Consider the following 243,793-nt stretch of genomic DNA (forward strand, 5'->3'; position numbering starts at 1 on the left):
GTCAATAAAATAATACTGAGAATCTCAAAAGGACTCAAACGCATCCAGACCGAATGCTCTTAAGCCTTTATGTTGAGTGCAATTAGAAACTGCCTTTTAGTCTAAAAGCACATCCTAACAATCTAGTCAATCAAAGTTTGGATGTTGGTGCAGAGTATTTGTGAGATTGCAGCCATTGTCACCATCATTTATGCTGCGTCCCAATTTTCATATACGATTCATCCTAAATAGTATTTGAATATAGTATGTCCCAAATCATAGCATGTTGAAAAGAGTATGCCAAAGGTTCCCGGATGGTCTACTATTTCCGGTAAACATTTGAAGTGTAGAATCGTACATACTCTAACCCAGGGGTCTCAAACTACCGGCCATTTTCATTTGTGGTTTTGACCCCCACCTACTGGACACTTAAATTACTGTACTATATGTTCGGGTTACTTTCAGTTTCTCTCAGTGTGCGGTCGAGAGTAACGCACATGCAGATTATTTATTGGGATGTAAGCATCTGTCAAAATATGCATCTCAGCTTTCAGAACTAAATGGAGTAAATAAAAACCAAGACTGTGTATTTATGCACCATTAAATGTGGCTATAATGGAAGTCAATGGGGCAAAAACAGCCACCAACAGTAAATTAGGGAGAAAAATGAAAATCTAATAATGCATCAGAGCCAATGTTGTTACTAATCATTCACATGTCCAAGATTGGGATAAAAGTACAAATTAATCCAGTTCACAAACACTTTTTATACTGAAAAATACATAATTCTGTGTGTTTTCACCAAATCAGTGACATCATCTGTGAACTTGGCAATTAAAGAGTTAAAATCCTTTCTTTTTTTCAAAAGATTTAGTAGTTTTGATCAGGACTGAGGTTGATTAATAGATTTATGCAAACAAAAAGTGGAAAAACAATATATGAATCTGATGCATTTTGTACAGAAGTATAATTCAGAGGATGTTTTCATCCCTAACATAACAAAAGGGTGGTAAATTTGAACAGTGTACAGGGGTTAAACTGTAAATTCAACACATCCCAAAACGGTTCTCTGAGGAACTAAAGATGGTTCATCTATGGCATTTGAGTTTGCATCTCCAACATGAGCAAACACTTCACACACATCTGGAGCAGCGCATTGAGAAAACTGTAAGTCCATTTCCCGGATGGTCTACTATTTCCAGTAAACATTTGAAGTGTAGAATCGTACATACTCTAACCCAGGGGTCTCAAACTACCGGCCATTTTCATTTGTGGTTTTGACCCCCATCTACTGGACACTTAAAGTACTGTACTATATGTTCGGGTTACTTTCGGTTTCTCTCAGTGTGCGGTCGAGAGTAGCGCACATGCATTTTATTTATTAGGATGTAAGCATCTGTGAGTGTGTGACCTTTATGCGCTTACCTTGATGTGTTTGAGAAAGTCAAAATATGCATCTCAGCTTTCAGAACTACATGGAGTAAATAAAAACCAAGGCTGTGTATTTATGCACCATTAAATGTGGCTATAATTGAAGTCAATGGGGCAAAAACAGCCACCAACAGTAAATTAGGGAAAAAAATGAAAATCTAATAATGCATCAAAGCCAATGTTGTTACTAATCATTCACATGACCAAGATTGGGATAAAAGTACAAATTAATCCAGTTCACAAACACTTTTTATACTGAAAATACATAATTCTGTGTGTTTTCACCAAATCAGTGACATCATCTGTGAACTTGGCAATTAAAGAGTTAAAATCCTGTCATTTTAAAAAGATATAGTAGTTCTGATTAGGACTGAGGTTGATTAACAACCTGATCTGATGCATTTGTACAGAAGTATAATTCAGAGGATGTTTTCAACCCTAACATAACAAAAGGGTGGTAAATTTGAACAGTGCACAGGGGTTAAACTGTAAACATCCCACATCCCAAAACGGTTCTCTGAGGAACTAAAGAGTTCATCTATGGCATTTTAGTTTGCATCTCCAACATGAGCAAACACTTCACCAGTACACACATCTGGAGCAGCACATTGAGAAAACTGTAAGTCCATTTAACACAAACCCATTAAACTGCATTCCTCGAAGACCCATTACAACTTTAAGCCTTCTTCAAATCATCCATATCTTTCTAATGGAGATCTGAAGAGGAAGCTGAACCTTCTAAAGGCCTTAATAGATGAATTAAAAGACAAAGTAGTGTCCAGCTGCTCTTCCACACACACGAAAAAAAGTGTCATAATGAATGGCCATTATTACGACATGTACTAGTTGCTAATGAAAGCGATCATGACGGCACAGTTGTTAGATTGGACACCTGGTAAGTACTGAACAGCAGTCACATTTAAAATGCATTTAGAAGCCTGATTACAACCCTATAAAAATAAGGTATAATGATCCTCGTCAGAATTCACAGCATCTCAAACAGAGTCGAAGATGAAGAAAAAAAAAACGAGTGAATATCGTAAAAGCGATAATAACTATTGCACCCGTCTGGGGGGTAATAAATAAATAAATGTGTGCTTTGCAACTGTGCATCAGCCAGCAACGAGAGAGACTCGGCTGTGTGCGGATTTAATTAGAAAGCAAAGCTTTTTTGACAGTAAATTGATTTTTAATTGTCTTCTTCTGCATTCGCTCCAGGTGGCTCAAGTCTTCTCTATTTGATGTTTTGTGTGCATTATGTGAAGGTTTTTTCTTCCTGCCAAAACACAGTTTATTATGGCACACGGCAGATTAGCAAGCGGTTTTCCCAAATTAAGCCTATTCTACATCTGAGGGATTTTAACAGGACTGTCGAAATTCTCTGCGGCATCGTCCAGCAAATGCACTCAGAAACAACAGCAATAGGCTTTTTTCCCCCTTCTTTTAAAAAAAAAACATGGTCTGGTCCACATCGCTAATGGGCCCAACAGGAAGGAAATGTAATTTGAAAGGAGCTGATCTATGTACGCCATTGTTGTGGGGTAATGCTGATGTAATTATTATCTGCCGTTGATGGAGGTTGGTGGAGGAAGGATTTGGGACTGTGCCACAAATCAGTGTGGGATGCCAGAATGTCGTTCATTCACACACAGTCACACAAAACACTACACACAGATACATCAGCTACTGCTAGGTAAACAGCTATTTATTTTTTTAGCAAAGTGCTGTTTGTATAAAATCATGCAGACCAAGTTTATTTCAGTAGTACTGAAATACTATTATGGTTTTTATCAGCATTTTTAATTTATTAGTATTTATTTAGTATTTATTTTTTTATTTTTTTTGTTGTAATTTGAATATAGTTTTCTTGCCTACATGTTTATTTATTTATTTATTTTAGTGCATCAAGTTAAATGGAAATTAGTTGTCATGGCAACTATCTGAAATAAAATGCTGAATTTGTCATTTATATTTTAGCACATTTTTTTATTATATAATGCAATCAATGCAACATGAATAACATTATAAAACAAACAACGCTGCTTTTTATGATATAAAAGAAAAGTATTACTGTAGTTTGATTCTAGACTGACATTATAAGTGGAAACAATTATATAAAATTCTACTATTTTCACAAAGAAATGTAATTGATATATTATTTATATTCTTCATATATATTGTCACCTTAGAATTATAAGGTTCTATCTGAAATTTTTGTCAAAATTTAGTTATTAACATTCTCTAATAAATGACAACTTATTCACATTATGGGATTTTTTTTTATAAGTTATTTACATTTTGGGACTTTTTATTAAAACAAAAACAAATGTTACACACATAATGTTTGCTATATGAAATGCAAAAAACTTTGAAGCTCAATTTCTCAATATCATTCCGAATGCAGATAGAACCTTATAATTCCAAGGTGACGATATGTATAACATACACACAGTTGAAGTCAGAATTATTAGCCCCCACTGTTTATTTTTCCCCTCAATTTCTGTTTAAAAGAGAGAAGATTTTTTTTTTCAACACATTTCTAAATCTAATAGTTTTAATAAATCATTTCTAAAAAATTTCTAAAAAAAGATTTATTTTATCTTGTCCATGATGACAGTAAATAATATTAAACTAGATATTTTTCAAGACGCTTCTATACAGCTTAAAGTGACATTTAAAGGCTTAACTAGGTTAATTAGGTTAACTATGCAGGTTAAGGTAATTAGGTAAGTTATTGTGTGACGATGGATTGCTCTGTAGACTATCAAAAAAATTGCTTCAAGGGGCTAATAATTTAGTCCTTTGAATGGTTTTTTAAAAATTTAAAACTGCTTTTATTCTAGCTGAAATACAACAAAAAAAGACTTTCTCCAGAAGAAAAAATATTATCAGACATACTGTGAAAATTTCCTCGCTCTGTTAAACATTATTTGGGAAATATTTAAAAAAGGAAATTGGGGCTAATAATGGGCGGTAGGGGGTAGGGCTAATAATTCCGACTTCAACTGTGTGTGTATATATATTACACACACATCTGTGTATTTGTGTCTATACGAGTACTTGTGTACATGTACAAGCATTTTTCCCTGTAATTTTCTCTTTTTTTTCTCTACATATTTTAAGTACATATCTATACATATCTATACATATCTATAAGTATAATAGATACAAAGCAAAAAAAACAACAACAATTCTTTAAGTTATTATTTTTAGAATTTTAATTTGCATCATTTGTTTAAAAAAAAAACATTTATATTTTGTGTTCTTTTTTTGCTTGTTTATTTTATTGCATCTATCTAAATTACATTATAAATCTTGTCAAGATCAAGCTAAAATAAAATGTATTTGAAAATATTTTATATAAAGTTAATGTCTCTTTATAATGCGATTTGCGCAACATTTCATAGAAACTGTTTTATTCTGCTCCATTCTATTATCATTTTCAATAAACTTATTAATTCAGGCAGTTTTCAGATATCCTGTCTCCAGTAGAACATACTATTTTCAGTTATTTTGTTGCATGTATTTATTTCTGTATTAGTTAATTTAGTATATAAATTCAAACAAAATCAAAATAGAGATGTTTCCACAGCTAGCTGAAATATATCATTTTTAGGATTTTTTTTTCAGTCCCGTAAATAATATTTAAAAAAACAACAATATTTTTGTCATGATTTCAGTTAATATATTGTATTATCCACTAATCTCCAAGCAGTACCAGTGAATCTGGGTGTGGTCTGCACAGAATCTGATCTAATGAGCATATATCAAACATCTGAATCACATTACGTAACACATCCCCAATCCCCTGCCTTACAAATGACTTTCCAGCAGGCTATTTATCATTTACATTAAAACTAGTTTTAATTAATAGCTGGCATTGAATATGCTCACTGCAGTGCCTAAATAAAGATTGTTTCACAGCAGCTCATACATCACACAGCCTGAAACGGTGACACAGTTATGAAAGGCTTTGATCGTCACACATCAAAATGAGAAAAAAAAGGCTCCCAGCTTGAGCTTTAAATCAGTTACGAAAGCAAATGATATAAAACGACAGAACGCTAATGTGATCGGGGTGGAGCTGACCTTTTCTGTGCTTAGCATTACAGCTGCCTGCTTCATGCTGCCCTTTATAATGCAATACAAGCACCATTTCTTATATATAACAGTGTCTGTTTTTGAAAAAGCTGCATTATTTTATCTTGATGGAGGAAGTGATCTTGATTTATCTTCGTACTAAGGTAATCTAATAAATAAAGATATGTAAAATATTATAAAAAGGCAATATCTAGGAACGTTTTCACTAATAAACTCAATTTGCCAACGTAAAGCATTATAATTTGTGATGATATTATGGATGAAGTCCAAATGTGATCAAGTCCTGCATTCATTATATCCAAGGGGACAGTTTTTATTTGATTAAATAAATGAAATAACTGCCAACTAATGAGGAATTCGGTGACAGAATATTTTATATTAATGACGAGAGCGGTCGCATGATAAGTAGTTAAATTCAATATAGGCTGACTGGCATGTCCCTAATTAGATATTTCCTAATAAGTCTCTTATTAGATATGCCCGATTTTGTCCTATAATACAGTCTCACACTGCCAGAAAAAAAAAAAAAAAACATGCCAGAGTGTTTGCATAGCTATATAGGTTTGTAATTGCCACTGTCAGATGAAGTCTTAATTATGAAGGCTTTTTAATTGAGCAACAGTGGCATCTGCTGGTGGTAAAAGGAATAAGGAGGAAGTCAGTGCCAGTTCTACAAGTGCCAGAATTCACATTTTAATGTTAAAATGTTTCATATTTAAAAGGAAACTATTTTTTTAAAGTGTTAAAAATACAATTGTTTTCTATTATAGTATCTATTATGGTTAAATAAGGTATATTTTTCTCTAAACATATACACTCTCAGAAATAAAGGTACGCGAGTTGTCACTACCTTTATTTCTGGGAGTGTCGTTTATTTTTATATTGTGTTTAATCTTGAATAGGCTACTGTTCATCCAATATAATTCTTCAAAAACTGAATAACTGTTCATAACTGAATCAACATAATAAGTAGGCTATACATGAAATTACAATTCAATTATGAACAAAAAAAAATTAATAAACCAAGAACAAAGAAAGATACATGAACACATCTAAAATTCAACTAAACGTTTTCTCATATTTTAGTAACATTGGGTTGTTAAGTGACCTTCTAAAACCATGATAATGTAGTAGCACTTTCATACAGGGTTTCTGCAGATTTCATCAAGTCAAATTTAAGACATTTTAAGACCATTAAGAATTCAATTTTAGACTTATACAGGGTTAAACACTAAGGATTTCTTTCTAATGGCTCTGTATTGTCATCAGTAACAATGTAATTGTTTTTAGTTTTCCTTTCCTGATTAGGGAATTTAATGGAGAATTTGTTGTAAAAATGTCTAACAACTGTTGTGAATTGTAACTCTTTGCATTTTTGAGTTATTGAGATGTATTGTTGGTCATTGGATGGATGTTGGCCCAACTGAGTAGCCTTACTTGGACAAAGTAAAAATTAAGACCTGTTTAAAATTATTTGAAGACCTACAACACAATATTTTAGCAAAATTAATATAGATTTTTTTTTTTTTATATATTTCCCAAATGATGTTTAACAGAGCAAGAAAATTTTCCCAGTATGTCTGATAATATTTTTTTCTTCTGGAAAAAGTCTTAATTGTTTTATTTCGGCTAGAATAAAAGCAGTTTTAAAAATTTTTTTATAAATTTTTACTGTTTAAAATTATTTAAGGCTACAACACAATTTTGTGAATTTAAGACTTTTGTTTTTGAAATTTAAGACAATTTAAAACTTAAGATCCAGCGGACACCCTGTTCATAGTAATTTTAATTAAATCATTATTTCACACATAAAAACCACAAACAAATACTATTTACTGTAAAAATAGAGATAAATCTACATGACCACAGCTAAAATCATTAAATGTCTGTTTGCACAAAGATTATGAACACAAACTCAACTCCTAAAACTGTTGATAGTATAGTTTAGCACTTTAAGTTATGTAAACAAACTTAATAAACCTTCATTAATAAATAATTTCCCTATTTACATCGATATTATTTCACGGTTCAAACTGAATAGCATTTAAAACCATGAGCTGTTGTCAGCCATCATAACATTTAAACTGTACCATCTGTACCAACCATACAGGGGTGGATTTAACCATTAAGCAAGGTAAGCGGCTGCTTGGGGCCCCAGGAAATCTGAGGGCCCCCAAATAAATGCCTAGAAGTATAAATTATATCTATAAATTACATTTAACATAATTTTATATCATATTTTGTATGACGAGGGTCTAAAAAAATAAAAGTTACATTTGTATTGCTTCTGCACAAAAGTGTCACCCACCCTCAATAATGGTGCATTCCAGTAGTCAAATTAGGTAAAGATTTAAGTTTAAAAACATAATATAAAAAAATATAAAACATTTAATTAAAATGTAATTAAAACTATTAAAAATAGCTGATATAATATTTTAGTTGTGAATAAATAAAAAATAATTTAAATGCTTTACACGTCATTATTTTGCATTAAAACAAAATACAGAAAAGGAGAGTGACATAAGAAAAAAAAGGGCAAAATAAATCAATTAAGAATAAATTAAAGTACAAACTTTTAATTGGGCCCCATGGTTGGAATTGGGGCCCCCAAATCACTGAATCCGCCCCTGCAACCATCATAACACTGTAATACAATAGCTTTCCTACACAAAGTTCATTTTAAATTATGTAAACTGACAAACTTCTAAACTTATAAACATTTTCCTATTTACATCGCTGTTAGTTCACGTTTCAAATTCGTATAACAGTCAAAGACACGAGCTGTTGGCCAAAAACCAACCATCATAACATTAATACAGTAATAATAAAGTCCTACCTAAAGTGCACTTCCAATTAAGTAAACAGATAAACATTTAAACGTATAAACATTTTTCCTATTTACATCGCTATTATTTCACGGTTCAAATTCGTATAACATGAGGCAGGAGCTTTTGGACAAAAAACAACCATCAAAACATTTAGGCAAATACCGTAAACACACTCCTTCACGTGGGCGTCCACACACACGCCTCAACTCTCGGCCCTTTCGCTGTTCCGCGGTTTCCGATTCTGCGCAGTGGAGCCCGCTCCGCCTCAGCTGAGCTTTTTGAGAGTTGTGCGGAAAAAAAACTGATGAAGTCCAGAAAACTTGTAGCAAAGTAGCGATTTGAGCAGCGATGAGTGGACCAGCCGTCGAGAACTCCGTGTCATCGGGCAATGCTTCGGTCACGATCCCTGCTGACATCAGCGGGCAAATGTTAGATCTAGATGAAGACGATGACTTGGAAGTTTTCAGTAAGGTAATCAAACATCAACTGGTTAAAACAGAGATTGATTGCAGACACACGACTTGAGTTCATATCTTTTGATTCTACTTCATACGTGACTGTAATCAAACCACTCTGACGTTTTCTCTCTGAATCAGTGTGTTTTGCTGAGATATGAAGTTTCAAAGGTCAGCGATCAGGCGCTGTCATGCCATGTTTTTTCCCCCTGAAATCGGATTTTTTTTTTATTGTAATGGTTTCTGGTCGACCTCACTGCTTTAAACGCCATTTGATGCCATTTTAAATAGATAAACCTCATCGAGTTAAGTACAGATACAGCTGTGTTTGTTTCACTGTCACTGATCTTATCTGTCTAGTAACGTAGTGAGTCATTCACTGTCTAGTAGTCCAGTCCAGTGGTTCTCAAAGTGTGAGGGTCGTGGGACAATGAAAGGGGCTTACTTGTTGATTTCCAAAAGTCAACAAAACTATTATAATGACCATATTTTAACCATAACCCACAGGAGATAAAAAAATAGTAGTTTTTAATAGTAAATGTAAAGCCATCAGCAGCTTTATTATTTTTTTACTTCATAGTATTGGTGTGTTTACATTAGATTAACAACACAGCAATGGTGTCAGCTGCAGCAGATAAATTTTATTGCACCAGGTTAAACTTTCTGACACCTTTATGGCAATCAAATACATTAAAAATAAATACAGGCCACATCTGAACATTGAGGATGATCTCTGAGTGTCCGTCTTAAAAATTAAACTCAGAATAGACTTGTGCTGAAAACATTGTGTGAACCAGTCTCTATACAGGGTTTGTACGGGTGCTGGAAATCCTGGAAAATGCTTGATTTTTAATATAGCACTTTTAAGGTTAGAAAAGTGCTTGGATTTTGGACAAAGTGCTTGATCCTGGTTTAATTTGAAATTGCAGGGCTCGAAATTGCGACTGTTTTGGTCGCACATGCGCCGGAATTGTATCTATGCAAGCTCAAAATATATTTTAATATGTAATATTTATTTCATATGTTAGGTTTTTAGTTTCAATGCTCCTAAAATCATTCCGCATAAATCCACAGATTTTTTTTACAAATTTCTCCACAGAAATAGCAAAAAATGTCTGCAGATTCTGTCTGGCACTATGTCAATATCTATTTACCTACCATGTTTGGCCTATTCCCGGATAAGCTAGTTATTATTTTTGCGCTATATTTTGTTCAGTACAGCTTCATTTTTGCACTATTTTCATTGCAGATTTTTCCTACAGTCCTCAACAGTCTACAGGGCACTTCCTTGCCAATTTAACTTATTAATCGTGTAATTCATGCCATACCATGTGAGGGCTGCTGAAGATAAGCCGGCAGCTAGCTCTCTGCAACTCTCGCATGGTCGCCCACTGAAGCCTGGTCAGTACCTGGGGATGGGAGATCACATGGGAAAGCTAGGTTGCTGCTGTAAATGGTGTTAGTGAGACCAATAGGGGGTGCTCAACTTGCGGTCTGTGTGGGTCCTAATGCCCCAGTATAGTGAAGGGGACTTTATACTGCGCTATACTTTCGGATGACACGTTAAACCGAGGTCCTGAGTCACTTGAAAAAAAGAGTAGTCTGTCCATCATGGTCTCCTAACCATCCCCATATCATAATTAGCTTCATCACTCTGTCTCCTCTCCACCAATCAGCTGGTGTGTGGTGTGCAATCTGGCGCAATATGGCTGCTGTCGCATCATCCAGGTGGATGCTGCACGCTGGTGGTGGATGAGGAGATTCCCCCCAATATGTAAAGCAATTTGAGCATCCAGAAAAGCGCTATATAAATTTAAGGAATTATTATTATTATTATTATTATTATTATTATTATAAGCAGAAGGCAGAAAAGAATCTTCCAATTTTACACAAAGTGTTTATTGAAATAGTCTTTAACTGTCTTGTGATTATTTGTCATGTGTATATATACAGTAGGTTATATAGAGTGCCAAGACTACTTACAGAGAGGTGATACATTTTGAACCATTAAATATGTTTTCCTAACTGTCACCATTTGACAGGTGGGACAATTGCATATTTACAACAGGACCTTAGTTCTAACCTAAAGTAATATTAACAATAATAAAAAGTAATATTGATGAAAGCTTACAAACTTTGGTTTCCATATTTGGTGACTGATTTTGAAAACAGTTGACATAGGAAAAGTTCATTAATTTGCAGCAAGAATATTCTCGGACTCGTAAAGATTTAATTTGTTATATGAATTTTTAATAGCAATGCACATGAAATATCATGAACAACTGGTGTTGAAAGTTTGGTACTACGCCAAAACAAAATCTGACTGTAAGCTCATTTTTTGAGATTTCAACTTTAGGTAGAAAGAGACCAAACTTAAAAGATACTTCATCCAATAACTGAAGGTTTTTTTTTTTTTTTTTTTTTATTAAACCATTTTTGGATTAACTATTTCAATAAATGTATGCTCCAAAGTATTCAACACTAAGTTGAAATGTCATATTGTGTTTTTCAAAACTGCACAATGGATTTAAATGCGAAAAAGTATATACAGTTGAAGTCAGAATTATTAGCCCCCCATTGATTTTTTTTTTTCTTTTTTTAAATATTTCCCAAATTAGGTTTAACAGAGCAAGGAAATTTTGACAGTACATCTAATAATAGTTTTTCTTCTGGAGAAAGTTTTATTGGTTTTATTTCGGCTAGAATAAAAGAAGTTTTACATTTTCTAAAAACCATTATAAGGTCAAAATTATTAGCCCCTTTAAGCTATATTTGTTTTCGACAGTCTACAGAACAAACCATCGTTATACAATAACTTGCCTAATTACCCTGTAGAGATGGTATACAGTTTAACCCAAAGAATGACCAGTCTGTCAGATGAAGAAGAGCCAGAGTCAGAGATTCAAATAAATAAATGAAGTTTACTGAAGATAGTTTGCAGTTTCATCAACAGAAGTCAGCTTCAACACTCGCAATGACTTCCTAGGCTGCTCTGCTTACAATCACAAATCAATAACAATTGTACTCTCACATAATGTCATTAACTGCGTCACACATATAGGTGTTTTAACCTGATTGGTTAAAACACAAATAGACTAGGAAAATTTCCACGTGGGTACGTATGTACAATTCTGAACAATATTTTAAGCACATAGGTCAGACATTCACTAGACTGTTTAGAGCTGACCCCAGACACGTGAAACGGATCCACAATCAAATAGAAGATAGTGTTTTAGATCGTATTAACTCATAGAAATAATAATAGAAACAGTTGCTTCCAGTCCACTCAAGGTCTCCATGACATCTGACCTAGTTTGGTGGCTCCTGAAAACAGTTATTAAGAGACAGGCAAATGCACTGAACATTCTTATATTAAGCAATGTGTTAACTTATTAGTTAAAATCAATTCAAAGTTAAATACTCATTTAAATAACCATATTTAATAAAAATAATGAGAAACAGGATCATGAGGAAAGGATAAACGTTGATTCATGCTGAGATAAATTGGAAGGTATAAATCCGAATATTTCAACCCTAACCTGCCCAGTTAACCTAATTAACCTATAGTTAAACCTTTAAATGCCACTTTAAGCTGTATAGAAGTGTCTTGAAAAATATCTAGTCAAATATTATTTACTGTCATCATGGCGAAGATAAAATAAATCAGTTATTAGAAATGAGTTATTAAAACTATTATGTTTAGAAATGTGTTGAAAAAAATCTACTCTCCATAAAACAAAAATTGAGGAAAGAAATAAAAAGGGGGCTAATAATTCTTCAACTGTATAAACGTAATTTACTGTGGTTGTTAGGTGCTGGAAAAGCGTAAAAATGCACCTTGAAAATGCTTGAAAAGTGCTGGAATTTAAAGTTGGAAAAGGTGTAAGAACCCTGTCTGTAGTTGAGGTTAATATTAAATTAATAAATGACTATAAAAATGATATGGTTGTTAGACTGTTGCACTTTTTTGTGTTGTCAATATGCTTGTGTTTGTATAGGCCTATTGTTGTGCACGCAACATTTATATATTTTTAACCCCCTTCGAGGAATTTGGGGGTCGCGAGTCACTGGAATTGTTATTTTAGGGGTTGTGGGCTGAAAAGTTTAAAATTGAAAACCATAGCAACCAATGACAGTCAAAGTACAAGATTGTTCACTGTCAATTAAATTGTGCTGATGTAGTCTTGAAGCCATACTTAAATGAGATTTCAGACCCAATATTCAAAGGAGCATGGTAAACAACATAGGGGCTGTTAAAATGAAAAATATGTGATTTCATTTAAAACCAAATTTACCTCAATTCTGCATACTTGGAAGGACACCCTATTAACAAATTTGCTGAAGACTTTAAAAACACCTACTTTGACAGTCACCCAGAGATGCTAGCAACCATGCAGGACACACAGCAAGTGGTTAGAATGCCATATCAATGCTTAGCAACACTTAAAACACCCTGGTAACACCCAGCAGGTAGTTAGATCACAAACTGTTTGGCAGTAGTTAGTTTACCCCCCAAAAAAAACCTTAAAAGAAAAAAAAAAGTTAAATACAAAAGATGCTTTTGAAAATTCTGGAAACCTACCACAGATATCATTTGCTAAAAGTTTCAAACATTCTTCAAAATATCCTAAATTGTGCTCAACAGAATAAAGAAACTCAAACATGTTTGGAACCACTTGAGGCTAGGTAAATGGTGACAGAGTGTTAATTTTTCAGCGAACTAATAGCTAGCAATACCCAGAAAGCAGCCAAAGCACCCTATCAACACCTAACAACAGCTTTAACACCTTAGAAAATAGACGGAACACCCTAGCAACACTCAGGAACACCCTATTAATGCCAATTAATAGCAATAATATAAACACCTTAACACCTAGAAAGAGCACCCTAGCTAGCTATGCTTGATAAGTAAATCAAGTTGTTAGGGTGACTTAACATTGCCTAGCAATAACATAAAGACCTAAAAGAGCACCCTAGCAAAGCTGGAATGAGCAAAGCCTAGCAAGAGCAACTGATTAATGCTTAGTAACCATTAAAGCAACCTAACAGCTATGCAGAATACTGTAATAACATCCAGCAAGCTTCAAAAATGCTATGCTAATGCCTACAGTTAAAACACCCTCAAACTTCCAGGCATGTTAGACTTGATGAACATTCAAGTTCTATTAAGCTACAACAAATACATTTATTTATTTATAAAGCACATTTAAGCACAATACAATGTATCCAAAGTGCTGTGCAAAGCTAGTGTAGTAGTTAGCATTAGCAGTGGTTGTTATGAATGAAAGTGGGATGTTAGTAGGGTAAAGCAGCAGTGGCGTTTCTGCTGACTATGGACCGGTTTGTTATGACAGGAAACAGACGCACAGGCTTCTTTCCCAGCAGCTGTGGCTGAACGAGGGATTTGCATGCGTTAGTGTTTGGACCAGGAAAAGATAGCCAAACACTATGAAAATCAGATGTGTTTTTTTTTTACTGTGATCAAAACACGACAGCTCGCAAAGCAAGTTTGTAGGAATAATAGGTACGGTTTAATGATATACTCTTAAAATTACATCATGTAGGTGTTTGGTGGTTTAGCAACAATGAGAGAACCATTTATTATCCTGAATTTAAGATAATTACAAAGTGTGAGGAAAGTTGGACACCATAATAATGACTGTGCATTATTTATTAATATTTTTATTTTATTATGAATGTACAAGCCTTGATAGAATATATTTTTCTAGTGAAAATTAAAGATCTAGAAGCAGTTATATTTCAGCTCAACATTCATTCATTTCTTTTTGGCTTCGTCCCTTTATTAATCTGGGGTCGCTACAGCAGAATGAACCGCCAACTTATCCAGCATATGCTTTACCCAGTGGATGCCCTTCAAGCTGCAACCCATCACTGGGAAACATCCATACTACGGCCAATTTAGCTTTCTCAATTCACCTATAGCACAAGTCTTTGGACAACCGGAGCACCTGGAGAAAACCCACACCAACACGGGGAGAACATGCAAACTCCACACAGATAAAGCCAACTGACCCAGCCGTGGCTCGAGCCAGCGACCTTCTAGCTGTGAGGCGATTGTGCTACCCACTTCGCCATCGTGCTGCCAGGTCAAAACATGTTTCTAGGATTTATTAATATGATTTAATTAACTAGTATGATGGCATTTTAGAAAAATACTGTCGTAAATGTGCTACTATTAGGCTGTTAAATCATAGTACTGAATGAGTATATGATACATAATAGGGCTGCGCAATATATAATTTCAGCATCGATATCGAGATGTGTGAATCTGCAATAGTCACACCGCATGATCAGCAATGTCAAGTTTGGATTATAGTTGATCAGCACCACAGAAGGGGGGGGTGGTCATTGCAAAGTTTAACCCTAAAATAGTTTAAAAGATGAATTGGTATATGACCTCTAACTGTAAGGTTAGATTTCACCAGCATGGACCACGCCACACTTTGAGCTAGACTTTATATATGGATGAAAGGGATGGTAAGGAAACAGTGGGATGAAAGGGAAGGGAAGTAATAGGATAAGTGAACAGGTAGGTAGGTTGAATGGGCATCCTATGATGATGCCCAGAGACTCAGAGTGGGGTTATGTTTTCTGTTATATTTTGGTGGAGTAATTGGAGGAATCGGGGGGATACAACCTAAGATGGAAGAGAGTAGGATTGTTAATGGGAAGCGAGGAAATAGAAGGAGGCAGGGTGAGTTTGAGAGAACAAGAAGAACAGTGCTAGAGGGCTGGTCTGCCTTAAATACGTTTTAGGGAGTAGTTGATTGGTTAAGGAGACAAAGTGAGGCAGGGTTCCGCTGCCGAACTATTGTTAACTCCATGTTATAATAGTATATATATACCAAAATTCATTCCTTTATTAATCCAGGGTCACCACAGCAGAATGAACTGCAAACTTATCCAGCACATGTTTTACGCAGCAAAAGCCCTTCCAGCTGCAACCCATCTCTGGGAAACATCCATACACACTCATTCACACTCATACTTTTGTTTCATTTTATGCAGATACTCCTCATCAGAATAATCCTAATCAGTGTAAAATGATGAAATCATTCCAAATAGATTTATAATCTTGTCAAATTACATTCATATCGCAATATATATCGCAGAACAACTAAATACAGCAATGCCAGTTTTTGTCCAGTATTGTGCAGCTCTAAAACATAACCATCATCAAATTTTGTTGTCAGCAAGATGTTTTATTCTATAAATCAATTGGTTTTATTTAGCAAGGACATGTTGTTTTCATGCTTAAATAGTCTTTTTTTGTGTGGTATAATACTCAGACACAAGCCTATATGGTGATTTGATTAAGTGTAGACCACATATTGTGAACTATTCACCCAAACTTTGCCAAATACAAGAATAGTCTATAATATATCATGATTTAATTTCATTATTCTTTGTCTGAGTTTTCTGAATCATATAAAATCGTAGGTCTCTATTACTGACTGTAAACATAAACATATTTCCCTGTACGCCATTTCATGTCCATTTGGCTGCAAAAAAACCTGTTGTGTGTTTAATGTCAAAACACTTGCCCTGTTTAGTGTTCATGATCCTTCACGTGTGCTTACGTACTGTACATGCCTTATGCTTTTGGGTAGGATACAACTATCACAGACGGGAGCTATTTCAACACCTCCATGCAGACCTCACCAGCTTCAATGATCAACCAGTACAAGTTTGAGGAAGAAGAGGAAGATGTTAACGCCAAAGATATTTTCGTCACAGTTGATAACCCTGAGAGTCACGTGACTGCTATTGAGACATACATCACCTACCGGGTCATGACCAAGGTACAGCAGATCTGAGCACAGATTCACCAAGATCAACTTCTGTGAATAATTCTCTCCTTTTTCCATCGTTCTCCTTCATGACAGACCACACGGAGCGAGTTTGACTCTAGTGAGTTTGAGGTGCGAAGACGATACCAGGACTTCCTGTGGTTAAAGGGACGCCTGGAAGAAGCTCATCCTACACTCATTGTTCATGTGAGTTAAATATAAGTTAGAATTTAAGTCTGTGGGATGGGAGTGTTTAAAAATTCAGTTTGTGGTGACCAGGTTAAATTTTGGCATGGGATGATAAATTTTACCACGCTTTTGGAAAAGTCATGGTTTTAAAACCGCGAAAACATTCTGTTATATAGCTTTAAGTTATATCTAGGGTTTTTTCACATGTTGTGTAGATCAGAAGTTTTCAAACTTTTAGGACACTTGCCCCCCCAAGTTTGTCCAATTTCACTCACGCCCCCCAGGCACCCCTCCCTCAAGACAAAATTATAATGTATGCACAAACATCATTCACATATTACTTGCTGCGTTTAAAGTGCGCAAAATTAATTACATTGAAACATAAATAAACAGCTTACCTAATTCAGTGGTTCAGATTCAGATTCAGTCAATCTGTGGTCGGATTCCTGACACGACTAACAGTAAATCATCTTCCACTGTCAATAAGCATGAGCCATAGCATACTTGCTTTTAATGTACGTACATACAGAAAATGCTGCTTCGCAAAGCCAAGTTCGCAGAGCCCTGACGGTGTGGTTGAGTCGAACATTGAGTACGTTTACATGGGCAGCAATACTTTAATATGATTAAGACAATACTCTTATTAAGAGTCTACCATGTAAACAGCGATTTTTGCTGACCTTAATCTGACTAAAGTCATAACTGAACTAAACACAAATGGAATTAAGACATGTAGAGTATGCAGATTTTAGTGGCATTATTGAAGTAAACACCGCAATCAAACTATTACCGTCATGTAGAACTTTTTGCCGTACTTTGTGACAAGATCCACACACACGGCTGTCAGTAGAGGACCGCACATACACACACACCATGAAATGTGGAGATTTTTTTTCTCTTTTCATTCGGCTTTCCATTAAAACAACACTCTTCCACTAGTCCTTAATTTATATTTGCGTCTAATGTCCCAGTTTGTCACTGGGGCGTGAATGAAATGTTCATGAGTGAAAGTGAAACTTGAAATGAACTGCAGGAAAGTCGAAAAATTAAAGATGAAACACCCCTAATTACATGAGCCTCTACAGGAAACGTGGATTGCCTGGTGACGCAACATTAAAAAAGCACTTCATGTAACACTTTAATTATATTATTGTCTTATTAAGGCAAATAACTGATGTCCATGTAAACGTAGTCAGTAGTGTCTTCAAAGTAAGTGAAAGATCCAGAAGGGCATCTTGTTGATTTGATTCAGAAGGGCACTTTTTTGTCAGGCGGCTCACCGGTTTGACTTTCATTTATTCACCGTCATTCGTTTTAAAAAGCACACGGTCCATTTTATTTGTATATATTTTACTGGAACACATTTAACTCTACAGGTGCCTGACAGTTAGTTGTGGAGCTAACGATAATCATATTATTCCCTCTAGAGAACGCATAAAAATTGTCATCATAGTTTACTCAAGTGCATGCCTCATTGTCTCGTGGCGCGCCCCACATTTTTAAAACCCCTGGTGTAGATTATCAACTTCTTGATCAGACCCTTTGATCTTTGTTTAACACGTAGTGAGCTGTCCATTAGTAATGAATCAAAGACTTTGATTTCTGTCATGTTTACAATTTAGTGTTGTCAAAAGTTGCCAATCGGTACTGAAATTTTAGAAACGTCCATTTTCCGCTAACATTAGAGCAGTGGTTCTCGACCACTTTCCTGGAGGACGATGAGTAGTGCTTTACTTGTGAGTTTAAAATCCTAACCTGTGATTGTGTCCCATCAGCCTCTGCCAGAGAAGTTTGTGATGAAGGGAATGGTGGAGAGGTTTAATGAAGATTTCATAGAGACCAGAAGAAGGGCTCTGCACAGGTTTCTAAACAGAATAGCAGAACATCCCATTTTCTCCAGCACTGAAGACTTTAAGATCTTTCTCACAGCTGCATCTGAAGTAAGGCTTTTGTTCTATCTATCTATCTATCTATCTATCTATCTATCTATCTATCTATCTATCTATCTATCTATCTATCTATCTATCTATCTATCTATCTATCTATCTATCTATCTATCTATCTATCTATCTAACTTATCCAGCATATTTTTTACGCAGCAGATGCCCTTTTAGCCGCAACCCAACACTGGGAAACACTCATCCACACTTGCATTTACACACATACACAACGGCCAATTTAGCTTATTCAGTTCACCAATAGCGCATGTCTTTGGACTCTGGGGGAAACCAGAGCACCCGGAGGAAACCTACGCCAACACGGGGAGAACATGCAAACTCCACACAGAAATGCCAACTGGCCCAGCCGGGACTCGAACCAGTGACCTTGTTGTGAGGCGATCGTTCTACCCACTGCACTGTGATGCTTATTTAGATGTTTATTTCCTTTAATTTTTTTTATTCATTTTTATTCACATTTATAATTTTTATCTATTCGTTTATTCATTCATTAATTCATTCAGTTTTTTTGTTTTGCTTTTGTTTTCCTTCTAATAAGTGTATTTATCTCGCCTGTACTCAAAACACACACACGCACACACACACGCACACACACACGCACACACACACGCACGCACACACACACACACACTCTAGCAGTGTTTCTATGATAGTCTCTGACCTTCTGTGTGTCACTATGTGTGATCTCAGTTAGCTTTATAAGAGGATTATATTCAAATGCATGCAGATAATGTTTCAGTGTTTAGACCCGTGTGAGTGACCTCTAAGATAAGTGCTTTATAAATACTCATAATAAAAGCAGTTTTTTGCTGTTATGGTTATTTGGCGCTTCACAGGCCAATATGACATACTGTACTATTTTATCAGCTATTTACACTGGTGTTGTTATTACTGGCTATAATTATTCATTAATAATTCATCAGCATGCTTTTTCAACCATTAGAGGCTTTTACTGAGGAAAACCTCATTATTTGAAATGCCATAACCCCCCCACCCCGTCTGTTGGTTTGTACAGGAGCTGATCTCTCATAAGAAGCAGGGTCCGGGCTTTCTGAGCAGGATGGGCGAGACGGTGAAGGCCGTTGCTGCTTCAGTTCGAGGTGTCAGGAACCGGCCGGAGGAGTTTAATGATATGCAGGAGTATGTGGAGGCCTTCAGCCAGAAGATCAGCTCACTTGATAAAGTCACTCAGAGGATCATCAGAGAGCAGAGAGGTGCTTTTATTTATTTATTTTTTTGAAGAATTCTCTTCTGGTCTTGCATCATCTCATATCTCAAATATATTAAATATATTAAATGTCCATCTCCTGTTTCCACCAAAACTGTTCGTCGGGACTTCCACAGGGTCATGGCCGGGCTGCTATAGCCAAACTTTTGGTCACTTGTGCCGATGTCAAACATCAGTTTCAATAGTGACAGCAGAGAAAATCTTAGGCTGTGCACAAAAGGGCTTTGCGATCAATCAAAAAAAATCGAATTGCAATCACGATTTGAAACGTTGCAATTAGCTAATTGCAAGAGGCTGCGATATGAAATATGTATGTAATTTCCCCCGCTCAGAGCAAATGTGTGCATGGTGCATGGTGTGACAGTCTTACTAGCCAATTGAGCGAGCACACATTCATTCTGCCCAATCAGAATTGCGCAACTGAACTATACACAAAAAAAATACACCAACAGGAAAGCACGATCGAGTGAGATGATGGCATCTGCCGCTTCAGTAGCATTTATAGGTTTATTAATAAAAAAGAAAAATAGGACATCGGTAATATGTGAATTTTTTTGGTTTCAAATTCATAAAAAATTTAAGTTTAGTGTTTTGATAACGTGTATTTCGCGTAATGTACAAATATAATCTGTCACTTCATTTTTATAGGACAGTTATATTTAGATGCATTAGTTGCAGAATTTTAAAGCAGTTTAACGATTTAAATGCTTTTTATTGGATATTACGTCATTCAGTGTGACTATACGCATGACTTTACGGAGAGCTTACGACCTATTAATTAGTCTGTTTTAATATTCTTGCATTTATTCATTTATGCATGCACTTATTTCATTTATAAGATCTATCATTAATTCACTTATTATATTTTTATTTAATTTATCTGCAATTCTTTTTTCATAATTTACATGTGTGTTTTTTTTTTCATTCATGCATTTATTAATAAAAAAAAAATTAATGCATAAATACCTTTCCTCCTTTAATTGACTGACACATTAAGATAGAAGTATTTGTATGTAGCTCTGCAGCTTTTATAACAATAGTCTCACTGAATTGTTGTTGTTGTATTGTGATGTCAGAGTACCTGGAGGAGCTGAAGGAGTGCGGGCCCACATACAATCTGTGGTCAAACTCCGAGCAGGATCTGGCTGAACCTCTGAAGAACATGGCAGACTGTCTGGACAGATGCTATAAGGAGTCAGACGAGCAGGTCAAACAGCTGAATGATCAGCTCACTCCAGCTCTTCATGAGTACGTGCTCTGCACAGAGACGCTCAAGGTAAACTAGCTCACAACACACCTCTGCTTTCTCTCTCAAACTCATTATTCAACCTAAAATTAAATAGTAATTTTAAATTGGCAGTAAAGTGGCAACAACGGTGGCAGTAAAGACAATTGTTAATGTCTTTTTGAATATAAGTGAGAAAGTGCTCTAGGTTCAAACACCCCCAGTTTCCACAACAATATTAAGCAGTACTGTTTACAACATTTGTAATAAATATAAAATATTCATTTGAGCTCCAGTTTAGCATATTCTAATAATTTCTGAAGGATTGTGTGACACTGAAGTCTGTCACTGGAATGATACAGAAAGTTCAGAATCGCAGGCAGACATAATAATAGTAATGCATTTAAATGTTTATATATATATATATATATATATATATATATATATATATATATATATATATATATATATATATATATATATATATATATATATATATATATTATATTATATTATATATATTTTTTTATTATTATTATTTTTTTTTTTTAATGGAATATATATTAAAATGGAAAATATTTTAAATTATAATATTATTGCACACAATGGGGTATGTGCACACAGACTTTTTAAACTCAGTCAGCCAGCTCCGGGGGTTCCAGTTAATTGTCATCCCATACAAAATCGCCATGTTTAAGATCTGATTTCTTAAAAAAAAAAAACAGCGATGTTCACTGCCTGGCTGAGATATGATATAAAGCGGGTATCAGACTAAACAAGAAGCACTGCATTTAATTATTACATTTCTGCGCCATGTCTTCAAAATACGGAAATTAGTTTTACCCTAGTATTCTCAATGGAATTTCTGCGCTCGTCTGTGGCTAATGACGGCGCCTGTGTTTAAACAGTCTTTCTTCTCTTTTTACGCTTTATCAACCAAATAGATGTTTACGTCTATTTAACTAAGTGTATTGTAATTACATTACAACATCGATGCTGTAAAAGAAATCTAATGAAAGTGAAAATAATATTCACAAAAAGCTTTCACCAGAAGTTTATCATTGGCTGAAAAACACTAATTAATTGAGTTATTGGAGTTATATATAATAATAATAATAATAATAATAATAATATTCTAATAATTTCTGAAGGATCATGTTACAGTAGACTGTAATGATACAGAAAGTTCAGAATTACGGATACATGTAGTAAAGATAATAATAATAATAATAATAATAATAATAATAATAATAGTATTAATGCATGTAAATGTATTTTTTAAATATTAAAATAGAAAATATTTTAAATTAATATTATTGCACACAATTTGAGTTATTATTCTAATTAATTGAGTTATTTGTGTTTTATATATATAATCAAATCATTTCATGTCATGTTACTGTAGACTGGAACCATACAGAAAGTTCAGAATTACAGAAAAACATAAAAATAATAATAATAATAGTAATGAACTTAAATAGATTTTTAAATATATTAAAATAGAAATTTTTAAAATTGCAATATTACATTTCAGTTATTCTAATTAATTGAGGTATTTGAGTTATATATAATAATAATATTCTAATAATTTCTGAAGGATCATGTTACAGTAGACTGGAATGATACAGAAAGTTCAGAATCACAGGAAAACATATAATAATAATAATAATGCATTTTTAAATGTATTAAAATGGAACATTTTATATTATACATGTTGTAATATTACTACACAAAATTGGAGTTATTATTACATTTACATTTAGCAGACGCTTTTATCCAAAGCGACTTACAAATGAGGACAAGGAAACAATTTACACAACTATAAGAGCACCAGTGAATAAGTGCTATAGACAAGTTTCAGGTGTGTAAAGTCTAAGAAGCAAAAGCAATAGTAATGTTTTTTTTTTTTTTTTGAGAGAGAGTACAGTTAGTGGTATAGCCAGAGAGGCAGTTACAGATTAGGAAGGAAAGTGGAGACTAAACAGTTGAGTGAAATAAAATAATATAAGTTAATATATAATAATATTTTAATAATTTCTGAAGGATCGTCTGACGCTGAAGACTGGAATGATACAGAAAGTTCAGGGATACATCTAATAATAATAATAATAATAATAATAATAATAATTTTCAATTCATGTTTATTTATATAGCACTTTTCACAATGTAGATTGTGTCAAAGCAGCTTAACATAGTTCTAGTAAAGTCCAGATTTCAGAGTTGAAGTTTAGTTAAGTTTAGTTCAGTGTGGTTTAAGTTTCATTGCTGAAAGTTTAAGCACTGAAGAGCAAATACACTGAAGCGCAGCTCCACAATAATAATAATAATAATAATAATAATAATAATTATGCATTTAAATGTTTTTTTTTATATTACAAGATGGAAAATATTTATTTAAATTGTAATATTATTACACAAAATTTTTACTTCAAATAAATGCCGTTTGGTGAAAAAAAAAAAGACACGTTCAAAAAAAAATAATAATAAAAAAAATAAAAAAATTCCAGACCAAAACTTTTGAACAATTGTGGATATACATCATTAAAGACATACAGGAATAAATTTCATTTTAAAAGAAATTAAAATAGAAAACATTAATTTTTAAATTGCAATATTACACCATTTAAACTGGATTATCAGTCAAATAAATGCAGATTTGGTGATGCTTTAAAAATTCTTACCGGACGCAAGCTTCTGAACAGTAATTGCAGGTATTGTTAATTCTAGGTATATGAAAACAGCTTTAGCAAAGTATGACAGAGAGAATTAAAAAATTAACCAACGATTTATCTAAATATCTGTCATTAAACATGAAATTTGGAAAAGTGGGGGGATTTTAATATAGCAATAAAACATTCCCCTCAAGTTTAGAAATATTGTGTTCTGTTCGAATTAGTCTAAGGCCAATGACCTGCTTGTTTACCTACAATAAAAACCATGTTTAAATTAATACGACGTTGAATAGATATGATTCTGTACTTCACCTGACATAAACCTTGACGCAAAGCTGAGATCAATACAGCCGTCATTATGCTTTTCTCGGGCTTATTACATATTTCATCCAGCCTGAAATTTCATTAAAATATATCGATTGTGATTTTCATACCTCATGAGTATCGATTATGGCTTTTCAGGCAGTACTAAGGAGGCGAGACAACATCCAGGCGGATTTCGAAGCCAAAACCGAAGCTCTCGCCACCAAGAAGGCCGACAGAGAAGCGGTAGGTCTATTATTGACTCTTTCCATTCGCCACATAAATCCATCCTGAAAATTCATGGAGATTATTTTTAATAAAAGCCAGCTCTAGCAGTCGTCCAGGATTTCATTAGACAGCCCTCCTTTTTAAGCTGTAAAAGGAATTTGGAGAGATTATATGAATATCAGCGGATCGCTGTCGATGTCCCTAAAGCCTGGGTTCTCTTGAAGTGGGAAGCTTTTAAATATAACTCCTATTGGCTGAGTTAATATTGCCATCTTTGGATTCTTAGGTTTGTTTATGTCAGTTCCACCAAATATCGGTGACAGGACGTTTGGAGGCTCTGAAAGGGCATCGCCGGACAAAGTACCGCTGGTGTTCGGAGAAGCTTAACAGCGTCTTGACTCTTGTCAATTTAATTACGCTCTTTGATTGAGCGCAGTCCCTGATGACTTCTGCTGCTTACTACAAAAGGCCATATCCGAAATGAAAAGGTGTCCCAGATGGTTTTTAAACCAAAGAACTTTCTTCTCTGCATTCATTTACTCAAAGCGTGTAGAAGAAACGATTGATAAGATATAATAGATTTGAATATGCTCCTCAAAGAAAATGGACAATTAGCAAAATAGTCATTTTAAAATGTTCAAACTGTAAAGGAAAAAATATATCATGCTGTTAAAACAGTACATTTTAAAGATTATTCATTTCAATTATTTTAAGTACTTTATAAATGAAGCACTATATATGCTATATATATATATATATATATATATATATATATTGAACACGTCACCGTTTTTCTCAGAAAACATATTTCTAAAGGTGTTGTTGACTTGAAATTTTCACCAGATGTTGGTAACAACCAAAGGAATGCATATTTAAATGGAAAACAAATCTAATTAGTTTACAAATCAAGTAATATGTAATAAAATGAAATGACACAGGAAGTAAGTATTGAACGCATGAAGAAAGGGAGGTGTAAAAAGGCAGTCAAAGCTCCAACAGCAGCTGAAATTTCTTAGTTATTTAGCAACCCTCTGCCCTTCATCAGTGTAAATTAATATTAGCTGCTTCAGTCATAATCAGGATATAGATGAAACCAGGGTGGACATTTCAGCAAGACAATGATCGAAAACATAGCCAAGGAAACTTTCAAATGCTTTCAGAGGAATCTCTGGCAATCTCTGGCATCATGGCAAAGATAAAATAAATCAGTTATTAGAAATGAGTCATTAAAACTATTATGTTTAGAAATGTGTTGAAAAAAAAAATCTCTCCGTTAAACAGAATTGGGGGAAAAATAAACAGGGGGGCTAATAATTAAGGGGGGCCAATAATTCTGACTATAACTGTATATACACAGTGCTTCCCACATATAGACTTTACTTGTACAGGCTGCCTAGGTATATTAACGGCCGCGAGGATATTTAGTGACATTTTTTTTTTTGTCCGGCCCGAGTTTCGAAATCTCCTTATGTCTGAGATTCAACTTTTGCTTTCCCTTTCAAAATCTGGTATGCATAGTCGCGAGAGCAAGAGAAACAGTAAATAATATATATTTTAAAAATCTAAACGACTCAGATAAACTTTAGAAATGACTGGTCTAAATTGGCTGAAAAATATATGTACACCATTAGTAATGGTTAATCAGCGCATTTGCCTTAACAATCTACATGTTTTAATCTTGTAATTATTATAATTAAGATAAATTGTCTGTTTTTATTCTTTTTCTGTCGTTTATTTCTCATTTGATGTATTTTTTATTAATTTGATGACGTTAATATATTACATAGGCTATTTTATATGCATATCTAAAAGTTTGCTTTGAACTTGTTCGAGAGAGAAGCAGATTTGACCTGTCAGTGGGTGCACATGGCTTCTGAATAGCATAAAAGTAAGAGAAATAGTGGAAATTTAAACAAATCTGTTTTAATCAACTTGCATTTTTCAGTAAAGAACACAGTACTTGAGATTAAATTATGGATCGCTCTGCTATTAAACCAGCACACAATATAAATATTTTTAAGCAGACCATAAACGAAATAAAGTGATTTCACAAAATGGCATCTGCAATAGGTGAGGGCGTTTAAAAATTGCTTCTGTCTTCATGTGAAGTGTACACAGTACAAATGTAAAGTGACAAAAAAAAAAAACTGCGCAACTGCTATGATGTTGGTCCACACTTGCTTTTGTTGATGTCTCGATTGCTCATGTGTCCGTTAAAGGATTCTAAGGTGCTGAGTTTAGCATGGGACAGCTTGGTGGGACGATCCCCTGAGGAGGTCAAACAGCAGAGACAGCAGAAACTTAAGGCAGAGATTAAGGAGGTAATATTTCCCATTAGCGCTTGGGCTTGGCCTGACTAGCTTCTTCTGTCTTTATCTGCTCAAGCGTTCGTTTGACATATTAGATGAACTTTCTCAGTAAACACACCCTGAATGTGTTGTCACCTTGTTTTTAACACATTTGTTACTTAGTTTGGATGTGTGTTGTCACAATACTGGAGTTTTATTAAATACTAAATTTGATACGATACCTTCAGAAGTATTGAAACTTGATACCACTGTGAAATATGAACACATCATTGTTTAAAATGAAAATATTTATGCATTTCTTCGTTTACCATTGTTAAAAATCGAAATCACAAGTCGGTGTTAAGGGAACACCACTTTTTTTTTTTTTTTAAATAAGCTCAACTGCTAATTCAGTCGATCTCCGGGTCTTACGGGAAAACTTTTAGCTTAGCATAAATCATTGAATCGGATTAGACCATTAGCATCTCACTCAAAAATTAACATAGATTATTTGAATGTTTAATGCTTAAAAAAAGGAAAATTACACTGTTGGGCCAGTTGGCATTTCTGTGTGGAGTTTGCATGTTCTCCCAGTGTTCGCGTGGGTTTCCTCCGGGGGCTCCGGTTTCCCCCACAGTCCAAAGACATGTGCTATAGATGGATTGAATAAACTAAATTGGCCAGTGTGTGTGTGTGGGTGTTTCCCATTACTGGCTTGCGACTTTAAGAGCATCCGCTGTGTATAACATATGATGCAATAGTTGGCAGTTCATTCCGCTGTGGTAACTAAGCCAAAGGACAATGAATGATTGAAAAGCAAAATTATCAAAAGAATTTTTTGACATTTAGCAAGATGCTAATGGTCTAATCCGATTCAATGATTTATGCTAAGCTAAGCTAAAAGTGCTCCCTTCACACCCAGAGAATGTTTAAATATAGGTGACTTGTAAAATGAGCCTATTTGAGAAAAAAAGTTTTTCTTTTTCTATTTTTTACTTCTGGTTCAGATAAAAAAAAAAAAAATTATATATATATATATATATATATATATATATATATATATATATATATATATATATATATATATATATATATATATATAAATAAAATTATGCTATTGTGGTTTTAAACTATATAACAATTTATTCATTTATGCCATGTAACCTTGGCATGCTTACTAAATGACACAATTTAGTATTTCCAATTTTTGTATTACAGAATAAAAAACTATTAGCCTATTTTATATGAATGAAAAACATTACTGGAGAGAAGTGAACAATCAGTAATAAACTACTAAGCAAAATTACTACCAATCACTCAAGTAAGTGCAACAAAACAAAAATACAGATACTATCTTTAGGTCATTCTAATGTTGATTTACTTTTACTATACGATATTTTAACATTATCTAACATATTTTGCCAATCCCTCAGACCACAAAAACATTTTTAAAATTCATTATTTGTGTGCGTAAAATCAATACATTTGACAACGCTTAAGCAGTAGTGGCTCTATATGTTTAAATGCTGTTGTGTGCTATGTTAACATCTTTAAAATGCTGTCTAACATGCTGCTGCTTTTGAAGTGGTTAACAGGCTAATATCTCACTCTGCTGAGCATTTTAGTAAAGTAGGTTTTCCTTTTAGAAATCAAGGTGTGGTGCATGTGACCTTTTTCCAGACTGGCTCTTCTACTTTGTGCTGCAGACATGAATGAAACCTTAAATCATGCGGTCTGTTGAGGGAGAGGTGTGTTATTATTGTTGTAGTAATAGTATTATTATAGTTCAGAACTGGTTGCCACAGACTCATCAGGTGGAGTAGACATTTAGTTATTTAAGTTTTTTATATTTATTTATTTATATAGAGAGAATTGTTTTTGGGTTGGATTTTCTATTAATTAAATTTTTACTTTTTTAGCATTTTAAGTCTTACAAAGGTAATGCATACACTTTAATTATAGTTTTTTTTTGCACTTCATTTACACCCTTATAGTTTGGCATTTCATCATTACAGCTGTGAGTGTTTGTTCACAAACTACAGGAAATGTAGCAGTTATCTCAAATTTTTCAGACACACTGACTTGGGACTCTCAAATTTGCAGTAATGTGTTCAAATCTAGCATGTGAGACAGATCTAGATCCTGCCATGTTTTCCCCCACATTATTTTCCTGTCATCTTTTTACTTTTACTCTAAATCAATGGGCAATTATTCTAAGATGCCGTAATGTGCTTTACATCCAATAGAGGGCAGTAAAGGTCATTATAAAAAAAACATCCATTTATGGGAATCTCTCTACAATACGACTAAATAAACACAGCCCTTACTTCTAATGGTCCAAAACACTCAAAAAATGACATTTGCTGTTTATACAAACTACTTTTTTAAATTGAGCGGAATTTGAGTTTGATGGGACAACTTTATTGTTTTTTATCCAATCTACTTAAGTTTGTAAACTAATTGCTTCATGTTGTCCCAACACAAATCAGTGGTGTGGAACCCAGCATTTTTTTTTTTACCTTTTACCATTTTTACCAACAACAACAAAAAAAAAACTCATTAGATGAATTCAATTTATATAAACGGGGACTTTAATATGTGAACTAGACAGAAAGGTAGATGTTCTGAATATTGGCATCAGCCTGTTTGGCTTTGTGCAAATATACAGTTGAAGTCAAAATTATTAGCTGGCCTGTGATTTTTTTTTATTCATTTATTTTTTTATTATTTATTTATATATTTATTATAGGGTGTCCACGGGGTCTTAAAAAGTATGAAAGGTTGATAAATCAATTATGAGAAAATTAAGGACCTTAAAAGTTATTTAAAAATCTTAATTCCATTTTGTTCAAACGTTGTCCAAAGTGTCTGACATAAAAAAAAACATAAATACATTTATTTTCCTCCTAAAATTAAAAAGGTATTGAAATTACCTTTAGGATTCCTTTAAAACCCTGTATTATTATATATATTTTTTTACATTTATTTATTTAATTCTTTTTCAAATATTTCTCAAATTATGTTTAACTGTGCAATGAATCGTTCACAGTATTTCCTAAAATATTATTTCTTCTGGAGAAAGTCTTATTTGTAATATTTCAGCTAGAATCAAAGTAGTTTTTATGGTAAAAAAAAAAAAAATTAACGTCAATATTATTAGCGCCCTTAAGCACTATATCTTTCGATTGTCTACAGAACAAACCATCGTTATACAATGGCTGTATCTCAATATGCATTCTTCAGCGATCTTGCATCCTCATGTTCCCGTGTAACATCATCATCAACCACCAAAGTTCAGTTCCAACACTCAAGACCTCAAGAACGGAGGACGCGTAAAAGTTCTGGAATGTGTTCTTGATATCGAGGATGCAACAATGCAGACTTAAAGTCACAAAGAGCCTGTTAGCATTTTGCTTAGACAGGCTTTTCTTAGGGAGAAACTTTTAATACTTCATTACCTGCGACTCGTTTGTGTTCTGACCACATGTGCTTGGTTGTACACTATATCAATAAAGTGTTTAGACTTTTAGAAACACTATTGCAAAACATTAAGCTACTAAACATTGTTCTTATGACGTTTTTCTACAGGAGGAAAACACAAATTACTTCCAAACACTTTAAATATAGTGTATGTTAGTACATGCAAGGCTATTTATGAAATCCAGGCATAAAACTGTATGACAACGTTTCAGATGACTGTTCTAGAGCCAACAGCTGATCAATCTGTCAGATTATAGAGTGTGTTCAAGTTCTAAAGGAAAATATAAATGATAAAGGATCTTAAATAAAACAAACACATTTATAGAGATGGTATATAAGTATATAATTTCACTCACCTTGGAAAGGGAGGCCACGCAAATGGTTTGTGAGCACAAAGTGCACACAGCATGCCATATCATCTGATAATTGTAAGAAATAATTCCAAAAGGCAATTGACTGTGTAAAGCCACATAAAACAACACAAAAATACAATGTATATGCCGAGTTCAGCAGCTAATCAGCCGGAATCAGCTGAGGTGAATGACGGCCATCAGCGAGACCTAGTTGTCACTCAATTGGCCCCGCCCTTAATCTTAATCTTCACAGTTGTCATAAAGGGTAATATTAGCTACATGAACCAAAATTGTTCTTTGTACCACGCTGTAAACACCTTTTTGTCTGCTGTAAATAGAAATCTGCTCTATTATGGAGCCAGGACTAGCGGAATGAATATCAATGAATTGCATTTTAAGTTACTTCTGTATTTGCTTCACGAGGGGAAAGCGGGAGGTTGCTGCTTGGTCTCCACGAGAACGCAAGTCCATTCTCTGCGTTCTTGGAATTGAGAAATAGCCCATGACTTGCCTAAATACCCTAACTTGCCTAATTAACCCAGTTAAGCCTTTAAAATGTAACTTTAGGCTGAATACTAGTCTCTTGAAAAATATCTAGTAAAATATGGAATAATTTTTGTGCCTATAAGAATGAACGTAACTATATAAAACTGAACGTAACTTTCCAAGAAACGATCAAAAATATGCCACTGCAAAAGAAGAAAAACACAATGAAAACAAAAAAATGAACTCAGTCGCACGAATTTAACATGCTCTTCAAATATGCTTCATTCTTTGTTAATGATTTTCAAAGAATCGTTTTCGCGAATCATGGATTTTGAATGCGTTGCCACAGTTTTCGCTTACGCTTCGTAAATTTTCGTTTGCTGTTTTGGCACAAACTTCTCGTGGGGGCGGGCTTAACAGCGATCTACACTGATTGGCTAATGAGATTTTGATGGACAGTTGCTCTCTGACCTGGAAGCACAGGCGGTGACGTCAGTGGCGCGCATATCGGAAAGTTGTTGCAGAGTGCAATACGTCGTGCTTTATGTTAAGTATTAATGTTAGTATTTTACCTACGGTCGTCTCTTAGTTTCTAAAGATGACCTCCTGGGAGAGACACGGAGCGGTGCCATCATCTTCCACCTCAGCTTGTCCCTCAGGGCAGCTTGAAGTAAGTTCGTGTTGCTAAAGTAACGTTTATCAATAACAACAATAAAAGTTTTATTCATGTACAGTGTGCAACAGTTCTGGCTTTTTTTAACACTTTTATTGTTTAAATGTTGTGTTTAGAAACGTTATACATTTTTGTTTATTGTGTAAAAATGTTTAATGTATATCAAGATACAGTGTATAACAGTTAGATGTCAATATAAATAGATATTGCCTAATTGCCTTCTTTTCTTTTAATGCTACTTTAATGCCTTGCTGTAAAATACAAAGACCAGTTTGATACCTGCACTACAATGACATGTCCTTATATATTATAAGTATAACTGTATAAAACAGCAATCTAACTAAAATTAAAACAATTAAACTACATGACATAACATCAGTGCACTGCAAACTTGTGAATAACAACAATAAAAGTGTTAAAAAAAGCCAGAACTGTTGCACACTGTACATGAATAAAACTTTTATTGTTGTTATTGATAAACGTTACTTTAGCAACACGAATTTACTTCAAACTGCCCTGAGGGACAAGCTGAGGTGGAAGATGATGGCACCACTCCGTGTCTCTCCCGGGAGGTCATCTTTAGAAACTAAGAGATGACCGTAGGTAAAATACTAACATTAATACTTATCGGAAAGTTGTTGCGGTGTGCAATACGTCGTGCTTTATGTTATGCGCGCCACTGACGTCACCGTCTGTGCTTCCAGGTCAGAGAGCAACTGTCCATCAAAAGCTCATTAGCCAATCAGTGTAGATCGCTGTTAAGCCCGCCCCCACGAGAAGTTTGTGCCAAAACAGCAAACGAAAATTTACGAAGCGTAAGCGAAAACTGTGGCAACGCATTCAAAATCCATGATTCGCGAAAACGATTCTTTGAAAATCATTAACAAAGAATGAAGCATATTTGAAGAGCATGTTAAATTCGTGCGACTGAGTTCATTTTTTTGTTTTCATTGTGTTTTTCTTCTTTTGCAGTGGCATATTTTTGATAGTTTCTTGGAAAGTTACATTCAGTTTTATATAGTTACGTTCATTCTTATTGGCACAAAAATTATTCCATAGTAAAATATTATTTACTGTCATCATGGCAAAGATAAAATAAATCAGTTATTAAAAATGAGTTATTAAAACTATTATGATTAGAAATGTGTTGAAAAAATATTTCTGTTAAACAGAAACTGGGATAAAAAAATATATACAGGGAAGGCTAATAATTCTGACTTCAACTGTATATTTGTGTTTTAGTGACAACAGCATCAGCTCAGCAGCACTAATGATCTTGCCTGCTTGTCAAAAAAATAGACGTCTTGTCCCTCGAGCCCTGCGTTCATTCACCAATCTGCTGTTTCTCAAGACAGCCTCACGTCTCATTTTCACACTCTGCAGTGGAAATGAGACGGAGCGCTAACAGACAGCACCTTTGACCTTCATTAGCTTACCTGTCAACAAACGTCTCTCTCTTTCTAGCTCTCTTAAACGTTCCTCTCAGTCTTGGCCCGCTGATCTGACATGGCGGCATTCCCACAGGCCTGTCATTGTGGACATCACTGGGCATGTTTACTGTTCATCTCTCGCTCGGATGTGCTCATGTTTAGACACCGATACTGTTGAGTGTCATCCAGAGGTGCTTTTGCCCCCATAGAGGAATCCAAATAATGGAGTGTGATAGAGTTGTTAACACACAACCTTGTGAGCCAATCAGAAACTGTGCAGTGACAGATAGACTTTTAAAAATATACACAATGTGGACGAAAGTTTGTCAACACTACTCTTTAAAAATAGAGTGAAATGTTTTATGTATTCCAAATTAAAAGGATATTTTATTAAACATTTATTTTATATGAAATTTATTTTTATGTTTCCAAGTGACTATGTTGTCGCGATACTGGAATTTGGCACCAATCGATAATGAAGTTTTAAAAACGTCCATTTCCCGCTAACATTTGAACGCTGTTGAACATGTTCTTTAACACTGCTGATTTGCCATTGTGTTCACGTGCTCAAGAGAAATGACTGTGATTGGCTGTGAAGGTCATCAGTTCACTGAACTCACCACACTTTACTGAGTGTAACCACAGATACAGGGACACTGGAGCAGTTTAAAGCCGCGATTCATCAGCGCATCGCTTGTATGTCAGCTTATAGACAAACCGACTGATCAACGTGATGCGATTTTAATATCGATTAGTACCGAATTCCAATATCGTGACAACCCTTGGTGGCGATACACCAAAACTTAGAGTTCCTTCAGAGCATCATGCCAAAGACACAATGCATTTGGAAAATATAGCATTTTATGACAAAATACTAAATGTAGAGTGCATCCGGAAAGTATTTATAGCGCTTCACTTTTTCCACTTTTTTTATGTTACAGCCTTATTCCAAAATGGATTAAATTCATTTATTTCCTCAGTCCTACACACAATAGTCTAAAAAAAATCACATGTACATAAGTATTCACAGCCTTTGCTCAATACTTTGTTGATGCACCTTTAGCAGCAATTACAGCCTCAAGTCTTTTTGAATATGATACCACAAGCTTGGCACAGCTGTCTTTGGGAATTTTTGCCCATTCCTCTTTGCATTACCTCTCAAGCTCTATCGGGTTGGATAGGAAGGGAAGGTGTACAACCATTTTCAGATCTCTCCAGAGATGTTCAATAGGATTTAGGTCTGGGCTCTAGCTGGGCTACTCCAGGACATTCACCACGTTGTTGTGAAACCACTCTATTGATATTTTGGCGGTGTGCTTTGGGTCATTGTACTGCTGGAAGATGAACAGTTGCCTGAGGTCAAGAGCACTCTGAAGCAGGTTTTCATTCAGGATGTCTCTGTACATTGCTGCATTCATCTTTCCCTTTATCCTGACTAGTCTTCCAGTTCCTGCTGCTGCAAAACATCCCCACAGCATGATGCTGCCACCACCATGCTTTACTGTAGGAATGGTATTAGCCTGGTGATGAGCGGTGCCTGGTTTTCTCCAAACGTAAAGCCTGGCATTTACTCCAAAGAGTTAAATTTTAGCCTCATCAGACCAGAGAATTTTGTTTCTTATATTCTGAGAGTCCTTCAGATGCCTTTTGGCAAATTTCAGGCAGGGAGTTGCTTCTGTCTGGCCACTCTGCCACACAGGCCTGATTGGTGGATTGCTGTACAGATAGTTGTCCTTCTGTAAGGTTCTCCTCTCTCCACAGAAGAACGCTGGAGCTCAGACAGAGTGACCATCGGGTAATTGATCACCTCCCTGACCAAGGCCCTTCTCCCCTGATCACTCAGCTTAGATCACTCAGCTTAGATGGCTGGCCAACTCTAGGAAGAGTCCTGGTGGTTCCAAAAATCTTTCACTTATGTGATAGAGGCCACTGTGCTCATTGGAATTTTAAGAGCAGCAGAAATATTTGTGTAACCTTCCGCAGCCTTGTGCCTCGTGACAATTATGTCTTGGAAGTCTACAGACAATTATTTTGTCTTCATGCTTGGTTTGTGCTTTGACATGCACTGTCAACCCTGGGACCTGATATAGACAGGTGTATGCCTTTTCAAATCATGTCCAATCAACTGAATTTACCACAGGTGAACTCCAATTAAGCTGCTGAAACATCTCAAGAATGATCAGTGGAAACAGAATGTACCTGAGCTCAATTTAGAGCTTCATGGCAAAGGCTGTGAACACTTCTGTACATGTGATTTCTCTGTTTTTTGTTTTTTATATATATATATATATATATATATATATATATATATATATATATATATATATATATATATATATATATATATATATATATATAAAAATTGGCAACAATTAAAAAAAAAAAAAACTTTCACATTGTCATTATGGGGTATTGGGTGTAGAGTTGAGGAAATAAATGAATTTGATTCATTTTAGAATAAGGCTGTAGCAAAAAAAAATGTGGAACCTAATAATATGGATGTAGTAATGCTTTGTAAATTGCTATTAATTTAGCAAGAACAATCTTGTTAAAAAGGAAAACAAAAATTACAAAAAAGAAAAATACTAAGAAAATATTTATTAAAATTAACTTTTATAGGCCCACACAGAATCTGCACACACAGCAGTTGTTTTTTTATCCCATCATTGAGTCTATTTATTTACTTGCGTAAATGTGTGTAAATATAAATATATTTATATTAATTATTTATATTTTTTTATTTTAATTATTAGTAATATTATTGAATAATGGGTGGCACGGTGGCTCAGTGATTAGCACTGTCGCCTCACAGCAAGAAGGTCACTGGTTCGAGTCCCGGCTGGGCCAGTTGGCATTTTGCATGTTCTTCCCATGTTCGTTTGGGTTTCCTTCGGGTGCTGTGGTTTCCCCCACAGTCCAAAGACATGTGCTATAGGTGAATTTGGTAAACAACATTGGCTGCGTGTGTGAATGAAAGAATGTATGTGTGTTTCCCAGTACTGGGTTTGCAGCTAGAAAGGCATTCTCTGCGTAAAACATATGCTGAATAGTTGGCGGTTCATTCCGCTCTGGTGACCCCTGATAAATAAAGGACTAAGCTGAAGGAAAATGAATGAGTGAATTATTAAATAATATGTTTATATGATTTAATTACAATATAATTTGTAAAGTAATATTTTATCTATTTTAGTTGTATCTATTTTAAGTGGATCGAATTGGATTTCCATTGCAAACCTTAAAAGTTTAAACGTTTTTCTTTTTCATGTGGTAAGTTTTTAGTTATTACACTCTCAAAATCATTCTGCATAATTCTATGCAGAATTAGCAAAACTGACTCATAACTTTGGAAATCATACAATACTGAAATATATGTAATTTTTAATAAAGTAAATTAAAAAGTTTTCTGCAAAACAAAATGTAAGTCTCCTGACCACTAGGTGGCACTGTACTGAAACTATGAGGTAACCTCTGGGCATGATTATCATAGCATGCACTAAATTTGCTCAAATGACAAAGCATTGCACCGATACAATTGATCATTAACAGACAAATGTGTTTGAAGAGCTAGCTAAAGTATTGTGAGGCCTTAAAATTCAAATTGAAGTACTGTGAGATCTAAAAAAAAAAAAAAAAAAAAAAACGGTTTAATAATATACTTTTGAATAAGGTTATCTGTTGATTCATGTTATGATTTTACTTTGTCTGGAACCAGATGTCAAATATGCATTTTCAGCTGGCCGTACTCTTTTTATTTTTATAAAAAAAACTGTGATACAAAGTAAAAGTAAATCAGGCTTAGTAACTGATTTATCAGGGATCGCCACAGCAGAATAAACTGCCAAATGCGTCACGACATACAATGGAAATTATTAAAATGTACTGGTTTTAATGCTCATAATTAGATGGTTTGTTAATGTTTTCAGTGGTATTTGTAGTGGAAAGCATAGCAAAAGAAACCTGCTACCAATATGCTAAACCATTTTGGCAATGTGCTTCAACAAAGGTAGAAACTAGTAGCAAGGTGCTAATGCAAGCTAAAACACAATTTAGAAATGCTAGCAGTATGCTAAAACATGTGAGCAGTGTGGTAAATCAACTACAGAAATGTTAGCTAAACCGTTTACAATGTAGAAACAAGTATCAAAGTGCTTATGCAACCCTGCTGAAAAATCCAGCTTGAACCAGCCTAGGCTGGTTGCCTGGTTTTAGAGGGGTTTTGGCCATTTCCAGGCTGGTTTCCAGCCATTTCCAGCCTAGTCTTAGCTGGTCAGGCTGGAAAATGACCAGCTAAAACCAGCTTGACCAGCCTGATTTAAGCTGGACATAGCTGGTTTTGGCTGGGCTCCCAGCCTGGCTAGGCTGGGTTTTAGCTGGTCATCTCCCAGCCTGACCAGTTAGGACCAGAATGGAAATGGCTGGAAACCAGCCTAGAAATGGCCAAAACCCCTCTAAAACCAGGCTGGTCGACCAGCTAAAACCAGCCAACCAGCCTAGGCTGGTTTAAGCAGTTTTTTCAGTAGGAAAGCTAAAACAATTCAGAAATGTTCAAAGTATGCTAAAACATGTGAGCAGTGTGGTAAAAACAACTACGGTTATGTTAGCTTGACCATTTTAGCAATGGGGTACAACAATGAAGAAATGAGTATCAAAGTGCAAAGGCAAGTTAAAACACAATTTAAAAATCTTAGCAGTATGCTAAAACATGAGCAGTGTGGTAAAAACAACTACGGAAATGTTAGCTAAACCATTTTAGCAATGTGCTACAACAATGTAGAAACATGTAGCAAAGTGCTAGAAAGCTGCATTTTTGGCTGGGACTAATGTTGATATATTTATAAAAACTCTAATAAAAAAAGTTCATAGATAAATGTTTATAATGTCCCTGCTGAAGAAAGGATTCATTTCTTTCAAAAATAAATGAGTAGTATAGGCAGTACGAGGTTTGGTAGCAATGCAAATGTAAAATGAATAACTGTGTGATAGTCTGGTTTGAAAAACTCATATCTGTCAGATATGCTTAGCATCATTGTTCAAACAACTCGATTAGACTTTTGAGACAACTTGCAGTGAGCCAAGAAATGAATTTACTTAATTACAGTGACCAGTCTAGTTTATACCAGCACAGTGAATGTATTCCTGCATACTCAGCAGCTTTTTACTGGAGTTCACGGTAATGAAAGTTTTACAACACTCTAAAATGTCTGTATGTCAGCAGTCTGACAGAGGAAGAGCTACTCTGATAATATTGCCATCTTGCATCTTGTCTATTCAGAGCTACATGACTTGTCATCTCTAGAGTCACAGTTCAGGATTAGGGATGCGCAAAACTACACATTTTCAAAATTGTTCATGTGAGGGATTAATCAGCTAGTCTGTCTTCAGGAAATCCTATACAGTTTAAGAGTGTTTAGGTTTGTTTACCACTAGACACAATTACACCAGTTTCTTACCAGTAGATGCCAAATGAAAAGCAACATATTTATTTCAAATATATATATTACATATCTGTGGTTTGTTGTTTGAATTGTTTAAAATCAGTCCTAATACTTTGCTACTTTTGAATTGGCTTCAATAGAGAAAGATGCTATACTAGTAACTGGATCATGCTAAGCAACCAGTGCTTGTGTGTTCAGATGAGAGATGACCTGGAAAAGTTAGAGGACCGGCTGGAGTGGGCAAATAATGCGCTGAAGATTGACTGGACCCGCTGGAACAAGGTCATGAGAACTGACCTGCGATCAGCTTTTGTTGACACAGCGGAGAGGAATGTCAGCTACTATGAAAAGGTAAGCTGTTTGCTTGTTTTTTATTGTTGTGTAAAAGAAGTTTAACCTGTTCATTTGCTAAATGGTTAGAAACATAAATCCTAAACAGCTAACTACATGAGAAAACCTGCTACCAATATGCTAAACTATTTTAGCAGTGTGCTACAACAATGTAAAAATTAGTAGCAAGGTGCTAAAGGCAAGCTAATACACAATATAGAAAAGCAGTATGCTAAAACATGCGAGCAGTGTGGTAAAATCAACTACAGAAATGTTAGCTAAACCATTTTAGCAATGTGCTACAACAATGTAAAAACAAGTAGCAAGGTGCTAAGACAAGCTAATACACAATATAGAAAAGCAGTATGCTAAAACATGCGAGCAGTGTGGTAAAATCAACTACAGAAATGTTAGCTAAACCATTTTAGCAATGTGCTACAACAATGTAAAAACAAGTAGCAAGGTGCTAAGACAAGCTAATACACAATATAGAAAAGCAGTATGCTAAAACATGCGAGCAGTGTGGTAAAATCAACTACAGAAATGTTTGCTAAACCATTTTAGCAATGTGCTACAACAATGTAAAATCAAGTAGCAAGGTGCTAAGACAAGCTATAACACAATATAGAAATTTAGCAGTATGCTAAAACATGTGAGCCGTGTGGTAAAATCAACTACAGAAATGTTAGCAACATGTTAAGTCAAGTTAACATAATAAAACATCCAAGCAACCAGCTAGAAATATGTTAACAACATGTTAAGTTAAAACAAATTTGCAAGCTACATTCTAAACCATGCTAGCAATGTGTTCAAACATGCTAACAATGTTTATAAATTCACCTTAAAGTATGTTAGCAACATGCTAAGACAAGCTAACACATTAAAATGTGCAAATGCAACTTTAGAACCCGCCCACAACACTCTAAAAACAATAGAAAACACCAAAGGAACCATCCAGAATATTTTATCTGAGCGAATGGATCACCTTAAAACTTACATTTAAAATTACTTGTTGGTGTTTTTTTATAAACCTCACTTCTGAAAAAAAAACAAAAAAAAAACAAAAGAATAGAAACCATCATAGGATTAACAATGGTTATAGTGGAAATTATGTTGGTTTTAAATATAAACTGTAATAGTCCTCTGGGTCTCTAATGGTTGTTTTTAGCCTTGTATTACTGGCATGTTAAAAAAAATCTGAATGGATGTTTCAGAATGAAATCTTCCCTGAATCTCCAATGGAATGTGTCCCAAATTACACAATATTCTTCAGCTTAGTCCCTGATTTATCAGGGCTCACTACAGCGGAATGAACCACCAATTGTGTCCCAAAATAAACTAGAAACGATTAAAAATGTACTGTTTTAATGGTCATAATTTGATGGTTTGTTAATGTTTTCAATGCTATTTGTAGTGGAATACTTTAAAACTGCTATGAGGTTTCTATTCAGCAGGATTAATATAGCTAGTTGATCTGTTGTTGCTATTTTAAACTTAATCACGTTTTAAAATAGTGTCGTAAATGAGCAGATTTCAGAACCCAGAGATGCACATTCAAAGCTAAGAGGTGGTAAAAATGGATCCCGTTGAAGACTTGGCCGGATTGGAGAGGGAAGCACGTGGCCATCTGCCCACATTCATACGCTCAGTCGTCTGGATGTGTGCCAGCAGAGGGTGGTAGTATCTCATTTTTATCCTCGCTGACAAGTAATTGCACTCCAAGTCTATAAATGTTGACATTGCTCGCTAGATTGAACGCGTTTAAGCTGGTGCACTGCTTAATTTATCTTCTTTTTTTTAAGCTCTTCCTTTGCTTTTGAGTCCTGAACAATAAATCGCAATCTCAAAATTGAAAGTGTTGTACAAAATGTGCCATAAAATGGAGGGAAAAAGTTGCATTGTCAAAGCTTTGGAGATATTGTGATCTCTTGATACATGTTGTGCCCTCAGAGACTAACCTTCTGTCGGACAGAAACAGATGAATGAGTTTATTGCCAAATGAATATGACAGGCGCTCTGTTCTCGTCTCTAGAGAGGTCGAGATGTCCATAGGGTGTGTTCAGGTGGAAATAGAAGCAAAAAAAAGCTGTGCTGCATCAGAACTGACATTGTTGAAGAAGCTGCTTTAAAACTGTGTTAGTCAAACTGCTTATTTAAAGTCATTTTGACTAGACGAAAATGATAAATAATGTTAGATTAATTTAGAAATGTTAAATTAAAGTTAAAATAGTACTTTAATCAAAGTCAGAGTTAGCAATTGAAAAAATAGACGACAAATTAACAATATGCACTACAATATGATAAAAAACTAATAGGAATGCATGATATGATTTCTTTTATTTTATTAAAAAAGTGTGTGTGATTTTAGTATTTTTCCAAGCATATCCGATGATTTATTTTTATTTTATTTTAATGATTCAAGTAAATTTCTAAGCATGTCCTAGGAGTTATTTTTTTTATTATTATTTTTATTTTTTATTTTATTGATTCAAGTAATTTTCCAAGCGTGTCCTATTGGTTATTTTTATTTATATTGTTTTCAATTATTTTATTTTATTGATTCAATTAATTTTTTTAAGCATGTCCTATGAGTTATTTTTATATTTTATATTATTTTATTTTATTAATTCAAGTAATTATCTAAGCATGTCCTGTAAATTATTTTATTTAAATTTAAGTAATTTTCTAAGCATTTCCTAGGAATTATTTTATTTTATTTGGATGATTCAAGGAATTTTCCAAGCGTGTCCTATGGGTTATTTTTATTTATTTTATCTTATTTTAATAATTAAAATCATTTTCTAAGCATGTCCTATGGGTTATTTTTTTAATTTATTTTATTTTAATGATTTAAGTAATTTTCTAAGCATGTCCTAGGAGTTATTTTATTTAATTATTTATTTTTGTGGTCTTGTTCAAGTAATTTCCAAGCGTGTCCTATGGGTTATTAATTTTTATTTATTTTTATTTTATTTTAATGATTTAAGTAATTTTCTAAGCATGCCCTATAATTTATTTTATTTATTCATATATTTTTGTTGTCTTGTTCAAGTAATATTCCAAGCATGCCCTATGGGTTATTTTTGTTTTATTTTAATGATTCAAGTAAAGTTTCAAGATTCTAAGTTTGTCTAGGAGTTCTTTTCTTTTCTTTTTTTTTTATTTCTTTTATTTTATTGATTCAAGTAATTTTCCTAGCATGTCCTATTGGTTATTTTTATTTATATTGTTTTCAATTATTTTATTTTATTGATTCAAGTAATTTTCCTAGCATGTCCTATTGGTTATTTTTATTTATATTGTTTTCAATTATTTTATTTTATTGATTCAAGTAATTTTCTAAGCATTTCCTATTGGTTATTTTTATTTATATTGTTTTCAATTATTTTATTTTATTGATTCAAGTAATTTTCTAAGCATGTCCTATGAGTTATTTTTATATTTTATATTATTAATTCAAGTAATTTTCTAAGCATTTTCTAGGAGTTATTTGATTTAATTATTTATTTTTGTGGTCTTGTTCAAGCAATTTTCCAAGCGTGTCCTATGGGTTATTAATTTTTATTTATTTTTATTTTATTTTAATGATTTAAGTAATTTTCTAAAGCATGCCCTAGAATTTATTTTATTTATTCATATATTTTTGTAGTCTTGTTCAAGTAATATTCCAAGCATGCCCTATGGGTTATTTTTGTTTTATTTTATTTTATTTTATTTTAATCAAGTAATATTCCAAGCATGTCCTTTGGGTTATTTTTGTTTTATTTTGTTTTGTTTTGTTTTGTTTTGTTTTGTTTTATTTTATTTTATTTTAATTAATCAAGTAATTTTCCAAGCATGTCCTTTGGGTTATTTTTAGTTTAGTTTAGTGTAGTTTAGCTTAGTTTAGGAAAATCTTCCTAGATTTTTTGTTGGTGTTGTTGTTGTACTATTTCCATGCTGCTAAAACATAAGAAGTCCTAGATATTTAGTGAGGGTAATGAATTTTCACTGCTAAATGCAGCATGTAGCTTATTTCATTCTCCATGTATACAGCAGAATGATATGGCAAACAAAGCTTTAACCTTAAACTTTTATAATATATTTTATGAAGATCTGATATTTTATGAACGCATAAGTATTGACCTGGTGAAGCCATTTAAGCACCATTACAACTTATAAAACTAAAATGAAAGTGAAAACTAAAGCACAAGAAATGAATATAAATACTGCATGATTGCTGCGCTTTGTCCTGTTTCTCACATGCATTAATTTGTGTAACCTCCAGGCAAAAAAGCCCTTTTCATTTCTTGTGGAAGCTTAGTGCAGCACACCGACCTCAGAGTAGTGAGGTGTGAGAAAAGGTTAAAAATATAAATGAGAAATGCCAGACGACTGAGAAAATGTGTTTTGTTTTGTGACAGATTCTCAATAGCTTTCACCTATAGAGAATCTGTGGAGAAGTCAATGTCTGGTGTTTAGTAACCCAAGCTGTGTATTGGTCAGCCTATTTATTAGGTCCGCATTATGATTACAGTATATCAGAGGTTTTAATTTGTTGTTTGCATTATTTAAATGAGTTGTAAACAGTTTTAAGTCAATGTATATGCGCATGACGTGAATAGTATTTTTCACAAATCTAAAATAGGATAAAAAAAAAGTTTATGATTTTTGTATGCGAAAAGTTCCTGACTAATATTATATATATATATATATATATATATATATATATATATATATATATATATATATATATATATATATATATATATATATATATATATATATATATATATATATATATATATATATATATATATATATATATATATATATATGTATGTATATAATATATATATATGTATGTGTGCGTGTGTGTGTGTGCGTGTGTATATATGTATATATGTTATTGATTGGGCAAGAAATCACTCACTGAATCAGGGTTTTTCTTTCAGGTTTAAATACTGTAGCAAAGGTTACTACAGTCAAAATCCCTTTAAGGCAAGTTATTTCACCTCGCGGCCATCTTTGAAACACCTCTTGGGCAGTAACATCAAATTCTCCAGAACTACTTGCCAAGCTTATGATTAAATTCCATATTACGAATAACCAATAAAATTAAACAACAACTGTCTATTTAGTTTCATTTCTAAATGTTCGTATCACACAAAATCTGCAGAAACTTACGTCTGCTCCGAGCCCCTCCCCCAGAGAATTGTCATTCTATAGCGATCGCTGATTGGGTCCTGTACTAGAGAGCGGGGCTTCATTCGCCATATTGACAGTTACACTTTTCCCCATTCAAAATGAGACGAGTGACAGGTCTTGTGTATTCTATAGTCTTTGCTATGGTCTAACAACATCTGTAATACTGTCATAATAGTATAATATTTGCAAACTTTGTTGTCTATCCTTCATTTACTTGCATTTCTACATTTAAGTGAAACAAGTGTGATTCGTTTAGCGACTTTTTTCATTATCTGAGATATACTAGGCTATTGAAGGAAATTTTATTTAGTGTGTGTGTGTGTGTGTGTGTGTGTGTGCGTGCGTGTGCGTGTGTGTGTGTGTGTGTGTGTGTGTGTGTGTGTGTGTGTGTATGTATATATATATATATATATATATATATATATATGTGTATATATATATATATATATATATATATATATATATATATATATATATATATATATATATATATATATATATATATATATATATATATATATATATATATAAAAAGCTGCATACATATATAAATTATTATTAAATTATGAATCTCAGTGAAGGGAATTTTATTTTTGTTTTAAATAAAATATGTTTGGTCACTTGTTACATAACTTATAGATGACACTGTTAGGCCTCAAACATTGCAGCGAGTGTTTTTCTTACTGTTTAGTAATGTTTGTTATTGCATTTTTTCCTGAGCACTCAGAGTTGGCTTTTCTCCCCAGAAGCCACTCAGTATAGAAAAAGCTTCCCGATGTCATGCGCTCCAGCACAAAGACCATTGATACAGTGGTTCCCTAGCAACACAAAATGTACAGCACACTTATCTTTTCTAAAGACAACAAAATGACAGTGCAGTACGCCTTTTTAATTTTTTTTCTTTTGAAATGAAAAATGCTTTAGGTGTAATCAGTCCCTTATTCAGTTACTTTTGTGGAATTTTTTAGTTTAAGTAATAGTATCAATTCAGTATTATAGTAATATGATATTTGACTGGTATCACAGCAATGTCGTAATTTTACTATTGTGCCAAAACTAACTTTAATTGAAGTTTTTAGGCTCTCTTATGTGGCAGATTAACATATCGATATCACTATTTGTATTTAGACACAAATGGCACATTCCTTAATCTTACTACTAGTTATAGCATGAAACAAACATAATCAATCAATATTTCAACTGCAGAACTTAAAATTTCATATAGCAATATTTTTATGTGAGACAAGTCATTCGGTATCCATAGTTTGTTAGTTTGCAATAGTAATGAACTCGAATGTAGAGTATTTCTCAAAATATTTGCTCTCTAACTCATTATTTTGTTTAACTTTTCATTGATCTGTTAAATATTTTAAGCATATGTCATAAAATCAATCTATAATAACCAAGTTCAGCTCTCAATTCTAAACACTACCATATAACAAATTATAAATCCAGTTTCACGTCCCCCATTACACTTTAACCATGTAAACTCTCAAATACAATGCATCTTTGCACATAGCAGTGGGTGGGTGCTCAACATTAGCATCCCATTCAATAATAAATAAATAAAAAAACAGCATCCATGCACTGCAACATGGCATCTTCAGAGAATCACCATGGAGACTCCATAGCAACAAGGCTGTAGCTGAAATAATAGCAAAGACAGGGAAGCCGTCATTAAATGTACATATAATTCACCCAGTGCATGGTTTTTAGAAGCAGACGCATTGAAACCTGTTAGCAGAGTCCGAGCTAAACTGATGTTTATGATGCACTTCTCCTCTTGTTTTGGCATCTGATATGTGAGGTTATTTCTTAGGTGTGTCTTTGTTGGACAGTAGGATATTATTAATGCATGGCTGTATGATCAACTGTAGTCAAAGATAATGACCATCACCGTATCCCAGCGGTCATTAGAAAGGCTGACCAAACCTGAAATAAGCATCAACATGTTCTGTTTCTTTCTTTCGTGGTCATGGAGGGTTTTGTTGTGCCCTTAATAATTTTTATTATAGTTTTTATAGATATTATAGTTTGTTTGTTATGTACGGTGGAAAAAGCTGAAGCAATTTCCTCACAACAATTGGGAAAATTGGCCACAATTCATCGTCTGCATTCAGAAAACGGCATTTTTCCACTTCTGAATGTGATCATTTGATTTTCAAATTACTGCTTATTTGGCCGAGTTGTACTTCGGGTAAACAAAATAACTACTAGTGTATATATTATTTAATTGTGAATATAATCTGTTAAAAAAAATCTATAAATTGATTCATTAGTGTATGAATTATAATTAATAATGGACAAACAATAAATACTATACGTAATATTAATTAGTGCTGTCAATCGATTTAAAAACAACTAATTAAACACACTTTTTTGCGATTAATCGCAATTAAACGACTGAAACTTTTTTGGCTGTTCAAATGTAAAATTAATGCTAATTCAAGACAAAGAAACTATTTAAATTCAAAATAAGATTTAAACATAAACAACATACATGAAGAAATAAACCATCAAGATCCTCAAACGGTTGGCTTGCAAGCCATATTTATTACAGAAATGAAACCACAGGCATGTAAGTGCCATTTGAATTTCAAAACAATCAATGCCAATAAAAAACAAAAATGATTTCCATGTTGGATTCTAAGTGTACTGCTAAAAAAATCTAAAATACAGGCATCGCAAAGTGTTGAAGTGTTGAATACAAACAACTGTGCTCATTGTATTGCTGAGAGTTGAGAACTAATTATAAGGTAGAAACAAGTTTGCTTAGTCGTCCTTAACATTCAGCCAGATGCTAAGACAGTCCAGTCTGTTGACAGTATCGGGACTGTGGCCCTTTCTTTTGAATGATGTGACCTGAGAGCGAGAACAGTCTCTCACAAGCAGTATCACCGAATCAGCATATGAATTTCAGTGCCACTGGTGTTGCGACAAGAGTCTACCATGTAAAAAGCGTTTTTTGATTACCTTAAAGGAGTTGATTACCCAAGTCACGAAAGGCGGACATTTTTTCTTTCCATTTAACGTGGTATCAAATTCAAAAGGTTCGAATCAAATTATACGGTTCTATCTGACATTTTTGTCAAAATTGAGTTATTGACATTCTTATTAAATGACAGCTTATTTACATTATGGGATGATTTTTTTATAAGTTGTTTACATTTTAAGACTTTATTTAAAAAACAAATGTTCCACACATACTGTTTGCTATATGGAATGCAAAAACTTTGAAGCTCAATATCTCAAAATCATTCAGAACGCAGATAGAACCTTATAATTCCAAGGTGACGATATATATATATATATATATATATATATATATATATATATATATATATATATATATATATATATATATATATATATATATATATATATATATATATATATATATATATAAATATATATATATATATATTGAACATTGGTGCCTATTAAATTTATTATTATTAGTAGTAGTAGTAGTAGTAGTAATATTTGTAATAGTAGTATTTTTAGTAATAGTAGTATTTGTTGTTGTTGTTGTAGTAGTATTTTAGTAGTAGTAGTTGTTGTAGTAGTAGTAGTATTTTAGTAGTAGTTGTTGTAGTAGTAGTAGTAGTAGTAGTAGTAGTGTTTGTAGTAGCAGCAGTAGTAGTATTTGTAGTAGTGGTAGTAGTAGTAATTATAGTAGTATTTTAGTAGTAGTTGTTGTAGTAGTAGTATTTGTAGTAGCAGTTGTTGTAGTAGTAATAGTATTTTTAGTAGTAGTATTTGTAGTAGCAGGAGTAGTAGTATTTGTAGTAGTTGTTGTAATAGTAATTGTTGTTGTAGTAGTAGTATCTGTTGTAGTAGTATTTGTAGTAGTAATAGTAGCTGTTATAGTAGTATTAGAGGTAGTAGTATTTGTAGTAGTAGTGGTTGTTGTCGTAGTAATTGTTGTTGTTGTTGTAGTAGTAGTAGTAGCTGTTGTAGTAGTATTTGTAGTAGTAATAGTAGCTGTTATAGTAGTATTAGAGGTAGTAGTATTTGTAGTAGTAGTGGTATTTGTAGTAGTAGTAGTAGTAGTAGTAGTAGTAGTAGTAGCTGTTGTAGTAGTAATAGTAGCTGTTATAGTAGTATTAGATGTAGTAGTATTTGTAGTAGTAGCAGTTGTTGTAGTAGTAATAGTATTTGTAGTAGTAGTAATAGTAGTAGTAATAGTAGTAGTAGCTGTTATAGTAGTATTTGTAGTAGTAATAGTAGTAGTATTTGTAGTAGTAGTAGTAGTAATTATATACAAGTAGCAAGATTAGTGGTAGTAGCAAATATTCACAATTCATAAATTCAAATTTCTGCAAACTATAGAGCAGTGTTTCCCAACCCTGTTCCTGAAGGCACACCAACAGTACACATTTTCAATGTCTTCCTAATCAAACACACCTGAATCACCTAATTAGAACATAAGAAGAGACTCCAAAACCTGAAGTTAATTAGTCAGATAAGGGAGACATCCAAAATATGAACTGTTGGTGTGCCTCCAGGAAAATGGTTGGGAAACACTGCTATAGAGTGTGAAATTGAATGTGTCTTTATGTCGGCTACATTTATAGACTATAGCATAAACTTTTGAGCAGCAGGTGAATGAAGGTGAACTTGCACTGAAGTCCTGAGTGGCCTTTTAACCAGCTGCAGTTGAATCAATATCTCAATATCAGGAGTGACACAGACATCAGCTGCTTTCTTAAGCTCTGCTCTTTGCTGCTGAGATGAATCTAGCCATCCCTCGGCCTCAGACACAGCCCGTCACAAGAGCTTAACAGATCACATCACTCCTCAATCCTCCATTGATTAAGGCAAGACACTGTGATCAGCATACTTTCACAACTGACTGATTACATTAGTATTGCAAAAACTTTTTTTTTTTACACGTTATGTTAAATATAGGCTTATTTGATTATGTATTTAGCACAAAAACATTGGATTAAGTCAGAAAATTATTTTATTTTCATGTTTGTTTTTCCATGCTAGAAGTCAACGTTTTTATCCGCTTGTTAAGTGGTGACATGTTGGTGACGTATGTAATACTGTTTCCGGGTCCAAGCCGCTACTCATTTGAATTGAGGAAATATTCGTTTATGATCACTTTTTGTTAATATCACTCATTAAAGTGAATTTTATGGAAAATCAGTGTACGCAACAGTCTCTGGGCTTGCCGCATTACAAATACTAAAATTTTACCAATTTATAAAAAATTAATCACTTTTTGGTCATTGGATATTAGGCATGGGTATAAACATTGCGATCGTAATTTTCGAAGGTATTACGTCGCTTTGTAAACGTTCATTATTACCATTTAATGAGTCTCCCCATACAGTTTGATATAGCGCTTGGACCTGGAAGCCGCTTTGACACGTATATACATAGTTGAATTCAGAATTATTAGCCCCCCATTTGAATTTTTTTTTCTTTTTTAAATATTTCCCAAATGATGTTCAACAAAGCAAGGAAATTTTCACAGTATGTCTGATAATACTTTTTCTTCTGGAGAAAGTCTTGGGCTAAAATAAGAGCAGTTTAAAAAAATTTAAAAGCCATTTTAAGGTCAAAATTATTAGCCCCTTTTTCGATCGTCTACAGCAGTGTTTCCCAACCCTGTTCCTGGAGGCACACCAGCAGTACATATTTTGGATGTCTCCCTTTTCTGACCCATTAACTTCAGGTTTTGGAGTCTCTTCTAATGTTCTGATGAGTTGATTCAGGTGTGTTTGATTAGGGAGAGGTTGAAAATGTGAACTGTTGGTGTGCCTTCAGGAACAGGGTTGGGAAACACTGGTCTACAGAACAAATCAACATCATACAATAACTTGCCTAATTACCCTAACTTGCCTAGTTAACCTAATTAACCTAGTTAAGCCTTTAAATGTCACTTTAAGCTGTATAGAAGTGTCTTGAACAATATCTAGTAAAATATTATTTACTTTCATCATGGCAAAGATAAAAGAAATCAGCTATTAGAAATGAGTTATTGAAGCTATTATGTTTAGAAATGTGTTGAGAAAATTCTTCTCTCCGTTAAACAGAAATTGGGGGGAAAAATAAACAGAGGGGCTAATAATTCAGACTTCAACTGTAAAAAAAAAAAAAAAAAAAAAATTGATATATATATATATATATATATATATATATATATATATATATATATATATATATATATATATATATATATATATATATATATATATATATATATATATATATATATATATATATATATATATATATATATATATATATATATATATATATGAGAGAGAGAGGTGGGGGGGGGGGTGATTTGGAGAATATCTAAGGAATGCCTCTTTTTTTTTTTTTTTTTTTTTAGAAAAATTCCCCTAGAGTCCCCTAGAGTTAAATAGAGGAATTCCTCATGTCTGGCTGAACCACTTTTAGCTTAGCTTAGCATAAATCATTGAATCAGATTAGACCATTAGCGTCTCGCACAAGAAAAAAAAAAAATCCAAATAGTTTTTTTTTTTTAAACCTTTACATTTCTGAAGTTATAAGGTGTATAAAGACTGACAGTTTTTTATTTTTGTTTCTAAAAGTTCAAAACTAGATTAATAATAATAATAATAATAAATGCACACGTTATGGCTTTAAACATTTCTGTAGTTATATTGAGTACACAGACTGACAAAAAATCTAAAAGTTGCAATTCCTAAACTGATAGGAACTGGCTAGGAACTATATTCTCATTCAGGCGTAATAATCAAAGCTTGCTGCCATACCATGGCTGTAGCAGGCACAATATTACACAGCACTGTTACCTACAGTAGGTGGGGACTATTTTCAGGCACTGCATAATATCAATATAGGTTTTTTTTATACAGATGATGTGGAGAATATACAAGGAATACCACTTTTTTGTTGTTTAAAAATATTTTATAAATATTTTACTTAAGTCCCCAAGAGTTAAACAGATGAGTTTTAGCATTTTTTAAATCCACTGGGCCGATCTTCAGGTCTGGCGGAAGCACTTTTAGCTTAGCTTTTAGCAAATCATTGAATCAGATTAGCCCATTAGCATCTTGCACAAAAAAAAGGAAATCCAAATAGAGTTTTATTTTAAAAACTTGACATTTCTGTAGTTATATCATGTACAAAGACTGACTTTTTGTTTCTAAGAGTTAAACTAGATTAATCAACTACTACTACTACTACTACTACTACTACTACTACTACTACTAATAATAATAATAATAATTGCACATGTTATGGCTTTAAACATCCCTGTAGTTATATTGTGTACAAAGTCTGACAGAAAAAAAGTTGCTGTTTTCTAAAGCGATAGGAACTGGATAGGAACTATATTCTCCTTCTGGCATAATAAATCAATAATGTTTGCTGCCGTGCCTTGGCTATAGCAGGCACAGTGATATTAGGCAGCACTGTTACCTAAGTGGGGACTATTTTCAGGTGCTGCATAATATTGCGCCTGCTACAGCCATGGAATGGCAGAGTAAAGTATCTATACGTATGTTGGGAATTAACCAACTCCCAAATATACTCAACAATATTAACGTAGAGGTGCAGGTGGCTGATTCTTGAACAGGAGATCTAACATGTCTTAACTGACAGAAATTGGTTAAATATTATGCGGTCGAAAGCATTACTAATTTGAATTTTTCTAAACCTATGGAATAAGCAGGGTAAAGTAAGGGATTTTAAATGCCCTTTTTTGGAGGCAACCTCCCTAATTACTACCACCCTTTTACTAATTTGGGAAAGTTAATTATGGGTTCAAATGGGTGTGCGCAAATATACCACTTGCATATGCTTCATAAAAAAATACACAAAGGATTATTATTTTAAACATGCATAATTATTTATATACTACTTTAATTTGATAAATTATTTATAAATGATTATATTTAAAGACAACTACTATTATTTTTATTTTTTTATTTATATATCGTCAAATCACAAACTGTAGTGATCATACAATGTGACAATTTATTTAGAATTTTGTAAATTATGTCTAAACAAATTCAATATTCTGTTATATATATATTTTTTTTCATGTATTTATCAGGGTTTCTGTGGGTTCTTACAAAGTCTCATATTTAAAAATCGAAAATTTAGGTCTTAAAGTCTTAAATTTGCTGTTCTAGGTCTTAAATATTTTTGCACAGGTCTTATTTTTCCGATGTCCATGTAGCGCTACATCTAATGATCATTTAAATTATTTTTTGTTGTTGTTGCTTGGTTTTTGTGGTGTTGTAGTTCTTTATTTCACTAGTCCAAATGTAATTTGCGGTATTACAACTACAAATAAGACCAACATGCAATAGCCAATTAGCTTTCAGTTATTGAGCTCAGTTCGTGTGGCGAATGTGACGTCATCGCTGTGTTTGTGGAGGCTCGCTTTGGGTGCGCGCGACATGATTTTGGCTGGAGCTCACAAAGTTTGAGACTCGGGTGAACAGTTTGTGCGGCACCGCGTTTGATTTGAGTTGAATATGAAACACTTTGAAGAGATTTTGTCTGAAACGGGTACGACTGTACAGACATCTTTATGATCCGTCCATGCGTGATCATAGGGAGAACCAGATGACCAATAATTCTTGGCTAGAAATTGCAACAGCCGTGGAAAAGGGAGGAAAGTTTTTGTAAAAGTTTGGAAAAAACTAAAGGGATAAGTTTGTTAAAACAACAACAACAACAAAAAAAGAGGCCATGCAAAAGTAGAGTCCCAGGTGGTTTTAATATTACAGAATATGTTTTTCCACCAGTCATAGGTTTAACACTGATGTATATATTACAATTTTGAATTTAAAACAATTTACAAGTTACAAGCTAAAATTAAGTAACAAATTATGTCTTTGATAACTGGAAAGGAATATTTTAACCTATACAACTTTACAATATACTGATGCCCAGTTTCTAGGCTTTAATGGTGATAATGGTCAGGAATGTTGGACCATTATTGCCTTTTTAGCATATCAGTAGAGGACTGAAACTAGCCAGACAGTAATGTGTCAATTGTTGAGTGGGCAAAATAAATAAATAAAAAACCTCAGTATTTTTAGTGTGTGTACTTTTGCTTTTATTCTTGCTGTAATAAAAAAAATATAATTCTAGAGCAACCCATGTTCTGTTGCCATTAATATTTAACTTTAATAGGTTGAACTGTCCAATATATGAACAAAAGCAAGTGATGCATCAAAGTTTGATTTAAAATAAATCTTAAAAAAACTTTATAATTATTCAAATAAATTAGAATAATAATAAAAAACAATTAGTTTAAAAATATTGAATAATATTAATGATATGACCTAGTTCCAGAAACTTACTACTACTACTTTGCCTTGAAAAACCGCCCAAATTTTCAGTACCTGCCTATGTCCTTTTTTACCCGCAAAAATAAATTGAAGTTTCGGGAAACCGCCCAATATGGCAACACTGATCTCAATGGCGAACTCATGAAGTATAAAAAACTTGTCCGTTTCGTGAGGTGCACAATGTGGCACCAGGCGAAAGTATAAATCAGTCTTAAGATGTTTGTTTGTTTTGTATTTCTGTAGTTCAATGGTGCAGTCTTCAGTAACCTGTCTTTAGTACTGTTCAATTTGAATACATTTATTTTATCATTAATTTAGTGATTTTGCATTTTCTCTTTGTGTATGTGTGTTTTTGATATTGTGATATAGGTCTTAAATTTAATGCAAAATGGTCTTAAAAAGTCTTACATTTGAAATTATGATATATGCGGCAACCCTGATTTATGCAGTTATTATTTCTAAAAGCAGTAAAGATTTTGTCTAAATTTGCAAAGTTATTCTTTGTGGCTTATTGCTTTAACCCTTTAATTTCCACTTTAAAGTCCCCATGAAATCAAAAGTCAGTTTTGTGGTGAGCAATTCATCTGCGCATGTCTTTGAGAAATAAAAATTGCCCTGGTAATCAAATTTAAATCTGAAAGTGCACTTCCTGCTTTTTTATTCAATTTAATTCTCCGATTATTTGATTTTGAGGTATTAAGAGTGGATAACATATTTAACTATCAGTTTTGACCACTAACAGAAATAGTAAGCGGGGGAATTTTTTATGTTGTAATAACTAAAACCCTTTTCCCGATCTTTATGAATGAAATGCCTACTTTACTACATCCTATCAACTCGCAGTAGATAAATAACAAGCCACGCCCACTGTTTATTCATTTAAATTCTGTTTCTCAAGGAACTGCATCAGTTAACAAAAAAGGGTCACAGCTTCTTGTTTATGGGGATTTTAAGGAAAAAAATTGACCAATTTCTGTGGTTAAATTGTATTTCTGACACCCCTCTAACAATCTATTGTAATACAACTTTATTTGTTTGTCTGTTTAAATGAAATTTGTATCATTCCAAATAGCTTTGCCATGAAGATCAATCTGACATGGCATTTGATAAAAGATGTAATACAATTCAGCACCACTCTCAGCACATTTACTTGGACTTTTTGGTTTTAATGATAATCTATGAACAAACGGTCAACCAGTCGATTATGATGTCAGTTAAAGGGTTAATATTCTTGTGTTTTCTTGCAGTGTTTGGCTATATGGGAGTCCTTCCTGCATTCTCAAAGGACAGATGCTGAAGCAAATGGAAAGGACGACTTTTCCTGATCTCCCATGGTGCTTTTAGGTGATTGGGACCACACCAAACAGCTTTTATTCCAAACCATACTAATAAAATCCTATTCAGAGACTGAAACACCAAAGAGAGAGAGAGTCATCCTAAAACAAGCGTTTAGCAACTGACCCACAGAAATCTGTAATAGAAGAATCATTTCCTCTGTCAAATTATACTGCCAAATCTTTTATACTGAGACTAGTTTCTATGAGTTCAAAACTAGAATAATAATAATAATCATAATAACAACAATAATAATAATAATAATAATGCGATTCTCGGAAAGTGAGGATGCATACATTATTGCATCATGTGACCTTTCTGTTGATGATTTCATCCACATGACGTTTGAGATTCATATGTCCTGGCCTTTTGCAGATCAATGCAAATGCTGTTTACCTCTTTTCAAAGCTGCCTCGCTGCCCAAACCATTGGATTAGTGGATAAACAACAAATAAATGCACTCTGAATGGATGTCTTTTTTTGGATTGGACTGAATTGATCTCCATGCTATTCCATTCAGGTTACCAAAGCCACGTCTTTATGCAAACGTTGAAGAAAATGCTGACATTCCACAACTGTTTACATTGATGTTAAAATGCAGAAATCAAAAGAGTTTAACTGAAGCCTTTGAATATGAAATGAGTGCATTTTACAGTACGATTTCTGAATGCGGTGCACTATTAACAGAATGTGGAGTAAATTTCGAAGTGATTTAAAACTATACCTTTTACAGACGATTAGAAACATAATTGTCTTAGAATTATCTATGTATTCTTGGAATATAAATATAAACAATGCTGTTATTGAAATTTAAAAAATGTTTTGTGGTGTGTTTCAATTCTGTCTTGCTTGGCAAACTGAACAATGAATGTTAAACGAGGTTACAAATCACAAAATGATCACATGAAGCATTAAAATAGAGGTCTGCATTCCCTCAACCAGATGTCTTGCAGCACAGAAAAAAAATTTCCGATAAAACACGGTAGTGGTGAGTGAAATCTGAACGGGAGCGGATAGGCTAAAAATATAGCGTTTCCGAGTCCCAACGTCATTTCGGAACAGCATATCAAATAATACCTCAAAGTTTTAGCCTTTAGCAGTCAAGACTGGAACCTCAAGTGTTAGACGGCACTCATGTCTCATCACAAGGGGTAAACAAAACTGACATTAAGCCTACAATCCTTGCACAACCTACAGTTTTATGTTATCTTTGATAGGGCTGAACAAAGGCTGAATTTGTAGCAGGAGTGGTCGCGTGCAGAATAAAACCTTGCGGGAGTGGGACTAAAAAATTAGTCCCGCGCAGACCTCTACTCTAAAATGCTGCTTTAAAAACTCTTTGCTTTTTTGGATCAGGGTGGGGCCAAGCTGGAGCACTCTCTCGGATCCCCTGGGCTCTGTATTGGTAGGGGACATTTCAAATCGAACCAAAAAAACTAACGATTAAGATTGGCAATAAATTCGGAAAATGCAACCAGCAGAATCTGGGAATTAAAAAAAAAATAGACTTAAAAATACCCCCCATAGACTTCCATTCAAACGACAAGTTGCGCAGTTCGCTGCGTTGTGAAGTTCAAGCTTTGTGAACTCTGACCTGCGAAATCGCAGTCACATGACTTCATGAGACCAATCGAAAATCAAAACATGACCTTTCTAGATAGAAATGTAAAAATATAGAGCAATCGCATGTTTTTTGGAATGTCTAATCATCTTGTTTAATCCCACCCCTTTTTGCAGCACCATTTTGCATGCTCAAACTCTAGTGTGTGTATATAATATATTATATATATATATATATATATATATATATATATATATATATATATATATATATATATATATATATATATATATATAACCACTGTTTTGTTTTTAGTTTTTTTTTGTGTAAGAAGAGTAATGGAATAAAATACATTTATATATACTTGTATACCACAAATATTGTCAAAAGTATGAAAAAATATATGGTTTATTTTCCTCAAAATACAGGGGGCGCCATTGTATGGTGACCAATGGAAAGTGGATGGTCAAATGGTGGTCATGGTTGGTACTGCAGCCAAACAATCTTACTGTACGCTTATTTTTGAGGTATCAATTTCAAATTTGGAATTTTGTTTTTGAGTGAAACAAGTTTTTTTTTTTGAAGAGAAACAAAAATATTGCAATATAATAATTAATATATTTCTTTTAACTGTTCGCAAATGAATCTCATGAACATGCTTTTAATTAATCAAAATCATAGAGAGCAACCAAATAGCTTAAAGCAGTTCACTTACCAGAAGCTGCACGTCATTCAGAAAATCTCAAAGAAGCTGAAGATGGAGGTAAAATGATTTCATAATACCAGATGCCACTTGAGCACATACTGTAAATTAAAGCTAGTGAATTTGATCAGCGCAGCCCTGCTTTTGCTTGGCTTTATTTAAAAGTCATTTAATAGCTATAATAAATCAACAATCTCACTTTATTCCTGTTCATTATTTGCTGTGAAGCCAATCAGATCCCTGAGGTCTGTCCATGTGGTCATAAATATTCCAGAGATCTGGAATGAGAAGACGAAAACCAAGCCCAATCCACTACGGTCTCTGACAGAGGCACATGTTAGTTTCTCCACAGCAATATTAGTTTTCCATTTGGTCTGAAAGTAGGAATGTAACAGCAGAGAAGTTTTGTTTTTTTGATTTCTTTCTGCCATCAGCAGCAGCTGTTCTCTGACTCTGGCAGAAAACGGCTCTGCTCTAGGCTTTCCTTATGGACACTTGGAGAAGGGAAGAACGTGAACGCCTGAGTAACCAGATGGATGAAACAGCCTCAGGGATTCCTGCTTTTCTCTCAGTTTCTGTCAGTATCTTCCAGCACAAGACTTCAGCGTGACTAAAGAGACAGCGCTAGAGAATGAGCTGCCATTTCGAAGCAGAAACTTCTCATTCACCTCAGATGATTCTTCTCAAATGTTCTAAATTAAATTAAATGTATATATATTCACTTTATGACTACCGGTGTTGCATTTTGAATTGATACGTCTGATTTAAGAGCAAATTACTCTTATAAAACTGTTATTTTTAAAACAACTATAGTGCAAACAATTACAAATTGCCTATTACAAATGACTCTTTTGAACGGGTTCCTTTTAAATGAATCAAATCGTATATAGCCGGATTCTTGTGCGAATTACCCGTGAACAATTTGTTCTAAGTAAATAAAAAAATAATAATCACCGCAACCCTTCTAACCTTATTCATGGACAAATGACTCCATTACATTTTTTCAGTAAATCAAATACATACAGATTTAGCCTGAATCGCGCAAAAATGAATCTAATGAACATTCTTAGTGAATCCTAGCCCAACCAGCTTTTTTTTTAATTAATGTAAAGAGGTAGATCAAATACTATTGCATACATAGAGACAAATAATACAAATAAATAAATAAAAAGTACACAGAAATATACACAAAGACAAACAAACGGCAAGGAAATAAAAATAATTAAATAATAAAGAGACACAAAGGAAGAATATAAAGAGACAGTTTTTGTTGCTTTTGGATTAAAAGAGTTTCTGGATAGTTTCCAAATATTAGTTTGTCAATTTTAAAAAGAACTACAAAAAAAAAAAAGGTTTAGAGCCACTAAACTTTGTGAATATGAAACTTGGCTAATAGAATAATTAATTTGATAAACTTTTGCCAAGTTTTCTTTAGAATCGTCAAACAACCCAAAGAATATAACTTTAAAAGAAAATGAAGTCACTCATAATATAAGATTGAATAAACATCAACAGATCTGACCAGAATCTCTCTAGGAGCACTGCCAGAACAAATGAATAGAGTCTTCCTCAGAAGAGTGACAGTATGAGCAGTTCAAGAGTCTATTGACTCTTGTAAACAGTTTTTTGTGAATCAAGTTATACAGCGCCAGCCTGAGTAACAAACAAATAATTATTGTAAACAAGCATTTTATCAATAAATCGGAAGCATACAGCGCGATATTTACCCTGATTCACGAACATACAAATCTTCAGTCAGCAAGTACTTTAAAAGTGAATCAAAAGCACACAGAACAACGCAGGTAGCGTGATCTACGAACAAATGACTCCCGTGAACAGGTTCGTTTCTAAACCCCAGTTCATGAAGTGTGTCGTTTACCTGGTTACGGTTGTGTTGTGTTTTGTGTATATTAAATTATGGCTCTGGGTGTGAAAATGACCCCGTCAAAGCCTTCAGAAGCCGAGACAAACGTGCTCCAACATGCAGCTCAAGGATAATAAACAAAAGAGCAAAAGGTAAGTTATTAACGTAATTTGACTATTAAACTTCCTTAATGTTATTATTCATTCATTTCCTTCGTCTTTGTCAGTTTCAGAGGTCGCCACAGCGGAATGAACCATCTTAATGTTATTATTTTCCATGTTAATGATATTCCTTAACTATTTAATAACGTAAATCAATCAATTATGCTAAAAATCTATTTCGAAAATGACTAAAAATAATTTTAATTGCCCTCACATAATTTAAAATCTTAATAATAATAATAATAATATTAAGAATACCATTTATGTTGGCTCACAAATGGGGAAATGTTTTTATTTTAGTTCTGTGTTTATTTGTATTAATTTAAGGCAATACATAAAATCATTTATAGGTGCACAGATATTTTTTTCTTGAATTACTATGAAATGTCAGTGTTTATTGGGTAATCTGGATTCATAAAATAAAAATATATTTATTTATTTTTAACAGTAGTTTTTGTTTATCTCTGTTATAGAAGCTCATAGCTACTCAATGCTAAATCTCAATGCTAAATATCATGATAAATAACTGGCAATCTCAAGCTTACCTTTCTTTGTCATGTGCATCGACTCCTTTAAAGTGTCTGCACCCAATCTAAACACCTCATCAAAAACAACTCTTCTACTATATGCCACACTGAGCACACAAAATGACTGCATTACGCTTCCACTATCGGAGTGGTTTAGAGATGTTGGAGGTGATTGGAGCACGGCTGAAATGAGGGCTTGGTAATGGAATAATGGCTGGACTTTGCGACTCATTGGTCCTGTAGAGTCTTTCTCCATCAGAGCAGAGATTTGATGAGCTGCAGGAACATTCACTGGGAATCTTTTTGTTAGCTCCATTCATTAGGCTTCTAGCCAGAGAGGAAGTGATGTTGTTTTGACCGTCTATTCTGCTGCCATCACATCAGATGCAGTTCAGTTTAAATTTCATGTTGTATACAACACGCTAGCTGCTACAAAAAAGTTGAGTATTTGTGGAAATCATAATTGTATATAGAACTAAAACTTGTTTTTCTCTTTTGTTTGAGATATACAGTACTCTATATAGATTACGACCAAATATTGAACTAGATACACTTACAATTAATTATATTATACAACTAGATATTAAAGTTTGAGGACAAACTTTATGGTGGCTTGAAAAGCCGAGTCTGAATTAGCATGTTACTAGCATGAATTAGCAAGTAACTAGCATGATTCTAACATAAATTAGCATGTAACTAGCATGATTCTAGCATGAATTAGCATGTTACTAGCATGTTTCTAGCATGAATTAGCATGATTCTAGCATGAATTAGCATGTTACTAGCATGTTTCTAGCATGAGTTAGCATGTTACTAGCATGTTTCTAGCATGAATTAGCATGTTACTAGCATGTTTCTAGCATAATTTAGCATGTTATTAGCATGATTCTAGCATGAATTAGCATGTTTCTAGCATGAATTAGCATGTTATTAGCATGATTCTAGCATGAATTAGCATGTTATTAGCATGATTCTAGCATGAATTAGCATGTTACTAGCATGATTCTAGCATGAATTAGCATGTTACTAGCATGATTGTAGCATGGATTAGCATGTAACTAGCACGATTCTAGCATGAATTAGCATGTTACTAGCATGATTCTAGCATGAATTAGCATGTTACTAGCATGTTTCTAGCATGAATTAGCATGTTATTAGCATGATTCTAGCATGAATTAGCATGTTACTAGCATGATTCTAGCATGAATTAGCATGTTACTAGCATGATTCTAGCATGGATTAGCATGTAACTAGCATGATTCTAGCATGAATTAGCATGTTACTAGCATGATTCTAGCATGAATTAGCATGTTACTAGCATGTTTCTAGCATGAATTAGCATGTTACTAGCATGATTCTAGCATGAATTAGCATGTTACTAGCATGATTCTAGCATGAATTAGCATGTTATTAGCATGATTCTAGCATGTTACTAGCATTATTCTAGCATGAATTAGCATGTTACTAGCATGATTCTAGCATGAATAAGCATGTTACTAGCATGTTTCTAGCATGAATTAGCATGTTACTAGCATGTTTCTAGCATGAATTAGCATGTTACTAGCATGATTCTAGCATGAATTAGCATGTTACTAGCATGTGTCTAGCATTAATTAGCATGTTACTAGCATGTTTCTAGCATGATTTAGCATGTTATTAGCATGATTCTAGCATGAATTAGCATGTTTCTAGCATGAATTAGCATGTTATTAGCATGATTCTAGCATGAATTAGCATGTTACTAGCATGATTCTAGCATGAATTAGCATGTTACTAGCATGTTTCTAGCATGAATTAGCATGTTACTAGCATGATTCTAGCATGAATTAGCATGTTACTAGCATGAATTAGCATGTAACTAGCATGATATGAGCATGAATTAGCATGTAACTAGCATGATATTAGTATGTTACTAGCATGATTCTAGCATGAATCAGCTTGTTTCTAGCATGAATTAGCATGTTGTTAGCATGAATTAGCATGTTACTAGCATGACTAGCATGTCACTATCGTGTTGCTAGCACCTTTCTAGCAAGATTAGCATGTCAGTAGGAAGTTTAAACTGTTAGCATGTGTTAGAAAAGCTAGTCACAGTCTCTGGGACAGTTGCTAGGGTGCTGAAATTGGTTGTTAGGGAGTGGCTAGTAAGTTTAAAGGTAATCAGTGATTGGCTGCTGGCTAGACTGAGTTGAATGAGGCCAGAATCTAGTCTGTAGGACAGTCTGATGCAGAGTTATGAGCTCACAAAGGTTGATCCAATGTTAAGTCAATGGGAGTCTTTTACAATGGAAGTCTATGGGACAGTTGCTAGGGTGCTGTAAGTGGTTGCTAGGGAGTGGCTAGTAAGTTAAAAAGTCATCAGTTATTGGCTGCTGGCTAGACTGAGTTAAATGAGTCCAGTTAGAAGTCTGTAGGACAGTCTAATGCAGAGTTATGAGCTCACAAAGTTTGACCCAATGTTAAGTCAATGGGACTTTTGGGATTTTTCTGGGTCGTTTTTCGGAAAACCCAAGGTCGGATCAGTTAGAAAAGATATAGCAACCCGAGTCAGACCAGTTTGAAGGTTTGACGAACGTTTGAAGTATGTAGCTTGAAAGGCCTAGGAGGAGATACACTTAGAAATTAGTCTCAGAAGAAGAAGAAGAAGAACTAGATATTAAAGTTTGAGGACAAACTTTATGGTGGCTTGAAAAGCCGAGTCTGAATTAGCATGTTACTAGCATGAATTAGCAAGTAACTAGCATGATTCTAGCATGAATTAGCATGTTACTAGCATGTTTCTAGCATGAATTAGCATGATTCTAGCATGAATTAGCATGTTACTAGCATGTTTCTAGCATGAATTAGCATGTTACTAACATGATTCTAGCATGAATTAGCATGTTACTAGCATGTTTCTAGCATGAATTAGCATGTTACTAGAATGTTTCTAGCATGATTTAGCATGTTATTAGCATGATTCTAGCATGAATTAGCATGTTTCTAGCATGAATTAGCATGTTATTAGCATCATTCTAGCATGAATTAGCATGTTACTAGCATGATTCTAGCATGAATTAGCATATTACTAGCATGTTTCTAGCATGAATTAGCATGTTACTAGCATGATTCTAGCATGAATTAGCATGTTACTAGCATGATTCTAGCATGAATTAGCATGTTACTAGCATGATTCTAGCATGAATTAGCATGTTATTAGCATGATTCTAGCATGAATTAGCATGTTACTAGCTTGATTCTAGCATGAATTAGCATGTTATTAGCATGATTCTAGCATGAATTAGCATGTTACTAGCATGATTCTAGCATGGATTAGCATGTTATTAGCATGCTTCTCGCATGAATTAGCATGTTACTAGCATGATTCTAGCATGAATTAGCATGTTATTAGCATCATTCTAGCATGAATTAGCATGTTACTAGCATGATTCTAGCATGAATTAGCATGTTACTAGCATGTTTCTAGCATGAATTAGCATGTTATTAGCATGATTCTAGCATGAATTAGCATGTTACTAGCATGATTCTAGCATGAATTAGCATGTTACTAGCATGTTTTTAGCATGAATTAGCATGTTACTAGCATGATTCTAGCATGAATTAGCATGTTTCTAGCATTAATTAGCTTGTTACTAGCATGTTTCTAGCATGAATTAGCATGTTATTAGCATGATTCTAGCATGAATTAGCATGTTTCTAGCATGAATTAGCATGTTATTAGCATGAATTAGCATGTTATTAGCATGATTCTAGCATGAATTAGCATGTTACTAGCATGTTTCTAGCATGAATTAGCATGTAACTAGCATGATTCTAGCATTAATTAGCATGTAACTAGCATGTTACTAGCATGATTCTAGCATGAATCAGCTTGTTTCTAGCATGAATTAGCATGTTGTTAGCATGATTCTAGCATGAATTAGCATGTTACTAGCATGACTAGCATGTCACTATCGTGTTGCTAGCACCTTTCTAGCAAGATTAGCATGTCAGTAGGAAGTTTAAACTGTTAGCATGTGTTAGAAAAGCTAGTCACAGTCTCTGGGACAGTTGCTAGGTTGCTGAAATTGGTTGCTAGGGAGTGGCTAGTAAGTTTAAAGGTAATCAGTGATTGGCTGCTGGCTAGACTGAGTTGAATGAGGCCAGACTCTAGTCTGTAGGACAGTCTGATGCAGAGTTCTGAGCTCACAAAGGTTGATCCAATGTTAAGTAAATGGGAGTCTTTTACAATGGAAGTCTATGGGACAGTTGCTAGGGTGCTGTAAGTGGTTGCTAGGGAGTGGCTAGTAAGTTAAAAAGTCATCAGTTATTGGCTGCTGGCTAGACTGAGTTAAATGAGTCCAGTTAGAAGTCTGTAGGACAGTCTGATGCAGAGTTATGAGCTCACAAAGTTTGACCCAATGTTAAGTCAATGGGACTTTTGGGATTTTTCTGGGTCGTTTTTCGGAAAACCCAAGGTCGGATCAGTTAGAAAAGATATAGCAACCCGAGTCAGACCAGTTTGAAGGTTTGACGAAAGTTTGAAGTATGTAGCTTAAAAGGCCTAGGAGGAGATACACTTAGAAATTAGTCTCAGAAGAATAAGAAGAAGAAGAAGAAGAAGAACTAGATATTAAAGTTTGAGGACAAACTTTATGGTGGCTTGAAAAGCCGAGTCTGAATTAGCATGTTTCTAGCATGAATTAGCAAGTAACTAGCATGATTCTAACATAAATTAGCATGTAACTAGCATGATTCTAGCATGAATTAGCATGATTCTAGCATGAATTAGCATGTTACTAGCATGTTTCTAGCATGAGTTAGCATGTTACTAGCATGTTTCTAGCATGAATTAGCATGTTACTAGCATGATTCTAGCATGAATTGGCATGTTTCTAGCATGAATTAGCATGTTACTAGCATGTTTCTAGCATGATTTAGCATGTTATTAGCATGATTCTAGCATGAATTAGCATGTTTCTAGCATGAATTAGCATGTTATTAGCATGATTCTAGCATGAATTAGCATGTTACTAGCATGATTCTAGCATGAATTAGCATGTTACTAGCATGTTTCTAGCATGAATTAGCATGTTACTAGCATGATTCTAGCATGAATTAGCATGTTACTGGCATGATTCTAGCATGAATTAGCATGTTACTAGCATGATTCTAGCATGATTTAGCATGTTTCTAGTATGAATTAGCATGTTATTAGCATGATTCTAGCATGAATTAGCATGTTACTAGCATGATTCTAGCATGAATTAGCATGTTACTAGCATGTTACTAGCATGAATTAGCATGTTACTAGCATGATTCTAGCATGAATTAGCATGTTACTAGCATGATTCTAGCATGAATTAGCATGTTACTAGCATGATTCTAGCATGAATTAGTATGTTACTAGCATGTTTCTAGCATGAATTAGCATGTTACTAGCATGATTCTAGCATGAATTAGCATGTTACAAGCATGATTCTAGCATGAATTAGCATGTTACTAGCATGATTCTAGCATGAATTAGCATGTTTCTAGCATGAATTAGCATGTTACTAGCATGATTCTAGCATGAATTAGCATCTTACTAGCATGATTCTAGCATGAATTAGCATGTTACTAGCATGTTTCTAGCATGAATTAGCATGTTACTAGCATGTTTCTAGCATGATTTAGCATGTTATTAGCATGATTCTAGCATGAATTTGCATGTTTCTAGCATGAATTAGCATGTTACTAACATGATTCTAGCATGAATTAGCAGGTTACTAGCATGTTTCTAGCATGAATTAGCATGTAACTAGCATGATTCTAGCATGAATTAACATGTTACTAGCATGATTCTAGCATGAATTAGCATGTTACTAGCATGTTTCTAGCATTAATTAGCATGTTACTAGCATGTTTCTAGCATGAATTAGCATGTTATTAGCATGATTCTAGCATGAATTAGCATGTTACTAGCATGATTCTAGCATGAATTAGCATGTTACTAGCATGTTTCTAGCATGAATTAGCATGTTACTAGCATGATTCTAGCATGAATTAGCATGTTACTAGCATGGTTCTAGCATGTTATTAGCATGATTCTAGCATGAATTAGCATGTTTCTAGCATGAATTAGCATGTTACTAGCATGATTCTAGCATGGATTAGCATGTTACTAGCATGATTCTAGCATGAATTAGCATGTTACTAGCATGTTTCTAGCATGAATTAGCATGTTTCTAGCATGAATTAGCATGTTACTAGCATGATTCTAGCATGTTACTAGCATGTTTCTAGCATGAATTAGCATGTTACTAGCATGTTTCTATCATGAATTAGCATGTTGTTAGCATGTTTCTAGCATGAATTAGCATGTAACTAGCATGATTCTAGCATGAATTAGCATGATTCTAGCATGAATTAGCATGTTACTAGCATGTTTCTAGCATGAATTAGCATGTTACTAGCATGAATTAGCATGTTACTAGCATGTTTCTAGCATGAATTAGCATGTTACTAGCATGTTTCTCGCATAAATTAGCATGTTGTTAGCATGATTCTAGCATGAATTAGCATGTTTCTAGCATGAATTAGCATGTAACTAGCATGATTCTAGCATTAATTAGCATGTAACTAGCATGTTACTAGCATGATTCTAGCATGAATCAGCTTGTTTCTAGCATGAATTAGCATGTTGTTAGCATGATTCTAGCATGAATTAGCATGTTACTAGCATGACTAGCATGTCACTATCGTGTTGCTAGCACCTTTCTAGCAAGATTAGCATGTCAGTAGGATGTTAAAACTGTTAGCGTGTGTTAGAATAGCTAGTCACAGTCTCTGGGACAGTTGCTAGGGTGCTGAAATTGGTTGCTAGGGAGTGGCTAGTAAGTTTAAAGGTAATCAGTGATTGGCTGCTGGCTAGACTGAGTTGAATGAGGCCAGACTCTAGTCTGTAGGACAGTCTGATGCAGAGTTATGAGCTCACAAAGGTTGATCCAATGTTAAGTCAATGGGAGTCTTTTACAATGGAAGTCTATGGGACAGTTGCTAGGGTGCTGTAAGTGGTTGCTAGGGAGTGGCTAGTAAGTTAAAAAGTCATCAGTTATTGGCTGCTGGCTAGACTGAGTTAAATGAGTCCAGTTAGAAGTCTGTAGGACAGTCTGATGCAGAGTTATGAGCTCACAAAGTTTGACCCAATGTTAAGTCAATGGGACTTTTGGGATTTTTCTGGGTCGTTTTTCGGAAAACCCAAGGTCGGATCAGTTAGAAAAGATATAGCAACTCGAGTCAGACCAGTTTGAAGGTTTGACGAAAGTTTGAAGTATGTAGCTTGAAAGGCCTAGGAGGAGATACACTTAGAAATTTGTCTCAGAAGAAGAAGAAGAAGAAGAAGAAGAAGAAGAAGAAGAATAACTAGATATTAAAGTTTGAGGACAAACTTTATGGTGGCTTGAAAAGCCAAGTCTGAATTAGCATGTTACTAGCATGAATTAGCAAGTAACTAGCATGATTCTAGCATGAATTAGCATGTTACTAGCATGTTTCTAGCATGAATTAGCATGATTCTAGCATGAATTAGCATGTTACTAGCATGTTTCTAGCATGAGTTAGCATGTTACTAGCATGTTTCTAGCATGAATTAGCATGTTACTAGCATGATTCTAGCATGAATTAGCATGTTACTAGCATGTTTCTAGCATGAATTAGCATGTTACTAGCATGTTTCTAGCATGATTTAGCATGTTATTAGCATGATTCTAGCATGAATTAGCATGTTTCTAGCATGAATTAGCATATTACTAGCATGTTTCTAGCATGAATTAGCATGTTACTAGCATGATTCTAGCATGAATTAGCATGTTACTAGCATGATTCTAGCATGAATTAGCATGTTACTAGCATGATTCTAGCATGAATTAGCATGTTATTAGCATGATTCTAGCATGAATTAGCATGTTACTAGCATGATTCTAGCATGAATTAGCATGTTACTAGCATGATTCTAGCATGAATTAGCATGTTACTAGCATGATTCTAGCATGGATTAGCATGTTATTAGCATGCTTCTAGCATGAATTAGCATGTTACTAGCATGATTCTAGCATGAATTAGCATGTTATTAGCATGATTCTAGCATGAATTAGCATGTTACTAGCATGTTTCTAGCATGAATTAGCATGTTATTAGCATGATTCTAGCATGAATTAGCATGTTACTAGCATGATTCTAGCATGAATTAGCATGTTACTAGCATGTTTTTAGCATGAATTAGCATGTTACTAGCATGATTCTAGCATGAATTAGCATGTTACTAGCATGTTTCTAGCATTAATTAGCATGTTACTAGCATGTTTCTAGCATGAATTAGCATGTTATTAGCATGATTCTAGCATGAATTAGCATGTTTCTAGCATGAATTAGCATGTTATTAGCATGAATTAGCATGTTATTAGCATGATTCTAGCATGAATTAGCATGTTACTAGCATGAATTAGCACGTTACTAGCATGATTCTAGCATGAATTAGCATGTTACTAGCATGATTCTAGCATGAATTAGCATGTTACTAACATGATTCTAGCATGAATTAGCATGTTACTAGCATGTTTCTAGCATGAATTAGCATGTTACTAGCATGATTCTAGCATGAATTAGCATGTTACTAGCATGATTCTAGCATGAATTAGCATGTTACTAGCATGAATTAGCATGTAACTAGCATGATTCTAGCATTAATTAGCATGTAACTAGCATGTTACTAGCATGATTCTAGCATGAATCAGCTTGTTTCTAGCATGAATTAGCATGTTATTAGCATGATTCTAGCATGAATTAGCATGTTACTAGCATGACTAGCATGTCACTATCGTGTTGCTAGCACCTTTCTAGCAAGGTTAGCATGTCAGTAGGAAGTTTAAACTGTTAGCATGTGTTAGAAAAGCTAGTCACAGTCTCTGGGACAGTTGCTAGGGTGCTGAAATTGGTTGCTAGGGAGTGGCTAGTAAGTTTAAAGGTAATCAGTGATTGGCTGCTGGCTAGACTGAGTTGAATGAGGCCAGACTCTAGTCTGTAGGACAGTCTGATGCAGAGTTATGAGCTCACAAAGGTTGATCCAATGTTAAGTCAATGGGAGTCTTTTACAATGGAAGTCTATGGGACAGTTGCTAGGGTGCTGTAAGTGGTTGCTAGGGAGTGGCTAGTAAGTTAAAAAGTCATCAGTTATTGGCTGCTGGCTAGACTGAGTTAAATGAGTCCAGTTAGAAGTCTGTAGGACAGTCTGATGCAGAGTTATGAGCTCACAAAATTTGACCCAATGTTAAGTCAATGGGACTTTTGGGATTTTTCTGGGTCGTTTTTCGGAAAACCCAAGGTCGGATCAGTTAGAAAAGATATAGCAACCCGAGTCAGACCAGTTCGAAGGTTTGACGAAAGTTTGAAGTATGTAGCTTGAAAGGCCTAGGAGGAGATACACTTAGAAATTAGTCTCAGAAGAAGAAGAAGAAGAAGAAGAATAACTAGATTATTAAAGTTTGAGGACAAACTTTGAGGCTGGCTTGTGAAAGTCTGTCGGTAATAGTTTATTTAGTTTAAAACCGTTTTAAAAAGTGTGAATAGATAGATAGATAGATAGATAGATAGATAGATAGATAGATAGATAGATAGATAGATAGATAGATAGATAGATAGATAGATAGATAGATAGATAGATAGATAGATAGATAGATAGATAGATTAGCATGTCATTAGCATGATTCTAGCATGAATTAGCATGTTACTAGCATGATTCTAGCATGAACTAGCATGTAATTACCATGATTCTAGCATGAATTAGCGTGTTACTAGCATGATTCTAGATGATTCTAGCATGAATTAGCATGTTATTAGCATGATTCTAGCATGAATTAGCATGATTCTAGCATAATTCTAGCATGAATTAGCATGTTACTAGCATGATTCTAGCATAAACTAGCATGTTATTAATGTGATTCTAGCATGAATTAGCATGTTACTAACGTGATTCTAGCATGAATTAGCATGTTACTAGCATGATTCTAGCATGAATTAGCATGTTACTAGCAAGATTCTAGCATGAAATAACATGTTACTAACATGATTCTAGCATGAATTAGCATGTTACTAGCATGAATTAGCATGTTATTAGCATGATTCTAGCATGAATTAGCATATTACTAGCATGATTCTAGCATGAACTAGCATGAATTAGCATGTCATTAGCATGATTCTAGCATGAATTAGCATGTTATTACCATTATTGTAGCATGAATTAGCATGTTACTAGCATGATTCTAACATGAATTAGCATGCTACTAGCATGATTCTAGCATGAATTAACATATTATTAGCATGATTCTAGCATGAATTAGCATGTTATCAGCATGATTCTAGCGCGAATTAGCATGTTATTAGCATCATTCTAGCACAAATTAGCATGTTATTAGCATGATTCTAGCGCGAATTAGCATGTTATTAGCATCATTCTAGCACAAATTAGCATGTTATTAGCATGATTCTAGCATGAATTAGCATGTTACTAGCATGTTACTAGCATGAATTAGCATGTTAATAGCATGATTCTAGCATGAATTAACATATTATTAGCATGATTCTAGCATGAATTAGCATGTTATCAGCATGATTCTAGCGCGAATTAGCATGTTATTAGCATGATTCTAGCATGAATTAGCATGTTACTAGCATGAATTAGCATGTTAATAGCATGATTCTAGCATGAATTAGCATGTTACTAGCAAGATTCTAGCATGAATTAGCATGTTACTAGCAAGATTCTAGCATGAATTAGCATGTTACTAGCATGATTCTAGCATGAATTAGCATGTTACTAGCATGATTCTAGCATGAATTAGCATGTTACTAGCATGATTCTAACATGAATTAGCATGTTACTAGCATGATTCTAGCATGAATTAGCATGTTACTAGCATGATTCTAGCATGAATTAGCATGTTACTAGCATGATTCTAGCATGAATTAGCATGTTACTAGCATGATTCTAGCATGAATTAGCATGTTACTAGCATGAATCTAGCATGAATTAGCATGTTACTAGCATGATTCTAGCATGAATTAGCATGTTACTAGCATGAATCTAGAATGAATTAGCATGTTACTAGCATGATTCTAGCATGAATTAGCATGTTACTAGCATGATTCTAGCATGAATTACCATGTTACTAGCATGATTCCAGCATGAATTAGCATGTTGCTAGTCATTGCTAGCATGTGAACCATAAAGGAACCCCCGCTTCTCTACGATGTTCTGATACTGAGATATAGCTGCTGTTACATCGTTGCTAGGTTAGTCTGTTTTGTTGCTATGGAGTTGATTGACAGCTTAGACTGATGATGTATCAAAGCTTCTTGCCAGTATGAACAGTTAAAAACAACCCCCATGTCTCTATAACACTGCAGCATGATGATATCAATCTGGGCCTCTATAATGGCAGTCTATGGAACAGTTGCTAGGGTGCAGTATCTGGTTGTTAGGGTGTGGCTAGAAAGTTAAAAGGCCATCAGTGATTGGCTGCTGGCTAGACTGAGTTAAATGAGCTCAGCCATAAGTCTGTATGACAGTCTGATGCAGAGTTCTGAGCTCACAAAGTTTGATCCAATGTTAAGTCAATGAGCATCATTTGCAATGGAAGTCTATGGGACAGTTTCTAGGGTCCAAAAGTGGTTGCTAGGGCGTGGCTAGAAAGTTTAAAGCTCATCAGTCATTGGCAGTTTGATAGTCTGAGTTAAATGAGCCCAGTTAGAAGTCTGTGTGACATTCTGATGCAGAGTTATGAGGTCACAAAGTTTGATCCCATGTTAAGTCTATGGGATTTTTCCGGTGGTCCCGGGACGTTTTTCGGAAAACCGAAAGTCGGATCAGTCTGAGGAGATATAGCAATCCGAGTCCGAATAGTTCGGAGGTCTGGTGCGAGTTTGGTGGTCATAGCTTGAAAGCTCTAGGAGGAGATAGAGTTAGAAATTTAGTCTCAGAAGAAGAATAATAAAAAAAAAAATAATAATAAGTTTAAATAGGATAACAGTAGTCTGGCTTGCTGCACAAGCCAGCCTAATAATAAGTTTAAGATAGATAACAATATGCTGGCTTTTCAAGCCACCATAATAAGTTTAAGATAGATAACAATATGCTGGCTTTTCAAGCCACCATAATAAGTTTAAGATAGATAACAGTATGCTGGCTTTTCAAGCCACCATAATAATAATAAGTTTAAGATAGATAACAATATGCTGGCTTTTCAAGCCACCATAATAAACTCACCATACAGACAGAGCAACACAATATTGGGGAAAAAACCCGACAGTGATATTTTATTTTTCTGCTGTACATATTGCGCTGAGTATAATTTTACCAGATGAGTTATATAGCAGAGTTATATAGTATTGTAGTGGAGCACATCTGCATAAAATGTAATAAACTAAATCACATGCATTGATAAATACAGTGAAACAAAGTTAGAAATAAATGCTTTACAGTTTTCTTTGAGTTTAGCAGTATTGAGGTACACAACTTGAATAATTAAAATGCAAAATGACATTTTAGAAGATGCCCAAACTAGGGCCTGCGGGCCAAAGTTGGCCAATGGTAACCTTTGATTTGGCCTGCCATCCCATATGAGAAGAGAGGGAGAATGATGGGTATGGTTTAGAGCAGGGGGTCACCAAACTTGTTCCTGGAGGGCCAGTGTCCTGCAGATTTTAGCTCCAACCCTAATCAAACACACCTGAACAAGCTAATCAAGGTCTTACTAGTTAAACTTGAAACATCCAGGCAAGTGTGTTGAGGCAAGTTGGAGCTAAACCCTGCAGGGACACCGGCCCGCCAGGTCTGAGATTGGTGACCCCTGGTTTAGAGATTATCATTCCAAATTTAATGCAACTTTTTATTTGTTTTGTTGTTAAGCTACAAGAAAGCTATCTGAAATTAAATGTTCTAACTAAAATGGTGTCAACTGATCAGATTTAGTTTTGCTTGACTAGTGTACTCATTGAACTCCACTGTGTTATAAATAAGTTATGATTAAAAAAGGTTATGCTGCATTAGTTAACACGATCAAAAGTAATGTTTTTTCATTATTTATATATTAATATTATGAAAAAAAATTAGGAAATTACCAAATGGAAACTTTATTTTTTTGTTTTGTAAACTTTATTTATTGAAGAAGTGAATAGTATTTGTTGTATACAAAATGTCCAATTTCTGCTTATTTTTCTTTTAAACACTTTTGTAAACATTTAACCCCAATGTTTAGAAATGTGTTGAAAAAAAAATCTTCTCTCTGTTAAACAGAAATTGGGGAAAAAAAAATAAACAAGGAGGCTAATAATTCTGACTTAACTGTACATAATTAAATAAAGTGATAATAATACAACACGGGACAAAGTAAATTAAATAAGTAAATAGATAAATAAAGTAGTTACATTAACAATAATGTGCTATACTTCTTGGTTAGGGCGTACTCACACAATGTACAGTGGCCTTGAACCGGGCCAAAGCATGCTTGTCCCCCCTCTTGTCTCCCCAGACGGCCCGCACTGATATTAATACATTCGGGCCTGGGCACGCTTACGTCATCGATGATGCGCTGTTCAGTAAGCGCTCTCGCTTAGCACAGTGGAGATTTCTTTAGTTATATTGTTTTAGTCATTTGTGATGCAGTGACATGCAGTCAAATATTTCGCCGAACAGATCGGCGACTTTTGATGCTCATAAACAATCATAAAGTCCTCGTGCTGCAGGAATTAGGTTTGCTGAAGGTGCAGCTGTAGTGCAGTGAGGGGTTTGCGTCTTTAATAATCCACGACAATTTGTGTTCATTGAACAGTAAGAATGATTAATAAATCCATAAGAAACAGTCCAATAAAAGTCACGTCTCGTCTTCAGTTACGGGCTCAGGCGCGCTTTGCACTCACACTATAAGCGTACCGCGCCAAAGCCCAAGTGAACCGCATTCTGGCACACAAGGGCCTGTCAAGTGAACCGTGCCTGAGCCCGATTCAGAGTACTCACATTTCTCAAACGATCCGGGAAACGGATAGCATAGTGTGAGTAGGCCCTTATTGTGGTTTTAGTAGTGCTGAGGTTGGACCAATGAGTCTAGTTTAGGACATGACAATACCGGAATAAAAATGCTAAATTAAAAGCTAATTCTGACCATAAAACGATTTCTTAATCACTTCAAGAGGTGTTAAATCATCAAAATAATTTAGTACTGGCCTCCAATGAGTATAAAACTTATGAGATGAGCCTCAGAGAGAATTGAATCTTCTCCAATTTCAGAAGATTTAACATGTCGTGCAACCAGACTTTGATTGAAGGTGGTTGGAGTGATTTCCACATTAAGAGAATTCTTTTACGAGCAACAAGGAAGGAAAAGGCGATGACATGATTTTGAATGTTTGTGACATGAAACTCATCTGGGGGTTTCCCAAAAATAGCGCTATAAGGGTTTGGGTTTAGATTAATGTCCAATATGTCTGAGATTGCCTTGAAAAATAACCGCTAGAATACCCATGGAAACTTTAATATAAAAGTTTATTTCAGTATCTTTGGCCCATGGCTCAAAATATTTAGTTTTTGGCACTTCATACGAAAAAGTTTGGGCATCCCTACTTTAGAATATATTTATATAAAAAATTTACAATGTAAATTTTTAGTGCATCAATGCTTTAAACTGGCTTGAAATGCTTACACATTCACTGGCCTTAAAACACACACAAACATACTTTATTATTATTATTATTATTATTTTTTTGTGTGGTAACTTTATGGTTAAACTTTGCAATTACTCCACAATAATGTGTGTTTTTAACTGTGGCTCCTAGTCAACTATATCCCGATTTGACATTGCAGATCTAGAGATGTGACTATTGCAGATACACACATTGCGATATCATAAATCGTGCAGCCCTACAGACATCCCTCTGTCTCCTAAAGAAGTAGCCATCAGATTGCTTTTTTTGTGACTTAGAGGTCTCAGAAATATATATTTAATCATTAGATTTTTCTATAAGCAATGGTCGAATGTCACTGTAAGTTTTATAATACGTTATTGAAAGAAGTGTTTGCAAAGTAACATGGTTTTCTGTGTTTAATTGCTACTGTTTCCACAGGAGAGTTGTGAAAGAGGATGTGTGCTGTGCTTGGGAATGTTCCGACTCAGATACGGGAATCAACGGTAAGCAAATCAAAGCCATTCATATTCTGTCAGGGGATCCTCTCGATAAGAAATGACTAACATCGTAATGAATCTGGCTGGAAGGAGTAAAATGCTGCCAAAGAAAAATCGATAGTCTCTCTGAAATACCTCTAATGCAGCATCAGATATCAGACCACAGTCGTGAGTGAAAGGAAGTCACCAAATTGGTGGGTGAGACAAAAATAGATTGCTAATTTATCACAATTGTTACCAAATTGGCTTTTGTCATTATGACGTTTGGGTACAGGATTATTTTCATTGAAAACCATTTTAAAAACACCCCCGAATTCCTAAACGCCCACATTTTCCTTTGCAGAGACCTCATTCTCCTGCAAAACACCATGGGTTTAACTATAACCAAAAATAGCTCTAAAAATCATTCTGAATGTAAAACAATAGCAGTTCAGATCACAGCTATAATGACAACAATACAGAGAAAGTCATTGGAATCACTTTCAGAACAACCGTTTTTTCCAGCTGATAAACGCTCAAACACTGACAGCCAATCAGAATCTGTTAAAGGGCTATGTTGGTGTTTTTGGTTTATGACTGGTGTCTAATTATACAGTCCTTTCACCTGCTGCTATGAGAAACTCCTTGTGGAGATTTGGAAGTGTCTATTATGTGCAGTGCAAAACATTCATCTGCTAGAGTCTGCTTCACTACCCAGCATGCCTGAAAATCAGCTCACAGTGTGTATCGACTATCGAGACTGAAATATATGACTTCCTGCCAGTCACTCAGCATGTAGAAGTTTATTTACACGAGGCTGCATGCTTCATTTGCAAAATGTTTTTTTAACCTCTCTCTCTCTCTTTGACTTGACTGGTTATTGCTGTTTGTTTGAGATTATGACTACTATAGGTTTCACTCGGTGCTAAAGGTGGTTGAATAATGCAGATTTAGCTTTATTGCAGATTAAGCTTTTCGTGATGTTACAGCCAACTGTCATTTAAAGAAAAAAACTCTAAAACGATAATATATTTACTTTAATTGGGAAGAAAACAAGTCAGGTGTAATCAATGAAGCATCTACTGTTGAAGATATACATGTTTAAATTACTTTAATTTTAATCTACAAAATTGATCATTTGTAAACGCATTTCACATGTAAATCTACGTTTTTAATTATGATTTGCTGACACGCAAGTATTCATTTCCCAGAAGAATGTAGCAAATATCACAGTGAAAAATGACACACAATTTTTCATATCGTCTATTTCACACTATTTTCTTCTAGCATTAACTCCACCACCATTTGTCCTTATTACAGTATTTTAAATGAACGTAGCATACCATTTTTTGGGCAACATCCAAGCAGCATAAATGTCAAAACTCAACAAGTTCACATGCGAGTCAGAAGTGCCATTAAACAGCAGATGCATGAATGACACTCCACTCACAGTACAACATCACTCCGGCATTGACTCATCCACCATACACAATTATGATATTAGACACAATTACCAACCCAACCCACTGCAGTGACTGTAGTGAAAAAAAGTACTTGTGTAGATTTTCTGTTTCAAAGATTAAAGATTTCTCCCAGGAAACTCAGGTAATTTGTATGGCTCCATATGGTTACCTCCATGTATAATTATTGTCCATGTTTGTTAAGTTGCCAGATCTTGTATGAAGCTCATCACCTCCCACAATTGACGAAATATTCAAATCTCAAAGCATTTTTACCTCAATCTGGCAACATACGTTATATTTTAGAATATCAAACATGTGAGGTGGCTGGTGGCATTGTCTTTAATTCAATAGGAAACATTTTAATAAATGAAGCAGCACTAACAAAACTTTCATAGGTACAATCCAGCACAAATGAAACACACACAAGCGAGACTATTTTGGTAAATGTGGAGCAACTGGGGCCAAGAGACCCCTGAATGACCTAATATTATTTTATTAGGCCTACTAATAATAAAATAGCAGAAATAAAATCTATATTTTTTTTGCAGCAACAAAAAATATATTCGTGCACAAATATAAATATCGGATGTTCAATTCAATGGCACAAACCAGCACAATTCGGCCCCAAATGAATGTCAGCACTTTCTGTGCGATTTAGAGGAACTAGGATGAACTGACATTACGGCTCCTGAAATATTTTGGTTATATTTATTTATTTTTTTGGTTTATTGTAATGGCACACATTGAGCACAAACGAATTACACCAGTTTTGTGCGACTTGGAGGAAATGGGGTGGAGAGTGATGTTGCGGCTCCCGAAATATTTTCATTAAGCAATAGCTAAACAATGAAATTAGATACAGTGTTTATTTTAACTGTACAAACCAGCACAAATAGTGCGCAAATAAACTGTGCTGATTGGAGTGATTTGAGCAACATGGGGTGGAAAGTGACGTCACATGGTCAGCAAAATTACACTTAATATCTCAGACCCCAAACCAGCACAAATGTTTGTTTTTTGTGGCACAAATCAGCACAAACGAATGGCATAGTTTTGGGAATGATTTATTTTTATGAGGTACCAACATCACAGAGGTTACAGACACTGTCCATGTGCCTGAAAGCGGCGCTTTGATGAATATGTAAATATATTCTGCACTCTTTCCTATCAATAGCACAATAAATATAGTTAAAATAATGACATAATAAGTAGAGAGTCAGTCCAATTGAGCCATATAACATTGCTAACAAATTACTTGGCTTACAAACATGGATAGATTGTTAATGAAAGTGATGAAATTGATAATTTGCATAAGGCACACCCAGAACATTTCCTTATATGGGGTTTCCACACACAGTTGAAGGCAAAATAAAAGGTCACTTTATATTTTTTCAAAGTGCTGTTTAATGGAGAGAAGATTTGTTTACTCAACACATTGGTAAACAGAAATTAAATTTGTTTAATTTATAATTAATTTATTTTGCCTTTGCCATGATGACGGTACATGCTATTTTACTAGTTATTTAGCAAGACAACTTTTTTTAGCAACTCTTTTTTTAGCAAGCAACTTTTATTTAGCTTAAAGTGTAATGCAAAGGTTAACTAGGTTAATTAGGCAAGTTATTGGACAACTGTGGTTTGTTCTGTAGCCCGTTGAAAAAAATATTAGGGGTCTAATAATATTGACCTTAAAAATAAAAAGAAAGAAAAATAAAAAAAAATTAAAACAAAAATAAAATTAAATAAAAATAACAGTAACAAAAATAAAATAATACAATAAAAATAAAAACAATAAAAAAAACTGAATGAAAATAAAAATATTTTTAAAAATTAAATAAATTAAATAAAAGTAAAAACAAATAAAAAAACACAACAAAATAATAAAATAAAAATAAATAAAAAAGTATATAAAAGAATAAAATTTTATAAAAATATATAAATAAATAATAATAATAATAATAATAATAATAAAATAAAAATAAATAAATCAATAAAAACTACTTTTATTCCAGCCCAAAAAATATGATAGGAAACTCTGTGAAAAAGTCCTTGCTCTGTTAAATATATCACTTGGGTAATATTTGAAAAAGTTCAACAGTTTATAATGCATATTAATAAATAATGATTTCTAAATGATAAGAAAAAATAAATCTTAATATCATGACTTTTTCCAAAATCCTAGTATTTTGGCACCTTCTCAATCCACAGTGAAAAACAGTCCTAATACATGCAAAGACTTTCCACTAGAAGTAAATATCAGCCAGATGTTGTTTACTCCAGTCCCGTTAGACTAACAGACAGGTCCTAAAGTCTGACTACAGTGCTATTTTTATTTATTTGTTTGTCTGTTTAAACAGCTACTACCTAAATAAAGAAGAAATGTGTCAGAACCTGCATTATTTCCAGATGTTAGAGATGTTCATGCTGTAAGATGCTCTTTAGATCATTTTCAAATTCTCCAATATTAAATGCATAATAAATTGGACAAATTGGGCAAACAAAAAAGTATTTTGTCTTGTGGCCTCAAATGTCAAACCTCCAGAAGTTAGATGTTGAACAGGTTTGCGTTTAAGCCTCCAGCACTCACCTTCTCTGGAGAAACGGTGAGTCACACAGAGAGTCCCACAGCGTCAGAGCGGCTTTCTGAAAGATGACCACCGAGCAGGACATCGATCAGAGCCGGGCCACGCTGGGCTCAGACCTGACATTTAGAAAGCAGACCTGTGATTAATCACCATCCTAACAGGACTCAGACTTCACAACATTTCTAATGCGGTCTCGTGGACAGCCAAAGACCCAAGAGCAAGGCTCAACACTTCTCTGACAGAAATCAGCTTGTTAACAGCAATGCTTATGAGCAATTCCAGTGTTATGCATGTCAGGTGAAATCTCAACACATAATTCACACAGAAAGCATATGCTAACATTATATTGAAGCATCTGTTTATATTTTAAAAATGACTTACCACAGAGTTATAGGATCAGAAAAAAAAAATCTGTAAACATGTTTTATATTATAAAATGAGGAAAATAAACATGTGTTATGGATGTAACCAAAAAAAGTTAGCGAGATTACGATGTGCAAAATATTTCGTAGAAATTCTGTGAATTAAACCACACAACTCAAAAGAAACAATGCTCATCAAAAGGATAAGAGTTGGCTCTATAAAACAGAAATGATTGATTTTATTTTACATTTTTGCATTGTTATGTATGTGACGTCGCTCTGTTATGAATGTGACAGATGTGAAATTGACACTTGTGTGAGTTTGATAAATAAAATATAACTGACATTTTTTACAATACTGTTAAATACAAGCTTACTCAAACAACTTAGAAAGGGTTTCGCTATTTTGCTGAAAACGTTCTATTTTTCACAATAAGGTTGACATTTACATGGGATTGCTCTTATATATTTACCATGGTGTTCTGCAAGGATGTCTTCTTGTTCCCAATGTTAAGTGTTTTCAAGGCTGGATCATAAATGAACAAGGTGCAGTTTAGCTCCAGTCCTAAACTAGACAATCAAGTTGAGGAATCACTTGATAATTAGCAGCAGGTGTGTTGTTGTAGGTTAATGGATCATCTAAAAACAGACTTTGCTGGAAAGTTAGTTAATAGTGCAAAAAGACAGAACACGTTCTACAAAATAATGGGTTGTTTCACAGAAAATATAGAAAAACCCAAACATTGAGTTAAAAAAAAAAAAATCATTTCAAATATTGAGGATTTTAATCCAGTGTTTGTTGGAAATGGCTGCGTGTCTATATCCACCTTTTGGTACCCTTGGTACTGTTTGCAAAGGGTGACCAAAAAGTGGTATGGTACGGTTCAGTTTGGTTTGGTATGCCTTTTCATAGTGGAAACAGCCATAAAAGCATACCGAACCATACCGTACCGTACCACTCAGTGGAAACAGGCCATAATTCTCCTTTTTTCAGTTTGGCAAAATATTACAGCACAAATGTCTTCAACAACTGAAAAATGTTTGTGGCACATCCAAATAAACACATTAGAGTGATTTCTGAAGAATTATGTGAGACTGAATTCTGTAATAAATCTTTTTTTTTCAGACAATGCATTTCACCGACAAAAGAAGTTTCAGCACAAAAAATGCAGTTTCTTAGACGAGAGGAACATCATTTTATCCCCTCATTTAGTAGCTCAGTCCAGTTTGTGTGTGTCTGCAGCAAATGATGCATTGGATGCTGTAAAATCCAGAAGAAAAGCTTCTCAAATCACCCGTGTCCATGATAAAACTCCCAACCCAGACATAAACATTAGCAGTGCACCGCACTCAACCTGCGCACCCATCAATCCCATTGATTCAATGACCCAAACACTCAATGAGAACTCAATGCAAGTACACACTGTTGAAGTGAATGGGAATCTACCAATGGTCAATGAAGTACTGGAATCTTCTCAGGATGAAACCACAGTTTGGCGATGTGCACAGTTTGTCTCGGGAAATCATGAAAGACAAAGTCCTGAAGTGCTTTGGAAAAAGACAACTGGAAAGAAGCTTCAATGGTGTCGTGAGCGATTGGGCAAAGCGGGTCACATTGGCTTATCAGCACCTTCCAGTGGTTTACCAACCACAGACAGACCGAGAGTAGTGATCCGGAGAACAGCGAGAGGTTATAGAAGGGTTCTGTTGAGGGCCAGCCGTGGGGAACGTAAGCAAGAAACGTGGGCGAATCACAAAGATGTGCACAGGAGCTTTTACAGCCTGTCAGGATTACAAAATCAGTATGAATGCATCTCTAGTTCTTTTCAACTGTGGATGAGACACAGTCCAGGAGGAGACCTGCGGGACGCCACTGACATACAACAGCAAGGGCAGAAGACTGAGTTTGGAGATGCATACGGGGTGAGACTGATATCACAGAATTAAACATACATACAGCACAATCTCATGAGGACATTAACTCTGTAATAAATGCTGGCTTCCACACAATCAGTTTGTGTTGGGACAACATGAAGGAATTGGGTAAACTTATTAGTTTTTACAAATTTAAGTAGATTAAACATAAAACAATTAAGTCTCAAAAAACCTTAAGTATTGTGTCATTTCAGCTCAATTTACAGTTGAAGTCAGAATTATTAGCCCCCCTGTTTATTTTCCCCCCTAATTTGCTGTTTAACAGAGAGCAGAATTTTCTCAACACATTTCTAAACATAATAGTTTTAACTCATTTCTAATATGACTAGATATATTTCAAGACACTTCTATACAGCTTAAAGTGACATTTAAAGGCTTAACTAGGTTAATTAGGTTAACTAGGCAGGTAGGGGTATTTAGGCAAGGTATTATATAACGATGGTTTGTTCTGTAGACTATCGAAAAAAATTATAGCTTAAAGGGGCTAATTATTTTAACCCTAAAATGATTTTTAAACCATTAAAAACTGCTTTTATTCTAGCCGAAATAAAACAAATAAGACTTTCTTCAGAAGAAAAAATATTATCAGACATACTGTGAAAATTTCCTGAAACTGTTAAACATCATTTGGGAAATATTTAAAAAAGAAAAAAAATTCAAAGCGGGGCTAATAATTCTGACTTCAACTGTAAATACAAAGCTTGAACACAGATCAAATGTCATTCATTTATTTATTTATTTATTTATTTATTTATTTATTTATTTATTTATTTATTTATTTATTTTGAGTGAATTTACTGCAAAAATTATTTTCTTACTTCGATTTCTTGTCTTGTTTCTAGTCCAAATATCTAAAAATTCTTAAATAAAGAAGAATTTTCTAGACTAGACAAGCAAAACATATTGTCTTGTTTTATGAAATAATATGCCAAAATTAAGTTAGTTTTTTCTTAAAACAAGCAAAATAATTTGCCAATGGGGTAAGCAATATAATCTTATGTCAAAAGGAAAAAAAAACATTATTTTGCTTACCCCATAGCATGTTTAGCAGTGAAGGTATTGTCAGAAATGTGGCTAATTCATACACAGTCATACAGTTTAATTCTTATGAAAACTTTAAATAACTCTTCAAATAAAGACAGAGCACCCAAACCCAACCCAGGCTCATTCTGAAAATGTACCACTATAGACCATTTTGAGGGATGTAAACAAAAACAATTGTCCCAGTGTATTTACTGTTTTACATTTTTAATTTCTACAGTTTCAGAGAATCCGAATAGAGACACATATTTATAAATAATGTTATGAAAGCTGTTTTAACATTAAGCTATGATTGAGTTGCCTCCTGTTACAGTTATGAAAGAGTTTGATAACAAGCAGGAAATGTTCATGTGCTAATGACATCACCACATCCAAATGGTCTATATACATTTCTGGAGAGCACCAAATACGTCCCAGGAACAGTTTTTTTTGCAGTTTTTGTTTTTGCAAATCCACCAGAGACCGCTGTGTACACTTTTTGAAATCTCAAATTTCTGCTCTTCTGGTGTAAAGAGGCCGCTGTCGACTGACTGACTGATTAACTGACCCACCGTCCTCCTTCTCTAAACCCAACCAATAGCGTTTTCAAAAGCAATCAAAAGCAAATTATTTACTTGTTGATTTATTTTTTTGGCTTTTGTCTTACCTGCTTTCTGGACCCATTCTTTGCCAGACTTGAAACCCGCCGTCGCTGTCAACTCGGCGCTATGTAACAAGTCTGCCAACATACATGGCGAGCCACTGGACAAACTGGTAACAGGGGGAAAGCTGTCCTTATGGAGGTAAGCGGTCAGCTGGTAAGCACGAAAAGAAAGGATGTCATACCCCCAAGCGTTCGTTTTAAAAATGAAATGCAGTCATACGTACTTCTGGCTACATAATTAGCAACATCCAGAAATGTATATAGGGCTTCGTTTTCAGAATAAGCCTATGTTGCAACCACCCCACCCCTAAACTCAACTGTCATTAGGGGATGAGCAAATCATACTAAAATGTAGAAAAGAGAAAGTTCAAATTAATACCAATTAGCCACTAAATCACAGTTACCAACAGAAATGAGATTGTGTTGGATTTGAAATGAAAAAAATACGATTTGTTTAATATATATATATATATATATATGTACATTTGGAATTTGAAGAATTTTTTTAAAGAATTTGGATGTTAAATTTGAGTAAAAAAAGTTAAAAATGTAAGTAAAATGAGATGGAAAAAGAAAGTCGTAATTGTGAGAAAATAAATCTAAATTGTAAGGAGGGGGATGTAAACTGAGAATCGTGAAAATTAAAAACTGCAGCATGTAAACTCAGAGATCCTTTGAACCGCGCTGAAGCACGCTTGTCCATCCTCCCCTCTTCTCCTTGGTCTACAATCACATTGCATTTTTTACCTATCGACAGGCCTGGATTAAGAACTCAGAGGCCCCTGGGCACAATGTCTTGTAGCCCCCCTACCTGGACGCACCCCTATAGTTGAATTAAAAACAAGATTAATATCATATTTTTTAATAAAATTGATCTATAATGTATTGCCCGCATTTTTAAAATAAACAATAGGCAGCACATATATTTCTAATCTACAAAGATTTAACTTTTTTTAAGCATTTAAAGCACACTTTGAAAAAAAAATACTAATACAACTAGAGGAAATTCATGGATTTTAATATACTTGTTCAGGTTTACTGAAGCAGTACAAAAATGTATATTTAAGGGTATTTTGAAAGTATAACTTCTACAAACTTATAATGCATATGATTTGGATATACAGTAACACCTGTCCAATCCAGTTCAGTTCTATGAATCTGAGTCTTCCATAATACCCACACTTATTAATGATTCCTACTTGTCTTCCTCGTGATGAAGAGTAGGCAAAATTTGATATGTAGTGGGGGAAAAGATAAGAATGAGTTCATCAGATGCTGGATTCGAACCAGGTTCATGATCGATCGTGTCAAAACATGTTGCCATGCGCTTTACAAGCTACGCCACTCGTGCTGCTGTTTGCTGCTCTCTTTAGTGATGTTGTCTCTGTCAATCAAACGGTGATGGGCAGGAATCACTCAACTATCTCATTCCAACGAGGTGTGCTATTTGCACTTAGCCTAAATAGTCTCTGATAAACTATGACAGTTTGCGTTCATTGAACAATAAGAATGATTAATAAATCCATATGAAACAGTCCCTTAAAAGTGGCAATGTGTCTTCAGTTTTGGGCTCAGGCGCACTTTGCACTCACACTACAAGCGTACTGCACCATGGCGCAACCGAACCGCGCTCTGGCACACCTCTTCCAACCCGGCCTGTGCCGGCCAACTGAACCACGCCTCGGCCTGATTCGGAGCACTCACACTTGTCAAACGAACTGAGAAATGCGTCGGGCACAGTTCGGATAGGCTAGTGTGAGTGGGACCTTAATTAGAAGAGCCAGAATTGTGAGAATGTAATCACTGAATTATCTATAAAAAAAAGTCTGAATTGCAGAATCAACAAAAAAAATCTGAGAAAAGAAGTCAGAAATTGCAAGAAGTAAATAATTATGAGACAAAACATGAAAAGGGATGGGATGCAAACTCTTTATACGGAGAAAAATGTCTGAACTGTCAAATATAGAAACAGAATTCTGAAGGTAGGGGTAGTCAGACTTGAGATACACAGTAAAATGTGATGGGCGACATGGGGGCTCAGTGGTTTGCACTGCCGCCTCACAGCAAGAAGGTCGCTTGTTCAAGTCCCTGCTGGGCCAGTTGGCATTTCTGTGTGGAGTTTGCATGTTCTCCCAGTGTTGGCGTGGGTTTCCTCTAGGTGCTCCAGTTTCCCCCACAGTCTAACGACATGTGCTATAGGTGAAATGAAGAAACTAAATTGGCCGCTGTATATGTGTGTGCATGGATGTTTCCCAGTACTGGGTTGCAGCTGGAGGGGAATCTGCTGTGTAAAACATATGCTGGATAAGCTGGCGGTTCATTCCGCTGTGGTGACCCCAGATAAATAAAGGGACTAAGCTGAAGGAAAATGATTAAATAAGTAAAATCTGATTTTCTCAACCAGTGTTTCTCAACCATGTTCCTGGAGGGCCACCAGCACTGTATGTTTTGGATGTCTCCTTTGTCTGTCATACCCATTTCAGATCTTTCAGTCTCTGCTAATGAGCTGATGATCTGAATCAGGTGAGTTTGGTTAAGGAGACATAGAGAATGTGCGGGGCTGGTGGTCCTCCAGGAACATGGTTGAGAAACACTGATCTAAACATTCATTCATAAATTTTCCTTAGGCTTAGTCCCTTTATTCATCAGGGGTCGCCACAGCAAATTGAACCGCCAACTAATCCAGTATATGTTTTACACGGCGGATGCCCTTCCAGCTGCAACCCAGTACTGGGAAACACCCCCACACACACACTAAAGCCAATTTAGTTTATTCATTTCATCTATAGCACATGTCTTTGGACTGTGGGGGAAAACTCACGCAAACATGAGGAGAACATGCAAACTCCACACAGAAACGCCAACTGACCCAGCCGGGACTCAAACCAGTGACCGTTCTGCTGTAAGGCGACAGTGCTAACTACTGAGCCACCATGTCGCCCCTGATCTAAACAACTGTTTAAAAAAAATGTGATTAAAAGTCACAATGACATTTCTGATTTCAAGTTTCCACAGATTGATACTCTAAAAATAAGTCGCCCAAAAGTCAAGCAACCGGTTTGCTGTCCACTTCTCTCTCGCATCAGCCGAAGCGCTCGTCTTTAAACACAAAGGCCAGATTTTACAAGTGTTTGAATTGAATGAAATACCCAACAATAAGAGACACAATCAGGCTGCTTGTTCTGGCTGGGAAACCTGCGGGCTGCATTGATTGTTTTATAAGGACGTATCGACCTGTTTTGTGGTAAACAAAAAATGAATGATTTTGTTACACAATCAGTCTCTATTTGATTCCAGATGAGTGCTGGGACATGGACTGCTAGCTGTTGTTAGCGGCAAAGTCTTACAGGAGCAATTTAGTCTGAAATGAAGTGCTTGTGTTACGTGTCCTACATTTGTCTTGGTGTTTTTTTATATACAGTAATACTTCTATAAAAAATAACTAATATACAAAGTACTAAGCATCAGCGCGTTGAAATGCATCTGTATTATAACTGAATTATGCATATTTGTTGTAAATATCCACCAAATAATATATACACAATATATGCATAACAGCAAGATATGAACTCAGAAGTAAAAGATTTAAACCATTTGAAAAGGCGGCACGGTGGCTCAGTGGTTAGCACTGTCGCCTCACAGCAAGAAGGTCGCTGATTTGAGCCTCGGCTGGGTCAGTTGGCATTTCTGTATGGAGTTTGCATGTTCTCCTCATGTTTGCGTGGGTTTCCTCCGGGTGCTCTGGTTTCCCCCACAGTCCAAAGACATGCGCTATAGGTGAATTGGATAAGCTAAATTTGCCCTAGAGTGTGCGTGTGTGTGTGTGTGTGTGTATGTGAGTGTGTATGGGTGTTTCCCAGTGCTGGGTTATGGCTAGAAACGCATCCGCTGTGTAAAACATATGCTGGATAAGTTCCAAGAAAGTTTTTACTGTATTTAACATTTCACTTACACATAATATTTACATTAAAAATTTGTCATTTACCAGAATGTTGACCGTTTTAAAAAGTCATATGCAAAGAATTGAACACTGATAATATTCAAGTGCGATTTCTGAAATATTGATCAAATGGCCTTGAATCCATACGTCAGAAATTCCAGCCTGATCTCACGAGAAAATGTAAGTATTTTACGCTTTGTCAGTTTAGTGGCTAATTCGTATGAATTTGTACGAGTTCAGTCATATGCAATTGTACGATTTAAAAAAAGAGGCGTGGCACCTAAACCCAACCGTCATTAGGAGATGAGCAAATCGTAGTAAATTGTACGAATTAGATCATACGAATTCATTTGAATTAGCCACTAAATCAAAAAGTTACGAATTGGCATGAGATTGTGTTGGAAATGCAAGTACTTTTAAGAAGCCTGGGTAAGTCTGTATTTTACCAATGTACTAGTCTGAATCCTGAAAAAAGTGGTATACAACTGAAAATACTGATAAGTTTTCATATATAAAAGCGCTGTGTGCCAGTTCTTGGTATAAGCAGATTTTAATTCAGCAGCGGATCATTCGACACACTGAACATTCGACTCAAAACTCTGTGGTCACTCCCTCATTTGTCTGCAATGTGAACTAGGGTTGGGTGATGTCGACCAATTTGGCATCATATGATCTCTAATGTAAAACGTCGGGATGGCAATAGGTGGCGGTGAATTAATTATTTATGAATAAATAATTAATTCAAAATGAATTAATTAATTGTAGCTTATTGTTTCAACTACCTGACCCATATTGTCTTTGTTTTACCCATAACCAAATCATAAATAAATCACGAGAAGTTACACACAAATTACCACCTGTCAATCATGTTTTCCGCGAGACTCTGGCTTGAATAGGCAGAGTGATCTGTGTCGTTATAATGCCGTCGACAAACTTTTGAAGTGCAGCAAGTCTCTTTCAACCATTAGCCCTGCCGGTAATCTGGAGATTTTAAACATAGGCGGACACAGCAGCATGGATATAGGCGATGTGTCTGAATGGTAACAAACTCAACTGATAAAAGACAAACTCCGCCATTCTCCAATTCTGAAACAGCTCTCCCGGCAAAAATGCTTGCTGCAAACCAACAGCTTTGCTGTATCGGCCCTGACAGAATTGAGGGGAAAAACATGCAACAAACCCTGTGGATCATGGAAACAAAGTTACACACAAATTACCACCTGTCAATCACTTTTTCCGTGAGACTCTGGCATGAATGAGCAGAGTGATCTGTGTCGTTATAATGGCATCGACAAACTTGGTTGCTAAAAAAGGTGCACGATCAACTGGAACCAACCAATAGTATCTGAGGTTTTTACTAAAATGACTGAGCACAAGCGTGAAAGCGAAAGATTGAAGCTGTGTACTGACGCTCTGACATGTTACCTGATAGATTCAAAAGGCCGAAGAGTTGTTAGATAGGGACAAGATGAATTAAATATCACATTTAACAACTATAGTGAGACGCGATCCAGCAGTACATCCTTGATAAACTGTTCGACTTGCACTGCTCTCTGGGGTGGCTGATGGAGGCCGAGTGTGCATAGCCTATACTGCAGCGCATGACATAGTGTGTGTGTGTGTGTGTGTGTGTGTGTGTGTGTGTGTGTGTGTGTGTGTGTGTGTGTGTGTGGTCATGTGATGTGCATTTTCAGCAGTATAGTGTGGAAGGAGAGCCTTTCAGAAATGCTAGATTAAATGCCAGTGTGGACGTGGATCGTTTTCATTCTAAAATGCCATTTTAAAACTAAGACGTATTAGTGTAAACAGGGCCATGTGTATTTTTTGTGAGTGGGTTGCTGCTGTGACAGGGTGGGGCGGAGGATCGTGATGCTGGCTCAGCATCGTGATGTCTGTCGGTCATCGTCAATGGAGGATGGCATCGTCTATCGACCCAACCCTAATGTGAACCTAGCCAGAATGCCGCGTATTAGAATTGAAAATATCAAATTATATTTGGATTGTGCTTTGCAAACTGTCACAAGAAAAACAGATGAGTCACATTTGCGTAGTGTGAATGTAGCAACAGGCTGCGCCCGAAATCACCTACTACTCAATAGGTACTACATTTGAATTTAAATTTACTACTTGATTGCTAGAAAAGTACGTTCTATACAGTATGAATGTGAGTAGTATGAACTGTTTTAGCGTACTATATAGTATGAAAGTATGCAATTTCAGATGCAGCCTCAGTCTACTTGATTGGTGCGCACCAATGTCTGGACTTGAACTAAATGAACTAACAGGAAAAACTGCAGCAGAGTTCACTTTCATCAAACCAAATGTGAACAAACCCTTCAAGGAATTGTCTCGGTTATTGTCGTAACACTCAAATAACTTGACCTTACAAAACACGCACAAATAGATCAGGAACGCACATTAGGGAAGCAAATTGGATCAATTTTAATTTCTTGTTGAGTTTAAACAAACCGATTAACTTTAAACAAGCATCATCAAACCATGAAGCAAGTAAATTCTTATCTTAATGTGGCCCAGTCATGCCAAATTAACCTTTATTAGTGGGATATTTATGCCACGCTTTCTGAGTAATGCTAAAAAATCGTTTTTTTTTCTCTCTCAAAGACTTTCCTTAGTAAAGCCAGGTGGCCTGTTTCACTGCGGCTTGCCATTGGACTGCAGCTCTAAAAAAAAGCTAATTTGCCTTTGGATGTGCGAAAAACCTAGACCTTCTTATTTGACCCCTGTTGAGCGACAGCTATAAATGGAGAATTGTCTGAATCGCTCCATCTTTCCTGATTGCGTATTTGTCTGTTTGTTTCTCCTCAGGATATTCGCTGTCAATCTGAATGGCCAAAGATCATCAAATCTCCACGCCACGTCACTTTCTCTCATATTTTACAGGTTCTCCAGAGCAAAGCAGACAATTTCCCTGAGGTCAAGAGTCAGAAAAGCCGCAGGACGGTTTAAACATGTTCAATATTAGATGTTGTTTTTCGCTTTTGTGAAGTTCTCGTCAAAGAACACACTACAGGCTTTAGGATTTATTTCTTTTTTATTCAAACTTTAGATCTCATCATCTCTACAGTGTAAAAGGTCATGAATTCCAAGCCCCAAAGGACTCAAAGAGATGGATTTAGTAGGAAATCCATTGTGGAGTTTTGAAATAAATCATTTGGGAATGATTTCTGAGGTGGGATGGGGGAAGAGGATATAGGAATCAGAAGTTTTAAAAGCTTCTGTGGTCGAAAGAAGGACTTTTTACAACAGAAAACGATAAGACGGAACGTAAATATAAACACTATTTAAAAAAACTAAAATATCAATTTGGTAAACGGTAAACCAGTGTGATACTATGGCTAGGATTCAAAGAATATCAATGATAAATACAGTACAATATGTACTTACAGTATGCCAACAAACCCAGCACAAACATAAGAAAATAAACATCGATAATCTCTGACAAAAAAAGTATAGTCATGTGCATTTACACTGTACACACCGATCACTTTCAGTTATTATATTTAGGCTTGTTTTTTTTTTTCAGTGCAGCTATCCCAGATTTCTCAAGTGGTTTAGCAATCATATACCATTTATCACACCTATATATATATGTATATGAATATATATTGATTTAAAAATAAATAAACATACCATTTGTGGGGCAGTCAAATGGAATTTTCCTCAAGGGATGTAATGAATCACATTATTGCTCTTTTAAGGACTGGTCACATCTGCAGGACATTGTACTTTACGAAGGGGAACCATTTACTGATTTAATCACCAATGGCTAAAACCCTTAAAAGAATATTCTGGGTCATGAACTGACTCTGTGGTTTACACATACATTAAAAGTTGAGTGAAGAGGTCTTTAAAGGGCCACGAAACCCCCCTCTTTCGGTTCAAGTCTACCTCAGAATTTTTTTAAAAAATGCATCATGATAGGCGTGGAGCTCTGTGAGCAGACGGAGGAGTGCGCGTGGCCAAGCAGAGCAGGGGGAAAAAGAAGGGAGCAAACAACTGTTGTCAGATGGCTCACAAAATGAGACACAAACCGTGAGGAGATGCATGATATTATAGTTTACAAAGTTAAAATGCAAAAGAAATAAACTGTAAGTAATGTAATGCTCTGCTACATTTGTTATTTGTAATTTTATATACACATAACCACAATTTGTTATATCATTCTAAAGATAAGCATGTTTATATAAACACTATAAATGAGGAGGACTTCTCTTCCTACTCAATCCCCGAGTCTGAATGCAGACACAGTGGATAGCAGTGCAGCAAGTCTCTTTCAACCATTAGCCCTGCCGGTAATCTGGAGATTTTAAACATAGGCGGACACAGCAGCATGGATATAGGCGATGTGTCTGAATGGTAACGAACTCAACTGATAAAAAACAAACTCCGCCATTCTCCAATTCTCAAACAGCTCTCCCGGCAAAAATGCATGCTGCAAACCAACAGCTTTGCTTTATCAGCCCTGACAGAATTGCGGGGAAAAACATGCAACAAACCCTGTGGATCATGGAAACAAACGACCCGTGACGTGCAGACGTGGTTTCACCCAGTTATTGGGTCACAGCTTGGCAGGTCTGCCTTGCTTTCGGAAAGCACGGGCTCTCATGAATAATTAAGAAGCAGGGTCTTTTCATAGGATAAGAAAACTCCACTATGAATAATAATGAGAAGCCAACGCGTCATCTCTCCACTAGCAGATTCGAGCTACGTCACTGATTTTGATCCTGCGCCAATATTTATTTTAAACCCGGAAGATGAAATTAGCTTACAAAAGCTCAAAATGATCCAGTTTTCCCACAATTAAAGTTGACAGGTGCTAACATTGTCTTAACTGATGCTCAACACACACAAATCTGTTTAAAAAAAGTACTCCAGGGTGTCCTGAACCTTCAATACTGATGCATACAATTTATACAATATTTGCCATCTGAAGCTGACTTTGTTTACCATCATAAGGGGAGTTTTTGCTGTATCCGTGTTAATTCTGTCTCTCAGATCAAATGCTACAGTTCAGTCAGAATACTATTGTTACCAAAAACAACCAACTGTTTAAAATAGTATGTAAATTATTATTTTTTAAAAAGATCATTTAAATTTGTAGGGCATTTCTGAGGACCTGACAAAGCTAACCAATCACTAAGCTAAACATTCCACTTACCTGCCTTGTGTATAGTAACATACACACATTTTTAATAATAAAGGACAACCTAATACGGGGATTAACAATAAACCGATGCTAATGTAACGGAGGCCAGCTAGTAAGTGCTGTGCAGGTAAACCTCACTCCTCTGACCTCTAAAGGTGCTCTAGCGACAGACGCTAGAGGCCAAGGTTTTTAGCCTCCTTGGTAGAGCAACCGACTCCCATGCGGAAAGTCGCCGGTTCGATCCCAGTTCGGAGCGGGTTGGGTGGTGTAGGACTTACACTAAGCTAAATAAAACCCCAGAATATTCCTTTAAATGGCACCACAACATGACTGAAACACAGGGCCGGAGATTTGAAATAGAAATTAGCACTAAAATAATATACAGTAGGCTGCTAATTTCTATCCACAACTTCACACATGAGGTATCACGTTTTGTTTTGTTTTTATTAGTTATCAATCCTTGACGCAAGATCTACCAGCCATTAAAAAATGAAAACAAATGCATGTTTCATTATTTTGAGCACTGGTTATATAGACAGATTCATTATTCTAGTGTGATGGTGATGATTGTCTTAGCAGATGATCTGTCTTTCACAGAAGGGTGAATGCATTAATTCGCAATTAATATTGGCTCATGAATATTTAAACCAATATATCTTATACTGCTTTTGTAGATTTTTCGAGCATATCTGAGCTTTGGTATTTTGTTTTCTTTTTAATTTTAGCTTTCCTCAGGTGTTTTTAGCTTATATTCTGCTTCTTTGTGTGTGGACACAGTGTATTTACTCATGTATGGAAACCCAGTTTTGCCTCAGATTGAAAAATAAAGGAGGTAACTGTCAGGAATAAATCTGTAGTTTCAGAAATAAAGTCACACTGTGAGATATAAAATCATAATAATAACATAACTGAATCATTAAGAACATCTTCAGAATAAAACCTCCTATTGTGGGATATAGATTACATACTGTAGTCACAACTTAAACGTTGAGATTGTGAGATTTAGTCACAATTTAAAGTAAGATTTTGGTCAAATATAATATTAAATACAGTGTAAAAATTACAATTCAGAAAAATTGTCACAATTAAGACACATAAATCACAATTTAAATATTTGTTGATATATAATATTGCAGTTATGAGAAATAATGGATGAAATAAAGCTGCATTTACAAGAAATAAATCATATTTTGATATAAATTCTGAGATATTTGAAAAATAAAGTTGCATTGCAAGTACAATTGCAGAGAAACCGACTCAATTATGAGTTATTAAATCACAATTATGAGAAATAAATGTGCTGTTGTACGATATAAAGTCACAAGCAAAGTGACAAATAAAGTCAATACTGTCAGATATTCATTTGCAATCAAGAAAGTCAAACTGTGAGTTATAAAATCACAATTATATAGTCACTTTTTGCATAAAATATACACTACCTGACAAAAGTCTTGTGCCTATCCAAGTTTTAGGAACAACAAATAATAACGTGATTAATAGTTGAACATTTGGTATCAGAAGTGGCTTATATGAAAGGCAAAAGCCTCTAGATTACGCTTATTTTACCATAATAAAATATGATCATGCCTTGACTTGTGTATGACTCCCATTAGCCTGGAGGACTGCATCCACACATTTCTGCAATGACTCAAATAACTTATAAATAAGGTCATCTGGAATGGCAAAGAAAGCGTTCTTGCAGGACTCCCAGAGTTCATCACGATTCTTTGGATTCATCTTCAATGCACCTCCTTCATCTTACGCCAGACATGCTCAATAATGTTCATGTCTGGTCACGGGGCTGGCCAATCCTGGAGCACCTTGACCTTCTTTGCTTTCAGGAACTTTGATGTGGAGACTGAGATGTGAGAAGGAGCGCTATCCTGCTGAAGAATTTGCCCTCTCATGTGGTTTGTAATGTAATGAGCATGATCTCTCGCATGCCCCCATACTGAATGAAACCCCAAACCATGATTTTTCCTTCACCAAAGTTGACCTTCATGCGGGTTCCAGTAGGTCTTCTGCAGTATTTGTGATGATTCAGTTCAACAGATGATTCATCAGAAAAATCTACCTTCTGCCACTTTTCCAAATGATCAACTAAAAGTCAACTTATTATTTGTTGCTCTTACAACTGGAATCGATGACAAGACTTTTATCAGGTAGTGTATATATTTTGAGATACTGAAATAATACTGCCCATTATGCTCAAATGAAATAAATAAAACTGCAATCGGGATATAAACATAAGACTTAATTTATAAAACACAGTATTACAGTTCTGAATAAATGGAATCAAAACTACCTTATTTTTAATCCTCTGAGGCAGAATCAGGCTTCAGCATGTTTGCACTCATCCAACGCAAGCACTAGAACACAAACAAATTCAGCCATAAACATATTCTGGAATATCGCTGACAACGAAAAACACACATATCCACGACAACACATGTCCATTTTGAATTCCATAGGTAGGTATTTGCATTAATGTCATCATAAAGCTTTCATACACACACGCACACACACACACACACACACTCCATAAACGTAAGCAGCCGAGATTTTCTGAGCTCAGAATTTGAGCTCCATCTGCAAGAAAGCCAACAGAAGCGGTCAGGAAAACGTGAAGTGTAATTTTCAGTCTTTATCTGTGTGATGAGAACAGTTAATAGTTGACAGTGTTTCCACGCACACACACACACAGCGAGGGCAGAGCCATTGGAAAGGACACCATGGAGGATATGCATTTAGCATTTAGTTGTGGTTATCGGGTCTGGACTGTGAACAGCGTGGATGTCCAGTGTGTTTGCCATACGGCTGATTCGAGGTCACGTGATCTCAGCGAAGGCGATGTGATTCTGTTGACAGAGGAAGACAGAAGGAGAGATGTCAGCAAACAAACACTTCAGGACTTTCAGACACATCAGATCTGGGGTCTGTTCTTCATACCTCGTTTAAAGGAACATCTTTTTTTTGTTTGAAAAAAGACTCATTTTAAAATGTTAACACATTTTTAAATGCATTCAGCCGAACTCCAGGTCTGGAAGGAACACTTTTAGCGTAGCTTAGCATAAATAATTGAATCAGATTAGACCATTAGCAACATCTCGCTGAAAAATAACTAAAGAGTTTTGAAAATGTTCCTATTTAAACCTCAAGGCTTCTGTAGTTACAAACTGCTCCTGGGTAGATTTGAGCTTACAGACCTCCTTTGACAACAACTCTTGGATGAGTTTTGAAGAAGGAAACTGTCCTGGATCATGTCGCATTAATGAATCTTGCTAGCTCAGTATTTTAAGAATGAACCCCAAATCACTGCACCCATGATTAAATCACAGCAAACACACACACACACAATATATATATATATATATATATATATATATATATATATATATATATATATATATAAACCCCAAATCAGAAAAAGTTGGGACAAAATGGAAATCGCAAATAAAAAAAAAGTAATGATTTCTAAATTTACTTAGACTTGTATTTTATTGCACACACTACAACAAATGTTGTGTTCCTCATGAGTTTTATTGTTTGTTTGTTTTGTTTTGGGTGTTTTTAAATAAACACGCATTTCAATTTTGGTTCTTGTAACACATTTTAAAAAGTTGGAACAGTTAAGGATTTACCACTTTGTAATGTTGCCATTCTGTTTCACAACACTTAGAAGACTCTTAGAGACTGAAAACATCCAGTGATGAAGTGTTTCAGGTGTAATTTTGTCACATTCTTTCTGCAAACAAGTCTTAAGGTGGGCAACAGTATGGGGTCTTTGTTGTCGCATTTTGCGCTTCAAAATGTGGCATAGATTCTATATTGGAGATAGGTCGGGACTGCAGGCAGGCCAGTCAAGTACCTGTATCCTCTTCCTCCGCAGCCAGGACTTTGTAATTAGATGTCAGTTTGTGATGATGTCAATCTTAATGTGTCAATGTTAAGGATGTTTACATTGTTTTATTGAAAAATAAGAAAAAAAAAATTTAATATAAGAAAGAGTGTTATTATTGGTGGACAAAAACTACTTGTGTGTATATATATATATATATATATATATATATATATATATATATATATATATATATATATATATATATATATATATATATATATATATATATATATATATATATATATATATATATATACACATATATATATATGTACATACACATACACACACATATATATGTACATACACAAACACACACACAACCCCAAACCAGAAAAAGTTGGGCCAGTATGAAAAAACGCAAATAAAAAAGTAGTAATGTCTAAATTTTTTTTACTTGTATTTCATTGCAGACACTACAACAAACATTATTTAATGTGTTCCTCATGAGTTTTATTGTTTGTTTGTTGGTTTGTTTTCAAAATAAACACATTTTCCAAGTTGGATTCTTGCTATACATTTCAAAAAAAGTTAGAACAGTAAAGCATTTAACACTTTGTAATGTTGCCATTCTGTTTCACAAAACTTAAAAGACGTTAAGAGACTGAAGACATCAAGTGATGAAGTGTTTCAGGTGTCATTTTTTCCCATTCTTCCTGCAAACAAGTCTTAAAGTGGGCAACAGCACTTGCTAGTCGCATTTTGTGCTTCAAAATACACCATAGATACTCTATTGGTGAAAGGTCGGGACTACAGGCAGGCCAGTCAAGTATCTATATCCTCAATTTGTAATGTCAGTTTTAATGTTTAGTCAGTTTAAGGATGTTTACATGTTTTACTGTAAAACAAGAAAAAAATATTGAAATATAAATCTTTCATGTTTTGCATTTATGTTATATTTTATAAAAAAAATACAGTCAAAATACAGTAATTCACTAATATTGTCAAATTTTACAGTTTTAAATAATGATCCTCTGCTTTTTTGCATGTGAAATCATACTCCCATATAAAAGTGTGGGTCAGCAAAGCCTGGCTTATACTTCTGCCTCGAGTGATTGGCGTTGTCATGCATTTATACTTCATACAGTACTTCTGCTTTATACTTCTATACTTTATACTTCTGCGACCTCTTTGTATTGCTCTGCAATAACACTTCCAAAATGCTAGCTGGGAGTGTGGTTTTATTATTCCTCTGTGTCGAGTTTCTTGGCTTGTGTTTTGTTTTTTCTGAATGCTACCTTAATGTAGAAGTAGCTCAAACTCACTCATTTTGAGGCGGGACCCGGCATACATGCAACAACTGTAAACATAAGGTCAACCCAAAACAAAATGTTCCATCTGAAGCTCCTACACCAGACTCGACACTTTTAAACACTCACTTCAAACTCACTTCACACTCTCTGTCCCGCCCACACTTGTTACAGCTACCAAGCTGACCAATCGCAGAGCTTGCGCTATGCGTCGTTGCGACGTGTAGTTACATTTTTTGAGAGGTGCGCGTCAGCAGCGATGACGGCCACAGCAAGGGCTATGCATCCACGCGCAGGCTGCGCCAGAGTAATACAGGAGCATATGGCAGCTGAAGGTTAAATAAAAGCATTAGTGTTTGCCGTTGTCTGCTACCCATGGTCAGATTCATGCAGGAACTTGAAATGGATGAAAGGATACCAGGAGATTTAAACATAAGCAAAGATGCCTATAGCTTGTTACACACACCAGTGCTCACTGTTTCTTTTATACATTAGTGTTTTAATGCATTTCTAAAGTGATCCGGTGGAGTCTGAAAGTCTGAGACTCACTGAGAAGTTCTTCTTTTTGAAATTGAATATTATTTTTATTGATAACAATATTCATTCATTCATTCATTCATTCATTTTCTTTTTGGCTTAGTCCCTTTACTACAGTTTTTCTCAGTGGCTTTGGTGCATTTCTCACAACACTATTTACATTTGCACAACAGATAATGCATTTCTCAAAACAATTAGTCATTTGTTCACATCAGAGTAGCAGTTTCTCATTCCTTTCAACAAATTGCAAATGACTTTGGACATGCATCAATCGCTTTCATACAACTCTCTGCTGTTTTATAACATTATCATTTGCTTATGTCATGCCAGTCAAATTTAATTCCATCTAAAACTACTAGTCCTCATTTCATTACTTGAGTCGTTACATACAAAAATGTTAAACTAGTTGTCAAAATCTGTCAATCAAATTTTATAAAACTTTTTAAATATTTTTTTCCTGAAAATGTCTTCTAAATTGAACAATTTCATGAATGATTTACAGACCTATGTGTGTTGTGTAGGTTCAGTTCCAATATGTACATCAGTATTGTTTGCACAGTACAGTTGTGCACAGCTCTACCCAAAGGAAGTTTATGTTTGTTGTAAATAAGGGTGTATTTATTCTTTTGCACAATGCTGTGTATAATTAGATTTGTAGAGAGCATCTGCAGTAAACATGTGAAACATACATATTCAGTGTCTTGTACTCAGATACCTCACAAAATACAGTGATGTTTAATTTTACTGTAGTTTTCAAATGGCTGTGCAAATAGTAGCATTTTCAGGAAGTGTCACCAAAATCTGACTTTATTGCATTGGAGAAAATGTAAAGACTAAACTGTCATCATGAAAACATGACAAAGCCATTTGACTATCTTGTTCATAAACAATGGTGTCAGGACTTTTCATCTTGATGACACTGACACTTTCATTGACATCAACACTTGCTTTTGAGGAATGAGCTATCCATTTTGAGCAAGTGACACGCTTTTGCAGGTTATCAACTAGGTTTTGCAGTTTGTACTTGTTTCTAATTGTTTTGAGAAATGCATTAACTGTTGTGCAAATGTAAATAGTGTTGTGAGAAATGCACCAAAGCTACTGAGAAAAACTGTAATATGGGGTCGCCACAGCGGAATGAACCGCCAACTTATCCAGCATATGTTTTACTCAGCGGATGCCCTTCCAGCTGCAACCCATCACTGGGAAACACCCATACATTCTCATTCTCACACCCTGTACCGCATGTCTTTGGACTCGTGGGGGAAACCAGAGCACCCGGAGGAGACCCACTCGAACGCGAGGAGAACATGCACACTCCACACAGAAATGCCAACTGACCCAGCCGAGGCTCAAACCAGCAACCTTCTTTCTGTGAGGCGAGAGCGCTACCCACTGCGCCATTGCGTCACCAATAATAATAATTTATTATTTGTTTTTAAATAGATGTGCTGTGATAAAAAAAATAATAAATCAGGGTCTACACTTGTCTGAAATTAAACATTGCTAATGTTGTGGTTGTTTTTTTGACTAATTAAAATGTTGTGCTCTTAAGCATTTTTACTTTTCTATTTAGAAAAAAGTAGTACATATTAAGTTTTACTCAAGCACATAACCAAAAATGATAAATCCAGAGAAATTGAGATTTCCTAAGAGCTTTCCATTTTCTATCGCGGTAAATAAATGCTTTCTGAAAGGTATTCAAGTGAGAGCTTTAGCTGAATTTCAAGTAATTTCACGAAAAGCTGAACTGAAACTACCAGCTCCATTAGACAATTCATAAATAATACAGGAGCCACTTCATTAGGGACTTGACAAACATGAAGAACGATCACACACACACACACACACAAAAACATGCCGCAAGTCATATAGCAAAGTGTGACCTCAGATTTTGCCGAGCATATTATTTTTTGCTATCAGTCGTGATCCCGCAGTCTCAGAGACTTGAAGAGACAAAACCGAGATGTGGATTTTCCTCGCCTTGTCCTCCCACTTTCAACTGCATTATAGTTTCTGACAGCAATCTGTCTGGAGGAGATTTTCAGCAGAAAGCAAAGTGGAATCGTCTGCCTTTCTATCCCAGAAACCTCACGGGATGCTATACTGCATCCAACAAAAGACGGCCGGATGGATATCTCAAATAAATATCGGCATCTCCAACTAAAGCAGAAACAAAAGATTAGCATTTTTATTGGCAAAAAAAAGATCCCTGCGCTTTCATTTGCTGCACCGACGTTGTTCCCAAATGTGTTGTCATTGCTGAATAAGCAAACAAGAATAACATTTAATCCCTCATACGCTGCGGAGAGCATTCGACAGCACAATCTGGGATTATATTATTCTCTGGTTTGCTTTTACGTGAAACGAATGCGTAAATAAAAGCATTTAAAGAGTGGTACTTGCGGTCTAATTACAGCACGATAAGGCTCAGCGGTGGCCTGTGCTTTAATTAAAAGCTGTGATTCTCTGCTGTGGAAGGAAAAGCAGTGGATAGAGAGCTAAATGCAGACACCGGAACCTCAGGACTGGAGGATTTTCAAACGTCTTTCAAGTCTCTGTGGGCTTAGTAGAGCGTTTTCACTTCTGTTGGAGGTGTGCAATCGCTGTGAGTTTTTAGGTCAGCCGACTCAAACAGCAGCATCAGGTTTCAGTTCAGCTTTTTAAATGGATTCTGAAGCACCTGCTATGAGACAAGCGGACTAGAAGCAAGTGTTCGTGCGAGGAATCCTTATTAGGAGGCAAAACAACAACAAACTGGAGGCGCCTATCATGGTGTGATAACAAAGGACCTCAATAAAAGCCTTTATCCCACGTCTAAATCAGATGACTGTATCTTTTTGACTGACTGAACAATATCAATTCATATTTCATTCATGAATCAAGCATGTTTCATTTGATGCCTTGCAGACTAAAACAATATATCTATATTGCATCATTTAACTGCGATCTAGAAAAGTTACATTATGACTGGAGATCTTTAAATAAACTGCAAATTATAGGAAGATGAGGGTCTTTATATTAATATTCATTCATTCATTCATTTTCCTTTGGCTTTATCCCTTTATCCATCCGGGGTCGCAACAGCGGAATGAACCAAAAACTTATCCAGCATATGCCTTACATAGCGGCTGCAACCCAATACTGGGAAACATTCATACACACTCATTCACACACATACACTTCGGCACACACATACACTACTCAAACCAGCGACCTTCTTGCTGTGAGGCAACAGTGCTAACAACTGAGCCATCATGTCGCCCGATATTGATATTAATGTTTTTAATAAAATTTATTAATAATTATTTATAATATTATTATTAAAACCATTTTCCATATATTACAATATACAAATAATTATATCATTTCAATAATAATAATAATAATAATAATAATAATAATAATAATAATAATAATAATAATAATAATAATAATAATAATAATAACAATAACAATAATAATAATAATAATAATAATTATTATTATTATTATTATTATTATTATTATTATTATTATGTATTACAATCATGTATGGTAAAGGGTATGGTGCAGTAATTATGTTATTATAAAATAATATATTTATATAAGTATACTTATATATTTATATTTATTATAAGTATTTATAACAAAAGCTATTAATAATCAATAATAATTGTCATGATTACCAGCGATCTCTAACCACCAGAGGTCGCTGGTAAGCACTCACTTTCACATGGACTACATTTTATGGACTACATATTCAGTCATGCCACACACACACACCTGCTCCAAGTCTCCACTGATTATACTCTCACAGCTGATGCAGCTTCTGGACTGATTACACACACTACTTTAACAGCACACACACTCACTTCCTTGCCGAGTCTTGTTTACCTGTAAAGTGACAATTCAACACGTTTTCCTTAGTCTTGTTTCTCCGTGTTTTGACCTTTGCCAAGTTTGTCTGTTTGTCCCTGTTCACTGCCTGCCTTCCGACCTCTCGCCTGTTATAGTCACTACGATTCTGGATTTGCCTTTATTCATCTGTTTGCACCTGTGTTGACCCTTGCTTGCCTGACTACCGAATAAACCTGCACTTGGATCCTAACCTTGTCTCGGTTACTCCACGTGTTACAATAATGATATATTACAATAGCATAATTATTGCACCATACCTTTTACTACTACAATTTTAATTGTATATTTTAAAATGATAATCATAATAACAAAAAAAAGATGTATTACACTAATAATTGTAGTACACAATATAATGCATAACTCATGTTACACTCATATGTTACATAACATTTTAATTATGCAATTTTGCCCATCCTTGCTCCCTGAAAAGCTAATTTGCATATCGGCTTTATGTTCAGATCTGTTTCTCTCTGATGTACACACATATAGAAAGAAAAAAAAGAAAGAAAGAACGAAAGAAAGAAAAAAAGAAAGAAAGAAAGAAAGAAAGAATGAAAGAAAAAAAGAAAGAAAGAAAGAAAGAGAGCTAGACAGACAGACAGACAGACAGACAGACACAGACAGACAGACAGACAGAGAGAGAGATAGATAGATAGATAGATAGATAGATAGACAGACAGAGAGAGAGATAGATAGATAGATAGATAGATAGATAGATAGATAGATAGATAGATAGATAGATAGATAGATAGATAGATAGATAGATAGATAGATAGATAGTCAACTAACAGTTTTTGTTTAGAATGTATGTTGCATAATAATAATAAGTATATTAAATTATACAAAGGCACACATACATATTTATATATAAATATGTCTTTCTATAAATGCTCATTTGCATATTGGCTTTAACTTCAGAAGAAGAAGCAAGATCAGAAGCAACCATCAAGACTGAACTGCAAAGGACTTGAAAGCATGCAGTCGGAGATGCCAACACTCTGGGTACGCTGTAATTAGACACAGACAATTGTTGTGCTCGGTTGAAATGAGCATTATGGTGTTATAAAGATGCGTCGCTGTACTCCAGAGGTTTGGCAGCCTGAGCTTTTCACACAGGTGCGCATACGTTTATTGCCTTGTGTTCTGCAGGTGTCTGAAGCGGCTGCTGTTGCCTGTGATCCAGCTAAAGAAACCCAGGAGACGCTCTTTCAGACCGCGGGATGGCAAATCCTCATCGTCCATTCTCAGTTCTGTCACCTGAGGGACAGGATCGCACGGATACACATCTTGTTGATATGAGCGCTCAGACTGACACAATTAGGACCCTTGAGAGCCGATTGGATGGTCTGCACAGTGGACGTGTACTGTGTCAGTTGCTTTGACAGCATCGGCTGTGCTTTTGTCTGTTTGTGTGCTGTACCTGCGAGGCGATGTATTTCTCCAGCGGACTCTCCATTCTCGGCGAGCTGACCATCGGATTGCTGCTTAGGTTGTCCTGTGAATGATCATCATCCAGAAGCTGTTTGCCTTTGAAGTTATGGACCACACACACCACCTGAAAACATCCAAATATAATATTAGGGGGAAAAGTATTCAGATTACTTTGAGCCTTGATATATATATATATATATGGTTTCCGCTACCGTCATTCTTCCATGGCGGGGCGCCACGCCAAAATTCATCCCGCCACGGCTACATTACAGCTTCTCATTCAAAACATTCAATTTTTTTAATAACGGGTTATAATCACACCGATACGAATTTTAGGGTAAGTGAATTATAACAGCGCGGACTTTTCTGTAACCGTAGTAGTGCTGTGCGTCATTTATTTAACCCATTAAGGTTACTTGCTGGCTGACTGACAGACAGGTGCGTGATGCGTGAGACCCAGCAAACACGACGTATAGCCGTTTCACTTTACTTCAGGATGCATTAATACCGCTCTGTAGGTCTATTGGACACATTCATAAATATTCCTAGCAACTCTAATAAATGCTGGAGACATACTCATTACATAAATGCACTAAATCGCACTTCAGCAGTGTTTATTTGAGAGCGCAAAAGAAGATCTGCGCGCTTATGAAGCGGCTTATATTTGAGGGGGCATGCAAGAAGTTTTGTGCACGAGCAGAGGAAATCGGCGCGCAAGCAAAGAGATTCGCATGCTGTAGGCTATTACATAAATACAATCTCGACTTCTAATACTGCGCTCACGACATTTATCATTGAAAGAAAGCCACAGGCAGTTGGTAGAGCTGTGTAAAAAAAAAAAGGCCTGCCGCCACAGCTGAAAAAACTCCTAGAGGCAACACTGATATATATATATATATATATATATATATATATATATATATATATATATATATATATACACACACACACACACTACCTGTCACTTATGCAAGTTTTAGGAACAGCAAATTTCTAGTTATTTAATTAGGACAGTATGATCTGCCCGACTCCCTGAGTTCATCAACATTCTTTGGATTCATCTTCAATGCCTTCTCTTTCATTTTTCCCCAGACATGCTCAATAATGTTCATGTCTGGTGACTGGTCTGGCCAATCCTGGAGCACCTTGACCTTTTTTGCTTTTAGGAACTTTAATGTTGAGGCCGAAGTTTGAGAAGGAGCGCTATCCTGCTGAAAATTTTGCCCTCTCCTGTGGTTTATAATGTAATGGGCAGCACAAATGTCTTGATACCGCAGGCTGTTGATGTTACCATCCAATCTGCAGATCTCTTGCATGCCCCATACTGAATGTAACCCCAAACCATGATTTTTCCTTCATCAAACTTGACTGATTTCTATGAGAATCTTGGGTGCATGCGGGTCCTAATAGGTCTTTTGCAGTATTTGTGATGATTGGGATGCAGTTCAACAAATGATTTATCGGAAAAATCTACCCTCTGCCACTTTTCCAAAAGACAAAGAAATTCTGGTAACACTTTACTTAAAGGGGGTGTTCATAAGACTTTATAATCGTGACATGACATATGTCATGAATATGCATGAGACTTTTTTTGCATGCTTATGACAACTGTTATTCCCTTAGTGATGACAATTATGACATTTGAAGTGCAAAGACGCCATTGTTTATGACAACATGACAAACAAATACATCACAACTTGTCTTTATCTTTGTCAGGCAACCTGGCATCACCAAGACAACAAAACTTGTCATAGATCTGTCATAAACATGATTGTCTTGAAGCCAGTGTTGAAAAAGATTTTATTTTATTGGGAAAAAGCAAACAAATAAAGAAACTGTTTGTGAAAGTGAGTGTGAAATGTAGGGGTTCATTCGGTCCGAAATAACGCATGAACAGCTGCACTGTCAAAGGAGCGGACAATATAAAGTGCACAAACTTAATACAAACCACTGTGTAGAGCACAGTCAGGGACAATTTTGTGTCACAGTGGGAAGAGCCAAGAGTGAAATTACAGTAATTTTGTTAGCAGCCGTGTGAGAATCCTCAACCCATAAGAGGAACACATCTACTTTTGTTAGCACTCGGATAAAGAGAGGATAGATAGAATGATAGAACGATAGATGAATGGATGAATGGATGGATGGATGGATGGATGGATGGATGGATGGATGGATGGATGGATGGATGGATGGATGGACGGACGGGTGGGTGGGTGGGTGGATGGATGGACGGACGGGTGGGTGGGTGGGTGGATGGATGGATGGACGGGTGGGTGGGTGGACGGACGGACGGACGGACGGACGGACGGACAGACAGACAGACAGAGACAGACAGACAGAGACAGACCGACAGACAGACAGACAGACAGACAGACAGACAGACAGACAGACAGACAGACAGACAGACAGACAGACAGACAGACAGACAGATAGATAGATAGATAGATAGATAGATAGATAGATAGATAGATAGATAGATAGATAGATAGATAGATAGATAGATAGATAGATAGATAGATAGAACGACTGGTAGAATGATAGATAGATAGATAGATAGATAGATAGATAGATAGATAGATAGATAGATAGATAGATAGATAGATAGATAGATAGATAGATAGATAGATAGATAGATAGATAGATAGATAGATAGATAGATAGATAGATAGATAGATAGATAGATAGATAGATAGATAGATAGATAGATAGATAGAACGACTGGTAGAATGATAGATAGATAGATAGATAGATAGATAGATAGATAGATAGATAGATAGATAGATAGATAGATAGATAGATAGATAGATAGATAGATAGATAGATAGATAGATAGATAGATAGATAGATAGATAGATAGATAGATAGAACGACTGGTAGAATGATAGATAGATAGATAGATAGATAGATAGATAGATAGATAGATAGATAGATAGATAGATAGATAGATAGATAGATAGATAGATAGATAGATAGATAGATAGATAGATAGATAGATAGATAGATAGATAGATAGATAGATAGATAGATAGATAGATAGATAGATAGATAGATAGATAGATAGATAGATAGATAGATAGATCTAAAGGAAAACAAGGAAGCTTCATAATCCAGCCTTGCATAAATGCATGTATAAACAGAGTTGTGTGTTCTGCTTGCACAGCTGCTGAATATAATTCTTCAGTCCAAATGTGCATCTGTATGTTGCTGAGCATCTGTTTTTTTGACTTCTGTGCAAAAGCTGTTGATGATATTAATAAAAAAGCTCCAACACAGCAGCCAAAGGGCCAAAGTAGGTCACATATTCTGTTGGTAGTTTATATTCAGTCGTCATATATGCAGCTTCTGGACTTCCAGCTAAACAGAGCATGCTTGAATTACTAGCCCATCTCAGTAGAAATGAGGCCGGTATCTTGTAGAATGGGCTCCTTATGAGAATGGAAAGCTTATAGCACATGCAATTTCAATAATTGGAGCGTGTCAGCTAATCACGTGATTCTTTGTGCCTTTCCTCCAACAAAACGGCAGCTAAATGCTTTCATAAATCACAATCATAGTCGCCGGAGAGGATTCATAATGGTTTTGCAGCAGGGATAAACACTTCTGTCTGACCCTCAAGACCAGAGGCTGGAATGCCAGCAAGACCCAGAATGGAACAAATACATGACATGTTTTTTATATTTGCTGAAGAAAATCTGAGAGGTGCTTCAGGATGTCTTTCTTGTTTTAACAAACGAAAAAAAAGAAGTCACAGAGATAGGTGAATGTACCAGGATGAACATGGTAATATAATTAAACTAATATTTAGTGGTGGGCTGTTATCGGCGTTACAAAAAACATCGCCATTAATCTATTCTCAAAGTTGGGTTGGGAGCTGGGTTTATTCTATGCAAGCTATGATGACTTTCACCTTGGTATTTTAGCACTGATGTATACCTGGTCGAATTGCACTGTAGGTGGCGAGAACGAGTCTTCGAACCTGTGTGTATTCCTACTGTGAAATTACCACATCAAATGTGAAGTGCTAACATAGATGGAGTTTACTAGAGTGAATCTAACTAATGTTAGCTCCACATCTAACTATTAGGCACCTGTAGAGTTTATGCATTAGAGTAAAACATATGCAAATATATTGGACCTGGGTGCTTTAAAATGAATCAAGGTGAATTAAAGTCAAACCGGTGAGCCATCTGACAAAAAAGTGCCCATCTGAATCAAATCAGCCCTTCTGGATCTTTCACCTACTTCAAAGAAACTACTGACTACGTTTTCCGAATGGAAAGAAAAAAATCTTCTGCATTTTGCGATGTGTGTGTGTAGTCCCTTACTGACTGCCGAGTGTGTAGATCTTGTGGGAAAATATGGCGAAATGTCCTACATGACGGTAATAGTTTGATTGCGGTGTTTACTTCAATAATGCCACTAATATATGCATACTCCACATGTCTTAATTCCATTTTCTGTTTAGTTCAGTTAAGATTAGTCGGATTAAGGTGATCAAAAATCGCTGTTTCGAGCTTATGTAGGCCAACAGTTCAAAATTCATGTTTAACTGAATAAACAGCTAGTAAACACAAGTACATCTTATTGAACATAATTTATTTTCATCACCAATTTTCATAGTAGAACAGTTTCTCAAGCAGTTTGTGATGCATTTTGGAGACAGGAGATGAGCCCCTGGTCTAATGCGCCATCTGGCTTGGGAAACCCGTTCTCAAAAACGTACTTTTAGTCATTATTTGGGTAGCACACATATTCTGAATGCCAGAATTCAAATGAGCCATTTTAATCTAGATTACTCTAGATTAATTCCAAGATTACAGTGAGATTAAGCTAGATTTAAAAAATGTATCTATGCCCACCTATACTAATAATACAGCCCCCAATTCCCTCCAAAAAAGACAATTGCATGAAAAAAGACTTTTGCCTGTACTGTTTTAACTTTAAAGTTACCCATTATGCTATTGTACAGGTTCCTATTTTTGTTTTGGAGATCTCCTAGTTTTACGGGAAATTTTCTTATTGTATCCATTGTAGCGTGTGAAAAAAAAACAGCCACAAAAAAGACAATTTTAGAGAACTCATATTCTTTTTGAAAAGTTCTGGTGTTATTTTATGTGAGGAAAACCACTTTGTTGAGAGATCCTTACCTTGTGATATCATTAATGATCAGAGAGTGAATTAAATGGTCTAAAAACATTTCATAACTACTGTTTTATGTGATGCTAACTTAAAAAAAAAGCAAATATTTGTATCAAGTCACTCATTGCATCATGCAAATTTCCATTTGGGTGCAAGACTTCATGTTTAGTGCCATAGGACTCTATTTTAACAATCTAGGTGCAAAGTCTAAAGCGCAGGGCGGAAAAGCATTAAAGCATTAAAGCATTGTCTGAATCCACTTCTGCTATTTTAAGAATGGAAAAATACGGTCTGCGCCATGGCGCATGGTCTAACAGGGTTGTGCTTATTCTCTTAATGAGTTATGGGTGGGTTTTGTCCATAACATGCATTAAACCAATCAAAACCTCATCCCCCATTCCCTTTAAGAGTCAGTTGCATCACGCCGTGTAAATAGCAATATAGCTACTTTGTAAGTGGAAAAACTGAATGCTTCACATTTGGAGATCGTGGAAAAGGAATGAGCCTCCTCCATTCGGCCTCTTTACTTTCTCTTTACTTTCGTTGAGTAAGGAAATGGTGTTGTACACACTCCACTGAAGACATCCATTAGCCTACATATTCAATTTAGTTTGTTAAGCGCAAAGATTTGTTTCAAAACTATTTCTACATTCAATTATAATTTCCAGAAAATGAAAACATGAAAAATAACAACGAAGTGTGGTCAAAAAACTGTTATATCCAAACACACGTCCTATTCTTATGCTGTGTTCACACCAGACACGCGTCAAGCACGAGTGATTTACATGTTAGGGTTAGTGAAGTACATGTTATGGTGCGATAACCAATCAGGAGCTTGCTCTTGTGGGGGCGTGATTATGACGTAGCGCCTGTTGTTGGTGTCCCGGGGGAAAATCCTCCTGCCTCTACTGACAACAGTTCATCAAACTGAGCTCATCTCAGTCAGAAGCACAGCTAAATGCTTCTATTATCCAGGTTAAGTTTCTGGAGGAGTTTATCAGCTCAGAGCTGGCTGCACCTCTGAATGGATCTAGTGGACTCAGACACTGCTCCAAACAAATCGACGCTGTTTTTCAGCCTACGTAAAGCACATAAACACAGTTATTTTCTAAATAAAAAATCTATGTTAGCCTTTTAGCAACGAAGCTACAGTCACGGAGCAGACAGAAGCTCTGCCCATGATGAGAATCCGCAACTGTTCTGAAGTAAATTTGACGAGCGAATGAAGCGAATTTTCACGCGCGAATGAAGCGGAATTTCACTCGCAAATGAAGCGAGTAAACTTAAAATGTTCACGCATCTATTTACGCATGAATATCGCAATTTATACACGCGTTCCGCGTCTGGTGTGAACAGAGCATTATGCCCAATATGGTGATGCATACGTCTCCCGACAGGTGGACAATCAAGACTCGTTTTATTCAAACAAATATAAATTTGCATATAATGAATAATAATGCTAATAATAATAATAACATTATACAAATGCAAATTGTCATGAATAAACAGAAAAAAGACCCCCACATGAAGAAGGCATAGAGGTAATGTTTTTTATTTTTATGTAGAAAATAATCTTGTAACATTTTAATCCTTTACTTTTTAATTGCAGCCCGTTTCACAATAATACACAATAAACTAACAGAATATACATTTAAACAGACCTTATGTCTCCTCAAATGGATGTTGAATAAATTCTGAACTAATCTTTCTCTAATTTAGCATTCTGACGATGAGCTGTGATAGGATGAGATGTGGTCTAATACAGTCTTATTTTCAAAATAAGAGTAAGCATAAATGCATTTAAGTGGCATCTTAATGATTAATGACAATCAATAATGATAGATGAGTTAGTTAATGACATGATAAATGAAATAATTTAATAAAAGTTGAAAGTTGGCATCAAAGAGCAATATTGTATCGTTCTAAGCTCTCACGTTTCCGACACGCCAATGACCAAAATCCTCAAACACAAGAAATGCGGTTTGTTCAGCACTGACACTACCTTCCCTCAGACAAAATAATAGCTCAAATCAATCAAATAATCATTAAAGAGCTCAGTTTGACAGTTCATTACTAGGGAAATCTCTGAGAGACCATTTAGAAATTCCGCTCTTTATCTCGACAGTGACTGGAATGAAGACAGTAGTTATGAAATGTTTTTGGACTATTTAATTCACTCTTGGATCATTAATGAAATCACAAGGGAACGATCTCTCAACAAAGTGGTTTCTTGTGACATTCTTCAGCTAAAATGACACTCAAACTTTCCAGAAAGAATATAAGAGTTCTCAAAAATCTTCCTTTTTGTGGCTGTTTTTTTTCTCTTTGGACACTTAACAGTCTTTGTGGCTCCATTGCTTCTAGGCATCTTAGCCCCTGTGTGGCCTACATCACAGCAATGTTTTCATCTATTCTTTCGGGACTTTTATCTTTCATCCCAAATCAGGCTTCATCTTCGCAACCGGCTAGAGGCAGTTGTGAAGGAACACATTTGAATGCTTAAACATGGACTCTCTCATTAGAGGTGCTTGCTAAGACAAACATCCCTATTATTATTGCTCATATACTCTGGGTTATGATGAGTTTACTGAAATCCATGGCTTTAATTAATCTGAGACTAGGAAACTTATTAAAAGCAGCTCTTTGTAAGTGTTAAATTTTGTGAACTAAAATAAGTTTTAAGTTTTGGGGGACACTTTTTTTGGTGACATGATTAAAAAAAAAATTAGACAACTAATTAATTACTAATTAAAATGCCATTAATAATGAAATAATAAACCAAACATTAAAATAATAAACAATTATTCTATTCTAAACTAAATATAGAGTGGAGGAACTATGACGTAACCTTGTAGGCCAATCAGCTGCTAGCATAAAACTGACTCCCTCTATAAAATCCCCATAGGATTTTCAAAGATTGCAAATAATAAGATCTGTGTTCAAACACAGTTCATTACGGTTACATGTTTAGTCCAACCGGATAATCCTCACATGAATATACAACTTTTAGCACTTTTGGATCTTAAATGCAAACACAAGAACTGAAAAGCTAACATTAGGCTATAAACGGACTACAGTGCCTTCGGGATACTTGCCTGTTACGTCAGCACCACCCTGCTACAGACAACTTTTCAAGCTTATTTTTAGAAATATGGTCCATGACAAAGATTTACTCTCTCGGTTTATTATAATATAATCCACGCTATATATTATAAACAAATACAAATACGCAAAAACACATATGCATAGACCTACAGGCTTTTTTTATGTGGGAAATACATTTGTTTTGCTTCACGGTTGTTTTAAAACACGTACTGTATGTTTTTAAATATGTGTCTACATAGTATTATCATTAGACATATTTAAATAAGTGTATCACGCACATGCACACAGCCCTCTTATCTTAGTAATAGACGACAGAAGAGGCGTGAGTGCCTGCTAATTCCATCATGGACACATAACAGCATTCAATATTCTTTTTTGTCATGAAGTACAGCGAAAAAGCAGCTCATACAGTCACATATGCTTTAAATTGTAAAGAGGAGTGCAAATATTGCAGTTGACACAGAGTTAAATGTGTTCAGATGATGAAAAAATGATGAAAAATCAATTGATCACATTAAAATGACACATTTTAACAAGTTTTTTCACACCTTTGCTTGACTGAGAACAGGAAGGAGACTACGCATAAAAGTAATAAAAATGTCAACATTCTTTAATTTTTTTTCTGTCCATTTCAAATTGACGTCAGGTCAGTATAAAACAGTATAAAATCTTAAAATTAAATTATCTAATTGCTGATTTTATAACAATACTAACTTGAAAATTATAACATTTAACTTTAATTTTGATGTTTACTGCTTTACTGCCGTTTGGAAGGATGACAAATGTCAACTATCATGGATAGAAGACTTTAAATTACACTCAGATACGAGCTGAAACAACACAATTATTAAGAAATGATAAAGAAGCAAAAAATAATTAATAAATAAATAATGACCTGACATGTGATGTTCATTGAGATGAACTCAGGGTCCAAAAAGGTCAGAAAAAATATGCTTTAATTTTGTATTTTTTTCTATGTGCAATATCAAACTATTTTCTATAAAACAAGTAGTTTGGTATTGATCATATAAAAATAAAAACAGATTTTAAAAAGAGAATTAAGACTAATAGTAAAAACTAATAAAAAATATAGACCTCAACGTAGTCTGCATTATAATTTTATTTATTTTTGTACCATTATAAACGTCTTTGCTGTCACTTCAACTTTATGCATCCATCCGGAATAAAACCACAAATTACTTCAAATATAACATATTTTATAACATTATACTATTTGACACCAATTAAAAATTCCTAAAAATAAATAAATAAAAAATAAATAAATAAAATAAATAAAAAAATAAATAAATTAAATAAATGAATAAATAAATAAATAAAATAAGTAAAAATAAATAAATAACTAAAAAAAATTATTAAATGAATAAATATATGAATAAATAAATAAATAAAATAAGTAAAAAAAATTAAATTAAATAAATGAATAAATAAATAAAATAAGTAAAAATAAATAAATAATAGAACAAAAAATTTAATGAATAAATAAATAAATGATTAAAATAATAAATAAATAAATAGAAGATACATAAATAAACAAAATAATAAATAAATAAATGAAAAAAAAATGAATAAATAAATAAATCAAATAAATAAATTAAATAATAAATAAATAAATGAATAAATAAATAAAAGATACATAAATAAATAAAAGATTATAAATAAATAAATAAATAAATAAATAAATAAATAAATAAATAAATAAATAAATAAATAAATAAATAAATAAATAAATAAATAAAATGTGAAAACCTTCCAACTGGGAATGCTTTAGTTTATCGCACACAAGCAAACAAAATCAACAAAACAGTCTCAAAGATATTTTCTTATATACTGTACTCTGTAAATTCAGTCATTCCACAATGGCAAGCCGACCTAATTAGCAGCTAGCATGAAGTAAAATCCCATTCTGGAGTTTATTCTACTGCATGTGCCAAATTTTGGTCTTTGTAGACATTTCTGCATCCTCAGAATGGAGGAGAGAGCTTGGGATTTGATACGTTACATGCCAAATTTACCACAAGTGAGCCTGAATTTCATGGATTTCATGACTTTGTTTTATCCTAAAACGCTGTGTTCTTTCTGAAATTTGCTGTATTGATTCCACCAGCTTAAACCCAGTTGGGACAGAAACAGTGTTTTACTCCTGCAAGACTCGCTGCATATCTTTAAGAGGTCAGACCCAGAGGACACAGATATAAACGCATTAGCATCTGCTCACAGTGCTTGTGTCCAGAGAGAAAGCTTGTAAGGGTGTCCATGTGTGGGCAGACTGAGGGTGAAATCCATCTTCCTGAATTTGACAAAGCAGAAGGTCTGCAACAGGGCTGGATGTTGGCTTGGGTTTTAGCTGGCTGGCCTCTATAGTGTCAGTATGTAAGCAGTTCTTCTACTTAGCTTAACAACAGCCAACATTATCCTTGCTCTATCCTATTATCCTTGCTGGATGAGCTTTGTGTAATTTGGTCTAGACTTCTGTCACTCAACTCCATGTCTGTCCTTATTGCTAGTGTGGCAAAAAAATTACTATTAATTTATTCATCCTCATAGTTTGTTACAAATCTGGATGTGATAGCTTCAGGTATATAATAAAAAAATGGGTTATTGGTTTAATGTTAGAAGTTTGAAGCTTGTGCAGCACAAAATCCATCCAAACTGAATCACTGATCATAACATGATTAATATTATTTTAATATTGGATTATTGGGTTTTATTGTCTTTAGTTAGGTCACCAGTGCAGACGTAATTTGAAGTGTAGATTGAATAATTAAAGATTAAATAGCAAAACAACTAGATCTTTATTTATTTATAGGCCTAATCATGATATAACCTAATCAGATGATAATCCTATACTCAAAGGGCCATGAAACCCCCATCTCCAGGGGGGTCCAGCTTTGTTTAGGTGGGAGTGTCGAGTGGCGAAAGAGGGAAGGGTTTGCATGAAAAGGGGAGTTTCAGTACATGCACACACTGATTTTCACAGAGGCAACACAGAGAGGAGAGACAGGGGAGAGACAGTGACTCAGTTACATGGATATTAGTCATCTAATTATTTGCCTTAATATGATTAAGGTGAGGCCTCAGGGTGGCGCAGTGGGTAGCACAATCGCCTCACAGTAAGAAGGTCGCTGGTTCGAGCCTCGGCTGGGTCAGTTGGCATTTCTGTGTGGAGTTTGCATGTTCTCCCCGTGTTGGTGTGGGTGTCCTCCGGGTGCTCTGGTTTTCCCCAAAAGTCCAAACGTGGTACAGGTGAATTTGCTAAGCAAAATTTTCTGAAGTGTATGAATGAGTGTGTATGGATATTTCCCAGTGATGGGTTGCGGCTGGAAAGGCATCCGCTGCACAAAACATATGCTATATAACTTGACGGTTCATTACGCTGTGGCGACCCCAGATTAAAAAAAAAGGACAAAGCTTAAAAGAAAATGAATGAATGGATGATTAAGGTGTTTACATGAGTTGCTTTATGAATGCTCCTTTCATGATCTCGTTTTATATGTTATAGCACAAAATTCAACAAACATTATTGCATCATTGCATTATCTAACCAATCTTCTGTCTCGCTACAATCCAACTCGCTCTTTAAGGTCTCAAAACTTAGGGCTTCTGGTAGTACCTAGAATAGCAAAGTCGAGTTAAGGAGGTCAAGCCTTCTCATATATGGCTCAAAAACTCTGGAATAGCCTTCCTGATAACGTCCGAGGCTCAGACACACTCTCCCAATTCAAAACTAGATTAAAGACCTATCTGTTCAGTAAAGCATACACTTAGTGCACCACTTAGGGGGCTCCCACACAGGTTATGCATCTTGTTGATATACACTGTGAACATCAGCTACGCTAATTATTTTCTTTATTCTCCATTTCCACCTGGGGATACTCTTCCCGAGGCCCTCAGACTATGCAGAGTCACTGATTCGATCCAAGACCAATGATGAGATGATCCCAAGGTTTCCATATCCTGGACCAGGCCGAATCCCGAGCAGCTACTGTGATGGTCATGGAAGAGTGGAGAACATGAGACTGATTCCTGTGACGCTCCAGAGACAGACGAGTCTTCGCTGAGGCCAGCTTCCAGCCTCCGCCACTGAGACTGCAGCTCTGCACAAGACGTTTGGCCAGCGGAGAAATTAAAATGATCGTGTCCAACTGAGTCTGGTTTCTCTCAAGGTTTTTTTTCTTCACTTCCGCCATTAGTGAAGTTTTTTTCCCTCTCCGCTGTCGCCACTGGCTTGCATGGTTTGGGATCTGTAGAGCTGCGCATCGTTGGATTTGCCCTTCAATATTTGGACTCTCAGTAGTGATTATTAAACCACACTGAACTGAGCTAAACTGAACTGAACTTAAACACTACAAACTGAACTACACTGTTCCAATTTACTGTTACCTTTTATGTGAAGCTGCTTTGACACAATCTACATTGTATAAGCGCTATACAAATAAAGGTGAATTGAATTGAATTGAATTGCCACGCTATCCACATTTCCTCTGGAGTTTCATGTAATGCTAGTGTTTTATGCTAGTTACCAAGTTTAACATGTTGCTAGCAATAATTAGCATGTAGCTTATATTAATTAGTAAGATGTCAAACATATTTGTAAAGCTGAAATTGTTGCTAGGATGTTTTAACACTCATTTATAGTTTTTTATGAAGTCTCTCAGTCCTTGTTCTACTTCTCATTTGTGTATAAAGTATTGCATTAAAGTATGTCTGTAATAGCCCAACAAAAACATATAACAGCAAAATGATGGAGCACTTACTAGAAAGGTGGCGATGGCCACACCGATGATAAACCCGGCGATGACATCAGACCAGTGGTTTCGATACTCCGCCACCCTGTTTATACCTGTTAGGAAGGCCAGACACATCAGGCCCAAAGACATGACTGGTTTAGCCAGACGAGTTCCTTTGGCTTTCACTGTAAATGTGATGTACATCTGAAATCACAAAGAAAAAATGTATAAATAATAATTTTATTATAATATTTATATATATTATAATATGTTTATTATAATAAATAACATTTATTAATTTTAATACATTATTTTGGTGGTTCATTCTGCTGTGGCAACCCCAGATTAATAAAGGGACTAAGCCAAAAAGTGAATGATTGAATGAATAATACATTATTTTGACACTTCTATATGTATTCAAATTACTGTACACTTCACTATTACAAACTGCATACTGTACATACACTTGACAGTTTCCAAATCATTCAAATGCCAAATGTAAATATCATCCAAGACTCCATAGCAATCTCAACACATAATAGACATGACCTAAACAAGAAGGAGTTTGTAAAAATAATAAGAAACTAGTCCTACACACAAGACCTTTTTAGGACAAAATTCTGACAATTGTCTTGCAGTACAATATCTGAACAATGTCTTTAGGTATGGTAACCATAGTACAGTACAAGCAGAATTATTACTGAAATGTATATTAAACACACAAAGGATGAAACTGATTAGTTGGTTTAGACTTTAGACTTAATTTTGAAAATGTAAAATAATAAAACAACTATAATTGTAAATTCATTTTGTTTGAATATTAGTTTGTTTGGTTGCTGAAGGTTGCAGGTCAAGACATCTCCATCCGCTATTGATTTGCATCAACTTGAGTGTGTGGTTATAGCGATGCATGCACACATATGCACAATTCTTGAATTCTCTGCTGATTTAGGACTTCTTACACCTGTATTTTGATTTCAAGCTATTTACGACATCCCTGTTCTACCAATCATTCTTCCTGCTACACTTTTAGTTCACTTTGTAGTGAATTTTGGCTCCATTTCTCGTGAGATGGCAGGGGTGATTGGAAGAAACCAAATCATGGGGGGAATATTTTCTACAATAATTATATTCATAAATAAAGCTAAATAATAAAATACAAAACATTTTAATTACTTTATAAGCAAAATAATTGACCAAGGTTTAACGGCTATCTATTATTTTTCTAATATTTCAACGACCCATCATCAATTTTTCCTTGATTATCCATGACAGACTCTAAGCAGTCAAGGTACATTGTGAAAAAAAAATATCTGTAAATTGGCAGTTTTACGTATTTTGTGATTCCTGTTTTTATTTTTCCCTGTTTATTCATGCTTTTGAATTGCATTATGAGACCTTGATATTTCTTCTGACAACTTTTAAGCCTAAAATTTTGAAAAAATTTGACTTTTATTAACATTTTAATAGTTTAAAGTGATATATTGTCTAGGTTGGTGTTGTATATTACTCTACAAAAACCTTGTAATAAACTGCCAGTACATGTTCTGTTATCTTACTGTCAGGCCCCCGTGTTTATATCATGTGACCTTCCCCATGTGCTCCTTTGTTCTGTTTTTTCCGCCCCTGTAGGTGATTAGAGTCATCATGTCCTGTGTATTTATAGTCCTGTGTGTTGTTCAGTCCTTCGTCCGGTATTCGTAGTGATGTCTGTCTACACCCATGTCGTTCCTGAGTCTCCTGTGTTTCCTATGTTCTTCCATGTGAGTGTTTATCAATAGGTCGACGTATTTGATAACTACTGCGATCCTTTGGCTTCCTGGGAGAGCCCAGGGGTCCGTTCTTCGTACGTGGATTACTCAGTTAGCTGGATTTGGATATTGACAATTTAACATGATCCAGGATCGTTTCGTTCTTCAAAACTGATTCGAGAGTTGTTGTCATAGCAATAGTTTTAGTAGCTCAAACCTGCTAGGGAGCAGGCTCATTCCATATAAATAGGATTAGATTGGGTCAGTTCAAGCAAAGATAATACTGAAAGTATGTACCAAATGTTGATATTTTCTTACAGTAAAATTAGCATGTATTTGACCATTAAAGTGCTCACATTAAGATGACTTTAGATGTGTGTACTCTGCTCGAGGCTGAGCACATACACACACAACAGAATGCGATCTCTTTCGCGCTTTTAAAACATGAATGATTCGAATGTACATAAATGAATGATGCGCAACCCGTGCTGCAAAAGTTACAGTACATGCTTTTAGTCATTTTCACGTAAAACTGAGCTTTGCAGAGCAACAAATGTGTACAACTGGAAAGGGGGCAGTATAAGATTTTTTTTATAATCGTTAGAAGCCAAAATTGAAACCGAAACTGAATTTTCGATTAATTGCCCTATAATAAAAGTAACTTTGTTAAACTGTAGAGTAGAATTTTCAACATCAATAGTCGACAGAGTAGAGAGCAACATCCCATAATGCAATTTACAACTGTAAATGAATGGAAAACACAAAATACGGAGACTGTTAAAGTACGTAGTGATCTGAAATAAGAATTGAACATCAATGCATTAGGTTCAGGCCACATCAACAAACCTTCCTCCTCAAAAAATAGAAACCATGTCAACACCAAGTACAGAGACCCGTGAAGTCTGCAGACATGGATGAGACACATGTCGTATCCTTTAAACTTAAACACCAATTGCCATATAGAGGAACGAGAGCATTAACACTGTGACAGAACGCATTTTCACAGCCTGCTGTTGTTATGGTTACCTCTGCGGGCGAATGTGACTTCTGCTCGCGAGCATCTATTTGTGACTAGATGAAAATATGTGCTGTGACTTATAATCTAACTTCTGTTACTGAAACCTTTTGGGAAATGTTGTGGAGACATTTGATGCATAGCACCAGCTCAATTTGGTGTCCTTTAGATGTCAACCTAAAGCTTCCACTACTCTCTATGCTATTTTATAGATAAGTAATAGAAAAATCAGGGGGAAAATGGCTGAATGGGTTCAGACTACAAAGTATTTTTGTCTGTTACGGTTTTGTCTACGAGCTAATCCAAGAACAAGGAGAAGGCTTGCAATACATACAGTACCGTGATGCAATAAATCCCACTCTTTTTCATATACACTACTTGACAAAAGTCTTATTATCAGCAACACATAATAACTTGACTTCTAGTTGATCATTTGGAAAAGTGGCAGAAGGTAGATTTTTCTGATGAATCATCTGCTGAACTGCATCCCAATCATCACAAATACTGCAGAAGACCTATTGTAACCCGCATGGACCCAAGATTCTCATAGAAATTAGTTAAGTTTGGTGAAGGAAGCATCATGGTTTGGGGTTACATTTAGTATGGGGGCGTGCGAAAGATCTGCAGAGTGGATGGCAACATCAACAGCCTGAGGTATCAAGACATTTATGCTGCTCATTTCATTACAAACCACAGCAGAGGGCAAAATGTTCAGCAGGATGGCGCTCCTTCTCATACTTCAGCCTCCACATTAAAGTTCCTGAAAGCAAAAAAGGTCAAGGTGCTTCAGGATTGGCCAGCCCAGTCACCAGATAAAAACATTATTGAGCATGTGGGGTAAGATGAAGGAGGAGGAATTGAAGATAAATCCCAAGAATCTTGATGAACTCTCAGAGTCCTGCAAGGACTTTCCAGATGACTTTATTAATAAGTTATTTGAGTCATTGCAGAGATGTATGGATGCAGTCCTCCAAGCTCATGGGAGTCAAACACAATATTAACTCTTTTTCCACTGCACCATGACTTTATATTCTATACTGTACATTATTTCTGTTAAGTGACAAGACTTGTTGTCTAAGAAAAGTCAGACCTTACTGTCCTAATTAATTAAAAATCAAGGCATAATAATTTTTATTTTGGTAAAATAAGTGTAATCTAGAGGCCTTTGAAGAATCTAATCCTGCAATGTTTCTTGCAGATACACACATCGCAATATTGATACTCAAACAATATATTGTGGAGCCCTACTTTAAAAACTGTGTCAAGCCACTTCTTTGCTGTCTTACTGCTTTCTTAACTTGGTTTGAGGGAATCGAAATTCTGCCCACTAGTCTATTGGTGAAACATAGTTACAAATTTTTGATAAAAAAACAGCATGTCCTCTTTGAATGGTTACAGAGATGTGTGTTTTTATGTAAATATGAGTCCTCTCGAAATTAGTTTTTAATATTAAACTTTACTTCAAATGCCTAACAAATTCCAGAATATCTAATTATTTTCAGTGCTATGAAAAGGAAATTTAGCATTTTTAAAAGATCTATATACAGCAAATGTGATGGTGTGTGTATTTTCTGAGGGAGGCTCATGGGAGGAAAAACAGCCATCCACTTAGACCAGTCAAGCAAGAAAAAAAAAAACAAAAAAACTAGACCAAAACTAGCCAGTCCATCCAGACAGAGATTTGTGTTCTGACTTTGAAACACACCACAACAAAGTGAGCGAGGAAATGTGGATGAATGTGCTTTATGAATGAGTGTGTCGGACTGAAGGTCGCAGATAATCAGCCATCACTCCTGAGGAAACGACACACAAAGACAGTAATTGTTAGCCTGCACGAGGCTGAGACGCTACAGCACCGTCTCCCTCTTTCACCGTCTCTCTTTGGGATTGAAAGGTCACTGTCACACCGTGGCCTGGTTTTATTCTGTCTCCTGGAGGAGTCGAGGTGAGCAGGTATTTTTAATGATCGTAGTGTGTATGACTGTGTGTTTCTGGAAGATATGAACTAGATATTCAGATCAGAATAATGCAGACTCATATCATGTAAAAAAATGCAGTACATAACTAGGACGGACTTTCTCAACAATATATATTCAATCATTTATTCATTTTCCTTCGGCTTAGTCCCTTATGTATCAGGGGTCACCACAGCGGAATGAACCACCGACTATTTCAGCATATGTTTTACACAACGGATGCCCTTCCAGCTGCAACCCAGCATTGGGAAACACCCTTACACACTCATTCACACACAGACTCATACTGTACACTACGGCCAATGTAGTTCATCCAATTCACCTATAGCGTATGTCTTTGTATTGTGGGATATATTATATTATAAATTAAATATATTATTTATTGTATATTATTGTTGGTAACACTTTAGTACCAATTCTCACTATTAACTAGTGGCTTATTACCTGCCCATTATAAAAATATTGGCTGCTTATTATATTAACAACCTTAATAATTAATAATAAGCACCACATTGAGAGGTTATTAAAGCAAAAATTAATGGTGATAATTAAACCTTAAAATAAAGTGTGACCTAATATTTTAGTTGTATTTTTTAATGTTAAATTTATTTCAATTAACAAAGAAAAATATTTAAATATTGTGAATAATGACAAATGAAAGTAATATATTAGATCATTTTAATATGCTGATTTGATCCTCGTAAAAAATCTGTACTGAATTGTTACTTGATAAAAATATTACTTAATAAAATTATTATTCATTCATTCATTTTCCTTCTGTATAGTCCCGAATTCATCAGGGGTCACCACAGCGGAATGAACTGCCAACTTATCCAGCATATGTTTTACACAGCGGATGTCCTTCCAGCTCTAACCCAGTACATTCATACACATTCATTCACACTCATACACTACGGCCAATTAAGTTTATTAAATTCACCTATAGCGCACGTCTTTGGACTGTTGAGGAAACCGAAGCACCTGGAGGAAACCCACTCAGACCATGAGATGAGAGAACATGCTATATTATTTATTAAATATATTATTTTATAATATCTATACAAATATTGGCTGTTTATTATTAACTAACTTAATAACCATTAATAAGCACCACATTGAGAGTTTTATCAAAATTGCCAAAATTTATTAGGCAAAAAACCTGAATAGTTTATTAATCAGACCCCCTAGTTTTTCACGATTTTTTTGTGATAAAAATTACAGATTTTGTGGTGGTAATTTCCAAAAATGTTCTGACTTTTTGGCGTAAAAATAAATAAATAAACAAATAAATAAATAAATATATACATACCTATATATATATCGGCTTAGTCCCTTTATTAATCCGGGGTCGCCACAGCGGAATGAATCGCCCATATAAATATATATATATATATATATATATATATATATATATATATATATATAAATTATATATATCTTATTTACCATATTAGGCAGCCTGCTATGTAAGGTGTGCAATCTGACACAAATCATAAAAATAATAAAAATACAGCTTTTTTATTTTGCTCTCTGTTAAGACAAGATCTAAAACAGACCTAAAAGGGTAGGGATTAAGCCACAGGAAAGTTGTATTACTCTTATTTTCATCCACAATCTTACTTTCTCTCAGATTTCACTCCTCGGAGCATCTGACATCATGTACCTCACACATAGGACTTGCTTCCCCTGTCGTAATACACCTAAAACACAGATTGCCATAAAACTCGTCAATGGCAGAGAAGTGTTTTCTCTCGTTAACTGCAGGGAACGGAAATCATTTATCGATTTGAGAAAGTCCTTCAATTCAGTCACGTCTAGCAGCCGTCATCCTTGAACCATCTCCATCATAGTAAGCTGCTTGCTTTTCTGTCTGTGCCAATGCTCCATTTGTTAGATATTTGCTCACACTTTCTTTTGCAGTCTAAAGTGCGTCAAACCTACAATTCGCACCACAGAATGTCTAATTGCATGTTTGCATTGACTTAACAAGTAAATCACTCACACTTCATCAGTGTCTGCTTACTGCACAGGCTACAAAACAATTTAGCCCCCCTTTTATGTAATGTAATGTAATGTAATGTAATGATTGTGAGGGCACAGGTGAGACGTCATTTTTCGAAAGATACTCAAATACATCACATGCGCTGCTTATGCAACCTCTATAAGTCATCTAAAACAATGTATTCCAAAATGAAATAAATATAATTAGATTATATGGTTTGGAATTGGACGTTTTGTGAAATTCTATAATTTTTTTTTTCGATTATTTTGCGTTTAAGAATTTCCAGGATCACAAACAATTGCGTTTTTTTTTTTTTGGTTGATTTTCGTTGGATTCAGGATCGCGGAATCACGAAAAACTAGAGGGTATAATTAATGGCAATAATTGTACCTTAAAATAAGATGTGACCTAATGCTTTAGAAGTATTGGTTAATGTTACTTTTATTTCAATTAACAAAGAAACATATTTAAATATTGTGAGTAATGACAAATAAAAGTGTGATTTATTTTAGACCTTTTTATTTATGCTCATTTGACTCTCTAAAAACATCTTGTGTTATCATCAGTACTGAATTTCTATTAGTTTTGCTCATTAATTATTGAATAAAAATATTATTTTCCTCAAATAAATTCCTCAAGAAAAAAAAACATATCTTCACAACAGACCAGATCAGACATCATTCAACTCTTATAAATTTGACATACTCTTTATTCTTTATTACAGATTCTTTATTCTCTCATTATTTACTTATTTATTCACATATTATTATATGTATCCATGCTAGGTTTGAGTAATTATATGAATGTAAATATATATACTTATATTACTTATATACTTATATAAACTTATATTTGAATAATATGAATATGTATACATGAATAGTACAAATAATATCAATATATTACATTAATATTACATTACATAACATTACTATTACTTTATTAATTACATTATCATACATTATTATTATTATTAATACAAAGTACAATATTATTATTTAATAAGAAAAAAAGACAAATTAATACATATTTTATCATCAGTGTATCTTAAAAAATAAATAAAACATTTATACTACATAATTCAAACAGCTTGTGAATCCTGTTGCATGATGATTTTCATACGTCCTACATTTTTGCATGTGCGATTCAGAACCCACTCATTCATCGGCCTTCAGGGATTCTGTCAAAATCGATGTAGTCTTTTTGTCGACAAAACGTCATCTCTCAGGTCAAGGGCAAAGCCTTTAGCCAGAAGAGTAAGTGTCAAAATATCAATTTTACACACTGTTGCGCAGCCGAGAACTTCTTCCCTGAGAGATACTATGTTTCTTTTCCTGTCAGGTCGACTGGTCATCTGCTGCTATATCATTTAATTTACATCATCTGACGACATTTTTATAGCATTGGTGACATCATGTTCAGGATCAGGGAACGTCACATTAAAAACAAATTTGCTAAATGACTTTGTCAAACTCTAGTTTTTGGTGAAAGTCAATCTCATCCCACGGGAGTCCTGCCAGCTAATCTGACTTTGCTTGCCATCTCATTCAAAAGTGGAAAAAAAAGGTGTTAATGTGTGTTTGCAGCTCCGTTCCAAAAGTTTAAACAGCAGACTCATGTGTGAAATGAGTTAACGAACAATTCTTAGTCTTAAATACTTAAATTAAATAAATTAGCAATAATCTGAAACATTAAATGGGCTTAAAAGGGTCCTATTATGTGCTTTTTATACTTTTAACTTTCTGTAGTTATTAAATCCTGCTGTTTGAGCTTGAAAAATATCCCTAAGAATGACAAAGGGGGTTATTCTCTCTATCATTCAGCACTGTGTCTGAGCTTTATCAAATGTCTCCTTTGTAAGTTAAAAAATTCTCTTTATATGCTTATAACTTTTTATATGCTCCTTTATAACCACTGGAAATACCCCAAGAATAAAAAGTTTGGTTTTGCCTATATTTGGAACGGTCATTAATCTTAATGAGCTTTACTCTGATGCTCTGCAGCTCATGCTTTGTAAGAAATATTTTAAACTGAGCAGAAACCTTGCTAATCTTTTCAACTGAAGTGGTAGAGAGGTTTATTTTATCTAGGAGTGTGTGAGCTATCTTTATGCCACAACAGTATCCCTAGTTTGCTCCTCAATTTTGTTGTGGATAAAATATAAATTATAATTATACTCAACAACAGGGACAGACAGAGATGCATGAAAACACAAAAGGGAATTAATATCAATCTCGATGATACTCAAATACCCTGTCAGAAAATTCTAGTGGCTGCGAATGAGCTTTTTACAGTGTCTGGTTTAATGTTAATGTTGTTTTCTTATGTTTACATAGATGAATATGGCCACGGTGTAAATGCACAGCACAGTTATAGGCTTATAGCTACATTATACCATTATGATAACATGATATCATTGCCTTCAGTGATTTCCTAAAGATAAATTCCAAACAATAACGCAACTAAAATAACTACAGCAGTCACTGTCATCGATCTCATTTGAAGTAAGAGCTCGTGATGACGTGTGCAGGTGTTGTAGTGCTGTTCCATTTCATAAGGGTAAAATTTTAAGCCCTTCCCCTTCACACTCCGTTTCAAGGGCCAAGGGGAACGGTATGGGAAGAGGTATGGGTAAAAAGAATTAACTGGAATTGGGCTTTACACTCAGCAGTGTACATGTGTTTGTTGCCTTATTACAAACATACATAGTGAATTTCACAATATACATATTAAACTAACAAAAGATACACTTCTTTAGGGTGATGCTGACTAAATTTATAATCTGTATATCCTGCATTTTGCATTGAGACAAGCTGTGAAAACTCTGTGGTCATGCATTGCTGCCTCCTTTTCAAAATAAGAGTCCCACTTATAAAATAGGTAAAATACAAGCTTAAATAAGCTTAAAAATAAGGGGGAAAATATAATTGTTGTAATCTCATAAGGAAACATTGTGTCCAATCAAATGCTACCTGAGGCATGTATATTAATGATTCCATGTCCATGTGGATCATCAGAGTCAGTGCTTTATTTTCCACCAGGATTTTACACAGATTTACATTTATATAGATTATATATGAGCAATATCACACAAGTAGCAGTGCGATGTGGCTGTATATCGGCACTGGTGGGAGGCATGTGTTGGCTCGAGGTAGCAGGTCGAGTATCTTAGTGTCCCACCAATGATGATATACAGCCATATGGCACTGCTACAAGTCTGATATTGCATTTATACAACAGTCTGATGGCATAATCGTGTGTATAAAAAAGAAAATCAAACACTGAGAGTCTCAAAAACCTTTTTGTATGAGGAACTACTTTTCATTCACATCTGCAGCTGACGTCAGAAGAGCAGAATCCATTGCTACTGCACAAACTTTAGAGCTAGTATTTGAATGATTCCTAATATCTAAAGCAATGACAAAACAGGTGATTTTGCTCACATTTTAAGATTATAAGGCTGAACGGCATGAAACGCCATCAGTCTACAGAGATTTCCCAGTATTTCTCTGTTGCAATCGGGAGATCACAGTAATTAAACCCAGAATAAGCCAAAGCAAAAGCAAACACTACCAGATTACTACGGTATAAATACAGTACAGAAACATAAAAAAGAGAAAAGACGACTTAGAAAGTCACTTACCAGTTTTATTACGCTGTTTTACTTCTCTAAGGGCTTATTTTGTGGTCCCTATCACCATCCTGTGGCGGAGCGTCTTTGCTCTGCTAAGAATGACAGGCTGATTTCGTTGCCTTGTACTTGTACATGTGTGATGACAATAAATTGAATCTAATCTAATCTAATCTGATGAATGTCAAATTGCTGTATACGAAACCACATAGTTGCAATCTAAACAGCTACATTCTTGCCTTAAAAGCCTCAAAAGTACATTATGTTGTCAAACAACTGCAATATTTGTCAAACTGTAGTGAGTTTATTGATCTGCTGTCACTCTATGTGGGCGGAGTAATACACAAGGGGGAGGAGGCTGTATAAGTGCTGTTATTGCAGAATATTGCACGACAATCAGCCAATCAGATTCGAGAACCAGACAGAGTGGTTCTCGAATATACGGTGGTATAAATATACACACATTGTTTTATATATATATATATATATATATATATATATATATATATATATATATATATATATATATATATATATATATATATATATATATATATGCGTTATCGGGCACTAATAAGAGACTCTGTTCGGGCGATTAAAAAAAATATCGCCATTAATCTATTCTCAAAGTTGGGTTGGGAGCTGGGTCTATTCTACACAAGCTATGATGACTTTCACCTTGGTATTTTAGTGCAGATGTATACCTGGCCAGTGAGCCTTCTGACAAAAAAGTGCCCTTCTGAATCAAATCAGCAGCAGGATGGCCTTCTGGATCTTTCACTTACTTCACTACTGACTACATTTACATGGACATCTGTAATCTAGTTATTTGCTATAAAAGGTGTTTACGTGAAGTGCTTTCATGTAAGAGTTTCCTGTAATTTTGGGAAACTTAAACTGCAATTCGGCAGTTTCACTATCATTCAAGAACATTTCATTCATGCCCCTGTGACAAACTGTTCTATTAGATGCAAATAAGGAGTAAGGACTAATGAGAGTGTTATGGAATTTAATAACGCACACTGAATGGAAAGAAAAAACCTCCGCATTTCACGATGTGCATGTGTGTGTGCAGTCCTTTACTGACAGCCGTGTGTGTGGATCTTGTTGGAAAATACGGCGGAAAGTCCTACATGACGGTAATAGTTTGATTGCGGTGTTTACTTCAATAATACCACTAATATATGCATAGTTAATGTCTTAATTGCATTTCTGTTTAGTTCAGTTATGACTAGTCAGATTAAGATAATCAAAAATAAATAAATAAATAAATAACTAAATCGCTGTTTTGGGCTTATGTAGGCCTACAGTTCAAAATTCATGTTTAACTGAATAAACAGTTCGTAAACACAAGTACATAGTTCATAGTAGAGCAGATTCTCAAGCAGTTTGGGATGCATTTTGGAAACAGGAGATGAGCCCTTAGTCTAATTTGCCACCTGGCTTAGGAAACCTGTTCTCAAAGACTTACTTTTAGTCATTATTTGGGTAGCACACATATTCTGAATCCCTTCGGCAGAATTCAAATGAGCCATTTTAATCTAGCTTAATTTCAAGATTAATCTAGATGTGTGTATCTATGCTTATCTATAATATATACACACACATTTTAAATTCAAATAGTATCATTTAAATGTTTAATATTAAACTATAATTAATGTTATTACATAATATTTACTATTTCTTATTATTCAAGGATATTTATACATGTTCCAAAATTGCATGTAAGCAGGGACTGTAGATTTAAAATGTAATAATTATACCTATTTAAATGACACAAAACACATCAAGTAATCCTCTTTTACACAAAATCAAACAGAAAAAGCAACAGCTGTCACATTCATTGCGTAGCAATTAAATCCAGATTATCACACTGTTAAATTCTCTAATTAACCACAATGTTGAAGAGGAAGAAATTAGCTTCCTTTTCTTTATCCCGCAGAAGATACAAGCTAAACCACCAGCTCGACTCTCGCTGCCCTACATACAAAGTGTGACTGATCTACTCATCTGAATGTTGAAGCACGTCTGTTCAAAGACACCTTGCAGGAAGTCAAAAAATCAAAGTAAAGTGAATCCCGCAGACAATAATCAGACTCCTCTTGTGTCTACATTAATAATCGAAGCTCCCAGAACACCGTGATTTTCTCAGAGTTTTAGTGATCATCAGAGTTGGACCCGAATAACAGCCGGTGTGAGATATTCTTTCCCTACAGATAAAGATTTCCTTGCGGACGCAACGTAGCACATCTGGAGCCGCATCACTGATGAGAAAGAACGCTAAATGGAGCCAGATGCTCATTACTAGATTTTTGGATTCTGTCCTTCGTAGTCCTATACGGGACGTCTCGCCTCCAAACCGGGTCATTGTGGCTAATTAGACCATGAAGTGAAAAATTAAGGGAGGCCATAAAAGCGGTGATTATAATTGGAATTAATAAGCAGGAAAGAAAACAGAAAAAGCTCAGATACTGTCTCATATTTTAGGGATGATTTGTTGTCTCGCAGCCCATTTCTAAAATGATTTTGAAATGCTTTATTCTTTATCATTCTGTAAATATTAATAGAGTTTTGATGGGTTTCATTCGTCATTGAGTTTTGATGCTTTAGCACAGAAAACATATTTTGTTTTGTTATAAATATACAAATGTACATGTATGGTATGAAAATTGATTCGCATCTATCCATTTTCTTGTTCGGTCTAAATACTAAAACTAGCCAAAATAAAAAAAAAATAAATAAAACAAACAATACTAATACTTTTTCTTATCATATATGACTTCTATTGCTTTATATGCTATATCACTCACCGGCCACTTTTTAGGGTACACCTTACTAGTCCCTGGTGGGACCCCCTTTTGCCTTCAGAACTGCCTTAATCCTTCATGGCATAGATTCAACAAGACAATGGAAATATTCCTCTGAGATTTTGCACCATATTGACATGATAGCATTATGCAATTGCTGCAGATTTGTCGGCTGAACATCCATGATGCGAATCTCCCGTTCCACCACATCCTATAGGTGCTCTAATGGATTGAGTTCTGGTGACTGTGGAGGCCATTTGAGTACAGTGAGTACAGTATTGGTGGTTATTTGAGTTACTATTGCCTTTCTATCAGCTTGAACCAGTCTGGCCATTCTCCTCTGACCTCTGGCATCAACAAGGCATTTGCGCCCACAGAACTGCCGCTCACTGGGTATTTTCTCTTTTTCGGACCATTCTCTGTAAACCCTAGAGATGGTTGAGCAGAAAAAAATATCAGTAGATCAGCAGTTTCTGAAATACTCAGAACAGCCCGTCTGGCACCAACAACCATGACACGTTCAAAGTCACTTAAATCACCTTTTTTCCCCATTCTGATGCTCGATATGAACTGCAGCAGATCTTCTTGACAGTCTACACGCCTAAATGAATTGAGTTGCTGCCATGTAATTGGCTGATTAGAAATTTGTGTTAACAAGCAGTGGGACAGGTGTACCTAAAAAGGTGGCCGTTGAGTGTACATGCAGTACACATGATTTATAACTGTCCAGATCAAACTACAAATCAGCAACTTTAACGAACTACAGATCTCATGATGCACTTCACTCACACACCTGGACCAGATTCCCCTTAATTGCAAACGCAAACAGTTGAAGCTGTTCAGGACTAATCAGATAAACTATAAACACAGCACACACACATCATGGCTGAGTCTTGTGATAAGTGAGCATTTCTAAGCGTTTTCCCCATCTTGCCTTGCCGTGTTTTTGACCTTTGCTTTGTTTTACCGTTTACATTACATTACATTTTACAGCCTGTCCCAACCCTTCGCCTGTATTCTGACTTCGCTTTTGAATTATCTGCATGCTCCTGTCTGCCCCTGTTTTACCTTATGCCTGCCTTATGATTCTCTTAATAAATTGTTCTTGAATCCTCATCTCTGTTGTACCCGACGAATAACGAATACGAATGAATGAAAGAATGAATAAAGAATGAAATAATGAATAAGCAATTAAACAGAGAAACATACACAACCCAACACAAATCGATTGTTAACTTAATCGTTTTTACGAATTTAAGTGGATTGAACATAAAACAATAAAGTTGTCCCCAAAAACCTTTAGAATTGTGTTGTTTCAACTCATTTTAAAAGCCATTGGCAAAAGCTATTTTTGAGTGTATCTAAACTATTTAGATCAGTCTAAACACCTAAAGAGATATTTCTAATTATTAAAAAAAATATATATATTTAATTATGTTATTACAAATTAGTTAATTACAAATATTATATATTTGTAATTAATAAAATACATGTATACATATACATATATACATATATACATACATATATATATATACATACATATATATATACATACATATATATATATATATATATATATATATATATATATATATATATATATATATATATATATATATATATATATATATATATATATATATATATATATATGATGGCTTTTTGAACAGTAAAAAAAACAAAACAGTAAAAATACAGTAAAACAGTTTGTACAATAAAAATAAATAGACAGATAGATCAACTAACAGATTACGTTCAATCTGAAAATAAAACCTCTGTGTTTCATTAAAAACCTGTCGAGTCACCAACAGAAAACTTTCATGTCCCTATGAAAAGGTCCACATGCAACCTTTGAATTGACATTAAATCTTTTCACACCAATCAATCTCTCATTTCCTTTGCCATCAGCAACACTGTCAGACTGCTGACAGACAAGGTAACAACAGCGTTTCTTTCTGGAAAAAAAGAGTTTCCACTTTCTTCTCTTGCTATTACCCAGAAAAAAGTCCTTGCCACAAACGACTGTGTTCACGCTATGCTGCTTTGTGCCATATATCTGCGCTGGATCGGGCTAGGAACAGAATCCAAATGAAGCTCCAGCAAATTTGCATCTGCATTTCAAACGCAGGTCTGCGTGGTTCCACCTCTCCTGGATGCACTCAAGATGAACGTGATAGATATACATATCAATGAATCCCACTGGCCATTAAAAATTCAAACCTGCTGAATACAAGTGGTCCTCACAATAAGAGGAGCCAAAATCACCTTCACGGGACAGCAGCATTTAAAGAAAACTCCAAACTTTTCATCAAAAATATATATAATCTGTAATTAATCACTCACTCCCATGTAGGTCCAAACCAATGAGACCTTTGTTCACTACCAGAACACAAATTCAAATATTTAGATGACATCTGAGAACTCTTTGGCCCTCCATAAAATGCAATCTCAACAGGCACAGAACGTCAACATGACGTCAGATAGACGTTGTACCCCAACGTCATTGGGACGTTGCGTTTTGCAAATGTAAGGCTGGCGTCAATGTACAACATCGGAGAGAACTAAATATCAAAGTCTAATGATGTTATAGATTGACATTGTGTGGACATTACCACTATTTTTGGTTTGGATTTTGGTTGCCATATCTGACGAATAAATGTTAATAATTGACGTCAATATGATGTTGCTTTAAAATGCTGGCCTGATGATGGATTTTGCTCACTTTCCAACACAAGCTAAATTCAACAAAATATCAATATCAATTCACGTCGTTATTGGACGTCAAAATAACATTGCCTTTAGGTGCTGGCGACTTAAATCTAACCTAAGTCTAATGACAATGTGTGTCTGCTGGGATGATTCAAAGAAAAGGAACAAAAACAGTGTCAAAATTTTCCATGTGACTTCAGTGGTTCAACCATAATCATACGAGTCTCCACTTTTGTGCACCAAAAAACTATGTAAATATGACTTTGTTCACCCAAAGTCTTCTCTATTCCTTGACAGGTCAGGGTGCACATTTACTGCAGGCAGTACAATGTAATGCTATTACAGTAAGCAGCAGAACATAGTCATAGCTCCCGAAGTAAACATGCAACATGATCCAACGTGAGAGAGAATATATAGGTGAACAAAGTAGTTTTTATAGTTTTTTTGGTGCACAAAATTGTTCACAAAGCCTTGTATGATCACAGTTGAACCACTAAAATCACCGTAGAAATGTAAAGTATGGCTGCACAATATAGCAGAAAAGTTTTGTTATCGTGATGATATTATAGTCGATATTTGTATCGCATATAGGTGCAATAAATTGGATTTATTTGTTGTGCTAACTATGTGTTGCGTGCATAGGTTGTTTATCCAAATTTCACCAATAACATATAACTTCATTTTCTTCACATCTGCCTCCCAGTTCACAGTTATAGGGGCTATAATGCTATTGGCTAGACCAAACTCAACTGAGAACATAAAGTGCCTCAGAGCGGAGAGATGAAAATAAACATTAATGCTGGGAGCAAAGACAAGTGAAGTAAATATCAACAGGGAATACTATTCCCAACATATGCCGAGGTTTTCATAAAGTCAAAATTTTTTCCACCTCGACATTTTTAAGCCTCAATTAGATTTAAATAGATCATAAATATATATTAACTGTAGTATGACTGTATGTAGTATTACACAGCTAAAAATGGTAAATCATAAGAAATATCGCAATACTCAACAACATTACTGCACATTTTCCCAGTATCATGCAGCCGTAGTGTGGGAGCTGCAGAGAATGTGCTTTGAACATCCTTCTTGAAACTTAAAAATAGTGACTTTGCATGTTACATATTAATATAAAGTTGCTATAATACTTCAAGCCAAATCAAAGGTGTTTTGCAATTTTTAACCAAATAGAGCAAAAACTAAATTCATCGTTCAAGTTCTAATTAGTATCAAACCTTTAACTTAATAAACAGTTGTTACTAAACAGTTGTAGTTAAACTAATCAATGGAGCACAACCATGCAACAGAACTCAGATAAGCTCGCAAGAAACAAAGCTTGAAAGAGTAAATTACATGGTTGTTTTCAGCGACAGGCTTCAGCCACTTTTTAAACTCGTCTTTCTCCAACCAGGAGTTCGCAAACTTACATTTTCCCATTTTGCCGCCTGTTTCGCGACATGTGGAGAGTGTCACATCCAAAGCAATCTCACGACAATTTGTAACTTTTTGATTTAGTGGCTAATTCATATGAATTCGTACGATCTAATTCGTACAATTTAGTACGATTTGCTCATCACCCAATTACGGTTGGGGTTAGGGGCCACGCTTCCTTTTTAAACTCGCACATTTTCAATCGACTGAACTTGTACGAATTAGCCACTAAACGGACAAAACGCAAAATACTCACGTTTTCTCGTGAGATTAGGCTGTCACATCACCTCTCTGCATTTGTCGCAAATTACGTGACATTACCCGGATGGAGGAGCTTGGCCGGACGCATCCCGGGCCGAACTAATTGCGTGGATTGAGCACGCCGCTGTTGATATTAGGACAAAAATAAATATATTTATGCTTTTTTGGAGTCAGACACTTTGGACAACGCTTGAACAAAATTTAAGACCTTGTAAAAACACAATTAAGACTTTTTAATACCTTTTAAGGGCCTTAATTTTCTCATAATTGATTTATCAACTTCTAATACTTTTTAAGACCCCGCGGACACCCCGCGGAGTTCGCAACAGCTTACCAATGTACTAAAAAAGTTCACTTGTGCTGGTAAAGACATGCTCATTTTCTCTCCATATGCACCAGACACTGTCTTATCAGCACTCTATGTTTCTGGAAAACACTGTGCAATTCTGAATGTACACCACGCAGGTGAGTGGGATTGACAAACCACGTGTAGGAAACGCACTCTTTTCCTCTCTACATGCACAGGTCACTTTCTTATTTGATTGACAATTTGTGCAATTTAGACTTGTGTCATATGTACTGCATGCTGCTGTACTCTGTGATTTGAAGTGCTTCTTTTATCCTCATTTGTATGTTGCTTTGGATAAAAGCATCTACTAAATGAATAACTGTATATGTATTCAATATAAACACGTTTAAACTACCATTGGTCCATGATGTAATTGCTATACGCCTTCTTTGACTTTGAAATCTTCTCCATTCATTTTCTCTGTTTAGTCTATCAAAGTCTGATGCACATGAGTAAAAATATAAACTAAATAGTTGCTTTATAGCATAAATTAAGTTTCTAAATGTAAGGCTTAATGTAAGAAACTCACAATACAACTCAAAGCACAATTCAATGTTAAAGACATCCATCTGCACATGTACTGTATGGTAGAGTTTTAAATAGAGGTTCATTTAAAGACAACCTTTCCAAGACAGTTTTACCATGGAAACAGACTAACAGCTAAAGCACAGCTCATTAATTAAGCCATCACTGCTAAAAGTGTCAAAAAAGATAAACAAAGAAAAAAAGTGCCTAAAAAAATAAAAACTTTTCCAATACTGTAAGTTTTTAACCATAGAAATGACCTACTAGTTAAAACAGTCATTTATATGCATAATTTCTTATCATTTACATGAAATGCATCATGATTACATTTATGTAGTGATAAATGATAGAAAATGTGCCTTGATTAGTTATGAAGTTGTTTTGGTGTTGACTTTAAGATTTAATGAGAATGATTCTTCCAATCAAATATGCACTGAACAACAAAACAATAATACTGTAAATTATCATTATATTTACACTTTGGCAATCTCCATTTAATATTCATAGACAGAATATACTGACTTGAAATAGGTCTGTTTTCCATGCCTCGCCCTCGATAAGGATAAACCATTAAAGATTTATGCAATACAAGTTACTTACATTTTTGCCAAAATAGCAAAAAAATAAATAAATAAATAACACACATACAGTTTACTGCTAGTTTTGGCAGTACAAAACAGACAACTTACTAGCTGTCAAACAAATTATGATTGCAGGGCTGGATTATTGATTCAAAAAGACTTACTCGGGCACTACACTATGCCATTCTGCAACCTCAAAACAATCTTCAACCATACTGTATGATTTGTAAAGAAATACATTTTGACATTTGCATCACATAGCCAGCTCTAACCAGTATAGTACCAACTATTTTCAAAAACAATAACTGACATAATTGTGTCTAAAATACATCTCACTCAATATTAAATCTTTGTTTGTTGAACTGTTGCATAAAATCAATAAGCAATCATGCATACATTATATTTTATGCTCATTCCAACTTCATTACAACAGCCATCATCACACAGTAAAAGCGTTTAGACTCTCAATATGTGTTTTTTAGCTTGTAATTTTGCTAAATGCGTGACATACTCCAAAAAATCAGTGTGCAAGTCATTAAAACAACAATTAGCTTCCTTCTGTACACTGTTAGACATTTTATTGTAATTTTGTGAGAACTTACTGGCAGCAAGTTACAGCAAATGCCTAGTTACAGTAACTTACCTGTAAATGTGTTTTACAGTAGCAGGGTCCTACCGCAGTTTCACTTTACAGCCTTAAAATAGCCTTTCCGCAACTTTTTTTAATGATAAAATGCCCTTTACCAATTTATTAATATTACAGTATGACTACTTTTACAGTACTTTTACTGTAATTTATTTACATTTTACACTAGCAGTGCAAAACTTTTATTTATATTAGTCCAAATAAGTGACACATTTTTTCATGAACTGTCACAGTTTTGTAGTCTTCAACTACAGTAGCAGTACTAAATGACTTTGATTACAGTATGATACCGCAAATTCCTAATATGCAGTAAATTACTGTAAAGTTTTAAAATGACCCAAAATGCATGAGTAGGGTCTGTCTGCGGTCGGCAAGACAGGGGCATAACTTGAAGGCCTAATATAAGGCATAACTTGAAGTTATGGAGACCCACATGTCAAAACTATGTTGTTGGCACTGTACATCAGTTATTAACGTTTACACCTCGCCCGACCCTAAACCCAATTATCATAGTTATTAACGTACAGCCGCAAGGCTTTCATACCTGACGCGCTCGCCATTGTACTGTGAAACCAAAGGGGCCGACGCAGAGTAGGCTGTCATTTTGAAGAAGTCAGCGAGTGGAGTTACTAAATGCAAGAATATAGTAATATATCAAATTAATTGTTTGTAGATAAATTTGGAGAAAATTGCTTTTGGATGAAAACATTTGGTCAGAATGTTCTCTGGTAAGTATTTCCGCCATCTCGTTGTGATATCTCGCATGGTTCAATGGAATCTCGATAACTGCAAGATACGTCTCTCTAACTTACTACAAGTTACACCCCTGCATGTTACGCCCCTGTCTTGCAGTCTGCAGACAGATACACTTGTAATGCAGTGTATATTACAGTAGTGAACGGTAAATAATGTATGTAGTAGTTTACTGGGTGTAAATAACTAAAATTGTGGCAAAGTCGATAAATATTACACATCTTTCCACAAGCACATTCTTCCAGCAAATTGGTTTGGTTTACTGATATACTCACAGCCATATAGACGGCAGCGTAAACACTGAGCGCGGCCTCTTTAGAAGGGAAGGTCTTGCGGGCACGCAGGATGTCGTCCTCATTGCCAGTGCAGGCTTCCTGATGGCTGATATAGCGGAGAGCTTGCTGACAACCCAGAGCTGTGAAGTTGGGTTTGCACACAGTCAGAAAATGAGGAGCCAAATTCCCCGTTACCACCTGACCGGCGTTCACAAAGATGTCTGTGGTGAACAGGCCAAACAAGTATACACCTAAAGAGAAACACACATAGATTGACATTACTACAATGCAATTATAGCCAATGAGTAGCCAGTCTGTTTACGTGGACACTGATAGTCTAACTTTCTCCCTTATTCCAAATAGGACAACATAAGGTGTTTACATGAGTTTCTTTTTTTTTAAATATTGCTGTCATGTTATGGTTTTACATGTTATAATTCATAGATCGATTAAAAATCCATGTCAATACATCTCAACATGACATTCCCCCAGAATTACACATATAAACATACAGTTCGTCTTTGTTAAGATAATATATAGAGTTCTGAGTAGGGTCACAATGAATTTTTTTAATTATTGATTAAAAATAGCATTTGTTTTTCAGGGTATTTGCAGGTTTGTAAGAGTTATATTTAAGACTTTTTATAGTACCGAATTTGCAAAAAAAAAATAAAATTTGCAAAAAAAAAATAAAAATCACGCAACAAATAATTACCATCCTTAACACTTATTATTGTATACAGAAAGTGTAAAAAACCTCAAAACACTCTCTTTGAACGGACTATTAATTACTAGTAATAGCAATGGCGCTCCAGCAACACTCTGTAGTGGAATCACTGCGAATGTTGCTTATGCAAGCAAAATCCCCACTAGCATGTGTTTTATTAGGTTCCACCTACTTCGTTCTAGGTGACAATCTTCATTATGGAGTCAGTTCGATTGTATTTTTGAGTATACAATCGAACTGCTTTACATGCATGTTTACATAGAAATGCGGATTTAACACATTTTAAGATTAATTTAATTCTTATTTTTGTACTACAGAATTTAAGACTTTTTAAGGATCTGCAGACACCCTGTTTTTAGGCCGAAAGAGAAAATTAGCCAAACAAAAAATGGGTCAAAAAAGGCTATACTGTTCTACAATGTTCAGCAATGTTTAGTCAAAATCAAAGTCAGCTTTATTGTCAATTTAACCACATGTACAGGACATACAGAGAATCAAAATTGCGTTACTTTCAGATCCTAGGTGTCTAACATATACTATTAATACAAAAAGTAGAATTTTAAAAATAAATTACATTAAATACAATTACACATATAATATAATCTTAAAATATAAGTAAAAATAAAAAAAAATTGTAAACAACACATTTACACTTAAGGGCACATGGCAAGGAGTGAAAACCAGAGTTTTGCAGATGCAAAACAGTATATAGTGCAAAATGTACAGTATAATGCAAAGTATATAGTGTAAATATATGTGTAGTATATAGTGCAAGAAGCTTGTAAATATGATGAATACAATAAAGTGACAGTGTCTTAATAATATACAGGCATGTTATAAAATTAATATTAGCATTTTTAATATAATAATAATAATAATAATAATAATAATAATAATAATAATAATAATAATAATAATAATATTAGCATGTATAATAATAATAATAATAATAATAATAATAATAATAATAATAATAATAATAATAATAATAATATTAGCATGACTGTTTAAATCTCCCTCCAGCCATTGTCACTGCATAGTGTGAAGTGGCTTTCACACTGGACGCAGAAAGCGTTGCACTATGAAATCAATTAATTTCAATAGCTTGTGTCGTGCAAGGGCAATTTGTTGCAACAACGTTCCGTACTTGTTTATGCACTCCATGGTTAATGTTCAAAATAGCTCACTGTTGCTGTCCTGTCAAGGCAATGCTGGTACGCTTCCTGACTGTCGATAAAATAAGTTTGAAAAAAGTTACATTTCAAATGTCTTACAAAATTACTATTCTATATATCATTTTTTAAAATACTTGATACAGTTATGACTTGTACAATTATACATTATTTATATATTTTTATTATGCATTACTCTATTAACTACAAAACAATAAATAATTTTTACAAAACACTTAAGTTTTCGTTTTTTGGCCAAATGCATCTAGAATTTTCCATAATTTTCATATCGATGCATCCCTAGTTCTTTTTGTGTGTGTGTGTGTGTATTTTATGATCATTTCAAGTGCAGTTAAATATTTGTTATTGTGTTTATTTGCTGTCAAACTGTTGATCGCTGGCCTGTGCAAAACATGGTTATAAGTTTGACATGATGGTAATAAATGTGTACATGTCTATACTGCACTTCAATAATGTGACTAAAATAATAATGCTGGACAATTCTTAATTAATTTTGTTTACTGTGCTTAAAGTTTGACATTATCCTGATTAAGATTAATCAAAAATCTCTGTTTACATAGTAAATTGTTAATCAGTGTGTTGTCTAAATGGTGTTAATATCATAGCATTGTTGTCCATGTAATCATACAGAGTGTCTATACTACACACTCCCTACAGTTGATATTAAAATTCCTAGCCTTCATTTGACATTAAAAGCATGTAATCCCTTAAAGAGAATCCATCAAGGTAGGACTTAAAATATGTATCTGACAAACATGACCTGGAAAATTGGTTCAATTATTCAGTGGTCTCTCTTGGCTTATTTCTGTGGCTTCAGTTAGCACAGAGTGTACCAGCGAAATTTCCCACTTAAGCATATTAAGGGGATGGATATGACTATGAGTAGGTGATCTCCATGGTGCACACATCTCTCCGCTGAGCTGTAAGGATGCATTAGATGAGCTAATGTTCTGAGCTGATGAGATAATAACCAAACATCATAATTGAGCGGAGTCTTTATCGTCTGTGCTCTGTTAATCAAACCATAATACCTGAAAGAAAAGCTCAAACACTCAGATGTCTATGGGATTTACTTCTCATGTATATAATTATACTGCCATATCAAATGTACTTGTATTAAATATTTTTTTCCAATTAAACATATTTACTTCCCAATTTTATGTATAGGCTATTTGTATGTTTATATACATAGTATTTATATTCACCACTTTATTTTGTAATAGTGACTATTAAACAGTGATGTTACCTGTAGTTACCCATAGGGACTTTTTTGGGTGCTTTGTAATATCTATTCAACATTTAAAGTGGACCAAAAATGTTTTTCTAAATTGTCCTAAGACAAGAATAGGTGTTGTTCAATAGTTTTAGGAAAGCTTTGATGAAAGTTCCTAACTTTAGTTCCTAGCCATATCGACCTAGAAAAAAGCAACTTCTTATTTTTCGTCTGTATTAGTACAGGGTGTAACTACAGAAGGGTCCAGCTTTGACTCTTTCACACGTGAGTTTAAGATACTCTAGCTGACCCTTCTGCGTGAGTTTTTGTGTGATTGTTACTTAAGGCTCGTACACACCGGGATGCTTTTCGTTTGCGTTTATCGCCAGCGTTTTTCGAGACGTTTTTCCGGATTCAAACCCAAGCGATTTTCACTGGCGTCGAGCAGAAGAGTATGCAAAATCACTCCTTGACGTTAGATGGCGCTACACAACTTTAAGCTTCTGACACCTGCTTGTAACAGAAGTAGAAGACAGAAAGTTGACACACTTGTTAAAGTTACTGGCGATTCGAACAAGCATTCGAATAGCAGCTCCAGCTCTAGCAATGAAGAAATGATTATTGTTCACCAGTGCAATAAGCAGCTCCACATTCATATCGCCTCTGGGCATCTTTTTCAATGTGCGCTTGCATTGACAGTTTTGTGCTTGAGCGCCTCCAAGTGCTGTTTACTGTAACTTCAGCAGCTGCACGTGAACAAAAGTGCCAATCTGATTGGTGGAGAAGGTTTTGACGTGGTGCGTCAAAACAAAGAAAAAAAACGAGCAAGGGGCATTTTTTTTTAATTACGCTTTTACGCCTACCATTTTGCGTGTTGGTGTGCAAGATCACATTGGCGCCCTTTATTTAGTCACAAGGCATTAAACATAGATAGAAAACAGGAGCAAAAAGCATCCCGGTGTGCACGGGGCTTTAGAATCCATTGTGTTTTGAAGTTTAGCCCCAATCATCTATGTTATATATTGTATTTTGTTTCTTTTTGCCTTTTTCTGTAAATATTGACAAATGTTCTAATTATATTGTGAAATTTCTGATACTCCGATTCTCAAATATGTGATAGAACATATGTTTTGTCTTTTAAACAGCTTAATAATTATCCTATTATTTGCTATATGATGGGTAATGGGCGTGGCCATTGTTGCTAGAAGGGATACAGCTGCGATCGGAAATTAACAAGAAGTACACATTAATTGTATTTTATTAGCATCTACCCATACCTCAACCCTAAACCCAACCCTCACGGTAATGTTATTTGTTGTACAGTGTCACAAAAATAATGCTAATTTGACATGAGTATCCTTAGCTGTATCCCATATAGACTTCACCCTCTCCTGCAGTGCAGAGAAATCAAGATGGGATACGGCTGAGGATACTCATGTCAATATAGCATAATTTTTGTGACACTGTATGACAAATACTATTTTTACATTACCGTGAGAGTTGGGTTTAGAGATGAGGTAGGGGTAGACATTAATAAAATACAATTAGTGAGTAATTTAATAAATAATATAAATACTTCCCTTAACTTCTGTTTGCAGCTGTATTCCTTCTAGCAACAACCGCAGGAGAAATCCGAGCTGCTGGATTTACATCATGTTTATTCATATATTTCTTTCAAAGTACATGAAGGTAAGCAATTATTTATCTTGGAGAGGAATAGAGCAAATATTCTAGTAACATAAACAGTTTGTATCTTACGTGAACAAAGCAATTATCAGGTTATATGAAATAAATTACTGTTATGTTCATCTTTATATACATCTGTGTGTATTTTAAAAGCCTTAAATGGTAAGTTTTGTTTGTAGTTATGAGTATTTGAATGTCTGAAACCTAAAATAAATGTAATTTGTTTGAAAGCATGAATAAATTTTGATTTATGACAAGCGCTGCCCACCTCTTTCTGTGCCTCAGCATGTGCCGTCAGATTTGAATATTAGCAGTTGATGATGCGCTGTGAACATTCTAATCACACCGGTGTGATTGTATATTTCAGGGACCAGCCAAGGCTGATCACACCGGTGTGATCATATGCGTGAAAGGCTTAAATAGGAAAATTATCTAAATTTTTGTTTGAAATTTCTTTTGCTAATGGTCTAGTCAGATTCAATGATTGATGCTAAGCTAAGCTCAAAGTGCTTCTGCCACATTAAATAGAATAGAATAGACTTAATTCTGATAAAACTCAACTGTTTTAACTTCCAAAAAACTGGATTGTTCCTCTAACTATGGAAAATCATTATGTTGGTTCATCACTCCTGAAGCAAAATGAGAACCGCTGAGCTTGAGGAACCCCAAAACATGATGGACAGATCACAAATTGGTCTTCTTTTTCATAATAGCCCTAATTTTTAAGGAGTTTTACAATATTAGCCCAAGAAAAGGAAGTCACCATTGTTTCTGAAAGAGCTCCGTTTTTCTCCTTCACTCCTAAATGTCATGTTCTTTTTGTTTGCAACATCTTTTCAGCTCGATAGAATGACAAGCTCGACAAGGCAATTATTGTCGTCGCTGAAAGACTGGTATCAACAATAAGTCATTTTCATAACTGTTGGCAGATGCATTTAGACAACATTAATATAACAAAGCACCGTTTAGCAAGTTTCCCGGAGTAAATACAGTCACTCGGATGACTGCCTTGTGTTGCTGTGTGTCACGTAAAAAATCCACAAGTTTGACAGACAATTTGGAAAAGTATGGTCTTTTTACTAAGAGAGTTTAAGAATGTCAGTTGAGGCTTGAATCAAAAGGCTATATTATTAGGTCATTGGCTGGCATCACATTTATGCTATGACTGGCAGTTTCTGAACTGCTATTTGTCTATGAACAAACTGGTGTAAAATACTGCGTATCCACACATTTACTCGCACAATGATGACAAACATTCTGAGGGGGAACATATTGTCCTTTTAATCTTCGTGCAATTGAATATGCAATTTCGCATATATATATAAAGAATATACAAGATTAATTAAAATAATCTACAAAAAAAGTCATTGCTTTGAGATAGGGATGTGACGAGTTGCTACATCAAGTGCAGTGACCCACAGCACATGCCTTGCATGCCATGCATTTATACTTCTACACACTGTTTGTGCACCTTCTTCAAATGTTATCACTCGATTTAATGGCCGTTATCAGTGGTTATCAGTTGATAGATATGGGCCCATAGGGGCCTTCTCCACCTACTAGTAGGCTCAGAAGGCTGTTATTATCCATCCACAAAGTTAATCAGCTATACTAATAGAGAAGTCTCTAGATCCAGATCTGTTTTTACATTACTGTGACGGTTGGGTTTAGGGTTGGGGTACAAGTTAATAAAACCCAATTGATGGGAAATTGAATAAATAACATAAATAATTCTTGTTAACTTCCGGCCACAGCCATAAGAGATCTATAGCTGATTAACCATGTGGATGAATGTTAATAGCCTTCTGAGCCTACTAGTAGGCGCAGAAGACCCCTACTGGCTCATATTAATCAGCTGATAACCACTGATAACACCCATTCAATTGAGTGATAACATTCGAATCGGCTGGTTTGTGTTGCTCTGCAATAACCCTTCTGAAATGCTAGCTGGCAGTAGGTTGTTATCTTCCTCTGTATCGAGTTTCTTTGCGGGTGTTTTGTCTTTTATGAACACTACCTTAATGTACAAGTAGATAAAACTCGCTCATTCAGAGGCCGGAACCTGCGGACGCGCAACAACTTTAATCATAAGGTAAACACAAACAAAAGTTTCCATCTGGAGCTCCTTCATGGGATTCAACACTTTTAAACACTCACTCCCTCGGGCTTGCGGCTCTCAGAACCACCCTCACTCGTCACCGTTACCAAGCCAACCAATCACAGAGCTTGTGATACACGTCGTTGCAACAAGAAGTTACAATTTTTGAGAGGTGTGCGTCAGCATCGACTGTGCTGAACAATATGCGTACGCTTGATGCAGAAGAATTAATCAGCCTTTACTCAAGGAAATGAGATGAGACAAGAGATTGGGTTCATAAGAGTGAGACAAGATTTTGGTACTATTTTTAAGAAATTTTCAATAATGAAATACATGAATGGAAAAAAGTATTTTATTCAACTGAAAAAAATCATTAAAATCACAAACTGCAATTTTAATAATGCTTTTTTAACCAACTTATAATGAATGTTATTGTACTTCTATTTTAATGAATTGTGCCCCAAAGGACATGCAAACACTGCTAAATATTTAGCTATAAACTCTACTGACTGGCTTCTCCCTTGTACAACTTCACATGAGAAATCAAACTCCTTTCCACAAATTGAACTTTTTCATTTCTCATCAGTTTCACTTTTATTCTGCAACATTTCATACTCCTGTGACAAACTCTGAGCTATGGAATATGAGTATGAAGTAAGCACTGATAGAAGTAAAATGTAATTTTAATGTAATTTGACGCCGCACATCACATGAAAAGAAAACTTCCGTTCACAACATAACATCCCACTTCACGAGACAACTTGCATAAATGTATATTAAATAAGTTGGCAGGAAACATTTTTTTTTGTTTAGTTTCTTTGTTTAATCATAATTTAATGGGTTGAAATGAAAAGTAATATGTTGTGGTTTTATATTAGAAGAAAAAACTCTTTAAAATTGTTTCAGTCTCATGGTTTTAGTATTTTATTCATAAATACTTTATTAAAAAAAAAGATACATCGTTAAAAAAAAAGGCACATGCTGCTTTGAAACCCTTTCTGTATTCATTCATGATCAATTTTGTATCAAAAGTTGACATGAACCAAAAGTTCTCCTCATGCAAACAGATAGAAAAATATTAGTGAAAAATCGCATCTGGGCTAAGCAAGAGCGCACCATGACCCACAGCCATTTTCTAAATTTAATTTCTCCCAAAGAACATCGCAGCGTGAGTCATTATGCAAATAACACAAGTCACTGACTCCAGGTCATGAAGCAACTGGTCTCATTTGATGCTTTTCTGTGAGGATGCACCACCATCACTAACACTACGGGCAAAAAACATTCGTTTTCACAGTGTTTTCATGTCAAGCATCCACAGCTGGCTGCAAACACACTTCTAGGTACTTTATCTTTCGGGACTGATTGAGAGTTACCAAAAAAAGTACTTTAAACCAAATGCTTATAACTAATATCTAACTAACAAGACTGAATAAGATTCATTCAATTATAATTTTAAAAAATTAATAATAATTTTGACCCTAAAATGGGTTAAAAAAATTAAAAATGCGATTTTTTTTGTGATTTGATGTCTCTATTATAAACATGAGTAAAATCTGACAGCTGCAGTAGATTTTCTGTCAACCCTGACTTAAATTTCAATCAGTTTCTACACATATGTTTTGTTTTTTATTAGTTCTACATACAGTTGAAATCTGTTAGCCTCCCTTTGAATTTTCTTTTTAAAATATTTCCCAATTGATGTTTAACAGAGCAGGGACATTTTCACAGTATGTCTGATAATATTTTTTCTTCTGGAGAAAGTCTTATTTGTTTTATTTCGGCTAGAATAAAAGCAGCTTATAGATTAAATAAGCAGTTTATGAAAAAATAAACGGGGCTAATAATTCAGGGGGGCTAATAATTTTCACTTCAACTGTAAAAAGCTAAACACTGAGACAGAATCAGTGTTCAGACAAACATCATTTTGGTCACACTTTACAATAAGGTTTCATTCAGTAAGTAATGGATAAAGTACATCCAGGAGGTTTTTATCACGGAATAATGCCCGACAGGGCCTGGCGCAAAGTTGAGCACTATTAGACTGAAGCTTTATTCTGCAAAAACAACCTCCTGGATGTACTTTATCCTGCTTATCAGATAGCTTCTAGCCATAAAACTTACACATTCGACACAAAACATCGTTCTGAGCCAAAACAGTTTATTAATCCTTTAATTAAACGGCAAATCGCTGGCCCTGCTACTAGCAGTTCAAATTTGTCCTCTCTAGATGATATTTGTGAATCTCAATATCTCCTATGTCCTGCATGCTACAAAATTAACTCATTTAATTCTCTGAAGTGGACATTTGGGGAAAATATACCAAATTTATAAGGGTGGGATTTTGGGAACTTCCCTTTTCTCCTCAACGAAAAGGACATTTTTGTGAAAACAAGAAAAATAAGTGGCTAATAATTTCATTAAATAAAATTGTCTTGAATAGTTGTCGTTACATTTAATTTAAATATCTGAGGAACATTTTAATACATTTTTAACATAATGCAACATGTTTTAAAGGTGCTGTACGTAAGTTTTGGACTCTTCTAAAGCATAAAAACACCATAATATGTTTGCAGATATTTAAGAAACATGCCAAGTGAATATTCTTGTTTATCTGAAATAGGCATGGGACGATAACCGTGTTCAAGGTATACCGCGGTTTAGAAAAGTCAAGGTTTTAAAACCGTAAAAATTTTCTGCTATACCGTTCCGAAGGTATAGGTATAGCTTTTTAGGACAGCAGTGTCTCCAGCAGAAAAGAAATTCATTTGAACTATTTAGCCTGACATGTTTACTGCTCCAAAATAATTTAAATGTATTTAAATTAAATACAAAGGGGAAAACACTTTTGTTTTTTACCCAGACATTTAAAAAGAATATATTGTAGAGCAATAATCTCAATACCGTGATACCGTGAAAACCGTGATACTTATATCCAAGGTTATCATACCATCAGAATCTTATGATTAAAGCATATTAAAAAAATGTCCTCCCTAGTGGACATCTGTGGTTATCACCACCATTTTTGGTTTCAATTTAAAACAAATCAGCAGAAAAAGAATCCCTGCCAGGGCAGCACGGTGGTGCAGTGGGTAGCGCTCTCACCTCACAGCAAGAAGGTCACTGGTTCGAGCCTCAGCTGGGTCAGTTGGCATTTCTGTGTGGAGTTTGCATGTTCTTCCCATGTTCGTATGGGTTTCCTCCGGGTGCTGCGGTTTCCCCCACAAATCCAAAAACACGTGTTATAGGTGAATTGGGTAAGCTAAAATTGTCTTGTGTATGAGTGTGAATGGGTGTTTGGGTTGCAGCTGGAAGGGCATCTGCTGCGTAAAACATATGCTGGATAAGTTGGCGGTTCATTCTGCTGTGGCAACCCCATATTAATAAAGGGAATAAGCCGAAAATGAATGAATGAATGAATGAATGAATGAATGAATGAATGAATGAGAATCCCTGTCAAAGGCAAAGAGAATTTTAAAGAGTGCATGTATTTTTCCTTTTTTAAATAACAATCATCAATGCAAGGCTTCAGAAAACACAGATTTCCAGCTTCTAGGAAAGAAATCAATTAAGTTCCTTGAATTCAAATAGCTGTAGTGACTGTAGTGTCAACCATAATTCCAAAGTTGACTTTATGCACTGCACTACACAGTAGAGGACACATCATATCTTTAAAATAATTTTTTTTTTCTCCAAAAAATGTTTCCAGTGTGATCATTAAAGAATAAAAGCAATTGGAAAATATGGAATTTCCTGATAGTCAGGGAGAGATATGAACAAACGAAAATTAAAACAGATCTTGAGCTTGAAATTTCTCATCAAATACACAAATGTCACTGATGTAGTTTAAACCATCATGACAATACTTTTTGTGGAGTCAAATGAGGAGTCAAACGTTACAAAAGATGCTTTGCTCTGAGATAGATCCGATTTCCTCTAGGCCATATTGACTGTGGAACAGTGACAGATGCTGTCAGTAAAGTAAAGGTGATCTTCTCAGCACCCAGCAGGAGGCTTAGGAACAATTCTGCTTATCTGATTTGCTGTTAAGACCTCTAATGCCGTCAGATGTCCAGCAATCCCACAGCTCGGATGACTAAGGCATGTGAAACTATGACTTTAAGTACTGTATATTCTGCTGGAAAATGAGAATGTCTGTTTTGAATAGGAGCCATTTACGGCAGAAATTAATAGGAGATGGGATTGGATTTTCTCTGAGGATCAGCTTAATAATCCATGTCATTGCCATTTCTTTATCTCACGAAACACTAAAGCATTAGAGGAGGAAATTGAGTGAAAAGGGGGGAAAAAGTAACTGGGAGAACGAAAGTGTGAGCAAGAGAGAGACAGAGCAGATTAAGTACGGTCCTAATTTGCTAAACTGCATTAAGTACGTGTGACGTGATTGAAAAGGCTTTGCTATCGTGATGTTGTAAGGCATGCGAGGTTACACTGGCAGCGAAAAACATATACTGTAAAAATGGCTGCGAATTTAACAGTCAGACAAACTGTAAAACTGCTACAGTAATATCCTGTAACCAGGTGTGCAGTAGGCTAAGTTTCTTTAATATGAATAACCGTAAAATGACTTACCCATAATGTCCTGAATGACACATCAATTTTTTTGTACAGTAGTTGTTACATAATGTTGATCAATATTTATAGAATTACTTTAGTGTCATGTGTGTTACCATGTTTAGTAGTTGTGTGAATGACATCTTACATTTACACTCACCAGCCACTTTATTGAGTACACCTATCCAACTGCTTATTAACGAAAATTTCTACTCAGCCAACCACATGGCAGCAACTCAATGCATTTAGGCATGTCAACATGGTCAAGACGATCAGCAGCAGTTCAAACTGAGCATCAGAATGGGGAAGAAAGGTGATTTAGGCGACTTTGAACATGGCATGGTTGTTGGTGCCAGACAGGCTGATCTGAGTATTTCAGAGACTGCTGATCTACTGAGATTTTCACAACCATCTCTAGGGTTTACAGAGAATGGTCAGAAAAAAAGAAAATATCCAGAGAGTGACAGTTCTGTGGGCACAAATGCCTTACTGATGCCAGAGGTCAGAGGATAATGGCCAGACTGGTTCCAGCTGATAGAAAGGCAACAGTAACTCAAATAACCACTTGTTACAACTGAGGTATGAAGAAGAGCATCTCTGAATGCACAACACATTCAACCTTGAGACGGATGGGCTACAGCAGCAAAGACCACATCGTGTAATGGTTTGGTGTAATGGTGTGGAGGATATTTTCTTGGCACACTTTGGGCCCATTAGTACCAATTGAGCATCGTGTCACCACCACAGCCTACCTGAGTATGTCCATCCCTTTATGTCCACAGCGTACCCATCATTTTCTGGCTACTTCCAGCAGGATAACGCGCCATGTCACAAAGCGTAAATCATCTCACACTGGGTTCTTGAACATGACAATGAGTTCTCTGTACCCAAATGGCCTCCACGGTCACCAGTTCTCAATCCAATAGAGCACCTTTGGGATGTGGTGGAATGGGAGATTTGCATCATGGATGTGCAGCCGACAAAACGAGTGATGCTATCATGTCAATATGAACCAAAATCTCTGAGGAATATTTCCAGTGCCTTGTTGAATCTATGCCACAAAGGTTTAAGGCAGCTCTGAAGGCAAAAGGGGGTACAACCCCTAATCCATGTCCTGAGACACACCCCCTCTCCCGCTTTCACTTCAAATTCTAATGGAGGGAGCGATTCGTTTGCAAATGAATCTCCATTATGAACGATTCTTGTGAATCATGCATATCAATGTGCATATCCACCTTCCTGATGTAAATGGTACATAACATTAGTATGATTCAATAATTTAGGGTGGAAGGTGTGCACATTGGGATGCAGGCACTGTTATGTTATCAAGCACCCTTATAAGTTACTTAAAAAAAACCCTTCACTTAGAAGACAATGACACAAGTTTCTGGCACCACAGCGTTTTTATTCACCTAAACTAGCATAAGCCTAATTTAGTGCAAGTTGGTGCTCCTTTGCTTTATGGTCAATGCAGTAGTGACTATATTATCATCAATAATGTTACTTGTTTAGCACAAAAATTCGTAACACACAAAAAACGTAAAAAAAGAAATCTTACCAATGAAATGTTCTGCCTTAGTGTTTTGTTTTCTTTGCTTGCTCATTACTACACCTGTACGCTACACTACAGTCCAGTCTCTTCAGATGGGCTTTGATCTTGACTAAATGATTAAATGACTTTTGTACTGGGAGCACTGTATAAATATGGCGTTGGTATTGACGCATGCTCAGGGCCCGTATGCGATATCTAGAGTATATCTATAAACACTAGATATCTATTGATAGATATCAATATATATCTATGGACAACTTCAACATATTAGCATATTTCTCTGCTAGCGGATAAGCGTTGGCTCTTCATATGACTTTCTTATCACCACCTGCTTTTGGTTGTGTTTTTGTCTGTGTAACAAAGGTACAATGTCAAATGTTACTACTTTAAAACATTGGTGTATTAACATTGACATAAATTAATGAAATACGGTAGTTTACTGTATATCTTTAACATTTCTTGACATTTTAATATTTTTTTTACATTATACATGGAGCAGTGCTAAAGTGAATTTATTTAATACATTTTACTATTTTTATTATTATTATTATTATTATTATTATTATTTTTACTATTATTATTTTTGTAACTATTAATATTATTATTATTATTATTATTATTATTATTATTATTATTATTATTACTATTATCATTATTATTATTATTATTATTATTATTATTATTAATATTATTATTATTATTATTATTATTATTATTATTATTATTATTATTATTATTATTATTATTGTTATTATTATTATTATTAAGAATAACATCATAATATATTATCAAGTAAAAAGTCATATATGAGGTTAAGTTGGCACCACAACATTTATTCACATCAAATCCTTTTATAAAGAATAAAAGTGTTTCAAAATTCTTCCTTCACATACTTTTTAACCTAAAAATACCAGGGTTTTCGACACTAATGCACTTACCACTGGTTGATCCAACCTCTCTCTTTTGAGGAGGACAAACCACTTCCGAGTAATTCCCATGGTTCAACTGCAAATTACATGGCAGTACTAAAAGCACCACATTCAATATAAAAAGATCATTAAAAAGGAGTAAAAAATGAAGTAGACGAGCCGCTGAGACTTACCAAGGAAACGAAAAGTTCTCCGCACTAATGGATTGAGGTAACAGCAGTCCCCAGTCACCATGGTCTTCTCTCGACTGTCAAGATCTTTGGACGTGTACTGTATCAAGAACAACACCGTTTCTGTCACGGTGATCTGAAACACACATCAGACAATGTCAAATTAGTTGCTGTGGATTTACATATTCTCAAAGAAATCTAAACACTTATTACTGTGAAGCTTGGCTTGGTTGCTAGGGTGTTTAGAATGGTTGCTAGGGCATTGCTAGAAACAAAACATTGAGAGAAAAAAAAGATTACAACAAATTGTACAAGCCAAAAACAGAAACAATATACTGATTAATCTCTGTGTGCATTGTTAAAGCCTGCAGGTCCTGCCAAAAGACTCATAATAATAGTAATAAATGTGTTGTGTTTTATTGTGCTGATGCTCATTATGAGAATGGACACTATTTCAATCCCATAAATCCAAATTAGAATTTGCTCTGCCCTTATTTGCATGCATTAGCAGATGAAGTGTTGCAATATTGATGCAAACAGAAGTCTTGCCTTGACTGGAGGCCTTTTCACGCTATATACTGAATCATTTGGTCAGTAAGATTAATATTATTGATTACGTTATTCATCATCACCTATGTGACCTTTGTTAAGCCATTCTTCAAGAGTTCCCACTTAGATATGCTTGGCATTAATAGCAGGTTTGGCATGGTGTCCCGGGAGAAAACCCTGAGCTCGGAGATAATTGAGCCCAAGGCTCCCTCTCAGTCAATAAGCATATAAGGAGATCCGAGATCAAGTAGGTCTCAAGAGCTCCCCTTAGAAAAGGGAGGAAAAGGAGGAGATGGGGTGGAAGAGGGGATTCTTTCAAAAAGAAGATAGAGCAAAAAAATCGGAAAAATCTGTCCATTTATTGTGAGCTTGGATTAATCTGATTAGATTATTACTGATTTCAGATGAGCAGCCAGTCGTGCTCAATCATATCACGTGCTCCTCTAGAAACTAGTTTACGAAATTTCACAAAGAGAAAAGTAATGACATTTTTAATGAAATACTATAAAAAAGCACACAAAAACAATGAAATTTGTTAAAAGCATCATGAACAAAGAAACTGAATTTCGCTTTCTTAATGAACTGCATGCTTTTGCTCATACATTTAATGACTTATCAGTGTGCTATTCAAAAAAATTAAAAATGAATCAAAATTTTAAAAATTGCTTCGTATCTGAAATGACCTCCTGTCGTTCAATAATGTCACCATGCACTCTCATTTTAGCCGCTCCCCTTGAACAATTACGCATCATTTACATCTAGCTTTAAGATGCAGTTATATTGTCAATACAATCACAAGTAGATGATGCTAAATGGAGCTGCAATCGGGGCCTATTTTTTAACCACTTCCAGATGTCAAAACCTCATGTAAATAAATATAAATGCACAAGTGACATTTAAATTGAATATACTGAGTTCTATTTTTCTCAAAAATAGACAAAATTCTAATATTTCAATGAGAGCAATAAACACTTTGCCTGTCTGCACCATACGTGACACGGCAGAAACATTTAAATAATAGAGCCGTTCAGAAGCACAGAATAGTTCAATAGGTTTTTAATCTAATAAATACATGTTAAACCTTTGTAACATTATTAAAAGTACATGCTGAGTATTGGATTGAGTCAAAGTTCCAACATTCATTTTCAAAATATGTCATATTTTCGATGGCTGGTTGTCACCACCTATCGGTGAAATTGCTGCCTTCAACTTTCATTTTTAAGCGTCAAGTTAAATGCATATAATGGTGATTTTAATCTTTGCCATAAACATCAGTTCTTTAATTTAACTACATTAACTATATTAACTTTCATTAACTGTTACCCTGTACTTCTGTGTTATTTGACTGTTTGTGATTTCATAACTAACTCAAGAGACTAAAGACTGAATCTCTATCTTGATTTTTATGTTTTTCAAACACAGATTTGAATGCAGCGATTCAAAGGAATAATAAACACATGCAAATCAAAATCATTTATAATTTATATTGCTTGGTTGAGATCCCGACCATTAAATGATTAATCATGCAACTTACACTAAATGCATTAATGCAGGCTAAACAAGTAGTGACAGAAAACACCTTTAATAACCTAAGAAACCCACCACATCCCGAATAACCTACCACAACTTGTTCCGTAATCATTATATTTTACAGGAAGGCCTAAATGTTTTCATACATGCTATTTAAATGATGCGAGAGGCAATCTCTCTGCGAGCGTTACAAATTTTGGATTAATCTACAAGTAAAAAAAAATTATTAATCCACGGGTCACGTGAGCTCCGAACCATGGATTGTGATTCGTATGAATCACGGATCAACCGTGATCCGTTACACCCATAGTATTCATGCAAAACTCACGCACGTAGCATTTAACACGGAATAATGCACATAATCAGTACCTGAGGTTTTTCATTGTTAATGTTGCGCTGTTTTTCAGCCGTAACATTGAAGAAACAAACCTTTTCTGAAACAGAAACTTCACACACCTCTGTCAAGGTCGAGTAGGATAAAAACTCCTTTTAACTTGGAAAAGAAAAATAAAGGGAAGTTAAAAGTACACTATAAGAAGGGCCAGACAGAATATGTGGACATTTTTTGATATTTTTGCAAAGAGTTTGTACAAAATCTGCAAATTTATGTGGAATGAATTTGAAACTATTGTAACAAAAACTAAACACTTGAAATAAAAAAATATGAATAACTTTTTTATATTTATTTAAGGTTTACAATACAAATCCATTTAGAACCAATGGTTTGGTAAATTATGTCTCATATATACAGTAATATATCAACTAAAAGACTTTACTTTACAAACTGTATTGTACATAAATCATGTAAACATTTGCATACTATTTAATAAGATTACTGAAATTATTATAAAAACTGAACAAAATGTACATTTAGACACATTTACAGAGGTAAATAAATAGATCAAATTATATCTGCAGATTTCTATGCATGCAGATTTTTGTGTGGGCCTGACTTTAAGCAATAAAACGCAACTAATGAGCCATGTCTTCCTCTTCTTCAGTCCACGAATGCAGGGCTTTTGTGATGGACAGAGGTAAAGAAACCAGGATGAAGAAGCTTGAGGCTCTTCCTGATCTGTCAGAGTGATTTAAGAGCTTGTCCAGCTCTTTGAGGGTTTGCTTTTGGGGCTTAAACATGCAAGCGGGATCTTCAAGTTAAAAGCCGAGAGACTTAATCTCACAGTCTCAAACCGCATAAACCATCACATGAAAATGGGGTAGAGAAGCATACGGGTTTGGTGGCCTCTTTGCCCCCCCCCATCCTTACTTCAAAACAGTAGCACAAGCGCTCAAGGCTTTACACACAAACAGCTGAATCTAGGTTATGAGCAACTAGCAGAAAAGAGAATGATCAGAAAAGACAGAAACAAAATACCTCAGAAACACACATTTGCATTTATATATTTCATTGAGATGTCTATCGTTCAGAAAAAACGATTTAAACCAGCACCGTCAATCAAATTAATTACATTAGAGCGACATTTAATTGGATTTCTAACACATATCCTGATTGTGTATAAAAGCTCATTTAAGATCATTAAAACTGTATGGAAATAAATATAGAAATATCGTATCAGTAACTTTAAGTCAAAAAAAAAGATATTCAAGGGAGAAAAAATGCTTGATTTTATCCATTAGGAATTCATGGGTTGTGAAAAATGGTCTCTGTTTGACAGGTAGTTAGAGGGCTGAAAAATAATGTCGGCTGAAAAAGAAATTCGATTTTAATGATAGATTACGAAGACAAATTTGTCTTTGGAATGATGTGCACTGAATAATGATATTTTGTCGTCTTCACGATGATATTGGAGATGAAGTATGCTTTTTTTAAATCACCAGTGTCCCTATTGGTCAAACAAAATCATAGCCCCACCTTAATCTCACACCATTGGAACAAAGTGATTTGAAGGATAGTGATGAAGTACAGTATAAAGATTTAAACATTTCTGATGATTGGATTTTATCTTTGATCTGACTTATGATATTTATTGAAAAGGGTTGTTGTTGTTTTTTTAATTCTTTTTATCACAATTTTTTTGTGAACATAAACACACACATTTAACATGGACCACATGCACTATTATTTTACTTACTCATAAGGCCATTTATATCTAAGTTGATATTTAGGTAGCATGGTATGTTGCTACGTAAACTGGTATGTTGCTATGGTGATTTGTAACTAGGGTTGGGCCGATAAACAATGTCATCGTCCGTCGCCGATAGACACCACGATGCTGAGCCGGCATCGTGATCCTGCTAAGCCCTTGTCGCAAATCCGCTCGAGAAAAATACACACTTAGGCCCCGTTTACACTGATACATCTTAAATGGCATCTTAAGTGTTTAAATGGCATTTTAGAACGAAAACGATCCACATATACTCTGGCGTTTCACTAGTGTTTCTGAACAGCCCTCCGTCTACACTACCGCTGAAAACGCACATCACGTGTCCACACACACAGACACACACACACTGTCATGCGCTGGAGACAGCGGGTCCAGGCAGTCAGCAGCTCAGTACACAGCTTCAATCTTTCGCTTTCACGCTTGTACTTAGTCATTTTAGCAAAAACCTCAGATACTGTTGGTTGGTTCCTGTTGGTTGTGCACCTTTTTTACCAACCAAGTTTGTCGACGCCATAATAACGACACAGATCACTCTGCCTATTCATGCCAGAGTCTTGCGGCAAAAGTGATTGACAAGTGGTAATTTGTGTGTAACTTCTTTTTATTTCTTAATGATTTGGTTATGGATAATGTGGGTCAAGGCTACAAACAGTTAATTTGTTATAAATTAATTAATTATTCATAAATAATTAATTCACCTCCGCCTACAACGATGATGCCATTGTCCTTCGTGGTGTTCACATTAGACATTGTACGATGCCAAATGGGTCAACATCGCCCAACCCTATTTGTAACTATTTGTAAACAGATGGGTCGTTAGCCCAACGCTCAACCACCAACCTGGAGGACCAGGACAATCTAGCTTACCCAATTCACCTATAGCGCATGTCTTTGGACTGTGGGGGAAATCGGAGCACCCACGCCAACATGGGGAGAACATGCAAACACGGAAAAGTCAACTGGCCCAGCTGGGGCTCAAACCAGTGACCTTCTTGCTGTGAGGCGACAGTGCTAACCACTGAGCCACCGTGTTGCCCAAACTTTTATTTTACACTATTGTAATAAAAAGAATGTCAAAATGTGAAGTTTTAGTTCTGTGTTTTCAGTTTGTGCTTTTAAAATCGCCTGTGGGTTCTTAAAATGGTAAACAAATTTTGACAACAACAAAAAATATATAAAAATAAATAATAAACAATTAAGAATGACAATTAATACATGTTTTAAAGCTGTGAGTATTTAGCAAGTCATCAAATGCTTCTTAATTCCTGTCAAAAGATTCTAATTAAGCCTGGTAAGATTTTGCAGTACTGCTACATTGAATGACATTTCAGTGTGTGTATTCTGTAAATAATACAAAAAACACACACAATTAAATGTATTGTGTAACACTTTAATTGTTTTGACCATGGCAACCCCTTTTCCTCTTTGACCTATAAACACAAAGAACTAATCTGCATTAGAATAATGGGGTTAAATCTTTACAGGCTATAGTCCTAAGCATTAGGCTTCAATCCTACAGTACATCACATGGTAATTCTTTACTTTTGTTTGTTTGATTGTTTGTTTGTTTGCTTGCTTAGACTTTATTGATCCCAAGTGGAAATTCACGTCACAGCAGAGCTCTCCATACTATAAAATAAATTACATATATAAAGAGTCAATAAAAATAATGAAATTACATTCATACAGGACTTCTGGTAGTACCTAGAATAGCAAAGTCGAGTAAAGGAGGTCGAGCCTTCTCATTTATAGCTCCTAAACTCTGGAATAGCCTTCCTGATAACGTCCGAGGCTCAGACACACTCTCCCAATTCAAAACTAGATTAAAGACCTATCTGTTCAGTAAAGCATACACTTAGTGCACCACTTAGGGGGGCTTCCACACAGGTTATGCATCTTGCTGATATACACTGTGAACATCAGCTACGCTAATTATTTTCTTTATTCTCCATTTCCACCTGGGGATACTCTTCCCGAGGCCCTCAGACTATGCAGAGTCACTGATTCGATCCAAGACCAACGACGAGATGATCCCAAGGTTTCCATATCCTGGACCTGGCCGAATCCTGAACAACTACTGCGATGGTCATGGAAGAATGGAGAACATGAGACTGTTTCCTATGACGCTCCAGAGACAGACGAGTCTTCGCTGAGGCCAGCTTCCAGCCTCCGCCACTGAGACTGCAGCTCTGCACAAGACGTTTGGCCAGCGGAGAAATTAAAATGGTCGTGCCCAACTGAGCCTGGTTTCTCTCAAGGTTTTTTTTCTTCACTTCCGCCTTTAGTGAAGTTTTTTTTCCCTCTCCGCTGTCGCCACTGGCTTGCATGGTTCAGGATCTGTAGAGCTGCGCATCGTTGGATTTGCTCTTCAATATTTGGACTCTCAGTAGTGATTATTAAACCACACTGAACTGAGCTAAACTGAACTGAACTTAAACACTACAAACTGAACTACACTGTTCCTATTTACTGTGACCTTTTATGTGAAGCTGCTTTGACACAATCTACATTGTATAAGCGCTATACAAATAAAGGTGAATTGAATTGAATTGAATACAGCACACCTTAGCTTCTAACAACGGGTAGACACTAGTTCATATCTACAGTATCAATGCTATTACAAGTCAGCATCATTTATCTAGTATGACTTTTACATAACATAATGATAACGTTTTTCAAAAAAGCTTGCCAACCTCAACCTTTGCTGCTTGCTCAAACTACTTAAAATGAGTTGAAACAACACAATTCTTAATGTTTTTTTTTGGAACAACGTAATTGTTTTACGTTCAATCCACTTACATTTGTAAAAATTATGAAGTTAACTAAATCGATTTGTATTATGACGAGTGTTGGGCACGTTCCTATTAAAAAAGTAATTCGTTATAGTTACTAGTTACTTCTCACAAATAGTAACTGAGTTAGTAACTGAGTTTCAGTACATAATTATAAAAGTAACTTATTACCAAGGAAAGTAACTATTGCGTTACTTTAAAAAAATCTAATATGTATAATAAAAAAAAAAATAAAATAAAACACTGTATACTAAACTACGTTAAAGTTGTTTGTGGGACAATGTGAGAGACAACCATCACATTTAACATATCATTTCTAAATATTATCACCACTTTAATTGCACAATAAAACTCAATAGATGGTTTAGAACTTTAAGGGAAAAGTAGTGCTTATATTTCCATTTTGCAAAAACTACTCTTGAACTTGTAAGATTTGCCATCGTTCTGACTCCTGGTTGCTGGTACGTGCGACTGACTGTGTGTGTGTGCTTGTGTGTGAACACTTGCACTACTCTGCCTCTGATTGGCAACGATGGAAATGAACTCTAAGCTAATCATCACAATCTCAGTCACCCGCTTCGAATATTATCACTCGATTGAATGTCCGTTCTCAGTGGTTATCAGCTGATAGATATGGGCCAGTAGAGGCGTTCTGTGCCTACTGGCAGGCGCAGAAGGCTGTTATCATCCGTCCACATGGTTAGCTATACTAATGGAGAAGACTCTAGATCCAGATCTGTTTTCACATTTCACATAACCACTGATAATGCCCATTCAATCGAGTGGTAACATTCGAATCGGCTATCTCAGTTACACCACGTTAACAAACACACCTATCATCATTGCTGGTTGGTTATGTGTCCCGCCTCCAGCCCCGAACACACTCACAGACACACCCCAGAGAAAGAGAGGTCCTATGGCTGACAGAGATGCTGCTCACTTGAAAAACGCTTCAGTTTTCTCAGTTATAGTAACACGCATTTTATTGTCAGTAATGGTAATGACGTTGTAACAGGAGAAACAGTAACTCATTTGATCACTTGTTTCTAAATAAAAGTATTGCTTTTACTAATGCTGTTTATTTATAGCGCCATTATTCCATTATTATTGTCATATTGGTTATGACAACATAAAGAAATTGTGTGGAACCAATTTGTTTTGGGACAGCATGAAGAAATTAAGTTAACTTATTAGTTTTTACAAATTGAAGTGGACTGGACATAAACCAATAAAGCCCCCCCCTGAAAAACCCTCAAGAACTGTGTTGTTTCAGCTCATTTTAAATAAGTTTGAACATACAGCAAACTTATTTTTTCTACTGCCTGTAGATCTCAAAAATTAAGCAGAAACACTTAAAGGATATAGTTTTATCTATTAATTCATTTTCCTTTGGCTTTATTCATCAGGGGTCACCAAAGCAGAATCAACCGGCAACTTATTCAGCATATGTTTTACATAGAGGATGCCCTTCCAGCCGCAACCCATCACTGGGAAACATCCATACACACTCGTTTACACTCATACACTCCGGCCAATTTAGTTTATTTAATTCACCTGTATCGCATGACTTTGGACTATGGGTGAAAACGGAGCACCCAGAGGAAACCCACACCAACACGGGGAGAACATGCAAACTCCACACAGAAATGCCAACTGACCCAACCGGTATTCGAATCAGCAACCTTCTTGCTGTGAGGCAATATCGTTAACCACTGAGCCACCATGTCGCCCTTGGGAGTTTTAACAACTCTATATTTTCACACAAACTTTGATTAAAACTATAACAGTTATCACAAACATTTCTGCACAACGACACTCTAATAAACAGCACAATCATGACAAGTTGCCCAACGTTAATTCTCAACAGTAGATCAGCAATCGAAACCATTTCCAACCTAATGGGCTAAAACTCTCTAAACACACCATTTCAAGCATGAAGTCCCGATCACTCAGCCAGACATGAACATCTGTTGGTTCCTCGCTGGTTTGTAGGGCTCAGATGATCACTGTTGACAAAGGGGGATATCTGTTTGGACTGTGTTAATGAACAGCTATTTCATATTCCTCAAGGCCCATTTTCTGTTGACGGAGCGTTTCTTCAATCTGTTCCACATGCATTGAGAGAAATATTGAGGTCTATAATGTGAGTATTTTGAATTATGAGAATATAAAAAAGCTACTAAAAAATATTCATTGGATTTACCAACTTTTTTTTAAGGTAAGTGGTTGCAAACAATTTATATGGATTTAATTTAAGCAAACAAATTAAGGTGAACATTACTAAATTTTATTTGTTTGTTTAAATTCATTCATACATTCATTCATTTTTCTTCGGCTTGGTCACTTATTTATCAGGGGTCGCCAGAGCTGAGTGAACCGCCAACTATTCTGGCACATGTTTTATGCCAGAAACACCCATACATTCTCACATTCACACACACACACACACACACACACACACACACACATACACTACAGCCAATTTAGCTTATCCAATTCACTAACAGTGCATTCACACCGAAGGTGGCGAGAGCGCCAAAGTTCACTCTGGCCGCCCTGGCGACAAAGATGTCTTCACAGCTCCGGCAGTGAGAGCGCCAAAATTAGCTACATTGATATCATATTTAAAAGAGCCACTGCAGCTTATTATTACACACATATACGTGCTTAATAGCGTGAAAATGTTGCACGCCTTTTATCAGATTCATTTAACTATAGAAGACCAAGTTGTTGTGGTGTGGCTTTGCTCCACTTATCCAATGTGTCCATAAGTCTGAAATATTCTGAAGCAGCAATACTGTTTTGTCGTTATAGTTAGCACGAGTTTCCCACTTTAAAAAAAACATATATAACATTAATTCACTCACCAGTATCAGTAACTCGGCAGTAACTTTTTTACGTCCCTGTAAGAAAACATTGTAAATAACTAGAAACCTGGTGCTGAATAATAAAACCCTTGGGAATAACTGTGGACGGAACCAAAGTTCACAGTGACTGTGTTTTCTGGAATCCTCTCAAGCAGTGGATTTCTACATTCCGATTGGTTGCTGCCGAACCGCATCATAGCTTATTACCATAAAGCTGACTTGATTTCAACTCTCCTCGACACCCACACTGTGCCGCTTATCGCCGCTGGCTCCCATTGAAAATGAATTACTTCACTTTTGGGCTGTGGGGGAAACCGGAGTTTAAATTTAGCCCAAATAAATTGTTTGCAACTGCTTACCTTAAAAAAATGGTAAATCATATGAATATTTTTGTCAGTGTAGAAAACAGAACTCAACTTGTTTGATTTGTCATTACATTTTTTTTTAAGTGCTGGACAAAAAAAGTAAATGTAATGACAAATCTACAAGTTCTTTCTCTGTTGAGTTCTGTTTTCTAGCTTTATAATATTCAATATACTGTTTCTGTGTTAGATTAGACTAGAAGTCTTAGAGATGCGACAAAAAATATTCAGATTTTCAAAATACATTGCTATTCTCTCTTGAATTAAATCTGAGCTTTGTTTTTTAACAGCAGATGGTGTTGTATGCTTTACAAACAGCCATACTCTGCTTGCATCTAATTCCTTGCTAATATCACTTGAGAAACGAGTTAAGAAAGGTTTAAGTGAGCTGTGTTTACATTAATTTCATGACATAAAAACCAACTTACAGAAGAACAGATGCAGAAGAGCTCTTTCTCATAAGCATTTGAGTGTACAGTTGAAGTTAAAATTATTATTTTTTTCTTTTACAAATATTTCCCAATTGATGTTTAACAGAGCAAGGAATTTTTCACAGTATTTCCGCAATATTTTCACAATATTTTTTTCTTTTGGAGAAAGTCTTATTTGTTTTATTTCAGCTAGATTTAAAGCAGTATTTAATTTTTAAAAAAACATTTTAAAGTCAATATTATTAGCCCCCTTAAGTAATTTTTTTTCGATTGTCTACAGAACAAAAGGGACTAAGCCGAAAAAAAAATTAATGAATGAATTTCTACAGAACAAACCACTGTCATATAATGATTTGCCCCAATTACCCTAACTTGCCTACATAATTAATCTTGTTAAAACTTTATAGTCAGACTTTGAAATTGTTCTTGCATAACAGCATGATAAATACTTCTTACAAAGAGACAGACTTAGTTTAAAAAAAAAAATAATAATAATATGTATCTATATATATATATATATATATATATATATATATATATATATATATATATATATATATATATATATATATATATATATATATATATATATTTATTTATTTATTTATATACTCACTCATGTTAATTAACAAGTTACTCATGTTATTCGACGGTTAGACTTTAATGGTATAAATTCATGATTCAACACATGACTAGGGACCAAAATTATGTTCCCTGCCAGCCTTGTGAGGTTCTTTTAATATGAATGGTCATTTAATTTCTCATGAGGCTTTCCTACCATCTTTGAACAGATTTTAATCTGGTTCTGTAACAATACAGTTCTGACAACGGAGGTGAGGATCCAATGACAGTGTCTATATTGCAAAGAATGGTCAGGCAGGCAAGTGTCAATCAAAAGAGCAAACAGAATCATCAAGGGCAATCCAAAAGAGTTGTCAAAAACAGACAAGAGATCGGTTCAAGCAGCTAACATCAAAAACCAGTAAACAGCATAGATCAAACACGGCACAGGAAAACAAGGCAAGGAAAAACACTCCGTAATGGTTAAAGGAACAACAAGACTTGGCAATGTCTGTGTGTGTGCTGTATTTAAAGTCCATGTAATCAGTCTGTGAGTAGCTTCCAGCTGTGTGTGTGTAATCAACAGAAAACCGGAACAGGTGTGTGTGTGGTGCATGGCAGAATTTGTAGTTCATATGTTGATGGGATTGTAGGTCGAGTGAAAGTGAAGGTTCTTCAGAGATCTGCAGTAGCTAGTTCGCTGGTGACTGTTACAGGTTCCTCAATTTTGTTTTTAGACTCACAGACAGACTCATACACCATACAGAATTATAATACTGCAGAACACTTATAAGTACAGACATAAAAAAAAATTCAAGAATCTTTTTCGATGCTCCAAAAGATCAAAGACGATGCAAAAAAATTGATTCTTTATTTTATCTTTATACTAAATGTCACTTTAAGCTGAATACTAGTATCTCAAAATTATTATTATGTTTAGAAATTTGTTGATAAAATCTTCTCTCCATTAAACAAAATGTGGAAAAAAATATACAGGGGGGGCAAAGAATTCAGGAGGGCTAATAATTCTGACGTCAACTGTACATTTGATTTACATTTAAATTATGTAGGCTGTGAAATAACAATGCGGTCAAGATCTGCATGGAACTACTTTAGCAGTGCAGCTCGCTGAAAATAATTGCACTCCTTAGAATGTTCATCAGCCAATCAGAATCAAGCATTTAACAGCACCATACAGTAGTACCATATAATTATTAACAACCACTTTAAAGGAAACTCTGTGCCACACAAAAGCTATTCAATATAATAACAGCTCTAACCATGAAGTTTTAGGAAGAACATAGAGTGGTGGCACGATTTGTACAGTTATAAAACAATTAGATTTTTTAAAACATCATTCAAACATCCATTTAGGCTTATACAGTATAAACAGGCCACAACAGCTAAGTGGATGTAGTTACATATGTGTCTGAAAGCATAACAGAGGATTTGCTCTAAAATTGTGTTGTCAATACTGAAGATTACTTGTTGAATTGCCTCTGATGTCTGTCACCACTCAAGCGTGAACTCCACTCAGATATACAAGTATGGACTAAGACATAAAAGAAGTTGTTCTTTGCAGAAACATAAATGGAAAGCCTCAACAAGTCGACATGAAAGAGGATGATGATCCATCAAGTCTGACTGTTTGTCAGTAGCAGACGGCTGTCATGCGGCTCAAAAACTAGGGTTTGCATGTAGAAAAAGAAACACCAGTTCAAGAGCTTCAAACTGAGACATCAAAACAACATCCACTAAACTTGTAGATGTTCTATTTAAAACATTTATTATTATTTCATTAATAACTCTATCCTTCATTTATTCAGTGTACGCATTACTTGTATTTATATTAAATGTATATAACAAACTTTTTTAATATTACATACCAATATGTATATTATATATATACACACTACCTGACAAAAGTCTTGTTACCCATCCAAGTTTTAGGAACAACAAATAATAACTTGATCTCTAGTTGATCATTTGGTATCAGAAGTGACTTATATGAAAGACAAAGGCCTCTAGATTATGCTTATTTTAGCGAAATAAAATATGACCATGCCTTGATTTTTAATTATTTAATTAGGACTGACTTTGCTTAGACAAAAGTCTTGTCACTTAACAGAAATAATGTACAGTATAGAATATAAAGTCATGGTGCAGTGGAAAAAGAATTCATATTGTGTATGACTCCCATGAGCTTGAAGGACTGCATCCGTACATCACTGCAATGACTCAAATAACTTATTAATAAAGTCATCTGGAATGGCAAAGAAAGTGTTCTTGCAGGACTCCCAAGAGTTCATCAAGATTCTTTGGATTCATCTTCAATGCCTCCACCATCATCTTACCACAGACATGCTCAATAATGTTCATGTCTGGTGACTGGGCTGCAATCACCAGACCTGCAATGTCACACCACAATCAAAAGAAATGGAAGAGAAAATATCATGCATATAATATATTTTCTGACTTTATGGTCATTAATATTTACTTTTTTTACAGTTCAAGAAGTGATTTTTACATATAATGTAAAAAAATATAAATATTGTATGTTCATCTACATCATATGTTCATCTACAGGTGTCGAACCCAGTTCCTGGAGGGCCACAGCTCTGCACAGTTTAGTTCCAACCCTACTTCAACACACTTACCTGTAGGTTTCAAACAAGCCTAGGACTCAACTAGTTTGATCAGAAGTATTTAATTAGGGTTAAAGCTAAACTGTGCAGAGCTGCGGCACTCCGGGAACTGAATTTGACACCTGTGATCTACATGAATGTATTTATTAATTTATTTTACATACCTGTAATTGTAATTTTCATTTCTTATTTTTATTTATTATTATTATTAGTTTTTAATATCTTTGTATGTGGCATCCGCGGCATCCTGATTTTAGCTCCAACTTGCCTTAACACACCTGCATGGATGTTTCTTTAAAGCCTACAACCCACTCTTAGATGTTCATTCAAACTATTTGTCAATAGTTAAAACCATGACTCAAGAATTCAAGCTGCTATAAAAGTCAGACATGATGCAACAAAGTACTAGTGGTGTTTTTATTTAGTGATTCCATATCATTTTCCTCACATTTGTGTGATTACATATCATTTTCCTCTGTTTGATCTGTAAAAATAGTTGTAATTGACTACAGTGTTTTTAAATGTTTCATACAGCCAGAAGGTTGGATTGTTGAATGAAAATAGTTTTGTGGCATGTACAGTCAAAGACAGAATTATTCGCCCCCCTTTGAATTTTTTTTCTTTTTTAAATATTTCCCAAATTATGTTTAACAGAGCAAGTAAATTTTTATAGTTTGCCTGATAATATTTTTTTATTCTGGAGAAAATCTTGTTTGTTTATTTCGGCTAGAATAAAAGCAGTTTTTAATTTTTTATGAACCATTTTAAGGTCATAATTATTAGCCCCTTTAAGCTAATATATATTTCTTGATAGTCTACAGAACAAACCATCGATATACAATAACTTGCCTAATTACCCTAACCTGCCTAGTTAACCTAATTAACCTACTTAAGCCTTTAAATGTCACTTTAAGCTGTATAGAAGTGTCTTGAAAAATATCTAGTAAAATATTATTTACTGTCATCATGGCAAAGATAAAATAAATCAGTTATTAGAGATGAGTTATTAAAACTATTATGTTTAGAAATGTGTTGAAATAAATCTTCTCTGCATTAAAGAGAAATTGGAGAAAAATTAAACAGGGGGTTACTAATTCAGGGGGGCTAATAATTCTGACTTCAACTGTATGTGCTTGGTTTTTTATTCTACACAATTAAGCATTTGAATGAACGTCTTCGAAAAGTGGTGATTCCATACTTTTTGGGGGTTGTAGTAAGAGCTTCATTAGCTAGACCAGGTGTGTCTGATTGTGGTTGAAACTAAACTTTGCAGGACGCTAACCCTCCAGGATCGAGTTTGGGCACTCCTGGACTAAGCCGAAGGAAATAAAGAACATTTTGTATGTTTTGCTTTCTTTAGTACATGGTAAAATTTCTATACATTAATAAAGATATTCATCAAAAAATAATAATAATAAAATTGACAAGAATTTTTCTGATTACAAAATCAAAATCCAAACAAGAACCTGCTAAAATGAGATAATACTTATAGGATGACAATTGGTTCATTTATTGGGCCGATAACATTGACATTTAAATTAAGCATTGTCAGTCCAATCTTTACCAATATGACCACCATTATATTGTTCATCATTAATCATAATTAGAGCTTTTTATCCACATCACAGCCAGCAGAATGGGCTTAATATAATAACAATGCAATGCAATGAAAAAAGGTCTAACGATAATTGCCTACCTTTTCTCCATTCAAAACAGTATTTCTCTTGAATCAGCCATCGCTACTGGAACCTCCGTTTTAAAAAAGTGAGTCAGATAAATGTGTGCATGCTTTTATTAGCTTGTTAGTTACAGTTATTAGTCATGTGGTAATTGCTTTCTTGTCCCAAGTGACTTATAACACATCTTCATTACTTTAGTCTTTACTCAAGTGTACATGATGGTAGTGGGCATCATAAATAAGTATGCTTCAGGTGCGCAACATATAAAGGGTATGTTTACAAGTGGACTTGCCAATCCTAAGCTAACGTGAATATTGCATAACATTTTAAAAGTGTAAACTGTAAAAAAAATAATAATAATTAGCTAAAAATTCATCCTTTTCCCAGTGCTGGGTTGCAGCTGGAAGGGCATCCGCTGCGTAAAAACACATGCTGGATTAGTTGGCGGTTCATTCCCCCGTGGCGACCCCTGATTAATAAGGGACTAAGCTGAAAAGAAAATGAATGAATATATGTACTCATCTTCAAGCTGACCGATAGGAGTTTGCTTATTCACTAGAACATATTTGGAGAAATTGAGCACCAATTGCTCATTAATCCTCTGCAGTGAACATGTATTGTCTTGATGAGAGTCTAAACAGCTGATGAAACCATCACAATTATAAATAATCCACTCTTTTGATGCAAAGAGAAAAAGAAAACAATATGACAGTTTTTCAAAATAAGTCTTCTACATTGCTTAATTTTGCTTTATTCATCAACCCGGAGTAGAATCTGCTCAGACAAACAGTGAAAACAGTCCAGATATATGCAATATGTTGAAAGGAAACGTCAATTCTGATTCATTGACTAGGTCAGATATTTTGGCAACCAGCTCACATCATTTTTTTAAAGTGGCCCATATTTGACATCTGCATTTACATTGTACACTGCCAAGCCAACACAGCTGTGCACACCCTGAACGCATATTTTTTGCCCTATTTTTTATCTTTACACACTCACTCACGTATTTAATGATTCATTCATTTTCTTTTCGGCTTAGTCTCTTTATTTATTTGGGGTCACCACAGCGGAATAAACTGCTAACTTTTTTTTCTTTTTGCCTCCGCAACTCATGAATGTTTGAATTTTCATGCGTGAGGTCACCATAGAAATGTAAGTTACCATAGAAATGTACCATAGAAATGTAAGAAATATAACTTGCCCTTTATTGTTGTCGCGGTTCAAGTTAAACCACAGGTGGTTGGTTGAAACGTCCTTTTATTGTAAACCGAGTTCTTACTCATTTTGCTGTAGAAAATACAATATAAAGGGAATTGTAATTGTATTTTCAATAAGAAACTGATTTCTAGTAACAGTTATATTTTTTAAAAATGTGAAATATTATTGAAAAGAGACTGCTACACAGAGCCACATATAGAGAGCCACATTATTTTTGGTCAAAGAGCCACATGTGGCTCCCGAGCCATAGGTTCCCTACCCCTGTTTTAAGGTATTATGTTTACTCAACTAATTAAGGGTTATCCTGATTTTATTTCACAGCAGAGGATTCATGGGAGAGCAAGTAATGCTAAATTCATCTAGATCCAATAAACTCATTGAAATCTGAGCAAATTAGATTTTTAAGGCAAACTGTTTATTTTATCTTGACGTGATTATTGGACCAACCTTTCACAATCCAGCCAATCTGCACCAAGAAAAAGCCATTAAATATTTGGCTAAAGCAATTATCCTCAAAATTCGTTTTAATCTCGAATAGGCTTTATGGTTAAACACATTTGGCAGTTATCACAAAATTCCATTCATTATCAGCAGATTTATCAGCATTAATTAAGATTTCACCTTGTAATCCATTTAAAATGAAGATGTGATGGGTTTTATCCAGACATCTGAGTGATACCGCACAATCAAATTCCAAACCAGCAGCGAGCGCATTATGTTGAGGGATTTTAAAATAAAAAACCATTTCCTTTTGTAAGACTTTTCCCCCATAACCCGCACCTTAACACATCAATGTCACCATCGCCAATATCAGCTCAGAATGAGCAATATCTCGGTCTGAAACTCATATCTTTACCGCACGACTTTCAGACTACAAATCACAGCGTTTCAGGCTCCAGTTGGAGTCGGTGGTGGAGTTTATGAGCGGTACTTTGTGAAGATCGAGTTCATCTCTCTTTTTACGACAGCTTTGGCTGAGGTCACGCTGTTGCAACGTGGCAGCCAGATTGTTATTTCTTTTTCTGTCTGAAAAAACATGAGCCAATCTCTCTGCTTAGAAAGGTGTTGGGGGGGAAATATAACAACCTAACTGCCATGTAGCAACCTGTCAGCACTGTAAATAAAAGAGATGTATTATGAGCATCCAAGTAGGGATTCACTAAAAATATATACTCTTTATTCTTAATTTTCTTTTTTCCCTTCAAGCTATACCTATGCAGCATTGAGTTTAATTTATATTACAGCAGCCAAAAACACCCACTCACATAGGAGGCAGGAAGAACTGTCTGACCTTTAGGGTTGTATTAGTCTGAAACTCGATTTAGACTACCAGGAAAGCAAAGCAAAACATACAGGTATACTTACTGAAGGTAAGACTTAAAATTTACAAGTGCAAAATTTAAAAGTTTAAAAATAAGTGGCTTTTTGGGAAAGTAAATATCAAAATTAACATATACAGTTGAAGACAAAATGATTCGGCTCCTGTGATTTTTTTCTTTTTTAAATATTTCCCAAATTATGTTTAACAGAGCAAGTAAATTTTCACAGTATTTCTTATAATCTGGGTTTATAATCTTATAATCTTAAATTAAATTTAAGACATTTTAAGACCCTTATGAATGAACCTTTAGACTCATAAAGGGCTAATAGCTAAAGATGTTTTAAATGGCTCAGATGGAAAAGATTTTTATTTGTCCTATCAAAAAAAAGATGATAATTTAATACATTTAATAATACAATAATAATAATTTTGTAATAACAAAAATGCAATATTTTAGATATTGTGTCAAAACAAGCAAGGTTTAGTTGTATACATAAATTTTTTCAGCATAAACTTTCTTTAAAAAAATAAACAAATGTTTTAGAAGTTTTACAAAAGTTTTACCCCACAGACACCCTATATAACATGTTTTTTTAATTTTTTTTTATTTTTGTAAAACCATTTTTAATATTATTAGTCCCTTTAAGCTATATTTTTTCAATTGTCAACAGAACAAACCATCGTTATACAATGACTTGCTTAATTAGCCTCACTTGCTTAATTAACCTAGTTAAGCCTTTAAAATGTCTCTTTAAGCTGAATACTAGAATAATGAAAAAAATCTAGTCAAATATTATTTACTGTCGTCATGGCAAAGATAAAATAAATCAGTTATTAGAAATGAGTTATTAAAACTATTATGTTTAGAAATGTGTTGAAAAATCTTCTCTACGTTAAACAGAAATTGGGGAAAAATATTCAGGGGTCGCCACAGCGGAATGAACCGCCAACTTATCCAGCACATGTTTAACGCAGCGGAAGCTCTTCCAACTGCAACCCATCTCTGGGAAACATCCACACATACTCACTCACACTCATACACTACGGACAAACCAGCATTTGGGTAAGCATTTAGCTTACCCAATTCACCTGTACCGCATGTCTTTGGACTGTGGGGGAAACTGGAGCACCTGGAGGAAACCCACGCAAACACAGGGAGAACATGCAAACTCCACACAGAAACGCCAACTGACCCAGCAGAGGCTCGAACCAGCGACCTTCTTGCTGTGAGGCGACAGCACTACCTACTGCGCCACTGCATCGCCTATAAGAGCTACATTTGAAAATAAATAGGTAAATTAATTTGGTGCGTGCATAAATCTTGACTCAAAATAAACATGCTACTATATAAAATGCAACTACATTCATTTTATTTTCAGCTTAGTCCCTTTACTAATCTGGGGTCGCCACAGTGGAATAAACCGCCAATTTATCCAGCATATGTTTTACGCAGCTGATCCCCTTTCAGCTGCAACCCATCAATGGGAAACACCCATACACACTCATTTACAAACATACACTACGGACAATTTAGCCAACCCAATTCACCTGTACTGCATGTCTTTTGACTTGTGGGGGAAACCGGAGCACCAAAAGGAACCCACGCGAATGCAGGGAGAACATGCAAACGCCAACGCGTTACCCCCAACACTGTTCATGCATATTTACAAGAAACAAGGAGAAAAGAACAGAATCCAACCAAAACGCAACCTTAAAATATCTAAACAACAAAACAAATGAAAAGGGCGGAAGGTTCACATTTTAAGCACATCCGCTAATCTGCTGCCATTCATCTGTTAAACACATTATGTGGATACAAAACCACACTATGAGCTGATGGAGCAGCAAAGGTCCAGCATGACAGCACTTCAGCTTGAGTCACTGCCACTGATGAAATAAGTGGGCTGGTGAACATTAAATTACAGACAGTGAGATGTGAGATGTCTATACTTACAGTTTGTGCGAATAAAAAGCTTGCAGTTTGGAATAAACAACTACAGTGTGACAGTTACCAGCAAATAATCAAGCTAATGACGCAATTCAGTTTTAGGGCAGTAAATGGTGTGATCGCACATCAAAGGTTTTGCCCTTGATATGAGGAGAGAGAGAGGGTTTATGCAGGCTTAATTTATGCGTGCATAGATAATGAAATCTCATTATGCTGACATGTGTGGTAAACATATTTGGATCTGGTTAATTATGCAGTGCTGCATGGATGGAAATGAATATTCTGTGCAGCAATGGTTTAAAAAAAGCCTTTGAATTACAAATAAACACACAAAATCTGAAGAAATGGGATGTATTTATATGTGAAAGTGATGATGAACAGTAGTGCTGTTCAGTAAAGGCTGTTATGACTCACTCGAGGCTCCTCTTAAGGATGGCATTTTTCTGCCAGTATCACACACACTGGTGCAGGTATTACAAAGGTATTTTTTAAATCTCTGTCTTGAATTAATTCAATGCAATCACCAACACACAAATAAAAAAGATTTTGTTTGAAAGATGAGTTGAATCAACAACTCTCAGGCCTGTAGCTAGCCTGGTGAAAGGGCTGGTTCTTTTTTCTCAAAATGTGGACCTTTTTGTAGTTTTTTATGTAACTATGAGGTTTAAATACCGCATCTAAAGCACTATTTTTAGCTGAATTAGCTTGATGGATGGTCATCATGACCACACTTTTTGATGTACCAAAATATTTCCTAAAGATTTAGAATGAAGAAATATGAATAAATACTTTTTTAAATACAAATTTAGTACAGCATATATCATTAGAAAAAACTAGGAATCTGTTAAGCCTATAGTCATTTATTAAAAAAACTGGCCAGCACATCCAACTGTCCTCAGTCAGAAATTGACAATTTTAATAATAAAAAGTACATTTGAAAAATCATGGATAACAACAATAGCCAAGCTAGTGTTAATTTAATTGTAATGTGAGCCGCTTTTGGTGCTTCACAACTTTAATTGAACAGTTTTTGTATCAAGAATAAGTCCAAGATTTAGAGTAAAAGTCACTTGTAAAATGTTTTCTCTATTTAAAAACAAAACAGTAGTAAAAGATGCTTCACTTGGTCTTAAAAGCATTTTTAGATGGGTTTTTTCCCAAACTTATGATGGCATATATATATATATATATATATATATATATATATATATATATATATATATATATATATATATATATATATATATATAATAAATAGAATAAATAGAATAAATAAGCTCATGTATGGGATAAATTCTGCACCTTTGTAGTGAGGGGTGGGTCTTTCGAACCACCTGAACCCCCTGGCTTCAGGCCTGATTCTTGAGGGGTTTTTTGGGTCAGCTTAATTGTTTTAAGTTCAATCCAGTTAAAACTGTTGCATTAGCTTAATCGTTTTGTGTTGGGACAACATGAATGAATTGTATGGAACTCAGCATTTTTTTAAAGTGTAGCACTCCTCAATCAAAATCAATATTAAGCAGGCTGATTTAAAGCCTCTAAAATCAAAACAAAAATCCAATCAAATGATCAAATCAAAAGCTAAAATAAAAACTGCATCTGAATTATTAAAAAACATTTCTCTGTGGTATTTACTTGATCAGCAGCAATCAAAAATCACAGTTAATCACCATTCAGTTTCCAGCTCATCTACTAATCAATCCAAATGAGAAGTGTGCATCTCACCTCCATGCAATCATCTGTTTATTAATCAATAAACAAACGAAAACAAATCAAAATCAAATCATAAATATTAAACGTGAATCCGTATCCACTGATCACATAAACACTCTCTGAAATGGTAGGTTATTAATAGAAAATCAATATGAAAATTAGCTCTGAATCACAATCTCAACTCAGTCAAGTTAAATTAGCATGAAGCCACACAGTATATGAATAACTAGTGGGATTACCTTTCAATTATTTCGATGTAATCACAAATAATCATTTTACAAGCCAAATTTGGAAATCTGAGTGTCATGCAATCTGATGAGTGACTTTAACATCAATTGAATACACTTATTAGGCTAATCCACCTGTTAATATTTATTGACTTTAAGCCTGGTTTTAATCTATGCAATCATTCATATTGCAATAAATAAACTTCAAAGTTCTTATTAATGACAATCAATATCACCTATTCGTCATTCTACCTCAATATAAAAATAGCTAATTTATGCAGTCATTATTGCATGTATCAATGTATCAATAAATAAATACGCACCTCAGATTTATTTTTAATGATAGTAAATATCAGCTGATCACTTACCAATCAAATACACTTTATGCAGTCATTAATTGAACATGCACTTAAAAACACTTATCAATCCAATCAATATCAACTGATCACTAAGCCATCAATATCACAAATCATTCTACAAGCAGTATCAAACCTGATCAGCTATCACGCATTAATTTATACATAAACACAGGAATATGCATTTAAAAATACTTTTGAGTACTAATCAATATCATCTGATCACCCGATGATATCACTAATCAATCAATGAATTGGCATGAGCGGCTCCAGTGACTCACCATCAGTGTGGGGACACCGGTGACCACCGCGTACAGCAGGGCGGGCGGGATGGCGCTCGTGTCCTCGGGTCCGAGGTAGGGTTTCGTGTACGCGGTCTCGTAGCAGAAGAAGCCCTGCACGTGCACGTTGAACGTGTCCGTGTACTCGAAGTAATATGCCAGCATGACCGTGCCCGCCATGATCACCAGCTGGAAATAAAGCATGGTCGTCAGAGAGTGGGGCAGGAACATTTACCAACAATCCAGTGGAGAACCTCCAAACATATGAGCTCCCGTTATAGTTCCCGCATCTCGCCGGGGTCTGAGGCTCCGGTTGGCACGAGGAGGAGACGCACCGGCGCGCATGGCACTGCGCTCAGGTCGCAATGAGGAAAGGCGAGAGAGGAGAGCAGATAAAGTGGCACCGCGCGCGCCTTATTACTCCAGGCAGAGGATGAGGAGGAGACACGTCAGGCAGCGTGACCGCGCATCATCATCATCATCATCATCATCATCCTCTCAGCGTTTAAAGAAAAGCGGGATTCCGAAAGTAACCAAACGTCCCTTCAGCAATACCCAATATACCGAACAGCAACAGATTGTCTGCTATTGTAAAGTATGCTAATACACAGGCGGTGCGATGGAAAGACATTAAGTGAAGAAGTGTATATAAATTATTTGTTTTAAAATTGTACGATTTTTAAACGTGGAAACACATACATACTTTTAAAACAAATATAAGATGTATGTGTTTACATGCAATAATCAAATTACTGACCTAATTTAGCACAAAATAAAATGCTATTTTATATATGTAATGTTTTAACTAAGATTTTTTTTTATTTTATATTATATATTATATAACTTAAATATGGGGAAATATATGTTTACTTACCAATTCCCCCTATTAAATACTGGCTTATTAACAGTGTTGGGAGTAACGCATTACAAGTACCGTGAGTTACAGTGCCATTTCTCAGTAAATATAGGCAATGTATTTTGGTGCATTTAAACAAACGATTTATTAAACAGATATATTTATTAAAACAATATTTTAGTCACCAAACATGTTTAGAAATTGAAAGATAATACAATTAAATTCAAGCTAAATATTGCCAAAAAAAATTACAACCTACGAAATTTCAATTTTTTGCTTCTCTTGATTTTTTCTCTTTGTAAAATTTGTATTTAATATTTTTCTATAACATAAATTTTGGTGTACTAGTTTTTGGATTGTTGTCATAAGTTATTTTGTTAGATAATCTTCAGATTTGGCTTCAGTACTGACTAATCTAATGTGTATTTAAAATAATAAACTGTTGAATTCAAATTAACATAGTACTCACTCTGGTCAATAACTCACTGAGTGAATGCAATTGTTATTCTGAACACATTGAAGAAAAGGAAAAGGGCATTGTCTCAATGGACAGTGATTTTACGTAACTAACAAGACAAATAGTACAGAGCTCCTCTATTTAAAATAAAAAAGAAGTTAAAACAAACCCCTGAAAGTTTTCAAACACAACAAGCCTCAGCAAAGGTAAGTAAAATTAACGCAAAAGTAACTCAAATGTAATGTAATACATTACTTATCATAAAAAGTAACTAATTAATACTTTTTGGGGGGAGTAACTTAATAATGTAATGCAGTACTTTCAAAAGTAACTTTCCCCAACACTACTTATTAATAAGATATTAGTTGTTTGTTAGTACTTATAAAGTATGATCTTATTCTACATTCCCAATACCCAAATCAACCTAGTACTATTAGGAAGCAGTAAATTGGTAGTTTGTTTAGCCAAAAGTCTAGTAAACTGTTTGTTAATAGCAAAATAAAGTGTGACCCTAAATATAATATAGGCCAATACACAATTTTAGACAGAGAATACTTTAAAATATGTGATCAACTATATGACTATAAGCTAAAAAAATTGTTTAAAAAATAAAAGCATTCATTTTGAGTGAACAAAAATCCAAACAGAATCATTGTGTTGAATAACAGCATAAAGAATAACATAAAAGTCCTCAAAGATCAACCGCAGCAGTTAATTAAAACGTCTTTGACTTTATCTCAAAAGCTTTGACAATTTCACTTATCAAATTTCTCGTTTAATATTGCACCTCATTTATTACCACAGCTGTGATAAAGTCTAACTGGGATTAATTTGTTTCCCCGTTGCCAAAAACATTAATAAAACTGAAGCAGGGAATCATCGGCTCTGCTGGAATCTCCTCAGATGTTCATATTAACCTAGCAGAGAATCCTGATAATTGGGCAGCTGTTATTTACATTACTGTGACTGTTAGAATGTGTTTCCACTGAGAAGAAATGTCAGCTGGGCTCCAGTGTTGTTTCAGTTTAACAAGGAGCTCTATATGCATGATTTTGATATGTAATGAGTGTTTTTAATGCTAATGTGTGAACAGCTTGTAATTAAACATTAAAATTCCTTCTTAGACTTTCTTGTAGACTCATTTTTATTCATTGTGTGCATTTTATTTATAGTGTTTTGCTCAGATGTTTATGTGCTAGCAAGATTAATCTATGACACATAAAACAAATGCTTATGTCATTTCGAACCAGAGCGCCCTGCATCACTAGCGACCAAACTAACCACCAGAAAAGTTGTCCATGTGGAGATAGATAAAGGAGGGAGATGTATTTTTGATTACAAATTTGACAAAAAAAAAACAAGTCAATGACACTGACACTTACAGGATTGCATTAAATAGTATATACAGTACTATAAATCACATGATCATGTTTCCTGGCATTTCATTGGTTCAAAGTAGCAGAACTGAGGGTCAATCAAAGACTGATCATGTCCAGACATTTATCGGAACAGCTAACTTTTCTAACGTTTTCTCATCGATCTCTGCGGATCTGGTTGAATTTCACTTGTTAATACAGTGTGCGTACATTTTGAAAGTGTGAATAGTTATTTTATATAAATTTGTGCTGGATTAATAACTTTAATGTTACATTTCAATACGAATAAGAATAAGAACTGTACTTTAAACTTCCAAACACAAACCATAGACATTGTTATGTTGTGGTATTTATAACACAGATGATAACAACCGTTCATTTAAATTCTTAGCTAATATATATATAGCTTAAATTAACATTAGATTAAAAAAAAAATATATTTATTCTTATTTTTATTTATTTATTTATTGTCCTGATTTTTATTTTCATTGTAAAATTATCACTCATGTTTAAATCAAAAACCTTTTCATTTATTTTTAATTCCAAAGAGAGAAATGGACTATTGTTTGTTTTTATTAATATTTTGTGCTGTATTTGGACTTCAGCTGACTTCAGCATTGTTTATTTCAGATAAACGCTTTAGAAGAGTCAAAATCTTACATACAGCACCTTTAAGTATGTTTTTGCCGTTTCACAAAAATGTAGGCTGAACCACGCATTTCCTATTTTCTCATTCCTACCATGTTTAATGTTTATTTTGTTACTAGCAGGAAAGAGTTCAGCACGTACTTACACATTCTTCTAAACATCTCTCACTATATAATTTGTACAGTGGCTGATTCACTATTAAGAACAGTAAATAAGCACTATATAGTGTATTGCTGTCTTACAACAACTATTTCTTGGAGTTCAGGAATATGATTGATGATCTTGGGGATGGTGTTACTAACCATGCACATGCTCTGTATATGATATATCACTGAAAATGAAAAGCTTATTCTTGATTTTTACAGTTCAGAAATACCCTAAGGAACCAACTGACCTAGATTGAGTTACCAATCCCTCAGACCAATAAATCAGAGTCCTAATGAAGATGTTATAGTGTATCACTTCAGACCGCCATTAAAGCAGACACTTTGTGCACATTTTAGTACTGCTTAAATAAAACTGAAGGTTTTTAAAAGCGATTTATTAAAGTAATTTCAAATACGTGCTTCAGCCTACATTTTTGTGAAATGGCAAAAATGCACTTAAACATACGTTTGACTGCTGTTTTTAGACAAAACTTAACATTATGAGGCAGTACAGCGGCAACAACTTTTGTTCCTTTACGCACAAATAACATTCATTCATTTTCTTTTCGGCTTTGTCACTTTATTAATCTGGGGTCGCCACAGGGGAATGAACCGCCAACTTATCCAGCATATGTTTTTCCACAGCCGATGCCCTTCCAGCTGCAACCCGTCACTGGGAAACATCCAGAAACATCCATACACACTCATTCACACACATACACTACGGACAATTTAGCTTACCCAATTCACCTATACCACATGTTTTTGGACTTGTTGAAGCACCCGGAGGAAACCCACGCCAGCACTGGGAGAACATGCAAACTCCACACAGAAATGCCAACTGACCACACTAATGACATTTACACACAAAATCATTAAAACCTTAGCAAAATATAAATGAGAAAAAATGTCACTCAACACTATGTGCCTGTTTACACATGGTCAAATAACAGGCATGCAGGAGCAGTTGAAGACCTCTGTTCTACTTAAAAAAATGAATAAATAAATGCCTTTCTTTAGGCTGATCGTCACAGCACCCACCACCCTCCACCCCTACCCAATATTAGCATTGATTGGGGAGGTTCTTTGAACTGAGTATGCACAGCCCATACACCTCCCCTTGCATACTCTGTTCACATGATTTTTTAGCAAATTTTTTATGATAGTAATAAATAATTGTGATTTTTTTTCAGTAAAGGATTTGATTCCGATCTTCAAATTCTGCACTATATGCAAATTTAACTATAGGTTACGTGGACTAAAACACCGGACACACCACATTTTATTTCATGAATTAATTACAGTTTCCTTATTTGGCATTCAAACTATTTTATTTGCAGGCTGTAAAACATCATTACAAACGCACAAGGCAGGCTTCATGATTACTTTCATTGTAAATGAAACCATTTTTTTTTGTCACAGATATGTGCAGGACATCATTCAAGGGGATTAATTAAATTAATTTTTGTATAACATATTCTTCCAAAAACAAAACAAAGTGCCTTTGTAAACAAAACTCTATATTTCAACCCATGCTCATTCTGAAAATGTACCTCTATATACATTTGTGGAGACCATCAAATACGTCCCAGGAAGTACATTTTTTTGCAGTTTTCGCAAATCCATGAGAGGCCGCTGTGTACACCTTTTGAGATCTCAAATTTCTCTTGCGAGTGCCATTCGTGCCTGCTGTTCTCTCGTAAATTCACCAGAGGCCACTGTCGACTGACTGAATGACTGACTGACTGACCGATCGACTGACCCACTCTCCCCTTTCCCTAAACCTAACCAATAGTATTTTAAAAAGCACAGATTGACCCGCCCACCCACTTCCCTAAACCCAACCGACAAATTTAAAAAGCAATTCAGAAAAAGAAAAGCCCTTGTCTGATTTTTACCACGTTTTACCACATTCTCACCATATTATTTACTTGTTTATTTTATGTTTAGACTTCTGTTTTTGTTTACCCGCTTTCTGGAACTGTACTTCACCGGACTCGAACCCCATCGTCGTGGTCATCTCCTCTCTGCATCTCAAGTCCACCGACGTACATGGTGAGCTAACTGGACAAACTGATAACAGCTGGAAAGCTGTCCATATGGAGGTAAGCACTCAGCTGGTAAGCGCGAAAAGGAACGCCATCATACCGTCTCGTAGTGTTAATTTAAAAAATTAAATGCAGCCATATGTACTTCTGGCGATTTCCAGAAATGTACTGTATTTAGGGCTACATTTCCAGAATGAGCCTATGTCACTATATTTTTTCTATTATTATTCCTCTTTTTTTCACAGAGATATACAGCATGCTGCATCTTTTTTAATGCTGCCATCTGATATTCATTTATCCATTGAATTTAATCATTCATTCATTCATTTTCCTTCATTCATTCATTTTCCACAGCGGAATGAACCGCCAACTATTCAAACGGTCATAAATTAAACAAAATTATAAAATGTAAATAAAACAAAACAAACATCTCAAACTGTCATAAGTGGCCTTCCATTGCATTTGCACTTGTATATCTGACGGTTATACAGCCCACAACTCATGTTCTCTTATGTTTATTTAATTTGTTTTTATTAATTTTGGGAGAAGTAAAATTTACATATGTGGTTTAAAAAACCATACGTATTTGGGCCTGTCCAGTTTTATCTGGAATGCGTTCCAGACCACCTTCTGAAGTGCTTTGAGCGATTGGATTTATATCCGTCTCGGCTGCATTTTGGAGGGCATTTAGACCTGTGTCATTGAAGATCGGAGAGCTATCCGGTCAGAAAAAAACAAAGAAACCAGGTTTAAAAAGCCCCAATAATTTCTCTGATTTAAGCCTCTCTTCGGTTATTTATATATCTCTTACAAATAAACACCAGAAAGCTGCTAGTGGGCTGTAGAGTCATCGTCAGTATGAGAGCAGCTTTGGATGAGATTGCATTATGAAATGAAAGCTCATATTGGATTTTTCTAGAAAGTGCTTCTGGTAAACAGCCAGCGAGAGCAGTTAATTAGTGTTTGAGGGCCTCCTTCAGCCAAATGAAATGGTTCGACTATAAAGACTGCATGTTTGATTAACGTCAATTAGCACAGTCTGCCTGAAACATCAAACGTCTGAAATGGCCGCTTTTAGGAACAAAATAGCGAGACGACTCTGCATAGGTAAGAAAACAAGGTCAAAATGAGGTTACAACTTTAAGTGGGGATTAATATTATCCTTAGTTAACTATATCTAGGAGAGATTTTTTTTACTTTATTGTTCACAAGTGGAAATTTATCTTTGGCTTTACCACACAATCACATCGGCACACATCAAGAAAACAAGGTCAAAATGAGGTTGCAACTTTAAGTGGGGATTAATATTATCCTTAGTTAACTATATCTAGGAGAGATTTTTTTTTACTTTATTGTTCACAAGTGGAAATTTATCTTTGGCTTTACCACACAATCACATCGGCACACATCAAGAAAACAAGGTCAAAATGAGGTTGCAACTTTAAGTGGGGATTAATATTATCCTTAGTTAACTATATCTAGGAGAGATTTTTTTTTACTTTATTGTTCACAAGTGGAAATTTATCTTTGGCTTTACCACACAATCACATCGGCACACATCAAGAAAACAAGGTCAAAATGAGGTTGCAACTTTAAGTGGGGATTAATATTATCCTTAGTTAACTATATCTAGGAGAGATTTTTTTACTTTATTGTTCACAAGTGGAAATTTATCTTTGGCTTTACCACACAATCACATCAGCACACATCACATTACACACATCACAGAAAAAAACAGGCAACAGTAATACCTTCAATGTCATCACATATATCACATTCAATGTCATCACATATATCACATTAAAACTCTACTTATCACTTTAGCATCATTGTAGGAATTTGCAAATCTTCAATAGTCAAATTGTAGGACCTGCAATGCTGAGCTAGGATTATTAACCAGGAACCACAGTTCAAAACGAATGATTTGTGTTAATCCAAGCTAAATTTGACCCTAAAAAAGAGTGAAAGATTTTCATTTGGAAATGTAAGATTTTAGGCTAATTTACTTCATTTGGGCACAATAAATTTGAAAGTGTGTCACTTTAACAAAGATGTATTTATTTATACAATGAATACAGTGATGTTTTGCATTTTATTATTGAATTTCTGCAACTCAATACTAATAAAACCATAAAGCACTATTTCAATTGCATTTTACTTCATTTTTATTAATTTATTCTTGCAATTTGTTTATATTTTATGATCTCCCCTACAAAATTTCCCAATTAATGTACAATTATAAATTATTTCTAAATTTAAATTTAAATAATTTTGCGAAATTATTTTTGTATCACAACATTTATAACAGAAAAACAAAATATCACAATTAAAAAATTTTGTAATATTGTGCAGCCCTAATATGTAGGGAACAGATTTGAGCAGATTGAATTTTCAAACGTAAAACAAACTACTTATATATATTATATATTTACTTATATATAAGTACAATATATATATAGTAAAAATAATATATAGTAATATAGTAGTACAAATATTCAATCCCAAAACTTGATTGAAAAATAACTTTTAATAGATGAATAGTACACCTGATTATTTTCTGGTTCCTGAGAGAAATTAAATGTGCAGGCTCAAATATAAAATAAATTCAGGCATAAAATAAATTTAAAAAGTGGATTTCTAAAGGCGTAGGGCTCTATTTTTAGCAATCTAGGCGCAAAGTCTAAAGCGCATGGCGCAAAAGCATTAAGGGCATATCCGAATCCACTTTTGCTATCTTATGGATTTAAAAAAATACGCTCTGCGCTGCAGCCAACAGGGTTGTGTTTATTCCCTTAATAAGTTATGGGTGTGTTCTGAGTATAACATGGATTAAACCAATCAGAGTCTCATCTCACATTTCCTTTAAGAGTCAATTGAGTCGTGTCACGGCGCATTTGCTATTTACATGATGGACTTTGTAAGTGGAAAAACCGAACGCTTCACTAGCCAGAAAACAGTTTAACCGACCATCTGTGCAAGGATAAAGAATGAGCCTCCTCCATTCGGCCTCATTACTTTCTATTTACTTTACTTTTACTCTTTACTTTACTCCCTTACTTTTGTCGAGTAAGGAAACAGTGTTGTACGCACTCCACTGAAGACATCCATTAGCCTACATATTTAATTTCCTTTGCTAAGCGGAAAGATACTTTTCTAAATTCAGTTCTTATTTCCAGCAAACGAATAAATGAACAACAATAACGAAGTGTGACCAAAAGTGTGCTCTGCACTGGACTTTAGACCAGCTTTTACTTGGTCAATGGCGTGGTCTATTTTAGTTTTTCAAAATAGCAACGTGCCAACAATGCACCTTAACGCACCTTCTTTATATTGTGGTGGAAAACGTGAAAACTAGGGTTGCGTTCATTTGCTAAATACACTGTTTCTCAAGTTTTTTTATATTTATATATTCTATAATTGTATTATAGATTTGTTTGGGAATGTATACAGTATACATACAGGTGTATGTACAGTCAAGATCTATAAATATTGGGACATCGATAAAATTCTAACAATTTTGGCTCTAAACACCAGCACAATGGATTTGAAATGAAAAAAAAAACTTTAATTTGAGGGTATTTACATCCAAATCAGGAGAATGGTGTAGGAATTACAACAATGTGCCTATTAAACTACTATGTTTAGAAATGTGTTGGAAAAACTCTTATTTTCATTAAATAGAATTTGGGGAAAAATATACAGGGGGCTAATAATTCAGAAGGGCTAATAATTCTGACTTCAACTGTATATATAAGTCTTAATGAGTGGCTATCGATGAGTGGTTCATAAACAATTCATTTAAAACAGTTGATTCATTTAGAATGGATGAATGAATTTAATGAATGGATCTTTGAATCGTTGACTCACATTTGTTTATAAACAGATTCCGGCAGAAACAACAGAAACTAAGCACAGCAGATGTTTGGCTCCAGCTGAGAGTCTAGGCTGAACAAACAAGAGATCCTGTCTTTTAGCTTGAAAAAATCAAACCGTCATCACTTTGTCTACCATGTCCTGTGGCTCCATTTGCATGAATCTTCTGTTCATAAATAGTAAATAAATATCTGACAAGTTTTGGTCTCTAATATTGAGTATACTAAGCTTGGTATCAAAGCAAACTACTAAAGTCTACAGTTTTTTGCCGAGAGTAAAGAATAAGAACCCTCTTTTTCCCTATAATAGTTTGGCAGTCTTGCTTGGCGGCAGTTCTATCACTTATTCATATAGCTCATGATTCTTTTAAATGACTCCATGGCTTTAAGACAGACGCTTCACGGAGCACTTTAATCATCCACTTTTTCCATATCAAGGCGTAGGAGTAATGAAGCAGTAAACTCAATATTAATGCAGATCATTCAGGAAATAAGGAAGGGAAGACAGGGAGGCAGGGCTTTTATACTGTACACATCTCTGACAGAAGCCTCGCTCAAGGCATTGACTTTCTTTTATGAATGTCACAGAGAATAATACCACCACCAGCATTATAAAAATATATAAAAAACGAAAAAGGGAGAACTTCCTAGCAGAAATTTGCCTCCTCTTTAGCTAAGCAAGAAGGTTTTGTGAGGCCATCCTTTTGGATGTCATGAATATATTTAAAATTTTAATTCTGGCTTTGATTTAATCAGGCATTTGTTATGTTAACAGGTTATGTTACGTCTCCTGAGAATAGCATGTGACAGCATCCACTCACCGGCCACTTTATTAGGTACACCTTTCCAACTGCCTGTTAACTCAAATTTCTAATCACCCAATCACATGGCCGCAACATAATGCATTTAGGCATGTAGACATGGTCAAGACGACCTGCTGCAGTTCAAACCGAGCATCAGAATAGGAAGAAAGGTGATTTAAGTGACTTTGAACATGGCATGGTTGTTGGTGCCAGACGAGCTGGTCTGAGTATTTCAGAAACTGCTGATCTACTGGGATTTTCACGCACAATTATCTCAAGGGTTTACAGAGGATGGTAAAAAAAAGAGAAAATATCCAGTGAGTGACAGTTCTATGTTCACAAATGCCTTGTTGATGCCAGAGGTCAGAGGAGAATGGCCAGACTGGTTCCAGCTAATAGAAAGACAACAGTAACTCAAATAACCACTCGTTACAACCGAGGAATAAAGAAGAGTATCTCTGAATGAACAACACGTCAAACCTTAAGGCGGATGGGCTACAGCAGCAGAAGACCACAAGGGGTGCCACTCCTGTGAGCTAAGAACAGGAAACTGAGGCTATAATTCACACAGGCTCACCAAAATTGGAAAATAGAAGATTGGAAAAACGTTGCCTGGTGTGATGAGTCTCCATTTCTGCTGCAAAAATTCGGATGGTAGGGTCAGAATTTGACATCAACAACATGAAAACATGGATCCATCCAGCCTTGTATCAACGGTTCAGGCTGGTGGTGGTGTAATGGTGTGGTGGATATTTTCTTGGCCCACTTTGGGCCCAGAAGCACCAATTGAGCATCGTGTCAGTGCCACAGCCTACCTGAGTATTGTTGCTGTCCATCCCTTTATGACCAGTGTACCAATCTTCTGATGGCTACTTCCAGCAGGATAACACACCATGTCATAAAGCATGAATCATCTCAGACTGGTTTCTTTTACATGACAATTAGTTCACTGTACTTAAATGGCATCCACAGTCACCAGATCTCAATCCAATAGAGCCCCTTTAGGATGTGGTGGAATGGGAGATTGGCATGGATGTGCAGCCGACAAATCTGCAGCAACTGCGTGACGCTATCATGTCAATATGGACCAAAATCTCTGAGGAATATTTCCAGTACCTTGTTGAATCTATGCCACGAAGAATTACGGCAGTTCCTAAGGCAAAAGGTGGTCCAACCCGGTGCTAGTAAGGTGTACCTAACAAAGTGGCCGGTAAGTGCTACACCTTCAGAAGCTGCTATTTCATGATTCCGATTTGATTTTTTAACCAAATGCCAAGTCAAGCATTATGTTCAGATAATTTTTTGTCTGCCATGCTTGTTGATTTCGAAGCAAACAAATAATTAGGCAGCGAAGAGCAGCGTTTGGCAGAATACAATCAGCAATTCTACTTCCAAATATTAATTTAATCTACAGTTCAGAGCTTCATATGTACGTTCTGGGAACACCAATATGGCACATTGGTCTGTTTTTGTCTTCCATCAAGTCTTTAATTAATTAGATCATTTCAAGAGTCTTGAAGTGTCACTATTAGACAATTACATAAGGGATAAAGTACAACCAGCAGCTCATTACTGCAAATTAAACCCAGACACTTGATCAGGACACTTGCAGTGGAGTCTATAGGGGTTATTTTGAAATAATGAATGGCTGACTTTACATTACACTCATTAAAACGTTAGCATGAATGGTTCCCTCACATAGTCTTATACTGTAGATTAAGAGGAATGTTTTTGAGAAGCAGTAGTGCATTATTATTAGTGAACTAAGGCTCTCTTGATCAAGGAGAAACTACTGTCATCACTGAAAGCTGAAAGGACGCTTTAGTTGAGTTCTTCCTTTATGAAAGAAAACAAGAGAAATGAAATATGAAACACTTGGTCTGGATAGGGTGAATTTGGAAAATAGTGCAGAAGTGAAGTGCCACCTGGTGGCGATAAGAAAATGAGCAACTTTTCAACTCACTACCACAAAGCTTAGAGGTTTATTTAAGTTTTTATTTATAAGTTTTTTTATTTCAACATCATTTTTCAAGTCATTTAGCAACCACCCCAAACACCCCTAGCAACTTTCTAGTTTTGTACTTGCTCCCATTTTCTTTGATGAATTAAAATGAGTGAAAATATTCATGTAACTAATATCAAATGACCCTGGAGCACAATATTTTCAGGTTCAAGGTTCAACCTGTGTCTTAAAAGGATAGTGGCCCTGCTTTATATAAACTGGCCTTAATTACTACATACTTTCATGTATTTAAAGCTCAACATGGACTTGCTCTGGCCTATATATCGGAAATTTTAAGTTTATATTCTCCCCAAAGATCCCTCAGGTCTTCTGCTTAGCTCCTGCTAATTGTTCCTAAATCCTGCTTAGTCTATGCTACAAAACTTTGGATTATCTTTAGAAATTAGAGCTTCATCTACATTAAGTGTATTTTTTAATCAGTCAAAACCTACCTCTTCTCTTTGGCCTATTAATGTAAAAGGACTTTTTTAGGACTCACTGACTCTACCAATTTTTTTAAAATGTATTTTTACAAACTAGGAGTATTTTACTCTCTATCTATCTCTGTCACTATCATTTGACCTGCTGGTGTGACTCCTCTCGGCTGTTACAGCAATACTACTGGATACAGACACAAGCGTGTGCCTGCAGAGTTTTCTCCACCGCGTCTATCATGGACCAGCTGTTATCGCCGCTGCCGTTTATCAGTATCACTTATCTGTAAAGAGCACCCGCGCGTTAGAGCCAATCGCAGCCCTTTCTGTTGAGTGTGTGACCAATTAAAGGGGTGTCAGAAAGAGCTTGCTAAACAAGGCTTAGAAAGCGAGCGGGATATTTATATTTGTTTACTTGCTATAAATGCGCGTGTTGTTTAAAGTTACAGTTTATATATCTGACTGTTTGTATTAAAGGACAAAATTGTATTACAAACAGTATATAAATATATTTATATATTTTAATACAAGAATTGCAGTGAAAATATAAAACTGTGTATAAAAAGCATCGCCAATGCACCGTGATGCACCAAGATATTGAATTGAACCGAATCGATGACATGATAATCGTAACCAAACCGAACCATGAGACCAGTGTAGGTTCACTACCAATTTATCACTTTAAACTATTAAAAATGTTAATAAAAGTCACTTTTTTAAAACTTTTTGTGGTTGGAAAAAAAATGAATGTCCCATAATGCAATTCAAAAGCATGAATAAAGGGGGTAAAATAAAAACATGAACCACAAAATACGGAAAACTGTTAATTTACAGATATTTAGCTTATTTATTCAGCATTCAGATAATATATATGAAAAAAAAACTAATCCATATCACTAGTTTTGTAGTTCGGGGTCACATATGATATAAAATAATATTAAATCTAATCTTTAAGCCAGGTAAAGTTTAAATATCAACTTTAACGCTGTACTGAAGAACCAATCTATTAAATCAGAATCTGTTCCTGCATCACAAAAACTAAATAAATGATGCATACTTGAAACAAGTGCCACCGGAATATAAATGCTGTCAAGTGCTCTTCCAACTTAACATAAATGTTTCAAGCCAAAACTCTCTGCGAGTCCTCATCACCAGACTGATCTCAACAAGGCATTTCGGACCTCTTGCAAATATTTGCAGACATCCGCGTGGCTTAAAGCCGTGGTGCAGCAAACATTGCTTTCATTCCTGCGGCCCTGTGCCAGCCTGAGCCCTTCAGATTAATGAGGACGAGCCCACGGGGAGCGATGACCAAGCATTTCATTACAGACTAACAACAAAAGCTAATTCAGCACACTCCCTCATATCCGTGATCCCTTCAGACAGCAGTAAACACTGCCGCTTCGTGGAGGGAATTGAAGATGCTTTGCTGCACTTCATGCATTATATTAAGTTCTCAAGAGGCTCCTGACAAGCTCTGTGCGAGAGGGAGGGTGTTTGTAAACTTGTATCATTGAAAAGAATAATTGAAAATTGATCAGGGTCTGTTGAGGTTCATTTAGATTTAGCTAGGATTTAGCTTACAAATAAAAACACAAAAAATGCTGGGTTTTGTTATAACTGATGAGACCAACCCAGGCTAATTCTGAAAACGTACCCCTATATACATTTCTGGAGAGTGCCAAATACATCGTTTTTTTGCAGTTTTTGTTTTTGCGAATCCACCAGAGGCCGCTGTGTACGCTTTTTGAGATCTCAGATTTCTCTCGCGAGTACCATTCACACCTGCTCTTCTCGCGTAAATCCACCAGAGGCTGCTATTGACTGATTGATTGACCCACCCTCCTCCTTCGCTAAACCCAACCAATAGTGTTTTCAAAAGCACTGATTGACCCGCCCACCCAATGCCCTAAACTCAACTGACAGTTTTCAAAAGCAACCCAGAAATAGAAAAGCCGTAACCTGATTTTTACCACATTTTCAGATTTGAACAAATTCCCATTCTGTTATTTACTTGTTTATTTTTTATTTATATTTTTTGGCTTCTGTTTTTGTCTAACATGCTTTCGGTAACTGTTCTTCGCTGGACTCAAACCCCGTCATAGTGGTCAACTCCTCTCTGCATCTCAAGTCCGCCGTCATACATGGCAAGCTAACTGGACAAACTGGTAACAGTGGGAAAGCCGTCCATATGGAGTTAAGCGGTCCGCTGGTAAGCACGAAAAGGAACAGTGTCATACTTCCCCGTAGCGTTTGTTTTAAAGATGAAATGCTCCCACACTTCTGGCTACATTTAGTAATTTGCAATCTCCAGACATGTATATAGGGCTACATTTTTAGAATGAGCCTATGTTGGATAAGACTAAATAGACAAAAATACAGAGGTATCAATGGAAATGTTCTAAATCAGAAATGGAGGGATCTGCTTGGAAGAGTTTATTAAGTTATTTTATCACATCCTCCAAGAAATCACATCATGCTGGAAATTTGTCTATATGCTGGAGAAAATGTGGAAATCAAAATGCGAATCGCTAACGCATATTCTGAGACCACTGTTATTAAAAACTATAAAAAAAAAAAAAAAAAAAAAAAAAAAAAAATATATATATATATATATATATATATATATATATATATATATATATATATATATATATATATATATATATATATATATATATATATATATATATATGTATTTAAACTTACAAAACATTGTTAAATCTGTGATACCATTTGATTGTACAATTACATTTTTTGGATGTAGGTCAAAAATGGACAAACCAGCCTGAGAAAATGTAACTATTTCACGTTTTGTCATGTTAGTGGCTAATTCATATGAATTTGTGCGAGTTCAGTTGTATGAAACTGTAAGATTTTTAAAAGGAGGTGTGGCACCAAACCACACCCCTAAACCAAACCATCATTGGGGGATGAGCAAATCATACAATTTTTTTTACGAATGAGATTGTACGAATTCATACGAATTAGCCACTAAATCAAAAAGTTATGAATTGCTATGAGATAGCGTTGGACAAAGCCAATGTTGGTTTAGTTTGATCAATTCAATTTAAATGACACTTTTTTCAACCCAATGGTTGGGTTTATCCCAACCCAGGCTCATTCTGAAAACATCCCACTATATACATTTATGGAGAGCGGCAAATATGTCCCAGGAGCTACGTTTTTTGCAGTTTTTATTTTCGCAAATCCACGAGAGGCCGCTGTCGACTGACTGACTGACTGACCGATCGACTGACCCACACTCCTCCTTCCCTAAACCCAAACTACAGTTTTAAAAAGCAATCGAGAAAAAAAAAACATCACCTGATTTTTACCACATTTTCAGAATTTACCCCATTCTCACCCTGTTATTTACTTGTTTGTTTTAATTTTTGGCTTCTGTTTTTTCTTATCCACTTTCTGGGATGGTTCTTCGCCGGACTCGAACACCGTCATCGTGGTCAGCTCCTCTCTGTGTCTCAAGTCCGTTGACGTACATGGCGAGCTACTAGTCAAACTGCTAACAGAGGAAAAGCCGTCCACACAGAGGTAAGCAGTCAGCTGGTAAGCGCAAAAAGAAACGGCATCATACCACCCCATAACATTCCTTTGAAAGACGAAATGCAGCCATATGTACTTCTGGCTATATAATTCACAGTCTCCAGGAATGTATACAGAGCTACGTTTACGGACAATTTAGCTTACCATATTCACCTAGAGCATGTCTTTAGACTTGTGGGGGAAACCAGAGCACCCGGAGTAAACCCACGCGAACATGGGGAGAACATGCAAACTCCACACAGAAATGCCAACTGACCCAGCCGAGGCTAAAACTAGCAACCTTCTTGCTCTGAGGCGACAGCACTACCCACTGCGCCACCCGATTTGAGAAATATTTTTTATTATTATAAATGTATTACAAAAAAATGGACATACAGTATATATTTCTGTATTATTAACTGATGCACTCTAAAAATGATGTGTTGTTTAAACCCAATGCTGGGTCAAATATAGACAAACTCAACTATTGGGTAAAAAAAAGTATTAGTTAAATTTAATTGAAAAAATGGATCAATGTGGGCTTTGTCCATATTTGACAAAATGTTGGGTTAAAACAACACAGCATTTTGTAGAATCTAGTAGAAAGTGTAGCACTACAAGGTGGAGCAGTGGGTAGCATGATTGCCTCACAGCAAGAAGGTCGCTGGTTCGAACACCGACTGCGTCAGTTGGCATTTCTGTGTGGAGTTTGCATGTGCTCCGGTTTCCCCCACAAGTCCAAAGACATGTGCTATAGGTAAATTAAGCTAAATTGCCCGTACTCTATGTGTGTGAATGAGTGTGCATGGGTGTTTTCCAGTGTTGGGTTGCAGCTGTAAGGCCATCTGCTGCGTAAAACATATGCTGGATAAGTTGGCGGTTCATTCCACTGTGGCAACCCCTGATTAATAAAGAGACTAAGTCAAAAAGAAAATGAATGAATGTAGCATTCAAACTTTGTAAAACCTCTAATGCATTTACTGTTCACTAGGCTCAAATGAATGCATATTTTAAACAGAAGGACCACTTTCATTCAAATAAATAAAATCTTCTTGACTTTTGAACAATAGATCACAGTTTTTATTATTATTTATTCCTTTTTGCAATTATCTTTATCCCCCAAAATCACAGATTTATTTCCTTTTTGGCTAAAATTGAGCAACTTGCAACATTTTTAGTATTTTATATAAATTGAAAAAGGCATACACATCAAAAGTAATCCTGTCTGTCTTGAGATACCTGCTGCTATTTTGCGCTGGTGTCTCTCTGCACTGTGAATGAAGTGAATGTTGAAGGAATACTGCAAGACAGAATATATAACAGAATATACTCCTTTACTTCTCTACAGGTGCTACAGCAGCCTGTCTTTAAATCATCTCCATATTTTCCTCAGTGTTGTTTATGGAAATTCAGCAGCACACAGTACAAGCTGTCACATGTACTAGCATTTGATACCATAATAAACAATCCAACTCATGCATCCATTTCCCAGAATAACTATCTTTAGGCATAGATATCTCTTAAACATGAATCTATTAAGCACAAAGAGCCACTTGAATGCGATAAATCTTTCTTATTCACTATTCGAATCTCTGTTGCAGCTTTTTTGACAATACATCAGCAGATTTCGAGTGTGTGTGTGTGTGTGTTTGGGTCTGAGGGATGTGCAATGCGGTATCTCTGGGTGTTAATGCAGTGATTTAGACCTCTGTGGAGGCACAAGGACCTCAGTAAATGTTGGTCTGGCCCACACACATCAGTACTGCATCAGAAAGTTAAACACTCTTCCTATATACAGTAACACCTCCTCTACTGCTGAAGATGTGGGCGAATTTCTCATGCTCATCCTCAGGAGATTTGCTGATGTACAGATCTGTAAATTACTCAGGCAAAATGTGCAAAAAATTGTAGCATTAAATTGTCACTCAATCAGGTACTGTACTTCCTGTCATCCTACTCACCCCCACATTGCTCAAATCCCACAGAATCTTCATTCGTCTTTAGAACATAAATTAAAGGTGCTGTATGAAAGTTTTTGACTCTTCTAAAGCATAAAAAATACCATTATATTTTTGCAGATATTTAATAAACATGCTAAATGAAGATACTTGTTTATCTGAAAAACAATTCTGGAGTCAGTTATTCTGCTTTAAAAATGTCTGTTATGTGCCGGAATGTCTGTCTTTGTTTTGGTTCTTTTAACGCACCCACTCCCACTTTGGCTAATCATATTTCAGTACCCCGGGTTGCCTTGCTGGAAAACCATGTATTTAATTCAGAAAGGATCTCAAAGCATGTGCCCGTGACCGAAATGCAACCTCCGTTGGACAGCAGCAGACTTCAAAATGAGACGCAAGTTCGGAGTTCCACATGAGGTTATTAATTAAGATTTGTTTATTAAAGGTTATTAATTAAGGGTTGCCTTGTTGGAAAACCGTGTATTTAATTCAGAAAGGATCTCAAAGCATGCCCTCGTAACCGAAACGCAACCTCTGGTGGACAGTAGCAGACTCCAAAATGAGACGCAGATTCAGAGTTCCACATGAGGTTATTAATTAAGATTTGTTTATTAAAGGTTATTTATTAAGGGTTGCCTTATTGGAAAACCTTGTATTTAATTCAGAAAGGATCTCAAAGCATGCCCTCGTGACCGAAATGCGACCTCTGGTGGACAGCAGCAGACTCCAAAATGAGACGCAGATTCGGAGTTCCACATGAGGTTATTAATTAAGATTTGTTTATTAAAGGTTATTTATTAAGGGTTGCCTTATTGGAAAACCTTGTATTTAATTCAGAAAGGATCTCAAAGCATGCCCTCGTGACCAAAATGTGACCTCTGGTGGACAGTAGCAGACTCCAAAATGAGACGCAGATTCAGAGTTCCTCATGAGGTGGTCATTAATTAGCAAATAATATAAATATTACGAACGTAAACATTAGGTAAGCAGGTTACATTGTAACCCCGTGTCCTAACAACACGCTTCATGATGAGATTAGCAGTGATAAGCAATTGAGCTGTTTGCACCAAACAAAACATGACAGAAATTGAATTACAGCCATTCAGAAGCACAGAATATGCACTCACTCACGAAATGGTAAGGTTTATAATCTATTTAATACATATTAACCATCTTTAACATTATTAAATGTAGACGCTGAATCACTGACATGTGTTGGTTTGCATTATTTCACAGTTCTAAAGTTCCATTTTAAATGGTTTATTTTATTTTCAAGATCTGAGGTGAACTATCTGCTGCTGCTGCTTTCAGTATATGGCAATAAATGTGATGTAAAATGGCATTCAAACTCACATTATTAGCATTTAACACTGAATAAAGCACATGATGATCATTGTCAGTTTCTGTTGTTCAGCTGCAAGAAATAGAAGTCATTTCTAATATCAATTCGAGGTGTTGGTTAGGACAAAACCTCCTTTTAATATGGGAAATATTCTTTCTATTGCGCGCCGTTGCTTTAATTTAGAACACAATTCAAATCAGCATTTAGGCTTAATCGTCAGACTCGCTCCTGTTGGTCCTCAATCTGGCAACCTGTGCTTGCGATTGTTTTGATGGAGGAATGCAATATCTAGTTCAACAACTAGGTGTCAAACTTACATACTGCACCTTTAATTTCTTTCAAAAAGAAATCTGAGAGCGCTCCATTCCTCCATATATACAGTAGCAATGGCCCCGAGATGTGTCAAAACACGTTTTGTTTCAGTTGTTTAACTGTTAACTGTCTGTAATCATACACTTTTGTGTGCCAAAAACTGTAAAAATGACTTTACTTATACCTTCTCTTCAGGTCAGGGTTTGTGTTTGCTATAGGCATTACAATGTGTTGTCATTAGAGTCAGCACTTCCTGATTTGACACAGTAGATTTGTTCACTGATGAAAAGGTGAACACAGTTGCTTTTACAGTTTTTTGGAACTCAAAAGTTTTCTTGGAGCTTCAGATGATTACAATTGAACCACTGAAATCAAATGTTTGCTTTATGTTTTTGCTTTCTTTTCTGGACTGTCCCGACCACACAACCAGGTTTCTTGCGGTGCGTAATTAATAATAATAATTCATTCATTCAATCACTTTTCGGCTTAGTCCATTTATTAATCTGGGGTTGCCACAGCAGAATGAAGCGCCAACTTATCCGGGAAACATCCATACACACTCATTCACACACATACCTGTACACTACGGACAACTTAGTTTACCCAATTCACCTACACTGCATGTCTTTGAACTATGGGGGAAACCGGAGCAAACCCACGCCAACACGGGGAGAACATACAAACTCCACACAGAAATGAAAACTGGCCCAGCCGGGGCTCAAACCAGCGACCTTCCTGCTGTGAGGCGATTAAGCTACCCACTGTGCCACTATGCTGCCATTAATAATAATAATAATAATAATAATAATAATAATAATAATAACAATAATAACAATAACAATAATAATAATAATAATAATAATAATAATAATAATAACAATAATAATAATAATAATAATAATAATAATAATAATAATAATAACAATAATAATAACAATAACAATAACAATAATAATAATAATAATAATAATAATAATAATAATAATAATAATAATAATAATAATAACAATAATAATAACAATAACAATAACAATAATAATAATAATAATAATAACAATAATAATAATAATAATAATAATAATAATAATAATAATAATAATAATAACAATAATAACAATAATAATAATAATAATAATAATAATAATAATAATAATAACAATAATAATAATAATAATAATAATAATAATAATAATAATAATAATAATAATAACAATAATAATAACAATAACAATAACAATAATAATAATAATAACAATAATAATAATAATAATAATAACAATAATAATAATAATAATAATAATAATAATAATAACAATAACAATAATAATAATAATAACAATAACAATAATAATAATAATAATAATAATAATAATAATAATAATAATAATAATAATAATAATAACAATAATAATAACAATAATAATAATAATAAGAAGAATAATAGTAATAATAATAATAATAATAATAATAATAATAACAATAATAATAATAATAATAATAATAATAATAATAATAATAATAATAATAATTGTAAATGAATAATTGCAAGTCTGTTATAAAACTATTGCACAGTTGTAATTGTTAATTTACAGTGCAGTTGTAAATTTTACAGTTTTACTGGCAACCAAAATTGGTTTAGTGAAATTTCAAATGCGAGATTGTGAAAATGAGAATGGGAATGGTCGGGTTTGGAAGAAAATAATTTCAAAGAGACAGCGGATGAACAAAGAGTGAATCGAGAGCAATGGTGTGCCAAATTAAATCCAGCAGAAGAAGATAATAGAAGAATTCATTTCCATGCAGACCTCAACTTCAACTAAGGTCTCAAACCCTTACTGTCTAGGGTGGTTTCATCTAAAATAACTTAATCTGTGTTCTGGAGATGAACGAAGGTCTCAGGGGATTGGAATGACATGAGGGTGCGTAATTGATAACAGAATTTGCAATGTCAGACAAATGCACTCAATGGAGCTAGTGACATCACTGTGAGGGGTAGGGGTAGCGGTGGGGTTAGGTGTGAGCATTAAAAGCATTGCATGCAGCTCATCTTGCAAATGCACCAGGTCTTCATCCAAACCCGTCTCCAATCTTCATTTCTGGGTGAACTAGTCCTTAAAGGTACTACTGTTTCCTGTAAAGTTGCCGTATTTTCTTAAGAGGTCTGAATAAAATAATGCCAAAAGTTTGTAGTTTATTGTGGTTTGGCAGCCTTGAGGCAAACAATCTCTCAGCATCCATCAAAAATGTAAAATAGACCAAAACAGAATGTCAATGTTCATCCGTTTCAGCTTAGGAAGGAAAAGCCTCAAAACAAGAGGAAAAAATCATCCCAAAGCATTTGAATAAGCCTTTGAGATAATCTGGTCATTCTCACCGCTGCAGAGAACGAGGACTGTTAGACGTGTCTTTAATTGCAGTGGTTACACAGTGCTAAATGGAGGGATGGAAGTAGGAGGATCAATTCACACCTTCTGCAGTCGGTAATTTTCAGAAGAGGCCAATTATGATATTATTAGAGAGCCTCACTGTGAAAATGGACCCTGATTAAACATTCCTCACTTTCAGCTCTCGGCTTGAAATTTTGACCTTGACATTTCTCTGTGTGTTTGTATTTATTATTAATATAAGCATATATATTTACATATACAGTGTTCAGCATAAATAAGTACTCCCTCACATATCTCTCTTTTAAATGAATATGTTTTATAGGATTTACAATAATAATTGTGTGCATATACCAAAGCCAAAACTGGAATTAATCTAACAAAAAAACTTAAATAAATTTAAGATCACAGTCCTACAAATCAGTACACCCACAGTAAGATGTTGGGGAAAACATTAAATACAATTTTAATAAACAGGAAAAATCTAAAGCTAAATAAAAGATAGTTTTATTGTATAGTTTTTAACTTTTTAAAATTTATTTTGTATATATATATATATACTGTGTGTGTGTGTTCTGTGCTGCAGTTTCATATCTTGTAGTGTGCGCACGTTTAAGATTTGAGGTAATAACATTGCCATGGGTCAAAGTATGGTCAAAGGAAGTTCTTTCAGTATTAAATGTCAATCTTGTATGCATATTACATTAACCTGCAGTGAAATAAATTAGACAGACTCTGAAAACAGTTACACAATATGACTTTTTCATATTCTAAACATATTTTTGCTTAATTTTTGCAACCTGGAGCTATGCATCTCACCATGTATTTTATCTTTTCTAAAATTAGAAAGTCAGTTAGTTATTAGTTATTTTTTATCGCTTAACATGAAATAACTGAACATAAACACAAGAGGCTAAGAAAAATGCTCTGTGTAGAAAAAAATTCCAGACGGCACTTCCAGACACTTTTTGCATCTGAACGCTTCATATACACACACTTCACAAGTCTCTTAAAAAGGCTGCATTTAATTATTTGATTTTAAAAAAATACAGTAAAAACAGCAATCAAATCTAAATCATTTCATTACATCAAACTAATTCTAAATTAATGTATTTTGAAATGCAATTTATTTCTTTGTTGCAAAGCTTCATTTTCAGCATCATTACTCCCTTCATATCATCAAAAATACACAATGAACCATTTTTTTCTTATTGTCAATGTTGAAATGAACAACAGTTGAACTATTAATACAGTTAAACATACGTTAAAATGCATTAACTTGACTCAAATGACAGAAAAAAAACCATTCATTACAAAACAAAATTGCTCCATATAAGATTTAATGTCATTAAAATAAAGTGCATATACAGTATGACATTTATTTAGTTTCTTACCTCTACGGTGAGATATTTGTAGAACTCCTTGCGACTTCTTAAATCAGGCATTTTCCCTATTAACTTTGATGCCTAAAAGAAAGAAAAAGGAGTTCACTGGGGGAAACATTGGACTAAGAAACCACTGGGTGGCACTAGCGATCATCTTTTGATGGCTTTACCTGCTGTGCTCACGTAGTACGATTTCAGATGTTTTCTCAAAGTACACATCATAGCAAGATTAACCTTGCCAAATTCTTTATAAAAAGTTGAAGAAAACAGTAAAAGCTCACAAACTTATATAAATCTTTATGCTTTCTAAAAGTTTATAACAGCACTCTTTATTTTGAGAGTTGCCGCCAAGGTCACCATTTCATTCATTTTCCTTCGGCTTAGTCCCTTAATTATTATTGTTTGCCACAGTGGAATGAACTGCCAACTATTCCAGCATATGTTTTACGCAGCAGATGCCCTTACAGCTGCAACCTTGTGCTGGGAAACACCCATACACTTTCGCATTCACACACACACTCATACACTACAGTCAATTTTCTTTACCCAATTCACCTGTAGCGCGTGTGGGGGAAACCGGAGCACCCAGAGTAAACTTACCCCAACATGGGGAGAACATGCAAACCGCCCAACTGGGACTCGAATCAGCGACCTTCTTGCTGTGAGGCAACAGTGCTAACCACTGATGCACCGTGCCGCCCTGTCACCATTTCAACAGAGTAAAATTATACGAATATAATTTCTGTACTTGCAGAAAGCGCTATATAAAAATAAATAAATAGGAGAATCGATGAAGTGACAATCAGACTTTCAGAATCAGAATTTATTTACATGCTTCTGAAAACCACTGCAAAAACTTTGATCTCATTTGTTTATTCATTATTTATTCAATTTGTTTTAGTAGTAATTGCATAAATGCTGTATTCCTCTCTGAAATCAAACTAATGCTAATTTATTTTTTAAACACCATGCCCATTTAACTACACAACGACATTTGATCAACAATAAGAAATCAAGCTAAAAACTTACTGATTTCTCAAATGCAGCAATTTGGTTTAAACTACTAGAAATCCGGTGTCCTGACATTTAATCCTACACATCAGATTATGCTACCAACACTGTATTTGAATGGTTCTGAGGTTGAGGTTAGGGATTGGGTAGGTTAGGGCGATATTACAGCTTCATATCACACTACTCCACATTAAAATTTACACTGATAGCAAAATCTGATGGGTAGCATGTTGCGTCATTAAAATGTGCTACGTTCTTTTTGAATGGGAGGTAGGAGAATCTGACAAAGAACACAGTCTCTTTAGAAAATATAAAGCTATCCTTGATAATAATTTGGTATTTTTATACCAAACATGACCAGCAGAGGAGAGCATAGTCTTATATACTGATATATTAATGGACAAAGTGTGTACATGACTGTAAGTCATATTTGGACACATAAGGCTCTCTCTCTCTCTCTCTCTCTCTCTCTCTCTCTCTCTCTCTCTCTCTCTCTCTCTCTCTCTCTCTCTCTCTCTCTCTCTCTCTCTCTCTCTCTCTCTCTCTCTCTCTATATATATATATATATATATATATATATATATATATATATATATATATATATATATATTCTTATTATATGTATATATATATATATATATATATATATATATATATATATATATATATATATATATATATATATATATATATATATATATATAATAAGTATAATTATTTATTATATATATAATATTATATATATATATATATATATATATATATATATATATATATATATATATATATATATATATATATATATATATATATCTGAAAGCGGGCAACGCAGTAGCGCAGTAGGTAGTGCTGTCGCCTAACAGCAAGAAAGTCGCTGGTTCAAGCCTCGGCTGGGTCAGTTGGCTTTTCTGTGTGGAGTTTGCACCTCCGGGTGCTCCGGTTTCCCCCCACAGTCCAAAGACATGTTGTCCAGGTGAATTGGGTAGGCTAAATTGTCCATAGTGTATGTATGTGTGCGAATAAGTGTGTGTGGGTTTCCCAGTGATGGGTTGCGGCTGGAAGGGCATTCGCTGCGTAAAAAACATATGCTGGATAAGTTGGCGGTTCATTCCGCTGTAATGACTCCAGATTAATAAAGGGACTAAGCCGAAAAGAAAATGAATGAATGAATGAATGACTATCTGAAAGCATTAACAACTCATTTAGAAGTGCCCCAAAAAACAATTACACTTTAAAGCATGTTTTAAAAAAAAAAACTGAACTGAAACAAAATTATAAAAAAATAAACTTGCGGCACTCCTGTGGCAAAATTATTTTTATTATACTTTTAGTGATCTGCTTAAGGTAGGTCTATTTATTTTTTTATGCTTTTGATGAAGCAGCATTCGACTTAAGCTCTTTAGACCATCCACCAGACCATGTTTCGCTGCAATCTTTTTAAATAAATAATTATTTAGGCGTATTTTCATTATTCATTTATTTTTCATTATTTGTTTATTATTATGTACAATAATTAAGACAAAAAATGAGATAGTAAAATATAATCAACAAAGAAAATGTAAATAAAAACATAAATGAAAACATAAATGAAAAAGGTTATTTTCAAAAAACCTATGACAACAGCAAACACTGAACATTTCTCTATATTTAGGCTAAAAGACTGCTTTATTTGTTTATTTATTTAGGCCTATTTATTTATTTATTTATTTAGTATTTTATTCTTTATTCAGTGGTGGGAACGTACTTCCATAATAAACAAAGGCATTCTTGCTGTTGGTTTGAAACAACACTGTATATTTGGAACATATTTGGAAACTGTGAAACCTTATCAGAACATGTACATAGTTAATGTGATGAACTAAACCCACAGCTTCTCTGCAAGACACAAGTGTGAACTTAAAGAAAACTAAAAAACAATCACATTCAGACCAACTTAATAGTAACAAATAAATGCTAGAGCATTAAAAGTTAGTTCTAATAAATGCTTTTCCACAATTTGTTTTACATGCCATCTTTTATATTTTTCTATAACTAATACAGTGACATCCAAACACTTTAAAAGGTAGTTCACCTAGAATTCAAATCTTACTGTTTGTACAGAACACAAAGAGCACTTTTTATTACCCACTGTTCTTTAAGAGTCAAAGTAATAAAGGGAATACCACATTCATTTGTTTCCATCAACTTTCAAAGCTTAAGTACTGTAATAGTCCCTCTAAAACAAATAATACAAAACCCAATCCAGTTATAATTACTGTAATAACATTTAGCTTGCCTATAAAGTCAATCCAAGACCTGTAAAGAGAGGATGCCAACCATTGAGGACTTCGAAGACAACACATACACTTAATACACTTCATTGAAAATGTACACATAGACATCACCTACATAATAAATATATACATATATTATAACTGCAGGTTAACTATGTATACAATAACTTTAACAGTTAAAAGCTAGTTACTAGTTAATAAAAGTTATTAGAAACTAACAAAGTTATTGTAACTAATTACAACCGACTAATTACAACCGAATTTAATTGTAATGTAATAATGTGCAGCTTTTGTAAAGCTGCTTTGAAACAGTAATTTCTGTGAAAAGCGCTATACAAATAAATGGAATTGAATACTGCTTGACATTCATATATTGGCAACAAACAAAGTAAATAAAAACACAAAATAGCAAATAATAACATTATAACTCAATGCATATTTTGTGTGAGAGAACCGGCTGCGCAGTGCTGTGCTCTCTGTGAAGCCAGATGAAATGATGCAGTGACAGTGAAGCTGAGTCCTACCTTTTGCCAATTTGACTTTATAACAGCATCAGAAAGGACCCTGCTTGGAGGAGGGAGACACGTTTAGCCCATTATTATCCGCTTCTCGCGCTCACACTTGTGTGTGTATGTCACTAAACTTTTAAAGTAAGCATCGTCTTTAGACTGTTTAAAGCGGCTAATGAGCATTACCTCAGTCATTGTGTCTGCCGCTGTAACTGCTCTGCGCATGCGCGTCTTCGGTTTCCTGTGCACTTCATAAAGAGTAATCCACAGACTGTCCACTTTATCTCAGCGAAGACACGCACACCTGTGGGGTTTCGTTTCTTTACGTACATGAAACGCTGTTGTAAGACTGATGGCACTGAATGCATTAAAAAAAAGAAAACAAATTCAGTTTGTTTACAGTTTAATAGACATTTCTCCTAAACTCTGGAATAGCCTTACTGATAATGTCTGAGACTCAGACACACTCTCGCAGTTCAAAACTAGATTAAAAACCTATCAGGTTTTTACATCTCGTTTATATACACTATGAACAGCAGCTACGCTAATTATTCTCTTTTCCACCTGGGGATACTCATCCCGAGGCCCCCAGAGACTATGCAACACCACTGATGGGATCCCAAGGTTTCCATAATCCTGGACCAGGCCATATCCTGAGCAGCTGCTGTGATGGTCATGGAAAAGTGGAGAGCATGAGACTGATTCCTGTGACGCTCCAGGGACAGAAGAGTTTCGCTGACATCCAGCTTCTCCAGCGCCTGTGCAGCTCTGCACAAGACGTTTGGCCATAGGACAAATGGTTGTGCCCAACTGAGCCTGGTTTCTCTCAAGGTTTTTTAATTCTTCACTTTCGCCAATTGGTGAAGTTTTTTCCTCACCGCTGTCGCCACTGGCTTGCATGGTTCGGGATTGAGCTGCGCATCGATGGATTTGCTCTTCAGTGTTTGGACTCTCAGTAGTGATTTTAAACCACACTGAACTGAGCTAAACTGAACTGAACTTAAACAATGAAAACTAAACTGACACTGTTTCAATTTACTATAATATTCTATGTGCAGCTGCTTTGACACAATCTACATTGTAAAAGCGCTATACAAATAAAGGTGAATTGAATTACTTCAATAATTCAAGCAAAGCACCATCGGCCATACGAAAAAGGTGGATAGTATCAGTATATGGCATAATAACGTGTACTGATAGTATGGAAGAAGAAATAGGCCATCCATGTATTTCTTTTTTAATTTATTATTAGTTAGATCAACTAGAAAATCTATGTCAATAAGAAATCACTGTTGACAGCTACGGTATTCAATAGAGGCTGCAGACTGGGTGCAGATGCAAGCTGAGACTGCATGCAATGCTTTTAATGTGTACACCTAACCCCTTTTAGAACAATGGCATACAAAAAATGAGGAATACTAAGCTTAATTTTTTTAAATTGAGAATAAATAGAAAATTAAATAAATAAATTAATTAATTAATAAATAAATAAAATTACAGGGGATATATAAATCAAGAAATTCACATAAGAAAATTATTCCAAAATTGCATACATCCTCATAGCTTTTTTATTTTTAATGTCTTTTAGGGTTTTGACATAATGCTTAAGATCAATTTTAAACAAATAAATGTTAGGTTTATCATTAGACCATTTTTGTTTGTGTACATGGTGCTTCCCATTTATAATCATTAAATTAGTAAACAAAATTTGCTCCAATGTTTTATTATTATTATTGGATGTCAAAAAATATATTTACAAGAAAACTGAATTTTTAATTTGTAAGTTTAAATATAAGATATTCAACATCAAACCAAAACATTTGGGTAAATGTGCATTTAAAACGATTCCTCCTCTAATTCACAAAAAGTGCGCGCAGATTCCATGTCTCTAAAAAATTGTTAACAACTTGTTTCATTTAATAAATTCAATTAATTAGTTTATATGTCACTTCTTTAACTTTATTGACACAATATTTAGGTAAGTTCCAAACCTTTTCAAACTCAATCTGCTTAAATAAAGAATTCCAAAAAGGTTTGCATTTAGGCAACAATGTGGTTCTGCATAACTATTTAATGTAAAAGTTAAAAACTATAATTTTCACACCATTGATACTTAACTGATTAGTCTGTAAACTATTGGATTCAGAGTACATATTACCAGATAAGAGCTAAACAAGTCCACTATGGATTGCATCAAATACAATTGCAAACTCTTTAGTAGTTATGAGGATCTTGAAATAATTGAGAAATTCACAATAATTAAAAAGTTGTAAATTACTTTTCAATAACTGTCTCACCAATATAATATCATTATTGTACCAATTTCTATAAAATAAGAATTTATTTTTAAAGTTATACAATTGTTGTTTCATATCACTGATGTGAAATAAGCATCATAAATAAGCATCCATAGTAAACATACTTGTTATGAAAAGAGGAAAGATTTATCGAAACTTGTTACACCTTGTTACACCTTGTTACACCTCAAAAATAATTCCCCCCCCGCAAATTCTTAATCCATTTGCTTTTAAATACACAATTAGCAGTGCTGAAGTCAAGAACATTGAGACCACCATCTTCAACTGGTTTGCCCAAAATTGTCTTTTTAAATAAAGTGGTCAATTCCCCCATATGAAATTAAACAAAAAATTATCCACCTCTTTTATGAGTGATTGTGGAACACCTTATGCAAAATCAGTGAATTTCCGTTCTTTCCATGTGAATATGATCAAGCAACACCAAACATATTTCATGTAGCCTGTATGAAAATGTAATACATAATCAAGTGTGCATATGCACAAATACGTTCTTGAGGAACTGAATAATAAAAATAATTATCAGTCCACAGTGCATTCCTCAAGAGCACGTTCAACCGTATATATTCGTGAAATTATTAATAATAATGCCAGTGACTGGAGGAATGTGCAGCATGTACGCATGCGCGTCAGTACACAAGCCCCTCATCCGAAAAATCTGATGTCATCTTGCCGGCAATATTAGCCTCTCTGTGTCTGTATACTGACTTGCAATCATATCTCACTGTAATAGAAAGACCGCGTGTAAATGCTGAAGGGTGTATGTTGCATGTGTCGTTTGATTGTGTGCGCGCTCCCGTTATGCATCTCAATGGAGCGAGCAGCAGCTGATCTAGACGGCTCGTTTAGCTGGATGAAGGTGGACGCTTAGGACACAACAGGTTATTGGTGATTTAAAGGAGAGAAAGACGATGTCTTCGAGAGAAAGACTGAAAGAGAAGATGATTAAAGAGAGCGTGACTCTGCTGCCATGCTTTTATTTCGTAGAGGTAAGAAACCGTCTGTTTACATTCGCTCGTTTGATTTGACAGGTGACAACTTACAGTCAGAATAAAGGACCATTCAGCTTTAATGCTCGAATACATAAGTAATTGATAAATCAATAAATTTTACGTTTAAATATTTGACTATGCATCTGTTTAAACGGAAGCTGAATTGAAATGTTGCTCGCATTCCCATTTAGGTTATCTTTGATGCATTGGCCAGTGATAACCCAAGGAGAAATTAAACTGATTCAATTGTTGAGTTCACAGTGGAATCAACTATTAAACATTTCATTTACAATAGTTTAGTTTTTTTTTCTAATAATATATTATATATAATATTTATAATTTAATTATTTCATTATTAATAATTTTTATTTGACCAAAAAAAAAAAAAAAAAAAAAAAAATATATATATATATATATATATATATATATATATATATATATATATATATATATATATATATATATATATATATATATACAAACACACACACACACACACACACACACACACACACACACACACATATGTATGTTTATACAATTGAAGTCAGAATTATTAGCCCCCCACCCCTTATTTTTTTCCCCAATTTCTATCTAACAGAAAGGACATTTTTTCAACACATTTCTAAACATAATAGTTTTAATAACTCATTTCTAATAATTGATTTACTTTATCTTTGCCATGATGAAAGTAAATAATATTTTACTAGATATTTTTCAAGACACTTCTATACAGCTTAAAGTGACATTTAAAGGCATAACTAGGTTAATTAGGTTAACTAAGCAGGTTAGGGTAATTAGTCAAGTTATTGTATAACAATGGTTTGTTTTGTAGACTATCGAAAAAATATACCTTAAAGGGGCTACTAATTTTAACCTTAAAATGGCTTTTAAAAAAATTTCAAATTGCTTTTATTCTAGCCGAAATAAAACAAATAAGACTTTCTCCAGAAGAAAAAATATTATCAGACATACTGTGAAAATTTCCTTGCTCTGTTAAACATAATTTGGGAAATATTAAAAAAAAAAAAAAAAATCAAAGTTGGGCTAATAATTCTGACTTCAACTGTGTGTGTGCATATATATATATATATATATATATATATATATATATATATATATATATATATATATATATATATATATATATATATATATATATATATATATATATATATATACATACACACACACACACATACACACACAAATGATTAAACAATCAAATGATTTTTAAAATAAAACGCACAATTTTATAAACATTTATGATAAATTTTCTTAATTATATTCAAGAAATATTAATTCTATTAAAATTATGTTATTACATTTAATTAAAATATTGCTAAATTTTGTTTAAAAAGACAGTTTGAAATATTTATTTTTTATATTTTCTAATTTTAAAACATATAATATTTGAAAAAGTGTACAATGAAAACATATTTAGAATTGTTATATACTAATACTGTATACTGTATAATATACACTACTATATATTTTATTGTCATTAAATATACAATTTAATATAAAAGTAATTGCTTTATTTATAGCTTCTTGTAATTTATCATCTCAATATCTCATCTTTGGTTGTTTAAAAGAGACAAACATTGTTTTAACGTTTCATTGCAAATGAATAAGCACTTAATATGCTAGAAGTAATTGCTGTGGGGTTTGTAGAAACGGCTGATTTTTTAAACACTTTAATAGATCATATTTGCCATCAGGCTAATTATTCAGCATAGTTCACTTCCACATACTGTACAACACATATTCACATATTCCATATAAAATACCATCAGTTCAATATGTACAAACTGGCGTAGAGTGATGTCAGCAGTGGGATGCTGTGCTTCTGTCAGCTTCTTCTTAGATGTTTGCCCCAGGAGGTGCAGCTCGGTTCTCCATGCCTCACGATGGGGTTTAGTCACTGGAATATACAGTATGTAGGTCAGTGTGACATAAAGAATTAAGGCAGCGCAGCTTTCATACAGCACATGCATACATACACACCGACACACGTGATCAAGTACTTAAGAAGAAGATCTAAGCGTACGCTCATACATTATGCAGGGTTGTGCTGAATTGGACTTTTTCATTCATTTATTCATTCCTTCATTTGCTGTTTTGCAAAATTGTTTGTCGGATAGCAAAAAATGAAAGTCTGTGAGATCGGGATTACCATATATGAAAGTTTTAATGGGATGAGATGCTGGATTTGGTGTTTCTCCAGAAGTTTCCTCAGGTCACAGAAAGCTTCATCTCCTCTCAGCAATGAGATAAAGTGCTTGTGCTCTTATCGTAACGGCTCTTTTACCAACCGGACACCATCTGTACCTGCTGTGATGGTGGCTGTCCCAAATAGATCTGAAAACAACCAAGGAGAAATGCTATCTGCCATGTTTATAGCAATAAATTATTAAGACCTCAGTGTCACCTTCTTAAAACCTACATGATGTTCACAAATGGCATTTACTTGTTTGTTTTTGGTTGAAAATGGATATGCAATAGAAAAAAATGGGCATTTGCATCGAATTACCTGAAATTACCTTAAATACTCTATATATGAGTATATGTTAGTCCAGTATTCATTATGACAGGTGTGTTTATCTACAGTACCGTCGTAAGCTATCAGTTATTAAGACCTTAGTGTGACCTTTTTGTTTCATTTGGGGTCTTCTTAAATTCAACATGAAATGACATTCACATAGAGCTGTGCCTGTCACATTAGTCAATATATTGACTTATCGCACAACACATGGACATGACCTCAATTATTTTTGGTGATGCGATATACACTCACCGGCCACTTTATTAGGTACACCTTACTAGTACCGGGTTGGACCCCTTTTTGCCTTCAGAACTGCCTTAATCCTTCGTGGCATAGGTTCAACATGGTACTGGAAATCAGAGATTTTGATCCATATTGACATGATAGCCATTTGAGTACATTGAACTTATTGTCATGTTCAAGGAACCAGTCTGAGATAATTCGCGCTTTATGACATGGGGCGTTATCCTGCTGGAAGTAGCCATCAGAAGATGGGTACGGTGTGGTCATAAAGGGATGGACATGGACATTCGCCTCAAGATTGGATGTGTTGTTTGTTCAGAGATGCTCTTCTGCATACCTCGGCTGTAATGAGTGGTTATTTGAGTTACTGTTGCCTTTCTATCAGCTCAAACCGGACTGGCCATTCTCCTCTGACCTTCTAACTAAAAATTTCTGGGCAAAAAACTAAGCAAGAATTAATTTGGTACAAAATGCAAAATGTTTGTTTGCATTTAATTACCTTATATAAATCTCCTTAATATTCCACATATAAAAACATTATAAAGTGGAAATCACAATCATGTTACTTCCAAAACTTGATGTATTGTTATGAGTGAAAATGAGCAATCAGTGGGCAAGACTTCATTTGATTCATTCATTCCTTCATTTTGGGTGGCGCGGTGGTGCAGTGAGTTGCAGAAAGAAGAAAGAAGAATTCATTAATTTTCCTTCGGTTTAGTCTCTATTTCAGAGGTCGGCACAGCGGAATGAACCGTCAACTATTCCAACATATGTTTTATGCAGCAGATGTCCTTCCAGCCGTAACCCATCACTGGGAAACATCCATACACACTCATTCACACACACACTCATACACTACAGTCAATTTTAGCATACCCAATTCACCCAATACACAGAAACGCCAACTGACCGAGCCGAGGGTACCTGTACGATGTATCATTGACAACTTCTTAATTTGTAAATCAAAAAAAGTCTAAATGACATAATTTAAATGTGTTCATGGTTCAGATTTGACTGTACCAATATGGCTGATGCATTGCTTGAATATAGCACCCCATACAAACAGCTGCTAATAAGGCATCTGCTGAATGTGCAGTTTCTATTTTACAGTAATCTGAAAATACCATAAAAATGCCTTAAATGAGCGTACATGTTTCTTCAGTATTCTGAATTTATGATTGTCCTGTTGCATCAAGCAGTAATTAATGACGAGTTCTTTACAGTAGAGTGATTGGGTCAGTTTGCGGGCAGTTGATATGCAGATGGACACAGCAAGCCGCTGCCGTTCTGTGCTGATTCTGCAGAGCTGCACAAATACCACTGACCCATATTCCAAAGCACTAGCACTTGGGGGGAAAAAACGTAGAAGGTTTACAGATCAGCCAACCATCAAAAGAGAAACCCTTGACACATCCTGTAATGAAGCCGGTTCACTATTTAAAATGACAGTAGATTTGAGCTTTTAGAGGCACAATATGTCAATTTATTTTCGACTTATATGCAGTGGAGGAAAGAGTACTGAAAAATCATACTTAAGTAAAAGTACCATTACTTGCCTAAACATGTATTGCAAGTAGAGTAAAAGTATCTGTTGTAAATATTACTCAGAATATGAGTAAAAAGTAGACCTTTCAAAAGTACTCAAGAGTAGTGAGTAGTGAGTATTACGCTGTAAAAAGCTGATGTGTTTACATTTAATTTGTGGATGTGTGTAAACGTAACATTCTGTAGTGCATTTAGTTATTGTCCAGCAGGCACACTACGTCATAAGAAGCTAATATTAGGTTAGATTTAGGTTGTGATGTCGGGTGACCAAAATTTAAGTCTAGCCAGCGTCTAAGGACAACGTTATTTTGATGCCCTATAAAGATGTCAAATGATATTGACATTTTGTTGATTTTAGGTTATGTTGAAAAGTGACCAAAATCCAACGTCGAGCCAAATACTTACATTTATTCATCAGGTATGACAACCAAAATCCAACGTCTGATAGACGTTATAGTGGTAACACACACGATCTTAATTCAGCATCTCTACGATTTAGCCAATTATATTTTAAGTTCGGGAGAAGCATAAAGGTGGTTGCACAAGTCTTGTTGTTTTATATACGTTGCTCAGCAACGTTGACACCTCCAAATGTCACATATTGTATTTATAATTTATAATTCACCGGAAATTGTAATTTCTGTCTTAATGTAATGATGTATTCGTGGCCGCGAAGTCACACGTGAGCTGACACACTGTTTATTACTGAGAGGACATATGCGTGCTGTCGGAATTTGTATACTTTAGTGAACAGAACCTGCATAGGCTGTGAATAACAGGTAATAAAGTTGTAAATAACGTTCAGTTTGTTGCACAGAGGGATCGTTTGAGAGCCTAATGGGAAGTATGATTTCCATGAATGTTTTTTATTCTCAAAGTGATGACTCACTCGCCAGTGAAAGTGAAACCGGCGCACACATCATTTACATGATCATATCACATTGTAAAGTTATGATTAGGACAAGAATTTGATATGTTTTTTTTTCATAGCGAACACAGTGTTGTGTATAAACATAAATGCTTAACAGTGTAAGTATAACTACTCTAGCCTATATAGTGTTGAATATAATGCAAGAGGGAATCTGATAATGACAAATGTTTCATTTTACCAATGAAAAAAATGGTCTAATAATGTTGTCAATGACAAATGGCAAGCATATGATCAAACATAATAATTCAACTTTAGAGCTATGAATAGTTGTATTTTGATGTCGTCAATTTACTGTGCATTAACGGCCGGGACACATTTAAAGTCCACCATTTTAAGTCTATACAAACTTTAGCATTTTAACCATCAGTAGACCCACACATAGGCCTAATACTATTACTGTTTGAGAATGTTTGAGAATTAACACATACTAGCCTACTCATATTAACCTTTCTTTTACATCTACAGAATCGTGAGAAAATCCTGATCTTGATTTTAAGCAAAAAATAATAATAATTTGTAATTCTCATTTTAGCCAGAATCTTGCAGCCCTAACTATGAGTGTATTTTGCAATAATGTCTCTATGGTTGTATCTATTCTTCCACAGGGACATGTTATGTGTGTTATATGTGTTGGAGTCATGTGATTTTTTGTTTTTTCTCTCTCTTTCTCTCTAACAGCTTCCACTCCTGGTGTCGTCTGTGGTCAGTGTTTATTTCCTCGAGTGGACGGACATTTTCAAACCGGTCCGCTGGGGTTTCAGCTGCCACGACCGCAGTCTGAGTTTGCCTTATATTGACCCAACGCATGAGGTCATTCCCTTCCTTATGCTCCTCAGTCTCGCTTTCGCAGCTCCTGCTATTACGGTCAGTCTAACCTAATACTGCAATATTTATTCATGCTTTCAAACTGGACATGTGTTATAGGACAAAGACAAGATATATACCATTTGGAGTCTGCTTTAAATAAAATTTCATCTGCATTAATGCCCCAGTTAACTCTTGTAGAAATAAATATTCAAAATAAATGAACACAGTGCTCAACATATATGAGTATACCCCTCACAAATGTCTCATTTAAATTAATATTTTCTATAGGAAGATTTACCATATTATATTTGTGCATATACACTAGATTAGTCAGTACTGAAGCCAAATCTAGAGCTAATCTAACAAAATAACTAGTACACCCAAATTTTGTAGTTTATCATCTTATTTTCCCAATATTTTGCATGAATTTAATTGTATTATATTTCTATTTCTAAATATATTTGGTGACTAAAATATAAGTTTAATAAATAAATCCCTTTAATAAATCTTTTGTGTTCAAATGCACCAAAATATATGACCTATATTCACTGAGAAATGGATAAAAATATTCATTTTTAAAATGGGGTGTACTCAATTATGCTGAGCACTGTTTTTATATATATATATATATATATATATATATATATATATATATATATATATATATATATATATATCGATAGTTGAAGTCAGAATTATTAGCCCCCTGAATTATAATTTTTTCCCGAATTTCTATTTAACAGAGAGAAGATTTTTTTCAACACATTTCTAAACATAATAGTTTTAATAACTCATTTCTAATAACTGATTTCTTTTATCTTTGCCATGATGAAAGTAAATAATATTTTACTAGATATTTTTTCAAGACACTTCTATACAGCTTAAAGTGACATTTAAAGGCTTAACTCGGTTAATTAGGTTAACTAGGCAGGTTAGAGTAATTAGGCAAGTTATTGTATAACGGTGGTTTGTTCTGTAGACTATCGAAAAAAAAACTGGGGCTAGTAAGGGGCTAATAATTTTGACCTTAAAATGGTTTTAAAAAATTAAAAACTGCTTTTATTCTAGCTGAAATAAAACAAATAAGAGTTTCTTCAGAAGAAATAAACATTATCAGACATACAGTAAAAATTTCCTTGCTCTGTTAAACATCATTTGGGAAATATTTGAAAAAGAAAAAGAAAATCAAAGGGGAGTTAACAATTCTGACTTCAACCGTGTATATATATATATATATATATATATATATATATATATATATATATATATATATATATATATATATATATATATATATATATATATATATATATATATATATACATATATATATATATATATATATATATATATACATTTGTTATATATATATATATATATATATATATATATATATATATATATATATATATATATATATATATATACATATATATACATTTGTTATATATATATATATATATATATATATATATATATATATATATATATATATATATATATATATATATATATATATACATATATATATACATTTTATATATATATATATATATATATATATATATATATATATATATATATATATATATATATATATATATATATATATAACAAATGTATATAATATAGAATATTGGCATAGTATAATTTTTAGATAGCAATACATTTTTGACAATATTTTTACTATATAATCTATACTGAGGACGACGCGGTGGTGCAGTGGGTAGCGCTGTCTGGTATGGAAGAAACCCCCCTTTCCTCCCCCTTCTTCTCCTTTCCATAGATCAGGCGGCATGGCGGCCCAGTGATAAGCACTGTTGCCCCACAGCAAGAACACTGCCAGCTCTGGTCCTCGCCTGGCTGGTGGGAGTTTCTGTGCGGAGTTTGTGTGTTCTCCACGTGTCCGCGTGGGTTTCCCCCGGATCCTCCGGTTTCCTCCCACCATCCAAAGATATACATAATTCATAACAGATTAAGCAAATTAGGCACTAGTCTACTCCTTTCCTCCTCAAGTGTTTCCTTAGCTACCGCAGCCAGGGAGTTTGACATCTACCTAAGCTCGCTCTACGACTGGGAGGGAGCCCTGGGCTCGAGGATCTCTTGAGCTCAGGGCTCTCTCCCGGGACAGCATGCCAAACGAGCTTATATTAAATCATCAGCTAAGTGTGAACTCTTGAATCCAAATAATTAATAACAAAGTCTCAGGCTCTGAGAATTATAGTATACAATAAAAAAACATCAAAGAAATTTGCTGGAAATTACTTTCTGATGCGAATTTCTGATCATTTCACTGACAGACAACAAAGATAAAAGCAGAAACTGCTCATAAATATGTATTTGCTGCTAAATACAGTACATCAAAAAGTTAAAACGTGCTTTGCAGCTCTAAATCAAATGACAGGAGTGTTGTTCTAGGATCATCTGCAAAACTTGTCCTGCTTGAGTATTCTTATACAGTTAGCCTGTGGTCTATTATCACAGCTGACACACGCCAACTGGCCTCCCTTCCGATCCTCATCTCAAACACTGAAGAAACACTAGTGTGTGCACGAGTAGCTCAAATACACACTCAGTATGTTTACATGGACATGATTAGTCTTATTTACTTTATTCTGAATGAGACAATGTTATGAATAACATGCTTACATGAGTTTTACATGTTAGATCGACTAACAACACATGTCATTACGTCCCAAATTATGCACAAAGTATGTTGTATACTGTGAGCAGTCTTTGTTTTGGTCAGATCCATAATGCATTTACAGATTGATATTTGTTTGATCCCGTAGCTCTGTGGTTAGTTGGTTTGGAAAATATAAACAGATGTTTCAATATAATGTTTCTCTGTGAATTTATGTTTTGAGTTTTTACTGCAAATGTCACATCCACAACACTGGACTTGCTCTATATAGCGTTTTAACTGCAAGGTAATCAGACATGTCTGTTTACATGGTCGATTCTGAATCAGAGTATTGTGTTAATAATGGTAATATCGGAATATTGTCATCTATGTAAACATACTGTATGAGCACTTTCTTCACACTTCACCAAGAGCAATGAGCTGTCAGAAAGCATCTTTTTCTCCTCAATGTGATGACACATTCGGTTCAACGCAACCGTCTGCCAGCTCTCTGAGGTGCTCCAATGACACACCGAATTTGCTTTTCTCTTCTTCTACCTTGCTACGTTTCCTCGGGTTAACTGAGTTCAGTTTTGCAGCAAGCTTTACTGTGGTTTTATGGTAGCTTTGGTGGTTCACTCATACATGAAGTCGGATTATTTCACACTCAAATTCACGTCGAGTTCTCGGGGCAGATTATGCTGTTGTCTTGGAAATGACAGGATGGTTTAATGGTTTCGCGAGCGCTAATAGGCACTTGGCAGGAATGAGTTGGTAATAGTTTGCTCAGATGATAGCTGTTTGGAAGAAATAAACATACACTGAGACCTACTTGGGAATTTTCCAAAACACATCGAAGGCATACTTTTTTAATAGTCATAAACATTTACCGCATCATAATTCACTTTCATCATTTTGGGAGAGTACGGAAAACGTAAATAAAAAAAGAAAGTAGTATTTTCTAAATTGACTTTGACTTGTATTTCACTGCAGACAATACAACAGCACATTATTTACTGTGTTCCTCGTGACTTTTATAGTTTTATAGTTGTTTTTTTCAAAATAAACACATATTCCATTTTTGGTTCTTGCAACACATTTTATAATTTCGCCATTCCTTTTTTTTTTACAACACTTACAAGACGTTTAGGGACTGAAGACACCAAGTGATGAAGTGTTTAAGGTGTAATTTTGTCCCATTCTTCCTGCAAACAAGTCTTAAGGTGGGCAACAGTACGGGGTCGTCATTGTCGCATTTTGCGCTTCAAAATGTGCCATACATTCTCTATTGGAGACAGGTCGGGACTGCAGGCAGGCCAATCAAGTACCTGTATCCTCCTTCCCTGTGGCCAGGACTTTGTAATGTGTGCAGAATGTGGTTTGCATTGTCTTGTTGATGTATGGGTGTCATCCAAAATCTCCAAAATCCCTATGTACTTTTCAGCATGAATTGTGCCATCGCAGAAGTGTAAGTTACCTTTGCCAAGAGCACTTGACCATGACATACCCACCCAGATGGTCTGGATGGTCTTTTCCTCTTTGGTCCAGAACAAACAACATCCGTTTATCCCCCAAAAATACCTGTTTTGATTTAACTTACCACATTACACATTTCCAATGTGTGATGGTCCTTCCTAGAGCCAAGACTAGTCGAATGCGCTTATGGACACTGTTAACATAGGGCTTCCTTTTGGCACAGTACAGTTTTCCCTGGCATTTGTGGATGTAACTACGTATTGTAGTACTTGATAAAGGTTTGCCACAGTAGTCCTGAGGCCATGTGGTGATATTGCTCATAGATGAATGACGATTTTTGATGCAGTGCCGCCTGAGGGATCGGAGATCACAGTTGTTTAGCTTAGGCGTGCGCCCTTGTTCTTTACGCACTGAAATTCTCCCAGATTCATTGATTCTTTTGATGATGTTATGCACTGTCGAAGATGAAATATGCAAATGTCTTCCTATCTTTCTTTTAGGAACATTGTTTTTAAACATTTCTATAATTTTCTCACGTATTTGTAGGCAAACTGATGATCCTCGGCCCATCTTTGCTCCTAAAGGACTAGACCTTTCTTGGATGCTGCTTTTGTACCAAGTCATAATTACAATCACCTGTTGACATCACCTGTTTTAAGTCACATCATCAATTTACCTGATTACTCGCCCTAAATTGCTCCCAGCTTTTTTTTTTTTAAATGTGTTGCAAGAACCAAAATTGGAATACAGGTTTATTTGAAAAAAAAAAATCTAAATAAAAATCCTGAGGAACACATTAAATAATGCTTGTTGTAGTGTCTGCAATGAAATACAAATCGAAGTAAATTTAGAAATTACTACTTTCTTTTTATTTGCATTTTCCATACTGTCACAACTTTTTCTGATTTGGGGTTGTAAGATTGAATAAAAGATTAAAAAACGATATAGAAAGTTAAGTATTACAGCATCTATAAATATAGTATAGTGTATTATTATAGTTATATAAAGCTATAAGGTAACTCTTTGAATTTTTGAGTTTCTCTGGATTTACTGGAAATAATACAGTATATGGCTTAGCATTATAAAGACCAAAGTACTTTTCTCTGCAGCACATGGCCATCACGCTAGCTATTTTAGGTAATTAAATAATTTAGTTTGAGTCACAGGCATAGAGAGCTCTGACCACATTTGCATCTTATCTCAAGTTCAGCTGCATAAACACGCATTGCAAAGTAGGTCTAAAAGCCCATTTTGGAAAGTCAGGTGATGACAGTCATTAAATAGCCTTCATTATGCTATAATGGCCTAATTTTGTTTTAGACATCCACTGCAGTACAATACATTTACATCCAGCAAATGTCAAAAACTCTCATTTAAACGTAATAGACATTACAGCATTACCTCTTCTCTCAGTGTCACTTCTCAGTTCTCTCAGTGTCTCGAAATCCCTCAAACCTTCTCTTTTTCTGATTGGCCAGATATGGCCTTCAGAATCTCACTTCAAGTAGTACAGTAGCTAATCTGAGTATTTCTTATGTACTGTTTTCTGAATACCACGAATTCGGACATACATCTTGGCTCACATACTGTTTTTCGCGGCCGAGAATACATCATTACATTAAGACAGAAATGACTTTTTTGGTGAATTATACCTTATAAATACAGCATCTGACTCTTTAAACACCATTTGGAGGTGTCCATGTTGCTGAGCAATGTATGTAAAGACCTGTGCGGCAGCCTTTGCTTCTCTCCTGAACTTGAAAATAGGATTGGTAGAATCGTAGAAATGCTGGATTAAGATTGTCTAGGGGGTCGAATGGAGATTGCGATCCGTTTTCGATTAATCATGCATCTCTACTATATAGTAGGGAATATACAGTAGTATAGAATATACAGTAGTATGCATTTGTATTCATCATTCACTTTGAGCTGTAAAACAGACCTTTTAAATTCTATACTGTACAATATAGGGCTGTGCAATATAATCAGTCCCTCCAGGATTTAGCAAAAAAAATAAAAAATCAGATTTTTGCGGCTAAAATTATGGATAATGTGGCAAGTTTTTGCAAAATTTGTGGAAATTCCGATGCCTTTCTTTGATTGTTTTGCTGTGAAATTATACACAAATGTACACATCTTCATTCTTTATTAATTTTTTGCCCTTGAGAATCATTGATTTCTGTATTTTATATTAAGGAAATACTAAGAAACTATTTAAACATGTTGATGGACATGATGCAGAGCATACATGCTTACAGTATGTGTGTGTATGCGTGAGAGAGAAAGAAGGTTACGCATATAATAACAGGATGCATACATACAGTATGTATAGTGAGTGAAACAACTCAAGTGGCCTATAGTTCAAGCAGGCTTTGAATGTGCACTGCGATAATGTCACATGATGCATCTGAATGAGAAGCCCATATTAAAAACTTCAGGTATTGCATCCCAGATGAGCACATTCTATTCGTGAATACTGCTTTTGAATGTTAAACTTTGCTGATGTTGCTCTGTGGCATGACAGGAATTTCAACAGTGTCCTGAAATTTGCAGCAATTTTTAAAAAAATACAAACTCATCGACATTTGCTTGATTTTGTGTTAAATTCAGGAATCATGAAATCCTGGAGGGTCTGTATAATGATATACATTGTACGAATAAAATAGGAAGTCTATTGCTTCATATTACGCTCTGCTGTTTATTTTGTGGTATCACAAAATATATAGTTGACGCAAATCCTCTTTCATGATAAATATGAGTGCAATTTTACACATCATTAAAGAGATGCAGATACAAACAATGAATAACAACATCAAGAGAAAGTTGCAATCTTAAAAGTTTACATTATGCATTTTATTTAGTGATTTTTGTTTGTTTTATGTGTACCTGTAATCATTCGTTTTTGAAAAGTGTTTATATTTATTTAAAATTTCTACATTTTTAATCAAACATTTGTACAATCAAAAAAATATTGCTTAAAATGGCTAAAAATATTGACCCTAAATGGTTAAAAAAAATTAAAAATTGCTTTTATTCTAGCCAAAATAATGAGACTTTCTCCAGAAGAAAAAAATATTACAGGAAATGCTGTGAAAAATTCCTTGCTCTGTTAAACATATAGGAAATATTTTGGGGAAAAAATAAATCACAGGAGGGAGAATAATTTTGACTTTAACTGTATATATATATATATATATATATATATATATATATATATATATATATATATATATATATATATATATATATATATATATATATATATATATATATATTAATTGGTTGAATGTACAGACAAGGGGAGGAATAAAATCTCAGAAATTCCAGACATTTCATTTTGCATGATATTGCCATCAATTTCAAAACATATACTCAGGAGATATGTGGCGTTTGATCTGTTACTTTTCTGTATTGCTCCAGGAATAGGTTCATATATTTATGAAATAATAAAATGTTTAATGCGATGCCACATTACATTATATTTCATTTTGAGCATTATAGACTCTAGATCATGGGTCACCAATCACGGTCCTGGAGAGCCGGCGTCCCTGCAGGGTTTAGCTCCAACTTGCCTCAACACAGCTGCTTGATTGTTTCAAGAATACCTAGTAAGACCTTGATTAGCTTGTTCAGGTGTGTTTGATTAGGGTTGGAGCTAAAATCTGCAGGACACCGGGCCTCCAGGAACAAGTTTGGTGACCCCTGCTCTAGATGATGGATAATAAAGCCTAAAGTGTCTTCTTTTCAACGATACATGAACTGTGTATGAAGACCAAATTATTCATGTACTGCAAATGTAACTGTAAATGTTTTAGTTTGGGAAGGTCATTTCTGAGAAAATGCCTCTGACGTTGAGGGAAAGGAGGACACCAATATTGGCTCGGAAAACTTTTTACACAAATCTTATTTTGCATGCTATCTTCATCAAATTTGAAATATAATCTCATGAAACACTTGGCTCTTAATGGATATTTTTCCAGGTCATTACATTAATGTTTTCCCGTGTTTCTATTCACCTTATTCTCTGCGTACGAGTGGGCGCAGCCATTTGAATCATTTTGGCTCGAAACTTCCGGTCTCATTCACTTCCATTCATTTTTAAATGTTAAAAACAGCTCGTTTTGCTGCTTGGTGTTGCAAACTGATATTTTCTTATTATATTATTATACTTTGTCTGTATTGTAATGCAAACACTTGTTTGTAGAGTAAGTAGTTTGACCGTTTTTTGCCGTTTATTATTCCTAGTCATTTCTCCCATAGGCAACTGAATCGGAAGTTCTAAAACAATCGCAAAAACACGGGCACTTCCGCATTAAAGAATAAGGTCAATATGGAAAAATAAAAATTTAACACAATATCATTTTATTTCTCATTACTTCATAATGTATAACTTTTTATATTTTTGGGCATAGTAAAACCCAAAGTGTTTTCTTTCCAATGATGCCTAATTTATATTTATAGATCACTTTTACTATTTAAAGTTAGGTAGGTGTAAATGCCCGAAAGTGAGTGCTGGCTTGCGATATATATTGTTATCAGGATATGAGATGACTTGTATTGTAATATGAGATTTTTCTCATATCGCCCAGTCCTGCTGCACACCTAAAAGAAAAAGCATTATAGGGGCACTTTAAAAAAGACCCACTCCATCCTTTCTTTAGCCCATTTTCAATCTGTTTACCTGCACAGGCCAGATTTAGCATCAGGCAGGAAGTGACTGCGGGGTTGGAGACATCCTGTGGTTCCTCCAGGTGTCATGACACAGTATCATCTTCTGAGAGCTTGAGCTGGTCAGATGGGACGGGGTGGTGGGATCTGCGGGTTTCCTGGGATCTGATTCAGGTCACGGTATGGCTCATGGTTTTGCCAATGTTTAGACTGTATCCTTCACCACTTCGCCAAGAGGTCGGAGCACAGAGCACAGCTGAAATCACTCCCATGATCCCACTGGGATTTAAACTCCTCACCTGGAGACATACGCAATGTAGAGGAGAAGATTGGCTGTCTGTGTACAGTGTATAAATAGCTGTTATAAAAGTCTTATATAACTAGACATTTAACTTAAGGCACGCTGAGTGCAAACGGCTTAATTACAATCATGTGTTCAAGTAAAAACATAAATACACACATACAAAGAAGGCTAAATTATACTGCACACAAAAAAACTGCTCACTCAAACTACATGAATTGAAACACAATTCTTGAGATTTTTTGGCACAACTTAATTGTTTTATATTCAATCCACATAAATTTGTTAATTTAATTGTTTATTGTTGGGACAGCATAAATGAATTGTGCAGAAGCCTGAATTTTTTACAGTTTGGGAACATGTTTTAATATACTGTACATCTGCTCAAATGTTTAGAACAGTACAGGATGCATTTTTAAGTCTCTTTTGCTCACCAAGCCTGCATTTGTTTGATCCAGAGTGCAGCAAAACCATAAAATCTTTAAATGTTTATTATTTACAGTTCTTTTCTATTTGACTATACACACATCTGCCACATTATTAGGTACACCTGTCCAACCGCTTGTTAACACAAATTTCTACTCAGCCGATCACATGGCAGCAACTCAATGCATTTAAACATGTAGACATGGTCAAGACGATCTGCTGCAGTTCAAACCGAGCATCAGAATGGGGAAGAAAGGTGATTTAAGTGACTTTGAACGTAGCATGGTTGTTGGTGCTAGACGGGTATTTCGAGTATTTCAGAAACTGCTGATCTACTGGAATTTTCACGCACAACCATCTCTAGGGTTTACAGAGAATGGTGCGAAAAAGAGAAAATATCCAGTGAGCGGCAGTTCTGTGGGCGCAAATGCCTTGTTGATGCCAGAGGTGAGAGGAGAATGGCCAAACTGGTTCGAGCTGATAGAAACGCAACAGTAACTCAAATAACCACTCGTTTCAACAGAGGTATGCAGAAGAGCATCTCTGAATGCACAACACGTCCAACCTTGAGGCGGATGGGCAACAGCAGCAGAAGACCACACCAGGTGCCACTCCTGTCAGCTAAGAACGGGAAACTGAGGTTTATTGCTGACTATGTCCATCCCTTTATGTACCCATCTTCCGATGGTTATTTCCAGCAGGATAATACACCATGTCATGAAGCGCGAATCATCTCAGACTGGGTTCTTGAACATGACAATGAGTTTACTGTACTCAAATGGCCTTCACAGTCACCAGATCTCAGTCCAATAGGCACCTTTGGGATGTGGTGGAACGGGAGATTCGCATCATGGATGTGCAGGCAACAAATCTGCAGCAACTGCGTGATGCTATCATGTCAATATGAACCAAAATCTCTGAGAAATATTTCCAGTACCTTGATAAATCTATGCCACGAAGGATTAGCCCGGTACTAGTAAGGTGTACCTAATAAAGTGACCGGTGAGTGTATTTTAAAATGCTATTTGTATATTTATACAATTGATTCCTGTGATTTCAAAGCTAAAGTTTTAATACAGTATCATTACTGCAGTCACATGATCATTTGGAAATCATTCTAATTTGCTGCTTTGCTGCATTCTAAAATGATACAACAATAATAATTATTATTATACAATAAATGTACAAAATATTATAGTTTAATTACTAATTAATTACTAAATTAGTATAATTATTATAAATACAATATTAGTAATTAAATAATTACTGATATATAATTACTACATTGTATAATTACTAAACAAATATTATAATTTTATAATATATGTATACAATATAGGGCGTCACGGTGGCGCAGTGGGTAGCACAATCGCCTCACAGCAAGAAGGCTGGGTCAGTTGGCATTTCTGTGTGGAGTTTGCATGTTCTCCTTGTGTTCGCATGGGTTTCCCCCGGGTGCTCCGGTTTCCCCCACAGTCCAAAGAGGTGAATTGAATAAGCTAAATTGCCTGTAGTGTGTGTGTGTGTGTGTGTGAATGAGTGTTTCTCAGTGTTGGGTTGCGGCTGGAAGGGCATCTGCTGCGTAAAACATATGCTGGATAAGTTGGCGGTTCATTCCGCTGTGGCGACCCCTGATTAATAAAGGGACTACGCCGAAAAGAAAATGATTGAATGAATGTATACAATATAAGTATAAAATATTTGTTATGTGATGGATGTTGGACAACGGACTAGGCGTTGTGCAGTATTTATTAACAAGAATAGTCAGGCAGGCAAAGGTCAATCACAGGAGCAACAAGTGCATACAGAGAATCCAAAGAATGGTCAGTAAATAGGTGAATGGTCAGGACAGGAGGCAAAAAATAGGAACAGGTAAAACAAGGCAAGAGGTCAAACAAGGGTAGGCTAGACAAAGGAAACGCGTCGTAATGTTCACTAACAGTATAACAAGACTCAGCAACTGGTGTGTGACTGTGCTGCTTTTAAAGTCCATGTAATCAGTTCATAACGATCCTCTGAGTGTGTGAGTGTGTGTGTGTGCGTGTGCGTGTGTGCGTGCGTGCGTGCGTGTGTGTGTGTGTCTAACAGGGACAGGTGTGAAACAGGAACAGTTGTGAGTGTGTGGTGCATGACAGGATTTGTAGTTTTTTGGTGGCATATTTGTAGTCTCCAGCGATCTGTATGGACTAGATCGCTGGTGATTGTGACAATATAATTTGGATATAATTAAATAAATATTAGTATTAATTTTTAAAAAACATATTCATTGTTTAAGAGCACTTCCATGTTATTTTTATTATTATTATTATATCTATATGTTTGTAATAATTATAAATAATAAAATTGTATTAATAAAAAAGCTGTTTGCCACAACAATAGCATATACAGAAACAAAATAGCGGAAAAAAACATTCTGCTGAAAATGAATTGCCTGTACTAATTAATAAATCAATAACCAATAACTAATTTCTAGTATCACTAAGATAACACAAAAATTTGATTATAATTTTACATCTGTTTGATTTTCATTTTAGATTTCTAAGATTTAATATAAAAAATAATAATTCTATAATAATTAATTATAATAATATAATAATTATATATAGATATATATTGATGTGGCTACTGAGATTGCACGAGTAAATGAACGTGACCACACGCAATGTTGCAGTGTTATGCGGTACTACACAAAATGGTCTAACAAAAGAAAGACATTACCAGCAGGGGGCAGTTCTGTAACATAGTGAACATACTGAACTGATATAGGAGCGCACACATGAAGAAGCGCAAAGGAAATTAAATAGGCTAATCATGATTGTCTCATCAATAATATTGTGAGTTTTTTTTAATGATGGTTTGTTCACTGAAAACTAAATTTTTTTTTAAATGTAAAAGTTGTGGATCAAATAATGACGATCTAAAAACGTGTGTATATATATATATATATATATATATATATATATATATATATATATATATATATATATATATATATATATATATATATATATATATATATATATATATATATATATATAATATATACAGACTATTTATTAATACTAGTAATTTGTTGTGTACATTTGTCATAACTAGAAAGGCTTTTGTGAAGTGTAATTTACTCATTTAATTTTCAAGTTTAGTTATTTCCATACATTGAGTCAACTAAAACAAAGTAAACTAGGTAAAAGAAATTACAATTGAAATATTTTATAAAATTTTCTTTTAAGCAATGATTTTATTTTCATGGTTTTCTAGACCAGTATTTCCCAACCCTGTTCCTGGAGGCACACCAAGTACATATCTTGGATGTCTCCCTTATCTAAACCATTCATTTCAGGTTTTGGAGTCTCTTCTGATGTTCTGATGAGCTGATTCAGGTGTGTTTGATTAGGGAAAGGTTGATAATGTGTCATGTTTCTTAGGAACAGGGTTAGGAAACACTTTTCTAGACTATGGTATCCATCACAAGAACACAATCAAGCTTTTTACACCCTCCTTTGACCACTGAAATTCACAGTCCTTGAAGTTAGTGTGTATGTGTGAGTGTGTGGTTTTGAGAAGATGGGGAGGTGAAGTGAAGCGACTGCGATGGACAGATCTGGAGCAGATTAAGGATGGATGTGTCTTTGATGCACAGTGACAGGCCTGCTTAAGATGGGCATTAATACAGAAGTGTGCAATGATCAAAACGGCCGCTCTCTGAACCCAAGTGAGAGCTCACTGCATTAGAGCTCATCAAAAGTCTGCATTTACACTACCGGTTAACGGTGTGGGATGAGTACAAGAAGCCTATTCTGCTCACCAAGGACACGTTTATTTGAATTAAAGTACAGTAAAAACTGTAAAATTGTAAAATATTATTCAAATTTAAAAGGACTTTTTTATTGAATGTAGTTTAAAATTGTATTTGTTCATGTGATTCAAAGCTGATTTTTTACAGTCTTTAGTTTCACATGATCCTTCAGAAATCAATATGATATGATCATTTGCTATTCTATTATCATCAATTATTATTGGTAATTGGTCATCAATAATTATTCTATATTTATATATTTTGAAAAGAAAAAGATCCTGCTTTATAGGTTTGTGGAAACTGTGATAATTTTTTTTCTTTTTAGGATTATTTGATGAAAAAAAGTTAAACGTAACAGCATTTACTATATTCTTTAATTATTATATAAAGGTAAAGACAAAATTATTAGCCCTCCTGTGAATTTTTTTTAAATCTCTAACAGAGAAAAATTGTAGTATTTTATATTATATTTACCTTTTGCTAAAAGTCTTCTTTTTAGTTTTTTATTTGTTTTATTTCGGCTAGAACAAAAGCAGTTTTAATTAAAAAAAAAAAAAACATTTTAAGGTAAAAATTATTAGCCCCTTTAAGCTATATATTTATTTCAATAGTCTACAGAACAAACCATATATATATACAGATGTGACCACTGAGAAAGCACAAGGGAATGAACGTGACCACATGCAATGTTGCAGTGTTATGTGGTACTACACAAAATGGTCTAAAACCAGACATGACCAGTAGAGGGCAGTTGTGTAACATTGTGATCATACAGAACTGATAAAGGAGCGCACACACAGGGAAGCGCAAAAAAAATTACATAGGCTAATTATGATTGCCTCGTTAATAGTATCATGTTTTCAATCAATATTATTTTTATGATGGTTTTCATGATGGTTTGTTCACTGAAACAAATTTTTCAAAATACTGTGGATCAACTTAAAATCATGATCTATATATATATATCTTGACCTTAACCATTTAAATAAAAATATACGTTTTTTTTTTTTATTTTAAATGTTTAAAGTCAATGTTATTAGACCTGGCAGCCCGGTGGCTCAGTGGTTAGCACTGTCACCTCACAGCAAGAAGGTCGCTGGTTTAAATCCTGGCTGGGCCAGTTGGCATTTTTGGGTGGAGTTCTGCATGTTCTTCCCATGTTGGCGTTGGTTTCCTCCAAAGACATCTGTTACAGGTGAATTGAACAAATTAAACAAAATTGTCCATAAACTACATTCAATAGACATAAATGCTGGCGTAGTTAATTAAATAGATTTATTCTAAAAGCAATGGATGCACAAATGTGCCCACTAATGCACAAATAAAAAAGGCCATTAGGATTGTTCTGTAGCTTCACTTCTGTGTTTGGTGTCATGGTAAGAAGAGTGCAATCTGAGAAGAGCACATCTGATCCAGTCCTGCATCTGAACTGCTGTGTTTGTGTCCACAGATCATGATCGGTGAGGGGATTCTGTTCTGCTGTCTGTCTCGAGCTCAGTGTGGAGGAGGAGCTGAAGCCGACATCAACGCCGCAGGCTGCAACTTTAACTCTTTCGTCCGCCGTGGTGTCAGGTTTGTGGGTAGGTCACATTTCCAAGAGATCTCTTTTCTTCAATCCTGATTAGTATTAATTCTGTTTCAGACTATGAAATGTGCAAAATTGTGTAGCAAACATTCTATAATGTGTCAAATATGCAAATTCTGTCAGCATTTGGTGCGGCACGGTGGCTTAGTGGTTAGAACTGTCGCTTTACACCAAGAAGGTCGCTGGTTCGAGCCCCGGCTGGGCCAGTTGGCATTTCTGTGTGGAGTTTGCATGTTCTCCCCATGTTCGTGTGGGTTTCCACCAGGTGCTCCAGTTTCACACAGTCCAAAGACATGCGCTAGGTGAATTGGGTAAACAAAATTGGCCGCAGTGTATGAGTGTGTGTGTGAATGTGAGAGTGTATGAGTGTTTTTCAGTACTGGGTTGTGGCTGGAAGGGCATCCGCTGCATAAAATATATGCTGGGATAGTTGGCAGTTCATTCCGCTGTTGTGACCCCTGATAATTAAGGTACTAAGCCAAAGGAAAATGAATAGTACGTTGAACAAACCATTTTTACATTATTTATTTATTTTGTTCCAGCTAAACTAAAATAAATAAGACTATCCAGATTAAATTATACAATAGGAAATACTGTGGTAATTATCCTTGCTCTGTTAAACATGACTTGGAAATTTGAAATTGACAAAGACTGTCAATTTCACAGGAGGGCTAAACATTTTCTCTTCAACTGTATAAAGAATACAGAGCTCATCAACATTAACATACTTCTCAGTATTTACCAGTTATTGGTGTATCACATTTAAATCCTTCTTTTTTTTTCAGGCGTTCATGTCTTTGGTCTATGCGTTACGGCTTTGATTACGGACATCATCCAGTTGTCGACAGGCTACCCTGCGCCATATTTCCTGACCGTCTGCAAACCAAACTACACTCACCTGAACACGTCCTGCGAGGAGAGTTTCTTCATCCTGGAGGACATCTGTTCTGGGCCTGATGCTGCGCTCATCAATGCCAGCAGGTACAGATCTGACTCTACCCAACACAGACCTACTTCTAAAACAAGGATACAGACAAATGGTTAAAAAAAATCTGTAACATTTTACGTGAAGGGGGGTTTATAAGACTTTATGACATTAAATATGACATTGTATGCGATGTCATTATGACAATTTGACATTTCCAAATGCATCATAATGTATCTTTGTCTTTGTCATGACAACTTGACATTACCAAGACAACATAACTTAATAAGTTACCATAAATCAGTCAGAAATGTGATTATAATGAGGCCATTATAATATGAGATTTTTTTACGCATGCTTATAACAACTGTCATTACAAGTCAATAGTGGGCTAGTCAGTTTAAATGCAAAGATGTTATTGTTTGAAATGTCTTTGTCATTAACAAGACAACTTAACATCATCAAGACAACATAATTTAAAGGGCACCTATGGTAAAAAAATCTACTTTTCAAGCTGTTTGGACAGACATATGTGCATGTATGGTGTATAGACTGTCATATTGGGGTGATATAAGCACACCCAGTGCTTTTTTTTTTTCAATTTAACAACATAAAAAACGGTGGACCAATTGGAGCTGTTTTCAAATCGACCGCAACTTTACGTAGGAGAGCGGTGCCCCCGCCCACCAATATTGATTGACAGGCGCGTCATCATATCCTCAGTTTGTTGATTCACGTCCGCCATTTTCAGTGTGAGTCGAAGCAATATCACTAAAGGAACACCCTTGCTCTATTTTTAGATGCAGGGCTTATTGGGAGCAACACAAGAGCAATATTCTCCACATTATCGCTCTAATCTGAATTATTGGTTGTATCTTTAGGTAGGTTTACAAACATGTGTACTTCTCATTGAGTCTACCTTATACTTCAGTCGTTTGCATTTCTCGCGATCCCAGAAGCTCCCTGTGATCTTAACTAGCATGCGTTTTAGAATTCTAAACATAGGTTTCTATCAGGATACAGTCAAGTCGACGGCTTGGCGCCGCGGACCTCTGCAGAAACCTATGTTTAGAATTCAAAAATGCATGGCGCGACAATTCGGGACACTTCATGTTTTTGGTGCGCCACAGAGAGTGTCTGGTAAGCCGTGTCGCGGCTTCGAGCGGCACATCCGGTGCCTCAGTCAAAGTTAATTCAGTGTGCGTGGTTATTAGTTTCTGTGTACAAGCTCGGCACTTGAAACTAGCACACAGCTGGCTGTAAAACTGAACAAAGACACAAATGATTTTGTACTCTCTGCTTGGTCTGTGTCAGAGTCGTACATGTACGACTGAATGGTGATCCTCTCACTCCTTCTCCTCTGAGTCTTCCTGTCAGACTCTGTCACAAACGCAGAGCGGGTGAGCTCATGGCCCCGCCCCTTGTTACGTTGGCGGGAACCCGAAACTAATTTACATGTGAAGCAACACACCCATAAATCAGCGAACTGTGGACACGCCCCCAACATGACACTTTTTAACACATTATAATAAAAAAATCTGAATTGTGTTTTGAACTGAACCTAAACTGGCACACTCAGAAGAACCATAATATTAATATTAAATCATAAAAAAAGAGGTAAACTATGTTCCCTTTAAGTTAACATAAATCAGTCATAAATGTGATTGTAATGAGGCCATTATAATATATATGAATGACAGTTTTTACGCATGCTAATGACAACTGTCATTAAGTATCATTAGCTGGCTGGTCAGTTTAAGTGAAGTTTCACAAACTAATTTCGAGAGGAGCTCGTGATATGATTGATCGCGGCTGCACTCTCATCTGTAATCAATAGTAAGCCAATCAGATTATTCTAAACTCACTATAAATAGCCTAGACTAGCATTACTCCCTTATCTTTGTTTTTTGAAGAATCCCCCATCCACCCCATCTCCCCCTTTTCCTCCTTTACCAGGGGGAGCTCTCCAGAACTACATGCTCTTTGACCAGGCAGGAGCCCTGGGCTCAATTATCTTTGAGCTCAGGGTTCTGTCCCGGGACAACATGCCAAACATGCTATTATTATCAAGCAATATCTAAGTGTGAACTTTTGAAATGCAAAGATGCTATTGTTTGAGATGTCTTTGTCATGACAACTTGACATTACCAAGACAACATAACTTAATAAGTTGCCATAAATCAGTCATAAATGTGATTGTAATGAGGCCATTATAATATATATGAATGAGATTTTTTACGCATGCTAATGACAACTGTCATTAAGTGTCATTAGCAGGCTAGTGAGTTTAAATTCAAAGATGTTATTATTTAAGATGTCCTTGTCATACCAACTTGAGATATAACAGAATCATTACTTTTTTGACCTTAACTACAGTTGTACAAATATTGTTTGTCATTAAAATGTCATTAAATATTAATGACGCTGTTATAAAACTATTTGACAGAGTATTGACACTTTTAGTGAGAAATTTTAATAGCTAGTTTATTTTGCTCCACTGAAAAAAAAGTGAATAGAAAAATATTCATGACACAATTATTGTTATGATCACCAGCAATCTAGCAGTTGCAGATCGCTGGAGAACAATAATTCTGCCACTGAAAAGAACTACAGATCCCGTCATGCACTTCTCACACACACAACTGGTTGCACTGCACTTCTCTCCCTGATTGCACACACACAGCTGAAAGCTCATCATAGACTGATTGCCTGGACTATTTAAACCTCTCAGTTTTACACACTCTGCTGAGTCTTGTTTCTGTTTAGAGCATCGTGTAAGCGTTATTGTCACCATCTCACTTCCGGCTATTCTCCTTAATAACTAGCAGAGGGCGTCATCACGAAAATTAGACACTCACTGAACTCCAAGTCCCATAATCCCATTCTTGGGCTGATTACTCAACAGCTGATAGTAATCCCCACTCGCACATATATACAGACTCCCAACATCAGTTCTGTGCGAAGTCTTGCCTGCAGAACATTCTGAGCGTTTATCATTCACCCGGACTACTTTTCTGTTACTAACCTGCTTGTACCTTCGACTGTGAGTGTTTTTTTACCTGCCCCAAACCTAACCTCTTTCATCGTATAAGATTCTAAGCTGCCTGCCCTGACCATTGCCTGAAGACTTTTATGATATCTCTCTGTTTTGCCTTGACCATTGCTTTATCTGACCACGCTTGCTTTACTGCCACATTTGCTGTCTCAATCAGTTACCCTCATTATACTGCTGTTTGTTTACTGTGTGACGTTAATACAAGCTTGCAAATGGACCCACAACCCTCTGAGTCTACTTTACAGTTTTCTTTGTCTTGCCTTCCTTTGTCTTTGACCTTTGCTTTGTTTAATGTTGTTTTGCTGCCTGACCTGACCATTTGCCTGCTTTTGACTACGCTTTTGTATTTCCTGTTTGCCCCTGTTTGACCGTTGCCTGCCTGACCCTTCTTTCTCAAATAAATCTGCATTTGAAAAAATGTTAAGCCTTAACAGTAACAATATTCAGCAAAGTGTGTGAGAAACTGAGAGATATAAATAGTCCAGGCAATCAGTCTACGTTGAGCTTCCAGTTGTGTGGATGCAATAAGAGAGAGAACTGGAACTGGTGTGTGTGTGTGAGATGCATGATGGGATCTGTAGTTCTTTTCAGTGGCAGCTGCTAGGTCGCTGGTGATCATAACAATTATAATGGTCTCGTTACAATCACATGTATGACAGATTCATGAAGTTATGTTGTCATGACAAAAACAAAGACAGGTTATTATGCATTTGAAAATACCAAATTGTCAGGAAGACATCTCATATGATGTTGTCTTTGCATTTAAAATGACATAACTGAGCTAATGACATGTAACCGTTATCCTTGTATTGCCTTCCCTTGTTTTTGACCTTTGCTTTGTTTTACTGTCTATGTTGTTTTGCTTCCTGACCTGACCATTTGCCTGCTTTTGACTATGCTCTTGGATTTCCTGTTTGCTCCTGTTTGACCGTTGCCTGCCTGAGCATTCTCTCTCAAATAAAGCTGCATTTGGAACGACCCCTGTTTGCATGTTCATGACAGATTCATAAAGTTATGTTGTCTCCGTAATGTCAAGTGGCCATGTCAAAAAGAAAGACAGGTTATTATGCATTTGAAAATGTCAAATTGTCATAAAGCCATCTCATACAATATTGTCTTTGCATTTAAAATGACATAACTGAGCTATTGGCACAGACAGTTTTCATAAGCATGCATACTATATCATTCATGTTAATGACATGTATTGTGCCATGATTATAACTACGCTATACCTATAAAGATGCCATGACAGTTTTATGAACAACCCTTCAACTAAAGTGTTACTAAAAATATATATAAACGCTACTCAAGTGTGAATTTCTGAAATTCCAGGATTTATACAACCTAAACATACATGAGAGCTGATACAGCTCAGAAGAACAGCGGCTGTAGATTAAAGGAACAGCTTTTGATGTCCTTTTTAATAAGGTTGGTTTTGAAGGGAATGGATGCGGCTGTGAACTATCACTGCACTAGTGTAGATCCACTAAATAATGAAATGCTGTAGTGGCTTGTGAATTTCTGAGTATACAGTATACTGACACAAATACAAAGATATGGTTTAGCCCATTTATGACTCGAGCTCGCTGTTGACGGTTCAGACTTCTTCTCTTTCAATATACTGAGCTGTAGATCAGCAAGTATAATCCAATGCTTCAGGCTCTGAAAGTCTAAGTATCATGGAAGCTCACAGAGTCTATTCCCTGGACTCTTATATTTACTGTATGTCAGAGATACATACTGTAGGGTGTCATAAAAGAGCTATTTGTGGTGATATCCTGCTTATGACGCAGATGTGTAAGCTTATTTTATTAGCATGCAGACACATTTTTAGGTTCACCAGGGGAGTCTCTGAAAGAGCCAATAGCTACAGGCATAAACAGCGTCTCTCTGTAACATTCAGATTAGTAATTACTAATCACACAGACAGAAGAACGTGTTGTCTGCTGATAGTCGGACTGACTGTCATTATAAAATCAAGGTTACGATGAATATCTGTATATCTTTATAAAGATTCATAACACTTAAAAGGACACAACGTCTTGAAAATAAACTCATTTTACAACTCCCCCTAGAGTTGCAAGTTTTGTTTTCAGTCAGTTTCTGGGTCTGGCAGGAGCACTTTTAGGTTAGCTTAGCATAGATCATTGAATCGGATTAGACCATTAGCATCTCGCTCAAAAAGACTTTCCAAAGGGTTTCGATAATTTTATTAAAGCAGTTCTTTATTTGAAGCAGGCCTAAGGTACTGCTGACATGAAATTGTACCAGATTTTGTTAAAATCCCAAACAATCCACATACATATAAACCAAAACAATGTTTTTTTTTTTCAGAAATTACGCTACGTGTAATAACAACGGAATGACACAATAGAAAGTACTGAAATGTATTTAATACTTTGTATAAAAGTTTTTTTTTTTTGGTAATGACAGTTTCAAGACACATCTTGTATGGGGAATGGAGTCGCATGCATTGCTCAGAGTCTTCAAATCTTGAATGTTCTGTGGGTCACAATTCTTATCTTTAGTTGTTAATTTCGATTGGATTCAAGTCAGCTGATTGGCTGGGCCATTCTAGTAGCTTTATTTTCTTTTCTGAATCAAATTGAGAGTTTCTTTGGCTGTGTTTGGGGTCACCGTCTTGCTACATTATCAGTTGGTAATGTAGGTGTTGAGACTGAAGCAGATATTAATTTACACTCAAGCGGGGCAGGACTGCTGAATAACTCCTTCGAGATTTCAGCTGCTGTCTGGGCATACCATGCCTCTATTTCTTCATGTGTTCAACATGTTTTCCCTGTGTCATCTTATTTTATTACACATTGCCTGATTTCTCAACTAATTAGTTTTGATTTCTTTGCATGTATAGATTTCTTTGGTTGTTACAAAAATCTGGTGAAAATTTCAAGTCAACAACACCTTTAGAAATATGTTTTCTGAGAAAAATGGTGACAATTCAATACTTTTTTTTGCTTACCCGCTGTGTAAAAGAGACATTGGCATGGATGTGCAATGTGTAGGAATGTTTCAAATGCCTGCTTTCATTTATTTCAGAAAATCCTTCCCATCACAGCATGCCACGCTGGCATCCTTTGCTGCCGTGTATGTTTCGGTAAGTAAAACTCATTGAGAAGAATGCAGGCGCCTTCAGTTCACTGTGCTGTTAGAGACTAACATAAAAAAAATATGGAGCTGCACTGCTGTCACCTTCTGTGTGAATAGCTGACCCTGATGTGTGGATAAAAGGACAACAGCTCTCAACTGTAATTTGTGCCAAAACATCCACATGCCTTCATGCACTTTAGTGGAGCTTGTCAAAGCAGCAAAATGGAGTGTTGACCCCTTTGAGCTGTGTTTTTATGCGTTTGTCCATTCAAGGGTGTGAATATTACTATACGTATTTTTAGATGGGCAACAAAATGTGACTATATCTAGCCATTAAAACACATTTGGTCTCTTATGGGGAGCTCACACCGCATGTGGCTTGTACAAATAAATCACGCGATTTCGCGTAAATAGGCGCATGCACTATTTGAGCCTTCCTAAAGCACATAAAACTACTCCCTCAATAAAATCCATGTTAGCCATTAGCAACAAAACTAGTCATCGGGCTGACAGATGCCCAGCCCATGACGCGAATCTGCATCTACATCTGCAACTAAAGATAAGTGAAGTAAATTTCATGTGCGAATGAAGCGAATTTGACTTGCAAATGAAGCGAGTAAACTTAAAATGTTCACGCGTCTATTTACGTGCAAACAGCGAATGTAAAATCACTTCCTGATTAACTGGCATCAAATATCCACAGTAAAAATGGAATTTACTGCAGTAGGAGAAGCTGCGTGAATCTTTTTTTCATTTAATAAATGACTTGCACCTCAGAAGGCAATCCTGACATGCTGTGAACGTGCACTGACATTTGAAGGTGTGAGACGTGGAGCACAGAGGCTCTTGATTCTGGAGTTAATTATTAATATAATAACACTAATACTGAGATGGTTAAAGAATTTTAGAATTTCAGATGTTTTACAATGTGCTCAGCCTGCTGGTTTGTCTATTGACGCTTTTTAATGCGCATTATGGAATTTGTTTGGTAAAAGTGTTTCTATTGCAGTTTATACGCATCTTTTCTTATCGAATAAAAGATTCATCCTACTCAGTTATGCGCATATGTTTTTCATGTGCATTTTCAAAAATGTATGTGCATCTTGGTGTTTCCATCAAGCGTTTTTTTTTATGCGCATATCAAAAATGCGCATAAAAATAGGTGGATGGAAACGCAGCTACTGGCTTTCATCCGCGTCTAGTGTGAATGCACCATTAATATAAATAAATTGATGGCTGCAGTTCAAATAATGACCACTGGTGGCGCAAATAATTTGAAGGCCCTGTCTACATGAACATTATCATTTTCAAAACCTTAGCTTTTTTTACACAGATTGGCTGTTTTTCACGCAAAGGCAGTATCAGGTCACTAAAACCGAAACTTTTTGAAAACTCCTGTCAGGTTGAAGATTTTCAAAAACAACTGAGATTTTGACATGTCCACAATATTATTTCCTTTGTGTGATGACAACTGTGTGCCGTGATCGCCATTGTTTACATACATGCGTCTGTGCAATGGCCAATGTAAAATGCTTTTTTTAAGGATTCGGATTGGCCAACATGACTTTATGGTTTGGAGTATATTAACACCTCTTGCATTTGGCATGCTCTTGACAGTACTCAATAGGGCGTTTTTGCAATTTTATGTAAACGAAGATTTTTAAATCTGCATGTGTGGACGATATATTTTTTAAATGAAGGAGGAAAGGAAATCTCTATTTACACAAATAACCGTGTACTTGTGGATGTGGCCTTAGTGTAGACCTTTAATCGATTAAAAAAAAGTTGAAACAAAATCTGATCAACGTAACCTAATTTGCTCATTACTATGTATGTATTGCTATGTGAAGTTATTCATTAGTTTGGTTTAATTTAAACTTTAGTGTCCGTTCTGCTTGGCACAGAAAGGAAATTTGTCTTTAACACTGGATTGAAGAAAACAACTGCATACATACAACCATACAGCAATCACACAATAGAAACACTTGTCAAGATAACAACTTAAGTTAAAAACCCTAATTAGCCCCACACATGTTACTACAGATCATTCTTGACAACCACCCCATTCACTTTAAACGGTGATCCGATTTAAGACAACTGTAATTGGGATAAATGAATTTTTCAACCCAGGCTCATTCTGAAAACGTAGTCCCGAGGACGTTTCTGGAGACCGCGAAATACGTCCCGGGAGGTCCGTATTTTTGCAGTTTTTGGTTTTTGCGAATCCGCAAGAGTCTCAGGTCCACCGACGCACAGGACGAGCTAACCGGACAAACTGGTTGCGGCGGGAAAGCCCTCTACACGAAGTTAAGCGGTCAGCCGGCGAGCGCTAAAAGGAACGGCGTCATACCGCCCCGCAGCATTCGCTTAAAAAATGAAATGCAGCCATAAGTACCTCCGGCTACGTAATTCGCGGTCTCCAGAAACGTCCTCGGGACTACGTTTTCGGAATGAGCCTGGGTTGGACTTTTTATAAGCATTTCTTCGGGCTTTAGGAATTCTAAACCTGTGTCCTGATGCCAACACTTCAAAAGCTGAGTGAAGGGGATGTGTATTATTCCCGGGAAAGAAATCACTTTCCCGAACTCTCGCATTCAATCTACCCAGTTGGTGGAATGAACTCCCTAACTACATCAGAACAGCAGAGTCACTTGCTGTCTTCAAGAAACGACTAAAAACTCAACTATTTAGTCTCCACTTTCCTTCCTAATCTGTAACTGCCTCTCTGGCTATACCACTAACTGTACTCTCTCTCAAAAAAAAAAAAAAAAAAAAAAAAAAAAAAAAACAATTCTAATGCTTTGCTTCTTAGACTTTACACACCTGAAACTTGTCTATAGCACTTGTTCACTGCTGCTCTTATAGTTGTGTAAATTGCTTCCTTGTCCTCATTTGTAGGTCGCTTTGGATAAAAGCATCTGCTAAATGACTAAATGACTAAAACTGTTTTTTTTTTCCCATAAAGGAGTGAAATAGAATCTGCAGCAAATGTTGTTTATGACCAGTTATCTTATTTGCCTGATTGATAATTAGCGATAATTTCGTCTCCTTTTTAGGTGTTGTGTTACCAAACCATGAAACTCTATTAATGATCTATATGCCATGTTTAAAGTCTGTGTACTAACATAAAAATTTCTCAACTTGTTTGTGTAGACTGAGGCGCTGACTTACCTTCTTATAAACAGCCTCTACAGTACATTATTATCAAATTTCAGTTTATTGTCAATAATTGTGCCTAATCGCTTAAAAATTAAGACCTGCTCTACTATTTTTCCATTTTTGATGACTGTTTCCAAATGTTTAGAAGTTTTAAAAATTGTAGTGAACTATATAGCTCATTTCAGAAGCTCAAGGTCATTTGATTAATTACATTAACCTGAAAAACCATCTGTTAGTTGTAATAAACTAATATATGTGGTTTGGCTTTAAGCACTTATGAATTTCCCTGATAAAAGCAAACACAGTTTAAATGACCTTACACGTTGTCTTAAGTACAGTCAGTCTTATTATCTTGAATCAGTAGATGCTGACTCATGTCCCTGGGAACTATACCTATCATCTCACAACAGAGAAAACACGCAAATGATTACAATGCGAAGTGAAATGGTTTGGAGATAATGTGATCTATGATCCACTCAAATCAGCTGATTCATGTTCCTTGTAGTTAATGTTTTGTTTTGTTTTTTCTTACGTGTTTGAAAATTATTAGATTAATCAAAGTGTATATGAAGATTTGCTGGAGACTACCTGATTCTGATTCAGTTTGGAAAGCTCACATCATCTTTTTCTTCTGCAGATGTACTTCAACAGCACGCTGACGGACTCATCTAAACTCCTGAAGCCTCTCCTGGTCTTCTCCTTCATTATCTGTGCCATCATATGTGGACTAACCCGCATCATTCAGCACAAGAACCATGCCATTGATGTTTACCTGGGCTTCCTGCTTGGAGGAGGCATTGCTGTTTACCTGGTAAGAAGAATATAAGACTTTTATCATGTTTTTAGTGGCATTTTAGAGCATTTTCAGCAGATTAAGGGTCTTTGTAGTGCACATTGCTTATATGTCTATAATATGAACACAGTGATTTAGCCAACTAGTACTTGTTTCTGGAATGAATCATTGTTAATTCTTGAACAATATTCCCATCAAATATTTACAAGGTGAGCTCTGTTGCTAAGTCTAAAATAAGAAGCAATCCAAATTTTTTTCATGCTTCCAACTTTAGCCCTAAGTCTAACCCTAGAATTGGACTAATTGACTAAGGCTGCATTTAGAATGATAATGCCCTTTGTCCAGATTAGCATTTCTTCTGCATTTCAGACTATAAAGCCTTAAACAGATGATACGTTACCATTCATGATCACTGGACATGCATATTTCGTCTGCACTTGGCGTCTACCAGTTGTGTTATGGTAATTTGAAAGGGGTTTGACAAATAAGAGAACAATACACAATAGTGGAGAAGACCAGTCAGTGATTGTAGATAGCCATACCTCCGACTTCAAATGTTTGCATTTTGGTTCTTCTGTACATTAACTGAACACCAGCATTTCCAAGCTAAAACAGGGTTTTTAGCATTTTCAAAACTCTCAATTTTCGTGAGTCGAATATACTGGAGCAGTGTGGACACCAAATGGAACCGTAACAAAATGTATGCACTTTAAAATGAAAATGCACCAGTGTAAATGGCACCTAATCCCCAATTATTATTGTATAACTTTCCCTCAAAATAGAGTCAATAAATTATCTTTCTCCTACCTAAATATAATTGAGATGTCATCGCCAATGGCCTAGTGGTCAGTGAGTCAACATATAGGGCAACTGTGCTACGGGAGTTCTAGTCCCAGTTTGCAGACCTTTCCCAAACCCATTCCCCCTTTCTCTCTCCAACTTCACTTCATGTCAATATATCTTATATAAATCTTTTTAAAAAGTTATTTGAGACAGTACCACCCCTCCACATGCAAAACAGAGGGGTAGGAAAAAGATGAGATGTAAGGAGTAAAACTGGGATTTGGCGTAGGATGTTCCAAGCCTCAAAGCAATGTTGATCCAGGAACATGCCCCACTTATTAGGTAAACATAAAAAAATTTGAGAAATATCAATCAATATTGTGTTTTGTCTGTCCAGGGTTTGTTTGCAGTAGGAAACTTCCAACCAAGCAAGCAAAAACAGACAAGTCAGCTTCACGTCCGTGATCCTCAACGAGCCATGGCTGACCTGTGCCAGCAAGGTCACCACCTCCCTGCCAAGAGCTGCAGCAGCCCCGACGGCCTCTCGTCTTCATGCTCTGAAGGAATCCTGCACCGCAACACTCAACACCCTCAGGCAGGATCCCGTAGTGGAAATGTGGAGGTCATCTCTACCCGCAGTCCTCCACACAAGGAGAACATGGTGACTTTTAACACCTTGCCTAGAGTACATACGCCTGCAATGGATGAGTCTGCTTTCCGAAACGCCACTATCCACACCTCCTCTGTGGACTCCAGTAGGTCCAAGCAGCTACTAATGCAATGGAAGAGTAAGAATGAGAACCATAAACATTCACTGCACGCCATGGAAGGTGGACAAGCACAGTCCCCTCCACACAGCATGGACGTCCGCTGCAATTCTGAACCTTCGGCAGTGGGTATCAATGGTGAAAATCAGGGCCCTGGAACCCCATACTTAAAAATGGCCACCGGAAGTACAACTCTACCAAGCAACCCAAGCGGGATTGCTGGCGGTGCTCGGATACCCATGCAGCCTCGGCCTGGCTCTTCACAGTTGGTCCACATCCCAGAGGAGACGCAGGACAACATTGGTGGTTTGCCAAATTGCAGTAACTCCCGTGACAAATGGATGAAGAGCATGGAGAGGACTGCAGAGAAGGGTGGTGAGGTACCAGTGGTTAGGACTAACTCTAACGGCCAGCCACGCATCATGCAAGTGATTGCGATGTCTAAGCAGCAAGGTCTATTGCAGGGAAGCTCACCCAGTTCTGAAAGCAGCAGCCACACCAGCTCCACCGCACCGCTACAGCGCTACAAGAGTCTAACTGAGGATTCTGGAGGTCAAGGCAGCACTGGAGCAATTATTCGGGTGGAAGCTCATCCAGAAAATGGCCGACCCTTGGTGCATGCGCACTCCACAGATGGAAGTGGCTCCTGGACGTGGAAGTCCCAAAGCAGCTTTAGACAGTCATTTGAGCTTAACGACTTGAATCGAGATTCGGAGAGCTCAGAATCTGCAAGGGACTTGAACAGTTCTACGGACAGAAAGAGCTCTAAAGACAGAAAGAGGAACGGCTTGAGTGCACCTAAAGCTGTGGCTGTGCCAACGGTCCCGACTGTTCCTATTGTATCCACAGCAGGTGGTAACCACCATCCCAACCAGACCATCTCTACCATCCGTGTCACTCCAATGGAAATGACTGAATCTGGTCCAGGAAGCCGTGATTCAAGTTTGCGCAGGAAAACCAGGATCCTCATCCCTGAACGAGGAAACAGCCCAGATAACACCAGGAATATTTTTTACAAGGGAACATCAACCACTCCGGTTTTCAAAGAGTAGTGGAACATTATCTCACCAAAAACAAACAAATGAAGAAACTAGAAGACATTGTGTTTTCACATAGACACATTTGCTGTTTTACACGTCTTCAATGACGTCACTTGTTATGCATGAGGTGATTCACTGACTTTTTAAATATATGTAAGACAGCAAGAAAAGCACAAAATCCAGGTTTTGGTCCTAATTCTGTTTACTATTGTGATAATGACATTGACAGCTTATCACATGGAAATGGTCTTACCTTTGTGACACTGTGAAGCTGGAACTGTGACTGTGCCAAGTTTGAACTGCAACACTGTTTAAAGTATTCAACATCTCAGATATACATATTCATATCACGCACTCATTCATACACTGGTAACTATGCTAGCTGAAACTCTTATTTTTATATTATGTAAATAACTTTCAACCTTGGTGCTGCCCAATTCTGAGAACATTATGTAAAAAAGAAGTTAAGAAAAAAAACATATCTTGAACATATCCAGTTTGTGCAGTGCACTCCTCTGAAAACTGTGTCATTCGAACTTTCTAATGACCGTAAGTGCTTAGAACATTTCCTGTAGCAAACAATAGTCATAAAATGACATGCACTTCACATTTAGTACATGCAATACAAATACTTTACATACTGTATGTGTCTGTAATTATTTGTACGTATAAGTAGACACACGAAAGAGTCTGTCATGTAAACAATGATATTTTATATATCCAAATGTCAAAAAAGAAGGAAAAAAAACACTTTACACATGTACAAATACCAAGGAATGCTAATCTTTCAACATAGGCTTTTTCTGAAAACGTAGCCCTATATACATTTCTGCAGATTGCGAATTATATAACCAGAAGTACGTATGGCTGCATTTCGTTTTTAAATCAAACGCTACAGGGCGTTATGACCCCGTTCCTTTCCGTGCTTATCAGCTGACCACTTATCTCCATATGGACAGCTTTCCCGCTGTTACCAGTTTGCCCAGTAGCTCACCATTTACGTCTGCGGACTTGAGACACGACGAGGGCTTTTCTATTTCTGCATTGCTTTTTGCATTGTCAATTGGGTTTAGGGAAGTGGGTGGGCGGGTCAATCGGTGCTTTTGAAAAAACTATTGGTTGGGTTTTGGGAAGAAGGAGGGTGGGTCAGTCGATTGGTCAGTCAGTAATTCAGTCAGTCATTCAGTCAGTCGACAGCGGACAGCAGTAGATTTACGCTAGAACAGCAGGCGCGAATGGCAAAAAAAAATACTTCCTGGGATGTATTTGGTGCTCTCGAGAAATGTATATAACAGTAAGTGTTAGGTTTAGGGAAGGAGAAAGGTGGGTCAGTCGATCGGTCAATCAGTCAGTAAGTCAGCCAGTCGACAGTGGCCTCTGGTGGACAGTAGGCGCGAATGGCGCTCACAAGAGAAATCTGAGATCTGAAAAAGCGTAAACAGCGGCCTCTGGTGGATTCGCGAAAACAAAAACTGCAAAAAACTGCTCCTGTGACGTATTTGGCGCTCTCCAGAAATGTATATAGTGGTACGTTTTCAGAATGAGCCTGAGTTGTAATCTTCCATCATGACTACTATTGTAAGGAAAATAGTGCAGCTAATCTTCCACTCTTCTGTATCATAGCATATACTAAGTTTACTTTTTTCCAACAGATAATTTCAATTGTATTTCATAGATATTTTGAGATTAACTAGATTAGTAGCAAAACTACACTCCACATTATTTTTCTGTGGTTATTCCACTGTGAGCTTCAGCTTTTTAGGCCAAACTGTCATATAGTAAATGTTTTATAAATTTGTGTAACCCACAAAAAAATTTTTAAAAAATAAAAGAAAAAGGCTTTACTGTTCAAAAATAGATTTGCAATGAGCAAGAAGTAGCTCATCAAATCTGGTGTCATCTTAGCGGTTAAACACGACAGCAGATTCCATGTTAATGAACTTTTTATAACCTGTAAATTACTGTGCCAAAGCGTATTTTAAAGAAAGATTCTGTTTTGGAACATTTCTATAGAACTCTGTATTCTTATACACCACAGACTCTCTCAGCACAGCTGTAGCCAATGCATGGTAGTTTGATATATCACATTTATTTTCGGTTTCCTTTTTTTGTAAATGATTCAATTGTGTAGCGGCTGCAAGTTTGATTATTTATACTGAATATAAACTACCTGTTGACAATCTTTATAGATGAAGTTCTTTTCAATCACACCAGGATACACTGTATGTTATCTCTAACATGTCAAGAGATTGTTTGGATACCCGTTAATGTGCGCTCATCATTTTAGAAATGCATCAAGCATGCTGGTAGCAGTGTGTGTTTTCTGAGGAACGTTCTGTAGCACTTTTGTGTAACTGTCATCGACAGATTCGGTTTGAATAGGAATGAATTTACAGTGATGTTATGTGTTGTTGCAGCGACCTGACACTGAGAAATAAGGTCAAACTCTGTTCATGTACGTCACCTCTGAGAATTATAGTTTGTTTCGAACATTAAATAGTTCTGTTTTACTCTAGTAACAGGGTAGATGAAGAAAAAAACTGTGCTGTATCAGTGTTTGAATAAACATTTGCCATTTAAAACTCTTCAGTCTCTTCAGTCATGAACATTTTAATAGTACTTTTCACAAATGTGCCAATTAACTATGATTTTACAAAAGAAGATAACTTTTGAATGGTTTTGAAAATGATACCATTATCGCCTATGTGTAGACTAAAGAAATTCATTCATTTATTTTCCTTCAGCTTAGTCCCTTTATTAATCAGGGGTCACCACAGCGGAATATACTAACTTATCCAGCATATGTTTTACACAGCGGATGCCTTTCCAGCCACAACCCAGTGCTGGGAAACACCCATACACTCTTGCATTCACACACATTACGGCCAATTTAGCTTATTTAATTCACAGTCTTTGGACTGTGGGGAAAAAAAACAGGGCATCCGGAGAAACCCACGCTTACACGGGGAAAACATGCCAATTTCACACAGAAACACCAACTAATGTAAAATGTAATGTGTATTTATTTAGCGCATTTATCATGTATGGCCATACACCCAAAGCTCTTTACAATCATGAGGGGGGGTCTCTCCACACCACAACCAGGGTGCAACATCCACTTGGATGATGCGACGGCAGCCACAGGACAAGGGCGCCAGCACCATGATCATAATGGCTGATTGAGGGACTTTAGCCAGGACACCGGGGTTACACCCCTACTCTTTTATGAAAAGTGCCATGGGATTTTAAACGTCTCATCCAAAAGATGGGTCTCATCCGAAAGATGGACGCACTGACCCAGCCGGGGCTCAAACCAGCAACCTTCCTACTGTGAGGTGACAGTGCTAACCACTGAGCCACAATGTCACCCTAACTAAAGAAATATGTATGTCATATGTATGCTTATTATATATTTATTTATGAAAGACATCACCATCTACTGCCCCGGCATGCAAAATAAAGTGTTTTAGTAGTTTTCCTGGATATCAAGATATTTATTCCCCCCTTTACTAATAAAAAAATTCAAATAAAATAAATGTTGATCATTCTAAATGTATTATATTTTGAAGGATTAAAGACAAACAGGTAAAAAAAAAACTGTCTTCTGTAAACTGTCAAAAAATTGTATGATAGTTGCCCTTTTTGTATGAATTGTATTGTTTTGATGCTTGAACACCAATTTCATATTTAACCCAAACACAGCAATACTGTTTTTCGAATTAAATAAATACTGTTTTTAGTGTACTATATAGTATGGAAGTCTACAATTTCGGACGCAGCCATGAAAGACAGACAGCCAGACAGATAACTGGATGGATGGATGGATGGATGGATAGATGGATGGATGGATGGATGGATGGATGGATGGATTGATGGATGGATGGATGGATGGATGGATGGATGGATGGATGGATGGATGGATGGATGGATGGATGGATGGATGGATGGATGGATGGAATGAAATGATGCAGGGAAAATGTATTGAACACATGAAGAAAGGGAGGTGTAGAAAGGTATGGAAAGCCCAGACAGCAGCTAAAATCTCTCTGTAGTTCTTCAGAAACCCTCTGCCCTTCGCATTTGTTAATGAATATTAACTGCTTCAGTCCAACATCTACATTAGCAGGAAGATGAAGATGAAGCAAGGGTGGACATTTCAGCAAGACAATGATCCAAAACACAGCCAAAGAAACTCAAATGCTTTCATAGAAAGAAAATCAAGCTGTAAAATGGCCCAGCCAATCACCTGACTTGAATCCAATAGAAAAATACAAAATAAAGATCAGATTTGATAGACAAGACCCATAGAACCATCAAGATTTTTTTATTTTTTTTTTATTTTTATGTTGTATTGTTTGTGTTTTTACCAAAATCTGGTTCAATTCCATCTCAACAGCTCCTTTAGAAATATTATTCCCAGGAAAAAACATGACATACTGATGTGACGTACATGATGTACAATACTTTTTTTCCCAGCTGTATTATATTCAATTAAAAAAGATTATGCCAATACATTATGAGGGCCTATGACATACATGAAGACTACTGAAATGGGAAAACTAGAGAACTATTTGCCCCATATTCATGCATCACTGGAGTTATTAATATGAATCATTTTGATATGAGTATGATTTTCCTGTAAGCAGAAAACAGTCAACAGCCAAACATCTACACGGCAGACTGTGATTTCAACAAAATCTGACTGTTTTCAAATGCAAAACCAGGGCATAACCAGTTTAAATAAATTGTTGCCTTTGGTCTTTTGTCCACCCTTGAAAATAAACTCTGTCGGAAAATTGGCATGGTCAGATAACTGCCATCCCTTCCCCTGTTCATCCTATATCTCTTGCATTAAGCAAACCGAAGCTGGCATACGGCGCTTTATCCATTGCTGTGCATTTAATGAGGATGTTTTAATTTCACACCAGATCAAGAACGTGCGCCGCCACACAAACACACACAAAGCTCCCTTCATGATGCGGAAACGCTGGTCTAGTTGAGACTGCCATGTGTAATTATTCCCGTACAGTAAAAAAGTAGGTCAGTGAATTGACCTAAATTGAATGCGAGCGCTGCCAGATACAACGCATCTCTTCTGAGCACATGAAGCAAACTGAAGGATAATGAAACTATATTAAATTAACTATGGCATCTAGATCACACAGAAAGTCCGAACATTAGTAGTCAAGTATACGCTGAATATTAGAGATAAGAAATAAGAAATAAGTTGCTCGCTGCAGT

General features: G+C 35.2%; 3 protein-coding genes across 7 annotated transcripts; 2 read left to right on the top strand and 1 right to left on the bottom strand.

The window, feature by feature from the left end:
* Window positions 1-8,572: 8,572 nt before the first annotated feature.
* On the top strand, window positions 8,573-55,184 carry snx7 (sorting nexin 7). 2 transcript variants are annotated; one of them, XM_056450800.1, is made up of 10 exons: window positions 8,573-8,810; window positions 16,426-16,617; window positions 16,702-16,812; window positions 18,570-18,734; window positions 19,768-19,966; window positions 21,057-21,256; window positions 24,340-24,426; window positions 26,628-26,729; window positions 38,752-38,904; window positions 54,626-55,184. In XM_056450800.1, exons 1-10 carry the CDS (start codon window positions 8,688-8,690, stop codon window positions 54,701-54,703), a joined length of 1,410 nt encoding a protein of 469 aa, XP_056306775.1. In that variant the 5' UTR covers window positions 8,573-8,687; the 3' UTR covers window positions 54,704-55,184. The 2 variants fall into 2 exon arrangements, with proteins under 2 accessions (XP_056306775.1, XP_056306776.1); XM_056450801.1 differs by lacking the exon at window positions 26,628-26,729.
* Window positions 55,185-93,045: 37,861 nt separating this feature from the next.
* plppr5b (phospholipid phosphatase related 5b) lies at window positions 93,046-196,949 on the bottom strand. 4 transcript variants are annotated; one of them, XM_056451164.1, is made up of 7 exons: window positions 196,889-196,949; window positions 173,314-173,502; window positions 150,708-150,840; window positions 136,562-136,812; window positions 115,874-116,050; window positions 102,844-102,978; window positions 93,046-94,693 (listed from the first exon to the last, which is right to left on the bottom strand). In XM_056451164.1, exons 1-7 carry the CDS (start codon window positions 196,937-196,939, stop codon window positions 94,664-94,666), a joined length of 966 nt encoding a protein of 321 aa, XP_056307139.1. In that variant the 5' UTR covers window positions 196,940-196,949; the 3' UTR covers window positions 93,046-94,663. The 4 variants fall into 4 exon arrangements, with proteins under 4 accessions (XP_056307139.1, XP_056307140.1, XP_056307137.1 ...); XM_056451162.1 differs by lacking the exon at window positions 93,046-94,693 and adding an exon at window positions 102,552-102,680; XM_056451165.1 differs by lacking the exon at window positions 196,889-196,949 and having other exon boundaries at window positions 173,314-173,714.
* Window positions 196,950-203,652: 6,703 nt separating this feature from the next.
* LOC130218891 (phospholipid phosphatase-related protein type 4) lies at window positions 203,653-241,137 on the top strand. The gene is made up of 7 exons (XM_056451195.1): window positions 203,653-203,976; window positions 209,922-210,107; window positions 224,791-224,920; window positions 225,711-225,906; window positions 231,960-232,017; window positions 235,807-235,980; window positions 237,143-241,137. The coding sequence occupies exons 1-7, from the start codon at window positions 203,899-203,901 to the stop codon at window positions 238,562-238,564; spliced, it is 2,244 nt and encodes a 747-aa protein (XP_056307170.1). The 5' UTR covers window positions 203,653-203,898; the 3' UTR covers window positions 238,565-241,137.
* The last annotated feature ends 2,656 nt before the right edge of the window (window positions 241,138-243,793 follow it).

Source organism: Danio aesculapii, chromosome 24, assembly GCF_903798145.1.
Source record: "Danio aesculapii chromosome 24, fDanAes4.1, whole genome shotgun sequence".
In the NCBI taxonomy this organism is placed as follows: Eukaryota; Metazoa; Chordata; class Actinopteri; order Cypriniformes; family Danionidae; genus Danio; species Danio aesculapii.

Excerpts from the sequence above, each read along its gene's own strand:
- snx7 (XM_056450800.1), top strand. The coding sequence starts at position 8,688 with ATGAGTGGACCAGCCGTCGAGAACTCCGTGTCATCGGGCAATGCTTCG. Across the intron at positions 8,811-16,425 it reads ACTTGGAAGTTTTCAGTAAG|GATACAACTATCACAGACGG; the intron begins GTAATCAAACAT and ends GCTTTTGGGTAG. Across the intron at positions 21,257-24,339 it reads TCTGCACAGAGACGCTCAAG|GCAGTACTAAGGAGGCGAGA; the intron begins GTAAACTAGCTC and ends ATGGCTTTTCAG.
- plppr5b (XM_056451162.1), bottom strand. The coding sequence starts at position 196,939 with ATGCCTGATTTAAGAAGTCGCAAGGAGTTCTACAAATATCTCACCGTA. Across the intron at positions 136,813-150,707 it reads GAGAACTTTTCGTTTCCTTG|GTGTATACTTGTTTGGCCTG; the intron begins GTAAGTCTCAGC and ends GTTTCTCTTTAG. Across the intron at positions 102,979-115,873 it reads TGGCCATCGCCACCTTTCTA|GTGGTGTGTGTGGTCCATAA; the intron begins GTAAGTGCTCCA and ends GGATGTTTTCAG.
- LOC130218891 (XM_056451195.1), top strand. The coding sequence starts at position 203,899 with ATGTCTTCGAGAGAAAGACTGAAAGAGAAGATGATTAAAGAGAGCGTG. Across the intron at positions 210,108-224,790 it reads TCGCAGCTCCTGCTATTACG|ATCATGATCGGTGAGGGGAT; the intron begins GTCAGTCTAACC and ends TTGTGTCCACAG. Across the intron at positions 235,981-237,142 it reads GAGGCATTGCTGTTTACCTG|GGTTTGTTTGCAGTAGGAAA; the intron begins GTAAGAAGAATA and ends TTGTCTGTCCAG.